This window comes from Lupinus angustifolius, chromosome LG15, assembly GCF_001865875.1.
Source record: "Lupinus angustifolius cultivar Tanjil chromosome LG15, LupAngTanjil_v1.0, whole genome shotgun sequence".
Classification (NCBI taxonomy): Eukaryota; Viridiplantae; Streptophyta; class Magnoliopsida; order Fabales; family Fabaceae; genus Lupinus; species Lupinus angustifolius.
The window spans coordinates 1,664,046-1,917,855 of NC_032023.1; the positions used below are offsets into that span (position 1 = coordinate 1,664,046).

General features: G+C 31.9%; 34 protein-coding genes across 64 annotated transcripts; 15 read left to right on the forward strand and 19 right to left on the reverse strand.

Annotated features, from left to right (window-relative positions):
• LOC109327630 (uncharacterized mitochondrial protein AtMg00810-like) lies at window positions 2,596-3,474 on the reverse strand. The gene is made up of 2 exons (XM_019560804.1): window positions 3,344-3,474; window positions 2,596-3,232 (listed from the first exon to the last, which is right to left on the reverse strand). Exons 1-2 carry the CDS (start codon window positions 3,472-3,474, stop codon window positions 2,596-2,598), a joined length of 768 nt encoding a protein of 255 aa, XP_019416349.1.
• LOC109327348 (DNA repair protein recA homolog 3, mitochondrial-like) lies at window positions 7,696-14,221 on the reverse strand. 3 transcript variants are annotated; one of them, XM_019560455.1, is made up of 10 exons: window positions 14,113-14,221; window positions 13,922-13,976; window positions 13,221-13,438; window positions 12,654-12,708; window positions 11,990-12,207; window positions 11,202-11,289; window positions 10,485-10,657; window positions 10,022-10,168; window positions 9,047-9,181; window positions 7,696-8,452 (listed from the first exon to the last, which is right to left on the reverse strand). In XM_019560455.1, the coding sequence occupies exons 1-10, from the start codon at window positions 14,176-14,178 to the stop codon at window positions 8,066-8,068; spliced, it is 1,542 nt and encodes a 513-aa protein (XP_019416000.1). In that variant the 5' UTR covers window positions 14,179-14,221; the 3' UTR covers window positions 7,696-8,065. The 3 variants fall into 3 exon arrangements, with proteins under 3 accessions (XP_019416000.1, XP_019416002.1, XP_019416001.1); XM_019560457.1 differs by lacking the exons at window positions 12,654-12,708; window positions 13,221-13,438; XM_019560456.1 differs by lacking the exons at window positions 11,990-12,207; window positions 12,654-12,708.
• Window positions 14,934-16,739, forward strand: LOC109328746 (30S ribosomal protein S16-2, chloroplastic/mitochondrial). The gene is made up of 3 exons (XM_019562351.1): window positions 14,934-15,178; window positions 15,726-15,771; window positions 16,073-16,739. The coding sequence occupies exons 1-3, from the start codon at window positions 15,046-15,048 to the stop codon at window positions 16,302-16,304; spliced, it is 411 nt and encodes a 136-aa protein (XP_019417896.1). The 5' UTR covers window positions 14,934-15,045; the 3' UTR covers window positions 16,305-16,739.
• Window positions 22,040-24,907, forward strand: LOC109327631 (heat stress transcription factor A-1-like). Its single transcript, XM_019560805.1, has 2 exons — window positions 22,040-22,258; window positions 24,194-24,907. Exons 1-2 carry the CDS (start codon window positions 22,040-22,042, stop codon window positions 24,905-24,907), a joined length of 933 nt encoding a protein of 310 aa, XP_019416350.1.
• On the reverse strand, window positions 25,807-28,245 carry LOC109327826. 4 transcript variants are annotated; one of them, XM_019560994.1, is made up of 5 exons: window positions 28,073-28,245; window positions 27,315-27,343; window positions 27,094-27,266; window positions 26,934-26,992; window positions 25,807-26,231 (listed from the first exon to the last, which is right to left on the reverse strand). In XM_019560994.1, the coding sequence occupies exons 1-5, from the start codon at window positions 28,092-28,094 to the stop codon at window positions 26,002-26,004; spliced, it is 513 nt and encodes a 170-aa protein (XP_019416539.1). In that variant the 5' UTR covers window positions 28,095-28,245; the 3' UTR covers window positions 25,807-26,001. The 4 variants fall into 4 exon arrangements, with proteins under 4 accessions (XP_019416539.1, XP_019416542.1, XP_019416541.1 ...); XM_019560997.1 differs by having other exon boundaries at window positions 27,315-27,337; window positions 28,064-28,245; XM_019560996.1 differs by having other exon boundaries at window positions 27,094-27,343.
• LOC109328041 (IQ domain-containing protein IQM1-like) lies at window positions 34,617-38,911 on the forward strand. 3 transcript variants are annotated; one of them, XM_019561287.1, is made up of 9 exons: window positions 34,617-34,840; window positions 35,188-35,681; window positions 36,061-36,175; window positions 36,403-36,468; window positions 36,598-36,686; window positions 37,150-37,237; window positions 37,343-37,573; window positions 37,804-37,905; window positions 38,251-38,911. In XM_019561287.1, the coding sequence occupies exons 2-9, from the start codon at window positions 35,245-35,247 to the stop codon at window positions 38,674-38,676; spliced, it is 1,554 nt and encodes a 517-aa protein (XP_019416832.1). In that variant the 5' UTR covers window positions 34,617-34,840; window positions 35,188-35,244; the 3' UTR covers window positions 38,677-38,911. The 3 variants fall into 3 exon arrangements, with proteins under 3 accessions (XP_019416832.1, XP_019416831.1, XP_019416833.1); XM_019561286.1 differs by having other exon boundaries at window positions 35,231-35,681; XM_019561288.1 differs by lacking the exon at window positions 34,617-34,840 and adding an exon at window positions 35,124-35,181 and having other exon boundaries at window positions 35,225-35,681.
• LOC109328045 (EPIDERMAL PATTERNING FACTOR-like protein 3) lies at window positions 44,793-46,368 on the forward strand. Its single transcript, XM_019561294.1, has 3 exons — window positions 44,793-45,156; window positions 45,347-45,426; window positions 46,141-46,368. The coding sequence occupies exons 1-3, from the start codon at window positions 45,051-45,053 to the stop codon at window positions 46,366-46,368; spliced, it is 414 nt and encodes a 137-aa protein (XP_019416839.1). The 5' UTR covers window positions 44,793-45,050.
• Window positions 44,830-66,576, forward strand: LOC109328043 (glycylpeptide N-tetradecanoyltransferase 1-like). Of its 2 annotated transcripts, XM_019561292.1 has the most exons (4): window positions 44,830-44,835; window positions 63,179-63,182; window positions 64,846-64,856; window positions 65,120-66,576. In XM_019561292.1, exon 4 carries the CDS (start codon window positions 65,140-65,142, stop codon window positions 66,478-66,480), a length of 1,341 nt encoding a protein of 446 aa, XP_019416837.1. In that variant the 5' UTR covers window positions 44,830-44,835; window positions 63,179-63,182; window positions 64,846-64,856; window positions 65,120-65,139; the 3' UTR covers window positions 66,481-66,576. The 2 variants fall into 2 exon arrangements, with proteins under 2 accessions (XP_019416837.1, XP_019416836.1); XM_019561291.1 differs by lacking the exons at window positions 44,830-44,835; window positions 63,179-63,182 and having other exon boundaries at window positions 64,795-64,873; window positions 65,119-66,576.
• LOC109328042 (diacylglycerol O-acyltransferase 1-like) lies at window positions 47,646-56,608 on the reverse strand. 2 transcript variants are annotated; one of them, XR_002105393.1, is made up of 17 exons: window positions 56,210-56,608; window positions 55,291-55,371; window positions 55,058-55,131; window positions 54,866-54,941; window positions 54,615-54,682; window positions 53,758-53,881; window positions 53,261-53,359; window positions 52,070-52,171; window positions 51,807-51,943; window positions 51,043-51,124; window positions 50,902-50,922; window positions 50,528-50,590; window positions 49,850-49,897; window positions 48,495-48,557; window positions 48,181-48,234; window positions 47,830-48,063; window positions 47,646-47,796 (listed from the first exon to the last, which is right to left on the reverse strand). XR_002105393.1 is itself a non-coding variant. In XM_019561290.1 (16 exons), the coding sequence occupies exons 1-16, from the start codon at window positions 56,540-56,542 to the stop codon at window positions 47,959-47,961; spliced, it is 1,530 nt and encodes a 509-aa protein (XP_019416835.1). In that variant the 5' UTR covers window positions 56,543-56,608; the 3' UTR covers window positions 47,646-47,958. The 2 variants fall into 2 exon arrangements, 1 of the variants encoding a protein (XP_019416835.1); XM_019561290.1 differs by having other exon boundaries at window positions 47,646-48,063.
• On the reverse strand, window positions 59,439-62,624 carry LOC109328044 (eukaryotic initiation factor 4A-15-like). The gene is made up of 5 exons (XM_019561293.1): window positions 62,483-62,624; window positions 61,589-61,658; window positions 61,307-61,413; window positions 60,635-61,065; window positions 59,439-60,287 (listed from the first exon to the last, which is right to left on the reverse strand). The coding sequence occupies exons 2-5, from the start codon at window positions 61,654-61,656 to the stop codon at window positions 59,652-59,654; spliced, it is 1,242 nt and encodes a 413-aa protein (XP_019416838.1). The 5' UTR covers window positions 61,657-61,658; window positions 62,483-62,624; the 3' UTR covers window positions 59,439-59,651.
• On the reverse strand, window positions 68,354-70,402 carry LOC109327846 (peroxidase N-like). The gene is made up of 4 exons (XM_019561021.1): window positions 70,187-70,402; window positions 69,532-69,720; window positions 69,028-69,193; window positions 68,354-68,847 (listed from the first exon to the last, which is right to left on the reverse strand). Exons 1-4 carry the CDS (start codon window positions 70,400-70,402, stop codon window positions 68,420-68,422), a joined length of 999 nt encoding a protein of 332 aa, XP_019416566.1. The 3' UTR covers window positions 68,354-68,419.
• LOC109328578 (lycopene epsilon cyclase, chloroplastic) lies at window positions 78,425-83,979 on the forward strand. Its single transcript, XM_019562101.1, has 11 exons — window positions 78,425-78,893; window positions 80,286-80,457; window positions 80,605-80,740; window positions 80,862-80,972; window positions 81,051-81,153; window positions 81,764-81,907; window positions 81,991-82,098; window positions 82,501-82,597; window positions 82,678-82,806; window positions 83,048-83,180; window positions 83,624-83,979. The coding sequence occupies exons 1-11, from the start codon at window positions 78,552-78,554 to the stop codon at window positions 83,787-83,789; spliced, it is 1,641 nt and encodes a 546-aa protein (XP_019417646.1). The 5' UTR covers window positions 78,425-78,551; the 3' UTR covers window positions 83,790-83,979.
• LOC109327547 (putative nuclease HARBI1) lies at window positions 86,896-88,678 on the reverse strand. The gene has a single exon (XM_019560730.1). The coding sequence runs from the start codon at window positions 88,659-88,661 to the stop codon at window positions 87,129-87,131; it is 1,533 nt and encodes a 510-aa protein (XP_019416275.1). The 5' UTR covers window positions 88,662-88,678; the 3' UTR covers window positions 86,896-87,128.
• On the forward strand, window positions 95,771-108,121 carry LOC109328232. 2 transcript variants are annotated; one of them, XM_019561598.1, is made up of 15 exons: window positions 95,771-95,934; window positions 97,816-98,351; window positions 98,422-98,698; window positions 99,131-99,429; window positions 100,770-100,952; window positions 101,192-101,935; window positions 102,027-102,121; window positions 102,217-102,276; window positions 102,353-102,441; window positions 104,524-105,087; window positions 105,246-105,320; window positions 105,560-105,630; window positions 105,730-105,787; window positions 106,375-106,636; window positions 107,035-108,121. In XM_019561598.1, the coding sequence occupies exons 2-15, from the start codon at window positions 97,939-97,941 to the stop codon at window positions 107,748-107,750; spliced, it is 3,906 nt and encodes a 1,301-aa protein (XP_019417143.1). In that variant the 5' UTR covers window positions 95,771-95,934; window positions 97,816-97,938; the 3' UTR covers window positions 107,751-108,121. The 2 variants fall into 2 exon arrangements, with proteins under 2 accessions (XP_019417143.1, XP_019417144.1); XM_019561599.1 differs by having other exon boundaries at window positions 104,524-105,084.
• On the forward strand, window positions 111,653-113,869 carry LOC109327299 (probable protein phosphatase 2C 6). 2 transcript variants are annotated; one of them, XM_019560375.1, is made up of 5 exons: window positions 111,653-111,802; window positions 112,038-112,436; window positions 112,515-112,856; window positions 112,952-113,057; window positions 113,508-113,868. In XM_019560375.1, the coding sequence occupies exons 2-5, from the start codon at window positions 112,065-112,067 to the stop codon at window positions 113,846-113,848; spliced, it is 1,161 nt and encodes a 386-aa protein (XP_019415920.1). In that variant the 5' UTR covers window positions 111,653-111,802; window positions 112,038-112,064; the 3' UTR covers window positions 113,849-113,868. The 2 variants fall into 2 exon arrangements, with proteins under 2 accessions (XP_019415920.1, XP_019415919.1); XM_019560374.1 differs by lacking the exon at window positions 111,653-111,802 and having other exon boundaries at window positions 111,826-112,436; window positions 113,508-113,869.
• LOC109327300 (mitogen-activated protein kinase kinase 2-like) lies at window positions 113,942-118,360 on the reverse strand. Of its 2 annotated transcripts, XM_019560376.1 has the most exons (10): window positions 118,262-118,360; window positions 117,883-117,993; window positions 117,725-117,809; window positions 116,794-116,928; window positions 115,543-115,767; window positions 115,172-115,354; window positions 114,841-115,070; window positions 114,317-114,362; window positions 114,145-114,228; window positions 113,942-114,087 (listed from the first exon to the last, which is right to left on the reverse strand). In XM_019560376.1, the coding sequence occupies exons 2-10, from the start codon at window positions 117,957-117,959 to the stop codon at window positions 114,064-114,066; spliced, it is 1,089 nt and encodes a 362-aa protein (XP_019415921.1). In that variant the 5' UTR covers window positions 117,960-117,993; window positions 118,262-118,360; the 3' UTR covers window positions 113,942-114,063. The 2 variants fall into 2 exon arrangements, with proteins under 2 accessions (XP_019415921.1, XP_019415922.1); XM_019560377.1 differs by lacking the exon at window positions 118,262-118,360 and having other exon boundaries at window positions 117,725-117,800; window positions 117,883-118,118.
• Window positions 120,555-124,068, reverse strand: LOC109327467 (uncharacterized membrane protein C776.05-like). 3 transcript variants are annotated; one of them, XM_019560624.1, is made up of 9 exons: window positions 123,894-124,068; window positions 123,703-123,771; window positions 123,400-123,457; window positions 123,113-123,213; window positions 122,464-122,559; window positions 122,283-122,376; window positions 121,203-121,446; window positions 120,718-121,027; window positions 120,555-120,672 (listed from the first exon to the last, which is right to left on the reverse strand). In XM_019560624.1, exons 1-8 carry the CDS (start codon window positions 123,975-123,977, stop codon window positions 120,721-120,723), a joined length of 1,053 nt encoding a protein of 350 aa, XP_019416169.1. In that variant the 5' UTR covers window positions 123,978-124,068; the 3' UTR covers window positions 120,555-120,672; window positions 120,718-120,720. The 3 variants fall into 3 exon arrangements, with proteins under 3 accessions (XP_019416169.1, XP_019416168.1, XP_019416170.1); XM_019560623.1 differs by having other exon boundaries at window positions 120,565-120,681; window positions 120,720-121,027; XM_019560625.1 differs by having other exon boundaries at window positions 120,615-120,649.
• On the forward strand, window positions 137,193-141,768 carry LOC109328317 (protein PLASTID MOVEMENT IMPAIRED 1-RELATED 1-like). 2 transcript variants are annotated; one of them, XM_019561729.1, is made up of 4 exons: window positions 137,193-137,303; window positions 137,597-140,001; window positions 140,314-141,271; window positions 141,308-141,768. In XM_019561729.1, the coding sequence occupies exons 2-4, from the start codon at window positions 137,597-137,599 to the stop codon at window positions 141,482-141,484; spliced, it is 3,540 nt and encodes a 1,179-aa protein (XP_019417274.1). In that variant the 5' UTR covers window positions 137,193-137,303; the 3' UTR covers window positions 141,485-141,768. The 2 variants fall into 2 exon arrangements, with proteins under 2 accessions (XP_019417274.1, XP_019417273.1); XM_019561728.1 differs by having other exon boundaries at window positions 140,314-141,768.
• LOC109328590 (PHD finger protein ALFIN-LIKE 4-like) lies at window positions 146,492-151,896 on the reverse strand. The gene is made up of 5 exons (XM_019562121.1): window positions 151,664-151,896; window positions 151,538-151,570; window positions 148,541-148,769; window positions 147,254-147,389; window positions 146,492-146,965 (listed from the first exon to the last, which is right to left on the reverse strand). Exons 1-5 carry the CDS (start codon window positions 151,755-151,757, stop codon window positions 146,702-146,704), a joined length of 756 nt encoding a protein of 251 aa, XP_019417666.1. The 5' UTR covers window positions 151,758-151,896; the 3' UTR covers window positions 146,492-146,701.
• LOC109327844 (nuclear transcription factor Y subunit A-3-like) lies at window positions 154,073-157,283 on the reverse strand. 3 transcript variants are annotated; one of them, XM_019561017.1, is made up of 5 exons: window positions 157,190-157,283; window positions 155,679-155,796; window positions 155,531-155,602; window positions 155,177-155,356; window positions 154,520-154,891 (listed from the first exon to the last, which is right to left on the reverse strand). In XM_019561017.1, exons 2-5 carry the CDS (start codon window positions 155,751-155,753, stop codon window positions 154,520-154,522), a joined length of 699 nt encoding a protein of 232 aa, XP_019416562.1. In that variant the 5' UTR covers window positions 155,754-155,796; window positions 157,190-157,283. The 3 variants fall into 3 exon arrangements, with proteins under 3 accessions (XP_019416563.1, XP_019416562.1, XP_019416561.1); XM_019561016.1 differs by lacking the exon at window positions 157,190-157,283 and adding an exon at window positions 156,789-156,876; XM_019561018.1 differs by lacking the exon at window positions 157,190-157,283 and having other exon boundaries at window positions 154,073-154,891; window positions 155,679-155,753.
• On the forward strand, window positions 160,018-163,111 carry LOC109328666 (vacuolar protein sorting-associated protein 2 homolog 1). The gene is made up of 5 exons (XM_019562235.1): window positions 160,018-160,162; window positions 160,923-161,053; window positions 162,141-162,245; window positions 162,439-162,699; window positions 162,801-163,111. The coding sequence occupies exons 1-5, from the start codon at window positions 160,126-160,128 to the stop codon at window positions 162,936-162,938; spliced, it is 672 nt and encodes a 223-aa protein (XP_019417780.1). The 5' UTR covers window positions 160,018-160,125; the 3' UTR covers window positions 162,939-163,111.
• Window positions 163,987-165,155, reverse strand: LOC109327513 (RING-H2 finger protein ATL1-like). Its single transcript, XM_019560687.1, has one exon. The coding sequence runs from the start codon at window positions 164,868-164,870 to the stop codon at window positions 164,274-164,276; it is 597 nt and encodes a 198-aa protein (XP_019416232.1). The 5' UTR covers window positions 164,871-165,155; the 3' UTR covers window positions 163,987-164,273.
• LOC109328238 lies at window positions 166,457-167,135 on the forward strand. The gene has a single exon (XM_019561606.1). The coding sequence runs from the start codon at window positions 166,588-166,590 to the stop codon at window positions 166,954-166,956; it is 369 nt and encodes a 122-aa protein (XP_019417151.1). The 5' UTR covers window positions 166,457-166,587; the 3' UTR covers window positions 166,957-167,135.
• Window positions 167,337-170,492, reverse strand: LOC109328237 (replication protein A 70 kDa DNA-binding subunit A). Its single transcript, XM_019561605.1, has 2 exons — window positions 170,165-170,492; window positions 167,337-169,179 (listed from the first exon to the last, which is right to left on the reverse strand). The coding sequence occupies exons 1-2, from the start codon at window positions 170,437-170,439 to the stop codon at window positions 167,562-167,564; spliced, it is 1,893 nt and encodes a 630-aa protein (XP_019417150.1). The 5' UTR covers window positions 170,440-170,492; the 3' UTR covers window positions 167,337-167,561.
• Window positions 171,811-174,657, reverse strand: LOC109328624 (40S ribosomal protein S3-3-like). Its single transcript, XM_019562178.1, has 6 exons — window positions 174,536-174,657; window positions 174,276-174,423; window positions 173,784-173,955; window positions 172,479-172,533; window positions 172,265-172,396; window positions 171,811-172,158 (listed from the first exon to the last, which is right to left on the reverse strand). Exons 1-6 carry the CDS (start codon window positions 174,569-174,571, stop codon window positions 171,979-171,981), a joined length of 723 nt encoding a protein of 240 aa, XP_019417723.1. The 5' UTR covers window positions 174,572-174,657; the 3' UTR covers window positions 171,811-171,978.
• On the reverse strand, window positions 182,517-184,430 carry LOC109327416 (protein ELF4-LIKE 3-like). Of its 5 annotated transcripts, none has more exons than XM_019560552.1 (3): window positions 184,231-184,429; window positions 183,082-183,085; window positions 182,517-183,044 (listed from the first exon to the last, which is right to left on the reverse strand). In XM_019560552.1, the coding sequence occupies exon 3, from the start codon at window positions 183,042-183,044 to the stop codon at window positions 182,691-182,693; it is 354 nt and encodes a 117-aa protein (XP_019416097.1). In that variant the 5' UTR covers window positions 183,082-183,085; window positions 184,231-184,429; the 3' UTR covers window positions 182,517-182,690. The 5 variants fall into 5 exon arrangements, with proteins under 5 accessions (XP_019416097.1, XP_019416101.1, XP_019416102.1 ...); XM_019560556.1 differs by lacking the exon at window positions 184,231-184,429 and adding an exon at window positions 183,173-183,214; XM_019560557.1 differs by lacking the exon at window positions 183,082-183,085 and having other exon boundaries at window positions 184,238-184,430.
• Window positions 188,492-206,118, reverse strand: LOC109328239. 6 transcript variants are annotated; one of them, XM_019561608.1, is made up of 19 exons: window positions 204,677-205,308; window positions 204,156-204,344; window positions 203,886-203,969; window positions 203,155-203,214; window positions 202,445-202,489; window positions 201,744-201,943; window positions 200,331-200,795; window positions 199,790-199,916; window positions 199,510-199,707; window positions 199,271-199,360; window positions 198,715-198,777; window positions 198,203-198,277; window positions 198,041-198,091; window positions 197,644-197,721; window positions 196,372-196,506; window positions 196,019-196,126; window positions 195,304-195,369; window positions 194,753-194,822; window positions 188,492-188,504 (listed from the first exon to the last, which is right to left on the reverse strand). In XM_019561608.1, the coding sequence occupies exons 1-18, from the start codon at window positions 204,995-204,997 to the stop codon at window positions 194,754-194,756; spliced, it is 2,424 nt and encodes an 807-aa protein (XP_019417153.1). In that variant the 5' UTR covers window positions 204,998-205,308; the 3' UTR covers window positions 188,492-188,504; window position 194,753. The 6 variants fall into 6 exon arrangements, with proteins under 6 accessions (XP_019417153.1, XP_019417157.1, XP_019417156.1 ...); XM_019561609.1 differs by lacking the exon at window positions 188,492-188,504 and adding an exon at window positions 205,949-206,118 and having other exon boundaries at window positions 194,508-194,822; window positions 204,677-204,989; XM_019561612.1 differs by lacking the exon at window positions 188,492-188,504 and having other exon boundaries at window positions 194,505-194,822; window positions 199,817-199,889; window positions 204,677-205,311.
• LOC109328240 (growth-regulating factor 1-like) lies at window positions 188,625-191,777 on the reverse strand. Of its 3 annotated transcripts, none has more exons than XM_019561615.1 (4): window positions 191,431-191,777; window positions 190,536-190,962; window positions 189,619-190,064; window positions 188,625-189,171 (listed from the first exon to the last, which is right to left on the reverse strand). In XM_019561615.1, the coding sequence occupies exons 1-4, from the start codon at window positions 191,621-191,623 to the stop codon at window positions 189,164-189,166; spliced, it is 1,074 nt and encodes a 357-aa protein (XP_019417160.1). In that variant the 5' UTR covers window positions 191,624-191,777; the 3' UTR covers window positions 188,625-189,163. The 3 variants fall into 3 exon arrangements, with proteins under 3 accessions (XP_019417160.1, XP_019417159.1, XP_019417158.1); XM_019561614.1 differs by having other exon boundaries at window positions 189,619-190,070; window positions 190,536-190,959; window positions 191,431-191,772; XM_019561613.1 differs by having other exon boundaries at window positions 189,619-190,070; window positions 191,431-191,772.
• On the forward strand, window positions 211,618-212,588 carry LOC109328242 (auxin-binding protein ABP19a-like). Its single transcript, XM_019561617.1, has one exon. The coding sequence runs from the start codon at window positions 211,654-211,656 to the stop codon at window positions 212,287-212,289; it is 636 nt and encodes a 211-aa protein (XP_019417162.1). The 5' UTR covers window positions 211,618-211,653; the 3' UTR covers window positions 212,290-212,588.
• Window positions 215,537-218,745, forward strand: LOC109328241 (MOB kinase activator-like 1A). The gene is made up of 7 exons (XM_019561616.1): window positions 215,537-215,745; window positions 216,926-216,974; window positions 217,079-217,187; window positions 217,365-217,458; window positions 217,573-217,706; window positions 217,821-217,984; window positions 218,422-218,745. Exons 1-7 carry the CDS (start codon window positions 215,720-215,722, stop codon window positions 218,491-218,493), a joined length of 648 nt encoding a protein of 215 aa, XP_019417161.1. The 5' UTR covers window positions 215,537-215,719; the 3' UTR covers window positions 218,494-218,745.
• Window positions 220,720-223,595, reverse strand: LOC109328177. Of its 3 annotated transcripts, none has more exons than XM_019561504.1 (9): window positions 223,518-223,595; window positions 223,076-223,431; window positions 222,443-222,495; window positions 221,928-221,964; window positions 221,771-221,836; window positions 221,489-221,593; window positions 221,235-221,388; window positions 221,059-221,135; window positions 220,720-220,950 (listed from the first exon to the last, which is right to left on the reverse strand). In XM_019561504.1, the coding sequence occupies exons 1-9, from the start codon at window positions 223,543-223,545 to the stop codon at window positions 220,885-220,887; spliced, it is 942 nt and encodes a 313-aa protein (XP_019417049.1). In that variant the 5' UTR covers window positions 223,546-223,595; the 3' UTR covers window positions 220,720-220,884. The 3 variants fall into 3 exon arrangements, with proteins under 3 accessions (XP_019417049.1, XP_019417048.1, XP_019417050.1); XM_019561503.1 differs by having other exon boundaries at window positions 221,059-221,138; XM_019561505.1 differs by lacking the exon at window positions 223,518-223,595 and having other exon boundaries at window positions 221,059-221,138; window positions 223,076-223,490.
• Window positions 224,977-232,037, forward strand: LOC109328175 (tubulin--tyrosine ligase-like protein 12). The gene is made up of 15 exons (XM_019561501.1): window positions 224,977-225,305; window positions 226,103-226,357; window positions 226,945-227,069; window positions 227,165-227,381; window positions 227,692-227,817; window positions 227,943-228,199; window positions 228,523-228,630; window positions 229,061-229,202; window positions 229,309-229,474; window positions 229,827-229,984; window positions 230,241-230,564; window positions 230,690-230,764; window positions 230,891-230,960; window positions 231,066-231,223; window positions 231,660-232,037. The coding sequence occupies exons 1-15, from the start codon at window positions 225,021-225,023 to the stop codon at window positions 231,807-231,809; spliced, it is 2,616 nt and encodes an 871-aa protein (XP_019417046.1). The 5' UTR covers window positions 224,977-225,020; the 3' UTR covers window positions 231,810-232,037.
• Window positions 232,690-240,088, reverse strand: LOC109328176. The gene is made up of 14 exons (XM_019561502.1): window positions 239,945-240,088; window positions 239,700-239,787; window positions 238,796-238,919; window positions 237,753-237,802; window positions 237,443-237,509; window positions 236,922-236,994; window positions 236,288-236,343; window positions 235,813-235,909; window positions 235,514-235,595; window positions 235,328-235,390; window positions 234,295-234,354; window positions 233,399-233,491; window positions 233,261-233,323; window positions 232,690-233,027 (listed from the first exon to the last, which is right to left on the reverse strand). Exons 1-14 carry the CDS (start codon window positions 239,998-240,000, stop codon window positions 232,914-232,916), a joined length of 1,086 nt encoding a protein of 361 aa, XP_019417047.1. The 5' UTR covers window positions 240,001-240,088; the 3' UTR covers window positions 232,690-232,913.
• Window positions 249,024-251,455, forward strand: LOC109327420 (probable serine/threonine-protein kinase PBL8). Its single transcript, XM_019560561.1, has 5 exons — window positions 249,024-249,471; window positions 249,812-249,947; window positions 250,042-250,178; window positions 250,440-250,563; window positions 250,820-251,455. Exons 1-5 carry the CDS (start codon window positions 249,097-249,099, stop codon window positions 251,377-251,379), a joined length of 1,332 nt encoding a protein of 443 aa, XP_019416106.1. The 5' UTR covers window positions 249,024-249,096; the 3' UTR covers window positions 251,380-251,455.

Consider the following 253,810-nt stretch of genomic DNA (forward strand, 5'->3'; position numbering starts at 1 on the left):
CAATTACCTTAAACGAATATATATTCAACTGCAAATTACAATATATAATACAACTTAATATGTAGAATACATACACATTACAAACAATAGGAAAGCGGGTTGACAGGCACGGGCACGGTAGTGCCTGTCAACACGCTAGTAAAGATAAAATTAGAAGTTATAAAATATGAAATAAATGTTTATTAATATAGGTATATATAAAGATGAAATTAGAAGTTATAAAAATGAAATTAAAAGTTATAAAATATGAAATAAATGTTTAGTAGTATAAGTATATATAAAGATGAAAGTATAACTTATACAATAAAATTAGAAGTTATAAAATATGAAATAGGAAAACCCAAAATAACTTCATGAAAATTAGGTTATGTTTTTCCTTTATTAGTAATATAGATATGCAACTTATAGTTAATATATTTGAGGTGGTTATATAGGATTATATGGTTTTTTTAAATTAAAATTTTGAAGGGCAAATTAGGAATATAGAAATTATGCCATGGTGGTGGTTACACCATGTTTTGGCTTTATATATAGTATAGATATAGATATAGATGTACATATTAAATGGTTGATTTTAATAGATCTATGTCAATTAACTTTCCAATACATTTTTATCAGTTTATTTTATATTATTTGGTTGTCATTTTCTAAATATAGTTTCACGGAAATATTACATATCAATGTTTATTAGAAAAATTTAGATAGAAGATAATGTTTACATAATTAAGATTTAAATAAATTTTGATCTTCATACTTATTTTGAACTCGAACAATGTTTTTAGCTTTGTTGGGACCGAAGCTATGCATTGTGTTTAATAAGCTAAAGTTTTTAAATTATTTACATTTATCAATTAGTTAATTAATAGATTTATTAGTCATTAGTTTTTTCATTTCAGACTTTTCAACTTTCATACAATTTATAATGTTGAATTAATTTGTGTAGTCGATATTGACTATAGTTTTATACAAGGACCATGGAAAAGAGTGATAGATATTCAAAATATGGTCAAAATGATTAGTCACTACATATAACTTTCTTATTATAATTTGAATTCCATTACAGTCAATGAATTTTCTTTGTGGAAAATTAGCAATGATTTTAGAGACGACGGTTTTGACTGTCCTTTTCACCCAACATATTCAAAGTCATTCAATAATTTGGTTTCTTTGTTTTTAATAACATTTGTACCTAATTTTATTATTATATAGGAACGTAATAAAACGTAGCCACAACAATTTCTTACTTTATATAGACATATGTACAAATTCTAACCACATATACAATATCTAACTACTATTCTGACTCACAATCTTATGTTATAAATCTTTTATATTTATTATAACTAGCATGTTAAGAGTATGTTTTTCTTATTGCCTTCTAACTTTTTCTTTCCTTTAACAATTCAAAGATTTTCATTCAGATAATTCTTACATTTTTTTTATTCAAATTATAAATAGTATGCCGTTACTATTCTTATAACAACTCAATGTATGACATTTTTTTACTCATCTTCTGTATATGACATTTTAATTCAAACATTTTCTTTCAAATTATAAAATTTAACCCTTCAGAGGCAACCAAATGTATAATACTATTCATATAATAAAAAGGGGAGAGGTAAAATATGTAAAAGGGAAAGAAAAGAGACATACCTAAAGGTTGGAAGAAGAGACGGGAGAATAAAAATGGAGTCGAATCCACGCTACCAAATAAATGAAGAGAAAAACTGTTTGATGCACATTATCTTCAAAATGGAAAAAAAAGCAATTAATATGGGAAGTGGGAATGGGAGAGAGGTTTAAGAATTGCTCTGTATCTTTTCTTAAATTGATGGCATCCATGAAAGAGATATACGCATCAAACACAATGAATGAAGATGAAGGCAATGATCTTCATCATCAAGACATAAGATCAAAGAGAACAATGAAAAAGAAGGCAAGATGAATGTGAAAAAATACATCTTGAACTCTATATTATTGAATGAATTAACCAGATGAATTACAGATGAATTTATAGCAAAAGTAAAGCCAATCACTACTCTAACTAATTGGCACCAAAACTGAACAGAAAAAACAGACTTTCCCAAAGAGGAAAAACAGAAAAACCAGAAAAAGAATTCTAAAAATAGAAAGAAGTGGCAAATCACAGTTTTGACTTGAATTGACTTTGATCAAGGGAATTATGTGGCTGTTTTATCATCCCCCCACAAGCTGGAATGTGAATGTTGGACATTCCAAGCTTGGATGTTAGAGAATGAAAGGGGACATTAGGAAGAGCCTTGGTTAAACAATCTGCAAGTTGATTAGTAGTGGAAATAGGTAGAAGATGGACCACGTCTTCTTGGATTCTTTCTCTAATGGAGTGACAATCAATCTCTATGTGTTTAGTTCTTTCATGAAACACGGGATTGGCAGCAATATGAAGAGCAGATTGATTATCACAATAGATCATGATAGGGGTGACATTAGTGACTTGCAAATCAGGGAGAAGGAAACTCAACCACCTTGCCTCACAACCTGCCATGGCCAAGGCACGATATTCTGCATCTGCAGAGGACCTAGAAACGGTTCTCTATCTCTTGCTTTTCCAGGAGATTAAAGACTTTCCAATGAAGAAGCAAAACTCAATGATGGATCTTCTTGTGTCAATGCAGGAACCCCAGTTAGAGTCACTAAAACCAGAAAAGTATCATTCTGAGATGGGAATAGGAGACCTTTACCAGGGGCATTCTTGAGGTATCTGACTACTCTTAAGGCTGCTTCGTAGTGAGTATTAGTAGGTTTGGCAAGGAATTGACTTAAGTGACCCACAGAGTAGGCTATATCGGGCCTAGTATGGGTCAAATATATCAGCCTCCCAACCAATCTTCTATATTTCGAGGCATCACTAAGTTGGGTACCAGATTGACTATAGAGCTTTACTACAGAGTCCATGGGTGTTGTAGAAGGTTTAGCACCAAGCAGTCCTGTATCATGAAGGAGGTCCAGGGCATACTTTCTTTGACATAGGTTCATTCCAGCTTTTGATCTTGCAACTTCCATACCAAGGAAGTATTTGAGCTCTCCAAGATCTTTTATGTTGAACTCCTTGTTAATGAGGGACTTGAGTTGATCAATTTCTTTCATATCATTGCCTGCAATAAGCAAGTCATCAACATATACTAGAATAGTGGTAAAGCTATTGAAATTAGACTTGGTAAATAAATAGTAATCAGCCTTGGATTGAGTATACCTGTATTGAGTTAAGACAGCAGTGAGTTTGGCATTCCATTGCCTGCTTGCTTGCTTTAAGCCATACAAAGATTTCTGTAATTTTCAAACCAAAGAATTGCTTTGTATGGACAAGCCAGGACGCAATTTCATGTACACTTCCTCCAACATATCTCCATGTAAAAATGTTGTGTTGACATCCGTCTGGTGGATATGCCAATTATGAATGGAAGCAAGAGCTAACAAGACTCTAACAGTAGTCATTTTAATGACTGGACTAAAGGTCTCAAAATAGTCAAGCCCTGCAGTTTGAGTATATCCATTTGCAACTAACCTCGCCTTATATCTATCTATAGTTCCATCAGCTTTATGCTTGATTTTAAATATCCATTTACAACCTATAGCTCTCTTATCATCAGGTAATTCAGTAAGTATCTAGGTCTTGTTTGCATTCAAGGCCTTTAGTTCATTGTTTATGGCCTCCTTCCAATGATCATGTTGCATAGCATCTGCATAAGAAGATGGCTCAATAAGGGAGTTTAGGTTGAGAATGAAATGCTTATATTTGGCTGATAGTTTGTCATAGGACATATAGGTACTTAAAGGATATTTGGTTTTAGATGTAGGAGCCAGAGAGAGGAGGTAGTGATAGTCTTGGAGGTGTGCAGGGGGACCTCTCATTCTTGTAGATCTTCTGGGATTTGAGATGTTTTCTTCAGGGTGAGGAACTTCATTATTAACATCCTGATCAATCATAATTTCCTGAACAGGATTCTCTTCAACAGATTGTAAAGAATAAGAAAAATCTAGAAAATTGTCATTAGATGTGAAAGAAGAGGTAGGCAAAGAATACTCATCTTTCTTCATGTCAGCAATATCACCATCATTGTTGTGAAAAGGAAAAGATTGCTCATGAAAAATCACATTTCTAGATATAAAAGTCTCTCTAGAATTTAAATCATAAACAACATATCCCTTTGTCCCATTTTTAAAACCAAGGAACACACATTTCCTAGATCTAGGATTCAATTTCTTCCTATGATTAACTAATGTAGATGCAAAGCATAAGCAGCCAAAAACTCTAAGGGTCATGAGATTAGGATCATGTTTAAACAAGATTTGATAAGGTGACTTATTTAACAAGTAAGGACTAGGCTGCCTATTTATGAGAAAAACAACATGACTTACTGCATAATTCCAAAAGCATTTAGGGAGAGAGGATTGAAACAATATTGATCTTGCTATTCCTAGTATGTGTTAATGCTTTCTCTCAACTATACCATTTTGTTGAGGAGTTTCAACACATGTGGTTTGATGCAAGATACCCTTCAAAGAATAGAAATCATTAAGCTTAAATTCAAGGCCATTATCAGTTCTTATACATTTAATGACAGCATCAAATTGAGTTTTAACAAAATTGACAAAGCATTTCAGCAGAAATGAGGATTCAGATTTAAGTTTCATTAGGTAAATCCATGTATGTCTAGACTTATCATCCACTATAGTCAAGAAATATCTATGCCCCAATATGGATGGAACAGAGAGGGGGGCCCATATATCAACATGAATGAGATCAAAAATATTAGAAGATTCAAAGGCACTAATTGAAAAGGCAATCTTTTCTGTTTTCCAAAATAACATGCATCACAAGGGTCAATATTGATTCTAGATTGAATAAAAGGGAATTGTTTGTTCATGACTATCAATTTTGCATGAGATAAGTGACCTAGTCTTCTATGCCAAACATTGTTATTACAAGAATCAAGGCTATTGACATAAGCAGCAGAATTAATAGGTAAGCTAGTGTTAGTTAGAGCATATAATCCCTTCCTGTTTTCAGCTACACCAATCATCTTCAATGTATTCTGATCCTGAATCAAACATCTCAATTTTGAGAAAACTAACTTGCAATCAAGAGCAGATGTTAGTTTAGATATGGATATGATATTGAAACTAAATTTGGGAATGTAGAGAACATTGGATAGGTAAAGATGATTGGAGAATAAAACACTTCCTGAAATAGAAGTGATAACTTCACTCCCATCAGGTAGTTTAACAGTTATAGGTTGGATGTGATTGAAGGATTGGAATTGAGACAAAGTGTAGCACACATGATCTGTGGCACCAGTTTCTAGGATCCAATCCCTCGATCTTAAGAACTGAAAACAGAAGGACTTACCTGAAGGATTAGAACTCATCTGATTGGTTATGTGAGAGGGTTGATTATTGTGTTGCTTCATCATGGATATGATAGCCTATTGTTGATCCAATGTGAAAGGCATAGAAGTTTTGATCCCTTCTTCTTTCTGGTCCTTATCAGTGACTTTCTGATCAGCATCAATGCTTTGTTCAAGACTAGTGACATTGTTTATATTGCCATTGCTATTGAGCTTAAAGCTTGGGGGAAAACCATGTTTTCGATAACACACATCAATGGTGTGACCACTTCTATTGCAAAAGGTGCAAATTTTGTTATTGTTGCCTCTTCCAGCGTATCCTCTTCCTCTACCAGTAAAACCAGAAGGACCATTTGTGTATCCTTTTCCTCTCACTCTGCCTCTTCCATATGATTCATCTGAGTTGTTGGCAAGAATTCTTGGATCTTCAAAAGGTAGATTCATTTGTCTTTCTTGTTGCATCAAGAGAGAAAAGACTTTATTTATGTTGGGTAATGGTTGCATAAGCATGATCTGAGATCTCACGGCTGAATATTGTTCATTTAAACCTTTCAAGAATCTAATGACATAGTCATTCTCCCTATAGGATTTGATAATGGGAATCAGGTGGCAGTGGCAGTTGATCTCACATAGGCAAGATGGTATGGGTCTAAAATTGTCAAGTTCTTGCCATAGATTCTTTAATTGGGTATAGTATGCATCGATAGAAAGATTTCCCTGTCGCATGCCATACAATTCTTCTTGCAACTCACAAATTTGAAATTCATCACCTTGATAATATCTTTCTTTGAGGTCATTCCAGACCTCATAAGCTGTTTCCAACCAGAGAACAGAAGGGGCTATAGAGGGATCTAAGGTTTGGTTTATCCAGGACAGGACAAGGGTGTTACATCTATCCCAAATTGGGAATAAAGGTTGGTCAGGTGAAGGCTTGGGTAAGGTACCATCAATAAATTGCAGTTTGTTTTTGGTTTTCAAAGCCATTGACATGGCTTTCGACCAGTTGTGGTAATTCTTTCCAGTTAAAGGAACTGAAACCAACATTATCCCTATGTTTTCATTGGGATGCATATAAAAGGGGCTAGAAGGGTCATTCATAGGATTCATGGTCATGGCAAGAAGACTTGAAGAAAGTTGATAGGAAGAAGAAGGAAAAACAGAAGCAACGAAAGATTGAAGAAAAAGGCATACAATGAAGAAGAGGGATTTGCGCAGCAGAGCTTTACTTTCTAAAGCTCTGATACCATCTTAAATTGATGGCATCCATGAAAGAGATATAAGCATCAAACACAGTGAATGAAGATGAAGGCAATGATCTTCATCATCAAGACATAAGATCAAAGAGAACAATGAAAAAGAAGGCAAGATGAATGTGAAAAAATACATCTTGAACTCTATATTATTGAATGAATTAACCAGATGAATTACAGATGAATTTATAGCAAAAGTAAAGCCAATCACTACTCTAACTAATTGGCACCAAAACTGAACAGAAAAAACAGACTTTCCCAAAGAGGAAAAACAGAAAAACCAGAAAAAGAATTCTAAAAATAGAAAGAAGTGGCAAATCACAGTTTTGACTTGAATTGACTTTGATCAAGGGAATTATGTGGCTGTTTTATCATCTTTAAATAAAGATATTAATCTACATTGACTTAGTCATAATTTATATAAACATAAAATTAGAATTTATAAAGGGAAAAATAGGAAAACATAAATTACTCAATGTGTAGTTATTTTATGTTTTCCCTTTATCTATTAGTATAGATGTTCAATTTAAGTTGAAATAAATAGTTATTGTGTTAATGGTCGTTACTTAGGACTATGAGATTTTATTTTTTTAAATTTAAAAATATTAAGGGCAAAATGGTGAATTGAAAATTAATCTATAGTGACAATTACATCAAATTTTATCTTTATATATAATATAGAAGAATAGATAATATGGAATTATTCAAGAGGAACCATTGATCCAGTTCTACTTAGGTGTCACTAGACTAATAAAATGGTCAAAATGATATAATAATATTGTAAAAACCTCACATTGTCAATACATACATTTTAACTCTATATATTAAAATTTTAATGTATTTAGAATACATGTCTATTGTTTATTGTCAAGTGAAGGACAAATATAGATATATAAATTATAAAAATAATTTCAATTATTTCCATATTGAAATATTTTCATTATAAATAATATATATATACACAAAATAGATGTAGATAAAAATATCAGAAGAGGTTGAAATGGGTGAATTATACTAATATTTTGGTTAGCAATTAATCAAACACCAGGAACACCACAAATATGAGGTGAGATACACATGCACCAATACCATTATACAAAAATGTAGATTAAAATCCTTTGAATTAATAGGGTATCTTAACCCTTCACCACCCTTGATTCCTAAACCACTTAGTCATTCCCCTAGCCTCAACCTACATGTGCCATATGACTCATGGCCTACATAAAATGACCCAAAAAAATTCGATTTACAAAGATATTGAGCCAGGTAGCCACAAGGTCGAATGTTTCATTCCAAAGCAGAAGTATTCCATGAATGCTCCTTTCGTGGCCAATTCATCGATCTACGTAATTAAAATATCAAAATTTGAAGAAACCTCGTAAAACCGGGGGAAATAGAGTGTGTCATACTTTGTGGTCATTTGCTAAATCATGCTTCAACCGCAGCGGCTGCTTCTTCGTCTGTAGAGTCAAATGATACCATTTCTTCGGTCACATCTGCGGTCGACAGCACCTGTGCCTCTGGCACCAATTCTGTCTCAGAACTAAGAAGCTTCTCCCTGAGTTTTACTGTTAATACTTGTGCACCGTCGCCTTGAGCGAGGAACTTCTTAAGAGCATCCTTACCATGAAAATTCTGGCCATTATAATGATAAAACGAACCGTGTTTTGAGATGAGCTTGTGTTTTAAGCTCAACTCTATAATCTCCGCGTCTCTAGAGATACCCTTGCCAAACTCAAGCTCAAACTGTGCAATTTTAAATGGAGGGGCAAGCTTGTTCTTCACAACCTTGACTTGAACCTGGCTTCCTAAAGTCTGCAAACGAAAATGACATAAAGAAAATACTATTCATACCAGAAATCGGATTAATGCATTAAAAACAATCTGAAGAAGATCGTGCACTTGCAGAGATCACATATAATATACGAAACACACGAGAAAAGAACCATATTCCAAGATAGCTTGTTGAATAGGGGTAGCTTCTAAGGGTGAGTATAAGAAAAGAACCATATTCCAAGGTAATGACATAGTATTTTAGGAATAGCCCTTCCCTAAGAATTCACAAGATTTGTATAAATAAATCCAATGGCTCTCTCTTGTACCAGAAAAAAAAAAGATGAATCTTTCTCTTCCGATGAGAATAAAAAAAGGTGGCACAATGCACGAGGCTCTTACTTAGTATGGTCTGGGCAGGTAGATATCCGCAATCTTACCCCCACAAGCAGAGAGACAATTAAAATGATTCTATTGCTAAATCCCATGTCTAGTTACAATGAGATGATATCACTAAGTTCAAAAGATTGACATCCACATTAGTCCAAAATATTACTTATTATGCTTATTTGAAACCATAGGCAATACTATAGCAGGAAGCAAGAGAAGAACAAAAAAATAATGGATGATTTGTACCTCTTCACCTTTCTTGATAAGCCCTATTCTTTTAATATTTAGCCGCACGGACGCATAAAATTTCAATGCATTACCACCACAGGTAACTTCAGTAGGCCCACCAAATCCCCCGAAAGTCGAAAGCTTTGACCTCACCTGAAGAAAATACAAAGAGTACCCATAATTAAAAGATACACTTCATTCTAGCAATTTGAACAAAATTACTTGTGCCAGAAAGAGAATATCTTTATATTCTTACATGATATATAAGCAAGAATAAAAGAAAATAGCATTCATGTCAATAATATTTCTTAAGATCGAGCAACTATCTCAACCACGTGAAATCATTTTGGTCTGGCAGAACAACGCCAAGATGCCACAAGTTTAGGAATTGGTTATAACCGGAACACCGATACATCAGTGCCAATAGATCAGTATCACATTCAATCAATTCAGATAATCAAGAAAGCAACAGAATATCCAACACACTTTCCATCTTCTTAGTTTAGAACTTACCAACAACGAAACTTGCATTTGTTAATTTCCACAAAATCATTCAGTGGCATTAGCAAATGAAAAAGGGTGGTGCAAAAGAAAATACGGACTCATGTAGTTGAGTCAAAATAACTGGATCTTTTAGGTTGTCATATGCACCATTTATGTCATTATCCGAATAGAGAGGAAACCAAAGTTTATTATCAACACAATAAACTAAGAAAAGTTATAAAACATACAAATTACACACAAACTCATCAATCATCACTATGAACCTAAAAGTCGACTAACCAAGCTCAGCCACCATTAACAACTGTGGCTTAGTAGAAAGTCAAGAAAAAAGTCATAGACTAAGAGAAATTAGTAAACATTGGACTAACCAAACATAAGTTTTCTATACATGCTAAATTGCTCGAGTTAAAATAAACTATAATATATTAATATTCACAATTTCACTATAGGAAAATTGATGACATTGAAATTATTAGCCATAGCAATCACCTGGTTTATAAAAATCAATACACACTGTGAAAGTGACAAGGAGTGACACAACTTCCTAAGCGCCTGGCTCATCAACCTAGCTTGCATTGCCATGTGAGCATCACCCATCTCACCATCAAGCTCACCTTTAGGAACAAGAGCAGCCACCTATACGTGAAAACATGACAAAATGATAGTCGTTCAATCAAAACTTATATGAAAATCAATCCAGTGAAAGAAGATAGCAATAAAATAACTGAAGATTCCAAGCCTTATAAAGTAAAAAAAAATAAAAAGGCACAGTTTTTTTAAGAATTTCTAAAATTCGGTCCTATGTTTCCTAAAATGTGTCAAGTGCAGAAACATATTCACATCATATATTTCAGGGGGCCAATTATTTGCAGCAAATATCTCTACGTGATGGCTGATAGGCCTCATCAAAAGTATTAGTTAGATAAGAATTATTTTTGTCGTATATACTTACGCTGTCAACAACAATTACATCAAGTGAACCACTACGGATTAAGGTATCCACAAGACTAAGTGCTTGTTCACCACAATCTGGTTGTGAGAGTAACAAGTTTTCAGTATTTACTCCAATAGACTCTGCAAGTGCCTTATCAAGTGCATGCTCGGCATCAACAAAGGCACAATAGCCTGCATGATACAAACAAATTATTGTCTGCATAAACCATCCTTGTTATAATTATTAAACAAATGGAAACGGTAGAACATCGGCCAAAAAATTAACATGCCCTCAGAGATAATTACTGTGAAATTTAAATAATACATACAAATTCTTTGTTCTCGATTAATAGAATAAAAAAAGTGGAGGGTGACAAAAACCTCATTCATACAACTAGAATTATTGAAGAACATACAAATTTTTGGCATAGTATTGAAGCGGGGATTGATATAATGAGAACCTTGTATAGAGTTAAAATACCAAATATTGACTTCCAAATAATATTTGTCAAGAGAAAAACCAAAATCGAAATAAAGAAGTACATAAAGAGAAAGGGGAAAATATTAGAGATTTATAGCAATTGTGACTGCCATAACAACAGCTGTCACATTACTACCATTGTCATATACACAAAAAGGAAAAGCGATCGTGCTACTATGTCTAAATCCAACAAAGAAACAAAATAGACATTACAACTATCACTACAAAAGTAGCATGCAAAGATATAACGATAACCTCCTGATTTTTGCGCCTCTGCAATCACATGTAAAGCAAGAGTTGTTTTCCCAGAAGCCTCTGGTCCAAATATTTCCACAACACGTCCCTACAGAAATCGTAGTTACAAATAATCAGCATATACCTATTGTGTATCGTTTAATTAAACAAAAGATATCCCCTTGTTTTTCCCATTATATAGTATATATATCCCAAATTATGATTGTGGACAAGGGCGGAGCTAGAATTTTAATCCTAGGATAGCCGGGACTAAAGAATAGATATGCATCTTCAAATATTCAAGTCAAATAAAATCGAAAACCATAAAATAATACTAGTAAAAAAATGAAATAAGTTCAATTCATAATCAACATGCTATAATTTAAAATTATTCATTTCCAATACAATTGAATACAAGACAACTATAAACTCATATCTTGACTTTTAAAGCTGTGCTTGAATCACTGTTTAAGATGATAATTGATAAACATTTCATCAATCTCCTTCTCAACCATGCCCCAATGATATCATATAGAGACTAGTATAACTTTTTTATTATTAATGGATCATTTCCATTTTACAATGGCCGTATAATACTGAAAAATACAATGAACAGATCAAATGAAATTGTAAGTTTATATACTTGTCAAAAGGAACTATGCAAAAGAAATGTGGAGGGAAAACTAACAAATTGAGCCTCATGAAAAGCTTTGTCTTCAACAAGTCAGTATATTAAAAAACATGTTCAACATTTGTTCAGGTACAACTGAAAATTAATCTTCTCCATGCAAGGAACTAAGAGTGAGTACCTTCGGAAGGCCACCGACTCCTAGTGCTATATCAAGAGCAAAAGAGCCAGTTGACACCACAGGTATATTTTTTGGTGAAACAGTACGTCCAAGCCACATGATAGATCCCTTTCCGAATGTAGAAGTGATCTGATCCATGGCTTGTTGTAGGGCCAAATCCTTCTTAGACATGTTCTCTTCACAAGAATCACTTCCATCTGATTTAGACCGCCTTCTACCTTCAGGTGTATAAAAACAAAATTATCATCAAATTAAAATAAGCACAAACTCTACGGGGGGAAACTCGGATGGGAGAAGGAGATAAATCTTGCAGGAAGAAAAAACAGCACCTCCTAATGCTGTATTTGTGCTTACTATAACTCAGATGCAGAAAACTCATGCAACATATAAAGTTCATTTTTCATGTTAGGTTCAAACTGAATAGGCACTAAGGCTTTCAGGTTTCATCAGAATCCCTATTTTACAATTAAGGTATTTATGTCAGACCAAAACGGAATAAATCCTTAGCCAATTTTCAAACGGCTCAATCTGCCATTCACTAAATGCACATTAGGATTCACTGCAATAAAAAGTCAATGCTTACAAATTATTATATTTTTCGACCGTGATCAGGTTCGTAAAGAGGGTAGTTAGAAAGCAAGGGTTAAAAAAAAGTTTGAAAAACCTTTAGTTGAAAAGCTCAACTTTTGAGAAATGCCCGATGTTCCTTGTTTGAAGCCCTGCAAATGAGAGCAAGCAAAAGTTATCTATTATCATATATTTGATAAACATTTCTTCAATCTTCTTTTCAAGGTAAGCAATCATGTAATCTAAGGACTATTAGTACTTTTTAAGATACTAAAGGGTTCACTTTTATTTTACAAGAGTGATATAGAATTATATTTCGTTCTCCTAAATGCAATTGAAGTCTTATTAACCAGGACAACTTTTGACCGAGTAAACTGTCACTGCCAAGCAGAAACAATTGGTTATAAAGGTTAACAAGTGATATGGCTATATTATACGGAAACAGATACTAATTTTTTCAATAGACCAGATAAAATTGTAAGTGTATATTCACAAACTTGCCAAAAGCAAATATGTCAAAGAACCGTGGCGTGGAGCGAACACTAACAAATTGGCCACAAGAAAAAATGTTCTACTCAACAACGTATTTAGTATATAAAAAAGAATTAACATTCATTCAGGTACAACAACAGAAAAGGATCTCCATGCCAGAACCTAAGAATACCTTTGGGAGGCCACCGATTCCTAGTGGTGCATTAACAGCAAAAGAACCAGTTGACATCACATGTACATTCTTCTGTGTGACAGAACGTCCAAGCCACGTGATAGATCCCTTTCCAAATGCAGAATTGATATGATCCATGGCTCGTTGTAGGGCAAAAACTTTCTTAGACATGTTCTCTTCCTTCAAATCACTTTCGCTGGGTTTAGACCGCTTTCTGCCTTCAGGCATACAAAAATAAAAATACCACCAACTTAAAATCAGCACAATACTCTTAGAAAGAACCCAAATGGGCCGAGTCTAATGTTAACTCATCGATCATCATTACATCCCGGTAAAAACTTTAGCTGCAAAATCATTTACCCATTGACAATATTTGCAAATGACAACCAATATTAAGGCCTAAGGGATATAATTGACTAGGAAAGTTATCACAATAAGATTAGGGATTGATAACAATTATTAAGTTAACAATGCATTTGTTTTAAAGTAACATAAAAATCCAAAAGACTCAACAAATACTATAACCCAAAAATTATCACCTAAATTAACAAGAATCAAAACATATTACTGGTATAAGCTATAAAGAGCTTTTTACCAACACCATATAAGCTTTCTCCACAATGAAAATGTTTTAGATTTTCCCATGACAGTTTCATAAAGATGGTAATGAAAAGAATAAACAAAAAAGTTTTTTGAAAAACCTCTAGTTGAAAAGTTGAAATTTTGAAAGGTTCCCAATATTTGTCGGTTGAAACCCTGCAAGTGAGAAAAGCAGCATGGTAAAAATGTGCAGAAAGTAGAAGAATGTAACAAAATTTGAGGGTAAATAAGAGAAGAAGGTTAATAAATATAAAGATATAAAAGAAGAAGAAAAAAGCATTTGAGGCATCACCGTAGGAAGTTGAGGTTGCGAGACAGAACGTTTCAAAAGAAAAGCGTTGCGAAGCAGACTCGCCATTGAAGCAGCCACTACTACTTCTTCCCACCTTTTTATTTTACACTCAAAAGTCCAAAATCTAATTTTATTTTATTTTTTTAGTTTACCAATTTGTTTCAAATAAAATGGTATAGTATTGGGGGAGCACACAAATTATGTCAGTGGATGTACGACCACTAGTAAACATTGTGATCGATTGAAAAAAATTATTTAAGTTAAAAAATTAATAATTAATATTTTTTCTAACTAATCACAGCTGATGGCTCATACAGTGACTTAACTTGTCGGACAAGAATTGTGTAACCATTATTATGAGGGTGTCATAGAAATCGAAATGTTAACTTTATATATACATTTTACAAATCTCACTAGAACCAAGATGAATTAAAAATGTGTGATTGTGTGAACGATCATTTATTATGATGGACAATTATGCATCTCAAAAAGAATTAGTCAATTTCTCATAAAATAAGAATTTCAAAACAAATATATTTAAAAAGATTTTAGATGACTTGCTCTTTTAAAAATTGGAATATGATAAAGTAAATCTAATTTTTAACTTTATATGATACATTTAGTAAGACCTAAAATTGAGAAGATTTAGAATAAATAATTTAATTTTCAAATATTAATACAAATGATTATATTTGAATAATTATTAATTTTTTAGGGTTTTGAGTAGTTCGTTTGCATTCCCTCCATTTTCAATTTCCAATGATTCAGGAAAATATTACTATTGGGCCGGGTCAGCCCATGAAAATTTCACAGCATTTTTGTTGACAAAAAAATAAGTTGAAAGAACCCTAGTGGGAGCGATAGTGTTGATCATTGTTGTGGTGAAGAAGAATTAGAAGAAGAAAAGGTTTGAGAGTTTTTGAGATTGAGAAAATGGTTGTAAGGCTTCGATTATCTCGATTTGGTTGTAAAAACAAACCATTTTATAGAGTCATGGCTGCTGATAGCAGATCCCCAAGAGATGGAAAACACCTTGAACTTCTTGGTTACTATAATCCCTTACCAGGTTCCCTTAATTCTTTCATTTTCCTTTCATTTTCCTTTCATTTGTAGGATTTTGTAGGATTTTTTAGAATGGTGTCGTTTTTTTGAGATTCTGCTATTGCATGTTGTGTGTTTGTGAAAATGTCTGATAGAAATATGGTTTTATGTGTGTTTTGTAGTTTGAGTAAAGGTTACAAGAAAAACCAAGCCTTTATCCCACTAGGTGGGGTTGGTTACATGGATTGAACGATGCCATAATGATATATCATAAATCGTGTTCATTGACAAAGCATTAAGCTCCTTCCTCTACGGAATGGACTAGCTTCCATTGAGCAAAGGTTACTTGAGATAAATTTTGTGATGATATCTGTTCTGAAAGTTTTATGGGTAGGACGATATGGTCATGAAATCGTTGTGTTTATGTAGAGAGGAGAAATCATGCAAACAAAATAATTTTGCAAATGGTGGAATTGAATTTAAGAAATTTAGTTTCCTTACGTTTTTTAAGTCTCTGAAATTGTAGAATAATTTATCCAAACACAACCTTAAACATATATTGCACTTTGCAGGTCAAGATGGTGAGAAAAGAATGGGTCTCAACTTTGATAGAATCAAGTATGTCCCTTTCTTTACTTTTTAAAAATCTCTTTAAGTTGGCAATTTGGGGTAAGTTAGTGATAATCAGAGCACTAAATGTTCATTTGGTTTTTTAAGCTCAGAGTGGCTTAGTAATTATTATCCTATCATACATAAGGCCTTTGTAGGGGTATTATGTTTAATGAGATATAATGTACTAACATCTCATGTTTCGATAATTGTAAGATTAGAAAAGTTGGAATTTAATTACATTTTTTTCCATTCCAAACAAACTCTTATTATATTTATGGTAGTATTAATTTTAATTTTCCTTCTTTAGATATTGGCTTTCTGTTGGAGCTCAACCTTCAGACCCTGTGGAGCGTCTTCTATTCCGAGCAGGGTTACTGCCCCCACCACCAATGGTAGCAATGGGACATAAAGGTGGACCACGTGATACGCGCCCTGTTGATGCGCTAACTGGACGCATCCTGAATCAAGAGAAGCCAGCTAGTACAAGCCAAAAGGAAGATGATGGTGAACATGACACTACTACAACCGGAAACCCCTAAATGATGTTTAGGATGTCCTTTTCCTAGTTTCATTGACCATTTTATTGTAGGTATATCTCTAAGATCTACATTTTCAACCAGCTTATGATTTAACTGAAGAGAATAATTGTCATATGCTTGGAGGTGGGTTTTTGTGTGGAATTGTGGGTGTAACATCCTGATCATATATTTACCCTGTTAAACATTACATGTAATTTGATCCATTTGAGCCTGTGGTGTGTCTCGGCACAATAGTAAAATTGCTACCTTGTGACCTAGACATCACAGACTCACTGGTAGAAACAATCTCTCCATTTGTGAGGCTAAGGTTGTGTAGATTTACCCTCCCCAAACCCCTCCAAGTGGGAGTCTTTTGCAATGGACTGCTCTTTTATGTGTTTGGAAGTTGCATAGAATATAGGTACTTGGAAAATGGTTCATTTGATTTCTGATTTATTCCTTTACCCACCCCCAACATAGATGTCTTTCATAAAGCATATTATTTAATTCATCTGCTTTTATAACTTAGGTTGATATTTCTTATTTTGCTTACTCATGTACCATAACTAAACTATGGGTCAGAATACTATGCTTGTCACTTAATTGTTTAATAATGAATTAAGTCACTGAGTTCTAGACTTCTATGGTGAATTTTATGGTGGTCTATGTGTAAGTGTTGATATTTATGGTCCTTCAGTGTATGACTATATTTGTTTGTGGGGTTGTATATCATGTTAATTGAATGTTGGAAATAAAGCATGAAAATGTTGGAAATAAAGATAAGTGTATCAACTTGTTATTCTCCATATTAAGTTTCTTCTGGTGATGTCCCTTGTATGATTTGTGTTTCCAATACTATGTTTCTAGATTTGCAACCTTTTCTTCTGTTTATTTGTTTATCTTTGAGTAGTTATTCCAAAACTAATTTAGGCTTTGTTATCAGCACCTTTAACACTATTACTCTTCATACATGTCCAATTAGGTACCCTGTTAAATCAAAGTCTCATTACTTATGAGATTTACTGATTTATTATTTGTCATCTGCTAAGTACAACTTTATGCATGTGATTCAATGTTATTATTAGATCTGCTAATCTTTTATATTATCATGAAGAATCTATAATCAATCATATCATATGGATTGATGAAGAACATACAAGAACCTAAGCTTATGTTGTCTTTAACCCAAAGAACAAATTAAAAATATAATTATGTATTTATAATAATATAGTATGTACATCTGCATGGAGGCCTTTTGTGTTTACTAAACCAAATACATGAATGTCATATATCATGTGAAATATAGATGTTGCCAAATAGCCTAGTCAAAAAAGGAAGTTGTGTCATGAACATTAAAATAAGTATTTTCAATAATTTTGTTGTAACTTATCATTGTTTTAGAATTTAAAATAATGATGAGAGCTTTAAAATTTTATCAAATCATATCAATTATAGTAAACTCAAATAAAAATAAAAATTATCATTGTTTTTATGCTAGACACAAGTCTCAACTAATGTAAAAATAAATAGATAACATAAATAATAATTATATCTTATAAAAATATATAGTAATTATAAATGATTTATTATAATTTATTAAGCAATTAATAGATGACTAAACAAAAATAATCAAAAAATAACATTACAAGTCATTTTTAGCCATTGATTAGATTTTAACTATGAGAAAAAGATGTATAATTGTAAAAAAAATTATACATTGTCACTGCATCATTTATTATTCATATTTTATTGTTATTAATTCTTCACAAAAGTAATACAATTGAACTATAGCACACGTTAATTTGAGTGCAAGAACTCTCCTCATTCTTCTTTTTCTTGTATAAAGGAGGGTGCACATCTGCTCTCCTACAATGAGTATCACTTCATGTGTCATAACCTTGTGATTGGTAAGAAAAATAAGCTTTTAAATGCGACTCCATTTTTTACACATTTCTACTAAGCAATGACAAGGGTTAGTTTTAATAGAAGTTATGATGAAATCTTTTACCATAACACATCTTAATCTTGTGACTCCAAAATATGTTTTCACCTTCCTATTAATTGGTACTACCAAATTGTACTAGACAATATGAATAAGAAACCCAACAACTAAAATGATCTATGATAAAGAAGATATTATAATACATGTGAATTATATTTGGATGTAACTAAACTTTTGTATGTGTGGGATGGTTAACTTTGACATTTTCATGTAGATTTTAACATCTTCACAATTCCTTTAGCCCAAAAACCCACTTGATATGTTCAAATTGATTTGAAAAAATATATTTAATATAAAAGTTAAATAATTAAGTATTCTTCTGACTAACTACAACAAATGACACATGAAATAACATATTTTGTCAGATAATAAATGTTTTTTGTGTAAAGAGAATTAGTGGAAAAAGTAGGTTGAGTAATGTGTGCTATGGATAGTGGGTAAAAAATGAAGCATAAAAAAATCTCTCTTCTCTTCATATTCCATAGGACTTGAACTAGTGTGGTATATAGAAATGATCCTAAAATTAATTTTGGTACAAATTGCTTTATTGAAATTAGAAAGTTATTAATGATACTAAAATAAATAAATAAAAAGGTGAAGTTGTATGTTTTGCAATTTACTTTAATATATATTTGTATTGTCTATATAAAGTTTTTATATAATTATTATATCATTCAATATTTATTTGTATTTTTTATGTTTAAGAGTATCAATTGATGATTACATATAAAATATATATGATTCAGTACATTGTGAGTAAATTTTTTTTTTCTCTTATCAATTTATGAAATTGAAAAATTGGAGTTTATGTTGGACATTAATATTTAGTATAAGATAATAAAGTAAAAGGTCCATCTTAGAGTTCACATTGCACCTAAATAATGTTGGCCTGCCCCTATTGAAGGTCACAATGCCAATTTTTCCGGTAAAATGTCACACTTGCAACAACAAAAAAACCCAATTAATCCTTTTACCCAATCAACTATTATAATTTAGCTTGTAATAAGGAAATAGATTTCATTTAATTTGGTTATAAATGTTTTTACTAAATGATTTAAAAGTAATAATTGGTTGATGAATACCAATGATTCCATGTAGGTAAAACAATATATAGAATTGGGGTTGGTGTATATTTTTTGTGAAATAGAGCTACTTCAGTTTTGGTAACAAGTTTAATTTTTTTAATCAACTTATCCAAACTTTAATCATAATAACTCTTAATGGTAAATACTCAATACATTCCATTTCAGTTCTTCAAATTTTGTAATTCTTTTTTGCTTTCTTTCTTTCTCATTTTACTTTTTTCCACTCACAATATCTCAATTTATATAAATAAAAAACCTAACATGCTTCCGACCTAGCTATTGTACATTTTCACTCTCGTTCTCTCATACCTAATAGCCTATTGTATTGTTTGTCATCCTTGATCGTTTCATTATCCCTCCCATTCGTGATTGTAACTCTCTTCGAAAAGTCCACCATCTTCGCATATGAACTTATAACTCTCTCATTCATGTAACAATTTTTGCCTTTTCGCTCCCGACCTCTCATTCAAATTTATACTAGGTAAATTAAAGTTGATGTTCTTGTGTTTTTTATGATTGATGCTCTTGTATTTGTGTTTAATGATCTTTATAAACTATTTTATGTTCTGATTGATTTATTTATTTTTATTAGATTTTTTTAATTTGTAAGTCAATGACCTAAATCAAACCAAAGTGGATCTATTTGGATTGGTTTGTTCAATTAATACCCTTAGAACAACAATATCTAAACCAAATAAGTCGGTTGAGTGCTTATCTTTGACACAAACTAAATCAAATCGATAAGTTGTGTCCTTAAGATTGAGTGTAAAGAGTGAATTTAATATCTTCATTTAGATTATTCAATATATTGAGATCTTGATCTTCCTTTAATTAATAAATAATGTATGTGCATATTTTCTCCCTCATGTTACATTCAAATAAGGATGGAAATGAGTTGAATTCAATATAGAATAAAGTATATTTTTAAACTCAGTTTGATTAAAGTTTTTGAACTATTTGAGCACCTAATGATCTAAAATTTATGCAACTCATTTATTCAAATAATGATAATTCACGCTTATTAAATTTAAAAGCTTGTCTCTCTTTATAAATATATATATATAGAGTAAAATGTTGATATTCATTCTCTAAAGGTACAATGAACATAAAGTAGTAGAAAGTACTTATATGAGACAAAAAGTGTATGCATATATACATATAAATTGACTCAAGTTTCACTTATTTAACAAATTCAAATTTCAATTCATGATTATCTAATTTGGTTTATGAACCAAATTTATTGAGATATTTAATTAGCCTAATCATAAATTATTTTTAAGTTCTGCAACTCATTTTTAGTCTTACACTCAAACTCTTTCAGTCTTATATTTGTATCATTGTGTTTATGCTTTACCACTAGGGTTTTTTAAATGAATGGTAAAATAATATTTTTGCATTACATTAATCCTTCATTCTCTTCCTGTTTAAATTTCGGGTTACATTAATTTGCATTCATTTCTCTTCCCTCCCTCCCCTTTCTTTACTCTTTGATCTCGCTCCTTCCATTTTCCTCATAGCTCCCAAACAAAGTCTTAGGACATGTTTGAGAGTCTTGTTTTAGAGGGAAAGGAAATGGGAGGAATGACTTTGGAAGGTATCCCCATTCTTTGGGAGTTGAGGAAAAGAGAGGTAAAAAAATAAAGATTTTATGGAGCCATCTAAAACTCTCTACATCTAATTTTCATGGTTTCCTAAATTTGGGTTTTTTTTTCAAACAAACGTGTCAAATTAGCTAATCTCTTTAGCAAAATTTTATAATCACATTCTTGTCTATTTCTAATTGTTTATTTAGATTTTTAATGGAAAAATAAAAAAGTTTTCTTCTATTATCATTACTTTAATCTTTTTCCATCTAAACTTCACACTCCCAAATAAAGGAGAAATCTAACTTCATTTGACTTCCTTTCTTCTTCCCTTCCTTCTCCTTGACCACTGTCCTTCTTTTTTCTCATAACTCTCAAACATAGCGTTAGAGAATCATAAATTATTTTTTAAATGTCTCAACTCACAATGGAGTCTTTATGAACTCACCTATTAGATTTTAGCATATCTCAGTCTTCTTAATTACTCAGTTTTCTTTGTCAATCTCATATTCTAAATAGTAATAATAATTTCCCAACAATTACAATATTATTTTTAGTCTCTATTTTGGTGTCTTGTTGTTATTGCTTAATCATGTTACTATTATTAGTTAAGAACTAAGCAAACATGTTACCAACACTTCCATTCAAATCCAACTAGTTAATTTTGAATAAACTCATAATTAATTGTTTGAAATCGGACTTGATTAAAAGTTAAGTACATTTTAAATCTCAATGCCAAATAAAATAAAATAAAATAAAAAATCAACCAACCCAGACCTTACTCACACTTATAAGTGATATATAGTACAAGACTATGAATGTTACAAAACGCATGAAACCATGCAAACAACATGTTTAATCATTGTCTTATCTGGATAAAGATCTGCTGTTCTAAATCTCATCCCAAACTACATTATATACTATTTATTTTCACTTCTTCCAAGAATTAATGATAATTAAATATGAATAATGATAATACAAACACATTATTAATGTATATATTTTTTCTCTTATTATTATTATTACTAACACTGTGAAGCATAATATAGCAGAAACTTTAAATAAAAAATGAAGAAGTATGGAATAATGGAAATGGAAGGTTTTGGTGAAAACAGTAATAAGTCACAGTTTGCGGTGAAAACGTTTGAGATAGTGGAGAACCCAGAAACCAATGCAATTGTATCATGGAATGAAACGCGGGATAGCTTTGTCGTTTGGAATGTTCAATCATTCACTCAAAACATTCTTCCCAACTATTTCAAGCATAGCAACTTTTCAAGCTTCATTCGCCAGCTTCATTTCTATGTAAGTCCAATTTCACAGTAATTTCCTCTTTTCTATCTATCTCACATTACTTTTTTATCATAGATATTACATCGATTATTCATATTTGATTATGATTGTGTATAAATTTTTATATCGATAATATATATATATTACATTTTTTTATGGTTTACATATAGATACACATAGGAAGGTTAAATGTTTTATATACCATGTAATATAGATGATTTACAAATTAATATACTCATAAATCTTTCAAGTTCATTGTGAGGATTTTAAGTATATTAACTTTATTTTGCATAAACATCTTTATTAACCGAATGGAAAGAAAAAAATTGAACCCATAAAATCATTAGTTGGGTGGAAAGATAATGAGAAGGATAATTTTTAAAAAAATTGCACTTGTTGACAAATTTGAAGTTACTTACTATATACTAATTACCTTGCTAAATTCATGTAAAACAAATATTTAAAATGATCCTATAGAAAACGAGCAGGAAGTAATAATTAAGTGTTGCATGTTGATACTTTTTGTAATTTACTGGTAACAATTAAATCTAGTTAACATTAGTGAGTACAAGAAATTCACTTAATATTGGTGCATATATATATATATATATATATATATATATATATTATTTAGAATATTAGTCTTCCATATTATCTCCATTGTGAGAGCAAGATGGTTTTGGAAACAAAACAAAAACATCCCACATTTTTTAATGGATTACACTAATTTGTTTACATGTAGTTAATTAGAAAAAACAGGTTAGATTGTTCTTTTAGAATAAATTAGTGTAATCTAAAAGAACAATCTCAATTTATTTTAATTTCTTTACATGGTGTAAGGTGCAACTAGATTTCTAGAAAGACCACCAAAAAATCGAGAGTTCGATTCATGAGAAAGAAACTGGTTGGGAGTAATAGTTATATACCCAAAATGAATTAGTCTGTATCCATACGATGAGAGATACAATTGGTAGTACACAAAAAAACCATTCCCAACCCATATTTTTTTGGAAATAAATTGAGATTCTTTTTGCAAGAATTTAAATGTGAGATGTTATTATGGAGAATATTTATTTTTAAACTCTTTACAACAAGTATACGAGTTTATCTCTGCTTAGATATTAATTTCTAAATATAGTTATGTTTAAGACTAGTCATTAGATTTAGCTAATCCTAATTCTTATTCAGTCTTTTATAAGGACTGTTTCATAAAGTAAAAAAAACTTTGACAGGTACATAATTTTTATAAAGAAAAGAAAATATTTGGACACACTAATAATCTTATTGTATAAAGCTGGTTCTTTTCTGGAGGAACTTGATTCAAGTTTTTTAAATTAAGTGATTAATTTTGACGAATGGGATCAACTGTCTCATTTTCTATGTTTCATTGTGTCCCGAGGTAATTGAATGTTGACGACACCTACATGAAAAGAAAATAAAAAAATATACAATAACATTTGTATAGTATTTGATAACATGTGATTAGTTTGATACATAGATACAGTAAATTTTGGGGACAGAGAACCCTGATTCAATTTGGACACTAATAATTTTATGTACTAATGTGATTGTCTTCATTTTTGGGGTGTTACATTTTATCGTGTTTGACCGTACTGCGACTATTGACGAATCTCTAAATCATTAAGGAATTTCATTGTTATTAGTGGTACAACACATCTTGAACCAAAAGTTTGTTTATCTTTTCTAGTTATAAATCATTTAAATTTTCCCCTTATATCAGGTTACTTTAAACTTGAATATACCACCACGTTGGTTCCATAAAACTTAGTAAGAGTTCACATGAAGCATTTATCTCTTAAGCTTCAACACCAAAAAATGGTTGAATTTTGGAGTTTCCGTTTGAAATATTGAGCTGAGTATTGAGTTTGTTATCTGTTCAGAGACATAACTTCACTTCATTGTGATAATGTTTTTGTTTTGGCACAGGGTTTTAGGAAAGTTGATTCAGGGCGTTGTGAATTTGCAAATGAAGGATTTAAGGGAGGGATGAAGCATTTGCTGAAGAACATAACATGTAAACGCCCCAAGTTTAAGAAACTGCATCAAGGGTCTTCCAATCTAATGGATCCTAATCTGAAGGATGAAGTTGAGCAGCTGAAGAAAGATAATGCCTTTTTGAAAGTGGAAATTGTGAAGCTGAGACAGAAGAATCAGAATTTAGATAATCAAGTCAGTAGTTTTAAGGAGCGAATTCGTCGCGCCGAGTTGAATCGTAATCAGATGACACATTTCATTGCTAGAATGGATAAAATGAAGAAATTGGTTGCTATGTTGCACCAGAATGGACAGGAAAAAGAGCAGCATGACAAGGTTGGAACACAGTACCAGAATGTTGAACATAAACATGGTATTGAACAATTGTTTTCATTGCAATCTGAGTTCATTGAAGTAATGTCTGGGATTTTGAAAACTAACAAGGTTGTAAACCAAGCTGCTTCTCCCATTGGTTCTACTTGTAGTGAAAGTTTGCATGATGAGTCCTTTGATTTTGAGGGTATGTTGAAAAAACTACTAGGAGAGAGTTGTGCTGATGAAAAAGTAGATGCAAATCACTCATGTATAGATATTGAATTAGAGTTATTCTTGGGTAAGTCTACAGATTGGACCGGATTCGGCGGCGAAATTGGTAAGGGAAACTAGCAAGCTGCTCCTGATTGATACCTTGTGACATTGTAAAATTGCTCTTATCTTTGTTTTTTGGTTTTAAAAACCCTGTCCCAGATAGTTTTATGTGACATTTTATGCAGTGTCTTTTTGGTGGGTTTTAAGAATATGTTTTTGTTGATGCTCTGATGCAGTACAATGATGAAGAACAGAGTTTTATAAGGCTCTGAAGTTTATCAACAATAATAATTATACTTAGACTTCATGTGTAGCTTATATGATTGATTCACTTATTCCAATGATGATGATGACGACGACGATGATGATATGGTAGACCTATCAAACTCGTCTTAATCCTCGTCATTGTACCCTCTTCGCTTGACTAGTCGTTCTTCGGGGCTGTCATTACGCATACATGGTAGCTGAGATAGATCATCATCATCCATATTCTTATTTGCCTGAACCATTTTCACATTTGGCTGATACCAAACGACGAGAAGGGTACTCCATCACTTCTCTTTTCGTTTCTTTTCTATATACTATTACTTTTATTATTTTCATTCACAACACCAAACAAACCTTATTCGATGACATAGAAGAGTTTAAAATATGTGCACTGACAGTGTAAAGTTTTTTACACTATCAGCATATCATCCACCATTGATCCATTAATTTGTATTACTTTTGTTTGAGAGTCAATGATGGATGATTTACTGACAACGTAAAAACACTTACTTTCAGTGTATACATATTAAATCCGACTTAGAAATCTAGTCCACATTATGCATAAAAATGTTCAATCTTATTTCAAAACTAAAGGCCTTGGCAATACCAATAGGCTTATAAATATAAATGGCGAAAGGATTACAACCCTTACAAATAGATCAATATTATATGATGTAACCAAAAAATAATGTGTGAAAAGCTAAAGAACAAAGGAAAATTAATATGCTTCAACAATTAGGAACAACATAACATAATTTATTGTAATCTCTTTCTCAAATAAATCTAAAACACAAGGGTGATGGCACATATTTTCATATGTATATAGATACATTACAAATATATATAAGCATGTACATTTTATCTCATGCACATAACTCTAATCCAACAATCAAATAGTAAAATTGTTAGCTTTCTTTCTTAGGATGAATTGCATGCAAAACAGCTTCAAATTCTTCTTTTACTCTCTCAAGGACATTGGGACCCTTAACTTCATTGGGAGGAGTACTCTCATCAATGTTATCACTTGTTCCATGAGTTTCTTTATTATGATGGTGTTGTGGCTTATCATGGTGTATGATGGCTTTAATCTCTTTCTTAGCTTTCAAAAAAATATTTTCTTCAATTTCATTCTTATCTGCCAATACAAAATGCCTCTTATCAAGTCAATAATTTCTAGGCCATGAACTCAAATATCAAACTAACAACTCAAGATTGAGAGATCTTCAATTATTATCTCTAAAGGCATGACTTATTTTTGCTTTCACATAACATCTAATGGAATTATTCCTATAATAATTCATGGGAAAGATATGTTTAAGGCATTAAAAAATAGATAATAAAGTATCCCTTGTATTAGAAGATAAGTTATCTCTTCCTGCCACTAAAATTATGACATGTGTATTATTATTTTTTGTTTTTAGAAATATTTTTGTAGAAAACAATTAAATATGACAAATGTCGTAATTTTAGTAAGTGAGTGAGATAACTCATCTCTTCTAGTAATATGAGTAAGAATCTTCTCCAGTACTAGAGATGCAAATACTACGAAATCGATCAAAAGAAAAAACTGAATATTATACACTTTTATCTTTTTATTTATAATAAAATCATATTTTTGTCATTAAAATTAAAAGAAAAAGCGAAAACTTCTTTATCCCAATAAAAAAGATGAGCCTATTATGCTTCTATAACCACAAGTATGTAGTCATTCAAAAAATTAAGAAACCCATAACCAAAGATTCTCAAAACATTGTTAAAACAAAGTAAGAATTATTTCTAACCTTACACATTCCAAATGACTAAGAAGAAGAAGAAGCATTCCAAATAATTAATATACCTGATAGAGAGCTTGGGATTTGTTCTTTATGTTTTGACTCAGCCATTTGATTTCCATAGCTATACCACAAAACAGTTAAAACAACTAAAAATGAAATCAGAGAAATGAATAATTCAACCACTCATTTTGAGTAAAAAGAAAAGGGTATGAACATGTGAACCTTGTTTCATGAGTTGAAGCCTCTTTCTTGTGATGAAACACTTGAGCAATGGCTTGAAACTCTTCTTTTGCTCTCTCAAACAAATTTGGAGCCTTAACTTCATCCAATGATGTATTGTCATCAATGCCATTATGAAGTCCATGAGTTTCTCTATTAAGATGTGCTGGAGATTTCTCATAATGCACTATACACTCAGAATCTTCAATAGCTCCTTCAGGCACATTCAATGATCTTTCATCTTTATCTGATAGCAGAAAATATAAAATTCAGATACTGTTCATAGTTTATGTATAACTTCCATGCATAGTAATAATAATACAACACCTAACGATGCCTCTCTAACATCAAAACATGAGACATGTGTTCCATCTCTAACATCAAAACATAAAATCTTAATGTTTCTGATAATTGCGGGAATTTACGGTTGATATCAATTGTGTTTGTGACATAGTTTTGATGACTCTCAAAACCTTGAGAGATCAATATATCACGGACCCAAATTTAAAACTTTTAATCTCGACGTAACAGTCTCGTGACTTAGAAGTATGAGGCTTAAATCATGGAAACAATCTCTTCACACACAAGATCTATGCTTTCTAGAATGATCTTCCTATACCCTACCAGGTGGAGATCTCATGAACTATTTATCTTTTCGACATCTTTTCATAAATTAAATTTGAAACTTAGATAGTAAGCCCGATATTACAAATCTCAAATCCCAAATCCCTACACCAAATACCCTTAGCAGTTAAACGGGCAATAAGATAAATCTATAAAAAAAACTAAGGAATAATAAATTTCATATTACAAGTTAAATACAAATTGGTATAGAACACATGCAAGCAATTGTAAATTAAAATTTCAACAATCCCAATCTCTGAACAATAATAAGGCTCCCAATTTCATAGAATGATCAGAAATATTATTTTATGAGATTAATTTCTCTAAGATCATATATTATAAATTATACCTGGCAAAAAAGAGTTTGTAGATTCAGCCATGATGTATATGAGTTGAGGATTGTAGAGAAAATATAGTGAATAGATTTGTTTGTTGAGAGAGAAATTTAAGAATTTGTGAACACTGTTGTTGTCAGAGTTAGTTGAGAAACCTTAAACGCATGAAAAGTGAAGCGTGCGTTTAGTATTCAGTTCAGAAAACGGCGTAACTTGTAATAATTGGAATAGAGGATTGATACTTAGATTATTTTGATTGGACTTGATGTGAAAGTGGATCCACATTTAGGCCCATTATGGCACCAACTTCAAACCCAATAAAGGTTCCTACCATTCATTATAGCCTATGTTGTGTAATATAGTTTATCAACGAATAATATCTTCAAATTTATTTTGGTCCGTTGAGTTTAAGAAAATATTCTTGATGCCAATCCATCTCAATGTTCCATATTTTTTAAATATATATTTCTTACAATTAAGTATGATTAAAAGATTTATTGACTTAAATCCCTAACAATTTGAAATATTTGCAATAAAATACATCAATTTTCTTACGACCCATTGTGAGTATTCGGGGAAGAAATCGAATCAACACAATATGTTAAAACAATATATTAATTTGAACATTATGGATAACTAAATCATAGGATTAATGTAATATGAAATTAGAACTAAAGTTACAAAATATGAGAACTCAAATGACAACATACCAATACTCAAAAGTTCACACAAAAATAAATACAATAATTAGTTATTAGCTGAAAAATGAAACTTAAATGGAAGCTCACACAAAGTGCACAAAAACTAAAAATTAAATGGTTTTCTATCAATCTAAGATAGAAAAAAAAGTAAGGAATGAGGATCATATGATAAATTGTGTGGATATGTTGTGTGAGCTTGTAGGTATTTGAGTTATGTGGGCTGAACATAATGGGTATTGATAGGTACTTATTCAACATTTCTTGATATATAACTATAAGGGACAGGTCGGGTGACCCAGACATAGACCCGAACCCTTCCTTTTTTTGACGACTGCTTTGTCCCTTTTAACCGGGTATGTCATTTTTAATTTATTTGGACAAGTCAGACTCGTCCCTAAGTCATCGAGTTAAGACGAGTCTATAGATCAGACTGGATTTTGCCCACCCCTACTAAATTGTATTGTATGGATGACTATTGGCTGTTAGAACTGGTGGTTGTTGGAAATAAATATATTCCTTTTTACTATTGGTGATATTGTTTTTATATAGATAAATAAATAGTTTTTTTAAGGGAACATTGTTGTAATAGTAAAGATTTGAGTATGGGTATGATAAGAAATAAAAGGTTGAAACTTAAGATGTCTATATATAAAAGAGTTGTCAAAAAAATTATCTGTGGAAATTGTCAGTTTGCTGTATAACACTAAAATAAAAAAATATCATATATAGCTTAGCTTGAGTATAGTTTGAGTATTTAAAGGATCATTTATTATATTGTGTATAAAGATTTCCATCATTTGATAGTTAAGGACTTAGCCATCTAAAGTGTAGAAATTATTGAAAGGTATTTTATATTTCCTAATAACATTTTTACATATATCGTCAAGAATTTCATCTAATCATCTCTTCTTGAAAATTATAACGTCAAAAAAACTTTCCGTAATGATTAGGATATTGGTTTAATAATATTTAGTCAGTAAATAACTCATTTTATGATTGAGATGAGAATATAACAATAACGTTATCAATGATTATCATTGCTTCATTCTCTAGCCAAATCCATAACACATTAATATAATGTTATATCTTAACCATTCTTTAAACCCTTTCATTTAAACATATTCATTTTTTAAAATTAAATCTAGAGTTTAAAATCTACGAACTGACAATGTAAAGTTTTTTACACTATCAGCATATCATCTATCATTAATTTGTATTATTTTTGTTTGAAAGTCAATGGTGGTTAACAAATCAATGATAGATGATTGTTAACAATGTAAAAACTTCTGACCTTGGACTACAATACAAGTTCATTCAAATACTTAATGCACTTTTCAGTCAAAAATTTTACCATTTTTGAATGCATATGTACATGAAATAATGTTGATGATGGCACGAGGGAAGAATAAGAAGTAAGAAACCAACCCAACAGTGAATAGAAAAAAGTGTCAATTCCAATAGGAAGAGACAATAAACATTATTGTTGAATTGAATTAGTCATCAATTTTGACCATATTATTCCGTACGGTACGCATTCATAAAGCAAAATTTCCTACACAATTAAACATGTTAAGCTAACATGTTAAGATAGCTTAGGATGCAATATTGTCTTGTAATTTTTTTGATATCATATTGTAGTGTATTCCATGTCTTACGAATTTTTTGTTATAAATAAAGTAGAATAAGATATAAGATATAAAATATAATGTAAGGAATTTTGATTTGACTAGACATAATAAAAATGCAGGCACCAAAATAGACTATTGCCTAGACGTTTTTTCCAGCTATAATATGGAAAATCATGATAGTGGAGGGACACAATCAAATTTCTACTTGTTATATATTTTTTGATGTTTCATTTTTCTATAAACTAGTGTCTTGACAGGCACTACAACCCGCTTTTCTATTGTTTGGTACTAAATTTCTGGTTTTTACATGTATAAATGTTTGAATTGAAAAAGTTTGATTATAATCTATATTTAAATACCTTTATCTTCTTATGAATGTAATAATTTATACACTTACTATATTAAAAAATAAAGACAATAATAAGAAATAAACTTAACCTAGAAAAGCAAAAAAAATCAGAATATAAAAACAAATACAACATAAACGAAACACTATAATAACAACATAAATGAAACACTATAAATAAATAACAACATTTCACTGTTGAAACCAAAATTTTGTGTTAGTCAAGAGATGAAAAGGCACATGATTATTATCTTGAGATGAAAATAAATAAATAACGACATTTCATTTATCAATGTCAAACAAATTTCAATTGAATTGAATAGATAAGATTAAAACCATGAAGAAGAATAACAGAACAAAAACCAAATATGAAAACACAACAATCCAATAGCAGAAACAACTGTTCTTATAACTCCATTACCACCTTTCATAATGTGTCAGAGGATAAAAAATGAACCTTGGTTATTGTTGTTCCCTACTCATTCTTTGTCTTCATCCTTTAAATTCCTTTCCTCCGTAAATGTGTTAGATCAACTATTCATGCCCAATAAAAGAGTAGAAAGAGAGGAAGAATATAGAATGAAGAGAATATAGTTTGAAATATGATATAGATTAGTTAAACATGAAGTGTAACTGCAAAGAGAAGTTAGAGAGAAAATTAGGATCAATATTAAATTAAAAGATAGTTATTTTTGGTTATAAATGTATAGTTAGTAGGAAGGGTAATATGGGAAACTGAAAATTACACCACATATGGGTAGTTAAATTAAGTTTTCCCTTTATATATTAGTATAGATATAGATAAAGACATGTAGTAATGGACTATATAATGGTACCAACCCATATACAAGAAAATAAAGTTACTCTATCAACCATAAGAAGCTCACACATTAGCATTCTTCTCATAAATTATCTTATCAATGAGTTAATTTTTTTGTTTTTAATGGTGATAATCATATGTGAAATTATAACCTTAGACAAATTATTATTAAATATTATTGTCAAAGAGTGATGTAAAAACACTCTTCAAGAAATAATAAAAAAGTATATTGTTATTAAAAATTCAAGCTTCACCAATTCTCTACACATGAAAGAAAATATTTTCTAATGCATAATTATTTATTTTGCTTTATTAAATAATGCCTTGAAAACTACCAAGTATAGAATTGAATGAGTTTAAATAATAATCGTGTGCATCCATGACTGTTATAGTGACTTAGAGAATCACTTCATTTAGAATTTTCTGGTGCAGCTCATTTTGTGTGTGTACACACTGGGTTGGACGATATAATTGCAGGTTTTATTTTTATTTTTATTTTTAGTATATAGTACAGTTTTAGAATAACATGGAAATTAATTTCTTAATTTAAACTGTACATTTGTAAATATATGGAAAACATATCTATGCTAAAGTGTAAATCTACAACAAATTTGGGGCATTGGGACTATTGTGAACGATAAAACATTCTAAACTATTAGATTTATTCTCTAAGTTAGTGTTGTTTTTAATTTGGTTATCTATTTTATTCCTATTGATCGATTTTTCTGTCATATATTTTTCAATTATCAACAAAAAATCACAAATTTGGTATCAGTGAGTTCATAAAATAAACTCTATTAGTTTTCTGAAATTGCACCATTAGAAATTATATTTAGATTATAAATCTTACTAAAAAATATTGTATACCACCATTTTGAAACAAAGAATAGCTTAAAAAGGATCAACTTGAAATGAAAAATAACTTGAATCGCCTATTTGAAATAGAACAAACTTAAAGGACTAACTTGAAATAAAAAAATTAACCTACAGACGAATAGAGTAGTTTTGAAAATATAAAAAAAATTGGGAAGAAAACTTTTATTCTATGTAAAGTCTTTTATTTATATGTGAAATATTCATTTTAGTTTTGTGCATAATATAAATAATATTCTATAATTTCATTCAAGTTAAAATATAAAATGTTATCTTTGGATCTATCCACAATTCGGGAGTTTCTGACCATGGGATAGATCCCATTGTTGCCGACATCAAGCCACAAGTGAAAATGTGAATCTTTAATTAAACCTTGAGGTAATAGTTTTAGGAGTCTTTTCAACTTATAAACTTTTATTTTCATTTATCATATTTAACATAAGTCTCATACTTAAATATAACCAACAAAATTTATGACAAAATTTTTATTGATTTTTCATTATTTTAACAATGTTTATTCATCACTTATGTGTTCAACACGGTTAAATATAAGGCGGAAGAGAATTAACCGCGCTTATTGAAGCAAACGCTATTAAGGATAACACATTTAACATTGTTTAATGAAGCAATCACTGTTAAAAGTCATACTTCATATATTTAACAACACTTCTTCAATAAACATTGTTAAATGTATTATCTTTAATAGCGCTTGTTGAAGGAAACGCTATTAAAGACTATACTTCATATATTTAACAGCACTTCGTCAATAAGCGTTGTTAAATGTATTATATTTAACGACGCTTATCGAAGAAAACATTGTTAAAGGTGTTCATATAGTTAACATCACTTCTTCAATAAACGCGGTTAAACGTTTGTTTTAGTGAGCGGTAATATTTTCAAATTTAAAAACAAAACCTCACACAATAATACATATCACTCACTTTATTATTTCTCTTCTCTTCTTCTCCATAAGTTACATTTTTTTCCTCTTTTGTTTTTAGTTTCTCTCTTCAAACAAGTTATCGATTTTTAGTTTTTCTTTTCAAGCTTAAGGTAAATCGTTATCTCCACAATGTGATTTTTATTTGTTGCAAAGTTATGCAACTATGGTGAAGTTATCGGTTTTTTGTTTTTCTCTTCAAACATAAGGTAAATCGTTATCTTATTTTAGCTCATTTATTTCTCTATTCTATTCACTAATAGTGTGCTTTATTTGTTGTGAAATTATTCAGCTATGATTTCTAGGTTTTTGGCTATGGTGAATATTAGAGAAGAATGAATGAACAATTTGCGTAAGATCTCATTACCCCTATGTTACTTTATAATATTGCAATATGTTAAGGTTGAATGTAGTTGAAGTCGTTGATGATTTAACAAATCTATTGTAAATGGAGTGGAGTTAGACATGTTTGTCTTATGTTTCATAGAATGTCTCGGAGATATATTGTCTTATTTAAAAAGTAGACATTCAACAACATTTGCTTCAGTGAGCTCTGCTAAATGTCTACTTTCTACCATGCTACAAAAAATACTATTGAATATAACATTATATACTACTGAACTCACATAAAAAAACATTGTTAAATAACAATTTAAAAGTGCTATTGTTTTGGTGTAGTGTTTCGATATTAGAACAAAAAATTAACATACAGGATTACGAAAAAAAAATGAAATACCACACACACATATAGCTAGTCTAAAAAATAGATAGAAGTTGTTATTTCAAATATTGCATGAATAAAAAAACACTGAAAATATTATCCTTTATTTCAAAGTGAGACTCACGATGTTCCTTCTTATTCTACCACGGTCTACTTGTTTATGGTCAACAAGGAGAAAACTTACAAATGCAAAAACAAAAGTAAATAGAAAACTGTTTATGTACACTGAAACTTCATCATCAATATAATGTCTAATCACGTTTCTTATATATTCTAAGAAAATATATATATTAAAAGGACAAATCTAAGTATATATATATATATATATATATATGATATTAATTATGATATCAAATTAGTTAAAACAAATTTATGGTTATGCTCCTTAGTTACAAACCCAATATTGAGGGTTGGACCATTCAAATAAACTCATGGATTAGACTTTGAATATAAAAACAAGTAAACTTGGAAACTTTTAGCCACACACACCTACCCTTTATTTTTCCTTAGGAACGTGTGTGTGTAGATTCCTTGTGGAATTCAAAGACTTTCTTTCATTTTCCAGTTTTTGACAAGTATTTTATGTCTGCTATGTGGAAATATTTGTTTCCTCATAACATATACATATATATTTATTATATATATAAGCAAGGGGAGACACTGAGATAGAACCATATTTCTTCATTTATTGTGTACTTGTTCTTGGAGACAAACTTCAAATCATACTAGAGACTTATCTTCATACACTCTATTCAATATAAGGTAAACCGTTCATAGTGGATATTCATATCTTATATGTGTATATATGTATTTATGCATGTATCTTAAAACTATACTAGTTTTGTTCATTGGGTTGCTTAGTTTAGGAAAGAAGAACTAGCTAGGGAATATGCAGAGTTATATGCATCCACTATTTCATATTGTTGGGGTCAATAGTTACCAGATTCTATCGTTAATCTTTCATACTACATATCAGAAGTAATAATGTAAAAAGTGATGAACCATGTAGTCAAATAAACTGTATACTTATGTCACATATTCGGTAACAATATTTCTTTGTCTCGTAAATTTGTACTTATACATTGTCTAATGTGTATATGAATTTTCAGGGCTAAAAAAATTCAGAGCATAATTTCTCCAAACAAATTGAAGGGTGTAACTCTATTATGGGATTATCACTTTCATTATTGCTATCAGCTTGGAAAGAAATTGTTACACATTCACTCTTTGGTCTATCTTTCAACATTACACTTGGTTCCAAAAACAGTGCTGTGTTTTTAAGAACACCAAGTTTCAAAAAGAGAGAATCAGATACAACTACTACATCAAGCAGGTTTAAGGGTCATAGACCACAAAAAGTGACCCTTCAAAGAAACCTTCCATATAATAAAGAGAACAATATGGATTATGAATCTGTAAGTGAAGAACTATTACTTCAGCATAAACCAGTGCCTATACTCTCTCTGCCAGAATCAGCAGTTTTCTCTTCTCCAAGACCAGTTAGTGAGCTTGATGCTGCAGCAACTAAGCTTCAAAAAGTGTACAAGAGTTACCGTACTAGAAGAAACTTAGCAGATTGTGCTGTGGTGGTGGAGGAGCTATGGTTAGTCTTAGTCACAATGAAAATCATTACTTTTACTAACAAGGTGTTGGTCTAGGAGTGTAAGGCTCTACTAGATCTCAGGATGATCAAAAGTTCAATGGTTCGATTCGTAGGAGTAACACTTATTTAGAAGGATAGTCACGCACTCGAAAAAGATTAGTTCTTTATCCGAAAGGATTAGTTGATGTATTCATATTAGGTGTGCTAGGCCAATCATGTTATTATTCATTACTTATAATAGTTATATATAGATTAATATTGTGATTGGTCTTGTCATTGTAGGTGTATTAGATTTGTGTAAGAAATTCCTTTGGATATTTGGTTAAACTATCATTGTGTATAATGTTGTTTATTAATTGGTGAGTTTTGAATGATGTAGGTGGAAGGCATTAGACTTTGCTGCACTTAGAAGGAGTTCTATTTCATTCTTTGATGTCCAGAAACAAGAAACTGCTGTGTCAAGGTGGGCAAGGGCAAGGACAAGAGCCGCTAAGGTATTTATTTTCTATAAAATCCGAGTTTCTCGAAAAGGACACATAGTAGGGTCTGGAGAGTGTAACAGATGATGCTTCCAAGATTTAAACTCATAAGTTAATCATAAGACAAACTACCTTACCATTATGTTAAGGCTCAGTCTCTCTAAATTAAACAAATTGCACCCATTTTATTCTATTATTAATGTTTTTTATTTGATGTTGTATTTTTGTACTTATTCATACAGGTTGGAAAAGGTTTGTCCAAAGATGATAAGGCTCAAAAACTAGCCTTGCAACATTGGCTTGAAGCTGTGAGTTATCCATTATTGTATTATAACCTTATTCCTTATTTAAATGTGAATTCATATGAACCTTTCATTTATAATCTAATCAAATCTAATATATTAACAATGTCCTTTTCCTTCTTGTTTTATTCACAGATTGACCCACGTCATCGCTATGGACACAACTTGCATTTCTATTATGATATTTGGTTTGAAAGCCAAAGCACCCAACCATTTTTCTATTGGTATACTCTTATTCTAAGACATTTCTAATCATATCATTTTCTTCATCAATAATTATTATGAACTAGAATATATATGATCAAAATTAAAAGAAGTAATTATGACCAATAAACGACTTTTAATTCTAATCATTCATGTATGGTTAGTTGTGTAAGACTCTGATTTATTATTTTTATAGTATTTATATAAGAATTATTCTCACTTGGATCACTTCTATATAAATTTATTTACACCAAAATTAAGTTACATTCAATCTCAGTCACCTATACTTATTTTGTTAAATCTAACAGAGTGAGTGAAAGAGGTGATGAGAGATAAAAAGAAGAATCTTAGATAACTTCTAAGTTTCACCCCTATGGTCCGTTGAATTTAAGAGAAATGAATGGTTGAGATTGAATGTAACTTATATCGCCTGATATATATAAAAAGCTAAGGATGGTTAATTATGTGCTTGATAATATGCAGGTTGGATGTTGGAGATGGTAAAGAAATAAATCTTGAGAAATGTCCAAGGAACACTCTACAACGCCAATTAATTAAATATCTTGGACCAGTAAGTTATTACTACTAGACCATACCACATTTATACTCAATAATATACACACATATATGTCATGTTTAATATAATATTGTTAATCTTTGTTGTAACCAATTTCAGAAAGAAAGGGAAGAATATGAAGTAATTGTTGAAAATGGGAAACTTGTTTTCATACAAGATGGGAGGCTTGTTGACACTGATGGAAAATCAAAATGGATATTTGTTCTTAGCACAACAAGGTCATTATATGTGGGGAGAAAGAAAAAAGGTGCATTTCAGCACTCTAGCTTTCTATCTGGAGCTGCAACAACAGCTGCTGGTAGATTAGTGGCTCAACAAGGTCTGCTTAAGGTAAGGAACTAATCATTTCGTGATGTGTGACTGCCCTTCTAATAAGTGTCACTCTCAGAAATCGAATCATTGATATTTTGGTCATTTTGGAGATCTAGTAAGGGTTTATACCACTAAACCAACACTTTGTTGATAGTTTTGATTTTAATGAAAGTGACTATAATATTTATAATAATCAATTTAGCAAATGCAATTTTGGCTTAAAAAGTGTTGATGTATGTTCATTGCAGGCTATTTGGCCATATAGTGGTCACTATCACCCAACAGAAGAGAACTTCAAAGAATTTATAAGCTTTCTTGAGGAGCATAATGTAGACCTCACTAATGTCAAGGTAAATGACTAAAACTTTAGCATTAGTTTAGTACACATTTTCCCACTATTCATCTAGTATTTGATTAAAAAAATTTAATAAAAAATTATTATTAATAAGCTCCAAAATAAATTAGTTCCTTATTCAAAAAGGGTTAGAGAATATCATTGATTATACAAAAAACTACCACGATAGTCTCATGTATGAGTAAAATGATTTATGAATGTTACACCTAAAATGAATCAAGGTTAATAATAAAACTAATATTCAATAAAAACTCCAAAAGTTTTATTTAATTAATGCAAGTGTACCAAACTTTCTTATGAGATAAATTAGGTGATGGTTGTGTTGCTTGTTTCTATGCAGAAATGTGCTGTAGATGATGATGACCCAACATTTAGTGAGACAAATTCATTTATTGCCACTAATGAATCAAAACAAATTATGGGTCCTTCTCAATCAAGCTCAGAAACTAATAATATACAAGTCAACAACAATGACAAAGAAATCAATAATGCACCAATTGATAAAGTGGTTGAAGCCCACTCTGTATTTGACTATTCAAAGAGGTTATCATGCAAATGGTCCACTGGGGCTGGACCAAGAATTGGGTGTGTTCGTGATTATCCTGAACATCTTCAATTAAGGGCATTGGAACAAGTTAACTTATCACCTGGACCAGCTTCTGCAAGAAACTCTAGTTATGGTCCAATACCTTCTCCTAGGCCTAGTCCAAATGTTAGGATTTCACCTAGGCTTGCTTATATGGGGTTACCTAGCCCAAGAGCCTAAAAGTCCTACATGTTAAGGGATGAAATGGGTACAAGGATTTAACTTTTAAGGTCATTCTAGTGATGGAGAATGGGTACTACTAGAAAATCTCTATGTTTCTCTTGTTTTATTATGGTTTTGAGAATTTGTTTATTCCTTTATTATTTTAGAGAAGGTGATTTAGTTATATCATCTTATATGTAAGTAGAGTAAAAAAAAATCTGATCAAATATGATAATAGCAATCATTTATTTTATTTTATTTCTTATATTATTGTGATTTGTTGAAATCAAGTAAAGGGTAATGAAGAAGCATGAGATGCTCCTCACTTATAGAATGCTTAAATGGGTTTCATGTCCTTAAAAATAGTGGTTTTTTCCTTTATTTTTTTTTACATTTTCATCATTATTATAAAATGAAATATAAAATTAATAAGTCCCTATCATCTTATTCTACCATCCTTCTTTCATTTTAATAATGATTGGTATATACTTATTGACATAGAAATAGTTCGAATCACCATTCACCAATAAGCAACATTATTGTGACTAGCACCATCCCACCATTGTTCAGCAATAAGTGCCACCATAACACAACCACAACAATAACCAAATCTCGTGTTTTAAATTGCACTTTATGATTGTAATTATGACTATAATATTACGATTTCTGAAATCTCTACAATTACATCATGCAATTTTCCACAATTATAATAAATACAACATAACTATAACTATTACAGTTTAAAACACTAAGTAATTCATTACTTCCCATGAGTGTCAATGATGGATCATTTGTATGAAGCTCCAATACCCATAATTATGTTTGTGGGTGTAAACTATAGGAACATTATTTTGTTTCCCCAATGTTGCCCTAAATGAAGGTGAGTGAAGTTGCACCATCCTTCGTCCTAAATCTCTCACATATGAAGCACAACTGACATTTTTTAGTAGGCTGATGATGTGTGTTATCATATCGGGAGCCTCTAATCACTGGGGAGTTAAATCGTTCTCAGGGCATAAGAAAAATGAACCATCATAAGTGTGAACCATAATCTTAAAATAATGGTTTTATGTACATTTTCATTTATAAGATCTTTCGCTCATCATCTAATATTTAATGTGTGAATTCGTACTTTAATATACCTAACAATGTGATGTTAGATAATTCTCCCTCCAACTTTAGAGAATGATAGTGAGGTGCATAGATCCTAAGTTTGTCATGAATATGAAGTAGCCATTGATGATGACCTTGAAAGGAAGATATGAAGCTGCGAATGAACTTAACTAGTGGTAAAAATGTTATTTTTTAGTGGGCAAAAATTTTATGTAAGGTGAAAAAGTTTTTCAGGGTCTTAGTTGAAGTAGAAAGGAGATGTAATAGGGATTATAATGTCATGAGTTGAGTTGGATACTTGGTCTCTTCATTAGTTGCTTTGAAATTATTACCTCACTATGACCCATATTCAAATGATAGCACCAACCGATATCAAATGTCTGCAAAAATTTAAGCCATTGTGGATATATTTATATTGTGTTAATAGATAAAATTAAATATTCTGGATGTTTTACAACGGGTTAATGAACATGCGGCCTGCCGACCAACATTGTTGTCCTGTCCACATAAAAATGATGGTTATATGAGCGCACACCCACATACATTACTCATTTTGTTATCTATAAACCAATTATTAATAAATTAATTATCACTTTGTAGCATTTGTCACTTTTTAGTTAGTATGATGATTTGTTGAAAAAATTAGTAGGATAATATATCATTTTTCTATCCTACCTAAACCAAATCAATTAAGTGGTAAGTGAGTTGGAATTAATGAAGTTGAGTATAATCCAATAAAAATGAATCCAAAACAACTATCATATGTTGTAATCACTTGGTTTGGTAGGCTATGAATATTTGTCTTAACTAATTTTGGGGTAATAATACCAATTTCATAGGGGCCATGCCATATACCTATTCAGCTTTTTCTGCAAGCTGCACTGATATGGTAATATCTGCCTGTAATGTTCAGCCTATACTATAGGTGAATAGGTGTACGGAAGAATAACACATACCAAAATCTTATTCATGGCATCATAAAAAGTAAATAAAATATCATGTTATACTTCATGTCCTTATCATAAGACATTCTTGTTGCCATTTATGATAAGAAAAACTATAGATATTTATCTAATACACATATTTTAATTAAATTTATATAATTAAAAATGAAGATGATTTATTTTTAGATAGTTTTTTGTTATGGTAGTTAGAATTAGTTTTACTTTAAATAATAGCTTAAGTTTTAAGCAACTATCAATTTTTCTATTGTATAAATATCTATGCACTTTGCTTTTGTGCATAATTCTATTCCAATAATGAAAGTTCAATTTTTTTCTTCTTTGTTGTTCTTTCAATTCCCTTCTTTTCTTTCTTGCATGATTGTTAACAAACTAAAAAAAAATTTAATTAAATTTGTGTTGTTAAAAATTTATTGGTTATTTTTATATAGATATGTCTTTTTACAAGTCTTTCTCTTTGTTACACTTATTGTTTGAGTTTTTGAGTGAAATTTGGATTAATAAAAATGTATTTAAAAAATTAACAACTTGGTTAAAAGTACGTTATAATAGCTAACTTAGGGTGCCAATTTACTCTCACTACTACAAACAGTATTGGGTTTATAATTATATATTACCATTTTATAGATTTAGACTTCAATTTCTTTTGTTACACATGTTGTAGATTTTCATGTAAAAAAATTGTGAGATATGAAAAATGCACTAGTATATAACACTAGCAGTGTTTTTTTCTTTCCATTATTCCCATCTGTAACCATCACAATCAAAATTTATTTGCACACTGAAGAAATCACCTTTTCATCAGTGATAGCCTCTTCAGTTTCAATGTGTTGGGTTATTGATAATTGTGTTGGCCTTTTGTCTTTCAAGTTTCAAGATGAGAATTAAATTTTTGTTATAGAAAGTATCATCTCATCATATTAAAAACTAATTCTTAGGAGTCACAAGGATCCAATTTGAATAATAACAAGTAATATAAATAAATTATTAATGATTTAAATTAATTTTGAATGAAATAAATTTAAAATTTATAAAATCACTTATTTTCTTTGAATCTTAATTCATCCTCATATATCTCTTTATTTCACCTTTCAAAACTTATTTTTGCATAATCAACAATGATGACATCATCATAAAACAATTATGACATTATCATTAAGTTTGATAAATAAAGTAAGAATTTAATCAATACACCGTCATTACATGATAACACTAAGCCAATAATTTTTTTTACATGATCTATCTATTAACAATAATTATCATATGAACGATAAATAATATATCAATAGTATAAAAAACTTCTATATTATCATTATAACATATAGTATTATTAGTTTGACTATGGATGGTTCCTAATAACATCTGTGCACGGTCCAATCCCAGAAATATAACATTGGGCTCACACATAGTTGTCGATCATGCATGGTGGCCGACCTAACTGAGGAAAGGACGACAATGGTAGGGCATGGTCTAGTTAGCATCTCTCTACTATAGAACCGTCAAGTCGCATGAACAACATAGATAATGTTACAAAAATAAAAATAAATACGTCGTCTGAGCATTGAGCTACCATCTGCCATGCGATGAAGACGCACCTATGATATGACTACAAGAGTTTGAGTAGGCAACAAAACAACATACCTGAATAAAATATTGTACCAGTTAAAGCACGAGCACAACATAGTTATCCATCACGGATAAAGCAGCCCACACCTACCTGAGACATAACTGACAATACAACTTGTCATAATTAAAACATATGATCATGGAATATATCGTACTCAACCTTTCCCCTAAGAATGAAGTACTCTATGAAATACTCTTATACTCTTGCATTCTTATATTTTCCCTACATATTTTCACTCATACTCACTTGAGCATCATAATGCATTTTCAAGGTATCCAACCAAACAATTCTAGACCAACTCTTGCTCGGATTCAGAAGAAAGATCAACATTCCAGCCCTACCTCCACCGTACATAATAGCAAGCCCTACCTGGAGAAGTAAAATGCTTGACTTCAACAAAACCATAAATGCACATATGAATAAAGATTTTATGGGCCCCTCTATTTTATACATGTTCTAGGCAATGAGTTTTGTCTTAACTTCTGAAAAAACATGAAGGGATGAAACTAAAATCACTATTTGAGACGTTTCACCTAATAAATGAATAAGGATTAAGTGCATATGGGTGGCTTATACTTTTCAAATTTGTAGGAACTTTTTCCAATTTTTTAAGTAAATTATTTGATATTGTTTTCATTAATAAATCTTAATTACTTTTTTTTCCAATAAATTTCCACTTGTTTGGCCATTACAAGGTTACAAACATCGGCAATAATCAGATGTCCCAAAATATATTCGAAACCAATATAAATGAAGGAAAATAGAAAATTAATAAATATTTTTAATTAACATGACATATTTTCATTGATTTAGGACATAGTCTGAGACAAACTTCCGAGAAGTTATACTATAAACATGGATCCTTAATGTACTAGTACATGGGATCTTACCTATAATAAAAGAGAGGGGAGTTGTCCCCCTTTTTTGGAAGAGGATCATAAAACTTGACATGTATAAATGCCAGGTTATGCAAATTGGAATAATGGCTCACAAGTTACAACACAATCTTTAATAATACCTTGTAAGGTCTAATCAAATTAAGGCTTTTTCTTATCATCCCTTCAATTTGGTCAAGTTTCTTATGGAATCTCAATTCTCATTAAATGCTATAATAAACTAAGAATGGTGACTGGGGTATCAATTTGAGTCAGTGAACAATGTGTTCTAATTGGGGTAAGTCATAAATACTATTACCTCACACTCACTCTAATCAAAATATTTATTTTATATATATATATATAAATAAGAGTAATATTACATCTTCCTATTAAATGACACGTATAACTTATAAATCAATCATTTCCAAATATATCATTTTATTATGGGTTACAAGATTAATAGAAAGATTTAGTAAGAAAATATATCATTTCGAGATATACAATGAATGAACCTGAAGCTATGTTTGACCATGATTAAATAAGTAAGATTCAAGTTCCATGGTGATGAAGCAGAATTTGACTGCATGTTACTGTTCCCTCATCAACCAACCTGTAATAAATTGACATCACCATAAAGTCTTCAATCCATTCTGCTTCTATTGCTCCTAATATATTTAGTCAAGTGATCATTAAATGAAAGAGAAATGAATAAAGTGGTGATTTTGGAATGTTCCTATAGTTTTTTGTTAATTTGAGAGTAATAATTATTTCTTTCTACTTTTCTTAATCTTTATAAAATTTGTAAAAGTGTTTGATTAGTTAACAACCTAGGAACCCTTTAGTAATAAACTAATTAAGTAATACACTTTATAAGATAATTTATTATTTATCAGCTCTTATTAAGAATAGGAGAGGTGTAAAATCTAAAGGGAATAATGTAACTAACTACTATAGAGTCTTTGGGAGGACTGAAAAATAATATATACAAACCCCAAAATTTTATTAAAAAATAAAAATAGAAAATTAGACCCCAAAAAGTGCTATTATTTTTAACCAAGAAACTGAAGTTGGTGGAGAAGTCTATTCAGAACTGTAAAATAGTAAAAAGTTATGAAACAAGAGGCTCTGCAGTCTAGGTATCCTAACACTTTCTGCACTATTTTAAAGTTCCACATACCATAAGCATATTGCTGCTGAATAATTAAACATAATTATGATGAATGTAATATATATTTATTATTGGGTAAAAATTTATATACATAGTTAATATATTTGTATTCTTATATTTAATGATAATCAAATATGAATGTTAGATGATACAGATAAAATGAAATAAATTATTATATGTTACTTTGATTATTATAAGATGATAATCCTATTGATATTAATATGTGTATAGACCAAATATAAATATATGTATATTAATCTACAAGACAAGTGACTAATCAGAACAAATATTGAGAAAGTGTACTACTTCACTGAGAAGTGAGAAGCAACATTGATGAACCAAGTTAAAGAAAGAGCAAGTGAACCCAACACAAAAATAGTCTTTGGAAGAAGAAATTTGCAACCTCATTGTTTTCTTCTTCTTCTTCTCCTTAAAAGCCTCTCTTTGATAAAGGAATTTCAAACATATCTTTAGCCATATCTTTTCTCTGCCTTTTATTTGTGACATGTTACACCAATCTCATTCATCAACAGTGATGTTTTATCTATTATCTCTTACTTTTCTCACACACCCTTTTGTTGTGTAATAAAGCTAATCATCATTACTATCTATATACCCTTTTAGGACTTCTACAATAATATATCATGAAGAGAAGAATGTCCTATATTCTAATGGCTACCCTAATATTTTCAAGTTTGTTTTGTGTATTGAGCAAACCCTTATCTCCATTTGGTGATGTAAATCAACAAGGTTAGTTAACTCATTAACTTACACATTAAAACAGTGTCATTTCTTTTCATTTTTTTTCACAAGAAAATACTTCTAAACTATCTTCATTCCACTATGAGTTCATGTAGCATAAACCCTATTTTTCATTATCTTTTTTCATCTAATGATTAATTAAGTATTGTCTTTTTCACCCTTTAATGGTTACCAACAGAACTCTTCAAACTTTCTGATACAGTTGATCAGACAAGAAGAATACAAGATGTTCCAACACCTGCTTCTGATTCTACACAGGTACCACTTTGTCTTGGAAGCTTTTGTTTTATGCATGTATGTGTTTTTTTGTACATATAAATTATATTTTATATACAACATATAGTGATAGATAATAAAAGTTGTCCCCTTGTATTTTGGTATGCATATTTAAATGGAATAATATGTCTGCTCGTACAAGAAATAACTTATCTCCTTCAGTCATTAAAAGTATCACATGTGTGCCTTTTTTTTTTAGTTTTAAAAATATTTTTATAGAAAATGATGAAATATGACACATTTCATGATTTTACTAGCAAGAGGGGATAATTTATCTCCTCCTTATATTAGGATATACTTTATTCTTATATTTAAAAGTTGAGGAAAAAATATATGCAAGTATAGTAATGTATGAATTTGATACATGGAAAATGCGTTATTCACTATTCATGTTTATTATTGTTAACTTTTTAAGAAAGTAATACAAATGAATGGTGAATAATATATTGATTGTATAAATTAGTACATAGATATTACATTCTTACAAGATAAAGGGAGTCTCAAGATTTATATCACTCTTCCATGTATCCCTTCATTCTCATTGGTCAAAAAATATAAATTAATATAATATTAAATTTATATTTTGTACATATCTTAATACAGAAGAAGAAATAATAGAATTTTTTTCATTTTCTAAGAAGAAATTGTTGAACTTTGATGGTAAAATAATAGAAGTTAATTTTTTTTTTTTGCAAGGGAGAAGAAAGAATAAACAAAGCAAAGGAAAATGGGTATAAAGAAACATTGAGAGGACTAAGCAGGCTTGGGTCAACACCACCAAGGTGTGAACATAAATGTGGAGGGTGCATACCCTGTGATCCTATTCAAATACCTACTAATAAAGACCTTATAGGTCTTCAATATGCTAATTATGAACCTGAAGGATGGAAATGCAAATGTGGAAATTCTTATTTCAACCCATAATGTGGAAATTCTAGTTTTTTTATATATATATATATATATATCCTTGAATGTGTGAGTGCAACTGAACAAAGATTAGTATTGCTTTGTGTTGAAATGAACACATTTTTTCCACATGATTTGGAGAGAATCATTCTCTTAGCTATGGCTACTTTTAATAAATATTATCATTATTGATTTAACGATGCTCGTTCAACTATGTATGATGTTCGTTCAACTGTGTCTGATGTTCGTTCAACTGGGTCTGTTGTTAAATATTAGGCGAAAGAGAATCAACAATGTTTAACATCGTTAAATGTGATAGGTGGATATACAACCAACAACATCCAATAAAAAAAAGAGTTGTTGATTTTATGGTATTATGCTAGAGTGGTTATGAATTTTGCAAAGTTTCACAATCCACATGTTATACACTTCTGGAAATTTTGAAGCAATATAGAAAAGAATATTTGGTTACAGTTGGACTCAATTAAAAAACTTTGTGCTAATTTTCATTTTGTATTTTGCTATGATTTATAAATATAGTATGATCTTCTTAACGAATTATTGATTATTGTAACAATATTGGGTGCCCATATATATGGCATTAATTTATTTTTACAATATCTAAACCATCACTTAGGGTATATTTGTGTTACATGGTTGATTACCCTAAAATAAACTCCAAGAATTTGAAGCTTCTGGATAGAGAAAGTTCCTACATAAAGCTAACATCATGATATTGTGAAAATTAATAATTGTGTAAAAACTTTTTACACTACTAACATATGGTCTATTACTCATATTAATCATTGTTAACCAACTCTCGTAATAATTAATGCAGTGTTATATTCTCTTACTAATCATCTTACCCACAAGAAAATAACATTTGACAATTATAAACCAATTATTAATAAATAAAATATCACCTTATAATATATCACTTTCTTGTATATAAGAGAATTAGTAGGATGATATATCATTTCCTTTAATCCATGTTATATTATGAGTTTTTGTTAATAGTAATTGTCGGACGGGGATCACCTGTCCCCATTCCCGTCCCACTCGGTGTCCCCGTCCAATTAAAAAACTTAACTTAAATAAAAATATATATTATAATAATATGAATTAATATTTTCACATTATTCTATGAAGTTTTATTGGCTAGGTACATGAGGACAGGAATATCTTGGGACAGATGATCATTGTCCGAAATTGTCCAGCCATAACTTATTGGGTGTTGGATAGAACGAAGACAGTCACATGCTAGCATGACCATAATAGCCATCATCATGAAGAAATATGCTGAACCAAACTCATCTATGCATTTAAACCTACCCTCCACTAATTTTCAGAAACCAATTAGTGTTGGTTGCATAGCATGTAACGTAGTTAGTGCATTGCTTTCAAAATTGCTTGCATGAGGAATTAAGTTAACAAGTAAATATAGATCAAAATGTGACAAATCACATGGAAGTGCTGAACCAAGATGAACCACATTCAATGCAGATGATAAGCCTCATAGGGAACATAGAGAGCAACATATCTACATCAATTTTAGTCTGAAAGTGTAAGGCTCATCCACATGAAGGGTTCATGAAGTATTTGTAGAGTTTAGTCAAGTTCTCCTTTCCTGTTCATCAAGTCGTGGTAGTATAGCAGGACACACATTGGTTGACCAAAAATGCAAAATATGAACCAAAAGATCATATTTCCAACCTGACATAATGAATATAACAATTATAACCCAACAAATCAAATTGAAGGTGATGAAGCAGTTATAAGATACGCGACGGAAAGAGCGAAACGATTAAAAATGACAGTTTAGAGACATACCATTGAGTTTCTGTATTTATTTTGTAGGTAATTAGTGATCACGACCAAAGGAACCTAGAAAAAGGGGAAGACAATCATTAACATGCCAAGCGAACCTAAAATACAGAAGATATCATAATCATCAACTATAACTGAACTAGCATAAATTTCTCCACAGAACATTTTCTTTCACTAAGAATAGGAACTAATCTGTCATTACAGCCTTTTTTCCATGATTGAGGGGTAGTAATTCTACACTAAAACTTATGCTTACAGTCCTATAATCGTGTAGTTAAATATGCAAACGGAAGTAGAATATGGCAATAAACCTTTACCTGAAACATAATTCCAATAAAAGCCCACAATTTGAACATGTGGCAAGGAATGGCAATGCACAGCTGCACTCAGATGAAAGAGAAATTATGAGTAAAATTACTGAATTCGGGTGTCTTTGGCATGAAAGTTGACAAGTTATTCACACTGGCATGGATATTTTTCTTAAGGAGGAAAATATTTAAAGACTCAATTGAAAATATAATTACAACCCAGGATGTTCAGAACTGAATCAAATCCAATCAAAACCAAAAACTGAGAGTGAATAGAAAAAAGTTTATTAGGTTGGATGTTTCGGCTTTCAAATTTGAAAACCAAATAATATTTTACCTAGTAATTTCCTATCTTACTTACACTCTGTTCTATCCAGTGCTAGGACGGATCAACACCAAGAAAATTTTGGCCCACATGACTGTCCATCACACCCGGAAGGCCGACCTAGCTAGGGGTAAAAACGACAGCAACACGACATGCCTAAGTAAACACCAAAGAAGGAAAACCTTCCTAAGACACCAAAGCATGCTACTCTACCTTTCTAAAATAGAGGGAACCATCCATAAGGGAGACTCACTTACTCATATATATACTTTCTCTCTCTAAAGTAGACACTTATACTGACTTGAGCGACGGAGTTTTCATGTATCCACCCAAGGCGGACCAAAGACGGCTCTTGCCCATATACATCAGAGAGATCCTGATTGCGACCACCCTCTTCCACACCAAAGAACACACTCGGTAGGAACTATCTTGCTATTCCACAAGCCAAACTTAATTCGATCTCTTAGATTTGGACAATAATTGTAGGGTTAACAATTAATTTGGACTTATATTCACAATTTAGATTTGCATTTTGATACATTAGCTTGAACATACATTCAATGTGTTTGGATTTTCATCTTTACATGAATTTGATAAACTTGTACTCACAAAAAATTCTAATCGAAAACCCAAAAATGATCAAATACATTTAATTACATCCATCATAATATGAGTATAGAGAGAGGAGTCTCGGCGCAACAGTAAAGTTGTTTGGCTTGTGACGTAGAGGTCATGGATCCAAATATTGGAAATAACCTCTTCGATTATGAGGGTAAGGTTGTGTACATCTATTCTCATACCTGACTAAGTGACAGCTTTGTGCACTGGGCCGCCTTTTTTTATAACATGAGTACAGAAAAGACTCAAGAACATGCTAATATTATAAAAAATTAGGGCCAGTGCCTCGGATTAGTCACTGGACCATGCGAAAAATTCCAAATCATAATAAAAATGGTAATGCAAGATTCGTTGCAACTTTGATCAGTCATTAGACCATATTAATGAAAGAGGGAGATATAAAGAGAGATAAACCACACACCTCATGGAACACAGCAGAAACCAGGAAGGCAATTAATGTAGCAGCAGGCTGTAAAATATGATGAAAACCACAATCACAAATACATCTAGAACTAAGAAAAACAAGATATACATCTTTAAGAAGAAAATCCAATCCAACTATCAGTGGATGAGAGTAACTATGTTATCACACACACAGTACAGGAACTCAACTTTATCTATAACCTTGTTGTTTTTTCTTTTCTTTTGTTAAATAAACAAATCCTCAATTTCTGGATGGAAAATTTAGCAGAAGTAAAAGTAAAGGAAGAAGGGAAAACATGAATGAGGGACTGTTTTTAAGAAATAACATGTTAAGAGGGGGCATAAATTCAGCTGAAAATAGTTTCCAAAAAACTGTGCATCCCATTGGTTAATTTCAGCTGAAAAATATTTTACTTATTTGATGTAAAATATATATTTTCTAAACATGTTGATTCTTACTCCAAACACATGAAAAAATAAAACTAATGCATGAAAAAATAATTATTTCATGTTGCTTATGTAACATTTATAAATTATTATTTTTTATATATCATGATGGAGTGACAATATCCTAAACAGAAGATATTCTAAGGAGAAGTCTTTCATTTGATCCCCAAAATATATGCTTAGAAAGTATAATACAGGGTCCATTCGAGATGAGATGATGATTGATTACCTTGGGTAGACCATTTCTTATGCATGGGAAATATATATGGCGAACCATCCATTTATGCACAGGCTGCAGTACGATAGAATCCACTCAGTTATAAATAATTGCTGATATGTTCCAACACATTGTTTCAGAACCATATATTCAAGGAAAAGAAGGAAAAAAAGTAAGCAAGAAAGTAACAGACAGAAGAATAACTGTAAGTCTTCTTTCTTTCTAGTTCCCACTTCGTTTGAAGTAAACAACCTCTAGATACCAATCATATCATCTCGGTGGTATAGTTATTTCATATATGTATGTATGTAAGCTTACAAGAAACTTAACCAAAAACTGGACCAACATATTATTTTTGCAAAGGTAAGACTGAAAAGGAAACATACCATATTCCACATCCTCCAATACTGGTCATAGCAGAAGCAGCAGATATGCATTAAACAAAAACAACTCACAAATTCTCTTCATGAAATGATTGTAACAGTATACTAAACAACTTCAGGAATAAGCCAGGACAATGAGCATACCTCTTCAACAGTTTTGGCATTCCACCAATCTTTGTAGAACTCGCGATCGCCAAATCGAAGAAGCTCTGCAAGTATATTTAACCTACAACGCAGCAGAGGCTCTAAGATTAAAAATGAAATTCAAAGCCAAGTTTTACTATTAATGCACATAGATCAGAATGTGAAGTGTAAGCACATGTGCAGGCACACAGGTCTAATTATCTAAACTGTTTTTTATAAAGAATTTCATCAAAGAGAATAAAAAGGGGCTATGGTAAAGAAAAAGATGTCCACACAGATCATATAAAAGATTTGCAAACTGATCGTAAATTAAAGTTCTCATATTCAACCATATAAAATAGCCTCTCTAATTCCTTTGCAGATCTGTAGAGATTCACTTAAAGTAATCATGGGCGGTGCAGTAAATAAAAGCCATAAACTAATTTTACATCTTCAGGAGCGTATAATTCAGACAAAAAAATCCACTTGCACATACCTATAAATAAGCTAGATCTACCCACCAATGTGGCAGTTACTGTTCGGGTGTGTATCATTTTGAGGATGGTTTCAGAAATCAATCAATAACAAACTAAAATATACATGCATCATTACTGCACCATAGCCAAGTTTTGGCTATTCCTAGTGCAGATGCATCAATATCTTCAAGGACACTTCAGACTAGAACTACAGTTCTCCAATTTATACAGCAATTTCTTGCTAATATTTATAAAAAAAACACACACACATGTGCACACATGTTGAACCAAAGCACAGAAAATACGCACCATAGGTGAAAAAAGCAGTAGAACATGCAGAGCCACACATATACATTTGGAACAGAAAGCTTAAGAACTCTCTCACTGGCATATAGAATGTTTCCCTTCAAAGGATGTTGAGAGTTTTGGACAATAGGATTCATATACTGCAAAATTACATGAATAAAACAGTGTCAGAAGCCAGACTATCATTAGAACTAGTGAATAGAAAATTAAAGGGGGAAAAGGTGGAATGGAAATGAAAATGAAATATTCTAGCATCTACTGCTTACTTGTTCTATTATAAATCCCATAACTCCTGTAAATATTATCAGCTTGATAAGTTGACGAAACACCCAACCCTTTCGAACGGAAGGAGTGCGAGGATAGCTTGGCTATAACAGTAATTCATTAAATAGGAAAAAAGTTCAGAATACACATGAGAAATTACTTCACAGATGCACTTGTCTTAGCTTAGCAAATGCGAAAAAAAGGGAACTCCATAAAAATACTCATCAAGAGAAAGTCAAAGGAAATTTCTGTACTTTAATCTTATCAGGATGAATAAAATACAATTTTCTTCCTGCCTTCTCACTATCGTTAAACGATGGATATCATAAAGACTAAAATTCTAAATGCAGAAGAACAAATACCAAACATAACAGAAGCTGCTCAAGCAAACCCAATATTCTCAAGAAATTTCAGAAATGTACACTGCGTTTATATTTTCATGCCACTATGCCAGTAATGATGAAATGTAATGCCAGGTCCCTTCAAAAAAACTTGGTGTTACATATATAAAATGAGAAACAACCACAGGATAGAGAAAGCAAACAAGACAGCAATTCCATATCCCTTTAAAATTAGTGAGATCGAGGAAGACTAACAAAATTTGATCTAGAAACAAGCTCATTACATTGGGGAAGTATGTTGGCAATTTAGTGTGAATGGAAGGTACAAGAGAAGCAGAAGAGTGAATGTTGAGTTTTGCTACATATTTCAATACAGAATGATTGACTACACAAAATGTTGGGCTGCCTAAGGACATGCAAAAGGGGAGGGGGCAAATAAAGTCTTCAAAAGATGGAGTTGAGTAACCAATATTTCGAGATGAAAAGAAATGAGGAGGAGTTCCAAAAGATAGAGAATCTATCGAAGACAACAATGAAATAGTCATTTGCACAAATCTCAATAATCAAGTGACCACAGAGCAATTTTCTTGTTGGATAAGAATTGAATTCCTAGCTGTGTAATTATGTGCATGTGACAGATTCTGACTTGACCTCTAACAAAACCTCAAACACATCACACGCAAAGATATATTTGTAATTAAGTCCATATAATAGTGCCTTTTATGTGCTTCAATGATGCAAAATATGCATGCAAGTGTCCATCAAAGATCGAAAGAGGCGACAATGACAGATCTGAATAATTTAACAAACAAAAAGTACATAAATAAATAATTGACTAAAAAATGCGGGTACCTGGTAGCATAATGTAGGAGCAGCCATGAAGTATGCCAAACTCTTGAAACTCACATTGTATGGATACTCCATATTAAAATTATTGGGAAATGTTTCTCCCTATAACACAGGGAACATGATTCAGTGAGGGTGCAAACAGTACTTTTATCTATCACTGATATGCACAAATTATAGGAGAATGACAGCATGCAGAAAGAAGGAAGAAATGGAGAGGGAATTGGGATACATGTTTTTCTAATAAAGATGAAACAAGACTATATTTTGCAATGTGATTCAGTTTTAGAACACGAGCAACAGCTACAGTATGGTCATTAGGATGACCCTATTCAAAACCTAACCATCGCATAAAATATATACCTTATCCTCTCTCAATATTTATTTTTCCAGAGAGAGTAGGAACAACAGGTGGGCATAAGGATTGGTGGTTGTTGTTGTAGAGTAGAAACAACAAGCTGCATGGTTTATCTATAAACTTACAAAAAGAAGTTAACCAGTACCTTTTCATTTGAAACGATGAGTGCTCTGATATCGGAATTTGTATGTGCATATGATACCAATTTTAACCACACAATGCAAGTTAATAGCATCAATATGGCACCTGATACAAAAGCAGAATCACACCTACACCGAAAAGCAACAGCTCCATGAGTTATCATTGCTATATTGATGTCTAAGAAATGACCAAGCGCCTATGCATTACTGTATGGTTATTTTATCCATCACGTAAATACACTACTGTCTCTCTCATAAGGAAAACCACTGTCTATAAAGCATGTCACAATTCTGGTCACCTTTTCAGTGCATGGAAACATAGGATTTACCATGACTTTGTAGTTGGTAAAAGGCTTGTAAGTTTTACATTGATGTCAGAACCAATAGTTATTGACTTACTGTTCTTACTTCTTTAGTTTCTCTAGTATCTTTAGTGGTTCCTATATACCCCTCATGTCCCTTGGATTATTTGCAAGTGGTATTCAAGCTCTTCCCTGTTTTACTACTTTAGCTGCAATTTATATAGGTAAATCCACCATTGACTAGTTTTCCAAATCATCCTTTTAGTTTAGCCCGCAAAAAATACAATGTATTTCATCTCAATATAATCTACTTAGTACTTAGGGAACATAAATAAACATATAAAATAGGCTAGGCAGCGATTAGGTTCTTTTCAATTTTCCCTTGACATGTCCTTTATGGATAATGACAAATTTCATAATTATAACACCTTTATCAACATAAACTCATATTATTGCCAGCAAATCATTCTGAAATGGATATATGTATAGCATGAATACAGACATTAAAAAGAAAAGGCCTAGATTTATGACCCAGAATCAGTTTTGAAGTCTACACTGACCTTAGGATTACTAAAACCGGATAAAAGAATGCAGTAGTTGTAATGATTATATGAAGTAGAACAACAACCTGCAATGTTCAAGTCAACATCCCTAAGTATGTAAATATGGAAAATTATGTGATTGAAAATATAACATCAAAATTAACCGTAGTTTTCGATTATTACAAATTATACAACAATTAAGGACTTTATGTGGTTGCAGAATTTTTCCCTATGAAATAAATAAGAGCTTACTTGACCAGATCACTTACTGGTTCAGAAATACACTTTTGATAAGCAAACTTTTCGACTAAGAAGGCTGCAAATGGAAATATTGCTAGACTAAGACTGCAAAATAAGCATGAATGTTGTTAGAGAATGTCAAATCACATTGTAAGAACTAATCCTAAAAAAAGATACACAATACACACTCAATTCTTTAGGGGATTAATCAAACTCATTACCAACACATGAAGAGGGGCCAATCTCTGAACGATTTTGAGCTAAACCAAAAGCCGTACTTAATCAACCAGCCATACTGAAAAACATATAATATAAAAATAAAAAAATTAGAAAGAAAAAACTGTCAAACTAGAGGACATAAATCAAAAGCTGTTCACACAGATGGATGAATATTTATACAGTGGAACATAAAATTCTGCTAGATAGACATTAAGAATAAATGGAAGAGGTATACCTTCATTAAATTCTCGATGATAAGTCTGCTGTTCACTGCAACAAGCACTACTATACAGAGATTAAACAATCCCGCATGACTCTGCAATTCATTGATTAATAGTTATCAGTAAAAGAAAGCAATTATAGGATGATGCCAAAAGAAAAACAAACTGCTAAGCATGCCCCTATAAGGCAACAATATTATTCTGAGCTGGTTAATTTATTAAACAAATAATATTAATGAAGGTAGCAAAACAAGTAGCATGCAACCAAGCACCAACAGACCAAGGATTTTTTTTTGCCCGAAACAAATCTACTTCAAAAAATTAAAACAGAAATCATCATGTGACATATTACTGTTGACAGTATATATACACATTAAATTGGCTTCTAGTTTGTGTTATTGTTTAAAAAGATAAATACTCATTTCAATTTCTCGCGTCTTTCGAATTTGCTGACCACTTTTAGGGACCATTTTGGGTTTTTCAATTTTTGAGGGAACAAATTGGTAAGGTCGAAAAAACTTATTAACCAACTATATCAACCACAAGATTTAGTGACTCATAAATAACATCCAAGGCATATCAACCAACTATATCTGATTACTACAACAAAATATTGAAAACTTGGGCATCAAAATTACAGAAGTTAGGTTGGTTCAACTCGTATTAATTAACTGAACAAATGTAAAAATTCTACGGAGTGGAGTACGAATAAATTTTCCACGAACCGTGTTAATAGAAAAGTGCAAGAATAGTACAACCACACGTCAGAACAATTTTGTTAACGTCATCAGTTTTTGCAGTGATTATATATACGCAATCGTGTACAATTATGAACATTATGGTGAATATACATTTACACGTTAAAATAATCAACAATTATACATTAAACATTACATGCAAAATTGGAATCAACAATTACCACAAGAAATCTACCTGTCTGAAAATGTTATCGGAGCTGAGAGGGCTCTCCTTGATTCTCCGGTGAACCGGAACATGAGGACGGTAAGTGAATTTCACGTCAGCGACTCGTTCTTGATTATCCTTATCAGCGGTATCATTGTGGATCGTAGCGTTATCAGCGATTGCATGTTGTTGCTTAGAACGATCCTTATCATGTTCCTCGTTGCTCTTGCCGTTCAAGGAATCGAAACCAGAGGTGGCGCTGTGCCTCCGGCGAAGAGAAGAAAGATCAAGATCTGATTCGCTTCCAAAGACGGTGGCGGTGACGGTGGTGCCCGCAGTTTCCGGCACATCGGAAATCGCCATCGGTGGCGAAATAAACCAAAATGTTCTTTCTATATCAAAAAGAAACTACGAATCTTTTATTTTATTGAATATTTTTTTACATATATATAGAAGAGAGGAATAAGAATAAATTTAAAAAAGATACTCGAAAACGACGTCGTATCTGATATGATAATTTCTTGAAGGGAGGAAAAGTTCTATTTTTCTATCTGTAATTTTTTGTTTCCTATTTATTTGTCAAATGTCTAAATTCAAGAGATACTAATTTTTTATTTATGTTTTTCTAATTTAATACTTTCTTAACTCACATGTAAGTAGTGGAAAATATATTATAAATATAATCAATGTATTAAATGTCAATTAAATTGAGAGAGATATTTAACTTTTTTAATAGATCTGTTTTTTTATAATGATATATAAATTAGTGTTGTGAGAACCAGACTGATGGTCTGATCCGTTCGACCTCACCGACTTTGAAAATTGTTCTGGTTTACGGTCTTAAGGATTAGATAACTCTGAACTAGAAAAATTACAATCTAACTGTGTTGAATTCGGTTAATCCAGAAAGTGAACTTAATAGTTCACTTGAAAATTAAAAAATTGAAACAAGATTGATGTTTTGTTTTTTCTTGTCCAAATAAAATGAAGATATATTTCTTCAATATAATTATATTATATAAAATTTTCCATTTACATATAATTATATATAAAATTATTTGGATCAATAAAACGATTTAACTAATTACACCTAATATAGGGTATCTAATGATGACTAACTTGAGTTTCACACACCCTTCACATAAATATAAAATATAAAAGAATTTTTTGTATGTAAGAAGTGATTTATTCTTTTTGGTTTTTCTATGGGTTGAAATTTAAGTAGAAAAGAAGCCATACAAAATCTCTATGTTTACTATCGAACAGGGATCTTCTGTCATGTTCCTGTCCTTATATCCCAATCCAATCAAATTGTATTAAATAATATAAAAAATATTTTTTGATTTTTAATTTTTATTTTTAAGTATGTATTAATTTTCTATTGACTTGAGATACAATGAGACATAAAAAATGAGACAAGCGATCTCCATTCGTTTACTGTAGTGCACAATTTGATTTGCAATTAAGAGATCGGATAAAAATCATCAATTGCAACTAATGAGAAATACTATGAAAAATCATTCAAAATAAGTTACCAGAATTAGACACTTAGTGAAATATCTATCCATTAGATCATTTGAAGAATCAATAGTGATTAAAAATAAATTATAGATAATGAATGAGAAACTCTTATACATTTATATTTTAAGAGTTTTTTTTCTTTGCATATATTAGGTAAAGTGAGTGATGTAGAAGATTTGAAATAGAAAAGAAACGGTGGAATGTGTTTTATGTGATGGTGGGAATAACAAAGCTATGGTCACTAATGTTTGTATGTATAATTGGGGAGGTGGAATGAATGGAGCAGAAGAATTATGTGGTTGAATTAAATGGGAACGTTCATTTCTCCGAAGCTTTTTCTTGACACGTATCGTAACTTTTTTCTTCGATGAAGCTAATAATAATAATAAATGTTACATTTAATAATCAGATACCCATACACAAAAAATTGATTCCTTAACATAATTTGCTACGTTCCAATTTCAACTCTGACTCGCACAATATGGTGGATGTGTTTTGTTCAATTGTCCCTTTCCTGATTTATTTCTTGCATTGTTTTGTACTACTTTGGCATGAAATATCAACTTAAACCGACATAGTGACGATTACATCATAGGCTTTCTGAAGAAATGACACTTATGATGTTGTTTTCGTATGTTTTATAAAGTCAGCAAAATTGGTTTTGGCTTTTATTTGGTGATACATCTCGCTACTCATGATTTATATTAATCAATTTTTGTAATTCATTTGCTAGAAATGTGGAATATTTGACGACTTACACGTTAACTTTCAACTTTAACAAGTGCCTTTAGTTTTCATGCAAACTACCCTATTAAAATTACTTTCCGGGTTTTGTGAATGTCTCTTAACTTATTTTTTTCTTAACTATTTTATGTCACATGTCTCCCCTTTTACTGTAGAGTGTTTAATTGTGTAGTATGTCTCTTTCCAGTCATATCACCTTAACAAAAATAATTACATGGAGGGACTAACATCAAAGCAAAAAGCAAAGTTAAAGGACCATGTTGAAAAAAAATAGTAAACAAAAACAAATCAGTGAAGGACCAAAATATAATTTTGCCTAATTTTTATTGATCAAGTTAAATAGTTCAACTCAATCCCCATAAAGACAAAGAGTTCAAAAGTTCGATTCTTGTAAGTAATTAACAATTATTTTTGTTAAGATAAACAGTTACGCACCACCAATAAGATTAGTTATTTACCCTTAATGATAAAATACATTTGGTATAAACAAAAAACAAACAAAAACTATAAGTGTGGCTATGGCAAAGAAAAGAAACATTTTCAAAATTATCATAGAAGGTACTTAAATGGATGTCTAGTACAAGCTCTTTAAGACGGCGAATAATGCTTTTTTCAACACTTATTTGAATGTAAGTATTAGCATAAGAGTGCGTGCGTAGATGATTTAGAAGGATCTCTTAAATCTTGCATTAAAAAAATGCCAACATATAAATAAACATCATCAACACTTCAAATATTTTGGTACAAATCAACACTCTTCACATCAAATTAGTTATTAAAGCAGCAGCAGCACAATGAGCCAAAATCGTGATTATAATAAAATCTTCCAATTTCAGCATACCCAAAATAAATAAATTATTAACTGGTGCTTAGGGGAGATCATAGATATTTTATTAACAACCAAGAATTGCATTCCACTCCAATAATTAAAACATGTTATGTTAGAATAATTAAAACATGTTAAAAACACTTGTTGGTAGATAAGTGCAACAAAGACAATAGACCAATTTGGGCAATAATGGAATCCACATTGCAAGTACTTGTCAATTTTGGGCTGGATTTAAATTAAATTACTAAACCTATAAAAAGTCCAAATAAGGTTTAAAAGCAGAAATACAACAAAAGGGGAAAGGAAAAGAAACATTACATTAAACTTACCTTGAACCAACTTTACTCTAATATGATGGGGATGGGCGCAAAAAATTCTTCAGAGGAGTTCAGCAACATTTGATGGCAGCTCCTCAATTACCACATTGTAAAACTTCTGGATGTCAAAAAGCATTCTATCATCATCCTGTGTGACAAAGTTGATGGCAACACCCTTCCTACCAAACCTTCCACTACGACCGATACGATGGAGATAGTTCTCAGGCTGTGTTGGGAGATCATAATTTATAACTAGAGACACTTGCTGGACATCAATACCACGAGCCAAAAGATCAGTAGTTATCAAAACACGGGAAGACCCAGAACGGAATTCACGCATGATAATGTCACGGGTATTCTGGTCCATGTCACCATGGGTTGCTGAGACTGTGTGGTCTCGGCTCCGCATCTTGTCAGTAAGCCAATCGACCTTCCTTCTTGTGTTAACAAAAATGACACTCTGAGTGATCGCCAATGTCTCATAAAGATCACAGAGTGTGTCCAGCTTCCAATCCTCTTTCTCAACATTGACATGAAACTGCTTAATACCTTCCAAGGTAAGCTCATCACGCTTGACAAGGATCCTCACAGGTTTATTCATAAACTTCCTTGTGATCTCAAGTGCCTCTGGAGGCATGGTAGCAGAGAAAACTCCCACTTGAATCTTGGGCGGAAGCAGCTGGAATATATCATAGATCTGACAACAAGAAAGTGAAGGTTAAAGCACCTACTCATAAATAAACTCTTCAATAGGCCAGTTAAAAATGAACTATCTTTCACATTTTAATATGATGAATACTAGGATAAGAAATTTCAAATAGATGATAAAAGAAACATCTCATGATTTAAACAAAGTTGAAAGTTTAGAAAAAAAAAACTATTAGAAATATAAAAAGGAAACAATCGTATGAGTTTATTATCAATATAAAGGGGAAAAAAGATATTAGTAGGCATTGCATATCAAACCTCAGATGAAAAAAAAATCAGGAATTAACTAGTTAAAAAGTTTCAAAAAATGGGGCAAAGGAATTATGAATTAAGAACCTGATCTTTAAAACCTCGGGAAAGCATTTCATCAGCCTCATCCAATACAAACATCTTGATGTAATCTGACCTAAGTGACTGCCGGCGCAGCATATCAAATACACGACCAGGAGTGCCAACAACAACATGAACACCACTTGATAGAATACGCTGGTCTTCACGGACACTGGTACCTCCCACACAAGCATGCACCTTAACACCTAGATAGTCTCCCAGTGCTCGCATAACCTTCTCAATCTGCTGAGCAAGCTCACGGGTTGGTGCCAAAACCAAGGCTTGGCATTCAGTCACACCGTAGTCAAGTTGCTGCAGAATCCCAGAGCAGAAAGTTGCAGTCTTTCCAGTTCCAGATTGAGCCTGCTGTATAACATCAAGTCCCTTGCAGAATGGAACTATTCCCCTTTGCTGAATAGCTGATGGCTTCTCAAAACCTAAACAAAATCATACTGCTTTCAGGATTCGTACAGTTACAGGGGAAATAAGTGGCAGGACAATGAACACCACAGTACAGCACAACAAAAGGATGTCCCAAGTGTTATGCTGAAGCGTAACTTGAAATTTTTTGAAGAAAAAAAGGAAATTCAAAGTCTCAAAAATACAGAACAAAATTTCAATTGTTATCATATTAAAGTATGAACATAATTCATTGGGTATAAAGAACATTGAATCTACCATATGCATAAATGCCTCTCAGGAGATTTTCTTGCAAGCCCATAGCATCAAAACTATCGTGAACCTCGTCATAAGATGTGAAGAAGTCCTGCCCTTCAGATGTAAGCCTGTACCCATCAAAAGTTATCAAAAGAAAAAAATAACAATTTTGAATCACATCGCAAGCATGTATCTAAACGTGGACAGAAACATACACAACAACCTCAGGAAAAAAGAAAATGCTAATAAAATCATATTGCACTTTTAGTTACGAACAAGAAAAAGTTAAGTGGAAGTTCTTACAACTCATTCATCTTGGAATCAAATTGCTTAGCATCAAACTGTGACCCCTCAGGTGCTGCTGCTGCCATGACTGTGAGATGAAAATAAATTGTATTACTATGAAATTTTGGAAGCATGTTTGGTTTGGTATCCAGTCAATCCAAAATCCTTAACAATTAAAAAGTGTCTCAAATAGGTGCTGAAAACATGGGCACTGCCTAAAGGAAGCGTAGTGTCATTAGGGCTCCAAAGTGCATTAAAACTTCCCATTCAGCCATCAAAATTTTAGTTTTTATTTTATAAAATCATGGTTGGTCCATGAAGAATGTGTAAATAGGTACTTAGAGTGCCAATAGCCACACCTACTAAGAAAAAATAGCACTTGCACTCGATATAATTCTAATTCCACAAAGGCACAACCTAAAAGCAACATAATATTGCTTTTCTGTGAGAGAAAAATGATTTAAATGAGTGTTCGAAAATACCAACTATAACTCAATGATGATATGAACTCTAAAAAAAACCCAATTAAATTGTATTATACTCCAAAAGTGATTGTATGTTACAATACCAAAAAAACCTTTCACAAATCTATTTACAACCACTGTTTTCTAACATCAATCTATTTTCGATCTAATATAACTCCAGCAATAATACATTCCCCTTTTTCGTAAAAACACACAATGCAAAAAACATATAATCAACAAAACCAGAACCATCTAAACTCCAGTTTTCAAAATCTGTTCTGAGCACACAAGTCAAAAAAAAGGATAAACCTAGAACAAGAGCCATATCTAAGAACAAAGAAACAATTAAAACAATTAAATTATAGAAGCATTAACAGATCGAATAAAAAAACAAAATGGAGTGAAGAGAGAATGCGTGGAATCGAATGATAGAAGGAAGAGCGAGAACCTTAGGATTATTGTGATGAAAAGTTGAATGATCGGAGAGAAAAGCGAAGGTTGAGAGAAGTTAGGGTTTTCCAAACTCCTCGGATCTACGCCGCTGAGTTTGAAAGTGTGAAACAACACTAACAATTAGAAGAACCCTTTTTTTGGGTTTGTGAGGAGTGTTCTTTTTTTACTTGTGATTCCACATTTACCCCTGCGTTCCTATTTTTGTACTTGTACATGGTCAACCAGCAAAGGTCAAATTGGAGATTTGCTCATGGGTCAAGGAGTTGGGCCTAGCCCACACATCAATTAATCAATTTCTATGTCTTCCTATTATTTTACGAGTTTAAAATCTATGCACTAATAGTATAAAAGATAATGTAAAGTTTTTTACACTGTCAACATATCATTCATCGTTAATTTGTATTATTTTTGTGTGAGAGTCAATGATGGTTAACAAATCAATGATGAATAATTTATTGAAAATGTAAAAACCTTACACTATCAATATATACATATTAAATCATTTTTTATAAGTGTTATTGTAAAAAAATATTGCTACTTTTAATAATAACTTTTAAAATATTAATTAGTTCTTTATGAATAATGTAGTTATTATGGAAAGAGTACATATGATAAAAATATAATAAAATATGAAGAGGAATTGAGAAAAATATAATAGAAAAAACTTCTGAGTTAATAGATCATTAAAGACCATCCTATCCTACTCATGATAAGGATTTGATATCTTAATTCATAAATCATGTCTCCCACCAACCCAATAAAAAATGTTATGTTAATTAAAAAAAATAAAAATTTATTATTTTTCCTTTTTTACATCATTAGTGCGGAACATGATTTGTGCTTTGGGTTAATATTCCTTGTTTCATGCCCATATCCTTGGTGCAACAACCAAACATATCCCACTCGGTTGAAATTCGTAACTTTCAATGAGTCATTGGTATTTTTTCGGTATTATCAATGGTATTTTTTGTGTTTTAGGTAAGGAATTAATCTTTTTCGTGGTGTGTGATGCTCCTCCCAACAAGTGTCGTTCTCAATAATCAAACCATTGATATTTTGGTCATCACGAAAATCTAGCAGCCAACGTTTTGTTGGTAAATTGTGATTAGGATTAGGATTGATTGTTATTAAGCTTGGTTTCTCTACATCTTAATTCAAAAATGAATATTTACTCCTCTAAAATGCTTGAAATATGAGAAGTCAAGGAGCCTCATATTTTGAAAAGGTTAAACATTGATCATCTTTAACATACATTTCCAAATGTGAACTAAGTATTACTCTAAGAAATTGTAACAAGGTTATTAATCACGTGGCTTTTTTAGCTTTTTATACAATAATTATTTGTGGCATGAGGTTTTTTGTTTTGGAGTGTGGTTTTTGAGGGAGAGAGAAATTGAAATTATGACTTTAGAAAGTCTTCCTCATGTTTAGAAGTTGGATGAAGGAGATGAAAATGTTTTGAAGGATTTCTCAAATCCTCTAAAACTTTTCATGTATCTATTTTTATAGTTTCCAAATTTGAAGTTTTTGAGACAAAAATATCAAAATACATAAATAATTATATATTATTGTACATTTCTCATTATTAACTACATTCTTAAAAAAGAATAACTATCAAACATAGTCTAAAACTCTCTCATTGTTAATTACATTCCCTTTGATATATTTCCTTCTCTTTTCCTCATAAATATCAACCATAGCCTAACACTATGTTTGGTTGCATATAAAAGAAGAGAAAAGAAAAGTGGTGGAAAATATCATTTTAATAATAATTTTATCAACATGACATTGTGACAACTTTTTAAGTTGTCATTTGATTTTTAAATAAAATTTGAACGATATAAATGGATAAATAAATGGAGAAAAGATATGGAAAGTAGGTGGGAATAATAAGCTTTCAAATTATAAATTCCAACTGTAGATGTATAAATTTCTTTTCCCTTTCTTTTATGTTTAATTATATCTCCTTATAGTAAGAGGTAAGTTATCTTATTCCATGAGTAAAATTATGACATATGTAATATTTTTCTATTTTTTAGAAATATTTTTATAAAAAATAATTAAATAAGACATGTATAACGATTTTTTTAATCAAATGAGATAACTTATCTCATAATATGAGGAAATGAAATACTTAATTCACTTAATTTAAACCCAAAAGAAAAAGAAAGTAATAATTAATAAAAGAGAATAAAATATTTCATAGTATACAGTGATAAGTTAGCCACTAAATTATGACATCTACTATATTTCATCATCTTTTATAAAAATATTTCTGAAACTAGTTTATATTAATAACTGATATAGCAGGAGGGAGAAAAGTAGAAACAATTTGAAATCAATCATTCCTTACTTCACATCTCGATCTGATTCATTCTCTCAAACTGTGAGTTTCTCATCACTTCACTCTTCCTCACTATTATTTTCATTTCATACAAGTCCATTCATATTTTGTTGTTAAATTTGAATTTGATATTTATTACATTGCTTTTTTTTGTTATTATTACATTGCTTTTGATGTCAAATATTCACCAGATCAAGCTTGTTTACCTTCTCTAATTAATTTGGGTATTGTTTTAATTTTTTCCCCAATAATTGAAAATTGACCTAGTTCTTAAATATTTGATCAAGGTTGAATTTTTAGCAATTGAAATGGATGATAACACTTCCCTTCCATCTGGGTCTTCTTCAAAACCAAACCCAGATCATGTTGAAGTGGATTCAGACTCATTGGTTTCAAAGGGTCATGATAATAATAGTGATACCTCATTGGACACTATTGTACAAAGGTTCCAAGATTCAATGTCTATTGATGATAATAATAAGAGACATAAGTTTTGGGAAACTCAGCCTGTTGGTCAATACAAGGATGTTGGAGACTTTACTTTAACCGATGGCCCGATCGAGCCTCCGACACCCTTGTCTGATGTAAAGCAGGAACCTTACAATCTTCCAACTGCTTATGAATGGACCACTTGTGACATGGACTCTCAAGAAACATGTGATGAGGTTTATCTTCTCTTGATGAACAATTATGTTGAGGATGATGAGAATATGTTCAGGTTCAACTATTCTAAGGAGTTTCTAAGGTGGGCGCTCCGTGTTCCTGGTTATTACAGGAGTTGGCATATTGGTGTCCGTGCTAAAAATTCGAAGAAGTTGGTTGCTTTCATCACTGGCGTGCCTGCGAGAATCAGGGTTAATGATAAGGTTGTGAATATGGCTGAGGTTAATTTCTTATGTGTACATAAGAAGCTTAGATTGAAGAGGCTCGCCCCTGTTTTGATTAAGGAAGTCACTAGGAGGGTTCATTTGGAGGATATTTGGCAGGCAGCTTATACAGCTGGAGTTGTTATTCCAACGCCGATAACAACTTGTCAGTATTGGCATAGATCGTTGAATCCAAAGAAGCTTATTGATGTTGGGTTTTCAAGGCTAGGTGCTAGGATGACAATGAGCCGCACTATAAAACTTTACAAGTTACCTGATTCAACAGTTACTCCTGGATTCAGAAAAATGGAGCTCCGGGATGTCCCTGCTGTTACTCGATTGCTTAGGAACTACTTGAGCCAGTTTGTTGTTGCTCCTGATTTTCATGAAGATGATGTTGAGCATTGGCTTGTTCCCCGTGACAATGTGGTGGATAGCTACTTGGTTGAGAGTCCTCAAAATCACGAGATCACAGACTTCTGCAGCTTCTACACTCTTCCTTCTTCTATACTCGGAAATCAAACTCACTCAACTTTGAAAGCTGCATATTCTTATTATAATGTCTCCACTAAAACTCCATTGCCTCAGTTGATGAATGATGCACTTATTATAGCAAAACAAAAAGAATTTGATGTTTTCAATGCCTTGGATATAATGCATAATGAGAGTTTCCTCAAAGACCTCAAGTTTGGGCCAGGAGATGGACAACTTCATTACTACTTGTACAATTATAGGGTTCGTAGTGGTATGAAACCATCTGAACTTGGGCTTGTGCTCTTATAGTTTAATAATTTTCAGCTATAGATTTGGTATCTAATTGGAAAAACTATTCATTTGTTTTGTTTATCAAGCGCAGAGTGTTGCAAATTTTCAACCTTATTTCTTTTTCCTTTGCAAATTTTGGCAGTTGGCAGATTAAGTTTGCAGGGTATGTGAGAGCTTATCCTTTGGGGTTTGTTTGCGAGTTGTATTTTGGAGGGGGAGAAATGGAAATAGAAGGCATCAGAGCCATCTCACAAGTGTATTTCATGGCTCCGAAACCTTCCCTTTATCTTCCTTCCCCTCCAGAACTTTGCTCACAAATAGACCCATGAGAGACTTTCAGCTATTACTCTTACATTGAAAATTCCTGAAGTTGTTATGATATGCTGCTTCATTTTCCCTTTGCTCTATTTTTCTCTTGATAATGTCTATTGCATTTACAAGTTATTCAGAAATCTTACAAAATTAGTTTCATTTTACGTTTGACAGTATATGTTTCGTTGCTCATCAGTGTGGCTGATTTTGCCCATTTAATCCTCATTTTGAATCTAATTTTAAAAGTGTGGATGTCTATCTAAATAGAATTTTAGTGGATAATTTAATTAATGGTTTTGACATGGTATATACACCCTCTAGTTTCGATTTTAGATGGTCTTCATTACTTAATATTAGCGTATGGTTAAGTTAGCTCTTTATGCAAGCCATAGCTGTTTATGAAGGTATAGTTGCTCCTAACTTGTTCACAAATCGGCCCGGGGCTGATTTGTTTTAAAATTTTCTGTTGGTTCTGTGATCAGTATTTGGTAAACCTCCCTGAAAAAAAAAAACCCTGCTCGTTATGTTAAGAAAAGACTGCAGAAACGATATCAGGAGCTCCGTGTAAGCGTTGTATAAAACTGTATTATTGAGTCAGTACTTGTACATCATAGGCCAGCACTTTCAGTCTTCGCCACCTCTGTTGTCCTGGTTCTTTTTTTAGCAACATTATATATACCCTAACCTTGCCTCGGAAGTTGGAACCAGAGCATTATGCCCTGTTAAGCAAATTTGTGCAAGCTCTAGAACAGTAGCAACTTGCAAGCCTCATAGAAGACATTATTTGAACTATTCTAAGGAGCACAGACTCTTGGGTAGAGCAATATCTGAATCATCCACGCATTTTTGCAGCAAAATGCTAGTTTTAGGATCATGACGCCTTTGTTGCTTGTGCCAACAAACTAGGAACAGGAACCTGTGGTAATGGAGTTAGCCACACGGGTGAAAGTGAAAAAGTATGGTTCCCAAAGAAATGGACCGAAATTATAGAGAAACCCAGAAAATTGAATTTAACTTCAAAAAATCAAGCAAATAGGGAGAGCTGTGATCATCGATAGAGACGGTCTTTTGCTGGCAGAGCTCTTTAGATTTTTTCAGCGGAACGGGAGTGCTACTTTTATACAACTGAGAAGATAAGGATAGGAACTGATGTTAATTTGTTGATCCAACATTCTAACTACACTACAAACATTTTTAACATTATCAAACTATGTCCTTCCATACATTGACCTTTATCCCACTCAAACCACCCATGACTAATAGGGCACAATGCTCTCTTTATATGTTTTCTAGTAAAAAAAGATAGTGACTTTGATTTTGTATTCATTCATAGCTCACCCTTCTCATAATTTCATGACTAGAGCCATACCACTTTCACATGTGATGTCAGTAAACTTAAGGGTACTGACTTTAACTTGTCCTACAAGTTTCATACTTTCATTCAAACTGTTTTTTGGTACAGGACAAGAATTTTCATGGAAACTTTATTTATGTAAAATAAGTAAAACAAGTAGTGATCAGCATAACATTTTGGCCATGAATTATGCAAGCACACATACTTAGTAAGCTTCTAGAGTAGAATTATAAGTTGAGATGCTTCATATGTTTTCCTGGTTCTTGTATCTATCTGTAATCTGCAGATCATTCAGAAATCAGAATTGACTGCTCTACAGTTCTTCCGAATCTCGCCATCAAAACCGGTTAATGGATTTATATTCCCCATCTTGATCATGGCATAAGCAAAATCCATTAGGAAATATCTTTCATTGTAGCTATAATATTCAACCAATGGTTTAGTGGTTGCAATAGCCTCATCACTAGAAAAGAGAATCTGATCAGAGCTAAGAAGACCCTTTCCATTGATCAAATTGTTGAAATAGTTGTTATCAAATTGTTCAGCTGAATTCTGGTCTAGGAATGTAGTTATGTTCCCATCTCCATCTTGTGGGCACAAATATTGCAATTCATTGAGCATGTTAGTTTCTAGAGTAATGTCTGGCTCTTCTGTTCCTGAGAAGTTGAATAATCTATTGCTGAAAAATGTGCACCTTGCTCTTCCAATTGTATGGGCACCTAAACACATATTTAACATAGAATCTAATCCATCCCTTTCAATAAGTGTCGTTCTCAGGAATTAAACTTTGACATTTTAGTTTTTCTGAGAATCTAACACAGTATTACACTACTAGACCAATGTCTAGTCGATATTTAACTAAAAACATTACATACATAATTTTGTTAATTTGATTATACCTGATAAAGTAACAACATCTTTGGCATCAAGGCCAACATTATTAAACTTGGAAATGATAGTATCAAGTGTGTCAAATGGAGAAGGAATTGTTTCATTTGCCAATGTCCCATTTGACACTAATCCATCTCTCCTTCCTAGCTCAACATACCAAAAAGGACCCCCACTCTACAAAACATGAATTCAATAGTGTTAATAGAGCCTATTTAAGGATCAAGGTTTATAAAAAATTGTTAAGAAACTTCATAAGTATCAAAAACATAATGTTGGTCTAGTGATCTAAAACCCCGCTAGATTCCAAAAGAGGTTAAAAAGTCGAGGGTTTGATTCCTGTGAATTGCACTAGTTGGAAGGGTCAACCACACGAACCCAAAATTGATTAGTTCCTTAACAAGAAGGTGAAGAGATATTATTGGTAATAAAAATATATTTTTATAAGGCTTATTGCTCTTATTTTTTCAATTTTGTGTAGGTTTGGTGAATTTAATATTAATGATTGAACATACTAAGAAAACAGAATCTCTTGCAGCTATAGCTAATATATCAGCACAAGACACAACTCCATCACATGCATTCTCCACTGAACTTTTGATTGTATCTATTACTTCAAATCCTCTAACAGAGTTCAAGTTAGGAGTAGCAAATTTCTCACTATCTCCACCATCTTCATCCAGCAAAAGTGAACCATCACAACCCTGTCATCAAAATATTATATGGTATAAAGTAAGAAAATGAAAGTTATTAGTCACAACTACATAGAATAATTGGTGTATATGTCTATGCAAATGTTTTCTTCAGGAATGGTCAAGTTCCAAAGATTTCATTTTATGTGCTTAGTTTTTATCCAAAAAAACATGCATTGATTTACCAAATTTGATTTCAACATCAAATAATATGATGTATTTTAAAGTTGAATGGACATTATTTTAAAGAGCTTAATATTGATTTAGTAACCAAGAAGGCATTGACATAGTGTTATAAGGTTTTACTAGATTTATAGAAAGATCGAAAGGTCAAATGTTCAATTCCTGAGAGCAATACTTGTTGGGATGGACAATCATGCACCTCACAATGAATTAGTTCATTACTAGACTAATCATTATAATATGCAAATCATCATATATAAAGAATAAAGGGTAATATCATGAAATTGAGTCTTACATTTACAAAGCAATCATGGAAATGAAGCCTAAGCAAAGAAGCAGCCATTCTAATATCATTTTTGAGAGCATTTTGAACTTCTTCCCTTACTATTCTGAAAATATGAGGACAAGTTTCCATATAAAAATGTGGTGTTAGTTGAGACCTTACTACCACACTCAACATCAACAAATTCATAAGTCCAAAGCATGCATTAGATTTGCATGATTTATTCATTCTTACTTTGTTTGTTATCAAATACACCTAAACAATGGTTTTATTTATAGCCAAGAAATGAGACATACCCATCATTCCATTTCAATATAAAAGAAGAAAAAAAACTATTTATTTCCACTTAGAAGTTCAATAGATTATTAATTATTATTTTTCATTTTTACTATACAAATAAATAACATCAACACCAATCAACCCTAATTTATATTATCATGTTGGTGGCTGCAATATTATTCTATTCAAATTAAGATTTTATTACAAAAATATAGTAGCACTAGTTGTATATAACTATATATCACTTAACTACTGAAATTCTGAGAAGTGTAAGCATCATATTCAACCTTGTGAATATTGGCAAAATCAAATTCACCATTTAAAAATAAAGATAAGCACTATCATTTTTGGCTTTGGTTCTGGAACATTCAGCATTGTGTAAGCATTAAGAATTTAAAATTATTATTTCCTAGTATTGCATTCTGACACCCAAAACAGAATAGTTGTTCCTTATTAGTGTTACTATACGTGTTCTATAAGTAGTGTTACTATATGTATCATTAATTATAATTAGTCAGAAAAATAATTAATTATTAATATTTTTATTTAAACAAATTTTTTTACCAATCATATGTTGGTGATACATGCATTGATACAACTTGTAAGACGGTAAATGTACTCTAGATTTTAGTGAGATAAATGTCAAATTATACAAGCACATCAACTTTATTTATATGAAAACCATTTACGAAAGTTGATAATGTTAAGAATGTTTCTAGTGTAGCTAGGTTGGTGGAAAATCAAATAAATATAATTCGGGTTAAATATGAGTTAGTCAGAATAATTTATTGTATAGATAAAAAACGTTATAGATGATAAGCTAGTAACAATTCAAATCATAATTAATAAGATAAATATAAAATATAAATAAATTTGAAAAAAAATAACGAAGAACACTGCTAATAAAAGCTTAGCTGAAAAATGTATGGATAGTAGTATGTTACAAATAATACTCCTCAAAATATATGGTTTGATTTAGTACAGAACAATGCAAATAATGTTATCTAAGAAGCTTTTGCTACTAGCTTTTTCAATTTTTCTTAAGAGGGTATAATGTTTTGATTTAAAGGCAAAACCAGGACACTAGAGGTAAAGAAGTGCTAATTCAACAACTTAGTTTTGTGTTATTCCCTATAGGTAAAGTCTCCAACATCCTTGTATTGATCATAGTTACATGATTTCATCGATTAGCTCATGCATCGGCTTACCGAATTTCATGTATTGGTTTCGTCAAAATTAATGTAAAAATTGATGACCATATCACATACTGAAATCGATATCGGGTAGCATGTAACTATGGCTTATGTTTCTTGTTATTATTATTATTATCAAGAGTCATTGAATCTTGGAACCTTTTAAACCACTGAGTTTGAGTCCCTTCAACATGAACTGGGTTGGTTTTGTAGGAGACCCGGATGGAGGGAAAGTGTTTTCATCAATTTCAATTGCAAATCATTGAATGAAATATGAATATTTTGGTTATTGTCATTTAAAAAAGTGAATAAGGCTTAAACCTATTTTTAGTCCTTATTATTTTTTATGATAATACTTAATTTTAATGATTTTAATCCTTCAATTTTATCTTTTGGTAATATTTTTTTAGTGCTATCAATGATATTTTCACCATTTAGGTAAGAAAATAATCACTTACGATTTTAATGCATAGTTAATTTTTAAAGAAGAATGCCCAAGTTTGAACTTTTAAATGGTTGTTTTCACTTACCATTTTTTTTATTTTTGAATATTAGGGTTTTATGACCCCTCAATTTGGAGATTATGTTTGTTCAAAATTTTTTTATTTATGTTTAAAAAATATTAGTTTAATTCATTTCTCGTTGAAACAAATTTAAAAATGAATTCTACACTCTTTGACCCTAAAATTTATCAACAACTTTTATACACTATTAAAATATAAAAAGAAATAATGTAATATCTATACACTATGTCACTATTAATATTAATGTAAAAATTTATACACAATCAATATATCATTATCATTCATTTGCATTACTCTTTTTGAAAATTTAATAATTTTAAAAGTGAATAATGAATAATAGATTGATAGTATATAAAAATCTTATACTATAAATATATACATTTTTTCTTAATAATTAATGAATTAAACGTATATTACATGTCAAAAAATACATGTATCATTGGAAATTGCATTTATTCCTTTTTATCTTTTGGGCACGAGTGCATTCTTTTACTTATTTATAGTTAATAGGATTTGGAATTATTATGCATGAATTATATTATTAAAACTTTAATTAAATTTAAAATTACAATAACTTATTTTCTTTTGTTAGTATAAGCAAAAATATCACCTTATAAAATAATAATCATTTTCAACTTGTGTCATAATAGGAATTTGGGCCTAGATATAAGAAACAATAGGAAAACCCAACTTAAGAGAAGAAAGCAAACTCTCTTAGATGAAGGATTATATCCTAGATTAAATTGCTTTTATTGTAATTCTTTTATATTTCTACTAGAGCCTTGCTCAATTCTATTTTGTTTTCTTATACCCTACCACATCAATATTTCTATCATTACTCTCAAGAGTAGAATATTAACATTTCACTTAATATGATGTTTACCACTAAAGTAATACATGTTTGATACTTTAAATTTAACTTAATAATCATATTTTACCTTATAGTAGTAGATGCATCTAACAAAGAAAAAAATGTAGAATATAAGAGATTTGCATACTAGTATTATATCATTCACTATTTATATTTAATAATTTTTTATACTATTCAAAAAAATAAGACAAATGAATAATATATGATGTACTAAGTTAATAGTATTGGCAATTAGAGTCGCCTTGCCCATATCCAACAATGCCCCCTAAAATTAGGGCGGACGCGGGCATGTTCGTTTTTAAATTTCATGCTCTGCCTGCCCTAAACATGGGCAGAGCGGATTTGCAGGTCGCCCTAAATTAAAAAAAAAAACTAAAAATGATCTAGTACATGAAATATTGCAAGATATTATATATTGTTTTTTATTTTTTATTTCACTGTTGAAACATTACAATATTTATGTTATCATACTTGAGATTACATGAATGCACAATGTGATATAGTAAGATTCAAAACACAAAACATAACACATTGTTTTGCATAAATCGGACATGCAATTAATTGCTAAGATATTATATTTTGGAAAATTGTGACATTGTATTCAATTGATGAGAACATGAATTAGTATTACCATACTTGACCCATCAAATTTGTTATTGTAGTATTCATTGATGTCCGTAGGCCGCCCTGCCCGCCCATTTGAAATGCATGTGGGCAAAAAAAACATATCAAACATGCATTTTAGAATGAATAAATACATTTTTCATACATGTTCGTCCAAAACATTTGGGCGAGCGGATGGGACCGGCATGACCCAAATTTTGAATGATAACTAAAATTAGTCTAAAAACTTAAACCATTAGAGAACCCCATGAGAGAACCCCGGAGAGAACACTAGAGAGAACACCAGATAGAATACTCGAAACCAACTAACCGGAGAGACCCTCACGACTCTCCCAAACATAGACCTCATAATTTTACCCGGAGTGAACCAAGCCTGGTGAGAATCCCGACCCCAACTAACCCCCAACCGGGAGAGTGACACCGATTCCAGTAGAGGAGACCGAGTTGCTTCAAAATAACTTTTCAAGCAGAAGAATCAATGATGGAGAAGAATGGAGAGCTTTTGAAAAATTCAGCACCTTCTACATTACAAATTTTCCAGATGATTACAACACAAGTGACATTTGGAGATTTTTTCAAAAGGTTGGAAGAGTTATGGATGTTTTTATCCCATTTAAACGAAATAGGAAAAGCCAAAGGTTTACCTTCATAAGATTTGAGAAAGTGAAGGATGAAAAAGAACTTGAATGAGAATTGGACAACACTTGGATTTCCAATATAAAAAAAATTCGCCAATATTCCGAGATTCAAGAGGCAGATTCTCAAAATTATCTAAGGATAATGCTCAGGAGGTGAAGGTTACTAACCAAAATTGGAAACTCAGAGATTTCAGAAGTTTTGCTCAAGTTCTCAGAGGGGATGAAAATTGAAGTATTCAAGAAACTAAAATACAACATATTGTTAGGAATTTGTGCTCATCTCTGTGGGGTGGTGATAATTTTTATTGGGCCTTTAAGCCGTTTGTCGGTAACTCTAGAGGTATTCTGAGTATAAGGAACAATGACACCTTCCTTACTGAGGACATCTCATGTGGGACAAACTTTGTTCTAGTTAAAGGTAAATGGGTTTTGCAGCATGAGTTTTCTCATATCATGAATGTTTATTGTCCTTGTGATTTGGATGGAAAGCATAACTTTTGGGATGAAGCTAAGAGTGTTTTTTTTGGGCCATCATGGTGATTTGTGTTGTTTAGTTGGTGACTTCAATTCAACTATTCAGCAGGATGAAAGAAAAGGCATTGCTAGTCGTGGTTATAGTAAGGATTGTGAGGAGTTTAAGCAATTTATCTTTGACATGGAGTTATTTGATCTTCCGCTATCTGGAAAGAAGTTTACTTGGTATCTCTCCAATAGGAAGGCTATGAGTAGGATTGACAAATTCCTAGTGAATGATGGATGGTTGACTAAATGGGGCACTCTCGTTCAATAGGCTCTTCCAAGTATATTTTCTGATCATTGTCTGATTCTCCTCAAGAATGATGTTTTCGATTGGGGTCCGACTCCATTCCGTACAAACAACTGTTGGCTTTCTGATCATAGATTTGGTCAATTAGTCATTGATGAGTGGAAGAAATTAGATTTCAGTGGGAGGGGTTCTTTTGTGTTAAAGGAGAAATTAAAGAAACTTAAAGTGGTCTTAAAGTGTTGGAATAAAGAGAAGTTCAGTATGTTGGATAGAAAAATTGAGGACACGGTGGTGGCTATCAATCTTATTGATGTCAAAGGTAGCACATTTAGTCTATCTGAGAATGGTGTCCAAGCTAGACAGTCGAATACTGCTGAACTATAGCGCCTTTCCAGATAAAAGAATAATCTTCTATGGCAGAAGTCTAGATAGAAATGGATTCGTGAATGTGACTTTAACTCTAAATTTTTTCATTTATCTATAAACAAATATCAGAGTTTCAAGAAAATTACCGGTTTGGATATTGATGGGGAATAGATTGATGACCCTATCATAGTTAAAAATCACATTTCAACATTATTTGGGGATAAGTTTGATGAGAACTATCAGAGCAGACCTTATCTTGATGGTATTGATTTTAACTGTTTGTCTGATGAGAATAATGCTTTCTCATCTGCAAAATTTGAGGTTGGAGAAATCAAGGAAGCCATATGGAGTTGTGATGGTGATAAAAGTCTTAGACATGACGGTTACAATTTTACTTTCTTCAAAAAGTTATGGGATTGCCTTAAGGATGACCTGATCAGTTTGGTGAATGACTTCTATAGGTTTGACTTCTATTCAAAAGATTATCTCGAAGTTGCTTACTGCTAGAATTAAAAAGGTAATCCACTTGGTTATTTCTGATTGTTAGTCTGCCTTCATCAAAGGTAGATTTATCATGGATGGAGTGGTTGTGGCTAATGAGGTAATTGACCAAGCTAAGAAGAAGAGGAGATGAGATTGCTTCGTTCTGAAAGTGGACTTCGAAAAGGCTTATGACTCAGTGAATTGGGAGTTCCTCATTTATATGATAGAGAGATTGAGTTTTTGTCTTAAATGGAGGTTGTGGGTAAAGAATTTACTAGAAGTAAATTCTGTGTCCATTTTGGTAAATGGGAGTCCTACCAAAGAGTTCTCTATGCCTAAAGGTTTGAGACAAGACAATCCTTTAGCTCTTTTTCTTTTCCTTATTGTTGCTGAAGGTCTTAGTGGCATCATCAGAATGACAATAACAAAGAACATTTATTTTGGGTATAAGGTTGGTAGGGATGCAGTGTCTATTTCTCTCCTTCAATATGCAGATGACATCCTTCTAATTGGAGAGAATTCTGAGCATAATATTATGGTGCTAAAAAGTATCCTTAAATGTTTTGAATTGACTTTTGGACTGAAAATTAACTTTCACAAAAGTTGTTTTATGGGTATAAACTCGAGTAGTGACTTTATTATGAAGGCGGTGGATAAATTGTATTGTGTTGTTGGCTCCATCCCTTTTAATTTCTTGGGAATTCCTGTTGGGGCAAATCCTAAAAGGCTCTCTACTTGGAAGTATAAGCTCATCTCCTTTGGTGGTAGGGTCACTCTTCTAAAATCAGTATTATGTTCCTTACCTATCTATTTCTTTTCTTTCTATAAAGCCTCAGTTAGTTTGATGATTTTATTGAAAAAAATTCAAAGACAGTTTCTTTTGGGGAAGGGGGAAGAGAGAAAATGGATTCATTGGGTGAGATGGGAGAAAGTGTGCAGGCCTAAAGATGAAGGAGGTCTTGGGATTAAAAATCTATTCCTTTTTAACTTAGCTCTGTTAGGTAAATGGAGCTTAAGAGTGTTGTTTGAGGGAGACTCTTTTTGGGTGAAAGTCTTAAAGTCGAGGTATGTGGATGAGTTTTTAAGGTGTACAGAGATGGTGACTTAGAGTGCTTTAGGAGGGATTCTGCTTGGTGGAGAGAATTATGGAATCTTAGTTAGAACAGAGAAGGAATAAGTTGTGGTTAGATAAATGATGGTATCCATAAGTCTTTAGGTTGTGACTCTTCTGTGAAATTCTGGACTAATTTATGGGTAGAGAGTGATACTCTCAAAAGTTCTTTTCCCAAAGTATTTCAGGTGGCTTTGGATAAAGATGCAACCATTATTTCCTTGGGTGCATGGAATAACAGGTTTGGTCGTGGATTTTGAGATGGAGAAGGAACTTATTCTCTTGGGAGATGGAGAATTTTGAAGAACTCCTTAGACAACTCTATGGAATTGTGCCTAAACAACACTCTGATGACTCTTGGAATTGGATTCATGATACGAATGGAAAATAACCGGTTAGGAATGTTTATCAAACTCTACAAAAAGTGGATGGAAGTCATGGTCTTGCCTTCTTCAAAAGACTTTGGGCTTGTAATGCTCCGACAAAGATGAAATGCTTAGTATGGAAAATTGCCTTGGATGAGTTACCAACTAGAGTGAACCTTTCTCATAGAAGTGGACTAATTGCTCATGACACCCTTCTTTGCTCTCTTTGTGGTAACGAAGAGGAATCTACTAATCATTTGTTCTTCTCTTGTTATGTATATGATATTGTTTGGCAACAACTTTATTCTTGCTTTGGGCTATCCTCCATTATCATTATGACATCATGTCTACTTTTGCAATCCATGAAAGTGCTCTATGGTTGGAGAATAAGAAACAAAAATGGTGGATGACACTGATTTGTCACAATTTGGACTATTTGACACATTGGAAACAAAACTATTTTTGATATAAGATATTCCAAGTAGATAGGGTGATGAAGCTTATTTCTATGCACTCTTGGAGCATTCTCAATGTTCGCTTTCCTCTTTTTTCTTATTCACTTGTTAATTGGGTGAGACACCCATCAAATTATCTCTCACTTTATTAACTTAAAAATTATATAAATAAGAGTATTACTTATTCTCCTAATTTCTTTATCTCTTGATTAATAATATTTTCATTCCCGATAAAAAAAACTAACTACATATAAATCAGTAAGCAAACAAGGCATAGATATTAAATTCTATACGAATAAACAACGTGTTAAGTTTCCCACCGATGGAACTCTACCGACCCTTCTACAAAAAAAAAAACAGTGAGTAATATCAGCCGTTGGATCTAGGGATGGCCAACCAACGTACGGCTGAGATGTCATTACTGGTTCATCAGATAAGAGTCGCTTTTCCATAAACGCATCCAATAACATAACTCCACGTGGCAAGTTTCGGATTACAGTTAAAACGAAACACTCTTCTCTTCCTCTCCCTCCTTTTCCTTCATATCTTCTGCAACAAATAGTAAAACACACTATACTCCTAAACGCATCGTCGTTTATTATACTATGCTTAGAATAACCAAACACTATTATTAAAACAGTGTCGTTAACCCAAAAACGACACCACAAAAAAGAAAGAAAGAAAAGATACATAGAAGCATCAATGGAGTGTGTTGGAGTGAGAAACTTTACGTCAATGGCGGTTTGTTTAACATCTTCTTCTAGGTTATGGTTTCGAAGGAAGAATGTTACACGAACATCGTTTTGTGGAAATGCAATTGCGTTGCGTAATCTTCATCTTCGTCGTTATCGGTGTAACCGTCATCGTTTAGAGTCGTTTTCGTTTCTTGACGTTAAAGCTGGTGCAGGGAGTGAGAGTTGCGTGGTGACGAAGGAAGATTTTGCGGATGAGGAGGATTTTGTTAAAGCTGGTGGTTCGGAACTTGTGTTTGTTCAAATGCAGCAGAAGAAGTCTATGGAAATGCAATCCAAGCTTGCTGAGAAGGTTTTGTGGAATGTTTTTGTTAGAACCTTGTTTCGTTGATTTTGATTGTTGTGAATTTTTGTTAATGATGAGTTTCTTTTTTTGGTTGAAATTTCAATGGATAAGGTATTTTTGTTAGTGATGGAAGTTTACGAGTTTCTTTTTTGGGTTGAAATTTCAAAGAATATGGTTTTAGGTTTTATTCAGGATTTTTCTGCTTCTAGGTTACTATAGTTGCACCCCATGTTAGGTTATATAGAACCTATCATTAGCCTTCACATAACAGCTCAAGCTTTTGGGACAGTTGGTTCTTGATATTCTATTGTTTGAATTGTTATGTTGATTCTTGAGGATGGGAATGGATCTTTGATGGCTTTGTTTTTTGTCACATGTTCAAGTGAAAGTAAAAGGTAGACACAAAAGGGTGCACCTTTGCTGTCCCAAAAGTTGTACTATTTATTTTTTAATTTAATTATATTTTTTCAACCAATCACAGACAGATGGTATATGCAGTAATACAACTTGTGGGACATGCGCTCCCGACGCAAAAAGGTTACTTACTCACTGAAAAATGTGTGAAAGTTCTGTCATGACCTTTGTGTCTATTTCTTGTGCATGACCACTTGACAAAAAAAAGACATGATCGTATGTATTACCTAAATATGTTTGGTAGGCATCTCTCACGGATCACGTATCCTCAAGTTTGATGAGGAGTGCAGGTATGCAGAAAGTTAGGTGGGATAAGTTATAATTAGTGTAAAGGTGATGTTATATTGTTATGTGTGGAAAAATGTTTGTGTAGGATTGTTCTTTTAAGAAATTGCTCACTGTTGTCGATTTTAGAAGGGGTTAATTTCTGTAAGGAGTATAGATATATAACAGTAACCAACTTTGATTAACTTTTTTTGGTATTACCAAAGATATCCCTCACTATGGGTAAGGAACTAATCTCTTCCGAGGTGCGCGACTGCCCCTCCCAACAAGTGCCGCTCACAAGAATTGAACCGTTGACTGGTCATCCTGGGATTGAGGCTCCTTCCATGAATAGAAATGTGAAGTGAGGCCTCTTGTGGCATCCCATCTCCTTCAATATTTTCAAGCACAACCTTCCTTTTTAAGTATATGAGGCTCTCACCTAGTGGGGTCTGGGGAAAATAAATGTATGCACAAGCGAAGATGCTATTTTTTATATTTAAACCCATGACTTCTAGACTCCAGGTCATCAGGCAAGCAATGTTTTTGTCATTGAGTCGATGCTCACCATCTTAATATTATAATATTTGTAGTTTTGAATATATTGTTAATTTTCATGCACCAGTTTTGAGGGTTCCGAAGATACTTAACAAAATTGTATGTTTTTGTTTTTAAAGTTATGTTTACTTTCTGAGAACCTGTGCTTAACGACTGTTGCAGTTACCACCAATCTCTACAGGAGATGATATATTGGATCTAGTAGTGATTGGTTGTGGTCCAGCTGGTCTTGCTCTGGCTGCAGAGTCTGGCAAGTTAGGGTTAAAAGTTGGGCTTATTGGTCCGGATCTCCCTTTTACAAATAATTATGGTGTTTGGGAGGACGAATTTAAAGGTACCATTCTTGTTGCACCACTCTACTAGAATTATCTTTGTCTAATGTGTGCTATTTGTTCAGAACTTCAGATCTTTTGAGTATTGGATAAAAATGTTATAAATCAACTGCAACAATGCCACACATCTTACTTTTTTTCTGTTTCAGATCTTGGACTTGAAGGTTGTATTGAGCATGTTTGGAAGGATACCATTGTATATCTTGACAATAAAGACCCTGTTTTAGTTGGGCGCTCTTATGGACGTGTCAGTCGCCACCTTCTTCATGAGGAATTGTTAAGAAGGTAAAATTGTTTGTGATATATTTACTACCGCTATCATTTCTACTAATTGTAATTTAACTTCCTAGTTAATAATCATTTTATTTAATTTTAAAGATTTATAATTCTTATTAAATTTGCCTAGGTGTGTGGAGTCAGGTGTTTCATATCTTAGCTCCAGAGTAGAAAAGATTGTTGAGGTTAGCAATGGTCAAAGTCATGTTGTCTGTGAATATGATACTGTAGTGCCTTGCAGGTATACTATAATTTACAAACTTTTAAATTTATATGCAGTCATCTATTATATATTGAAACTTCTGCCATGTTATTATAGGCTTGTTACTGTTGCATCAGGAGCAGCTTCAGGGAAACTGTTGCAGTATGAGGTTGGGGGTCCCAAGGTGTCTGTCCAAACTGCTTATGGTGTGGAAGTTGAGGTAGGAGGTTGGCTCTATCATTTTGAGTTTTCTACCATGAGTTTAATGTTAGATTGATGTTAATGTCATTAGAAATATCCGATATCTCAACATTACTTCTCGTGTGTCTTTTCTCACATTTCCGAACGCTCTAGATTTCTCCCGTCCTGCATCTTTATGAATGTGTGACCTAGGCAAATCCCTTGGTTTGTGTTGTTTTACCATTTAATAGAGGCTGAAGCTGTCCAGCGACAAGCTACTTTTTTATTATCCTTATTCTTTGGTGGTGTCATTTTTAATAATAATACAATTGCAATTCTGTTTAAATCAGATCAATGTTGGTGTTTATTTTTACCATTCCTGTTTAATAGCAATACAATTTGTATATGAGTCTTTTCAAACCAAATAAATATCTATTGGTACTAATCTGAAAGCAGCAATATTAAAAATAACACAATGATAGTTTTGGTGAACAAGTCAGAATTTTTCCAAGTCCACTTAGTATCTAAATATTGGTATGTTTTCTGCCTTCTTTTTAACCGTATAACTTGTTTGCTCTTTCAATTAATAAAATGTGAAGTATATATAATGTGATAGCTGGTAATACTGACATTTTTTGTTACAATTTTAGGTGGAAAACAATCCTTATGATCCAAACCTGATGGTTTTCATGGATTACAGAGATTACATGAAGCAAAATGTTCAACGTCCAGAAGAAAATTACCCAACATTTCTTTATGTGATGCCCATGTCTCCTACAAAAGTGTTCTTTGAGGTTTGGTCACTGTTTTTTCAGTGCACTGTTTTATATCTTGATTTACAGTTCTGTTTGGATTTATGTAAAATTGTCAAATGCAGGAAACCTGTTTAGCTTCAAAAGATGCCATGCCTTTTGATTTATTAAAGAAAAAGCTCTTTTCAAGATTAAATACAATGGGTATCAGAATTACAAAAACTTATGAAGAGGTAATTGCACTCAAAATTCTGGGATTGGGTTTTGATTTTTTATTATTGATACATATTTTTTGTTAACGAATGTATAGCGTCAGTCAAATAAAGGCTCATTGATAGTATTTGTGACACCTATTTTCCATGATGTTTATGCTCTGTTATTGTCAAATGCCTTGTTTGTTTTCCACTTAAAAGCCTGTACTGTAAAGGAGAACAGTTTTAGAGTTCAAATCATGTCCTTGACTTTATAACAGTGTCTGTCATCCTCAAGTTACAGCTGTCCTTTAAGCTACAATACAATTTCTGAGATGATAATATGATATGTACAAGTTCTTTTAGTCAATCTAGACACATCTTGCATCTGAATCTGAATTTTGATTTCCTAAAATGATTTACTTCATCTATAAATTTCTGTAGGAATGGTCTTATATCCCAGTTGGTGGATCCTTACCGAACACAGAGCAAAAGAACCTTGCCTTTGGTGCAGCTGCTAGCATGGTGCATCCAGCCACAGGCATGACATGGTCATATCTTTTTTCTATGGATATATTTAATTTAAGCTATTTCTCTTACATATCGGTTTTTATCCAATAGGCTACTCAGTTGTGAGATCTTTGTCAGAAGCTCCACATTATGCTTCAATAATTGCTACTATTTTGAATGAGGATCATGCAAGGGACATTATTACTCATCAAAGAAGTAAAGAGAATCTATCTATGCAAGGTATTCAATTATATGTGTAAGCTAAAATCCTTATGCATAAAAGTTGCCCAGTTTCTCTAAAACTGTGTAAAAAGTGCCGTTTTTTTTATCCTCAAACTCTTCTATGTAGCCAAAATTGTAAATATTTGAGATATAGATTTTTTGCATATTCCAAATTTGAGAGCAGACTATATCAGACCTACCGTGGATGTGAAATTTTCCACTAGTATATGCATTTTTTATATTTTCCTTTCCCTTTCAGCTTGGCAGACACTTTGGCCACAAGAAAGGAAGCGACAGAGAGCATTCTTTCTTTTTGGATTAGCACTTATTCTGCAGCTGGACATTGAGGGCACTCGAACATTCTTTCGTACTTTCTTCCGCTTACCTGAATGGTATGGTCTTATTTTCTCTCCCTTATGGTCTATTCGAACATTCTTTTGACCATTCTTTCTCTCCCTGCCTCATTCTCTCGGGCATAGTTTAAAAACTTATTGGGCTACTCCACTTATTGCTAATTGGTTTTGAGACGGAACCTTAACAATACATGTTAATTGAACCACCAGATGAGAATAGGAGAACTGAGACATAAGAGTTTGACATAGTTCTCCAAATCACATGCCGTCATAGAGTTAGTTACACCCTTTGCCTAAGCATATGTGTACATGTTGACCTTGCAGCGAAACGATTAATATTTAATTTCCTAGTTCCTGTTAGAGAAACCAGTTTGCTATTTCATGATGCTAACCTGAATCCATTGCTTAATTTTTTTTCACCCCATTTTTCTGATAGAAATTGCTAAAGTATGGAATGAAGGTTAAATACTTTTTCCTTGCAGGATGTGGCAAGGATTTCTTGGCTCCTCACTCTCCTCTACAGACCTTATCTTATTTGCATTCTACATGTTCATAATAGCACCACAAAACTTAAGAATGAGTCTGGTCAAACATCTGTTTTCAGATCCTACTGGGGTAACTATGATAAAAACCTACTTAACCATATAGGACACTTCTATAACTTTTCTTCCCTTTAGGTACCCTACATTGAGAGTTGGGGACAGGTTAAATTACACTAGGAGGCGTAATAGAAGTTAGTAGGTTCTTCTATGTATATAGTTTACTACTAAAACCAAATATGCTCTTACTATGTTTATGTCCTTCCTGCTATTAAACTGCACCTGTTGTTGTTTTTGAATTATCCTTGTAGCCATCTTGGTGATATACTGACCAATAATGAACTATCCTGTTTACTATTTTTGATCGTGTGTGAGTCTCGATGCAACAGTAAGGTTGTCAAGTTACAGGTTTAAATTCTAAGAGCAGTTTCAATTTAAAATTCCATCAATCACTCGTCTCTCAAAAAATAATTTAGTTTAAGCCGACTCCATTGTTGGGACTAAGGTTTCATTGTTGTTCTTGCAAGTTGCAATCAAAGATATTCCATAAAAAAACATCTATATCCCCATATTATATGTCATTGAATTCTAAAGGTCAGGTTATATGTTTGTAATACGAATTTTGTAAAATATCTCCTTGCAAAATATGGGGAGGACATCTTCTATCATAAAAGAATGTATCACTGCTTGTTATCGGTCAGAATAATACTTTATTATTATTTTTAATTGAAATACATATTTTCAATCAATCACAATTGGTAATATATAGAGTGACACACTAAATAGGACATCTTATGTACTCCCAAAATATGTTAGAATAGATGTTTGAAATGAAAGTTTGGAAATGGGGAGGGCTACAATATGAGGCATTGTTACTAAGCTTGGGGAAGACTTCTCTAATGTATATTTGGTTTAAAATGCATAAATCAAGACTCTTGAATATGATGAAAAGATGAAATCATTATATACTCAATTAATATTTATATTAGAATCCGTGAAGATTTACGCACTTTAGATGAGTCTCTTCCCCTAAATTTTATTGATGATAGTTAACCTTAAATGGTCCATTCAGGTCCAATATAATAAGGCTTGATTGTAAAATATTTTTGCCCCTGTTAAAGGGAACACCCAAAAAATATGGTTCAGTTGCTTTACCTTTGACACACACTGCTTAAACAAACTTACAAACTATTAAGTAAAAATACAGGTGAGTAAATTGTATAATTATGGGGTGTATAAACGATGAGTTATGATAATCATTTTAAGGTGTTATGTTAGTAAGGATATGGTAAGGGATTGGATTGTTATTTAAAATAGAATTTGTTAAGGAAATGGTATAGAAAAAAATAGTTCAAATCTTGGAAATAATATTTTTGTTTGTGAAGATAAAACTAAATATATCTATGGACCAAGATCTCATTAAGCGAGAATCTTGTGCATTAAGTTGTCTTTTTATTTTTTCATAAATTATGAAATTTTTTAATTTGTTTTTGTTTCCTAGAGTGTCATGCTTAATCGGGGAGAACTAATATTACAGTTGTCAGTATAAGTGACACCTTTTCCAATAATAATTTTTATTTAAAAAATATTTTTATTAATGTTAATAGTAGAATTAATGATGGCAGTTCTACTATAACATTGATTATAACATTAAAATATAAGGATGTCTTGTTATTATCATTTTTATATGCATGAAACCCACATTTTTTATTCAATAAAATTAATATAATATATTAATATTGTTATAAATAAAAGTTATAGAATAACTGAAATTTCAAAAATAAAGTATGCAAAATCTATCATAATGTTATGATAAATTTTATTTTTGAAGATAATATTAATAGTGAGTATATATTATTATTATTATCACCAACCCACATTTTTTATCTCAATTTAATATTATAGATAAATATTGGGATAAATAAAAGTTATATAGATATAACTATAGAAAATGATAAATAGAGTATATACTTTGTTTTTGTTAATAAGAATAATATGTAAGATGGATGTATAAAATATTAGTAAGAATAAAATAGATAGATATACTATATTATCATAATATAATATATTATATATAGAGATTTTTATGTGATTTACTGTGCAATGGGAGATGTTTATTTGCAATAAAAGAACACAGAACAATATTCATACTCTAAGCCATGAATATGTGTCATTTACTTAAGAATTTCTTCCAATAATAGTCTTTTGATAAAGAACAATATTCATATCCTTTCATGTTTAGTCAGCTTCTAATTCTCAAACATGAATTGAAGGAGTTGAAGGAAAAGTTGGTAGATAACCATTTCAAATTTTATTACAAGTCATAAATCTTATCACTAACACTTCTAGTGTGGAAATGAGAAAGTTGAGGCAGGGAATGGAGCAGAGTCTATGCATAACTGCCAGATTTGTCTACGAGCAACAATCTTACTTTTAAACAAAGATTTGTCGTGTCAAATCATGTCTTAAATTATGTATCGTTCAATGATAATAAAACAAAAACAATAATTATAATAAACATTTAATTTTTTTAATTAATATGTCATACTTTAATTGATACAAGATAAAATTGACGACAACAAATCTCTATTCATTCCTTTCTAAGAGCAAAGGACATGTAGAATGGTTCAAAAGCAGGTAATGACATTTTCAAGAGGCTAATGAATTTTTATTCTAGCCTATTCTTATAAGGCCTAAAAATAGCAACAAGCCAACAACAAGTACTGAAAAAGGGAAACAATGGTTATTTTGCTAAAAAAATAATCATAAATTTCATTATATATTTTATTGAAGTGTATTTGCAGCTTTTGTAATAGACCGGAATTGTCCCAACAAGACTGAGATTGACAAAAGTCAATAAAAGCAATAGTCAAATCTTTTTGGGTTAGAGAGCCATAGTTTTAAAGGTCAAAAATTGTGGGACACATCAGAACAACATAGTTTCATGCATCAGACATGAAGAAAAAAAAAAGAAACACAGTGGCATCAAATGTTGCAACATAAGAAAGAATAGCATCATTTAGAGTGTCACATTGAGTAGAATAACAAACTAAATATGATACTTAAGTCATGAAGCTCTCCATCTAATATACTAGTTTTTTGGATTAGACTCTCCTTATATGCTTAAAACCTAACAAACATCTAGTAAAATTTAATAACATCTAACAAAAAAAATCAAATATCCATTAACTTTTTTCATTAATAAAGTATCTCTACTATATGTACATGGTGATATTTATATAATACAAACCTAAATATTTGTTTGCGAGATGAGTTTTGATGGGAACGGAAGAAATATTGAAAACTTTGGAACAATCTCATTAGTATATTTTATGACTCTTAAGTCTACTCATCTCCAAAACTCAACTAGCAAACGTAGTCTATAACAAAGACATAACTAAAAGAATGACAAAAGCAAGAGTATACAAAACAACTTCAGGTGCTTACACTACACAAAGCTAGTTCTTGCATGACCATGGTGTAACAAATAGTGAGCTATGTTATCTCTAGCCTGCATTGATTTAGCAGAACGTATTCCATTCTCAGCAACCATTTCATCATCAAAAATTTCATACTTCCACTTTGGATCCATTTCCTCATTCCTCATCTCACAAATATTATGCAAAACACAACAAGCACCAAGAACATTAGGCAAATCTTGTAACTTAACCTCAGTCCTTTTTTGCAAACAAGACCACCTCCCTTTCAATCTACCGAACACGTCTTTTGCAACCTTGTGGAGCTCACCTATTTTCTCGTTAAAAGCGTGTTGTGTCCATAGGTTCTGGTGCGTGTAAGGCACCAGAACCCAATCCATTAGAGGGTACCCGGAATTTCCAACAATCCAAACATCTTTTAAGGTACCCCTTTGTGCTCTTTGATACAATGCTGAACTCTCCAAAACCTTATCATCAGGCATTGAACCTGGCAAACCAATGAATATATCAGTGAAAACACCTTTAGGATCAACAACACCTTGAACTATCATTGAGTAACTAGTCTTTTGATTCCTCTCAGTGTGTCTCTTGTTGAAATAAGCCGCTACACTTATCTTAGGCGCAATGATAGGAACATGTGTAGTGTACATTACACCACCAACATTTGGAATACCTGAAATGCCTTCAAAAGTGTCCTTGATCATCTTCATTTTTGTTTCACTAGGCCAATTTATAAACTTTGGCATTAGAACATTTTTTATAGCGGAACAAACTTCAAGCACAAGTTTGTGGCATGTTGATATGCCTAACCCGAACCGCTTCGAAACAAGCCTGAGCGGATCGCCAGTCGCGAGCCGCCAAATGCAAACAGCGACTCGCTGGCGAACCGGGATTGCATCCCTTAGCATTGTGTTCTTCTTGGTCACTGCCGAGTCGAGTTCTTCACATATCATTTCAAACGTAGCCTTGCTCATCCGGAACCATTGCTTGAACTCTTCCTCCGGAAAATCAGGGTGATTGCACCGGTCCCACCAATCCTTAGACCGGTCCTTCACCCATAACCTCCTCGGTTGTTGCTGAACCAGCGTATCAGTTTTTAAATCTGGTTCAGCTGAACTCAATTCAGCTGAACCATGACTTAAACTAATACAGTCTGATTCAGCAGCAACACCAACAACATGTGTTGATCGGCGAATCCGTTTAGCTCTAACATGTTCAAGCTCATCTAACTGGGTATGATGGGTTTGGAACTGATCCATATAATGGTTCATTTCTCGAGCTTGGTGGTCATAGCTAGAGTCTAACATGGCTCTACGTTGTTGAGACTCAACCAACCTATTTTGTTGATCTTGTTTCTCTTCTTCATCTAAAAGAAGAATGGAAGATAGTATTTCCTTCACATCACTATCATTGTTTCCTCTTCCTTGATGATCACGTTTGTTATTATTGTTGTTGAGATTGGAATCCATGTTTTGGAATGAGTTGTGGAATTGAGAATAGTGTTGTTGGGTGAGAAATGAGAATGGGTTTGAACCAAAATCCATTTGGATGAAGTAAGAAGAAAGAGAGAATGAAGAGAATGTATATAGTTGGAAGAAAACGTGTGGGGAAGTGTGAACACGTTACAGTTGTGTACTTTTTGGATTTGACAGCATAAACAAATGATGACATTGTTGTTTCTTGTTTGTATAATAAAAATAATAAAAAAGTGTGTTTTTGGGGAACCGTAGGTTTTGACGCGGTTGGGTTGTGTTGGGAGACAATGTCACCTCTCTCCAATTTTGAATCGTGTATTATTTTATGTCCCAAGTTGATTAGAAATTTATTTTTTATTAATTTTTGTTTTATTCATGAGATAATATATAATTGGTCCGAAACCCAAAACACATAATAAGACATTGTTGGAGATGAGTAATCATGTACATGTTGACTATTGTAGGAGGTTTTGTAATAGAGAAAAACTTGTATTGAGGAGATATATAACATGTCATATTCAAAAACAAATGTATTTTTGATTTTTTATGATAGGATTAATGAATAAATTTTAATTAAAATTAAATAATTAATATATTGTCAAATTTTTTATTGATTATCTATATATATTTAAGTAAGTTTTTGTGATAATTGTGATTAGAATAATAGACAGTGACAGTGTGAGTTTTGTTTGACACACGTTGGAAAAAGAAAAAGGGAAAGTGTGTACACAAGAAGTTTCGCTTTTGAGGAAAGAAAGAGAATGAGACTTCGGAAGGAGATGAGAAATGAGTAAGACTAGTCAAGAGAATCTATAAGAGTTAGTCACATTATATTCGGAAAAAATACATGCGGCCAATACAATCAATTTATTTTATTCGAAGCTGTGTTGTTAGAACCGGACCGGACGGTCCGATCTGTCTGACCATTGACCGGACTTGAAAATAACTCTGGTATGTCGTCTTAACCGAATGAGAGTTGGACCGCTTTGAACCGGAAAAAATCATGTCTGACCGTGTTAAACCCGGTTAAACCGGATTAACCCAGGAAGTAAACCGGACGGCTCACTTAAAAATAAAAAAAATGGGACAATGTTCTAATATTTTGTTTTACTACGGTCCAAAAAAAGATAAAAAAGATAAAAAAGTTTTACATTTATATATAACTATATATTTATAAATAAAAATTATTAATTATGTACGAAATCATCCGGTAAGACCGGACGGTTTAACCGTTTAAACTGAGTAAACCTAATACAGGACCTCTGCTGGTTTGACGACCGGTTCGGGTTTCACAACACTGATTCGAAGACACATAATTCGTTATAATAATTTAAAGTCCAAAAAATCAATATTTTAAATATTGATTAAGTAATGTCTTATGTGCGATAAAAACATTTAAAAAGTTTAAGAGCTAATCAAAGCTAAATATATCCAAAAGTGAAATTTTTTATATAAACTCTAATATTAATATATTGTGAGTTTAAAATATTTTACACAATCACATTTATTATTGATGTATTTACTTCTATTTAATAAGCAATAATGAGTAATACATGTATGATAAATATATAAACTATTTTTATGTTTTATCTATCATTTCATATCTTCAAATTCTCCGATCCACCATCAAAGCGTTGGTCTAGTGATGTAAGGTTCACTGGATCCTCAAGATTGATGGTTCAATTCCTGAGAACAACATTTGTTAAAAGGACAGGCACGAACACCGAAATGAATTAATTCCTTACCAAAAAAGTGAAAGGATACTTTTGGTAGTAACAATTTTTCTTCAAAGAATTTCATTTATTCTCAATCAACTGCAAATTAAAGTTATTATTATATTTCAAGAGGGTTTAATTTTAATGAATAATCTATTTCAATTTGTTTAAATATTATCAATTAATTATACATTATATATGTATTTTTTTAGTCAAGCGCTCCCGAAATCGATTAATTCATTATTCATAAGGTGAACATATATCATTAGTTATACAAAAAAAATAAAAATTATTTGGATTTAATATTATTGTTCAAGAATTCAATAACTTTCATAACCTACAAACTATTTTGGTATTTATTGAATTTAAAAGTAACTTATTATTTTTACTTTTATTACTAATTTTTAACAAGCAAGTTTGATATTTTCATCACCAAAGTGAGATTCAAGCATAAGAGGTAATCACTTGTTGACACTGTTGAAAATAGACATATATTTCCAAAATTGATTTATGACCTACATATAATTGACATTGTTGCATATTTGCATATAAAAATAAAACACAAAAGGGTCATGTACTTATCCATTTACATTTGGTTTCTTGATACTTCTTTTAGTTGATATTTTTATAGTATGAATTAATGGACTTCATATACCATTGTAGGCTTTGCAAGGAACAAGGAAAAAGATAGGTGTGACAATTTTGATCCAAAGATATCCTTTTCAACTTGTAAGATTGGTAGAAGGAACCTTGTTGACCATTATGTGCTCAAGATTTGAACCTTGAAAGTCTTGGTTTCCCATCATACTAAATTCACCAATGACTTCATTAACAAATACAATAGGAATTATAATAACAAGACTATACTATGGAAAATTGAGATAGCTCTCAAGCAAAAGGTACAAAACAAACAAGGTTAGAGGGCCTTATCTGGTGAGTGGTGATTCGGCATGATCTGTGATTAATTGAAAAAAAATTATTTTAATTAAAAGTTTAATTATTAAATATTTTCTGACCAATCATATCTAATGATATATAGAGTGACACATATTATAGGCAGGAGATACACTATACAATATAATCAATTCAATGGGCAACAAACCATGCAATGGTAGCAATTGAAGCTGAAGAGTGCAAGCTATCATAAGTCTAGGATTGAATATTGTAAATTTTGTGAAGCAAATCTATTTCGAACTTCTTAATTACTTAACCAAGTTCTAAAATAATCTCTAAAATATCTTCAATAAAATCTAAAAGAATCAAGGTGTAGTCCCTACGTAGTTTTTCACAAAATAAGTATGCAAATGTGTTTTACTTTCATATGAGAAAGAATCTTTCACTCATTATAGAGCAAGTATATGAAGTACAGTGTAATATATTATGGTACTCCAAAAATAAGATATGTACATATGCAAGAGAGATCATATTATAGGGAATGTGTATAGTCATTATGAACCAGATCCTCCGTCCCCAAATATTTTCGTTTCTATGTCCTAATGCATAATTCTACCGAATAATAAAAATTTATTTTTTATTTTTATGATCCAAATGCATAATTGATTTAAGTCAAACTACTTTCTACCATTGAAGAGAGTAGTTATGTGAAAAACATGGAAAAACCAAATGACAATGACATTTATATTTTTTAATTTATATTGAAATTATATTTTTACACCTAAAAATGTATTAAAATAGAATTGCTCTCTTGAATAATGGAGAGAAGTGAAATTTATATCTCATTCAAAATAATGATATAAAAACTAAAGAAATCATGAATACCTGATGTTGGTTTAGGCAAAAGATAAACATTTTGCAAAGTAGATACTTTAATGAATGTCAATTAACCTTGTTATCATTTATTTATTTATGAGTCTACTTTATATACACCGTTATTATAAAGATTTATATATAGTCAATATGTCATTTACAATTTATTTATATTATTTTTTTAAATAGTCAATGATATAAAACATGAATAATAAATGATACAATGACAATATATAAAATTCATAGTCAATATATACATTTTACAAATAGATTTATATATAATTATTATATAATTCATCATTTGTATTACTTATTTAACTATTATGAAAAAACATAAATGATCCGGTCCATAAATTTTCTCTCTCTCTTTACTCATAGTCAGACCAAAAACAAATAAACTTCAAAAGTGATTTTGTATAATAAAGTAAAGAACAAATCTACTCCACATTCAAACTATAGAATAAAAGGTTTTAAAAACTGGAAAATGATAAAAAAACATAATCAACTCCACATTATATATTTGATCCTTTACCATGTTAAAATGTAAGACTGTGTGTTACGGAAAAAACTATCCTCGTATCCTTTTTTTGGGTACAAATCCTCATATCCCATTTAACCAAATAACATACTAAATAGTAAGTAGAGACAAATAAAAAAAACTAAGAAATATAAAATTACAATGTAGGCAAGGAAATAATATTAAAATAAAAACAAAACAATTGAAATCAAATTAAATTGAAGATAGCACGAATCAGATAAAAACGTCAATCACCATGTTTATTCATTCATATATATATATAGATAGGTCTTGTTGATGCCTAAAAATATATAAATTATGATTTTGAATTATGAGGTTAAATAAAATGTTTTGCTTATGAATAAAATTAATTATATAGTAGCCAGAATAATGTATGTATATAAATTAGGGGTTTGTGTAATCGATTAATTTCATTAAATCTCAAAAGATTTCAGTGTAATTAACTCTAATATAAATAAATAAGCTAGATTTTTGAGACTATTGTCAACCTTTAATATTTTTCTTGCTAGTCCCACAAATAAAATAATTAAAAAAGGAACATTTTAAGAAAGTAAAACTTGGCTTTAATTTCCATCATTAAGGATTACCTAATGTTTGACTTCAATAAAAGTTATGAAGCTGTTAAATTTGTTTACAGAGGATATATAAGTATAAAAAAGTTGATAATACTTATTTATTATTAGAAGGTAAATTTCTAAACAATATAATTTTTTTGGTTAAAAAATTTAGTAGATCAATAAATGTTAATTATTGCACTTATTTAGTAGATAATAATTGGCTAATTTTATTTTACATTTTTGCGTGTGTAAATGCATGTATATTATTAAACAATTATAATTTATAAACAAATAAAAAAGGATACCAAATGATCCTCTGGCTTTGAGCGGCTTCATATATTTTGATATGGTCAATAAAATAACAATTATAATTATAATATACACAATTAACATTTATTAACTAGTATTATTTTTTTGGGCACATTATTAACTAGTATTATAAATATAGATGACAACAATGATGAGTGGTGTGGAGATATGAAGCACAAATTCGCCAAATATCCTCGCGTGTCGTATCCGGGATACGCTTAAATTCGCGAAGGATACGTGTCTATAGAGTATCCAAAAATAAACAAAAATAAAAAAATAAAAATAAATATCAAGACACGTATCAGATTCGTTTTCAATAAAATATAGGATATATAGATTCGTTTTCAATAAAATATATGATATATAAATTTATTTTTATGATAAGATATATTTGTTTTCAACAAACACTCACTTATTTAAAGGTCACATCATATCAACTTACCATCACACCACATTGACCCTCGAATAGGTGGTACTTGCCGATCCATAACGTCGCCAGCCGGTGCTTAGTGTTACTGCCTCTACCGTCATAGGTATGTTGTGAAGAGCACACAGAAAAAGGCTTACCTTTCTTACTTCTTAGTTTCTTTTCGCTTAGTATGTTTATAAAGAGAAGAGAATGTGTGAGTATTAATAGAAAAAATAAATAAATGACTTACCTTTATTTCTTAACAGAGAAGAGAAGAAAAAGGTGGGAGATAATATTTTAATTTACAATTATAATTTTATCATATTTTATGTATTTTTATTAATTTATACGCGTATCCTTGAACGTATCGTATCCTACATTTTAGAAAAAATACGTGTCGATATATCTGATACACGTATCCGTATTTGTGCTTCATAGGTGTGGAGTAATATAATAGTGTTTTCCCGTTATGACAATGCATTTTAATTAAATTCCTTTTAACATGTGTGATTTATTATCATATAAGTATAATTAAATGTATTTACTAAATATATTTATTATATACCTTTATACGTGTGATTCATTCCTTTTTAATTTAATATATTTATTATTGATGTAAAGTTTTTACATTATTTTAATGTTTTATTTACTATTTATATGTTTTACTTTTATTTAATTTAAGAATAATGAAAATTAACAAATGACAGATAATATGGTGATGATATAATTCCTTTTACAATAAATACTTAATTAAATTGTGAGTTTTAATAATAAATAAATATGTAGATAGAAAAATATATTTGTGTGTGGACAGATTATTATTACATCAACAATGTATTATATGTATATTACTTTTATTTAATTTAAGAATAATAATAATTAACAAATGATGAATAATACCCTAATTATATAACAAATTTAAAATAAATACTTAATTAAGTTGTGAATTTTATTAATAAATAAATATGTAGGCATGAAAAATATATTTGTGTGTTCATAGATTATTATTATTATTATTATTATTATTTATTAAGATAATCTCTTACATTTATTGCATGAACATAGACAATGGTATGGTAAAGTTAATGTTTTCAAATCTAAGTTGGATATCAAATAAGAAATAGTGTATTAGCTTTAATCGGTTTAAGTAGTTAAACCGTCTCGTTGGTCTGAATGATTTATATATTAATAAATATATAATTATATGAAAATGCAATTTTTATATAATTAATAATTCTGTTTAATCATAATAAAATAACTTTTCTTTAACTTTTTTGTGCTGGAATAAAACAAAACATTAGAGTAGTGTTCCACATTTTTATTTTATTTAAAGTGAATTGTTCATTTTAATTTTTAAGTTATTACAGTTTAACATGGTCATAATAAAATTTCAACAGTTCAAATTGGTTTAACCCTAATTCAATTAAAACTATAAATTAAAGCCATTTTTAAGTTTGTTCAACAATCAAACTCACCGTCTCATTTGATCTTTGCAACGTTGGGTAAAGTAGTCGGTATAAAGAATATATGGTAGAATAGAAAATAAGTAGTATATTGATAATGTAATTATTTATTTTATAAATGGAAAATATAATTTTATTAAAACTTAGGAAGTATTAATACACAGATGAGTCTAGGTGCATACATAGATTAGTGCAATGAATATGAATATGTCATAAATTATTATCAATCATGAATTAATATGATCATGATTATATGGTAAAGTAATAAACATAGACCTTTTTTTCTAAATAGTAAATACACAATACATAAATAGTTCCTTATTTATGAGATAATCTACTCCTTATATATATGAAACACCTATATGACAAAAAAGCCCATACTAAAAACTCAGACCCTAATTCCTCAAAAAATACAAACATGGGCATAATCGTAATATGAGCCCAATTCATTGCCGATCAAAAAACACCGTTGCTCATGGCTTCGTACTATTTACGAACTTCGATTTCGAGCTTCAGACAAAAAAATCTTTCGATTCTTCTCTCAAAATTTTCAATTCTCTTAGCTAATCATTGCAACTGTGCAGGTTTGTAATAATTTTTTTAATACTCATTATTTTTTTTTAGTTTTTCTTCATTTTGGTTCAGCTTCTAGGGTTTATGAATTTGGAATTCATAATGCTTTTTCCGTGTTATGAAAATAGTTCGTGTTTTCAATTTTTTTTGCATTTTTCAACCCTAAGGGTTTCTTCATGTTCTTGTTTATATGTTTGTTTTGAAAATTTGTTTGTTGATAATTGAACTCTATAACAAACTAAGATTGAGAGAGTAGAGGAGAAAGAGTATCTTTTTGCATGCTTGGAGTAGCTAGAACATGTGCAACATAAATTATGTTCTTGATTTATTTAGAATTCTTTTTGTTTGTTTGTTTTTAATTTTTTTGGATTTTTGTTAGAACGTTTTAAATGTTGAAATTTCAAAATAAAAAAAGCATTCTGAGAGTTCATCTGGTATATGATTTTATTATTGTTATCATCATCATCATTATTATTATTAATATTATTTTTACTACACATTTATTATGGAATCTGGATATGTTGGCAGATCATGTATTGAACTGAGGAAGTGAACTTAGTAGGAGCAAGAGTAGAGCAGTATAAGTGTAGGAAGGAATTTTTTTAAACAACGGCGTGCATCTGTTGTCGGACTCGTTTTAAATTCAAAGTGACACTTAAAAATTGTTGATTATTTTTAATTGAATAAAAAAACAGTAGTTTTTGTAAAGGTTGACTACCTGTCTGTGTTCGGAACATTAGAATGAAGTTTGTTATTGGGGTGAAGATAGGTTTTGAATTCGAGACTGGAAGATGTTGTAGTAATTGGATTCCATATAGTATGCTGTTGAGAAAATATTCATCACATTTTTCATAATAATTTAGACTTCACCATGATGAAATATTGATAAACTGAGTTGTGTGAGACAGGTTTGGTTGTGTATGAATTTGATCTATGGTTACAATCAATGTGATTTGCTTGAGAGTTGAGATTAGCTTGCTTGCAAGTAGGGCACAATCTTGACTTATGTAGAATTAGCAAAATTCTCCCACAGGGTTAAATCCCACATATTTTCACATGAGTGTGGCTAGGAGGTCATAACATCAAGTTTTGTTTCATTCAATAATCTGCCATTTCAAAAGATAGCTACATTTTTGGCAAGATGGTCTCCTGGTGGTAGATAAATGTTTAACCCTAAAGATATATTATATCTAATCAAATTTTCACCAAAAATTAAATTTTAACTATAATCTTTCTTCATTATGATGTAACTGAGCTAGTTTAAATCATTTAGAAACGTGGTTATGTGCCATGAAGTCTTTTTATCGTCAGTCACTCTAGGAAAGTTGATTGATTAGCGATAGAAGAATAATGACCAGGCATTATATCGAGCACCTCAGGGAGAATGGTGCATTATATATCATGTATTTTTTATCTAATTGTATCATGAGATGATGAAGTAGAATGGTGTTAAGGAAATACTTTTATACTTTATATTATAATGAACTTTTGAAAATTTGCGTGTCTATTTTAAGTAGCTTTTATAAGATTGTGGGTGCATATAGTGTTCTTTATATCTCTCTGCGTTTAGAGATTTTGTGCACTTTTGTTCGTAATGCGTGGAAATAATTAGTATATATGTCAAATATATTATGTTTTTCTACTTTGGCTTAGAGGGTTTGGGACTTGGAGAGTGTATTAGAATTGTGCTGTTCAGATAAACTCCATATGTTGCATTACAGATGCGTTGGCTTTTCATAAATTCGAAAAACCTGTGTGTTTCGTTGTATGAATTTGAGGTGATCTTGAGCATGAGTCCTAATTTTCAGTCTGAACTCATATATTTGGTATGCACTTAAATTGCTCCATGGCAATAGACTTTGATTTTTCTGTTATTATTTTGATCCTTTCAGGTGCATTGGCCAGAACATCTTTGCAATTTAGATTTGCCCTTTCTGTGCTGTAGTGCCACATCTTTGTCATGCAATATTACCTGTTATGCATTTTGACTCAAAGAATGTGTCGGAATTAGTGCAATGGCAGCATCTAGTAAGTTTGATTTATCTTCTAGAAGCCCTGATAAACCATTGTACACTGGGCAGCGTGGATCCCACATAGCTGCTTCATTAGATAGGTCAGGTAGCTTTCACGAAAGTGTTGAAAATCCAATTCCGCCTTCTCTTCCAAACACGTCGAGAAGCAGTTCTTCAGCAACACAAGGTGATGTGATGACTTTCTTCAATTACGTGCATTTCGACCATAAGTTGGTAGCTCCAGAGCATAAGTCTAACCGTCAAACGGACTATAAACGGCATATCAGTGCTGCTCTTGGAATTCCTCCTGATGAACCTTCATCTACTTCTACAAAAACCAAGCAGTTGCCATCCCTGGTACCAGAAGATATAAGACGAATAAAGGATGGTTTACACACAAACTTTAGGAGGGGAAGGTAGTTCTTTGTACATTTTCTTACTTGCGTTGAAGTTAGAGCTGTTTAATGACATTGCATAACTGAACAGGGAGCGTGCTAAAATGTTCGGTGAAGCCTTATCTGGATTCAACAAAGTTTTCCCAAGTATAACTTCAAAGAAGAGATCCCGAGCAGAAGGCTTTTCTAATGACCGTTCTACTTTCACGTTAAGTGATCGTTCAGTCTCGGGGCAAAGCATAGGTAAGGTTGGAGTTCAAGGTCATGCTGTGACAGGTGGTTTTGAACACGAGCAGCAAAAGTCAGATGAAAGAATAAAAAACGTTGTTCCTAACAAGCGCACTCGAACTTCGTTGGTTGATGTAAGGGTATGTGTCCTTTTATACTTGTTATATAGAGTTATAGACTGTGTTCCACCCTTAAGATTGCAAGTGTGCCTTTCATGAACTATAGGTTCTTTTATGCCTCTTTTGTTGTGTCTATGAAGCTTCCAAAACAAAGACTTTTTCATCACAGTTTTCTGGTCTAGATAAGTTATGAGTATGTCTTGTGGTTGAACGAAGTTGCAAGTGTGCCTTTAATGAACTTATAGGTTCTTTTATGCTTGTTTCGTCGCGTCTATGAAGCTTCCAAAACAAAGATTTTTTTCTCAGTTTTTCTGGTCTGGTAAGTTATGAGTACATGTCTTGTGGCTGAACAAAGTTGCTTGTGCTTTTTTCATGAAGAGTCGGCTTTCAGATTAACTTGGGTTTGCTTTAAAATGCGTTGAGCAAAATTGACCTGGTTTTCATAAATTCTAGATGGATGTGAGGAATAATTCTCTCGTCAGGCCTTCTGGGACTGTAGATAGAGATAAGGAAATGCTACGGATTGCTAATAGTGGTGCTGTTCAGGGTGAGGAACGAATTTTACCTATTGGAGGTGATGGCTGGGAAAAGTCAAAAATGAAGAAAAAGCGTTCTGGCATCAAACCAGATGGGTCTCCAAGTACAGCAATGATGAAACCTGTTAACTCTTTCCATGAAACTAAACAGGGAATGCAACAAAGACTTGGTACCGATGCTCGGTCGAAGTTTAGTAATGATTCTCATTCTTTCAGGTATGGATGTATTTATATGCTTTTATACTGCCATGAACATATAACTGGATTTTATATCAGCCCTCCTGCTTCCAGATGATAAAGTATTACTTATTAAATTGATAAATAAATGAACTGGTGCCCTTTATGTCTAAAAAGAAAACAATAGAAACTTTGGAGATTTAGAGAAATGATGATAGACATATATGGGGAATATCTACCTTTAACTTTTTTCCTTTTTTATGATAAAACCTGTACCATTTGATTTTTATGTAGCAGCAAACTTTATGAGTATCTCTTGTACAAACAGACACAATTATTTACTCTGGATCTCTGGTCTCGAGGGGAAACTCCCATGCTTGTGCTTGGGATTGAAATATTAATTGTTAAATTACATTGCAAGGCAGGCGTATTGCCATACTGTGAATATACTAATCCAATGTAACTAAAGATTAAACCTTTGATCTTCATGTGTTATTGATCTAGTGTCTCTAGGTAGATTGAATATCCAAGGCATAATCAGTGAACCATTTTGCATGAAGGTTTTGTAAAAACATTGTTGTTTAGAGTCAATATAACAATGCACACTATGTCTTTACTGTGAATTTAAATTTAAATTACATGTTTCTCCAATATCAGTATGTTATTTATTAGCAATTTATTACTGATGCTACATTCATCTATTGCAGATAATAAGATGCCTGATAACTGAAGTACTTGGTATAATAAGAATCACCCATTAATGTGTTAGGATAGATACCCCTTGCTCTACCAATGGTAACTTGTTGCGTTCTCTCCCTTCATGGTTATAAACTTATAATACAATAATGAAAAATAAAATAAGATAAACGAGAGCTGTTTGGGTTTCTCTACATATATTGTCAATGGTGGCTTGAAATCTACCTTTAGTTGAAGTAAAAAAGAGAATTTTGTTTTGAGGGATTTTGCCAAGTTCACTCTGATTTTAAGGATCATGGATTCTGTAAGAACTAAGAAGATAAGAAGAGAAGGAGAAGAGAGGAAAACAGAATGAGAGAGAGAGAATAGAGTTGAATGTAAATTCTGAACTTTTATTAATGAAATGCTAATTACAAACAGTGGAGAGGGTTACTTATATAGAGGCAGTACAACTAACACTAAGTACAAGCTAGTGTATCCTCTAACAACCTTCTCAACTAATTAACAATATTAGCTAACTAAGTAACAACCAATACAATAATTTAATAGATTCGAACTATTTGGTGGAAGATGTCATGTATTTAACAAGATTTTATTTTTATATTTCTGGTTCCTGCTCATTCACTTTCTACAGTATAGGGCTATAGGCTACTAATATATTACTTTCATGTCCCTCTGTTTAGGCCAGTGATTTCTAATGGATCTGTTGGAGTTGGAAAACCAGATAGCCTCTCTCCACAAACTGGGTCGGGCATACGTGTCACTACCCCTAGAAGTGACCAAGATAATAATTCTGCCACCAATGATAAGCGGGACCGTCCAGTTAACTCGGACAAGGAAAAGGTGACCTTCAGAGCTGTTAGCAAGTAAGCACACTGTGGACCCTATTTTTTATTATGGTTGAATGATTATTGAAAGGAAAAACTTATTTTTTCATTGGCTTTTTTGTTTTGTTTTTTTACATGTTTTCTTCTTGTTTTCTCGTTTTGGTTGGGTTTCCATGTGTCGTTGAGCCTCTTGAATTGTGATTAGTGTTCAAAACTCATCATTATCTGTGTTATATATTCTATAATTGATTTGGTCTCCACTTTTTTTCCATACCCAGGGCAACTTTTTGTGACGATTCTAATTCAGCTAGCCCTAATTTAAGTGCAAAAACGAATACTTCTGTTCGTGCGCCACGATCAGGTTCAGGAGTTGCCCCCAAGTTGTCACCAGTTGTCCATAGAGCAGCTGTTTCTAATGACTGGGAGCTGTCTCATTGTACCACCAAGCCACCTGCTGGTGTTGGCACTAACAATCGTAAACGTGTGGCATCAGCACGATCATCTTCCCCACCCGTTGCCCCCTGGCAGAGGCCGCAAAAGAGCTCCCGCACTGCCAGAAGAACAAATTTTGTACCCATTGTTTCAAGTAATGATGACTCCCCTGCTTCGGATTCTGTATCCGATGTGGCTGCTAATGATCTTGGGTTGGGATTTTCCAAACGTATGGCTAGCACTTCTCCTCAGAAAATTAAATTAAAAGGCGATTCTTTTTCTTCAGCTGCCTTATCTGAAAGTGAAGAGTTTGGGGTGGCTGAGATAAAACCGAAAGAGAGGGGCAGGAAACAAGAAGAGATAGATCATAAAGCTGGACAAAATGTTCAAAAGGTGTCTAATGTGGTCCTACCAACAAGAAAAAATAAGCTTGTCTCTGGAGAAGAACATGGAGATGGTGTTCGAAGGCAAGGGAGGACAGCACGCAGTTTTCCTTCCACAAGGTCGCAGATACCAATTGAGAAGCTTGGAAACATAGGAACTGCAAAACAACTTAGAAGTTCAAGACTAGGGTTTGAGAAGAGTGAAAGGTGGCTCCTATTTAAATGTATTGTTTAAGTTGTTTGACAAGTTACATGTGCCTATGGATTAAAATCTTATGTTTCTATGAAATCCCTGCAGCAAGGCAGGTCGTCCGCCAAGTAGGAAACTTTCTGATCGTAAAGCATATGCACGTCAAAAACATACAGCTATTAGTGCAGCAGCAGATTTTCTTGGTACTATTTTAAGCTTCTTGAGAAGGCTCATGAACTAAACTTTTTTTGTCTGTAATGAAGTATATCATTATTCATTTTTGGTTTCATTGGTTTAGTTGGGTCAGAAGATGGACACGAAGAGCTACTGGCTGCTGTAAAGGGTGTTATCAACTCTGGTATATATCTTATTAAGCACTGTATATAAGAGTAGCCCAAATATTTTTGTCTGATTGAATTTTCGTATTACTGCAGCTCATGCCTTATCCAGCCAATTCTGGAGACAGATGGAGCCTTTCTTCAGTTTGATAAATGAGGAGGATATTACTTACTGGAAGCAAAAGGTACTGACTTTATCAGTAATTATGAGTGATGGTATTTTTTACATTAATCTTGTCAGACCTATTCGAGTCATGGTACTTTCTCATTTGCAAGAAAAGGGTACAGTTCAGCAAGGCTACAAATGTTTGTGATGTTGTCCATAATATTACAGTTTCATGTAATGTGCCAGTTATGACTCTCAAATATATCATGCATAAGTAATTTTTGAAGAGGAAGATGATAACAGTATGTCATTTTGCCTTTTGGTAGGTCAATTAAATCTTAGATCTTTTTTTTAATTTGTTGGATTCAATGATATGTCTGTATCACTACTATTATTGAGAGTAGCTGGTTTTCATTTAGAAGGGTTACTAAATTTTAACTTTTACTTTAGAGTTTAGACAATTTTTGGTGATAGAATTGTTATCTTGTATCAGAAATGCTTTCCAACTCATAATTCCCATATCCACAATTATATTGTGTCCAAGATTCTGTTTTTTCGTGGAATTTCAATTTTCAACTTTTTGTAATTTAAATGATGGGGAGGATTCTGAACTGTAGTTCATTTTAGGAATCCCAGACTCTGTTCTTTTGTCTTCTTAGCTGGATAAAAGGACTTGGTCCCTTGATCCTCTGGGGGATTTTTCATGTAAATATTTTTGTTAAGGTTCTATCTCAACCAATTGGCAACGAGAGGAGTAGCCCAACATGTATTTAAACCATGTATAGGAGAATGAGACAGACGATGTGGGACTTACTTCCCAAAATGTCTCATCTACAGAAGTCTGCCAGACCAGGCGAAATGTTACCTTTAACCCATGACTAAATGACATATTTAGCCCATGAAAATCGGAGAGAAGTTGGGTTGTTGCTCTTATACCAAGGTTTCATCTCAAAAACCAATTGACAATGAGAGGAGTAGCCTAATAGGTATTTAAAGCATGCCTAGGAGAATGAGACAGGCGATGTTGGACTTACTTCCCAACACGTTTTTACTTTTTGCCACTTGAATAGGGATGCTTTTCTCCTTGGCAAACCCTTGGGGAAATCCAAAGCTCCCTCAATGATAAAGTCTTTCAGTTACTCAATGGAATTTGTACTAATGATGTGTTGCTGGTTCATAGGCCATTTAAGGTTCTCTGCCCTGATATGTGTATAACGTGTGGCACTTACTTAGATTATGTGCCTCATCTTGTCTTATGTTGTTCCGCTCCTGGTTTTTCACGGCACTCCTAATTCAGCATTTTCAGTAATGTTGGGTGTGTCCTAGGTTCTTGGACCAGTGTTTGATGGTTTGCTTTTGTGGCTTTGCTTAAACTAAGGAGGCTAAATATTCGTGGCATATGCTACAATAAATTTATTTGGTTAGAGAGGAATTCATTTTTATGGAGGTTTATTCAGCACATCACTTGATTCGGGATAAGGGTTATAGGTGTCTATTTGGTACAGAGTTCATGACCTTTTGTATTCAGCACATCTCTTTTCTCATGTTTTTTTCTTTCTTTTTTACTAGGTTCTTATCATCCTCAATCCTCACTCTTTGTAATTATTTAATTTAATCCGAAAACTTAATTCTTTCATATATAAAGGAGGTTCAACCATTGATGGTTATAGTTAGATATGACATGACCTGAAGGTATACTGAGACCAGTTCTGTATGTGTCCAAGGTCATTTTTATAACTGGGTTGTTCATTTTAGGCACAAAGCAGTGCTACTTCTTGTTTAGGTATCCTAGGCTAACTCTGGAGAAGCCTACTGCTTTACTGTAAGTCTGTAACTGAATTTTATCTGAGAAGGTGGTGGTGTTTTAATTTTGCCATCTATAATAGGAAATGTGGTATACAAGTTTTTGACTGTTAGTAATTTGAAGCAACAAATTTCCTTGACATTATAGCACTGATGTGACCCTTGGTTGAGTTATTTTGGAGTCATAATTTTATTTATTTATTAATATATTATTTGTTATATCTAGTGAGACAGCCTAAGGTTAGCAATCCATGTGTGAGTGTATGTACTGATCCAATTTTTTGAGTTCTCAGACAAACCTGTCATGGGGACAACATATTCAAACTTCTTTAATAACTTAAATTCAATCATCTTTCAGAGAATTCTAGAATCAAGCAGATTAATGTCAACTCCTGAAGCTGTTGCTAATGGGTTTGGGTTGATTGACTGTGAAAGAGATGTTGGACCTGGTGGTCAAAGAAGTGCTGGAATTGTTACAGAACAGTTACAAGTAGCTAAAGGTGATCATAGTGCAATCCCCCTCTGTCAAAGGCTGATATCTGCTTTAATTTCAGATGAGTGTAGCAGTGAAAGTGAAGATCTCAAGTTTGACACATATGACACAGAATTTGAGACAAATGGGGAGTTAGAACTGAGCGGTTTGGATCACTATTCACAAGCTAATTATCAGTTTATTTGTCATTCTGCTTACAATGGTTATAGGATGACTAGGAAGCTAGAACATATTGAGACTGAAAGTGATATAGTTGATATTCCACGAACTGGCTTCAATTCAAGCTTCGGTAGCTCTGTAAATGGTTTACTTCATCACAAAGCATCAATGCCTATCTTCACCTGTTCAGATTCGCAGTATGATGCTTTGGATCTGAGTGATAGGCTTCTCTTGGAGCTTCAAAGCATTGGAATTTACCCTGAACTGGTAGCAAATTCTTCTGAACTGTTTTGTTTTAGTTTGTTCTGTAGTCCTGTCAGTAGTCTACTTATCAGCAGACCTAATGAATGTATTTAATACAATTTTTTTCCTTGTTAAATCTGCATCTTGCTTGTTTCATACTCATTATTTTTACTTTGTTTTTCAAGCCTGAACTGCCGCAAGCAGATGATGAAGGACTTCGTGAGGATATCAGTAGGTTAGAGGAGCATTACCTACGACAGGTACCAATACTGAAGCCAAGTCATACTGTTCTACTCACCATCTAGATGTTTTTTCCCAATATTTTTGTTAATTTTTCATGTAATTGATACTATTTATATGTTGATTTCCAAATTTATGTAAATATATATATATTGGGCATAGAACCATACACGATTTATTGATATCATTCAAAACCTAGTGAAGTTAACTTTGATTTTACATAATTTGCCTTAAGATTTTATTTTCATGTATATCATAGGTTTCCAAGAAGAAGGGCTTGCTAGACGGATTGTTGAGATCTGCCTCAGTAAAAAAAGAGCTGCAAGAAAGGCAATTACACTTCAATATGTGCCCTGATTAAATTATTTTCTTAACTCAACCTTTTGTGGGTCATTGTTCTGAATGAAAGTATGAAATTTTGTTTAGCAGGGATTTTGAACACCATGCACTAGACAAACTTGTTGTGATGGCTTATCACAGATACATGGTAACTCTTATAATTGGATGTTACTTTTTGTACCTAATCTTGTTTAGAATTCTAGGATAAAATTGTAGATGATGAATTATTCAACCTCTATACCAGAAGTTGTATTACAATAATTATTCAAAAGGCTGGGAATCTTTATATTGGACTACTGGTTAGTATGGATGCAGAGTGAGCACATGGTCTATATGATTGCCAGGGTGAGAAGTAGGAAAAAAAAGGCACATCAATGTATACAGGACTGTGCTGCGTAGTATATAACCTTAAATTTAGCTGATCATAATGCCCTATAAAACTTATGACGAGTTTAGATTGTTTACAGTTTGAAAACATAACAGTAACTATAGGAAATAGTAAGTCTCAAGCAAGTCTTACGGCTGCCTTTTAATTCAGACTTGTAAATATTTGGTCTATTACTCTATTCTTATTTTAGTGTTTTAAACAAAATCCAGCTTTGCTTTGTTATCGTGTTTTAAATAACTTATGTTTCTCTCGGAAGAGTTGAGCGCTCAATGGCCTGATAGATGCTAGAATATTAGAAAATGCTCTTGGTCATATGGCAGCATGAACTGACATTAATTGACTGGCAGGCTTGTTGGGGTCCTATCCCCTCTGGTGGAAAAAATCCAAGCAGCAAAATGGCCAAGCAAGCTGCATTGGGATTTGTTAAACGAACATTGGAACGGTGCCATCAATTTGAAGATGCTGGCAAGAGCTGCTTCAACGAGCCTTTATTCAAGGATATGTTCCTTGCTGCTTCTTCCCAGCTGAGTATTCTTCGGCAGTTAGATGGCATGGAGGTTGAATCTGCAAAACCATATGCTGCTTCTCTTTCTCTGGAAGCAAGAATAGGTGTCTTCTTCATTACTTTCTTGAATGAGTTCTCTATTCTATTGTGTTTCTTCTATATAAGCTGTGACCATTTTAGCCATCTCAGATGGCTTTAACTGTATATACCATTTTCTTTGTGGATTAATTTGTCTGTTCTCTCCCCCTGTGTACACAATAAAATACTGTGAACTAAGACAAAAACTACTACAGCACTGCCAGCTGAGAGAGATAGCCCAACTAAGAGGTGTAATTTTGTCTTAGTTGTCAGTAATTAATCGAGGGAGAGAGAAAGATTAGAATCCCTTATTTTCCTGATACCTTCTGCTTCTGACCTGTTCAGTCAAGTCTTCTTGTTTTTCCTATTGCTCCTTTGAGTACCAGCCAAAACTTGATATACTATTATGGTTGTTTTTTTGCAGCTTTCATTGGTTCACAGCAGAGTCCTTTACAATTTAGTCAGAATATGGACAATCATGATCTCAATTCATCAGATATTTGTCCTGCTATAAACAATTCATCTGAACAAAATAATGGGAAGGAAGATCTATGGTCAAACAGGGTAAAGAAGAGGGAATTATCCCTTGATGATGTTGGTGGTACTATTGCCCCATTGGGCATTGGTGGCTCTCTATCAAGCAGTACAAAAGGAAAGAGGAGTGAGAGGGACAGAGATGGAAAAGGGCAGAGCAGAGAAGTGTTTTCCAGGAACGGTACTGCCAAAACCGGTAGGCCAGCATCATCTAATGCTAAGGGAGAAAGGAAATCCAAAGTAAAGCCTAAGCAGAAAGCACCTCAGAATTCTGTTTCTGTAAATGGACTCCTTGGCAAGCTATCAGAGCAATCAAAACCAGTATTATCCTCTGTTTCAGTGTCCAATGGAATGTCTACTAATAACAATGCCAAGGAAAAAGATAAGTTTGGCTTGGGTGAATTGGATGATGACCATGAGACTATTGATTTGTCAAACCTGCCGATACCTGGAATGGATGTACTCGGAGTACCTGATGATATTGATGGCCAAGGTCAGGATCTTGGTTCATGGTTGGCTTTTGATGATGATGGATTACATGATAATGACTGTATGGGCCTTCAAATTCCCATGGATGACCTTTCAGACTTGAATATGATGGTCTGAAACTGCTTTCTTTGTATACTACTTTTCATTATATATCAGTGACAAAGGAAACAAAGTACTTTAAAGTCTTAACTAGTTACATAGGATAGTCTTGTGGCCAATCCTTTCCTCAATTAGGTTATATAGATTCTTTGTAAGGCTCCTCTCTCCAAGTTGTTTATGAGTAACCTCAAGCTGTTTCGGATTTTGATCGTGCTGAAGTTCATGACTTCCATTGTAAAGATCTTTTTTGTTCAAGGTACAAGTTAGTGTTCCTAGTGATTATATATTAGCAAACATTGTATCCTGGTTGTAGCTCATACAAATCAGAGAACAAGTCCTCTTGTACATACATTTATATTTCTAATAAAATCAGCTTTCATTTGCTGAAATGATACCACTTGCTACCTTTTTTCAATCTCCCTCCACTCCCATCCTGGTTTGCTTTTGGATTTTTTATTTTGCAGATATATTTCTTGAATGTGATGCAGTTCAAGTTGTTTACTATGCTTCATCCAGGTATTCCTGTAGATTTTCTTGGAGCTTTCAAGGAAAAATTGATAACTAATATTTAGATGCAATCATTGTCTGTGTTTCATTGGACAATAAGTACTGCTACTCACTCTTTGTGAAGTTCCCCTATTGCTTGTGTTATACATGTGTGAAACATATCTGGCTGGTTATCTATACCTTGAGTATTATCCCAATGTATTTAATGTCTAATTTATTAGCCTGCAACTCTAACTCTCCTTATTTGTTTTAATTTATTAGCCGACCCTGCCTAGTGGGATAAATGTTTGGTTGTTATTGTATCTGGATTATGCATTTTTCCTTTCCTGCTCTTGTCATATCCATTTAGTTGATTCTGACTTCAGGGTTTCCTTAGTTTGGTGAATTTACAGTATATGAAGATTGCACTAGGCACAATGTTGGAAACCTATAAATAAAAAAATGCATTTGCAAAGGGATTATGATTAACCTTTTATGAGAAATTAATATACAAATGGATTTTTTAGTTAAAACCCCTTTGACATCAACACTCAAATAACTTGGATATTAACCATCTATGACTAAGAAGTTAGTTCATTACCGGAGAGACAAGTGTCACACGATAATAAATAAATGATAAAATGTAATAACATTTTTATCGTTTTATTTACTATGTGATACAATAAACAAACATTATATTAAACTATTTTGCAATCAACACTATATGTAATAATAATTTTGAAATCCCACTTCCAAACCAAAATCATTCTGCATAAATTCTTTATCCTTCGTTGCGTCACGAGTCCAAGATTCAAAATTAATACATTTTGAAAAATTCAAATTCAAAACAAATTTGGCAATTCAAAAATTAATCAGCCAATTTTTAATTAAAAAAATTCGTAAACTTAATAACAATGATTGATGACAAGTATTCGTTGCAATATATATCTGCAAAATGAAATAATTCGATTATCATTGAAACCTATTATAAAATGGGTAAATGATATATCTCCTCTTTGTATTTCTTTGACATGTATATATTTTTAGGTACTAGTATAACTTTGCCTCTGTATATTCTATATCCTTTTTTATTTTATTTTCTATTTTTAGCTATATTTTAAATTTTCTATTCATTCATGAACGTTTTTATTGTATTTCATTTGAGAGAGCCCCTTATTGTATTTCATTTGAACTAATATTTTGGAGTGAGTGATTATCTTTCAATAGAAATGAATTTTTATTTAGTACTAAACCCTTCAATACTGAAATGTGAATAAATATATAAAAAATTAATTAATTTAATTAAAAAATAAAAATTTGGATCGTAATATTTTTTAATATAACTTGTCATAATCTGAGACCACAACCTCTCTCAATAGAGACTCTAGTATAAGCTCTTCAATACTAGATTCTTCTGTACTTGAATATGAATGTATGAATAAATATATAAATTTATTTAATTAAAAAAATAAAAATTTGGACCCTTAATATTTTTTAATATAATATGTCAAAATCTGAGTTCAGCACTAGAAAAAATTTCAACCTTTTTTAACAAGTGTCACTTAAAAAATTTATTTTTTAGCAAACAATTCTAGGAACTTTGTCTCCTAAGGATGTAAAGCCTGTCACTTTTTTCAAAGATATTGATATATCATATTTATCTTATATATTTAAATTGAAATATGTTACTTACATATGTATATTTATTTTGGAAACTCCGTGAGATATTTATTAGTTATATATCAATATCTACTTTATTAGTTACATATGTATATGCTCATTATTTGGATTAGAATGACTTCCACGTCTAAATCTTGTATGATATTAAAGAAAGAGTTTCTTGCCAAAGATATTTGTTAGGAAATTATGTAACTAAACATGACCCACCCATTAATAAATGAAACAGCTACATTTTAAAATCTATTATTTATTAGTGAAAAAAAAGATTATACTAAGAATTACTTCTAAGTTATACCTACATATAATTTCATTATTTTAGTTGGCTAACAATTCAATCTTATTAAAAATATATTAATTACCTTTTGCTAATTTTAATATAGAAATATTATCATTTAACAAAGCTATAGACTTTTACAATCTAATTGTGAAAATAGAAAAAGGAAAAAAAATCAAACATAATGTATGGTAGTGGTGATATTAAATAGTTCTTTGAGAAGATATTTGTTAAGAAATGATGTAACCAAACCTGACCCACCAATTATTAAATGAGATTAAAGCCCTTATGTGTCAAATTCTTGCATAATTAATTTTTGATCCATCCCAACTTTTTGTTGGTGAAGAATAAATGTTGTGTTGGAATTTGGTTGTATCCACAAGGAAATTGACAATTGATTTTTGCATAGGTACATGCATCTTAGGTACAATTACTCAAAATCTTAATAATTTCAAAATATTTATACTAAAGATTTTGTTATCTTCTTAAATTAATAATAAATATTAGATTGATTGTACCTAATAGGTTCCAATACAAGATTTACATAATCACTAGGAATTATTATGTAAATAACCCCTAATGGAATATATGCAACAATAATGTATGAATTTTATACACATTATCTATCATTTATGATTAATTATTATTGTTGGTTCTTCAAAAGTAATACAATTGAATAATATATGATATACTAACTGTGTATAAATTGACAATATATAGATATTACATTATAGTGGAACTAGCATATACTTGTACATGTTGTTGTTCTCCCTTAATTTATTCATTTCCATATCTCATATATCCAATTTATGAAGGTAAAGCAACTCATAATTACTAACTTTGCTATGCTTTCTTTGTTTTACAAGAATTAATCTAAGCATAGTTAAGTTCATGATAGATATAGCAATAGCACAAAGTAGAAACCAATATTATTTGCCTCTACTTTGGTATCAATTCTAGTTCACACACATGAAAGGGACATAAGAGAAGAAGACAAGTAAAACCAAGGGAAACTCAAATGGTAGATATGTGTTGCCTCTCATAAAGGGAACCTTTATTCTCATTTTTGTATCATTTTGTTACTAAAATAAATTTTGTTCATTTTCAATGACCCGATTACCAACATGTTGGTCTAGTGGTATAAGGCCCCTCTAGATTCCTAGGATGACTAAAAGGTCAAATATTTGATTCCTATGAGCGAACACATGTTGGAAGAGATAGCCACACACCTCGAAAAAATGATTAGTTCCTCACTGAAAAGTAAGGGGATACCTTGATAGTCCCAATTGTTTCATTGTCTGTTAGAGAGAGACAAGGCACTGACTTTTGCAATTATTTGATTCTGTTTTTTGGATCATATATTGGCTTATGTTTCAAGGAATCTAAAGGGTTGGTGGAGAGGTACAAATAGAAGAGTTTGGGACACTACTACTACTACCTCTACCTATGCCATATTCACTGAATAGGATCTAAAGGGTTGTTATTGTAGCAAAATAAACTTTTGATTAATTTTGATGTCTAAAGAGCATAGCATTAGATAGATTTTGTTACACTCTATTGACTGTTTCTGAGGATATTGTTTCTATGTTTCCTTTTATTTCTTACCTTATGAGTCTTGTTAGAAAAGAGGGTTAAGGAAAATGTGTTCTAAAGTCTAGAAATTATAGAGGATTCTAGAGGATAAGGCTATGAAGGGAATATTTCCTACTGTTGCAGTTCCATTTTCAGTTGGAAATTTAATCCAAAAGGATATAACTGGTCTAGAGATTGTGACAAATACAATAGAAGCTTTTATATTAAATCCTGAAACTGAAAACCACACAGATATTATTAGTCCACAATGCCAAAATACAGTATCTGAAGAGGTCAATGTAGCTGACCTTGTCTCAGAAATGGTTATAAAGGAATCTGCTACTTTGAGGACTAATTGTGATGAAATAGTTTCGCCGATTGGCGTCGAGGGTGACGATAATATCCATGGAAGTGGATCAGATGGATGTGATCCAAAACTAACTGTTGAGCCTCCAGAGAAGCTACCTTGCAGAACAAGCTACCAGAATGCGCCGGAATTGAGTGGTGATTACCCTCTTTATGGTTTCTTATCAGTTTGTGGAAGAAGACAGGAAATGGAAGATGCTATTGCTGTTAAGCCTCAACTTTTTCAAGTACCTTCACATATGCTAATGGATGATTATGTCAATGGAAATACAAAATATTCTCCGGCCCATTTTTTCGGCGTCTATGATGGACATGGAGGCTTTGAGGTAAGCCTTGAAAGATGAAATCTTTCTTGTCAATTATGCAATTTGATCCATTTTACTAAGAGGGTGTTGTTTTCATAGGTTGCTAATTACTGTCAGGAACATCTTCATTCAGTGTTGATTAAGGAAATAGAAGTTGTAGAAGCAATGTTGGCTGAAAAGAATGAGAGAAACAATTGGCAGGACCATTGGAAAAAAGCATTCTCCAATTGTTTTCATAAAGTAGATGATGAGGCTAATAGTGGAAGCAACAATGGTAATGAATCTGAATGTAGTATTGAATCTCTTGCTACTGAGACTGTTGGCTCTACTGCAGTGGTTGCTGTTTTAACTCAAAGCTACATAATCGTTGCGAACTGCGGCGATTCGAGAGCCGTTATGTGTCGCGGAAAAGAAGCACTGCCATTGTCTGCTGACCACAAAGTAAGGCATTTCTTTCTAGTTTCACAATGTTTTTGATGGACTTTGTTGGAAGCTGAAGTTTTTCAAATAGAGGAAACTTCTTTTCCTTTTTGCAGCCAGATAGAGAGGATGAGTGGACAAGGATAGAAGCTTCAGGAGGAAAGGTCATACAGTGGAATGGATACAGAATTCTTGGTGTTTTGGCAGTGTCAAGGTCAATAGGTATGTTTTTATGGCAATGTTTTTGAGTCTCAATAATACTCTTCTTATGAAAATATATGTTAGATAGTTACATGGTTCACTCGTTTACCCTACATACCACATATCTTATTCATAGTATCACGTACCATGTATCGAGTTCACCATAAGCTAATATTATTATAACATTCCAGATGCATGTCATGCTAGTCTTATGGGCAAATGTGGTATCCATTTGATATTTCAGAGATATAGTTGGTGGAATTGTTTTAGGAGGGACTAAGTTGGAAGCTATACAATCTTTCAAGGACCCTAATAGTTTTCCTCTTCTTTTAATATTTGAGTTTATAATTTTTTCACTTGCATTTATACCGAGACACTAAAGTGTTTATGTTCTTTCTTTATGCATTCTAGTAGTTTTTAGTAGTTCCCTTCATTGTAATTGTGTCCCATCTTTTGTTTCTTGTCTGTCAGGTGATAGATACTTGAAACCATGGATAATTCCAGAACCAGACATCATGTTTGTCCATCGTAAAAAAAACGACGAGTGCCTTATTCTAGCAAGTGATGGTTTATGGGATATGATGACAAATGAAGAAGCCTGTGACATTGCGCGAAAGCGAATCTTAATTTGGCACAAGAAGAATGGTAACAATGTTTCAATGGGACAAGGCCATGGAGTTGATCTTGCATCTCAGTATGCTGCAGAGTATCTATCTAGAGTTGCACTCCAAAGGGGAAGCAAAGATAATATCTCTGTCATTGTCATAGACTTGAAGGCTCAAAGAAAATTTAAGACAAAAGCTGAAAGTTGAAATTTAAGACAAAAGCTGAAAGCTTAATGTGAGAGATGCTAATATCAGAAAGTTGAATTTTTTTTTCAAAGATGTTAACTATATCAGCAATAATAATCACAAACTTCTTAAACATGAGTATATCTATTTTTACACTTTACACACTTACAAAACCACTTCCTCAATATAGAAGCAAAATTCTTGCAATTCGCGACAGATAAACGCATTTCGCTTATTTAGCGATCTACATTCAAGAATATCTAGAGAATTTGTACATAAAATTAGGATTGGAACACATCAAGTTTTAAGTTTTATATGGTTGCTAGTGGAGACCCTGCATTGGAGAAGTAAGCTGAAAGATCCACATGCAAATCCTCATATTTGTTGATAAAAGGATGTCTCTGAAATTTAAATCAGAGATATACAGTGAGAACAAGTATTTAGTCTTATTCTACATAGCATACTCATATAGATAAGATATATACATACCACAAGGTCCTGAGCTGATAGTCTATCCCTTGGATTTTTCTGTAAACTAAACACAAAGAAGAATAAACAAGAAGGATCAGAAGCCTCGAAAATGCAGTGACATGAAATTCATGACAAAATAGTCAATTGGATAGCGAGTAAAGGTGCCGGATATTTAGATTTGTTTGAACACATATGGAGGTTCATTACATGAAGCTATATATCTTAGAAGTTAAATATGAATATATAAGGCTTCACACAACTAAGTAGGACATTTTGACCACAGAATCATTCCAGTTCAAAATAATAGGCTCCTCATGTATGTAACATAATTTTACTATGAACTCTAAGTTATCTCTTTGTAGGCCATGATTATTGAAACTGCACATGATTTAGTTACTGAAGCGCAGTTTATATTTACCCGATCAACGTTATTTGAACAATTAAGTCAGACAACTTCCCTCCGCGCCTTATACTATACGTGTAAAGTTAAGTGCGAGAGAGGTTGTTCGGATCTATTGTTCAAATCAAATTTTCATATTTACCATGATGAGATAAATGAGCAAAATTCTGGAGAAAATTGATCACATGGAGCACTAGGTGGAGGTTTCTCAACTATAGCTTCCATTAGCTGAAAAATGTTATCCCATCCTTCCTTTTCATCTGGTGGTGAATACGGAAACCGCCCTGTAGCGCATTTGAGCAATATCAGTCCTAAACTCCATATATCACTTTTATAGTTGTAGCCAAGCTGGCTTCCATTGATTCTCTCTGGCTGCAAAATGAACATAATTAATAATCTACGTTCCTCCCGGAAAAAAATGTTATATGCAGGGCCATAGGAATATGGTAGATTTACTTGCATATTTTACTCACAGACATATAGGTATATGTGCCAATGAAAGTATTTGCTTGACCAGATGTAGTGTCCATGATTGCACTCACACCAAAATCAGTAATTTTTACTTCTCCTCTATGATTTATAAGTAAATTAGAAGGTTTCAGGTCCCTGTGGATAATATGCTTTTCATGGTGAAGATATATTAAACCCTTCACCACCTGCATTTTAAGAATGAAAAGAAAATAAAGTGGCATAGCATAGTTAAAAGCAGACGATAATATAAGAACAACAACCAAGAATTTTTCATGTAACTGAGATCGGCTACAAGAACGAGACGATTTCATAATGTTCTATCGTAAATCCTATCGGTAGGCATGGTGCTTAAATCAAAATTCGTAGTTTTCACCTGCTTACAGATGGCAGCTAGATATGGCTCTGGAATTATATGAACTTGGTTAAGAAAATCTTCCAAGGATCCTCCATCCATGTACTCTAAGATGATTGAAATGACACCATTAACATAGAAAGACTGGTAACAGACAACAACATAAGGACACTGTGCTGATTTGTTAATTTTTAGTTCTTGTCCTATTTGCCTGCATGTCGGTTCCTCAATATTCACTTGGATTTCCTGGTTTTTGGAGAATACATTGTGAGTGTAAGAGAACAAAATGGAATTTATATGAGGACAATGTCATATAACAGGAAACTATCTCTTAAGTACAAGTACCTAGATTAAGATAGTTATACAGATGCAGATGACTTTCTTTCACACTAATAAAATCAGATTTTTAAACTAAACAAGAACATAGAGAAGTAGTTGAATTACAAAACGCTATAATCAGAAGGAAAAATAGGCATCTCATTGCACGAGGTTCCCATGTAGTGAGGTTTGGGGAGGGTAAATGTATGTAGCATTACTTCTGCAACCAGAGAGGTTGTTTCTAATATTTGACGCTTACTCATGATATCGTGATCACTAAGCATTAACCTTACGGTTGCGTCGAGGCTCGAGAGGAACAAAGAAAAAATTATGACTCTGAACAGTTTTGTTTTTTTGTTCTTAGTCTACACATCATAAAACTTCAGCCATTGAATGGGTGAACAACAAGGTGATGTTCTGACATAATGGAAAAAAAGCAACTGCTACAAAACTTACTGATTAACTAACTTTCTAGTTGAGTTAAATTAGCTTGTTAAGCATTAATTGAGAACAATAATTTCTGAAACTTTATGTTCCCTTCACCAACACTATGATTGCATTGGAGAAAACAAGTTTTTAAGTTTCACAATAACCAAACAAGGTTGGTTGTTCAAGAGGAGTTAATGGATAATGAGAATGATGTTACCTTTGAATTTATGAAATGTCAACAATGCATGCAAAAAAATAAATTAACTAGAAAAAAGTAACAAACAGGAGATACAGACTCAAAGCAAGGTATATCTATACCAACAAGGCATTGGTCTAGTGGTGTAAGGCCCCGCTAGATCTCCATAAAGACCAAAAAGTCAAGGGTTCGATTATTGGGAACGACACTTGTTGGGAGGGGCAACTACGTACCCCGAAAGGGATTAGTTTCTTACCTAAAAGGTGAGGGGATACCCTTGGTAGTACCACAAAATATATGTATGTATGTATGCATCAAGATAGGTATACCTTTAATGCAAAAAACTGATTAGTCCATTTGTGTTGCACCAATTGCACTATTCCTCCATTTCCCTTTCCAATTACTTTGATTGTGTCAATGTCTGCCAAACTTAACTGGTTATCCAGTGCCCTGATTGGAGGTGGCTGAAAATAGCACCAATATTAAACTCATTCTTTTTTAGTAATACTCAATGTTGAACTCAAATAACAAATTAGCATAATTAACCCAGCATATAACTCTGTTTTCAAAAGTATTGGTACTACACATTCAACTCATTAACAACAAGTGATCTAAAATATTAGTAAAATCTAAGGAAAGTAGGCTCATTTGGCAAACCCCCACTATTCCCAATCCAATATCTTATTATAAGAGCAGCACACCAAGTAATCCATATGACAGATCAAGTCTTTTTCTACATAACAAGGATTCGACGCGAGATACAGATACAACACAACACAAATATATCGATACAGGAAAATTTCATAATATATCGATGCAACACAACTCAAATATATCGGATACTAGCACGATAACCATTTCGGAGTATCACTCCCTCATAGCCTTTTCTTTTTTGGTACTACAAAAAAGGATATTGCTTCACCATGTAAGAAACTAATCCCTTTCGAAGTGCGTAATTGTCCTTCCCTACAAGTGTCGCTCCCAGAAATCGAATTCTTGACCCATTGGTCTTTCTAGGAATCTAGCGGGACCTTAAACCACACTAGACAACGCCTTGTTGGTCCCCATGGTCTTTTCTATCTAAACAAATAATGCTCCATTTTGGTATGGAAATCTCAAAATAAGGAGATTGCAGAAAATTCAGGAATCCATCTTGGTCACTTAATTAAGGCAATCCAATTCATTAGAATAAGAAAAAAAGGGAAAGAACACAAACTATTGCAAAAGATATAAAGTTAATAAAAGGAATATGTGGCTTACAACTTCTACTTCACTCTGAGACACAACTCTAACCCCATCTTTATTGACAAGCAAGTTCCCATCTTTAAATGTTCCACTTTCATTCCTACCACACAATTCTAGTTAGCCAAAGCCAAACACACAAAAACATGCACATTCACACACAAATCTAGACTCACATGAACTTGGCAAAAGAAGCTTCATCAGATGCAGGAAGAGTGAGTTTCAGACTGCGTTCTAAGCATCTTTTCTTCATGATTATTTGATGATCCTAATGGGGTTCTTAAGCTCTGGTTTCATACAACAAGAAAAACTTTATAGTAAAACATATCACATATATATTATATAGTACATGCTAGCATTTAACTTCAAATATGAAAGTTTTTATGTAGTGGTAAATCATGGTACTACTAAGAGTATCCGTGATTGTTCATTCCAGGAATCGAATCCTTGATCTTTTGATCATCTTAGAGATCTAGCAGGGCTTTACATTACTAAATCGACACCCGTTGGTATGGTATAAGATTTAACTTTGAAGTGGTAGGTAAGAAGGGTCACCTTTGTGGAGAAAGAAACATTGAAGATGGAAACTTTGCTTGACTTTTCAAACTCTTGTATAATTTTCTTCTTGTGTTCTCACGTGCAACTACATACATACTAAGATAATGATATAATACAAAGTTATTTATTTAGTTTATGTACTAGAATGTCAACTTGAACACAAACATTAATACTAAAGTAATAATTTGTAATATTTCATCTTTATCTTAGTATAACAAGTTAAGAAGCATGCTGTTGGGAAAAATATATGTTAGAAAAAGGTTACACGCATTCATGACTCTGAATTATTACTCCAAAGACTTTGTTTGTGTAGCCATTAAATAATCTTTTTTCATTATTCTTCCATTCCTGATTCTATTTGAGACAATCAGTTATTAATCAATCATATGTTATGAGATAATTGTGTTCTAGAGAACCCATATGACATTAAGTTTAAGAGGGATCCACGACTAGAGTGTATTAGTTACCACTACCATGGATCGACACATATAAGGTTACACACCGATCCATTGAATGGTCGTGATAGCTAACACGGTCGTGGATCCACGTTTATGGACAGAATTTGGAATCTGGTTTATGGGCTTTAAGTATTATGTATCCTAATCGTGTTTGAGTGTAAGAGCTAATATTTGAAGCATTGTGCTAGACCTTGTAATTCTAATGTCAATCTTGTTGGATTTGATTGTTTGCTACAAATGGGAGCATATTTTATCTCATTATTATTTGTGATTGATCAGAATAAGTAGTTATTAAACTTTGGGAAAGTTCACAAAACCCCCTTAAACTTTACGTGTTTTACAAATAGACATCGTAAACTATTTTTTCTTCACAATTGCTCATTAAACTTTAACTATTGATGAAATTGATCTTACTTACATACAATTTAAATTACTAACGAAGAAATTGAAACTGACTTACTATTTATTCCTAACGAGTGTATACTTTACTTTTGCTTATAATATTGGAACGCTAGCAAAAGCTAACAATATTCCTCCAAAATTTAGAATTGGGCAAATATATAAACTTCATCAAATCCTCTCCTACTAGCAGCATCAACATCAATAACTTTCTTGGCAGGATCGATTTCTGATGGATGAGCATGAGGATGTTCCATCTGAACGTTAGCTCCAAGTAACTTTTCATGAACTTACATTGATGCTAATCATAATGTTAACCTTCATATTTATCTAATTTTATTAATTTAAATTTCATTATTAGTAATTTAAAACTGTATGTATATAGAGACTAATTTCACTAATAATTAACATTTAAGGAATAATTAAGATGAAAAAATGATTTACGATGTCTACCTGCAAAACACATAAAATTTAAAGGGGTTTTGTAAACTTTTCCCTTAAAGTTTTAACCTAAATACATATTTTTTCAATCAATCATAACAAATAACATTTTTTTGGTACAGAAGAGAAGATGTGTTCCTATTAATATCCCTCTAAGATGCAACTCCATACACCTTCTAACCCATCCTCAGCATTTAACTAAAGAGAATACCAAACAAGAAATTTAACTACACATATCCTACTAATTCAGTTTTTCTTTCACATTAATCATAGATTTAAGACATTATGAAATTGTTAGGATAAATTTTTACTGATCATGGACTCCAAAATGGCTCAGGCCCAATGATAATGTAAATTTTGATCAAATTCAACCTTAGGCTAAATTGAGAACGATATGAATCTGAACTTGACAAGATCGAGCTCAAACTTGACATATACAAATAAACATCACAAACACATTAATTGTCCCACTTTTTACACCACTCTGTACCCCTCATAAACGAACAAAGATTTGTTGTCCCAAACTCTGTCCCAGACCAATCATATTATGCCACGTTAGTTAAAAAAATTGAATATTTATAATTTTATCAATTTTACTTCATTGTGATTAGTTAGGGACGTGATTGAGGACAATTGATCCCATCCCTCATAAACCATAACAATATGGTCCTTTTATAGGATCTTTTTAGTACAATAATTTATTTCTTATAAATTGTTGACAAATTTATTAATATTAACTATCTTTAATTTTCGAGAATTATATGTGAATTATATATTGTGGGCAATGAAAAAGCTAAATTGTAATTCTTCTTGTTTTTTAATTTGTAATGTATCAAATAAAAGTCTAATCTAATTTGCACACATTATCTGATAATATTTTTTTCTTTAAATAAACAAAAAATGATTTTTCTCCAAAAAAATTATTTAAATCTTATTGATTATTTATAATTTTTATTGTGTTAATGAAGAACATACTTTTTATTAATAGAAGTAAAATACCAAAAAAAAATGGAAAATGCATTGGTATAACCAAACTTCATTCTCCATTTTCAGAACCATTTATAAAACTACAAGTCTACAACCTCAACTTCTAATACATATTAGTGAAAATGAGTGAACACAAATATTGAACTTGTTCCTATAACTATTGATTACCATCTATGATTGTTCACTATGAACCTGAACAGGTTCCACCTCTGATTTCCTCTTCTCCTTCAGAATTACCTGCCTCGGCATTACTTCTAACAAAAAGCTTCCTCCATTCCACACTGATGCCGAAACCTTCAGCATTTGGAAGATTACAGACAACTCGTACGAGAAGAATATTGGAACTGTAAGAGCCATAGTTGCCACAGTAAATATTGCTTGAAGAACAATGTACATTAACATTCGATTTTGATCGCCGAGCAAGCCGCTTAAGCGCCACCACATGTTATTTGCTTTCTGCGCCTTTTTGGAGAGTTCCCTATGAAACAATGAAGTCCATTATATCGGCAATGTTAAAGAAAGATGTAACAAACAAACACGGGCGTGTGCATGCTATTCTACGAGTACGCATTTCGGTGAACTTGAAGAACAAAAAAAGGGAGAAGAAATTGAATGCAAAAGGGTTGTAGGAAGTATGAATAGTCATTGATTACCTGTAGGAAGTCATGACTTCGGGATCTCTTAAAAGTCTTTGTCGGCGTAAGACGTTGACTATTAGGAAGTAAAGAAACTGCCACAGAGTGTAAGCTACTAAGGGAACCAGAAACAACCATGTCCAGATATAGGATTTATCTTCAACATAAGGCCACATAGCTCTTTCAGAAGTTCTTGTTCCCTCTGGTCGCATGGCTTCTAAGGTTGTAGGATTCCACCATCGAATGGTAAAGAAAACCAATCCTGAAAAGAAGTATGACATTCAAGGTATGATAAAAACAAAGATGGATGCAGTAGTTGACGTGTTTATCACGAACCCGTTTCAATGATAGCATCATCTCTCTAATGAAAGTGAACTGCGATTATGGTGGTCATCAACAGGAAAAAAAACGTGGAAATGACCAGTGAGGATGGTATTAAAAACAGATTGCACAAACAATCTAGTTTTACATTTTCTGACTAGGAAGTGTCACATGTACTGTCACTGAACATATTTATGAAATATATCACATATGAGCTTCTACTGCCTAACTAACGATTTCAAGGTCGATAATGAAGCTCTTGAGAAGGGAATATACTTGCATGGGAGTATATATAAAACGAGAAGAGGAGAACGGGGAAGCTGATTATGAAGATTGTAATACAATTTCAGTTCACTAATTAATACATTTATTTCTGCACTCAAATGTTGGGTACCTAAGATAATGTCACTTCAAATTTCCGTCTTATAGCATGAAGATGTATCAAGATGCCGAAAAACTAATTGATTGAAACAAGACCAATACCCTCCACAATCTTTTGAACCTTGAATAGAAAAATCATGAAGATAGTAGAACAAAACTTGAACATGAAGAAAGAAGAACATCTTTTCCCAGAAATATTCCATCATATACTACAATTATGCATTCTATGCAGAATTGCAGACAGTGTTGTACATGATGCGCCAAATATATATTTTCAGCAGATACACCCAACATTCAGCCGGTGAATGGATAATATGATGGTCATTACAGAAGCCTATGGTTTTCCGAGTCTTGTTGAAAAAAATATGGGATATGAAAACTGAAGGTATAACATACCAGGTAAAAGATGGATAAGAACACTGACAATTTTGTCGACAGAACTGAAAACCAAACTGCAGCGCCAAACAATTAAAGCCCATGCCAATGGTCCCTGCAACAGAGCTTGTATAAGTCACAAAGTTGACAAATGAACTGTTCCCCCGACAAGATGTCAAATTGCAAGGGTGTACATGCTTACCTCTGAAAATGAAAAGCAGACAAGAAAAAGCTTTTCATTCCTTGGATAAAAGAGAAGGTAAACCAAGAAGATTGTATTGGCATAATAGCAAAAATCCTGAAACACAGTGAAAAGTTATGTAACCACATCAAAATCTGTATTCTTAGTTATGAAATGATAATGAGAACACCATGATATTTAATTTAGCAAGGAAATTAAAACACAGTCCAAAACATCATTCACCTCAAGAATGCATTCTATAACATCACAACTAACATCACCTTCGGTTTTCGCAGTTGTGTTTGTTTGATCGATTGGATTAGTTAGAGGATAGTTGTGTTTGTTTGATGAATAATAAGTTACTGGTTATCACACATTTCTATCATTTAGTAATCTTCAGATTTGCAGGGGTAAGACTGCATATATCTACCCTTCCCAGACCTCACTAAGTAGGAGTCTCATGCATTGGGCCACCCTTTTTAGTAATCTTCGGATTTCTCGTTCTCTCAATGTTTCTCAACACACACTATTCTCTATGATCTCCTCTCACAAAATGCATGTGATGCTACAAGGTGACAAAGAAAGTGATAAATATATGCTTCCAGAAGCAAATAATAGTAGTTTCATAGATGTACAGATAAACTTCTATATCAGAGATGTCTTTGCTTACCAAGAGATAATAATGCCATTTCTTGAACCTATAGTATATCCAACGAAGAGGAACAAATATGACATAGAAGAAACAATATACTAAAGGCATGTCTTGTGGTCCTGTTAAAAAGAGGAAGTTAAAAAATGAAAAACAATAAACAACAACAACAACCAAACTTTTATCTCACTAGTTCGGTTCGGCTAATAATTTATTTAAAAGAAATAAACAACACCTCACTATGCTATATCATTCAGATTAATTATTCACCAAAAAATAAATAATATCATTCATATTAATCAACTTACTTGCCCCCAACAAGAAGCAAAATGCACCAAAGCCAAGAACCCCTATAAGATGTGTCACCTGAAGATTTTTTATATAAAGAGAAAAGAAAAATCAAAACCCAAACTTGTTCAATATTCACATACCCAAATGGCCACACATTATAAGAAAAAGTTCCAAACTTGCATCTACAAAACTAATAATGTGATGTTATATTAATATTTAATGAAATTTCTTACATCATTATTCATTAGCATAATCAAACTTGTTACATCATTTAGAATACTAAATCAAATATATAAATCAGAAAACATAAAAAAAACAACCTTGTTGATAAACTGTTCATGTTCTTCAGCTTGTTTGGCGATCTTAATGGCTTGTTTTGACAACACCTCCTTCATTTAAAAACAAAACCAAATCAAACCCACATCATAAAATCAAAAAAAGAGACAAACTTGTATGAAAAAACAAATTAAGAAATGAAAAATGAAGCATGGGTTGAAGAATGTAAAGTTACCTTGGACCTGTCTCTGAACCTACGCCTTGGTTTTTCAGAGAATTCACCGTCTGTGTAATCTGCATGGTCTTCTTTATCAGACATGATTTGAAAAAGTGAGTGGTATGAGAGAAGAGAAAGATGAATGAGTTATTGTTTGGAGATTACGATGAACATGGAAGAAGCTTCTATGTTCTTCATCAATGCCATTTCAAATATAGTATGTGTATTTCTATTTTCTATTTTTTATTATTAGATTATTGGATACAACTATGAAATTTATTTTTTGTAAAGAAATTTCAAAAAAAAAAAGGGATGAAGTTAAAAATATTATAAATAATTTACTATATTGTAAAACTGATTTAAATACCTAATAGTAAAAAAGTATTTGTTTTAAAAAAATAGAAATAGTTCTATAACTAAATTCAATTGTAATCCTTCCCTTTTTCCCTGATTTTATTTCTTATTTTAATTGTAATCCTTCCCAAGATGTACCTGTGCTATTGCATTATTAATTATCTATGTTATTATTAATCATATGATTCTTATCGATAAACAAAATGTTAGTTTAGTAGTATAAAATCTACTAGATTTTAGGATAAACAAAAAATTAAAACTTGATTTCTATAAGAATACTTGTTGACAGACGCAATTATGACCCCAGAAAATGATTAGTCCTTATCCAAAAGTATAAAAAGATATTATTAACAGTATAAAAACCATGATTGTTATCAACTAAAAATAAAATTTGAAGTATTTAAGAATTATACCTCAAAACAGGGATTAAAACCAAAATTTATATATTTAATTTTCAATCCTTATTTTTTTAATTTTTAAATACATACAAGATATCTCTCCCTATTAAAACAATATAATCATTTAACAATTTATTTTATTTACAGTTTAGCATCTAATTTATAATAATATTCTTTAACTATTCCAATTGTTAGTATTATAGTTAACTCCAAAATTAAATATAAAAATTGATATAAGAGATGAAAACAATATTGTATATTATTATGTGAAACGAGTATATTATTTATCATTTATTTATATACTCATAATTAATAATTAAAAATAATAATAATAATAAATTAAAAATTGGTTTCTTAACCAAAAGTAGTTTAATGAAAAGGGATTAGAAATGACAGGTCTATCTGAAATAGATGAAATCAAAAAGTCACATAGCATCGTACGGCGTATCCCTGAAAATGACATGATTTCTTCATACACAATGGAATGTCAAATCAATATATAATTATATACTCGCCACTCAATATCAATTTTATTCATAAATGAGCAAATTAAACTCATATCTTTTCAATAAATATATTTATTGTTTTTCTAGATAGAATCTTTGATATGTTAGAACTGAGTCTATTTATATCACTAGAATTGGTAACAAGGGAGTAGTAATTATGGGTTAAAATAGATTAAGTCCTTTATCAACGATCTACATCTCACTTATAATATACTAGGCAAGAATGAGTTTTTTCATAAATAGGTTTAGCTAATACTTTTAAAAAAATGTACTTAGTTTCACATGTCATACTTCAACATGCAAAAAAAAATCTATTAAATTTAATATATATACACTGACAGTATAAATGTTTTTACATTGTCAGCAAACCTGTATCACTCAATTCATATGTTATCATTGACTTCAAACAAAAATATTACAAATTAATGGTGAATGATGTGCTGACAGTGTAAAAAACTTTACACAGTCAGTGCACAGATTTTAAACTCTTAAATCTAACATATTGACTTATTTAATTATATTGTTTAATAACATTCATATTATATTATTTTAATATAAGTAATACTATTATATATGTAACTTTAATATAAAATGTGTATAATAATATAATATAATGTTTAGGATTAGATGGACCTAGATAAAATATATGTATTAGCCTATTCAAATATAAATATTTTAACTTATTTCAAGACCTTATAACATGATAATCTTTAAATAAGCTAATTGATCAAACTTTTAAATATGTCGGACATATGCTTTGAATTTTTTTAATATGTAAATAAAGGAGATTCATTTTCATATATGCTATAAATGTTCGATATATTTAAAGCAAAGTTGAACTTGACCTTTTCTAGCAATATGTCTCTCCCAAAAACTCTGTTTTCCAACTTTTTATATATATAAAAAGAAGTGATATATGACATTCTTAAAAAGTAGTGAAATTAAGATTAATAATGAATTTTCGTTCAACCAATGCAGCTGGTGTTTGAAAAGTCTTACTAATAATATTTAAAAAGAAAAGTTTCATGACTAATACCTAATTATTAAAAAACATATGCTTAATAAAAGAATGGGAAGATGTGGAATGATGATAAGAATGCAAGTGTCAACAAAGAACAACATTATTAGCTGCGTGCCACATGTCTCATTATTTATAAAACACCAAGCTGCAATATTCTCTTTTTCTAACATATCTACACCTGTTTTTTGGTTATACACACCTCTAACCAAAATATATCGACATTTTGACCTATCAAAATAAATGAAAGAGTAGAAATATATACCGATAAAATATGAGTTTTATGTTGTCATTGCATCATTAATCATTCATATTTAATTATTATTAACTTTTAGATATATTAATTAGAATTTGAGGAAGAAATGTCCCTTCAATGCTTCACGTATTCAAGGAGACTTTGTTGGATTTTTATTTGCTCAAAATGAGTGTGTCATTCATAACACCGTGATTTTCTGTACGCGTTTTATTAATTATTTAATTGATAATCGATTAATTTTAGAAATTAATTGGTATTGATTTAGGTTAAACATCAGTTGAGTTTTAGTCTTGTATTATGATTTCCTAATTTATGGTAAATTTTCATAAATTTCTGAGACGGAAAGTCTTTGGGACTCTTTTGGGCCCAAATTCACCTAAATTCGCCGAAATGTGATTTTTGAGTTTCATAACTCGGAATCGAATTACGATTGCACCATTAGCTTCAAAATATTATTGAGTCAAAATAGACACCAAGTTTGTTCATAACTCATCTATAGATATTTTTCACTCCGAAATCCAAGTTTCGACGTTCTAAATGTAACCCTAAATCGGGAGATTTTTAATCTCCAGTCAAGTTTTAACCAACAATACTCGGACATGGTTTTAATCACAATATTTCATCGCATTAGTTACATCGTCCATTCATGAGTCAAGCTTGCTTGTTGAATAAGAAAAAGTATAATCACTTACATAATCCTCTAAATCACTCATCAACTTCTTACACCAACATGATTTTGGGGAACCACTTTGATCTCCCCCCAAATCTGACTTCCCCCTCTATAAAAGCAACCCCTTGGCCTTGAGGGACAACACTTTTTTTCCTCACTTTCTCACTTTGTATTCTAAGCACTTCTAAGAGATTTCAAGGTATTTATCTTCTTGTTTTCTCAATCTCTCACACATACACCCTTAGATAGTTATCATATTTTAGTATATTGTTCTTGATTATGTAATCAACACTATCAACTCTTGTGGTTGCTTCAATTGAGATGACCATAGAGTTTTATTGAATCAACTTAAGTTAGCTTACTTTAAAGTGGTAAGTTTAACTTAAGATGTCTTGATTTAAAATGTTAATTTTTGATATGTTGTTCTTGATTATGTGATCAACACTATCAACCCTTATGGTTGCTTTAGGATGAAATGTGTTGAGATGACCATAGAGTTTTGTTGAATCTACTTTAGTTAGTTTACTTCAAAGTGGTAAGTTTAACAGAAAATATTTTAATTTTAAAATATTGTTTTTATGAATGAGATCAACGTTATCAACCCTTGTGGTTGCTTTAGAATGAAATGTGTTGAGATGATCATAGAGTTTTATTGAATCAACTTAAGTTAGCTTACTTTAAAGTGGTAAGTTTAACTTAAGATATCTTGATTTAAAATGTTAACTTTTGATATGTTGTTCTTGATTATGTGATCAACACTATTAAACTTTGTGGTTGCTTTAGAATAAAATGTGTTGAGATGACCATAGAGTTTTGTTTATTATACTTTAGTTAGCTTACTTTAAGGTGGTAAGTTTAACATAAAATATCTTGATTTCAAAATATTGTTTTTATGAATGAGATCAACACTATCAACTCTTGTGGTTGCGTTAGAATGAAATGTGTTGAAATAACCATGAAGTTTTATTGTTCAAAAGTATTGAATCCATTTGAGTTAGCTTACTTTAAAGTGGTAAGTTTAACTTAAGAGATATTGATTTAAAGTGTTGACTTTGTTTAACTAACTTACTTTTAAGTGGTGAATATAACTTAAAAAGTCTTCATGAAAGTATTAATTTGTGTTGAAGTTAAAATTACAAGTTTTGTTAAAGTCTTATTTTAAAAATGATTATTTTCTTAAACAAGACTTTCGATGATAAATGATGGTTCAAAAATATGTAATTTTGAACCGGATGGATGAAAGTGATTGAATCCATGATAGATTAAAAGATGTCTTTACCTAAGGTTATCATGCAAGAATTTTAACTCGCCAACCTACTGATTTGTTCTTGTGTTTATTTCTGAAGCTTCCGAAGTTGGGCAACATACTCGTTTCGCACTTATCACCGAGGGAACCACTCACACGACACTCTAAGGTGATGGATAATACTTTGTGATACAGTGGTATCATGATATGACATCCAGACCTCCTAAACTACCTCAAAAGTTTGGAGTTGTCTTGAGTATTAAGAAATCTCGTACTTAATCAATTGTTTATCTGTTAGGATTAAATACGGATGATCTCTTAACTCATATCATTTAAGTTATGTCTATGTGTGGAGTAATGTTGTGGTGATCCATGTATGAACATTACTCGAATAACTGTAACTGGGAAAGATCAACTATCCCTTGAGATATTCAATTTTCCATATTCTAAAACCCCCATTGTCTAATGGTCATAATCGATTACCATGGTTCATAATCGATTATCGATATCAAAAATCAGAATCTTGTAGCTATTGTAACTAGGAATAATCGATTAATATGTAACATAATCGTTTATCAATATTCTAAAATCTCCATGTCCGATGGACATAATCGATTACCTGGTATGGTAATCGATTATCGATATCAGAAGTCATAATTATTTTAGCTACTGTAACTAGGAATAATTGATTAACCTTTGGTATTATCGATTATCAGTGTTATAAAATCGTCTAAATGATGGAAAGTATGAGAATGCGAGTAATACAAGATAAAATACTTTAAAAAGGATTGATGTCCCAAAGGTGAAATAAATACCTATCACTAGAGCATAAGTAAACATTATCTATCAGTAGTATGGGCTGTTGGTGGTAACATGATTACATAGGATCCTCTTGGCAAGATTATCGACTCTTATGTCATTAAAGGGGAGGCCCAAAATGTCATGTTTACCACGAAGCGAGATCATCTGACCGTAAGTGGCTTGGCCATTGACACGTCCAGGGTGATTCAACGATGGTTCGTAGTGGTGAGGATATTATTCCTCTTTTATGTTATGACATAAGATCGGGCCCCACAAGAAGCATTTCTTTGGGAGATGTCTTAGGTTGGGTCGGTCATATAAAAATAAATAATGATTAAAAGATTTAATCATCTAACCTCGGTTAGTGTGCACACTCATTATGAATGATGAAGTAGTGGAGAGGCAAGTTACGAGAGATGAATGAGCCCCAAGATGTTGAAATGGACGGCGATGGTGGTGATACGTCAGCAAAAACCTTGAGAGAGAGTCTAGGTGAGACGAGTCCCCTGTATCCCCTGTATTCCTGAATAGCTTATTGGGAGGATATTGGTGTAAGGATGAATGAACTAAATATAACATTCATATATTTAACTCGTGGATATTGATCCCCATATCCTGAGTTACAAACATCATTCATCAGCTGCATTTATGTATGTGATAACATAGTATGTATATTATGTGTGTTATGTATGGATGTGATATTCTGTATAACTTCACGTTGTCGATGAAAAATATTCATTAGATGTCTTACTCATTTTCTTTCTGCTTGTATTTTAGTGTACATCCTTGTCTAGATGGACAAATCGGTGCGGATTCAGAGTTATCGATTCTCGATGTCCCGCTAGGGGGCATGGAGAATTGGTGGGGACCGCTATACCTACATAGACCCTTGTGGTCTGGAGCCGGAGATGGTGTGTAACGGCACCACTATGCGTTTTCCATCTCACCATGCAGTCATGGAGACTTCTTTCACTCTACCAGGCTGGAGGCCGGTACCTATTGTGTCATCTACCCAGTCTTCGACTCCTTGTTGACCAACTGACGTAGGGCCGTCAATGAGGCGAAGAAGTTGGAATGATGTGACCCGTTTTATACTGCCAAGGAGAGCCGCTCGGCGTACAATGCTAGAATCGCATGCATATGCTAGGATAAAGATTAGGTCGCGGGGTTCTGCCTATGATACTATGGAGGAGATGGAATCTAAAGATGAGGATTGTGTGGAGTTGGTCCACATAGAGGACTCTATCGAGGTGATAGATCTCTCTTTGGACTCCGAGCTGGAGGAGGTCCCGAGTGAGGGTTCTAGTGCCTCCGTTAGTGTTGGAGCTAGCCGTTAGGAGATATTTCCTTTTCCTTTTTGATTTTTGGGGTTAGGGTATCTGTGTAGAGTACTTTTGTAGTGCTGAAGAATTCAGCCTATTTTGTAGCTTCAGTTGGGTGATGATTAGATTTCGCCTTGTATTATGTACTATCATTTTACTTGACCAAGCAAGACCTCGTTATACGTGTTGTAGGGTCAAGTCTAATTATTAATGAAGAAGTATTCAGGAAAATATTGTATCATTTTCAATTACCGTTATGTAACCGTCATTGATTTTCCGCAGTTTATGTTACTAAGAACGTGATGTCTCGAAAAAAAAATGAATATAAATAAAACAATTTTTAATAATATATTAAAAAATCTCATTTTAATCACAATATTTATAAAGTAATCTCCGGGACGTTACATTATTGTTAGTCTAATCTATGTTATACATGCATTTTTACTAGACCAGATGTTTCTTTTCTTTGCAAGATTTCAATGTACAAAATTAATGAGATATTTGATTATTTGAAAGCAATTAGAAGAGTTCTAAAATACCTTAAGAAAATCATCTAGGACTTGTCTATAAAGAATTTCCAAAGATACCATAAGGTAACACAAATGCTAGTTGGCTAACTAGTGCATGCATGTGACAATAATTCAAAAATATTCCAAATACATTCTTTTATGTATGATGCAATATGTCACTTTTTTATAACATGGGAATATAGATCATTTCTAATACTGATCGAGTATATCTATTGATATGTAACATAATATTCTTTTAACTGTGTACATTTTAATTATTTTTTAATAAATTAAATATAGAAATCTTCAAACTTATTGTTTATCTCATATTATGAGAAAATTTCAATAGTGATGAACTTTTGGTTTTGGAATGATTGCAAATTTGGTAATCTAGGGTCTAGGGTGTGAACATGGAGGATCCATGCATGAATTTGTCTTTCTCAATTATATAGAGGCAATTTCATTTTTGTCTCAAATAGACAATGACAACTTTAGTATATTTTTTAATTTGGAAACTATGATTTAGATTGGTTGAAGTAACCATCTTCCATGATTGAAAAAGACCTGAAAAACTATTAATATGTTCAATTTATGTTGCAACTAGTCTAAAAAAACACCTTTTCAATTGCTTTATGAGCTTCCTGAATTTTATGAAACTTATATGGAAAAAATAACATCCATGACATTCGGGTCCTACACAATTTATTTATTTATTTATTTATGCCTTCCAACCATCAATTTAAACATGTCAATGTTATAGATTGTATTATGAAAGAAGGCAAATATAATATTTTTTTATTTTTTCTCCTTAGAAATTTAATCCACTCTTTAAAACTTTGCTCCTTATAATTTCTACTTACCAAATGTTTTTTTAAATGTGTTTCCAAGTTTACCCAAAGGGTCAATACAATACGCAAATATGGAATATTGTAGTTGGTATATTTATAAACTTTTATTTTAAAGCTAGAATAATACATGTGCATATGCAAGAGCTTGGTTTGGTTTCTATGTTGGGGATTAAATTCATTTTATTATTTTTAATTATTTAAGTTTGATATAAATGTTTAAATATAAGAAACATGTAACTTTTTATAGAAAGAGTGAGTAAGATGTAAAGTAATTTTTTTTAATTACTCATAACATAATATTGAACAAAGTTTTATTTATGGGATGTGCATGTCTTTGTTTTTTATGTAAATACAATTCATGTGTTGGTTTAAGATGAACGTGGAGATTGATGTGATAAGAGATATTTAATTAGAGAAAAATGTATATAATGATGATGTAAGAGTTTTATACAATGTTATATTATTATTTACAATTCATTTTCAATTATCACTAACTTTAAAAAAAAGTAATATGAATAAATAGTGAATGATGTATTGATTGTGTATAAATTTTCATATTATTAGTGCATAAATATGTATAGATATTACACTAATATTTATTATCATTAGTGGATAAATTATAAATTTTTAACATTTATATATTGTTATTATATGATTTTTATACGCAAAATACATTATTCATTATTCATTATTGATTGATTTGAATTACATTTATTTAAGAGTCAATATTAATTAATATATGAATGATGAATGACACAGTAATAATAATATAGAAAAATCTTATATTATTATTATATAAATACAAATCAAATTATAAATATGAAAAATAAAAAGGTCTTATAAGATTTAATAATATAATTTGGTACTGCGTGCCTATGTCCTAAGGAAAAAATAAGAAGGCACAAAGGTGTATTATGATATTAAAGATTTTGTTAACTCAACCCTTTGGGGCAAGGATAATTAATCATAAATATATAATTTGTTTGGGAAATTATGTATTTAAATAACTAATGAAATTATATCTTTAGTTTCCCAGGATAACTGGATAAGTTACCCTTGTTTGTTTCTTTATCTCCAACCCTGTTAAGGCTGAGAAAACTATAATATTGAACTACTTTTTTTATAAGATCAATTTGGATAATTTTACATAGATTAAGGAATATAGAAACACAATTAAATCTATAACCATATGTAGTTTATCAAAGTTTTAATTCATTAATTAGACTAAATCATTATTTTTCCACTCCAATTATTTGAGTAAATAAAGATATTTTCATAAGAAATATAACTTTTTAAGATGATCATATAAATATGAACAAATTAAAAATGAGTATAACATTATTAGTGTAAAAATTAATACATATTTTGTAATATTACATATTATTTATTTAAATTATTTTTTAAAAAGTTAGTAATGATTTAATATGAATGATAAATGATGTGATGATAATGTATAAAGTTTTTACCACATCCGTGAATACATTTTTTCTCAATAAAGATTCCAAAATGATCTTATAAAAAAAATTGGTACTACCAATAATATTTCATCACTTTCTTGGGTAATTAACTAATCTCTTTTGGGTACGTAATTACTCCTCCCAACAAGTGTCACTCTCATGAATCGAACCCTCAATCATTGGATCTCATAGGACTTTACATCACTAAGTCAACTTGTTGGTAAAATAATCTTATAAAAGTGAGTGTGACTTATAATGTGTAAAGTTAAAAGTCTTTTATCTTCTTCCAATGTATCATAAAAGCTACCATATTCTATATATTTTCTTATAATCAAGGATATTCATTCACATTATGACTTAGGAACTAATATTTTTTGGGATATGTAATTGTTCATAGTAACAAACGTCACTCTCTTGATAATATTATAAAAGCTAGTTTATGGTCATTATCTTCTTTTGTTATTTTATATAACTTTGTTTTTTTTAAAGTTCATATCAAATTCAGATAGTTAAAAATATTAAAATGAATTTAATCTTTAATGAATAAAAGACACACCTACTATTTTGGTATACTTTAAATTAGATTCTTTAAATGCTGATAGTTCTTCCTCACTCTTATTATTATTGTATTGTCTTTTTTCTATAGTGAAACTATTTTATTTATAGAATAGATATATAAACTTGTGACTTGTTGAATTAAGATATATACTTATATTTATATATATATATATGGTTATGCTCTTATATATATATTAATCTATTAATTGAGTTCTCCTCATTTTTAACAAGGAATAATATGCCAAATGCATTTTTGTGCATCCGAGAAGTGGGCTTATGTCAAATAAATTTCAAGTTGTACAAAAAAGAAGAATTTAAAGTGGCACTATTTTTAATATTTTAACATAAAATAAAAATATAAAAATATCAAATACTACTTAAAGCCACATAATTGATTTTGTAACAAAATTGTGACCATTTGAGAAAAATATTTTTTAAGAATTCATTGAAAACCTTAACAATACACAATAATTAAAGGGAAGTTAAAAGAAAACTTGATGAGCATAAAGAGGGAATGACTTAATGTGTGATGCAAAGTAAAGTATATTTGCACGTTTAGGATAGGAAGGGGCATGGCATAATAATAATAAGAGGATTAAGAGTAAATATGTATATATAGTTATTGTATTATCCATCATTCTTTTAGATTACTTTTTGAAAAGTCGATGATGACTAAAAATAAATGTTGGATGATGATATTGTAAAAAACTCTTACACCGTCAGTATATATAACATTTTCTTTAATAATAAATGATGAGGAAAATATACGCGGTAAAATTTATACATTATCATTATATTATTAACTATTAATTTTTAATTATCTTTATCTCTATAGAAAAATAATTTAAATAAATGATAGAATATATATTAACTGTGTATAAATCAATATATTATTCTCGATTGCATTATAATGATTGTATTATATTTTGTATGGGTTAAATTAAAAAATTAGTGAACTAGACACCGTACTATTATAATATCATAAATACATCAAACATCTAATTAAATTGCTTAAAATGGATAATTTTGAAAAATAATAATCAGACCTAGTCAAAATGTCTCATGTTTGGTCAAAATTGATTTGCAACTCAAAAACTTTCATGATTACTTCCACAGTTTTCAAAATTGGACATAAAAATAGAACTTTAAACCTTCTAGAGTTCTAGTCCATGTGATCCATTTTATAAGGAATTTAATTAATTCACACATATTAAGAAAATGAATTAATATTCAATTAATTATATTTTTTTAATAAAAATGTATAATTAATTAATTTATTATTCATACACGAGAAATTGTTTTAGTTAAATGTGATACCAAAAATATGTAAAAATAATTAAATTGTCTTATATTTGAAACAAAAACAAAATATTCTTCTTATAATTGAGAATATATAAAATAAAAGAATAAAATATCTCATGATATAAAGAGATAAGTTATCTTCTTCAATCGCTGAAATCATAACATGTGTTATGTTTAATCATTTTCTACAAAAATATTTATAAAATTAAACAACATAGTACATATATCATACATTTACTAACATAGATAGGATAAATTATATTATAAGAAATACTTTATTCTAATAAAATATTTTTTTTCCTATATCATTCAAGTAATTGAATTATACGTTGTAAATAACAATATGTATATAGTCTTAATAACAATATTGATGAATTTAATAATGAGAGAAACAGTAATAATGATTTTAATAGGTATACAATGATAATATTAGTGTTTTTATATTATCACCATTAATAATACATGATTTTAATAGGTATACTATTAATAAAATAATAAATAATCAATGATACAGTAATGTATAAAATATGAAATACTTATACTAAAAAAAATATTAAACTCATTAATAAAAATCCTATTATATCTTATGAGTAGGAGCATCCGAATGTTTTCACAATGTGTGCCGCTCAATGTGCCAATTATTATGATTAATTGAAAAATATATTTAAATTAAAATTTTAATAATTAATTATTTTTTTGACCAATAACAAATGAAAAGTGACTTTTAAAAATAGCTGACAAACCAAGGAAAATTGCTAGCATTTTCCATAATTTAATTGCAGCCCCTTCTTTTATCTACTATTTGCATCTTATTCTTCATTCTTTTTAATTTTTACCTTTTTCTGCGTACTTATCATTTTAATTTTTTATATCATTTGTTACTCTAAAATATTAAGGATCAATAAGTACCTTTTTCCAAATTAAATAAACAATGATAATATTAAATAGTAATTATTAGAGATATTTTAGTTAAAATATGTTATTTTATATTTGTAGGCAATAGATTAATTGATTATCTTAATTTCTATACATCACCCACAAATAAAATAATATAGAAAGGATATTTTTAATTATGATGAAGGTCAAATCTTTTCATTTTTAAAAGGCACCGTCACGGGATTTTATGCATTTTAGAAACTAATTTATTTTTAATAATTGTTTAAAGTTGAAATTGCAAAATTTACTCCTCTTCATAGAATTTTTATTCCACTAAAAAGGAACTATTGGCCCTAACTTTCTAAGTGGTTATATTATGTATTATAATTTAATAACGAGACCATATTGGACGGTCCGACCGATTTGATTGCTGACTGAACTTGAAAACGATTATGGTTTATAATCTTAACTAAATGAGAGTCTGCTTTGAACTGGAAAAATTCCGATCTAACTGTGTTAAACCCGATTAAACCAAATTAACCCACAAAGTTAACCAAACTATTCACTTAAAAATTAAAAATAGAATATTACTCTCATATTTTGTTTTACTCTAGTCCAAAAAATGAAAAATAAATGTTACTTAAATGTAATTATACATAATTATTAATTATATAAATTTTTTACATTTATATATAATTATATATTTATATATAAAAACTATTAATTATGTATGAAATTATCTAATCAGGTCGAACGATTTAACTATTTTAACCGGCTAAACTTAATATGTGACATCTTCCGTAACGTCCGACTCATGTTCATAACATTGATTATAATATATAAAAATCATAAAAAATCTTACTATATTTTTTATCACAAATATATTATACTCGAATCTATCTGAATTAAATAATACAATATGTTAGATCTAACTCTTTATTAGTGAGTCTTAAATAACCTAGAGATTTTGTTGATAAAGATGACATAAATTAATATTCTTCACATAACCTTCATTGCAAAAATAAAATAAAATGAAAGACTTAGATTTAGAGAATTTTGATATATATGTGAATGGGTGGTGAGAAATAGAAAAAGAAAGAGTTAGAGGGTAGAAAAGAATAATAAGAATAGAGAGGGGTATGATATGAAATATAAAATGAGCGTTAATATTATATTCAACACTCTTTCTTACAAGCTTTCGTTTTGAACGAGGTAGCGGCATTTCAAAGTTGAAACAGAGAGAGAAACAAAGAGAGAGAGAGAAGATAAAGATATCAACCCTCTCTTCACATAAAACGCAACTCTCTGTAAGATTTTCATTTTTTTTTTCTCTCTTTGTCTCTCTCAAACTTTTATTTTCAGTGAAAAAAAGTTGAATTCTTTTCTGGGTTTGAAAGTTTCAGTTTTGATTTTCAGAAGCTGGGTCCTTAATCTATTAACCCTTTATAGATTATATTTGACTGGGTGTGTTTGTTTTTGGATTTTATGTTTTTTGGTATATGAAAAATTGATTTTTTATTTTATTATTATTGTTACAATGAAATTCTGGGTTTGGTTCTGTTTCATTTGAATTGATGTAATTTTTGTTCCTGGGTTATAGATGATGTTTGCAAAATCTGAAGCTGTTGAGAAGAGTGGTGCTGGTAATCAGAAAAAGTTGGTGAAAGATGTTGAAACTATAAACAAAGCTATGTACTTGGACAGAAATTCTTCAAAAATTTCAACATCTAGTGCAATTTCTCGATCTAAATCCACTTGGAAACCCCAATCACCTGAACCCAAATCAAGGCTCAAAGGTAGTAGTAGTAGTAGTAGTAGCGGCAGAAGTAATGATAATGATAATTTGCAGAAGGATAAGAAGTCGATATGGAATTGGAGGCCATTGAAGGCCCTTTCGCATATCCGAAATAAGAGGTTCAATTGTAGTTTTAACCTCCAAGTCCATTTGATTGAAGGGTTACCTTCCAATTTTGATGATGCTAGCCTTAGTGTGTCTTGGAAGAGGCGAGACGGTGTTTTGGTGACCCGTCCGGCCAAGGTAGTTCAAGGTGTGGCTGAATTTGAAGAGAAGCTTTCTTACACTTGTTCAGTGTATGGCAGTAGGAGTGGACCTCACCATTCCGCGAAGTACGAAGCGAAGCATTTTTTGCTCTATGCTTCTCTAATCACTGCACCGGAGCTTGATTTGGGGAAGCACCGGGTTGACCTCACGAGGTTGCTTCCTCTTACGCTGGAGGAGCTTGAAGAGGAGAAGAGCTCAGGGAAATGGACTACGAGTTTTAGATTGTCAGGAATGGCTAAGGGCGGTGTAATGAATGTTAGTTTTGGGTATATGGTGGTTGGTGATAATGCTAGTGCTACCAGAGACAGCCATAAAGCTCCTAATGTTTTGACTTCTCGGCAGAATAGTACGGCTTTAATGAAACCAGATGTTAAACCAAAACAGTTTGATGGAAGCAGCAACTTGAGGCGTGCTCAAAGTTTGTCAACCAAACAGTTTGATGAGGTAAAGGATCTTCGTGAGATACTGCCAGTTTCAAAGTCAGCACTTGCCAGCTCAATAGACGTCTTATACAAGAAATTTGATGAAGAAAAGGCATGTAGTCCTTCACACAGTAAACCTGAACTTGACGTGTTTACAGAAAATCTTGACCCGATCAAACCAGATGCTTGTGCTTCACCTGATCTTCAGGAAGAAAAGCCTGAAGAGCATGTAGGCGATGATGGAAATACATGTCCAGCGCATGACAAACATGAAGTGGATGTGTTTCAAGAAAAACTGAAAATGGTTGAACCAGATGGCTATCCTTTACCCGATTCTGGAAAAGAAAACCCTGAAGACTGTCAAGGTGATGAATTTTTTGTTGTTGATAAGGGCATAGAATTGTCGCTAGATGAGCCTGTTAAACCAGAGGAATCCATCATAAAGGCTCCTGAAGATGCTGCTACAGTATACAGTACCGATAGCCTCGATGCTGCAGGGATACAAGTATCTTCTAAAGATAGTGTGAAACATGATTCCCTGGATGAGGTAAATGGTAGTAGTTCTAAGGATCAGGCCGCGGCACCTGGATTTTCTTGTCAAGAGGATGACTTATACACGGAAGAGCTGCTCCTGCAAGAGTTTGAATCAGCTTTAAATAGTGTCTCAGATTTGAAGACAGTGGCATGGGAATCTCCTAAAATCATGGAAGCCAAATCTGAATATGATAGGAGAAAGTCACATAGCTTTGATGATGTTACAGAGTTAGTTACCAGTGAATTTTTAAGCATGCTAGGCGTAGGTCACGGTCCAACAGGCTTGAGTTCTGAAAGCGAGCCCGAGTCTCCAAGAGAGATCCTTTTAAGACAATTTGAGAAGGAGGCTCAAGATGGGGGCTTTTCATTATTTGGTTTTGACATGGAGTATGATAATGAAGAATATGGTGGAGTTGATGCTTCTATTGGATCAGAGGAGTGGAACTCCTCTGAGGGTATTAAGTCATCATCCTTGTTGCAATCTATGCCCGAGGAGCATGTCGTTGAGTCTCATGATGTCGGAAGCAAACAGAGGGCTCAGATGCTAGAAGGCTTGGAAACAGAAGCCTTAATGCGTGAATGGGGTTTGAATGAGAAGGCTTTTCATCATTCTCCACCAAAAGACTGCTCTGGTTTTGGAAGTCCAATTCCATTACCCCCCGAAGAGCCGCCTACGTTGCCTCCTCTGGCTGACGGGCTGGGCCCTTTTCTTCAGACAAAAGATGGGGGTTTTCTACGGTCCATGGATCCTTCAATTTTCAGTAACTCTAAAAGTGGCGGGAGCTTAGTCATGCAGGTTTCCAACCCTGTTGTGGTACCTGCAGAAATGGGTTCTGGAATTATGGACATTTTGCAGTGTTTGGCTTCAGTGGGAATTGAGAAGCTCTCAATGCAGGCAAAGGAGTTAATGCCTCTGGAAGATATCACAGGGAAGACAATGCAACAAATAGCATGGGAAGCTATGCCTGCCTTAGAGGGAACAGAAAGGTTCGCATATCTTGTTTGCATCACTGTTTTTGGAGTTAGATTTTTCAATGGCCATTCCTTAAATGTTTACTGATTGAAAATTTCTTATCTGATAAAACTTTTTTAGTTAAGGATAGTAGAAGCCTAGAAGGAATTTTTTTTTCATATATTTTTTATTTTGAGAACCAAATTTTAGAGATTGACAATCAGAATTTTTTTTAAGTGAACAGAGACGTTATTCTATCCTGCTTGTAGGACTTTTCTTGGAGTTAAGAATTTTTGATAGTCGTTCCTTAAATGTTTACTGATTGAACTTTGCTTTCATTTATGTAGGCCGAGTCATTTGCAGCATGATTCAATTACAGGGCTAGATACTACTTCTGTGCAAAGGGAGCTGAAAGGAACAGCACCTGGACTAAAGCCTAATAAGATTAGTTCAAGTTCAGTGAGAAACCAGACAGGCTCAGACTCAGAGTTTGTTTCATTGGAAGATCTTGCTCCATTGGCTATGAATAAAATTGAAGCACTTTCGGTGGAGGGTTTGAGAATACAATCTGGGATGTCAGAGGAGGATGCACCGTCAAACATTGTTGCTCAGTCGATTGGGGATAATATTTCAGCTCTCAAGGGTAAGGGGGTTGATGTTAGTGGATCCCTTGGCCTGGAAGGAGCTGCTGGATTGCAGTTGTTGGATGTCAAAGACGGCAGTAATGACGGAGTTGATGGGATGATAGGCCTGTCATTGACTCTTGATGAATGGATGAGGCTGGATGCAGGTGAGATTGATGACATGGATAATATCAGTGAGCATACTTCCAAAGTTCTTGCAGCCCATCATGCTAACTCGTTTGACTCTATACGCGGGAGTTCAAAGGGGAAACGGGGGAAGGGTAGAAAGTGTGGTTTGCTGGGAAACAATTTCACAGTAGCATTGATGGTGCAACTTCGTGATCCACTGAGAAATTATGAGCCTGTTGGAACACCAATGCTTGCTCTTATACAAGTTGAGAGAGTGTTTGTCCCACCAAAGCCAAAAATTTTCTTTAATGTGACCGAGTTAAGGAACAATGAAGATAAGGATGATGAGAGCGAAGTAGTAGCAGCAGCGAAGGTGGAGGAGATAAAGGAGGACAATAAAGAGGATAAAAGCTCTGAACAGGAGGGAATTCCTCAATTCAAAATTACCGAAGTTCATGTTGCAGGTTTGAAGACTGAGCCTCAAAAGAAGAAGCTTTGGGGCAGTTCAAGCCAGCAGCAGTCTGGGTCCCGCTGGTTGCTTGCTAATGGAATGGGGAAGAACAACAAACGTCTGGTAATGAAGTCAAAGGCTGCGGTTAAATCTAGTGCTCCGGTTACCACTAAGGTGCAGCCTGGTGACACCTTGTGGAGCATCTCGTCTCGAATTTATGGTACGGGAGCAAAATGGAAGCAACTGTCCGCAATGAATCCACATATAAGAAACCCCAATGTCATCATACCAGATGAAACTATAAGACTTAGTTGACTGAAGAGTGGTGTCATCAATTCAGATTTTTCTTGAAGAGGGCTTATCCCTATTCTCACAGGCTGTTATTTCTGGAAATATTTTAGTTGAGCCATGTGATTATAAACTGCTCTTGATTCTGGAACCTGTGCTGGGAGATTGTTTGGTTTTGCTATACCATCAATGAAACTGGACTAGCCCTTGAATAATCACAATGTATTTGATATATGTAGAAAATAACATGCAGGACCTTGTCAAAAAAAAACAGGTTGGATTTTGCTGTAGACATGTTTTTCTTTTGTAAAGTTGTTTGTAGTTTTTGCATGCATCTATTGTATCATGTCCTTTGCTTTATGACAGAACATTATGACGTTGTTATATCTATGTAGCTGACCTCACCTAGTCGACAAATGTTTGGTTGTTGTTGTATTGTATTATGTTATGTAATAGCGTTTGTATATTACATCGGGTAAACCGTATCGCAGTCCTGACCACCACACTTGCAGTGCTCTGTGCTCCTCTCCACTGTTCAAGTAACATCTCTAGGTCACAGCACCATCAAATATTGGCACTATGTTATGTGTACAGAGAATCATGACAGAGTCATTTACCACTGATTTAGCATGTTATGTTCAGCTGGTTTGGCTGCAGTATGACATTTCAACATTGATATCCAGAAACCAATAAAAATGGTCTAAAATATGGTCTCTGGCATGAGTCAATAAAATATGGTCTAAAATAAAAATGCCATTTTGACAACAAAAATGATACTCCAAATGTTATTTTAGTTGTGTTTTTTGAAATGTGTATAGATAATAAATGAAAAATAAGTAAAAAAAATGGAACTTTGATTTGTTGTAAGAAAAGTATAATTCAAATTGCTCATATAACACTACTGAATTTAAAATTATTTTATTCAAATATCAAACAATTTAATATTATTGATCACTCAGAATGAATGAGTGATATATATATATATATTTCCAACCTGTGATCTTCTTGGCATGTGTTAAAGAGTAAGCATGTTATCTAGATCCAAAACCACAAGAGTATCTAGAAAACAGTAAGTTGAGCCAGAGACACATTGCAAACCTGTATAATAATGAGCCCTCCAGCTCCATTTTCCTTTGTTTATTCTTTGGAAGCTTTCATGTACATGTATCTAGATCACGAGTGAAGACCAACAAGGTGTTGGTATAAGGTCTCGCTGAATCATAGAAGTAACACATTTTATAACTGAAATCCAATACTACAGTAAATTCAAATTCTCATCACAATATGAAATCCAATCTTTACATAAAAACATATAACTGAATTAAGAAATAGAAAGTACAATCATGTAATATGTTGCACTACTTTTTAGACAAACTATTCAATAAAGAAGAACAACTTACAAAGACAGTGTCTATGTTTTTAAGCTTCAGATTCTCAATAACTTTACAACATACAAATTACTTATTGAATTAAAACATAGCAAAATAATGCAGCATGGATGGAAATTTTGCACTGTTTTTGAGGATGTTCCATTGGTAACTTGTAGCTATATAATTATATGTTGTACTTTGCTAGCAACTTTTATGTGAGAGCTTTCACTTTTCTTTCCTTTTTTTTCTTCTGATTATGTAGTTATAATGCTACTGTGATGATCAAACTTGTTCCTATCATATTTGATGCATGTTGCCTTTTCAAAAATGAAAAGAATTGATTGTTTAAAACAGCTTTTTGAAAGAGCTTTTGTGGATGATTCTCATAATTTAAGTTGAACCTGACAAGCACTTATAGATAGCTTGTACACCAAGGTAAATATTAAGTATGAAATATAATTTTAGCTACACTTAGTTTTAAACTTAAAAAGCTATACAGTTGCAATTAGGTTGATTTTTATGTTTGAACTCAAGTTAGCAACTCCTCAAATATATTGCAATAGTGCTGCTGCATGTCATATATGAATTATTGAATAGTGAAATTTACTGTAGAGTACAAATGTTATCTAATCATTTTATGCAAGTATGTTATCTTCTACTAGGGGTGACTATGGGTTAGATAAGGTTGGTCGGGTTAATTTTTTGAATCGAACCCAACCCTAGATCCGAAGGCTAACTCGACCTCAAATATTTACTAGGTCAGCTTTTGAACCCGAACTCGACCCAAGACTCGATTGAATATAATGGATATTCCTTTTAGATAAAGTCTGTTAAATATTACTTAATATTATGGATATATGTAATTTGACATGAAAATATGAAATGGTATATAATGGTATATTTTGATAATCATTTATGCATATGGATATATAATGAAAAAAGTAGAGAATCTAATATATTTTGGGCCAAAATAGTAAACCAGTTCACAAGCTTGGATTCTGCATATAAGCAGAATCAGAATTCAAATGCTATTCACAATATATAGATGAATTGAAGCAGAACAAAGAGAAATAGAAACACATAATAGCATCTCAATTGGTTCTTGTAATTTTCTTTCTAAAATTTTATTAGTTCATTCAATAACAAAGAACAAAAGTTGCTAAAATAAATGAATCTTCACAGTACACACTAGAGATGAACTGAAGCATAACAAAGAGATTAATCACATTATACCTCAATATAATTTGCCTCCTCAAATTTTCTCTCTAATAGTACAATTATTTGTTGGTTGAACAAAAAAGAAAGATAGCAAGAAGTTTATGTAGTAGCAAGAGAACATTGTTTTAAATTGCACTCAGCAACCGTAAACACGATAAACTCAACGTAACAACAACCACAATTCAAAAGACTGGAAAAGAGGGTTCCTAGTTTGATAATTTCAGGCACGAGGGGCAGGAGCAGGGGCAGGAGCAGGAGCAGGGGTGGAGTCGAGGGCGGCTGCCCAGCCAATGGTTCCTGGATGAGAGAAGGCCATAATGAAGATGTCGTGACTGCTAATATTGATGGTGACGACGACGACAGTGCGAGGGTCGTTATCATTGTTGAAAAAGAGTGTAAGGGTAAAGGGTAGTCTAATGGGTTGGTCGACGACTTCATCGTTACCATTACCAGCATGGTGAGCAGAAGGTCGAGATGGATCAATGAGGAAGATGGTTGTTTCGGGTTTAATAAGCAAGTCGAAGGTGCGGTTATTGGTGGTGATCTTGATATATTCTGGTAGGGTTGGTAGGTTTGGTAGAGTGAGGCCATGAAGTAGAGGATGGTGAGAGTTTTGTACTTCATTCACATGAGAAAGATCATGCATTTGAAGCTGTGGTGGTTCATTATTTACATCAAGAGGAGTGGATATGGTGATAGAGTTGTTAGTGACAGTGAAGTAGAGTGCAATGCTGTTAGTGATGCTGATGTTGATGGGGAAGCTCCAGTTGTTTACTGTTATATATCGGTTGGATTGATAGGGTAGATCTTTGTTATAGATACGAAGAAGACGTTGTGATAGTGGTAGTGGTAGGGCTGGCAAGGATGGTCGAACATTATGGTCCGTGGGAAAAAGATGAAGAAGACGTAGTGGTGGTGGTAGTACTGACAATGATGGTCGATTATTATGGTCATTGGGAAAAGGACGAAGAAGACGTACTTGTCGTGGTGGTAGTGGCGGCAATGGTGGTTGATTATTATGGTCCATGAGAAAAAGAAGAAAAGAAAAGGAGAGTAGGTAAGGTTTGGTTTGGTGTTCTTGGGTTTCTTGTGTTTGAATGAGGCAAAGATGGAAAAGGAGGATGAATAATTTTCAATGCATGGTATAAGTTTCATGCAGTTGTATCAGTTTCTTTGTAACAAACTCTTCTTACTGTGTATCAGTTTGATACTGTTAAATCATGTATGCTTAGATGGTTCATACTAATGTTTTGCAACCTTCTATTTTGTATCTATGAAACCCCTTTTTCTTATGCGTCAAGAAAAAATGAAATAAATAACTCTTTCATTTTATTTTCAAGAATTTCTCCATAAAAACCAAACATTATTAACTTATAATAATATCATTTTTCTCCTGTGTATTACAGAAAACCAAATTGAAGAAGCATTTGAATAACAGTCAACAAACAACCTAACTGAAAGTTATATTGGTGAAGAGCTTGAGTGGGTGTAAAGTATTGGAAGAGTGGAGAATTGTTTATGATTCACATAATCAAATTAAACTAATGCATGCTAGTAGCATAAAGTCAGGATAGTAAAATAACAAATCAAATGTTTGTAGCATAAAGGCGTTGATCTAGTGGTGTCAAGTCCCAGTGAATCCTCAAGGTCGAGAATTCCATTCTTGGGAGCACACTGGTTAAGAGAGGCAATCACAAACCCCGAAAGATATTAGTTTCTTATCTAAAAAGATTGGGGGAGTTTCTTAATAGCACAAATATAAAGTCTTCTGATTTCATGACCATGGTTACTCAATCAAAGCAGTGTTTTCACCCAATAACCTTCACCACAACAAGGAGAAGTGAATGAAAACTACAAGTTCCAAAAGCATATTAAATCTCTCAATGTACATGCTTTTGGAGGGCATAGCATGACACATCATACTATATCATCTTTATATAGGCAAATATTAATATATTAGTATTTTCAATGAGTAAGATTTAAACCATCAACGTCCTTATAATTCCACTCCTTAAAACCCTCCACCCTAACCACCTTATGACTCCCTATCAGGCTATGTCATCTATCTAGTGTAAGACCAACTTTTCTCCCCCTTAATCCAATCAAATAGCAAAAGCTTAACCATATATCATTGAATATAGAAAGAACCCATAAGCATCTAACTTTAAACTACATATATATAATGCTTAAATGCTGAATGAAAAATTTCATCATAAATTGCATCTTAAGCCAACTTGGGTAGTTGTTTAAAAGCTGGAATAGTTGCTGTGCAGTCAGCTAGCCTATTGGGGCAGATCATATATATGGATAATACCATAGCAATCCAATGTTGTGTGCTGGTGAACATGAATGAAAACTGAGAAAATGTAAAGAACAAATGAAACCTTCTGCAAGAGCAAATATGTTATCATGTAGTAAACATTCTAAGAACATAACAATAACCTGATACAGGAAAAAAGGTTGGTGACTAGATCATAGCCCACAAAATATCAAATACTAAATAGTTTATATAATAAGTTCAAAGGCCAAAGCACCGAATACATAAGCAGCACCAACATGGCACAACAAAGAAAGCCTAAATAGTATATATCATAGTTAGCAGTCTAGCATGATATTCAAATTACAGGGGTGAGAATGAACCCATGTCACTATGATATCAAGGACGCGCTCTCTTATTGCTGGTGCATAAGGGGCACTTATACTGCTTGATGTGGTCAGCCCGGGCAGGAGTGATCTTCACACATTTACCATGGAACCACTTCTCACATATGTCACAACAAATCCAGAATTCAACAGATTCAGATGTATAATTCTCCCCACATGCACCACAATGCTCATCATCGTCATCGTCCAATTCCAATTCCTCCTCCTCGTCCTCATCATTTGCTTGCTTTGAATACTTCCTTGACTCGGATCCTCTCTATTTTGTTCCAATAACAGAAACAAAGAAGTCGAAATTGCATATTAGTAAGGAAATAAATAAGTAAATAACAGTATGGGCATACAAACTCTATGCTGTATTAAAAGAAAGACATGTACTGCTTCTATTCATGCCACATATATGGATCCACAATAGTTACAAGAAAGTGTTGATGCCTTACTCAGAGCCAAAATGTGTAGTACAAATATGACACTAAAAAACAATTATAGAAAAGACAAGATAAAATAAAATATTCAAGGAAGAGTGGAGGTAACCAGATATTCTTACCCCTTTAGAGCCGGACTTTGATTTGTTGCTGGTGTGGTTTGAAACTGATGACTTTTCCTTTGACTGTTTCTTTGCAGCTCCAGTCACAACCTCAAATATTGTTGGCAGATCATTAATCATAGTGAACAGGCGTTTCCTGCACAAAGAATCACACTTTATAACAGACAGCATATAAATCACAAGTATAAATCTCTCGATGTACATGCCTGATGGAACAGAAGTTACTCCTCTAAAGTGAGCATATAAGGGTGTATCCACGAATACACCCTTACTTGTCCACTTCATACATTTACTCACTTTAGATGAGCTATTTCCTGATGCCACAGTCCATCTTTTGCTTTGAATCTACTTTTATTTTACACCTTGATAATTATTTGACATGTATCAACACATAAGTTTTGTATTCCATTCAACCTGTCACTAACGCTATCTAGAAATCAAGAAACAAACCAAAAAAATGGCTTGGAAACTTTTACTTGTTAACCATATCAAAGAATATGAAAACCCAACATTCATGGAAATTTTATTGCTAACAGCTCATCATGTGAACCCATGCCAGAGGGTCAAACCCCCAGCTTTTTCTATTAAGAGAGAAGCTTGGAATCTTAAATGCAAATTCTTTATACAAGGTGATTCCTTCCAGATGATGAGTATATATGACTAAGTAACTAGAAAGTGAATAGTACACAGAACTATAAATGAAATAGTTAAAAAAGTAAAAGCCACTCTGATCCAGTACAATAAAAGTAAGAAAATAAAGAGAAAGGCTGTGCTTGCTTATCTTTTCTCACTCGTGTTTTTCCTTCTGAACAAAAATAAATAAATGCTCCATCTAAAAGTGCTATATGGACCATGTTAATCTCATTCTCATGATTTATTGTACTGATTGAAAATATTTCCCCCATAAAATATGCTTATCTAGGTATCATAACTTACATGTAGCAAATTATCAAAAGACATTACATAATGCAGACATACAAATAGCTATAGAAGAATCTAAGTCTTCCCAAAACCTGCTTTTCTTATGAAAATTTAAGCAAGGAATTCCTACATATTTTATTACATTATGATCACTGTCGTAATGTTTTCCAATTAACTAAAGCTCTATGGAAAACACTATACATGCAAACTAAATCAAATCAATCAAATCAACATTGCCACATAGAAACATGAGCTTCAAAGCAAAATAAATGGTATGCATCCAAAACATGTTCACATTCAAGTGATTCAACTCAGAAAATGATTGCTTGGAGAAGAAGATAACAGAGGATTGGAGCAAGGAATTACCTGTCACTACTGTCAAAACCAAATCTTGCCCCAAAGTAGAAGGCCACTGAAAGGAGCCATGCATCGCTGTGAACAGCAACCAATGAAAGCCAGTCCTTTTCTTGCATCCCATCCCTGGCAAAGTTTATGCCCAATGCAGGCTCGGGAAGTTCAGGAGGAACTTCTTCAGCAGGTAAATTAACTTCCCATTTTTCACTGGGGAACCCATACAGACAAAGATTCTCCTTTTCTGGTGTACAAAAGGTAAATAAATAAATAAAGCATCAACATCATTAACAACTTAGTTCATTTCCATTGATGTTCTTTGCTCTGCTTATCATTTACAACATGATAAAAGAAGATGGCATAGGAAATAGAAAAACAAAAACAGACAAACATGTTTGATCAAATAAAACACAGGATTGCTATTTCAAATTTGGAGTCATGTGCACATAATATTCACCCAATACAACCAGATAATGAAGCTTCTAAATAAGGACTAAAAAAATATACTTAGCTGCTTCAGCTGTTAAAAGCAACAATATAACAGACGCAAGAGTAGTGGTCTTGCTGAAGGAAAATAGAAAACTACAGAATCCAGATCTACCTTCATTATCCCAAAGTTATACAAATAAACCAAAGGCTTCATTAACCAATATAAAATTGATTCAGAATCTGGCAAATATCTAAATTAGATGAGAAAAACAAAGTATCGAATACCAACTGCATCTATACCATAGGATTTCATAGAACAGGGGACTTGTACAGAAGCCCCTGTATAATTGTATACTAATTACTAATTGAAAGAATGTGGATGTGAGAAGATAAATTAACAAGGGTGCAAAACTTATAGATCCTACCTCGGATTAAACAAGAGATAACAAACACATAAAACAGGAGATCGGGAATGTAAAACTCTAACTTTAAAATAAATTTAAAGATAGACACAGAAATAAACAAATAGGCAAAACACCTGAAAAATTACAACATTTAAATATATAATAGATGTGAGCTCTATATTAACAAGTAATTTCACTATATATTTAAAGGGAACTTCACCACAGGTGGATAAAGTAAATATTTAACTTCAGATTTCAGAAGAAAAGTAATACAAAGCAGAGAAAGTAAATATGCACAGCATTTGAGATCAAACTTTTATTTTTTATCAACATAATACTTCATTAAAATAAAATCATAATGGAAATTTCAGTTTTTCTTAAAAATAAATAAATAAAAAAAGTTAAAAAGTATGCTTTCAACATCAATGACCTTGAGAACAGAAGCAAGAATAAATACAAATCCAAAGAAAGGGGTGAACTTTATATGATTTACAAGTATTTGTGCCATTATTTATTACAAATATTCATACAGTATCACTTATATTATATAATATCACACCTCACAAAAAAACTAGTATTATCAATAATGAACCAGAATCCTATTCCTCACTTTACAACTTCCAAATATCACTGTTCTTGCAGCACTCTTAAACAGAGAGAAGAACTTGCAGCACCCAGTAGCACAGGAAATCATAGCTCTGAGTCCTCCCAGAACCGAAATGGAAGCTTCAGAGTCCAGACATCCATTTGAAGCTACTAAGTCCTGACTTACAGTTGCAGCACATCAGTCAAGTGAAATGCTTTCTTCCGGATTAGTTTCAGTAGCACTCCAGAATAGTTGAAGGATTAATTTGGAGAGTTTGGGTTGGGTTGTAGCTGGATTTGGTGCATTATCAGTACCAAATACATATCTGATATTAGTACACTTTAATCTGTCACCGGTACATAACGTAAAAGTTCCGAAACCATTTTTATTTTGTACTTCCAGTATGTCTCTGATAAGGCCATATATGCATCTTCTAATATTCCAATATCACCACTCAACACAGCTCGATAGACTTTTTGGATTCTCTGCTAGTGCCAAATGAAAGCAACGAAATTTCTGAGTCTCTAACTTCATCCACTCTCAGTCTCTCTCTCTCTCTCTCTCGCGACATTTTTATCCTTTGAAAACATTTTTCCCTCTCAGCTCATTCAGCAGCTCATGTAGCTCATAGAGAGAGCAACTACACTGCAGCAAGCCTGCAACTCAATCAAATCTATGACGGCCCTATGATATTTTTCTATATTCCTACATACTTCCTAATTTGTTACTTTCCTACAAACTTGATTAGTTCATAAAATCAGTTTTAATACCAAAGAAAAACAGTGGAACTTACTCCAACATCATTGAAATTTTAAAAAAGACCACTTTTTGTCACACATAAGCAGAACAAACAATGCAGTAACTAAGTAACAGAAAATCGTGGAAACATAAAGGCACATACTTATGTACACAAACATTCACACACACACACACATCTATATATACAGACACAAATATGAGGAAGGAATGATTCATATACACCAATTCACTTATACAAAATCTCAACAATTGATCTTACTTTCATCAAACAGTTAGTGTGTGTTTGATTCTGCGCTCCGAGCTTCTAAAATCATATTTGAAGACTCAAACATGGTTTAGAAATTAGAATTCGTCTCAACATGTCTATCAATTTTATCTTAAAACCAAATTTACATCAAAACCCTAGACTTGACAAAATGTAGCTTTTGTGTTGGGCTACACATTAATACTGAACTTCCCTAAAAACTTGATTTTTGAATATCAAAATACCCAAACATAAATCACTTCACTTTAAACATAATTTTAACCGAAAACAATTTTACAAATTCAATTCATTCAAAACCACGAGGGTGTGCCTCGGGTAAGGTTGCGTACATCCACCCGACCCAGACCAACTACCCATTAGGTAGAAGCACCATTTTTAATCAAAAGTCACTCAAAACCACATTTTGAGAACACTTATAAAATTAAAACCACTATCACTAATTCATGAAAATAATATAAACACTAAAAATTGATGGTAAGCGAAAAATCACTAACACCAGTATAAACCAACCCAAAATTCCCAGAATCAATAAAAACAAAAAAAACGAAAAAGGGAACATAAACCCTAACCAGGATCACACTGCTGATAAAATTCAACCACATCTGCAACAAAAAAAAAGTAAATAAATTCTTAGAACGCAAAAGAAAGAGGTAATTTTGGAGAAAAATCCAAACTTTAAGAAAAAGAAGAGAAACCAGTAGTAAGGGCTTTAACAATGGCGGCTCTGCGGCCCTTAAAGTCCCGGAAAACCGCTTCCACCGATCGAGGGTTGTACGCGCCACCGTCCATCACTCACTTTTCTCTTATTTTTCCGTTTAACAGTGGCGGTAATTATAAAGTGGGGTGAGGGGTATTTTAGGGATAGATGAAGAATTTGGAGAAGGAGAAAAAAAAGAGAGGGAAGAGAGTGATGAAAAACATAGTGATAAAGTGAGTGATGTGGATATTTATTTCTTTCACCATTATGTGACACCTCACTCTTCTTTCTTTTTACTTCTTACAAGTGTCACTTTTTTTTTTCTTCTCTTCTTCATACTTTTCTTCACATAGTTTACTTCATTTGTATATATTTTATCTAAATATTAGGGACTTTTAATCTTAAGATCATGAGCTATAATTGAAACTATTTTTAGTACAATTTGATGCTCAAGGGATTGATAAAAGTGATTTGGAGAGAATCTTAAACTTTTGGCTTATTATGTGACTTCATTGACTCATGTTTCCTCAATCTCTCACTCATTCAAGTTTAAATGTATTTATAATATTTAGTTGTTTTTTTTGTAACTCGAACTTATGACCTACCAGACTTATAATTACATACTTTATTGAGTTATTATCACTAAAATACATTAAATTGGACTACTGATTTATTTTGTGGAATAAGTTGTTGGCATGCTCTGTTTGCTTTGAACATTTTTTAAAATAGAAAAGGAAAGTGAAAACATGTTTGTATTGTTGTTTTCATTTTATATTTCCGGAAACATGAAATTCATTCCTAAAAATTTTGAAAATGAACAAATGTCATTTCCACGTTTTAAATAATGAGGAAATGACATTTTGTTGAAAATTTTAAAACTTTTGTTGATCTAATGGTTTAATATTTTTTGAAGTTTTAACTTTTCTATTTTATTTCAAATCTTTAGATATTTTTAAAACCCAATATATATTTTTATTTTACTTTCCGGTTATACCTTTATTTATTATTCCAATTTTCATCATATATTTCTTCATTTATTTTTTAATCATGTTTTTAATGTGCATCAAATGTGACTGTTTAGTCCAATTGTACCGAATTTTTATATTATTTAATAATTTCTTAAATGATACATAACCTTAAATATCAAAAAATGTAAAATGGGAATACTATATTTTTTAATTACTCTATCCACTAATCAAAAAACCTCAAAATCAATCGATGAGTGTGTCCATCATTCAGACCATCACACATCTTCATAAAAGAATTTAGTGATTAAAATTTAGAATTGAATTAATTGCAAGGATGTCATGGATTGTCGTAAGTAAGCTTTATAAGTCTTGGGTCATAAGGTAACAATTTTATCATTGAGGTAAGGTCCACCCTACCTATTATTGAATTCAAGGTATTTATATATGTTTCGTCCTTATTCCTGCATTGGTCATAAGATGGCCAACTCATACAGCCACGACCATATATCAGATGGATAAGATCTGGCTCATGCAGTCATCGGTCACACCCAAATGGCCGATCTAATGGAGGAAAGAACGACACTGACAAGACATGACCATGTCCTAGTCAGCACTTGTAGAGCCACAAACCTCTCTTACAGGATTGTCCTCATGCCTAAACATTACATACATTACAATAGAGCTGAACACAGTGTGTGAACATTGGACTCCCCTTTGTCATGCAGTGAGACAAACCTAGTATACGGCTATGACAGTCTGGACATACGATAAAATGATCCACCATGAATAAATCATTGTGCCAACCAGAGTATGGGTACACCATGATCGTCTGACATAAATAAAGCAGTCTATACTTGTCTGAGACAGACCTAACAAAACGACTTGTCATGATTAAAATATCTTACCAGAGAATATATCATGATCAACCCCTCGATCAACCCCTCTATAAATAGAGGAGACCCCTCATAAGGAAATTTATAGTGATCGCGATTCTATCGCGATCACCTCCACTAAAAGAGTCACCTTCCATATATTGTACCTTGGAGTTTAAGTGTCAAGGTGATGGCTTACTTTGATGATCTTGATCTGAGAGCTACAAATGCATAATTTAGACTAATTCCAAGGGTCCAAATGTAAACCAATCTATCTCCCTCTAACTAATAATAGCATCATTTTGGTCCTTCATCTTTTTAAATGTTTGTCAATGCTACCCTTATGTTATAACAATGTTAAAATTCACCAAAATATATTGGAATCTTCTTGGAGATTCCAATAGTGCAGGAAATCCATGAAAGATTCTTAAGTACCTATCTACATTATGATCATAATTGACTAGAGAAAAGTATAAAACAATTGAGTTGAAACATCAATTGTAGTCCTTTATGCAGATATGCAATAGTCTTAAGAAGAAACAAGACTTGGTGTCATTTTTGGTACATAGACATGATGCCATTTGAACAGTCTTACATGTAATCATGTTTCAAACATGACCATAACCTATTACATGTCTCCAACTTGATTTATTCACTGATAGCAGACACATATTTTAAAGCAAAGACATTCCACAGAAATCATATATCACAAACTTAAAACTTCATGCAGAAACTGTTCTTCACCTAGTTCAAGTGTTCAACAAACTACTGCTATAAGCAAAAAACAACTTCAAAGTACACGGCGAAGACTAGAAAACGTCTCAGTGCTAATGTAGAGTCTCTCAAATGAACACATCATAGCAACTTTGAAATACATGACAAAGCACTAGGAAAGGTCTTAGTGCTAATGCAGTCTATCAAAAGATAACCTTTTTTTTTCTGCCAGAACACATGAAAGCATATAAAGTAAATGGATTAAGCCAAGGATGATTTGCCAAACTGATGATCCACAACTCACCGGACAACTGAAGCACGATGCTGTGTTCCGCCAAAGGTGAGTCCAATGTTACTGTGATGCTCCCCTATGTTTGTAGAGTTCCCTAGGAATATGCGCTCCGGCTGCCTAAAACTGACACTGTTATTTGAAAAGCATGTCCGGTCGGAATAGGTAGTGATGGATGATGCATTTTCTCCAGTTCTTGTGGGATGACTTTGCCCTTCTGTTGCATTTTTCTTTTGATATATGTTGACAGGGTCTGAGCCAGAATGTCCACCATTGACATGTTCTGCATTAGACTGTTGAAGCTGTTTGGTACTGAGAAAACGTCCCCCGGATCCCCTAACCCTATTCAAAGCATGGCGGTGCCGAGACTCGTGAAGATACGGCTGCAATCAATTAGAGGAGGGAGAAACTAAGTTTCAGAAATTTACAATCTCTGTTGGTTCAAACCAGATTCTGAAAATCAGGCAACACCTATATGATTCAATATTCAATATAATGGAATAATAACTGTAACTAAATAATGTAATACATAAATCTACTGCGGTAAATTGCAAATAACACGTTTTTGTATTCAAAGTGATTCCACCATTCTAACAAGTTTTTGTGGTAAATTGCAAATAATATTAGAAAGTGGAGAGCTCAAAGCATCCCCATCTTATAGAGAATACCTTGCGACTTTTGATGAGTTTGTTTTGAGCCTCAAGTTTTGCTCGTGATTGTCGCCTTCTCAATATACCATGGTATTGTTTCGCATTGACATAAATAGGTCCGTCTTCTGCAAGATCAAGTGGTAATGCAACTCTGGTGGAAGCTAATCCCAGCATCTGGGGTAACATTTGGGATTGATTCTAAAATATTATTAAAAGAGACATCGCTTTAAAACATTATACTAGGAAATCAAAATGTAACAAAATGTCCTTAAAATTGCAACAAAATTTCATGTCACTGAAAATAAGCATAATGTGCTGTTTGGAACTAAATATTAAGTGTGTACATAAAAACCTGTACTAAGCATAACTTACAATAGCCTGTGGTTCATAAGCAACTAAGGAACCACCCGAAAATGGATCGCCATAAGGATAAGGAGCATGATCCTGAAATTGGAGTAGAAAGAATAGTAAGTCGCTTAAAAGTGCAAGAATCAATTGCACAAACAGCAGCTTCACATACCATTGAGTGGTCGGAATCAACTTGTCCAGAACTAAACACAGTATTAGGATGATTCAACAAGAGAAACGGCTTCATGAAACTTTCAACATAGCCCTTACTTAAAACTTTAGAATTCGACCTGATAAATTGGTTCATGTTAGACTGGCCCAGAGGTGAAGTGAGGCTAGGAATACATATAAGAAAGTTATGTAATACACAATGTATAAGAGAAACAACACTAAAGTACAAGTACATATTTACCTTCCTTAGAAACAGCAACACAACATGCATTCCTAAAGGGTGTGTGAGATAGGAAATTAATGTTCCAATAATGCAACAACGACAACCAAGCCTTAATGTCACTAGGTGGGGTCGGCTTAATGTTCCGAAAATGCATGTTCTTAAAATCGGATACAGAACAAAACAAATATAGTCATCAAAGTTAAGAACATAAACTCAAATTAACAAGTCACCCAAGAGCGTAGACACAGCAAATTAATTACATGTTTACCACATTTTCATCGTTTACTAATACCAAGGAATGCAAACGAAGCCACTCAGTGAACCCATCCCCTATTTTTTTGGTACTACCAAGGGTATCTCCCCACCTTTGGGTAAGGAACTAATCTCTTTCAGGGTGCGTGATTGCCCCTCCCAACAAGTGGCACTCCCAGGAATTGAACTTTTGACCTTTTGATCATTCTGGGATCTAGTGGGGCCCTATATCACTAGACCATCGTCTTGTTGGTAAAACTCATCCCCTATGAGTTGAATGATTGAATACAATGTTGTCCTTAGATTGACTTCATTCAAACTATTTTGTTTAGTTATGACATGTGACATTGATATTTTGCTACATAGTGATGTTTCAATATGACTATCTTATATCATCAAAACAATCTCTGAGAAATACAAACCCCAAGTTCCATTTTTACCAGGAACATCCAATGTAAATAAAGAACTAGATCAAACCTGAGTTTATTTAAAAAATTACAAAGAAAAAGCAAAACTTTTTCATGATGGGGAATGGCCTGATATGAAGAGAATAAGCAAAACATGAATAGCATAAGACACAGTAACATACTTATGAGTTTCCAAATCTGAAGTCAGCAATAGTGAGTTTAACAATACCTGAAGTAAGCTCAAACTCTACATGCAATTGAGAAATAGCAATCTTAAATCTCATAAGTTGGATCCCACATACATAAATAAACCACAAAACATAAAAAGAAAAGAAAAAGAGTGAAGGACATAGATAAAAGGGAAAGAGAAAAAATAAGAAAAAGAAATAGTATTAGGTGGGTAATGGATAAAGAAAAAAGAGAAAACCAACCGGCGTTAGTTCAAGTAGTACTTGATTCCCCCTTAAGCAAGATCTTGGTTTGAGTCATGTGGATGAAAAAAATATTCGTTGGGAGAGTTAGTCTACATACATAAATGTCTGCCTCAGATAAGATTGCCTCAAGTACGAGGATACTTATGAGAAACAAAAAAGAAAGAGTAATAAGTACAAAAGAAAGAGTAATAAGTACCATTGGGATTGGGATGTTGGCAATGGAAGAAGCAAGAACAAGTAGTGGGTTGAACTTGGACATGTCTCCTATCTTCAAACCTCCTTAAATTTAACTCAACCAATCCTATCTCTTTGAATTTAAATCTGACACTAATATATATACAGAGAATCGTATAAATTTTATACATTATCAATATATTATTTATATTTTTATTATTAAAATAAATAAATAAGAAATATTTATTTATCTCTCCATTAATAAAGATAATCATTTTTTATCTTTCTTGAAGAAACAAAATGTGGGGTCCTTACAGAGTTCCTCAACCCTTGTGCCTTGGGCCTTCGTTTTCAACTTTTCATCATTTTCATCACTCTTCACAACTTCCCACGCTCATATTATTCAAGCGTTTTCATTTTACATATTAGTATCATTTTTGTTTGATGTCATACATTATTTTATAATTTCTTAATTATATTTTTATTTGATTTTGTATATTATTTATAATTTCTTATATATTTGTATAAATTATAGTAATATATAATTTTTTTACAATAACAAACATTATTTTATATACTTACACAATTTCTCTCTACTTGGTGCCATTGGGGTCCACGTTTGTTGATAAAGATTAAAATAAGAACACTCATATACAATAAGAATTCTTAAAAAATAATAATAGCACAACATCAAATAGGGAAAAATATTGTAATTTTAATAACAATATGATAAGATGCTATTTGTAATGCTTATTTTATAGAGAAAAAAGTTTTCACTTATATACCTACTTTTGTACTTTGTTAATGAACACATATTCAGTGAAAATATAATATTTGTTGACAAAAACATTTTCACCATTTATTCTATGATTATCACTCTATATTTAATATAACAATGGTGACAAACAAGGTAAAATGCACTAAACTTTTTACCTTGTAAAGCAACATATGGTATATAAAAGGTTAAAGGTGATATAGTGAGGAAAGGATGGACGAAGTTTGTATATTATTTATGAAGGATGGATTAAAGTTTGTGAAAAATATGTATGCATTGACAGTATAAAATATTTTTACATTATTATTGTAACATTCACAACTCATTTTTAATCTTTGTTGATTTTTAAATAAAATTAATATAAATAAATGATAGATAATACACTTACTATGTATAAATATTTATGCTATCAGTATGTAGATATTGCATTCAGTTTGTATACTATTTAAAAATACTTAGAAGGTTTTGCTAAATAGTATCTTTAGAGCATCTCTAGCTGCAGCTCTTAACAAAATAAGGACCGCTCATAAATTTTGGTGCCATTGGTATACCTTTGTCTATAAATAGAGAATTGTTCTCTAATTAGAGCATGGTTTTTATTTCTACAAAGTCATTAAAATAATCAAAAAATGAAAATGAGAAAGGGGAAAACATATTAACCAACAACGAAAAAGGGAAGAACGTGCAACGAATGTGACTATTTTCATATTCAGATAAAGTGACATTTAACAAGACTCACTTGAGGGGGCGTTGTTAAATATGTACTTTCAATCATTTAACAATGTTATCTTCGGTGAGCATTGTAGAATATAGATAAATAGTAGGGTCCAATTAAGGATAAAATGTGAGTTGCACTATTGGAGTGAAAAGCCGAAAAGTATCTTAGTTTGCTAGGAAATGTAAATAATTATAAAATAAGTTGTGAGATCAATTTAAAGACAAAAAATAGGTTGCACAACTGAGGATGTTCTTAGGGGATTGTTGTACGAGATGCAAGTAAAAGTTTTCTATACTATCACTGTATCCACCATTCATTTTAATTATGATTGATTTTTAAATAAAAGTAATACAAATGGATGGTGGATGATAAATTTTCATTGATAAAACTTTACACAAGTCCATACATATTACACTCTTATTGTATTATCAAAGGAGTTAAAGGTAAAATAAATGTATGCAGAGTCACCACATCATCACCATATATTTTAAATTACATTTTTGAAGAATCAATAATAATTAAATATCAATAGTACATAATGCAATGATAATATATAAAGTTCATTCATAAATTTATTTATTTTCCCTTTTTAAACTGTAAAATGGGTTGAGAGTGGCACTTGAACTCCAATGGTGGTTAAAATAAATTTTTCTTATGCAATCACACATCTCATCCAATTAAGATATTGAAAATAAGACAATTTAGATAAAATGACCTAGTTGGACACCTATCAACATTCTACCTAAGATAAAATATATACATCGACTTTTTTATATTTTTACTGTATCATATTTAAGTATTGATTTTCAAATATAAATATAATTATCAGATATAAGTGTGATGTACTTACGTTATGTTATTGCATATATATATTTAGACCATATAATACACTCTAAATTAACCATCAACTTATTAATTTTTAACTTATATTTGATGCATATTTATTAGACCAACAAAATGTGTAAGGTCCAGTTAGATTCCTAAGATGATTAAAAGATCAAATGTTCAATTCTTGTGAGCGACGCATCTTTGAAGGGATAACCACACACCCTAAAATGGATTAGTTCCTTACCCAAAAAGGTTATAGAGAATACCCTTAGTAATACCAAACTATCAACAAAACATGTTAATTTAGTAGTGTAAGACTCTACTAGTTTCTAAAAATATTAACAACTCAATTTTTATGAGCGACACTTATTGGGATAAACAAATATAATCCCGAAAAAGATTAATCATGGAAAATGTGAAGGGATATCCTTCCTACTATAAAAAAAATACATATTTATTATTTGATATAATTGGTTGTAATGTGACTTTAGAGAGGGTAGGTCCCACTCTCACGCGTAAACAATCCTCATCATAACTCAACGCTAAATTGTTCTTCATCCATAGCTTTTTTCTCTTATCATATATTTTCATTTTCGATTCCTAATTTCTTCTAACTTTCTTCATTAATTCGATCACCATGAGTTTCATCTTCGGAAAGAGAAAAACACCCGCAGGTAATTCATTTACTTTTCTGAATTTCATTAATTATGTAAAAAATTACGTTTTTGAATTAGGGTTCCTCAATTTGGATGATCGAGATGCCATCTGATTCAATTTTGCATTATTTTGTCAATTTCACCTTATTCACTTGTACTATGTATGCCACAAACTAAATTCATTTGATAATTATTTTCTTGTTGTGATTTTTGTTTTTTCTTGTGGTTGCTGTATTGCAGATTTACCCGAATTATATTACTTTATTTTTAGCTTTTTTTCTCTCCTTTATTTAAATTGAAGAAATTACAAAAACTATATATGATTACTTGTCAATTTCAAATTTTAATTCATACTTTGTAACTATGTTGATCATGATTTTAAGGGAAAATTATATTGAAATTCAGTTATGTTTGACTTAATCATACCCCATGTTTCTCTTGTTTTTGAAATTCCTCTGACAATAACTGTAACTTTTATGATAAAAGAATGTGAGTATAATTTTGTCAAACCTCAACGAAGGAGGGTAATTACCCGAAATTTTAAGGAACTACTGAATGACATGCTTACTTGTTTTGCTTGAATCGAACGGACATCTATAAGATATTTATGATCTCTAGTTTACCAAATGCATTAACATGTCCTCCATATTCCAGAGTGAACATATCTTGATTGATTTGGTGGCACTCACTAGTGACTAGTATACTTTTTTGTTAGCTGAAGCACAACATATTTGATTTTATAATTCATAGTACATGACTGTAAAGCTGTTAATTTCAGAGCTTCTGCGGGAAAATAAGAGGATGTTGGACAAGTCAATTCGAGAAATAGAACGAGAGAGGCAAGGTTTACAAACACAAGAGAAGAAATTGATTTTGGAGATAAAGAAAAGTGCTAAACAAGGCCAGATGGTATGATGATCATGTCTCGAATCTAATATTTGACACTTTTATTTTAGTTTATAGTTGTAGGATGTTGACTATGTTAGCTTAGCTGCTATTCATTGCAGATTTATAACACCCCACATCTGCACCTCTGGTAGTGGAGTGGGTTGGCATTTGCAGCTCATCTGTGTTTTTCTTTTTAAATAGCGAGGCCTGAATGTGTTGGCTTCCTAGATGACGTGAATACTTTCCTACTACTACTATTTTCATGTCCTTGCCGTTACTTTGCTGTTGAGACTTGTGATCATGGAAATTGTTCCACATTATGTTATAATTTTATAACCAAAAGTTCTGAAAGTATATGTTCATTTTAACTTTTGGGATGGGACTTTAGTTGATGCCACTCTTGCCTCAAATAACTGTTTCCCTAGAGCTATTGCTGTCTCAAAACTATCGACCACTTGTTTCCTAATGGATCTATTAATTACTGTTGTAGAAGAAATGAGATTCTAACTTCTCACATGTCCTTGGCAAGAAAGAAAGATGCATGAATTATGTTTCTGAAGATATCATGTGTAAAATTTTGCATTTTATGCAGCATTTGAATCCTTTGATTAAATTTAGAGTGTCTTTAATGTGTTTGGCACTTCAATTCCATTTTTATTTCTGATAGTAATTGCTTATCAAGTCGTTTGCAACATGACCTAATTTAGGGAAAATATGAGATTTTGTTATTATATATATGATAGGTGGGTCAAGTTTTGATGTCTCCTCAATAACGGCAAGATCAAATAAAATTTGGTTGCTTAGTTTTTAACTTTTTTAACAACTCATGCATAGATAAACAGGTCTGTCATTTTCTTAAATTGGAACTTTACCTGTAACTTGTTTGGTAGCATTGAGAAGTGGTATAAACTAAAAATGTGAAATTTTAGCTAATGTGTTTTCTTGCAAGATAGTGGAACTGGCTTGCACACAGTGAATGTAGTTTGGTTTGGATATGTTTTGACAAATCAGTTTTGGTTTTTACACCAAACCTGTTTTTTCACCCATTGCTTGATATATGTTTATGTTTAACTAATTTAAATTTTGTATTTCATGTGTTTCTTCCTAGGGAGCTGTTAGAGTTATGGCAAAAGATCTTGTTAGAACAAGGCATCAGATTGAAAAGTTTTATAAACTAAAATCACAGCTCCAAGGTGTATCACTCAGAATTCAGGTTTGTTGTTGTGGTAATTTATTTACTGTCTTGTACTTTGTACCAACAGATATGATCATTATATGATAATAGTTATGTGAATTCTGTCCTAAGGCTGATGGCATTTTATGTTTATTGGAATGATTAACTGGCTAACACTGTCATATTCGAGTGCTAAAAGCTAGCTTCTTTTGTAACACAAATAATTGTTCAGACTTTGAAATCGACACAAGCAATGGGTGAGGCTATGAAAGGTGTGACAAAAGCCATGGGGCAAATGAATAGGCAGATGAATTTGCCATCGTTGCAGAAAATCATGCAAGAATTTGAGAGACAAAATGAGAAGATGGAATTGACATCTGAGGTCATGGCAGATGCAATAGATGATGCTTTGGAAGGGGACGAAGAAGAAGAGGAAACAGACGAACTAGTGAACCAGGTTCTTGATGAGATTGGAGTTGACATAAACCAAGAGGTATGTTAGTTGTGTCCCATAAAATTAAACATCTCTTTTCAGCTGAAACTAAATGACTGAATCACTATAAAATGCTTAATGAGTTTTGTTTTGATACACAGCTTGTAAATGCACCATCATCAGCTGTTGCTGCCCCAGCTGCAAAGTCGAAGGTACCTCAAGTTGAAACTACAGAGAATGATGATGGCGGGATCGATAGCGATTTACAGGCACGGTTAGACAATTTAAGAAAAATGTAATCTTCACTCTATCATATGTGGGCTTGAGCTTTACTGGGAATGGGATAACTGAAACACATGTAACATATAGTACCATAAGTCCATAAGTTATGCCAGGATTGATGCACTATGATTGTAAAAAATTGGAGTATTTTTATATAAGTAAATTCCAGTTTCTGCTGTGATATGTTAAATGGTGCACCCTTTGAATACTTTACATGCAGTATAGGACCTGCCTTCACCAAAAAAAGAAGATTCTCTGTATCTTCTCTCCAATCCCCGCATCTGATTGGTCATCAATCTTTAATTTTTTTTAACATTTTAACATATAGATAAATTACTTGAGGACTAAGATTTTATTCATTTTTTGAAGAGGATTTAAAGTCGTACACAAGAAAGTGATTTTGAACATGGAAATGGGTTGAGATAGAGAAGTGATTTTTCTCATTCACTTTTCTTTTCTTGTTTCAGTTCTATCTGGTGTTTGACTTTTTCTGCCATAATAGCATCAAACTCTTGTGGCAAGAACATCCCTTGACACATAGTTTGAAGCATTTTGACAGAAAAAAAGTTTCTTTAAGAGAAAGACTTATGTGAAGACGTATCTATATAGAGACAACCAACAAAACTTTAACATCATATTAAAAAATTAATTGTAATTAAAATTTAGTTATAGATGATAGCATAAAGAAGCATAAATACATTTATCTCTAAATATGACGCGATGGATACATTTCTATGCAATTTTTTCTTGTCACCTTAATCTCAATCAATGGACCCATAATGAATTAATGATAACAACAATCAACACAACCAAAGAAGAAAGTTCAAAGATGTAGTAGACACATGTGCACCAAAATGAATGGTGTATAGGAAGACTCCCACATAAGCAAAATTCAAGTCGATCTAAGTCATTCTGCCTTACAAAAATTACGGAGTGTTATTTATCATAGGCACCCATTTAACATTAAACATGTGCAAAGGTATTAAACATAACCATCTTCTCCTAACTGTTATGGAAGAAGAAAAATATCCTTCACCAATAATATCACCAATGATTAACAAAATCTATTGAATATACTATCTTTAAAAGAATGCATGTCTTTATACATGTTTAGTATAATTTAAATGAACTTACTATATGATAAACCGTAACTGACATATTCATAATTCTATCATTTACCCTATGTATCGTGTATGAAATGTGTACCCAAGTGAATCATGTATTTGAAACCCAGTACTAGGTAAGGTAAGTATGAAGAAAACATTCCACATCCAACTTGATCCTTAATGGTGTTGAAGTTGTTATGTTCACTTGTCAGTCCCATATGCAACATGTCCCACACATGTCTTTACTCAAACATAGGTGGCATCAAACCTATGATGAGAATTCTGTGCTGGAAAAGGATGATGAAAGAAAGGACTAACAGGTGTTCTACAAATTGGGCAATCAAAGTGAGAGTAAAGCCACATATCTATGCAAATAGCATGAAAAGAGTGCTTGCAAAGTGGTAAGTTCTTCACTTCATCCCCTTCTTCATAAAATGATAGACATACTGGACACTCATAATCATCAACCCCACCTTGTTGTTGTTGTTGTTGTTGTTGTTGTTTCTCTTTTCCTCCTTCATTTGTCAAAACCACTTCTTTCTTGTACTTGAAGCTAGAGATTGAAAAAAGGTTCCTTTTTTGTGAATTGTTGTTGTTAAAGTTCCTACTTTCATTGACCACTAAATCAACCAAACTTCGGCTATGCCCTGAAGGTTGTGATGGCTGAGTTTGGACCCTGTTGTTGCAACATTTGGTGATGATGAAATTGTATATGGCTAGCACCATGGCTGCAGTTCCAACCACCACTAGGCCATAGTACAAGAAGGGTATGGTATAGATGGTTGATGAGGGAGAGGGTTTAGGAGAAGATGAAACTATAATTGGACTTACAACATCACCCATTTCTTTCTTTTTTTGAGGGGTTTTGGTGAATTTGGGATATGGAATTTTATAGAACAAGTTGAAGAATATTGTCTAGACAAGACAACTAGACAGATGCATTAATTAGAGCAATTCTTATCCATAAGTTGGATGGTAGAATTAAATTATTAGAATTTTTTTATTATATTGAATTAATGTTAAGTAGTTATCTAAGATCCGTGGTGGTTATGTTAAGGTATTATTATTGGAGATATTTTTTTTCTTAGGGTTAAATAATGTCTCTGACACCATAAATTAAGATTTACTCACTCACTGTCAAAAGTCCAGAACATCATAAATTCAGTTCTATCCACCAAACCATTCAGCAACTTTTACAGGAGTACATAAATGAGTGATGCAGTTCAATTTATTGTTGACATTACCTACTCAAATCATTTTTTTATACTATCAAATGTATTTATCACTTATGAATAAGAAATTAATCACTTTTTGGTTATGTCACTTTCCTTTCCAACAAGTGTAACTTTTAGAAATTAAATTATTGACCTTTTGGTTATCCTGAAAATCTAACGAGACCTTACACCACTAAATTAACACATGGTTAATTCTACCCCAACATGTTGTTAAAATATAAGAGATACACAATATTTCTCACCCTTCATTTACACAAAACAAAGTATATTTTAGTAAAAGTTTATCAAACAAAGTGAAGTATATTTTAGTAAATTCATTACACAAAACAAAGTATATTTTAGTAAATTTACATTATTCTCTACGTTAGCCCTTTGCATTTGTAATCAATAATCCTTACTCATCAAAAAACTAATATAAAACATGAGATTGTCCAATAACCCAATCACTTATTCTGTGATGTTCTGTATGTACAATTATTTGATATACATAAAATTGCACACCACAAGAAACTCCAAAGACTGAGTCAATTTTATTTGATTTCCATGTACATTAACATTAAATGGATCTATATGTTACACCATGACAAAAACATAGTTGAAAAAAATCTTTGAAGATCTTAAAATTAAATATCATTTGCTGCCACAAGAAGCTCATCTCAGCTATACAAGAGGAGGAGCTTCAACAATGCCATTGCAACCAGTTTGGAAATGATCTTTATTCCTCATTTTAGAGTAGTACTAAGCATGTACCTTTCACTTTTTTGGGGATGATGAGTTTGGCTGTTAATAAGGTAATGCTTATAGACAAATTATGTTAGCACTATTGTGAGCATCAACACTCCGATAAAATTGTTTGTCTTGTAACATAACTGTCATTAGTTCAAATCCTGAAAACAGTTTATTCATTTATAATGGTATGATTGTGTACATCTGTTCTCCCCAGACCAGACAATATAGCTGCTAAACTCATTCTTTATGATTTGGATCAAAGATATTTAATAGCATATTAGATTATAGCCCTTTTTAGCCCACCAATTACTGGGGTACTGGACAAAGAAAGGTACAGAAGAAACCCAATTGAGGACCTCAGATTAAAATTCCAACAGAGGCTGATGCTTGTGCCAACTAGATAACCTTATCCATCAATTTCCCATAGAGAAGCAGCCACGTCATAAACAGGCAAATATGCTTAAAATTTCCACCTCTCATTCTCATTCCACTCTTTCAAAACTCATAGCAAAACAAACCCTTTACCTCACTCTTTATAGAAACTTCAGCCAAGTAATTAAACAACTAGTAAGGGAAGAAGGACCTAGAGAAAAGGAATGGCTTCTACTTCAGCAGTTTCCATGACCATGCCACTAACTTATGCCAACCAGAAACGGGTGGTGGTTCCAACCTCTGAGGCATTGTTCAAGCCACTGGCTCTAAGGCCTTCAAAGACTTTGGTAGCATCAAGACAGAATGGAAGGTTTCAAGTCAGGGCCTCCTCCATGAAGGAGAAAGTTGTGACGGGGATCACTGCAGCTGCGTTGACAGCTTCGATGATTGTTCCTGATGTGGCCGAAGCTGCTGCTGTACCACCTTCTCTGAAGAACTTCTTGCTCAGCATCGCCGCTGGTGGAGTTGTGCTTGGAGTCATCATTGGTGCTGTGGTTGGTGTATCCAATTTCGATCCGGTCAAGCGAGGCTGATGAAGTTGTGAGGCACTATGGGAAGTTCTAGCCTCTCATCATTAAATGTATCTGAATTATATATGTATCTCTATAATTCTCCAGTAATGCATTGAACCCTCTCTTCTGTGTACTAATAATTGACTCTTGAGCAGAAGCTTTTCAATTCGGAAAATGTATTTTTCATTTTAGAAAAACATTGATTACATGCTTCTGCTGCATGGATATAAAATTAACAAGCGAGCCACTATAGATTACATTTTGAAATAATCCAACACTAAGGAACTTTCTGCAATATGAAGTATAAACATAGCTAGCTGAAAATTAGATGGAACAAAGGATAAAAAAAGTTAAACTTGATAAATAGACAACAGTGTAATTATATAAAGATGAGCTTCCACTGACAGCAACGACATTCTCTGTATAAAGGCACATGTTAAAATATTGTATTCACATGTGATATGAAGATAAATCAACATAATAAAGAACTTGAATGTATTGTATCTAAATGACCATACAAATTAGATAGCAACTCAATACCACTAATTATCGATTCTGTGTTAGCTTGTACGCAAATACTAATATGTATGAAATCACATGAAATAAATGCTGAAACAAAACTACAATTACTGCTTACAAATCTTGGAAATCAAATCAAGCAAGTATCTACTCTCTGAAGAATAATTCACCTTATCAGCCTTGACTACTGTAATCTTCACCCTCTGCTCATCGCCATACAATTCCTCTTTGATTTTCAGCCTAAACACAAACTGCTTGAAGAGACTACTCTTGATTATTTCTCCAAATCTCTCATCATCCTGCTGTTCATACTTCAACAAGTACAGCTCCTTTGCTGGGTACCCCACAATCTCTTCCCCTGACTCCTGAAAAGCAGTTACCCACGTTATTCCTGTATGATCCAGAATTTGAGCTTGAAGAAGGTATCGGTAATCACACTCCTCAAACTCTTGGTTGCATCTATCACATTGCCATCTTGTGTTTCCTGAGCTAGTCACTTTCTTGTTGCACTGTCGATCTCCGATCATCAAAGGGCAAGCTGTGTAACAAAATGTGTCTGTCTTGATAAATGATAAGGTTCCCCTCACTGTTATAAAGTCTGGCTTACTTGACCGCCCCAAACCTTCATCCTTGATCTGAGATACAGTTTTACGTATCTCATTTTTTGGACCTCCAAGGATAATGTCCTTGGAAATGGATAGAGAAGCAGAATCTTTTCCCACTTGATCAAACCACTCCCTTAAGCTGTGAGATTCGGGGAAATCTGGATTTATGAAAAGCTGTGTAGCAGAAATAGTCCCTATCGACTTTCCACTGAAGTCACTAACTTTCCCAGCTTTGACCGCCAGAATTGGGAAAGACCCAGAATCTACCATCTCCTGCAGCTTTTGTCCATCCCTGTTGCAGAATTCACCCCAAAGGGTTACCTCAACACTCTTGCCGGATGAATCCTTTAAATTCAAAGTTCTTTTTTGAGTTTCCATTCCGTTCTTCCTCAAGATGGGAAACGAAGGATTAACAGATGTAACAACCCCAATAATGTCAAGAATGGAGTCATTATCAACATTTTCTATGTCACTGATAGGCCTGAAGGAGAACTGCTGTCTAGGTATAGAACCATCTTCATCTGTGCAAAGCTCAACAGTTGAAGTTGTATCCAAAAATATTTCCCATTCATTCTTCAAATGGTTGAAATTCTTCTTTGCGGGTTTCAAGCTACCTTTGGATATCAAATAAACTTTGCCAACCTCAACTGCATCATAGAAGCGATCAACAACAGCATTAAAGCAGGTTACTCGTATTTCACCTCCATCAAAGTCAAGGAGATCAAACGAGAAGACTTTTCCATCTCCACGAGCATTATTATAGCGGCGCAGTTCCCCTTTCGCAGTTACACGTGCCCTGATGGCCCACCGACCTTGATAAGGATTTAAAGCAGCTATAGGAACTATGCGTGCTGGTGCCTCATTTTTCACAATTGCCCCATGGCTTTTGTAGACCGGGGGTGGTTGGTATGCAGGTTGAACTGTAGGCCGGAAATTCTGCACATCATTACTAGTTTTTTTAACAGGTAGATTATTATTATTATTACTCCTGGAAGAGTCCTCCACAGTCTTATCAGGTAATGCTCTCTGAGTTGGTAAATCAGATTCCACAAACGACTTAGGATTCCCAATGATCTCACAATCAGGTATTATTGTTTCCATGTTGAGCACAACAATAATCCTGCACAAAGACAAATAGGTAAAAATAGTTCTAAATGATCAAACTAGAGTTGAAGATGTTAGATTCTATCTGGAACATGTTTTTGACCCTCTAACATCCGTCTATATGCAAACACCTAACAACTAATGTACCAATCTACGATAAGGTAGTTTTCTCAATTCTTACACTCACAAACAAAGACACAAGAAGCGAAACAATACAGCAAAGAAAGTGAAGTGAAATCAGTGGTTATAATTATCCTCTACTCACATTTTAAATTCTTGAATTTAATTATGCATACAAGTTAGTTCCCAAATCTATACAATCCGTAATAATTCAGTTCTTTCTGCACCTTAGTTTAGTACCTAAAAACTAAAGTACTAACTTGATAAGAGTTTTGCAAAACCAGGGACTACTTGTACAATAGCGATTTGATACATGTTCATCATATTAGTTCCCAACTTTAAAATATTATTATTTTAAATTCCTAGAGTTGTAAACACCAGTCACATTTGTCCCAAAAATTACCATTCCTCAATTGAATAGGTCCCTATAATAATATATAAATTCCTGTAAGGTATGATTAAATATGAGCAATGCTTATAACTTTACATGAATGGTTTTCATAGTATCAATAACGAAAATCATAATCACAATTTCCTAAAATAAAAAACTCATATAACCGGTGCTTTTAATCTCAGTCTTGAAATGATGTTTTACTCCATAAGAAGACTTAAATTCATGGACTAAAGTAGACACTACATTTTACGACTAAACAATCAAAGTTAGGTCAATTTATTCCATGACACTCTAAAATACTACTTTTCATCCCTAATGTTCAAAATCTCAATCAAATTAAAACAACAATCAAGTTACTACAATTAATTTGAATAACTAATTCCTAATTCCTAATATTTAATAACATAGAAACTAAAATTCACAGTTTCAACGGATAATTAAGAACAATACAAATGCAGAAATTAGATTAAGAGAGAGAGAGAGAGACTTGCGATTATGGAGAGGAGTGCATATATATTCGAGAAGCTGAAGAACGGAACCCTTCTTAACTTGAGCGGTTAGGATTCGATCGTTGAGTTGAGTAGCGAGCATAGCGTGGTGAGTGGAAACGGCGTCGGATATTAAAAGACGGTATCTCTGTTGCTGCGAGTTATTGTTCCGATTTGAGATTAGTGTTATATCCATAACCTGAACGAGTGGCTTGGAGTTAACGTCGCCGGCAATTATCGCCGGAATCGCGTTCGGAGTTAGATTCACCGCCATGATAATAAGAATCGCTCTGATTATCGATATCACATAACAAGTGATGTTGGAGGGTTTTTTATGGAACCACGTGGCCCTCTTTTTGTTTCAAAAAATAATCATCACCATCACTCTTTCAAACAAAATATCACCATCAATATAATATTGTATCGTTCATTTAAATTACTTTATTAAATAAAAATGAACTTTGGATAATATAATAATACTGTGTATACATATTTATTTCTTTCAAAATATAATTTGTTGTCTATTAGTCTTTTAATGATTTGTTTAATGGCCAAAAATAGTATATATTTTCTTATCTCTTCTAAAGAAAATGTACCGATAATATGTGAGTTTTATATATATTTTTGTACAATTTATCATTCATATTTAATTATTATTGAATTTTTTAAATAAAGTAAATAATATAAATGAATGTAGATGGTGTAGTGACTATATATAAATGTTTACACTGACAATGTATAAATATTACACTCATATTTTTACTCATCCAATTATCTAGACAAAAATAATTTAGGTATTATTGTGTGATATTTTTCATGGAGCCAGTTGTTCTATACTTATTATTTTGTTCATGGAGATCAACTTAGGGTGAGAGAATTCTAAATGGGTATTTATTCTAAAAAACATGTAAAAGCAATATTTAACACATTTGTAAGGCCTCATTGGATTTACTTATCTCTTACAAGGCAGAATACCAACAATCAATATTCAATATTAAGAATTAAAACTATCTTAGAGCAATGGTGTAAAATCTCATTAAATCCCTATGATCGAGAGTTCGATTTCTCAAAAAATTGTTAGAAGAGACAGTTACGAACTCCAAAAAAATACCCAAAAATGTAAATGAATACCCTTAGTAATAAAAAGAAATTTCTTAGAGTAATAATGGACACATGCTCGAAAAAGGAATACTTCTTTGGGCTTTCTATAGGGAATACCTTTGAAAAACACAAAAACATGCAAAAGGAGCATTGGACAGAATGATGTTCACAAAGACAAGACTTCCTTTTGAAATGAGGAAATAACAGTTACACGAAGACAAGATCCTTTTGTCTGAAGAAGCATCATTGCATCAAAAAATTTATCCGTATCAGAACATCCATAATAGTATAACCATTTTTCGTACTTAAATAAGTCTCACTAATTATTTTATATTTGTTTACACATTCCAATAACTTAACAACTCAAGCCGAAATCAACTCTAATAGCATAACTATATTTCCATTCTTAAATGGACTCCACAAACCTACCTCACATTTATTCCCCTGATTTCTTACTATTAATCCTTAACTAATGGGAAACCAACTCAAGATTTTAAATAACAACTTCACGTTAAACATACACTTTCAAACAATTAAGTCAAAGTAAAAGGAAATAGATTATGCTTAAAATTTAACTCAAGTATACTATCTTAAAACAGATAGGAAACTAGAATATTTTAAATCACTGTCTTTCAGATTTAAAACAAAACATACAAAAAAACTAGCAATCAGGTTCTATGAACCCTGACTACTCCAGGGTCAAAATGTTTCATCAAGCCACGACCACGGGGACTTCAATTTCATTTGCAATAACAGCAGGAGCGGGCCGAATGTATTCTTCCTCCTCCTTTGGAGTGTGGATCAAGACAATGTCAGGGAGAGGAGTTTTGGGACCCTGCTTTCCTTTAGGATCGTAGTCAAGCATGATCTTAACCTTGATACCGAGAACACCCTAAAAGCCCACGAAGGAAATTTTGATTAGCATAATCACACAGCAATAAATCGAGGGCTCATTACCAATTAATAATAAGGTATATCTGAAGAACCGAAGCAAAAACCTGTCTGAGAAGGACGTGTCTCACTGCAGAGTCGATGTAATCCTTAACTGGTTGCCCAGAAGAAATCATGTATCCATCCTTGAACTTCATGGATTTGGCTCTCTGGGCCCTCAATTTTCCACTGACGATGACCTGCTCAACTTAAACAATTACAAACACAACACATTTGATAAAGCAATATAAAAGCAGAAGTTCAAAGCTGCCTAAAACAAACCTCACAACCCTTAGCACCACTTTCCATGACAAATCTCAAAACACCATAGCAGGCCCTGAAGAAATTTGCATAAAAAGTTTAAATTTTTACTAGACAGACGGGAGCTTTGCATTCATTGATATAAATAAGTCGAGGGAAAGTTTTCAAGAGATCCATTGCTTTAAACACCATGGTCATTTCATTTATCAGAGCACTTGTCAACCCATAAATCCATCTATCAAATTAAACCACCATAGCAAATCAAGAAATTATGAAATTGGAACACTCATTATAGAACAAGTCTGATACAAAGTAAATGAGAGGACTTGTGGCAGAAAGGCTCAAATGAAAAACAAAAACACAAGGCCAATGGAGAAACATAAAAGCAAGCTACAACAAAGTGGCAACTGCCAAGTAAAGGAAGCAAACCTTACTAAAAGATTTACAACACAAACAAGTGCAACAATGCATGGTCAACTTCAAACAATAATAAATGAACTTCTAAAAAACTCAAAACTTGATTCATATTGTTAACAAAAAATTCACTGCATCAAACAATATCAGACATTCAGACCAAACACATGTATCCCCCATAATGTTACTGCACGAGTATAAAAGAATTTCATGAGTTTTTCTACAATAGAGGACAAAATGATTTAGTCATCTTCAGACACAAACTTGGTACAGAAGGACCAATCTGCTTTGTAGATGACCACATGCCAACAAATTCACATATATAAATATCAGCATACATCAACAGAAAATGATAGGGCAAACCCATCTAACTTCCACAAAACAGTAAATACATAAATTATTGAAAACTCTGACACCTCAAGTTTCCAGAAAAGTTCAAAAGATATGACAGATTTACAAGACAAACTAATGCAACAATGCATGGTCAACTTCAAAGTTCAAACAAAAATAAATGAACTTTAAACTCAGAGCATGAATCAAATTGTTGAAACTAGTAGGAAACAAAAAATTCACTGCATCAAACAACATCAGACCAAAAACATGTATCCCCATAATGTTACTGCATGAGTATAAAAAGAATTCCACGAGTTTTTTCTACAATAGAGGCCTAAGTGATTTAGTCACCTTCCGACACAAACTTGGTACAGAAGGACCAATCTGCTGTGTGGATGACCATATATCAACAAATCACACAGCCACAAAATCTAAGCATACACCAACAGAACATTATGGGCAGCCCATCATCTAAAATCCACAAAACAGTAAATACATGCCACGTTCAACTTCCAATTATACAAAAAGATTCGTTTTACAAATGAAAAATGACCAACTTAAAACATGTAACTTTTATACCTACGGACAGCAAGACCTCCAAGGAGCTTGTAGCGAAGAGATTCAGCCTGGGCAATAGCACAGAGACCCCTGTTGTTAACCTTCTCAGCATAAAGCTCCACGGTGTTCTCTGCGAACTTGAACCTCTTCTGAACCACTGAGGTCAGCTCCCTAATCCTCCTTCCCTTCTCACCTATGTTTCATAAACCAAATTAATTAATATTTTCAAAAATAATATTCAAAATTCAATATCAGAAAAAAATATCAACACAACAAAATAAGACCCTTTTATCACTCAATAGTATCAAACTACATAAACAAAACAACATATCACATTGTAAATCATATCTATAAACATTAACTAATTAATTAAAAAATCATTCAATAAAAAAACCTTTTCATCATGTAGATCATATACATGAATCAAAACATCTTAAATCATATATACTATTATAAATTATTAATTCATCTATAGAGAAATCACTTAAATAAAAAAAGGAATGAAAATTTTACCAAGAACAGCTTGGGTACGAGTGGCTCTGATAATGATCTCAGTGCGCATAGGTGTAACCCTAACCTCAACACCAGAGTAACCATCTTCAGCAAGCTCTCTGGTAAGAACCTCGTTCAATTCAGCGAAGAAAACACCATCAGCTACGAACTGCAAACAATTCAAACTCGAATACTCAGAAACATAACCAAAACCAAAATTAACGAACAAATGAAAATGAAAGTTGAGTTCTTTTTGGATGAGTGTTGAATAAAGCAATGACCTTTCTCTTCTTGCTCAGTTGGGTTGTTGTTGCCATTTTGTCACGAATTGGAATAACAAAGATCTAAGCGCACACTTGCGATTGCTGTGACTGCAAACCCTAATTTCTGCAACAATGGGGTTCAATTTATATGTAAAGGGGGTTATTGATCCAACGGTGATGGTGATTTTAGGGTAGAATTCAACGGATCAGATTAGGTGTAGTTTTATATTGAAAAGTGGATTGTATAATTAAACTCGCAATTCAATAGGGATGATAAAATATGAATTTTATTTTATTTGGAAAAATATATTTTATTTTATTTGTAAAAATAGATATTATTTTTTCAAAGTTGTAAGAGTATTTTTACCTACAATTCTAACAAGTATTGAGGAGTATTTTGCACTATTATGAGAAACCAGATCCGACTGGAACGTCTGATCCGATCGCTGACCGAACTTGAAAACATCTTCTTAATCAAATGAGTGATTGATCCGCTTTGAACCGCAAAAAATCCAGTCCAATCATGCTAAACTCAGTTAAACTGCATTAACCCGATAAGTGAATCAGACAGTTCACTTAAAAATATAAAAAAGTGAAACATTATTCTAATGTTTTGTTTTATTTTGGTCTAAAAGAAGATGCAGAAAAGTTAGTTATATATAATTATTAATTATAAAAAATTATATTTAAATATAAATATATATTTATAAATAAAAAAATAACCGTTTAAACTGGTTAAACCTAATATAATACATCTTACAATTTAAAATGATTTGGCTTCAATTACAATTTTTTATATTTAAAACTAGAAAGATAATTTGTACCCAATTTATTTATAACATGAGCAAGACTATGTCATTTAGGTTTTGTTTGATAGTGAGGTTTTGAGGGGAAGAAAATGAATGATTTTAGAAAGTGTTCCCCTTGTTTGAGAGTTGGATGAAGGAGAGGACAATTTTTTAGAGGACTTTTGAAACCCTTTAAAATTCTCGAAAACCCTCTATGTGTCTATTTTTAAAGTTTCCTCAATTTGGGTTTTTTTGAGATAAAATGTCAAAGTAGCTAAATATGTTTAGTAATATTATATAATTATATATTATTGTCCATTTCTCATTGTTAATTACATTTTAAAAGCAAAATAAAAAAATATTTTTACATTATCATTAGTTTACCATCATTCATCTAAATTTCATACTCCAAACAATGAGGAGAATCCCTTTCATTTTCCTTTCCCTTCTTCTCCTTCCTAACTCTTTGATCCCTCTCATTCCCTTTGTCTCCTAACTCCCAAACAAAACCTTAGGAAGGGCAAACTTCTCATACATCTATGTTCACTTTGTTAGGTTTGTAGACTATAGTATGTAGATATGGGTAGTGTATATTTGATAAAATTCATGATAAATTTTTATTATACAACATCTTAACGTTTTGTTTAGGAATGAGCCTCCCTATTTCAGAGTTGGATGAATGAAGAGATAATGTTTTGGAGGTTTTCTCAAACACTTTAAATTCTTCTTGTGCCTATTTTTATAGCTCACTTAATTTGAGATTTTTCTAAAGTCAAAATGTAAAAATACTTAAATGTTTTTAGTAAATTATATAATTATATATTATTGTTAATTTCTCATTGTTAATTACATTTTAAATGAAAAATAAAAAATATTCTAACATTATCATTAGTTTATCCTTCCTACTTAAATTTAATTTCATATTCCTAAACAAAAAAAGAGATGATTGTATTTCTTTTCCTCCCCTTTGTAGCTCTTTGATTGCTCTTATTCACTTTCTCTCATAACTTCCAAACATAGCCTAAAGTAATATAAAAATTATAAGAAATATATGTTTTGTAATAAAATCTTCATTTTATGTAAAATTTATTTAATAAATTAATAATATATCTATATATTTTTATAATTATAATTCATTTGGTAAAGTTTATTATGAAACAATGTAGGAATGATAAGTAAATTGCAAAAGGAAAAAAATAGTAGACTTAGATGGGTAACCAAAACCAACTGGACTACTTTTACATTATCTTTGGTTTAGAGAAGAAAAGTCAAGGAAAGAAAAGTTGAGGAATGAAAACTTGAGAGAAAAAATGGGTAGAAAATATGATGATTTTTTAGTTGTTTGATATGATAGAAAATGGAAAGAAAGTGAAAAGAAAGTAATATAATTATTATTAATAATGATATTTTCTTTGTACTATCAAATAGATGATATCTCAAATCATATATTAAACCAATGAAAACATGCAATGTGAATTAAAAAAATAAATATTTCTTATTTTTTTCTGTTTTTATTTCATCGTCATTGATTTGAAACATAGTTTAATATATACTTTGTGACAATCAATTCTGGTACAATTTTTTCTACATGTTTTCCTCTCAATAATGGAGAAAAAACATAATACATGGGTCCCGCCAATTTTTTTTCCTTCATTCTTTTCAATGCAACCAAACAATGGAAAAAACTATTTTCCTTTCTCTTTCATTCCTCCCACTTTTTTTCCTCACCTTTTCACTCCAACCAAACATGGCCTTAATATGAAAAGTAGCCCGCATGATTGAGGGCAACATAACATTAAGCTTTCATTTTTTTTCGCACTAGAGAAGCCCGTGGGCTAATATTAGATCTCGTGTTTGCCCAAATATGTGGGCTAAGCCCATGCTACAACTCTTTTTAATATAAAAAAGTACATAACGTGGTGTATATGTATGTTTTTGTTGTAATACCAAAGATATTTCCTTATGTTTTGAGTAATAAATAATTGTCTCTTTCAACAAGTGTCATTCTTAAGAATCGAACTCTTAATATTTTAGTCATCTTAAAGATCTAGCTGAGTTTTACACCATTATATCAACACATTGTTAATAGCATAATATGCATGAGAAAAATGTGCATGAAGACACATACACCACATTATATTTAGAGACAAGTGTATTTATAATTTTTTAATACTATTATTTATGACTAAATTTTAATTAAAATTAAATTCTTAATGTGTTGGCAATATTTTATTCGTTGTCTCTATATACATATGTCTTTACACGAGCCTTTTTTTTATATGTATATGTTTGTTTTATAAGATTTGTATGTTGATTTTATAGGTGAATTTGCCACTACTGTTAATGTACATTTAATGCAAACCTTAAATATATCTTGTACTTTGTTACATTAACATTTATCATTAATGTGTATTTCATAACACATAGGGTAAAACAAGTTTCGGAATATGTAAGTTTATATCCATAATACCTAATTACTCAAAACACATTTGAAGTTACTCAAAATATGTATTAAACAAGAGCTTCTCTAGTGTGTATTTCATAACACATTTTAAGTTACTAAAAAATATGTAAGTTTATATCAATAATACCTAATATCAATGTTCCTATAAATATAGATAAGTATAGAGTTATCGTCTCTTGCAATATGATTTATAAATGCACATATAAAATTAGTGGGAATCTACTTACTGCAAAAATAAGTTTTTTAAACTTAATTTTCATCTCAACTATCCATTTTATGAACATCTAATGATTTAGATCTACTCACTAATTCAAACTTACTCTTGAAATAAGTGGATCCCTCCTTAATTTATATGCAATAGATTGAAGAATGTTTTTTTTCACACTTAAATTGACAAAAATCAAAGGATTTTAATTAAGGGAAGATCAATTATTCAAAACATCCTCATAACTCAAGAATTGTCAACATTGTACTAAAGAAAACAACTTCTCTCCCCATATGCATAATGAAATAGATCTAGATAAGGGATATAATTTTTGGATTTTATATATATAATCATATTCATTCTAAATTTTGTGCCCTCACTTCCCTTTTGCCTTATTTTCTCATGTAAAGAAACTAAATTTATCAATATTGGTACACATAAGATTTGAACTAAGTTTCCATCCATGGATTAAGATAAATAGGGTGAGAGGATACTTAGTGGAATAAAAAACAAAATTTTGTATCAAACTTGTATAATAATATAATCATATTGGTTCTCAATAAAACTTAAATCAAATCAAACCATTAACCTAAATTAAATCAAATTTTTATTAGCTACTTCCATTGAGCAATCACCCTTCCAAATTATTATCCATGGCAATGAAATTGTTTGTTGGAATGAAAATAGAAGTTTGGACCATCATTCATCATTTCTTGTTATAAAGAGGGATCTCACCAACCCATTCAACTATTAATTTATTAGCCACTCCCAAATACAAAAGTGATAAATCAACTTCTTATAACAAAAAGAGTAAAATCTTGTTTTTCCTTAAGTATGAAAAAAAATAAACTTTAGAAGAATTTTACCTACCCAAGTAAGTTTTTTTAGCTTAACTTAGTGACATTTTTTTTGTTGTAAATGGGAATTGTTAAAGAGAGTCAAACCCACAAGCAATTACTTATTAGAGCAAAGTATATAAGGTAAAGCAAATCCAATGAATTGGATTTTAGTATTTAATTAAGCATTCACATGCAATTAGATAAAGAAAATGATGGTTATGTACTTTCCTGATTTTATTTTTCTTTTGCAAAAAAAGACACATGAGATTTGTTAAAAGTTGGTTGGTGAAACTTCACTGAAATTTGATATTTATACCAAACCACTTAAATGCAATTAGGAATGGTTTAAAGGTCACTATCTACCAATTAGAAGTGGGTTCAACATTATAAAGTTGGTTAATATTCTTAAAGTGTGCAATTATATTTTAATAGTTCCTTTTTAAGACTCAACTCAACTTAGTTTATTTATATTGAATAAAGGGCAAGTGTGATTTTTCTATTTGGATAACAAACCAGTAGTTAATAATCATATTCCAAAGTAGTGTTTGGTGAATGAAGAAAACTAAATAAAGTATTTTTTTGTTGTTAAAAGCATACCTTATATCTCATTCTATGTTTAAAATGCATCAAACATAATAGAGAACTCAAAATAATTAGTAATAGGCCAATCACAGCCATATTTGTCTCTTATTTAACACAAAGGACTGAACACAAATCTGATTCTAAGATTCAACTATTTATTATATGAGAAAAAAATGTATACATCAACAGTGTAACTGTCACTATATCATCTATCAAGTAATACAAATGAAGAATAAATAATGATATACTGATTGTATATAAATCTTTACACTGTAAATAAATATTAAACTCATATTATATTTGGTATTAATCACATGTATCTTTTAATGACTTAATCTCTTTTGAGTATATGATTATCAATCCCAACAAGTATTGTTCCTAGGTATCAAATCTTGACTTTTAACATCATACAATGTTTGCAAATTTAGTGAGGTCTCACACATCTTCACCAATTCTTCCTTGGTAACCACTCTTCATATTTAATGACTTCTGTTAAAGAGAAAGACTTGCATGAAAATATATGTATGTGGAGACAATTAGTAAAATATTGTCAATACATTAAAAAATAAATTAAAATTAAAATTTAATCATAAATAAAAGCACAAACAAAATATAAATACACTTGTCTCTAAGACTACGTAATTAATTGCAAAAGTGTGAGTTAATTATGTATCTATATCCTTTAGTAAAGGTGATGCATGATAAGTGGATTCCTTATTAAAACTTATCTTAAAACTTTAGGCCATAATTAAACATTTGGTGCATGGGACATGAGATTATTATAGTCTGATTATTACTGTAATCAAGACCAACCAATAATGTAGATATCTATAAGTTGCATTATTAAAATCATAAATAGGTTTGAAGGGCCAAACTAGAGTTAGCTTCTTTTCCAACCTATTTGCTGGAAATGTAAGGAACAAAGGGAAAGAAAGGGAAAAGTAGATTCCCACTGCACATGTTATGTACTAGACTATGTTTATTTTGTCTTCCCTTCTGTAGGGACCAACCCTTTTTTTTATATCTCATTTTCTACCCTTTCATCATTACCTCAAACATAGCATGCTTATATATTTTACACTCTTCCCAAACTCTCTCTATCACATATACATATAGGTTAATTAATATATTATTATATATGCTTTATCTTATTAGTAGCTCATAAAGTTTAATTTAACCAAATTGTGCTATCTAATATGTTGTTATATAGTCAATTCTAGAGGTAAAATTACCATTTTGTTTTGTTTTGTACACTAGTGAATAATAGTGTATAAAGTCATAAATTGATCCATTGATTAAAGAATTCCATGTCTTTTATGAACCTTTGCAAGAAAGTGACTTTTCAAGTCATTGGTCACTATTTTGCATTTACTTGAGTGTAAATGCAGTATCCAATATATGAAAGTTTTGCACACATTTCATAAATATGGTTTCATGGGTCTCTTAAATTGGTATATGATCTAATAATATCATGGTTTGACAAAAAAAGAAAAAAGAAATTCAAAAAGTTATCACAAATATGGCTTAAGAATTGTAAGTGGCCTAGTGGGTGAGGTGTCTTTTTGCAACTACAGATTCATAGGTCCAAATCCTCTTAATTATTATAATATTATGATGTAGTTCAGTTAATGTAATCGACTTTATCATATTTAGCGAGAACAAGGCTTGATTGTTGTTGTTGTGGTCGTATATTTATGGCAATAAGATAAAAATATGTAAGTGTAAGGGCAAGAAACATCCATGGAGAAATGATAGTGTAACAATTATTGGTAGATCTGATGGAATTGATTGTGAATAGAGAGAGTATGGACAAAGGGATAAATTTTGTAGAAGATGAAAAAGGTACTCTCTTTGAATGTGCAAAATCCAAACTAGAAAATAGGCCATTTTGAGCAATCAATCATGTGGGCCATTCTCATAAGATCATGAAATTAGGCTGCCATAAAAAGTGGGTCCACCACAAACAAAGACATATGCTGAATGAGGGAAAGAGAGAGAGAGATCCAAAGTAGAGAATCATCAAGTAGAAGGTTGTCATATATAGGACATTTATTGCAAAAAGAGAATAGAAAGTAGGGAAGAAAAAATGTAAAGTAAAAGATAAAGAACCTGAGTGGGAAGGGATAAGCATGGAGAAGTTCAGTTCCATCCTAAAGACAACCTTTGGGTCCCTTGTCATGTTGTTGGGTGTCACTGTTTGGTGCCTACACATAACAATATATTTTCTGTACTATTCAGAATGGATATTGTGTGCTTATGTAAATATCAATATTGAACCAAAATAGCTTGAAAAATTGGAGGATAAACTTGGCACATTTGCAAAAGTTGTGAAACTAAAAGTGCAGTTAATTTTACATATTATATTGTTAACCTTATTCATCAAAATGGTCTAAACTTTGTTAAAGTAATTTCAGAGAAGTGTTGAAGTATAGAGATTGTTAGACAAGTGCCCCTAGGGACCATAGTAGTGCTTTGTTTTGAGCTGATATAGAATACTTTTTACTTTCCTATCCAATACAACAACAAAAGTTTATGCATCAATGTATATATATAAATAAAGTTGGTCAAAAAGCTCATGATCTCTTATCTGAGATTCTGTTCTTGTGGTGGTGTGTGATGAGTACCAAAAAGATTTATCTAAAACTGTTTTCTTCCAACTGTTTCAGGGCATCTTCATGTATGCACTATTCTCAATTCTCACACTCACAAAGGACACATCAATATAAAAATGTAAACCCTGGCTACATTGGAATGGACCTAAAACAGTATCTGCTATTCCCTCTCAATTTCAGTTATGAGCTAAAGTAAGAACTACTACATTTTGTGTTGAACTTTTTAAAGGAAATAAAGGTATTGTGTTATGAGTTCTTATCAAAAGTAGCCATGTAATAATCCTTATGAATAAGAATGATGCAAGGAAGAAAGATTTATAATACCCTTTTAGCTTTTTTAACTAGAGAGTTTTATAGAAGCTGAAAGCACTACTAACTCATGCAATTTAAGCAGAAAAGGTAGAAAAAGCTCATCTCTTTAACAGCAGCATGATTAAATTAGAAACACAAACATGCTTAATTTCTGTTAGATCTAAAGTTACAAGGTTGAAAGTAATGAGTGGAATTCAGGAAAATCATTTCTCATTATTTGAAATATAATAAGGAGTAAGTGATTAGCTAGATACAAGAGATAGATCTTCAGCTACAGAATCTTCTAAATCATGTTCTATCCCTTCAACACAATGGTAATCTGTTTCTCCACTAAAAGCAAAAGAATTGAAGAAAACAAACTCTCCTTCTCTCTATATAGGCCTGTGCCTCTTTTGGCCACTACTACCTTTTCCATCTGATTTCACAGCACCACTAGAATCACCTTCAGAAGAAACTTCCATTGATTTGGTAAAAGAACTTGAAAGATCTGCATATAAATCAACCACTCTTCTTATATTATTGTTGAGCTCTCTAATAAGACCAACATTTCTGTTAAGGTTGTCAGGGACCTTAGACTCATGATTCTGGTTTATCTCATTGATAAGTAGCCTATTCTGATCTAAGATGTTTTGGACTTGAACAAAGCTCTTTTGAAATGTTTGCAAAATCTTGCCATCAATTTGAGTACCATTGGAAACAAGACCAGAAAATGTATCACCCTCCATTCCTTTTTTTGTTTAGATAACTCAACAAGTTAGAACCAACACTGCATCATGATGAGGAAAATAAATAGATGAGAAGATATAACAAAAGGGTTATGAGAAAGTGTTTAAAAGTAATAAACTATGGTTACTTTATTCTTAATATATTTACTTATATTCATCCATAATCATATCCTCCTATCTGTACCTGCCTGCACTAACCAAAACAAAGAGACAAAACATGAATAGTTTTGGAATTGTTTAATGCATTTTAGCATATGAGACAAGCTCTGTAGTAGAAATTATGACCTCCATCTATGACTTCCTTTTCCAAAGGAAGGAATCAGATTATAAGCAATTATTCTTATTGTGATTAACTTTTCAAGAAATTTAACTCAATTACACTCAAAACTACTTTTTTCCTTCAAATTATACTTACTTGTCAAATAACAATAGTGTAAAGTGTATAAGTAAAGTATATAAATAACATGATATAAAATTTTACTGGTAAGTATTATTGATCTTATTGAGACATGAGAGTAATACTATTTGTTTTTTTTAATGATGAGTTGGGAAAAAGCAGATCCCATTTCCATAAAAGGGAACCTTTATTATTGTACTCTAGAAATACCTACCTACAGCACAGAGTTCCAAAGAATCTCAAAAACATAAACAAAACCAATGATGCAGAGAAGATGAGGCTATGAAGGACTACACATACATCATTGTTTTTTTCTAAACAAAATTACATTAAAAAAACAACAACAACAAAAGTATGTGATTGTCAAAATGTTTGTATTAGAAGATAACATGTCTAAATTCTGAGAGCATACATTGAATAAAACCAAAAAATAATTTAATAATCTTGAATTGGTACTACTTAATAAAACTTTGCTTATAAAAAAATTGAAAATTTAAATATTGGTATTAAACTTGCAGCAGCATAGTAGTGAACAGAAAGTGGCTAAGTAAAAAACAACAGAATTTAGATCTTCTGAGTATTTTCATTCAACAAAAAAAGAGAAGAAAAATGAAGGAAACAAGAAAAAAACCTGGAACTGATAAAATCAATCTCTAAGATAGAAGAAAAAGTTATAATTTTTGTATACAAAATAAAAAAAATAAGAAAAGGGTATTGAACAGTATATTAATATTAAAATAATTACTAAATTTGATGATGATTATATGTATATAATAGTAAAAATGGTACCTTGAAGAAAAACACTATAGATTGGTGGAAGAAGAGTGATAAAGATGAACTATTGAATGGAATCTCGAGAGAGAAGAAGGTGTTGTGAGAATTTGTTCTGCTTCTTCTTTCACAGAGAACAGAAGAAAGAGAGAGAGAAAGAGAAGAAGAAGAAAGAGAGGAGAGAGAATATGCAGATTTGACAGTCACGCTAGGACCCTCTGTGTCTTAATATTTAGCACTATTCTATAATTTATGTCTATACTTTTTTATCTTATGTTTTTATGAGAACATATTTTTTTTAGTTTCCCAACTAGATTTTTCCATACATAAGACTTGAACTAGATTTTTGCTTAAAGGAAATCAAGTATGTATTATTTGAATTAACGTCCGTTCATTTTCATGTGAACATATAATATTAAATACTCCATATCTACCGGTTATTTTTTTTTTCATTTTTAATATTCATTTGGATACACTTACGTCATTTTGACAAGTTTGAGATCTATTATTTCAGCATCATAATAAGACATTCAATATCCTATATAATGCTAAAACACTTTTTATTTTATTTTTATATAATACAAAAATGGAGAGGAGCAATAATCAAGTTTTAATCTTATTATTTCTAAATTAGTTTTAATTGTTTTGTTTATGATTTTTTAATCTCTTTTTTTAATAGGGATTGGATTAACATATATGATTTAGTCTCTTTATAGTAATTTTCAAAGTGATAACATACTACACATTTTTTATGGGATATTAATTATTTAATCAACTCAAATGTATGAAATTATATTGATACATGATTAAAACTTGTTTAAATGATCAAATATCATATTTGAAGTGTTTTGCAAAGTTAATTCACAGGAATGATCGAAAAAGTTCAGTTCAAACAAAATTTGGTCAAATTCAGCTCAAGGATCACGCTGAATGGATCAAACAACATATGTGTTCCACGCTCAATAGAGGAACAACCACGTTCAACACAATCTTTGTGTTGAGTGCATGAATTAAAATAATAAAAACATTTAGCCTCTGAAACTCATGCTCATTACACATAAAGCACTTCGCACAATAGGTGGTGCATCTAACGCATGTTGGTGCAAAGAAAGGTCACACTTGACTAGTTGAAGAGTTGCGTTTAGTGCACAAGTGGCACACTTAGAGCAAAATGCAATATACAGACACTATTTAATGACTTCTAGCTCGAGCCATAAAGGACACACTTAATACATTTGAATTGTAATACTTATTTTCCAAAGTTTTAGAGTTTCACTTTGTATTATATAAACTAAGTATAAGCATTGTAGAAGTTAATCTATGCTTATTTGTGAGTGGTTCTACCACCCATGAGTTTTGTATTATCCATATCTTTCTTAAATTGTATGGACATGAGTAGCTAAGTACTCCATTGTTGGGATTGAATGTAACACAAGCTTTATGTATACACATTCACTCATTTATTAATTTATGAAGTGTTGATTATCTTTGAGTTCTTGTATTTGCTTATCTTTGAGTTCTTGTATTTGCTTTAAGTTTGATCATCTTATTCCATCATTATTGAATAAAATGTTGAGTCTCTTACTTGCATAACTCAACATTTGATACATTTTCTAGACATACACTTGTATTACTTGTTATCTCATGCATTTTACTTTATTAGTATCTAGATATAAAACTAATCTTGTAATTTTATAACTCTCCAACTACAAGACATGGACTACTAGAAATAGAGGTGTGCTTGACGATTCATATAACTTAATTATGTTAATCTAGACTACTAGGCATAAATGAAATAATAAAGTGTTAGTATAGATCAAGATATTGACGGCTAATACAGTTGTTGTGTTGCATTTAACTCAACTTTGCATGCATGAACTATTAGACATAGAGCTTTATTGTATAAATTGTTAAATTGACTATGACATTAGCTTTTAGTAATTTTGAAATCATTACATGAAATAATCATTACTGAATAAATTTACATTCGTAAGTGGAAGGTCAATCACAACTATTTTTCTTATTATAATACAATCTTGATTATTTGAGTTACTAATCAAACAATCCACTAAATATTCACTTAAAGCAATAATTGTTAATTGAAAATCTATAATGTAGCAAGTTATTGTGAATACCATTATCTCCATCTTATATTTGTTTTGACATTGTTTATAGTTTTATACTCCAACTTGCATGTTAGTACTATCTCTTTAATACTTATTCAAACCATCAATATTCTACAGTCTTTTCTAAAATATGAGTTACTTCGACTTTTTCTTTAATACATTCGTTTCTAATTTCATGATGTTTAGTGTGTTCGCTCATTCAACGCAATATTCCTACAATTGCTATATAAAGTTTATTATCTTATTGATACTTTACTTATTCTCTTTGCTTATAAAAAATTAAAGAATTAAATATTGGTATCATCTTTCTGATCTTCCACTACGATAATGATATTCGCAAACGAATATATTGTGTCGCCGGTTCTTGGATATGCTCAATAAACATGTCCAAAACCAATATAAATAAAAAAGTGATCAATGTTGACCATTTGTGTAATCTCGTGATTAGAAAAATCTTCTAATACCTCATCTTATGTTCTCATCTTATTATTCAGCTCATCATACATATTCCTTATCACTACTCATAAATAGGATATTGATTACACATGTCTTCTATTTTTAAAAATAATAATGACTTTATCTGTTTTGTATTTTATGTTTTACTCATCATATTTCATATGACAAAAAAAATCCTTTTAAAATCAAGGAGTTTTTTTTTCTTCTTCTCATTTCTTTATCCTTACCGAAAATGCTATAAACTTAAGTGAGTTTTTAAAAGCATTGGAGGAAATAACGAGTCCAAATATAACTAAATATATAAAATAAAGGATATCAATGTTCTTTTTAAAACTAGATAGAATGTGTTAGTTATAATAACTTGCATAGTTTCCCTTAAAAGTAATAATAAACTTAAGGGGTGATAGAAATTTCTCTTCCTAGTCCTCTACCCTTATAGGAAATGATATGTTATGAGATCTTTATCCATGAGTTTGAAAGAAGCATACAAGTAAGTTTGACATTACATTTTGATCCAAAACTTTAAAATATCAGGTTTATGAGTCCATTTATTTATATGTTATTTAACTCATCCACTTTTGCGCAACGTAAGACTTCTTCATTTATACTTGGAATATAATGACGTGGAAGGCTCAAGGGCTGAGAATGGCATTGCCTTGAAAAAATCATGAAGATTTTGTTGCTGGGGATAAGAGAATGATTAGGAATGGCCTTCATAATGATGATTTAATGAATGGTTTAATTTTGATGTAGAGGAGAATGATTAGAAAAATAATCAGGAGAATCATTATGTTAGAGAGACTTGGTTTATGCGTGATAGAGATATTAATAACCGGAAAATATAAAGGTAGATCTCAATGTCTCGGTTCTATGTCTCTAGACCAATTAAAATATATTATTTAATTAAATAGAAAAATCATAAAAATAAAATTATATTATTTGATGTCAATTTATTAGCAGAGATAAGAAGAAGATGCAACAACAGAAAAAAAAAACCAAACATCTTATGTTGTAATTTATATTATTTTGCATGTTAATGTAGGTGGTCGAAAGAGAAAACAAAATAGAATGCATTGTGTGGATCACACATTCTAAATTCAAATACCCTAAATCTAATCCCTTATAAGAGTTTAATTTCCAACATCTTAGTTTTTCATGCACCCTTTGTCTATGAAGTGAAGTGAAGTGACTCAATCTGGAACAGACTCAAGTTTATTGTATTTGTATTGTTTTGTGTTGCAAATGTGGAATTCTAATGCAATAAACCAAGGTTACCAACAACATTGCATTGTTCGATCCATTTACCCGACCTATTTACCCGGAGGCATTGTTTCTTAAATGCTGATCAATACTAGAAGCTAGGATTTCATTTCCATTTTTTCTGTGCATTTCTTATATGTGCTTGTCCTTCAACATAGACAGATTTTGGAGTCTTGAAATTTGGATCATGCTTATACTCTTGACATTTGCAGATACAAAGTTTTTGCTTCTTCTAACTTTCTTAAATATGAACATGATCATGTATATATAGTAATATAGCATCGTTTGATTCAAATAGTCAACTTCACCTAGTGAGATTAAGACTTTGTTATTGTTACATTTAAATTATATAAGAATGATAAATAATATATTGACTCTCTATAAATCTTTATAATATAATACATAGAACACTTCTGCATATTATACACAAATTTTACTTAAAATATGAAGCTTATTATTAGACATCAAAATTTGTCATTTTTTACAAAATAAATAAAAGCATTTCCACTTCTCACATTCTTAATTTCTTTTATTTTTTATTTACACATATTTCATACATAAAAATATATCAGAAAATAGAAATGGACCACAAAAGTTGTTCATTAATCATTACACATAAAAACATAATTCTAAAATAAGAGAAACTCTGGTACCCACAAACATTCTAATCAATATTCAGTGTCTATACACGTGTGTTCCAGTTGTTCAGAATGTTTTTGATGAAAAAATAACTGAAACTAATAAAGCATTTTCATTCAGCAATATTGATTAGACATTGGATCTCTCCACATAGATATAAATTCATTTCAACCGATATTATCTTAGATTATGTCTCATATTATCCTGGGTCGATAAAAAACTTGTTATGTCAATTATAATTTTTAAACATTCATTATTATTAATGTTTTAGTCTCATTTATACAAACTCAGGACAACATATAAGACAGAATATGAGTGTTATTCAAAGGCTTTTATCACACATGAAAACAAACAAAACTTACGAACAGTTAAAGCAAGACCTCACAGAATCTGAACAGGTGAAACCCACCATGTAAGTGCATTATTGCCCTTTGTTTCACTCTTATGGGACCCATCATTCAAAGCTTAGCTCAACCATCTGCAAAAAAAAAAAAAAACAATATGCAACAAGTTAAGAAATAGAATAATCAAAGCTATAATACAACATATTTATACAACTTTTTTTATAAATAAATGAGAATCTCACAAAAAAATTCTCTTTTTCTTAATGGAACAAAAAAGTGTACAAATTTATTGTAAAATATTATTTTTATGCAAATTTAATGTACAATGCATGTTATATAGAAAACATTAGCCCAATTATATTAAGTAAAATCACCAAAAAGATGTTGATCTAGTCGTATAAGCTCCCACTATCTCATAAAAATCGGAAGGTTCAGAGTTCAATTCCTGAGAGCAACATTTGATGGGAGAGTAGCAACACATGCCGAAAAGGATTAATTCCTTAGCGGGGTGAAGGATACCTTCGTAGTACCGAAAACAATTAAGTGAAATGAAAAGTAAAGCTGTGTGGAAGTTCAATTACCATGATGAGTTCTGGAACTGAAGTTTGGGAAATCATGAGCAGAAGTAGGAATTGAAATTGATAATTGTGTTGTGGATGATTTATGATCCAAATCAAGCCATGATCCTCTACTACTTTTATGAGGCCATTCATCAAAGAAACGATGAACAGTTTTCTGAGGTTCATGTTTGATATCACTAGCACTACTACCTCGTATATTGTAGCAACCATGATCTTGATTTTCAACCTGTTTTGAATCATCACTGAGGCTTTGAAGTTGCAAGTAAGGGTAGTCATTGGATAAACCATTGCAGCTTCTCTGTTTTGAAGAAGATGAAGAACTCATTGTCAATGGTGTTAGTTGCCAAGAATCATCCATTGATGAAGTAGAGAAGCTTCTCATTGTACCAGTTTGTTCTGTAAAGAATGCATGCTCATCCACCTCTTCTTTCAATCCATAAACATATCTAGTCCTTTTTTTAAGAAAGGAAAGAAGAACAAAGTGAATTATTGTCACAAAAGACTACAAGCAAAATATGTTTTGTGAACATGTAACTTCAAGATAACTTCGATTTATAACACAAAATCAATGTTTTAAATTGTGGTCGCATTTGCATCGAGTCGAATAAAATCGGTCGTACATGATCGCAATTGTAAAACTACCAAAACTACTACATTGCACAAACTACTTATTCTTTAAAGGGGCCATGCTAAATAGGACATTAGTTAAGAATTCAAAAAATAACAACTTTATATAGAGAAACTAAACACACCCCTTTCCATTGAATGCATCTCCAAAGTTATAAACTTATAATACAAAACATTATACTTTACCATAATAAAAGATATACTCAACACTAAAAAGTATCCAAGTTTATTCTACAAATAAAATTATACTCAATTAAGCACTATGAACAAGTTAAGTTTCAAGAAAAAACCTGCTATCAGTATTAGTCTGAGAACAAGAGCCAGTGCCAAGAAAACTTGGAGCATTTGAACTATTATCTTCAAATGAGAAACCAATACTAGAAGACCTTGATGGTTGGTGATTATAGAGAGAATAAGGATGATGGTGTGTATTAGAGGAAACAGAAGATGTTTGATGCAAGAGAGAATGAGTAGTTGATGAGGTTAATGCAGAGTTATTATCATTTGTAGTGTTTGATGTAATATTTGTTGGTGTTTTTAAAAGTTCCACAGGCTTTCTTGAACGGTTTTTGCCTCTATGCATGTGTCTTTCACAGTACTTAGAATCTGGATATGCTTCTTTTGAGCACCTCCATTTCTTACCATCTGTTCTTCTGCATCTACCTGGTTCTGGGTCTATTTTTCTTCCAACACCCATTTGCAGATAGTTCCACCCTGCTGCACACAATCACAACCATGTTCTTCCTTGTCAAAAATGAGTATATAAGTGTGTGTGTGTGTATATATATATATATATATATATATAAGAAGTTTTATTTAAAGACAAGTTTATATGTAATGTTATCTTAACTAACTAGTGTCATGAAAACATCTTTGGAATCTAAACATAAATTGTGTATTGAAAATTACATCTAAAATTTCAACATCTTGACTTTTAAATCTCTAACTCCAAATAGATGTATATGATTGTTTGATTTATATAAAAAACACAAACAAAAAAGTAAAGGGTCCCTACTATAATTTTCAAAAAAACATTTTTCTATTTGCAAATTATATTTTCTACATTTACATAGAATAATACTTTATACCTTACTACCTAAGTTAACATACATATATATTCATGAATCTGCAATGTTTATGGTTGTATAAAAAAGCACATATAAAGAAAGAGAGAAGAGGGGTTACAGTGATGAGGATGCATAAGGCTTGAAGAGATAGGAGAATCCAAAAAGGTCCTTTTGATAGTGAAAATAAGATGAGGTGGAATGGATACACCTGAAGCCATATACTTATATATAAGAGCTTGATGCTCAAGTTCTTGCCACTGTGATTGAGTAAATGGATACCTTATGTTGCTAGTGTTGCTTCCATTCATCATCACAAGCTAGGAATGAAGTTGAAAAATAAGAGTGGTGTGAAAATGGAGTAGGTATATTTATTTGGTTAGAGAATCTTATGTAGGTGGCTATAATAATAAACAAATGGTTCTGAACATAGAGCTCTGCATGTTGGTGATGCACTTTCTCACTCTCTCTCTCTCTCTCTCTCTCTCTCTCTCTCTCTCTCTCTCTCTCTGCAGTGTCTGCACTCTGAACCTCTCTGTTGCTACTGCACCACCTAAGCTGTCTCTCTCACAACTCTTGTCTCTCACCATAAATATAATTATATCTTTACCTTATTTAACTTATCTATGTATATTGCTAGAATATTAGAGTATAATATTTATGCATTAATAATAAATATTAAATATCATAACAAAAAATAATGATAATTAAAAGTGGATAAATAATGATATAATGATAATATAAAGATTTCTTATATTATTAGTGTATATATCTTTTCTCATAATAATAATATAAAAGTGACCAATATTAAAGAACTGATCTAATAAATCATGTAAATATCTCTATAACACCTCAAGTGAAATTGTAAGGTAAAGGATGAAATGTATGTATGGATAAAAGTTTTTTTACCTTACTCCAAGCTCTATATTTTAGCCATCAATTCTAGGGAAATGTAATTGTTTAAATATATTTATTAATTCAAATCATTGAATTTCTCTAAAATTGATGATCGAGATGTGGAATAAGTTTAAAAAACTTACAGAAATGGATCACTTCCCTTATTCTTATATTAACTATTTATCGTTCATATATATTAATTTTATATAAAAGCCAATCCATCATTAACATGTACAAAACTAAGGAATATAAGTATATAGTTATAACTCAAATAAAATGTGATAAGATACATATCTATTAGTATATATGTGATAAGATACATATCTATTAGTATATATGATTTTAGGTGGTAATACTAATGGAGAGGTGAGTATAGTTTTTTTCTTTATTTTAAGAATAAATTTGTCTTGTCATGATAAATATAAGGATATAAGTATAACCGCATATATTATTTTCTTTGTTTTTTGTCTCACTTACCTTTCTAGTACTGGAAAATAGTCTCATTCGATTTAAGATGATCAAAGTTCCAAGATTCATGAGGGATTTTTGATCTGATGATGAATGAGAAATAAGATTATAGAGAATGACTAACATTAAATAGCATATATGAATAATTGTTGTGCCTAAAGAATTGGTTATTAACCTTTTCATATGTTAACATTCACGTTGGAACAAAGAACAACCCACCAACCAAAACTTACAAATTCACCATTTCTTATTACAATTTTACCTTTTTCAATTATTAAAGATATATGATAGGTTATTTTGGAAGATGATATTTTACCTTATTAATTCTTTACTTTCTAACCAACTATCATCTTCCAAAATAACCTATCGTATATCTTTAATATCAATTTCAGAAAATGATTGAAGCTCCCTTTGTGTACCTGTTATCCATTAATTTCAGAAAATATTGGTGCATGCATTACACTTTCTCCTGATCCATATTAAAATAAAAGTTCCCACATGCTTAACCATCTTTTTTACTTCTTCTTAATAAAACAATAAGAAAGTATGGGAAGCACATGTTAGTTCATCTATCTAGTGGTATAAGCACACAAAAATGTGAATAAAAGATGGCTAAGAAAAGCAATAATAAAGAAACAAAAGGGTATATAAGTAAAATCATAAGGATATAGTTGGGGTGATATGATATATTTATGTTGTTTGGTTGCATTAAATTCTGTGTACCTATTCTTGCACTGCAAGTTTTGCAGGAGGGTGCTCGTGTGGGTTCTTTAGTGACGGGCCCTGTATTACTATTTTATGTATCTTCTAAGAAAAATAAAATATGAATTTGATATATATCTTTTATTTATGTTGTTTGGTTGCATTTTATGTATCTTTTATTGATTATAAACATCATAACCCATAATTATTGGAAAATTTTGACTGATTTTAGTCTTTATTTTTTTTTAAATATTTAATCTCTCTTCTTAGTATTTTTTCATTGAAGTTAATGATTATTATGGAAATCAAATAGATGGATTAAATATTTAAAAACGCATTGATTAAAATCAAGCAACCATGTAGATAGAGAAAAATACATATATAAAATAAAAAGTATGCCTGAGATGAAGTATTACTCTATTTTCGTTTAGTTGCTAGCATTTGTGTAAACAAATACTAGCCTTTGTCGATTTCAAATTTTCAAAACTTTCAAAATTGAATGCATGCATATAATTGATTGTATGAAATTATTTTTACATTATTTATGGTGTATAGAAAAGTATAGAGCAAAATGAGTTTTATCTACAAATAATATGTTGGAAGAGAATCATGTTAAAGTCTTTAACCATGATTTAAGAGAATGTAAAGAAAAAGAAAATCTATTGTATCAAACATTTGTATTTGTTCCATTATTTGTAAAGCACATTGCTTTAAGCATGTCATGTCCAAAATTACTTACCAAAGGTCCACAATATCGACCAAGTTACTTAAAACATTAGCATATTTAAGAATTATATTGTCTCAAATATTAATGGACACCAATTATGTTTCTATTTATGTAATAGCCACAGTGAGAGAGAAAATGTATATACTGATAGTGTAAGAGGTAAAATAACATGCACAAAAACAATGACTTTTCTTATTATTCTATGAAAATTGATTTATGGATGTTGGTCACATTATTGGCCAATCAAATCCCTTCCGGAATCAATAAAAAAACATGATGAGTATGGAAAGAAATAAAACATAATATTTTGGTTATCAAATGTTGTCACACATTTTAACTTTTGGTGTAAGAAAAACTTGTCCTTTATGAAACTCTATCATTAAGATTAAATAATATCATTTTAACTGAATATTTACATGTCAAGGGGACAAAATTTTTGCACCTACATAATTTAAGGAACTTATACAATACTGATCATGTGATCACGAATTCAAATCCTGGAAACAGTTTCTTCACTTGCAAGACGCTGCATATATCTATCCTCTCCAGACCCTACTAAGTAGGAACCTTGTGCACTGGACCACCTTTTTATACCAATACCAATACCGAACTTGTGTTCAAGCTTTGCTAGATTGCAATATTCCCAAACTTTATTCCTTTTGGAAAAAAGAGAGGACAAGATCTGTATGCACAGAGAAAAGCTGTGTATCCACCAAATGCTGAAACAAAGGAGAAGCAATCTGCATTAGTAATCTGAATAAGAGAACAGTAATATGAAGATACAAAGTTTATCATTCAACAATACAAATAAGACATAGCAAGCTTAAACTGTTTCAGCACACTGACACAAGAACATACATCAAATAATTAATATATTCAGAGCAGATTTTTTTGTAAACAACTTCATTTAGAGCTTATTCAATAATTTTTTAAAATAAGCTACAAAGTGCTTATTTTCATAAGCTTTTGCAGCAAGAAACTGCTTAACAGTGCCCTATTCACTATTGTGATTCCAAGAAAATGGAATTTTTTTTTTTGCATTATATTTACATAGTAACAAAAATTTCAGAATTAGGCTCAACTAGTAGGATATCAGAAATAGCTTGCAGTTCATATGATTTAAAACCCAAAAGCAAATCAAAGAGAACTTAGTTTTACATAATTTGCATAAATTATAATGCAAGTGTTCAAAAACCAAACCTTCATGAAAGGTCGATCGCGATAAGGAAATGAGTCGATTAAACTCTCCTTCAAAAGCAAGGAGACCTGAAAGGCGCACAAGCCGTCAAGTTAGACCATCAAAACCATAACAAGAATATACTGTTTCAAATGTGCAAGTCGATGTTCACACATGATGGCACGCTCATATGCATGCTTTTCGGTTATAATTTTTAAATTCACATAATCTTCAAGTTACTTTTTATATATTTTTATAGTTGAACCTAAGATTATGTCATCTACCTTCCATTACTCACCACTTGAGCAAAAGGCAAAGCCGGATTTAATTTGCTTAATAAAGAGACATCTGAGAGGTGGAAAAGGTTTAGCATAAGAGATATTCAACTACTTGGGTTTGATCATAGCTCTGAACTTGAAAATATTGTCAATAAAATTTTCTAAGCAAAATAAGATGTTGCAATTGGATTACTAGAACCTATTTCCCTCCGAAGAACTAATGCGGTTTCTTTGACTAAGGGAAGAATTATAAATCAACCACCAACAACTAACCACTCCATAACAGTGATTACTATCCAAAAAATATGGTTCCCTTTAATTTCTGAATATGAATTCCAAGCTGGTCCTAGATTAAATCCTTATTTCCAGAGAAGTAAAAACTTAGAAACCAATGAAAAGAATGCATTAGCTATCACATTAAATGTCTAAATCAATTTGCTGTTGAGACAAAAATACAGACCTTGTCGTCATTGGATTGTACATTGGTTATTGTATGAGAACGGATGTTACAGCAAAGGGAATCCATGTAAGATCTTAACACCGACAAGAACCCTTTGGCAGCTTTGACCTGTGGAAAAACAAAAACGAAACACGAGAATGTTACAAAATATAGCGACATGTAAATATTGTTACGCGTCTACGCCAAATTACTTGAAATTTTTCAATGGAAAATATGTTAAGGAAACATTAGGAAATTGAATAAAAAAAGGCTCTTATATACCTCAACAAACATTACATGCAAGCATGACTAACATCTCAAATATTCAAGATACTACAAATTGACCAAAACCGGAGAGAAATAAGGAGGCACACCTGCACTTCTGTGCATTGATACACTGGTCTTCTCCTACCCAAGTAACTTTCTCCCACGAGAGTAGTATGATAAGGACGCAAAGAAGAGATTAGCTCTTTGTGTCTCGGTAGAGGTGGTATCGTTGGTGACTTCACCTATTGCACAAAACAGAACTTTCATAAGAAACCGCGTGTTTAAAAAAAATACAATTTGTTGCTAGTCCAAGAATCATATAAAAACTTAATAAAGCCGACTGGAAGAAAGCCGTTTCTGCGGTCTGCAAACCTACAATAAATCATTAGAAGTTAACTTATCTAGTTAGTTAACCTTCATCCTATAAGAAAGTAGAGATACTAAACAGAGAGAAGAAAGTGCTCTTTGTTACTGAATAATCTGTTTGATTACAAAGGAGACTCTAGTGTATATATACTTGGTCATGAAAACTATCACGAAATTAATCTAACTAATTTAAGTTGGCTAAGCATGTGAAGGGAAAGATTATAAACTATGTATTCCATAGTTAGGCTATACACATTAATCACTAGTTACTCTAACAAATCTTATCATAACCTTAACCCTAGCGTCATAAATCTAATTGATTTTTTTGTTGTTGGGTTAGATATTGGTATAGGACGTAATTACCTACTTTGGGAAAAGGACTTTTTTTGTTGTTTCCTCTCGTTTGACAAACTACTCAAAACTTATATTGTAAAATCAAATTACTAAAATTGAATATTGCCTCAACCTACCATACCACGAGTGAAGGAAAATATGCTATTACCATACATTAACATTGAGTAAACTAGCACTTTCTTACCAAATTAGGGAAAAAATTCTTTAACAGAGACGACAATATGATAACAAATTTATTTAAAGGAACATAGGTGTTGGAATTATAGCGTTTAGGTACAAGAGGAGAAAAAGGGATTGCTCAAAATAGTACAAAAGGCATGACATTAACCCGATTTATACCTAATATTAGACTCCTAATTAGATACAGAAACATATCATAAAAGATAAGAAGATATGTAATCTCAATCCTAAGAATTTATAAGCTATGCTAAACTAATCTAAGATATACTCGTGATAATATATGAGATATTCTCTCAAAATTGAAATATCCACTAGATATTCTCAGAGAGGATATGCAAAGTTAATGCATTAAACATAAGCAATAAGCTAGTAATAACCGTACACCAGAACAGATTAACAATGTGCAAAATAAAGTTTTCCTTCATTTAATATTTGCTTTTCGTTGTCATTGGAAAACTGCAGAAAAACAAATCACACACCTGGTTTCTATTTGCATCGACCAGAACAGCATTAGTTAACTTTGATTGAACCTCATTTGTCTTGTTCCTGATACCAACCTAGAGAATAATTTTGTAACCACTTCGGATGTTAGAGATGGTATCATCAATAGAAAAGGGAAAGATAAGAAAGTTGAAAACTAATTTAAAACCCCGTATTCCCTTAACAATTCTATTTATGTTCCAATTCTTGTAAGATGGCATTTTACAAGCTCCAAAAGCAATATATTATTCAATATGCTTATCTGTGTAATAATTGAACAAGTGCAAGGGCCACTTGCATGGATTTAATAGAACAAGTATATGTCAAGAAAAACAACGCAGCCCGACTTCGAGCAGATACTATCCTAAATAGTAAAAGAAAGAACAGAATACTCACTATGTATGGGACAGGTGCATCCAAAAACTCAAGCATATCATTTGGTAAAACCTGGAATACCATATTCTTATCAAATACTCTAGGGTGTAAAAAGAGAAATTAATAATGTATAATACATAAATCAATATTCATTTCAACTCTGAAAAGAGAAAGAAATCAAACCGGCATTAGCAGGCTTTGCCATCTGTAGGGCCTGATCAGTGGAATAATGGATAAAACTGAAGCAGATAGAATTCCCTGGCCATGAAAGAAGTAATATGTTTCCGTCAAGAACTATGATGAAATATCAATAATGCAAGAGGGATGCTAATTTCGAGTAATTAATGTCTCTATATCAGCAATCAAATATCGGATCTCAAGAACAGTATAGTCATTTCACATTTCATTGTGCAGGGATAATTCATAAAACTAGAGGATCAGACTCTTGCAAGATCTGTAAATAGTTAAAATACATGAACCACCATTCCTAAATCCTAATAGGCCAAGAGCAAGAAACCAAAATAAAATATACCTACCACTATTCCTAATAGACAATCAACTTTAGTCTGGAGGACAAAATCATGCATAACCAGTGACTCAGACAAAATAGCACATGCATCAATATAACAACTGAATTGGGAAGATTAAATTCTTCACAATATCATTACTAACTTGGTTTGAAGAACAAGACATACCAAATTAGAACAGACAACAACTATCTGCTTCTCCAGCAGAGCCGCTGCGAAGAATGTTAACACCTGCACAACAAATGCACAATCATTGAACCTAACAAGTAGTTTTAAAACTCCTAGACAAGCATTATGAGAATGTAAAATTCCTGGCTCACTACATAAAAGTGATTAGTATCAGATCTTCGCTTTAAATATAGAAGAAATCGTACATAAAAGTGATAAATCTATACAAATAACAAGTGTCGCTTTATAAAAAAGGATGTGCTCAAGTACAAGATTTCAGTATTTGTAGACTAGCACGTAAATAAATTGTAAGAGGGGCAGCACTGGAGCGAGAGTTGGGAGAAGATCCCTCTCCCCCAAAAAAACCGCAATTAAACAATCCAATTAAAAACATAATGAGTCACCCAACATAGGCTCGATCTTAAAACAATGCAGTCGAAAATTCCATTAAAAATGTCAGATGTCTCACATGTAAAGCATGCAGGACATTAATAATATATTATATACATCAAAACAACAATAGTTTCACTAAATTATAGGCCAAAACACAACCTACATGTTCAAGTCTCAAGGTACCACATATGCATGCCACAGCCCATATAGATAATGCAGTTGCCTCCTCCTCGGTTAGAAGAGAGTTATATGCCTGAGAAGAACAAAATCAATGAAGTGCTGTGGACAACCCAGAAAATCATAACCATATGACTATGAAAAATGATTCTTCCTGAAAGCTCAACCTAAATCTGAAGTAGAATCAAAGAAATTTAATCCAATCAAAATTGTTACAAAACGTACCTGAGCTAATTCCAGACCTTTACTGCAAGATTTAGAATCAACCGTTGTACCAGCGAGATGTAGAACTGCCTCATCTGGTCTACGATACTCCAAGGGGTGCAGATGCTCCAAAGGATGAAAACTAAGTGCCGAGCCCCTTGCAGGGCAATCTAAACGATAATACTCACTTATAATTTGTAATGGCCCACAGTTATTTGCCTGAGAATAGGTAAAATTACATGAGCCATAAGATACCATCACAAAATACCAAACAACAGCTCTAGAACTTAAAATTACAAACCTTGGCCCGTTCAAGAATATCATGTACCTCATGTAAATCCTCCTGTCCAGAGATAGAGGCATCTTCTGTCTCAGTGTCATCAGCATCACTCCTAAAACTTCTGTCATCACAAGGTGAACCTTGAAAACTACATCAAGCAGATAATATTTAACGAAGTATCAATTAGTAAAAGGAACAACAAATCAATCTGTAATGTTTTATATTCTCAAGCGAACCTAAAAAACTATATAAATCAGGTCATATGTTAAGACACATCACTTAGATTAGAAGAAAAACAACTTATGCCTCCCACCTTGCACATATAACAGTAAGGAAATAAACAAGTGAAAGAAAAATATTTTTAAAAATACAGAAAGTAAACCAAATGAAACCATTTACACATACAATAGATTCATTTACAGATACTGATTTTTGTTATTAGTACTTCCATATCTGACCACAAGAAATAAAATCTATGTCACCATTAAAGGCCATTACTATCAATGCTTGAAGTCATATGAATACTGATTAAATCTTGCAGGACAATCACAATGTCATGTACCTGAAGGAAGATTCAGAGCTTTCATCCTGACAATGACGCAGGAGTGGCAAAATAGCATTTGGTAAACGCCTATCTTCTGATTGTTTGTTTGTTACAAAAGAATCAACAGACAAATCATTATCCTTGGAATTTGTAGGGCCATATTCTTCTTTGGCAGTTTTTCTTTCAGTTACAGGATCATTTGGCACAACATTGACCTCTTTGACTCTCTCCTCAAATGTATGCAGCTTGCCATTAACCATTTGTTGCTCTGTCTGATTATCATCATCGTGAATGATTTCAGGTGAGGAATTTCTTAAGCTTGATTGAGAAATTCTTTGGTTTCCATCAAGTCTATCTTCTATTGGTTTATCATTCACCAACAAGCACTCTGAACTTTTTTCTTCATCACCACCTTCAATAAATTCCAAATTCAAATCTCCAACATTTTTTGTCAACCGCTCGAGCTTTTCTTGAGTGAAGATGCTACAGAGATATTACCACAATAAGAGCAAAAACCTTAAAATCATACTTTTCACTGACATGCTATAGAAGGCAAGTTCTTATTATCACGCATAAGAATAACACAGGCATATAATATGCATAATTGATATAATTTCAGCCCATATAAATAACAACATGCCATCATGTAATATACCATAAAGAAGGTTGATAACATGTATAAACCAACAATTGGACTACACCAAATCCCATATTTACGATAGAATCATTAAGTGTGAGGTCTTTTTAATGGTTTCTCCTAATTTACCTTATGTCTTCCTCTAACCTTCTTATGACACTAAAAACTATTGAATGATTAAAATATTAGTATTTCACTATTTTCCACCATATAACAATTACTTCATCTGAGAAAGCTGAGCCAAAAAGGTGTGAAATTAATCACCAGCATTTGTAAACTGAAATGGAGACAGATGAAAGGGCGGAGAAGTTTTACTCCCCTTTGCACAATACTAAAACTAAATTTAACTTCACTACTCTCTGCAGAAGCCCAAACTACATCTTTACTCCAAGGAAGCTGTCTTCATCATACCTCTGTCCACAGCCAATATATTATTTGCATCATCTAATACGCTGGGGTGTTTATCTGCTCATTCACAAGTGTCTTTTAAACATTGCTTATTACATGCTTTTTCCGACCATTCTCATATTAGTTTCTGTAAGTGACCAAACCGACTTAAACATACAAATACTAGTATGATGATGTTTTAGAAAGTACTACTGATTAATCCCATAAACTCTCTACATATCAGAAATAGTTAACAGACATCTTTCTGCTTTGGTGCATAAATGTGACAGAACAGACCAAATGTTAACACTAACAGGACCATCTTTGGAAAATGACAATGAAATTGAACATATGTTCATCTCACCCCTCATTAGGGTATGGGCCTCAAAATCATTTTAAATACCTACCTGTTCAATACACCAAAGTGCAACTCAAAAAATGGAAGCCTGGAGAGAATGCAGTAACATCTCTTTGTGATTAATATATGGCGTCTCAAAGAAGAGTACGACGACTGCTCATCAGAAATCAGGGAGAGGAGTCCAGAGGGCTTTTGCACTAATTCATCGACTATGACACAACACCCATAAAGCGTTGAATTATCAGCACCCTGTGAAGAGGATTAAAAAAAAGTAACATTGTTAGTAGTATAATGATAACTAAAATAAGGGATACTTACATCTAAGGGTCAAGCTACTAATTATCACACTTAAGGACCATTAACCAAATGAGCAGTGAATAGGTCCTCAAGGCATTGTTTCATTGGTAGGAAAATATGGAAAGAATAGAAGGTAAATGGTCAATAAACACAAACACAACCAGCTCTAGTCGAAATACATCAGCCATTTCCTTAATCCCTTTCTTTTCTCTCTATTGAATTAGAAGGTCTGAGGAAATTGAGTGAAGATTGCACACAAGTAAATCTGGTATTTATATACAATAGTAACAGTACAGGCGGCAGTAAGTACACAAGATAATTGTAGATACTAATCCCGAATAACCTATGACTAAATAATCACTAAGGCCATATTAAAATGTGCCTACTAAACACTCTCCAAAGAGAAGAAATTAAGAAAGTGGAAACCAATTAAAATTATATTGCTTCAGTTACCTGCAACCTAAATACAAATGACAGATCACTTTGTTTGAGGAGTTCCTGCAGTAATCAATATACAAATATAACATTGGGTGTCAGTGTTTAAAAGCTTAGATATCTCTCCAACTTTATCAAATAAATTGCTTGTCAAAAGATAATGAAAATTTGATAACGAAGTCTGACGTCGTTAATAAAACTCAACGAAAAAAACATGATGACAACTCCATATTGTTTGTTATCAAAGACACAAGCAGTTGCTTAGCCTTGAAAGATAAGCTTTAATGAAAGCAAAGCATAAATAGCTCAAGAATCAGATTATGAAACATGAGTTTCTAGCAAAGGGCACCCACAAAAGCATGATGACTATCATAGGGAATCACAAAAATGAAAAAACAAGTAATAATATAGTGTCTTAAATTTCTAGATACTGCAATATGACATCTTCATGTAACCATTTCCAAGAAATAAGCACCAAGCAAGAATAAAATGCTTTTTAAGTGCCAAGTTCCTAACTCACTTATACTGGGTTTATATACAATAAAGTTGTAGATATAGAGTAAGCAGATTGACAAAGATGGATATATCAATTCAGAGGGTTTGTTAACAATCGGTCAAACACTAAGGGTCGATATGAAGAAATATTGTAGTGCAACAATAAGTATTAACCAAGGAAATAATTTGCATAATCAAATTGGATAGTTGGAAGCATAATATTGCATAAGTACCTGCCCGTAAAGAATTTCGTTCAACTCACTCATGGAAGGAGTTCTCTCAACAGCATGAACCTAAAATTACAACCAAGAAATATTAAAATCTAAGCAAAAGCTCTACATAAGTTACTCACATGAAATTAAATAAATCTAAGACAGGAAACACAAGTTGATTCATCAAACAATATCAACTCTAAGAGTTTAAATACAAGTAATATTGATCACTGTGATTCATCAGAATGCAAATAGTATACTTCTGAGACAGTGGATACAGAGTAAATAATCTAACTAAATGGACGTTATTTAATTTTCATACAAAAGCAAGTGATATTCTCCTAGTCTTTATGGCTTTCATGGGAGTCAAGCCTCACACCTATGATCTATCCCCCTGCCACTCTTTGCCTCTTGAGCTATACCAAAAAGGTACAAACTATGTTCATTGGTTTCAAAAAATTATGAAAATAAGTAAAACCAAAGAAAATACCACATAAGATAGACAGACAAATAAGGGAAGATAAAGTTTGAAAATTGATATATTAAAAGGACCCCGTGTCCTTAAGAACAAATTGAAAAAACCCTCTTAGAAAGCTGTCTTTTCCAGATTTTTTGGGGTCAAATTAACTTTCCGGTGCTAAATTTGTGAATGATCGTTCTCTATCTTAATAAAATTGATGATAATATTAATAAAAGTAATGATATAAAAAGGAAAGGGTAAAATATAAAAATTAAATAAGCATGTGTCTAACCTCCAAGCCCCCGGGGAAGCAGAAAGACAGAAGATCCTTGTCTTTAAGAGGCAGCTGTTTTTCTGAGGGATAAACAAATAAGACCTGGACAAAAATTTGAGTATACAGTTTTCATGATATTGATATATTTGAAGACTAAACTAATATTGAATATGGTTGTCATTGCAATAGTGCGGCAATCAAATTAAAATTGGTGATGGTAGCAGTAGCAGAAGCAGTAAGAATAACAATTACAATAAGAATTCAATCTCTGTAAGCAAAGACCAAAACCTGAGGTTCAATGTTGGGTTCTATACGAGATGGATTCTGATACCCAAGTGCACTTCTCAATTTACCAGATCCTTCAGACTTCTTAACAACATATTGCCTTTGCAGTGCCTGAACATCACAGCAAGGATGAAGACCAACGACCACCATGCTCTCAAACAGCCGTGTTGGTTCCTTCCAAGACTTATGGTCCTGTGAACTCAAATAACAAGGGTTTACCAGTGTATGAGAAAAACCAAGGGACATATTAATTTGAGTTTGCGTACTGAGTAAAAGAAAAGTCATATAGCCTAAAAACTAACACTTGCATGAACCACAGAGAACCATGGGCATTTAAAGGGTAAACAAATCAAAGTTCAACTAAGTAGATTGCTAGGGCCAAACTATTAAAGGGAGAGCGGGGAAGAGGGAGCAGTAAACGCCAAAAACCATACAGTAACAAGCAGCTTAAGAATCTCTATAGTATATACATGAAAATGTTGAAGGGACATGTAACTCCGGTGCATCCAATGAGAAGATTTTACCATGTTCTGCAACTGAAAATTAGCAGCCCATTGACGCTTCTGACTGGTCAGGATTTCTGGATTGTAATTTGTATATTTTACTTCAGGAGGACGTGAAAAGCCTTTGATCATTTTTGTAACTTGATTTTGCAGCCGTTGAAGTTGACTACCACCCCAGTCATCTTTTGATGAATATATCACAGATGGTCTTGGAGAATTCATGGCAGCAGCGACAGCTCTAGCCACATCCTCTGTTGTTTGTGTAAAAAACGATGCACCCAAACGAGGAATGCCTGACTCTTCCTCCTTTGCCATTCCACTCATTTGTTTCTTTCTAAACATGATAAACAATTAGTAAGTAAATTCTTTTACCATCTACAAAGCAACATCAATTCAAACACAAAGTATTTGCCGAGACTAAAGCTACAAACAATCTTAAATCTGTTCCGAAAGTCTGAATAACAAGCAAGACAATATAAATAAGGTAATCAAGAGTGAAGCATTCTAACAGCTATAAACATGTGGTCAAGTATACCAAAAACTGCAACTCCCAAGAACTGATAAAACTGACTATAAAAAAGGTGGCTTAGTACACGAGATTCTCAGTACACGAGACTTCCTTGTAGTAGATGTATGCAACCTCACCCTCACAGCCAACAGGTTGTTTCCCGGATTTGAAAACAATGACCTCCAGGTCACCTTCTAAAGTTATAAATATAGTTAGAACTTAGTATTTATTAAAAGACTATATATTGATTGAACTCATAAAAAAGTGCACATAGCAAACAGTTTTGATTAGTAGTAGCACCAACTGAATAATTAATAAATAAATAAAAAAAAACCTAACATTTACAGGATCCCCAATCTCATCCAATATCTATCATATAAAATTGTAAATATATAAAATTTTCCACATAAAACATATGATAAACAAAGAAACTCAAGAATAAAAAAAAAGTTATAATTTCTTTTCAAAGCAAAAGCAGTAACCACATTCTATTCAGTTTGTTAGACAAAGCTAAAAAGCAGAAAGATGATAAAAAAACCGATACATAATAAAAGTGAAACTTCAATTACACATCAGAAAACAGAAACATTGAATTGAATTGGTTTGTAACCTCATACCAACCAATAATACATCAAATCCCAACCAACAAATACCACCCAAGAAAAATAATAATAAAGTAAAATAGTAAAAAACGAAACTTTAATTAAAAACATGATGATAAAAAAATTGGGAGACCAAAAAATAAATTGAACATGCACAAATGTAAAAAAAAGAAGTATTCTCACCTAAAAAAAACAGGGTTAAGGAAATAAGAATAGAAAAGAGAGAAAAAGGGGGGCAAAGAAAGAGAGAGAAAAGGGTTTTGGGAAGAGGAAAAAGGAGAAGTAGTGTAGTATTGAAGGTTTAATTAAGAATTCATCAACTTCAACATTCTCTGCTACTTCTCTTTTTCAATAATAATATTATAATTTATCAATGAAAGTTAGTATTTTTGTTGAATTTGGAAAAGGTGAATGGGAAAAATGAGTGTAATAAACTAATAATAATAATAATAGTAGTAGTAATAAGTTAGGGTAAAATAATGAGAATTGAATGTGGAAAAGTAAAGTATGATGATTGTATAGAATGAAAGGGTGATTCCTACTGGTTTTTTATTTGACTTTGGATGATTAATATGGAAGAATGTAATATTAATATTTATATACAGTTAATATTACTTTTATTATAATGATTAAATATAAATAATAATATAATATTGTAGAAATTTCTTATGGTATATATAACTTTTTCTCTTACTTCAATGCATTCTCTCCCTTCTATTCACTTGTAAATTATTACAACATCTTACATGATTTATAATAAATTTCACTTATATTTACAAATTAACAATATAATATCATACATTAATAATATATATAGAGGGATCTATATATTTCACATCTTAACCCTCAATTATAAGAAATATAGTGATATAAATCTACTCACTAATTCAAACAATTGAATTTTTCTAGAATTATGGTTAAGATGTGGAGTAAGTTGTTTAAACTTACTCTTGAAATAAGTGGATTCTCTCATATATATAAAGGAATATGGCTCCATGTATCCATGGGTCTGAGTACTTCATTGCCCGGACTCAAACTCATTCAATAGTTGGTGTTAAAATCCCGAGTCTTATTTCTTACGGGTCTAAAAACACTAACTTAAATCCGATCCATTGTGAGTATTTTTTGCGGCTACCCTCGGGGTACCAATTGTCATCCCTAAACAACAATTTCATTATTTAAATGAGTGTTTTATAAGACACATAAAAAAACACAAGCTAAACCTTTATATATGACATTGTTTTTAAATTGTTTCATATCAATCTTTTTAGATATTACGTTCCATATTTTAGGTACTACTGCATGTGACTGATCAATCCATGCTTTACTGCTTGGTATAAACAATATTTTCCACTTTAATTTCTAAAGATGTATCGTCAAAATTTGGTATACGTATTGGAAAACGGTAACTTTTTAATATAATTGGAGTAATATATATCTTGCAAAAAATATAGGAAATCACGCTTAAAAAAGATACAGATGCACAAAGGGTAAGTTACACTACGTTGGTCAAATGATGTAAGGGTCTGCTAGATCTTCAGATAGACTAAAAGTGTCAAGAGTTCGATTCCTAAAAGCAATACTTGTTGGGAGAGACAATCACACCCCTTAAAAAAGATTAATTTCTTACTAAAAGGGAAGAAAATACAATTAATAATACAAAAAAGCATGTTACAATCATTTCAACCAAAAAACCAGTGAATTAGTCCTATGTAACAACTATCAATTAAAACATAAAATATCAGATTATATCAATGATACGGCATTGTATTGGTCAAAACCATTCTATATATGATTTTTAAATATTTTGTTAGAATGACAATAATGATTCAAAACTTAAACTTAATAGTTTTTTATAATATATCAGTCATTAAATCAGTTTAATAATTAAGTTACATGTTACAAGTAATAATACTTATATTAATAAATATACCATGTTCATTATAATGTATATAATATAAACGGTATGTGATTTAATTAATGAAACATTGTACCATCATATTGATACTATGACCATTATAAAAGTTGATATTAATTCATCTCGTTTGTCTACCTATATTAATGGGTTTAAACGTACTAAGACTACCAGAACTCATTTGTGTATTTTGTACATAATTTTTTTTACTCTACCATATATATTTTACCTAGATATTGGAAGCATAAATTTTAGTTTTGAACAAAGCTCCTAAACGTTGATGAGAAGCATAATTTTTTTGAGTGAATACCCACTTTAATCATTATAAATTTTTGTGTGCATAAATTTGATATCTGAAAAAAATAAAAATTCAAAATAGTATTCAATAATTATGAATATAAATCAAAATAATCTTTACTAAATATCATAAAATATGTTTAAAATATTAATTTAATAATATTTGATATTTTTTGATATTATTTTAAGTTTTTTAATTTTTAAGGAACTAAATTAGTATACATAAATTTTTTTTGGAGACGAAGTATTTAATCTAATTTTTTTTATCAAGAGCATGATTTGTGAGGCATATCACATTGAAAAGTGACATGATACTACAACTATTTTCTACTACATGCGGTTTAAATGGTCCACTCAATGGTGGAAATGAAATGAAATGCAAGTTACATTTAATAATCTAATATATATTAGAAAAAAGTAAATAAAATGATATGAGTATAATTTTATATTAATGGGGTAAAAATATTAATTATAATGGTAATGTATACAAATATGATGTTCCATATATTAGAATGATTTCAAAAATATTGTTCTACTATATCATAAATCAGATTTCATGTGTCAGCATGGTGATCCATGCACATGGATTTGTGGTCCTCAAAAAATGATGCATCTCTAAGCCATTGACACTAGAATGATGCATCTTATTAGTACTAGTTACTTCAATGAGCATCAAAATAAAGTGATGAAATAATTGCACAATCAAGTTGAAACTACCATATCATAGATTTAATTAATTATTCACACTTTAGAAGACTTCAATTGCTAATTAATTCTCGCCATTCCTTTTCTTCTTGAAGCATTAAGTTTTTGGACAATGCTTTTCTTCTCAATATTTGTATTTGACAACCATGTATTTTTTATTTTTTACACTAGAGTCAAGATTGCCTCTTGTAGCAAAACTTTTGGATAATATGTATCTATGTATTTATCTCTTTATTGGTTATGGGCTAATCCATTTATGCTGTCATTGGTCTAATTGATTGAGATCTTCTCTAGTATTTAACGGATTTTTATTTTTCTGTCTATTACTGGAGAGGAACCTAATTCGTTCTAATTATGGGCAGGGAAGATTTTAGTATACAAAATGTGTTTGCTAGTTGAAGAAAAAGAAGGGAAAGAAAGAGTGGAGGAGAATGGAATGTTTAAACATGAAGATGGGTGGGGTGAGTTCTAGAAAAAGGGAATTATGATGAAGATTAGAAGGAAGATAGAATCAATAGGGATATGAATATTTTGGGATTCTAAAAAATTCCTCTTCAATTGCATATAATGTATACATAATTTGACCCAACCATGTTACTATGTGTAAGGTCGAGATAGGGATGACAAAAATACCCGCACTGTAAGTACCCGTAAAAATAATTTATGGGTGGAAGTGAATACTATGATACCCGCTCCACAGATACCCGTCCTGCAGATATCCACATATTTATAAATTAATTTTTTAATTAAATAATTTATATATATTACATTATTATTATTATTTTATAATTATATATTATTTATTTTTGTATTATTTTATAATGAATTTTAGTGCTTCAAATATATATAAATTTAACATGTACATAAATTTTATTATTTCATGTAATAATTATTTTATATGTATTGATTATTATAAAATATATAAATATATATTGAAACTTAAAAACTATGTGAAGTATACGCAAATACCCACTACCCATGCCGGTACCTATAAATAATACAGATATGGGTACAGGATAGCACTATATGTTCTACCCCATTGCTATCCCTAGGTCTAGAATTCATGTTAAGAATGTTACATTCTATAAATAATGCGTTAAAATTACTGCTACATGATAAATTTTTAGACAGGCTCTATCATTTATTCATGTCATTTTTCAGGTCGTGTTCATTTTATAACATGCATTAAAGTATTTTTATGATAATGAATGTAATATCTATATATTTTTGGAGGTTTGAAGTATGTTATTATACTAAGTTTAATATTATCTAGCATTAAAATAGAGTATCAATTTATTCTCTTTTATTTATTCTATACCTTTATGATGAAGTATGATAATTATTTTGAACTATGGTTGTCAGACTAGACAAGACAATGGTGGTAGAGGTTGAAGCTTTCCAAGGAAGCTCCAATATGCAATTTGACTGAATACTGATGATGATGGTTATTGGTGAAGTTTTTTTAGAAGTTCCATATATTGAAAGACTTCCTAGCAATTGATTCTTTAGGCAGTGTTCCATTTGACAGTAGTATGTGAAGCTGCACTACAAGTTTAGAGAGTCAGACCTCTTCGTAGCATTAGAATAGATCAGAGTACATCAATGTTATATATTCAACTCATTTCCCTTATTATTATATGCATCAAATAGAAACACTAAATACAAACACATCATGTATATTTGTGTCCATGAGTGTGTTAGAGTTTGTCATTTTTATTCTCTAATAATATCTTGGTAGCAGCTTAGCTCTCACAGGGACGTAGACACAATTGGCCGAACCTCGTTATCAATTTTTTTATATTCTTTTCTTCTATTTATTTTATGTCATTTATTTGATTGTTTGTAGTAAAACTGTGTAACGATTCCCTTGCATCAATACTATCCACTATAAGTATTAAGATTTCATTTAAAAACTACAAGTAAAAATAAAACACTTCTCTCTTTGCAATACTTGAAAATCATTCTAACTCGTGATATATTTGGAATGAAAGAACACTCATTCTACTACTCACCCGTTTTTGGAAATGAATGGCTATAGTTGATGCAAATGAAAAAAGATTGCATGAAACAACAAGGACATGGGTCCAATATAGTATCATGTCAAAAGACAAAAGTTAAGAATAACCTTGTTACTGTTTTATTTTGATTGTTAAAGTGTCAAATTCTTATACTATTGTTAATGGTTTTACCTAGAATAGTTAAAGTAGGTTCCCTGCATGATAGGGAATTTGAGATGACCACAAATATGTATACAAATGTTTGATATCTAAAGTCAGCAGAGGGGTCCTTCTAAGTGTACAAATACGTCTTCTTATATGGATGAGGATCTGCTGTCCTCAACTATGTTCTTAACCACGTCTCTGACCAATCATAATGAAACAAAATTGATAAATTTATGAATATTTAATTTTTTTTAACTAACGTGGCATAATAGGATTGGCCTGGGACAAGATCTGGGACAGGGTTTGAGAAAACAAATCATTTTCCTTCTTATATATAGGGATATCATAAGCATGTGATGCTAGTGTGCATGCATTATATTTTTATGATTATGTATACACAAAAATGCTATAAAAGCAACCTTTTAATACCCCAAATATTTTTTTTGTTACCTCCTCATCCATTACTATATAAGCTCTGAATACATGCATGCACATAAAATTTTCATACAGAAATGACAGAGATCTTCAAATTTATCCACTACATTCCATTTTGAAAAGAAATTTTCAGCCAAATGGAAATGAAAATAGGCTTTTTGTTGTTATCGAAGAAAATTTTGATCCAAATTCACGTGAACCAATCCTTGCTCAAAATTTGTCGCTTCCATTTAGAAATATCTATCAAATTTTGAACCATATTGAAGCAACTCAGTGGTAATAGTAAAAAAAAAAAATTTGCTCTCTCTCCAATTTATATATAAAATGCACCAAAACCCATCACCAAATATACACACAAACCTCTCTACAACAAAATGAAGATAACTCTTATCAACTTCTTCATCATCTTATCTCTTATCTCCTTCACACATGCTTCAGTTGTAGATTTCTGTGTAGCAGATTACACAGCTCCTAATGGCCCAGCAGGATATTCATGCAAGAAACCTTCAAAAGTCACAGTTGATGATTTTGTTTACCATGGCCTTAGCATTTCTGGTAACACTTCAAACATCATAAATGCTGCAGTTTCACCAGCATTTGATGCACAATTCCCTGGTGTTAATGGCCTTGGAATTTCCATTGCTCGTTTGGATTTAGCAGTTGATGGAGTTATACCACTTCATACACATCCTGGTGCATCAGAAATACTTGTTGTAGTGCAAGGAACAATATGTGCTGGATTTGTTGCATCTGATAACACTGTTTACCTTAAAACTCTCAAAAAGGGAGACATTATGGTATTCCCTCAAGGGTTACTTCACTTTCAGGTTAATGGAGGTGGTTCTACTGCTTTGGCTTTTGTTAGCTTTAGTAGTGCAAACCCTGGTCTTCAAATTCTGGATTTTGCTTTGTTCAAAAGTGATTTTCCTACTCCATTGATAGTACAAACCACTTTCATTGATGCTGCTGTTGTGAAGAAGCTTAAGGGTGTTCTTGGAGGCTCAGGTTAATTAAACAAAAAGGGATTTATCTATTAAAGATATGAGATATTCAAGAGTGGTTCCTTTTTTTGTTAAGCTTATTATTTTTCACGTGTGGTTTTCATTTTAAATTTTGCATGCATGTAAACTTTGAAGCTCTTCTGATTCAGTTAATTGGCATTGTTAACCAGACCAGTGATATGGTTTTGTTGTACTGTTTCTTCTTGTCATGTTTCTGTAAACTTTTTGCTTTCAAAATTTATGCTACTATTATGAATGATATGTATCAAAAAAATGGAACATCATTTAGTATCCCTATAATGTGGTTATTTATTAAGAGTTTTGTTTGTTTTGTGAGTAGATAATAGGAGATTTTTGGCTCATTATACTAACTTATTTTTCATTTATCCTTTCATTCTTAATATTAAATGTGAGTATCTTAGGGTTAAATAGGTCCTATAGAAAGACAAGGATTCTCTATCATGAGAAAATCCTGTCCTCATGTACTAAGTCAATAAAATCTCATAAAATAATGTACAAATTTTAATTTATGTTATTATAAATTTTACTTTTAATCAAATAAAATTTTCTGATTGGATGGGGACACCTAATGGACAGGTGGTCCCCATCACCTATAGAAGACCTTGTTGGTATTAGAGTTGCAACAAACAAAGAAAGCTTCCTCAACCACCTCCTTAACAACCAAGAGTATAAATGAGATCAGAGTCTATTTGCAAGTTGGTTAGGGTTTATTTGCGAGTTAATTAGGGTCTATTTGCGAGTTGGATCTTAGAAGATAATAAAGAAAAAAAGAAAACTTTAGAGTTATCTCACAAATATATTTTATGACTTTAAAGTCTTATATCTCTCTTTATTCCCCTCCAAAAACAAGTCACTCTCATTCAATAATTGAGGAATCAATCCATTCCAAGCATCATGCACACCTACCCAATAGTAAATTTTCCACCATCTCCAAGGTAACCATACAAATAGGAAAGTGTTGTGCCAAATTCTCTTGAACACTGCCAGTGTTAAAATGTGACACAACTTTCTAGAGTATTCTATAAGATTGTGTCAAGACAGTTCTAGATAAATTATATTGATAGATATAACATGTATTGTCTAGAAGCTTCATGAGATTCTTGATGCAGTGAAAGTAATCCTATAAATACGATTTATGAAGTTAAATATAATATGTATGGAGTGAAAAACGCTCTACTATATATGATAATTTAGACTCTTCAACCCACTAAAGTACTCCTTCAAACTATTGATCAATCAAATTGTATAATGTCTTCATCTCCTATAATGTGCAATTATTATTTCTAACACCACCTAAAACCATCCCTCAGCATTGAAGCCAAAATCATAAGATGCAGATTGCAAAGTATCATGCAATCACTTGAAGGCCAACTTCATGCTAAATACTCCACACGCACAACCTGCAATTTTGGTGTGTGGTAGCTGATTCTATGTAGTTCGTCAATTTTTACATTATTATTATAACAATTCCTTTATATGATGAACCTGATATGTATACGTGGTACACGAAAATTGGAACACAAGACATATGCTAAATGAGAGAAACATGTAACTATGAACTCCATCGAGTTCATGGGACCAAGGCTAAGAATAAGGCACCTGCTCAACAACAACAACATCAAATCATTCAACAACTCTTGTTCACACACAAAAAAACCTCCTCTACTTCAGATTTCACTTCCAAATACCACCACTCTACTCACCACAACTTTGAATCATAGTTCTATAATGCAAGGACAGAGAATAAAATCTTGGATCAATACCCAACCAACTATTCTCCCCAAAAATAAGTCTTGTTCCCACAACCCATTTGCTTGGCCACACAAACATTAAACCAGTCCATGACACTGCCCATATAACACATATCTCACCACAATAAAGAACATTTTCATGCATTCAGCACTGAATTCCTAACCCAGGGACACTGGACCAAAAGAAACATGTATAGTTCTCGAAATTGGCAACCATATAACACCTTCATCCTTGAGCAACCTCTAAAAGGCCATTTAGCTAATAATGACATATCAAACCTCTTAGTGGGTGAAATGTTGAGGTTGTTGAGTCTTCTTAATACATTGTGCTGAACGATGTTTCATTCTCTATCTCAAGCCAATCATATATTAACGTATAGACACCTAACTAATTCTTTGTCTCACCTTATTAATTATTAATTCAAGTGTAGACACCTAGCTAATTCCATATCACTAATAATATATCATCATCTAACTAACTATTCGACTAATTAGTAATTTATTATCCACTATTATGATTTCACTATATTAAAAAATTCGAATTTGAAATTGAAAAAATCATGTATTTTGTTTACAACTTTTTAAATATTTATTTTAAAAAATCACTTAACATCATGTTTTACTGTCCCTATTTTCATTGGAAAAATAAAATTTGAAATTGTCATTTATTTTCCTTATATGTCTGAAGAGGTTTAGATCACTATTCATTTGTACGGTAACATATGTGATCTTAACAATACGAATATACGAGTAGCATGTACGTTTTTAACCATGCAAATCCACGGGTAACGTATGTGTTATTAACAATATAAATGTACAGATAATATGTGTGTTTTTAACCATACAAATGTATGAGTAATATTTGTATTTTTAATCATGCAACAAAAAGTTACCATCCCGTATGAATGCACATATAACTTACTATTTAATTAATAAAAATAAAAAGAACAACTTACTAGCAAGTATAATGTTCTTTGCTAGTTATATAAATAAAATCCAAGATAATATTACACTCGTAATAATTAATGAAAATGTAATGTTTACATATTATTAATGCAAAGATTTATACATAATTAATATATTATCTATCATTTATTTGTATTTTTTTAAAGTCAATAATAATAGTGGATAATAAAATAACAATATATAAAACTTATATATTATTGGTGTTTACCTCTTTTCACTAAATAAAAATAATAGTCAAAAATCACACCGAAAGTCAAGTATATCAAAATTAAATTGTTAAATATATCCCTATATGATAATTTTAAGATTTTGAACAATACTTCTTATAATTCATGCATCAAAATCTTAATTTGGGAGATTTAAAAAGGAAAAAGTAAATAGAGAATTAACAATAAATATTACCTAATAAAATAAAAACAAATTAAGAATGATAAGGTAAGGTATAAATATGGTTGGAGAAAGGAATATTGGAATGGAAGAAGAATAAAGAAGGTTGAGTGGAAGAGAGAGAAAGAGGAGAGAGAAATATGACAGACTGGCAAATAGGGAGGTTAAGGATTCTTTGTCTATGTCTTTGTCTCTCTCTGTCTCTCTATATTTATATATAAATAAATAAACTCTTTTTTGCTTATTCTTCAATTTTTGGCTTCTCTCTTTTTTTTTGATACAAGGTGGAAGAGACCCTTTGGGATTTCCACACCATGAGTCTCTTTGGTCTTGGAAACAGGTACCCTTTTTTCAAGTTTCATTTTTTTTCCATTTTGGATCATGCATATTAGTTTGTGTTTACCTTCATTCATTTTCTGTGTTTTTTATTTTACCCTTTTGATGAGGAACTCAGATTTTGGTTTTTGAGGCTGCCCTTGATTTTTTGAATTATGGCATGAAGGTTTAGTCTTAAAAAAAGTAATTTTGTAAAAGTGATTTTGGCAGAATTTTATTGTGAGAAGGTGAAAAACTCAGCTTGTCATAAAAGCTGAAATAGATAATGGTTGTAGTGAAAATTTAACCAAACAAACATACAAAAAAATTCCCTTTTGTTTTGATCTTAGAGTTTTGTTAACCCCTTTGAACCTAGTTAACTTTTTACCCTGTGAAATGAAATGGTTGATCATGGAAGTAAAACTGACATCATGGTTGTCTGTGTTGATAATATGATTGTGAATGTAAAATCTATTTGCTTCAATTTGATTATGACTTTGTGTGAAAGCAATGTGAATTTGTCTCTTTGTGAAGCTTCAGGACAGACAACTAAAATAGAAATATGAATGATGCTAACGTTTTTAAACTTGGTGTGATATTACTACCGTTGCGAGGATGTAATTTCGGGGCTTTGAAAGATACTGTTTTGTCGAACTGTAGGTAGTGTTATGATATTGATATGTTAGATATACTTGTGTGATTCTCAGCTGGTCATACACTGATACTTGACTTGGTTTTACAAGGATGCTTTTGTTGAGTTTTAGCTGCTTCTCTAATATATAGGCAGCTCGGAAATGTCGAATGATGAATATTATGCCGTGAAACTTTATATAATACTATTGACTTTTTTTGTAATGTACATTTTGGTTATGACAATTCAAAAAGTTTGTAAAATGGGGCAAAGATACTACACTTCTTAACATTCTTAAGCATGTAAAGCTCAAAAGTAACCATTTCAAAACTATGGTTGATAAAATTAGAATCAATACAGATATGAGATGTCACCATATCAATGATAATGATTATATTTCTCGAATCATTCATGTTTGCGACTTCTCCCTGCTAACTTTTTCATACAGAAATGAATTGTTTGATTTGATTATTTTTGCTGTTTTCTCCTTTTTAGGGAGCTCGTAGTATGATAAGCTTGTTTTCTCTCTTCTGTTTATGACTAATCAAGGATAACCAAATTTTGATCCATGTAGAAACCAAAAAACATTTCGTCCAAAAAAGAGTGCTCCTTCTGGAAGTAAGGTTGGTCTTTTTACTTCTCGTTACCGGATTCTCTTGTACTTTTCTTTATTTTGTACGTTCGATTAGTTGAACTTCAATTTATGCATTTCGTTTATGAAACGCAGGGTGCTCAACTTCAAAAGCATATTGATGCTACATTGGGTAGTGGTAATTTGAGGGAAGCTGTTAAACTGCCTCCTGGTGAAGATATCAATGAATGGCTAGCTGTAAACAGTAAGTTTCTTTAATCTACGGAATTTTATTCTTTCTTGAACTCTTCTCTGTAATTGTTCGGTGTTGCATGTAAATTTCCGTATTTACACAGCTCAGTATATAATTCCTGAATGTAAATGATTTTTCACTGAAAAATTGCTTACGAAAACTTTGCCCATTTCCGTTTTTGGGTTGCAGCCGTCGACTTTTTTAATCAAGTGAATATCCTCTTCGGTACACTTACAGAATTCTGCACAGCAAACAACTGTCCAACAATGACTGCAGGACCAAAGTAACAACTATTCATCTGTCCTAAGCTTTATTTTCCAAATTGGACAAGTTAAATCTTAGTAAACAAGATTGAACATATATATGAGACAATTATTTAATGCAATAAACTCGGCAGGTACGAGTATAGATGGGCTGATGGTGTCATTATCAAGAAACCGATAGAGGTATCTGCTCCGAAGTATGTTGAGTACTTGATGGATTGGATTGAAACTCAGCTAGATGATGAAACAATTTTTCCTCAAAAGTTAGGTATGTTTAACATATCAATAAAGCTAGTTGGGCACTTGGTTAAGTTTTCAGGACTGTTATTTTCTAATTATATGAATCATAACATTGTTTTAATTGATTGCTGCACTGCTGCAGGAGCTCCCTTTCCGGCTAATTTCCGAGATGTTGTCAAGACAATTTTCAAGAGATTATTCCGTGTATATGCTCACATCTATCACTCACATTTTCAGAAGATTGTGAGTTTGAAGGAAGAAGCTCATCTGAATACTTGCTTCAAGCATTTTGTTTTATTTACTTGGGTAAGTGGTTATAAAGACTCCGTTGGCGATTTGTTTCTTTCTCTTTTGGTTCTGTATTGGGTTGGCCGTGTTGTTTCGAGGAAGAGGGAGTGTCACATGCTTTAGCATTACTCCCTCCCTCTTATCCCAATTCAAATGTAGAACAACACTATCACCCCGCACTACGTTTTTACACCTGATTAATGCGTAAATCGTGATTAATCATGTGTGTTGAATGGTTAACGAGCTAACTATTAACCACCAATGTACTCATTAAAAAACCCGTTAGCTATCCAATACACACGACTAACTACGATTTATATACCATTAGCCAAGTGTAAAAAAATAGGAGTTGAATACACAAATATGGACACATGCTTTTAAGTTTAACTTCATCACTATCATCATTTTATTTCCTTTTGAATTTACTGCCTAAGATGCTATATTTGTGTATGCAGGAATTCGGTTTGATTGAGAAAGCAGAGCTAGCCCCTGTTCAAGACCTTGTTGAATCTATTATACAATTCTAGTGTTGTTCTTTCTTTCCCTTATTTTTTGGGAGGTTAGACATTGGAATGTTGGGGTGGGGGTATATTGTACACATTTGTGTGTTTATATTGTCCTTGTAGGATACTTACCAAATGAAAAATCCTTAGCCACTGTTTGTGTTTGCATGTTCATTCTTATGATGGTTGCTCAATAATATTGTGAATCAAGCAAAACATCATTGTATGGCAAGCAAAATTGTAGATGGAATTTATGCTTTTCTAGTAGATGATTCAATGTGGTGTTTTCAGTAATGGTGATGATAAACACAAGGGGAACCTTATAAATGATGGCTTCCTGGCAATAATTTTTTTGTTTTTTTGGGTAAAAGGAATAACATTTTTGTATTGGAGGTACCCGGATCTTTAATTCGATAACTTTACCAGGTAAAATATTATATGAGAAAAAAATGTATGCACTAAAGTATAAGAGTTTTTTACATTGTAAGAGTTATTACACTCATTAGATTTATTATTTTGATGTAAATGTATTTTGAAACAAAGAGAAGTGATAATATGATCTATTTGGTGTCCATCAAATGCTCTTGAAGTAGAAAAATAAGAAACATTCATTCAGGAATGTTTTGAATCAAGTTTGTACATTTTGACAATAAACAGAAGAATGAATAACAGATGAAAAATCACAAAGCTGACCATATAGATTGAACACCAATGCTACTTATTATAATTTTGGGTTGACAATGCTGTGTATACTCAACTTTGTGATAAGCTTATTGTAATTGAGGAAAAATATGGTGTTAAGTGATGAATAATGCCACCACTCACATCACTTCACAGGTTTTGTAACTAGTATCATCTTATATATTTGAGCTTTTTGGTAAAGTTCAATGATATGATTCACCAAGTCTATAAAGAAATTATATATTTAGTACAAAAAGGTTTTAAATGTAATGTATTTTTGCAGGTAAAATATGCTTTTCTAAATGGCCACTCAAACCTGCAGATCCAAATTATTGGTTTGAAGATGTATTCTGTATTGCAACATGTGTAAAAACTTGATCCTCATCAAGTTGCTTTGAATTATTCATCAGTCTATATAAATTTATCATAACTTAGAATCTGAAATGATACTTATAGATTACAGCAGTTTGACTATTAAATTGATGGCAGAACATCCTATGGATAAGTTTTGGAAATAATATAGTACAAGTGTTGGGAATATATTTCTGTCCTTGTGAATGCTTGTGTTGGAAATAATATAACACAAGTCTCATCTAAAACCACCCTACCTTGAATCATGCAAAGCAACAAGGTAACCAGATGATACCTCTTCGCTGCATCTAGTAGGGAGTTAATTGTTGATCATCAAGAAATATAGATAAGAGACATGTTTTTTTTTATAGGAATTGAATTCGTGACCTCTTTATCACCGAACATCACCTCCCAACCCCTGTTCGCCCTCACCGATCGTCGACTCCACCCAGGCATGACTGTCAAACCATCTCATCTACACCCTATTCGTCTTCCCCCTAGCAACCGTCAACCTCCATCCAACCAGACCTTGTTGTCACCATTCTGCCTTGATTGTGAGTCCTATTTACTCTGCATATGCAACTCCACCGACACGAAACCACACCTTCTATCGTGAATCCATGTCCATCACCACCACCAACCCTGAACTCATGTCCTCAACCATGGTGGACTTGCAACCACCATGAACGACCTCCAACTATGGCCAAAACAGCCCGACCCGTCTACCCCCCACCATTCAAATCACCACTCACAGCAACTCAACTGCACTAACCCATGACCCCAAGTACAATTTAAAACCTTGATTGTAAGCATTAACTGCTTGTATCAGGTCATAGCAGAGAAGCTACTTACAGTTTAATTCGTAGTGAAGTGATTTCTGGTGCATAAATTGGCCTTTATAGACTTATTATTCTGTTGTTCCCGTGAAAGAAAGCAAATCCAAGGAATACACTAGAATCAAGGAATATGACCATTTAACCACAAATGTAAATCCAACACAGCAATAATTAAACAACAGATACACTTGTTCAGTTACATCACTCTTTTAAAATGCAATACATCTGAGTTTGTTCTTTTCCTCAAATTTAACCACATGAAGAAAACAAGACGCCTAGAAAAACTGCAGTATGTAAAGACCGCTACATTAAAAAGGAAACAAATTACTTCAGTACAACATGGGCATGTACATGAAGGGGTTATAAGGCTTGGTTGTTGTCATACAACATGGGCATGTACATGCATTTACAATTTTACATCAACTAAAGGTTGTACCTCCACCAAAAATAAAGGGGTTATACCTTTAATGATTACAGGAACTGAGGGTATTTGTACCTTGAAGCTATCAAATTGAAAATTGAAGCATAAGTAATAATCCTTTGTATTTTACATCTGCAATCGTAACAAGTATGTTTCCTCCAGTAAGAACCGGGAGTTTGCTGTTTCAACCATCTGAAAATGGTGAGGAAGCATAGACAATTATTGCAACTCACAGGTATATATAAATTATAAGCATGTTGCGAAAAACAGGAAATAGAGGTGAAAAAGTAGTTGTATTACCTCGAATCCCATCTTCTGATACAATATCTGTGCAGGATTGTTATTCCTGTCAACATGCACATATAACTGTGTCACACCTGCTAAATGAACGAAGGTACGGTAAACCTTTTGGTTTTGTTTCATGTTTCTATAACAGACATAAAACTATACAGCTTCAACGTTCATAACAACGTTACCATTAGATTTTGCAGCTTGAACAGCAAAATACAACGTGTTGCTTGCAATACCCTGACGACGAGCAGATTTGGCAACACATAAGTTTGAAATATAGCCATATCTGCTTGGTGGTGTTCTCTTGATGCTGCAAAAGTGTGGGGCCTTCACTCGTTCCTACACAAACGCTTAAATTGTTAAAGCATAAAAGCCCCCAGGCTAGACAAAACAACACATGTATTTGCAGCAATTAGAAATGTATCAAGTGTAATAATACCCCGGGAAAGGTCTCCCCTTGAAGTAAATATCGGATATTCAAATCGAGGGTTCCTACAACACTTTTTAATATTGAGCGCTTTACATTCTTCTGTTCTTTCTTGACCTGAAAAACTTGATACCAAACACCATAAGGTGAAACATACTAGAGGACATCGATTAATTATCAAAGGTAAGGAACTTGGCAGATATAATCATTTTAATCATCAAATCAGAGTTTTGAAGTATATATTCCAACCTGGGATTCTCTATTAAATCAGAGTCTAGGATGACATTGATTTACCGTGATAATGCATGCACAAGTCTCCCCACTCTGTGACTTGCACCGCCTTTTTACTGCATTGAATTCCTAAGAAATATGAATTATTGTTAAGATTTTCATGAAATACTCCATTTGTGCACAGTACAAACTGAGAAAAGTAATTAGTATTCGTCCCTACCTGCTCAGCAAATTTCCTTTTGAAGTTATCGGCGTATCTGGATAAAACATAATGGAAGTCAGTGGCATCGAAATTTCATTTATCATGATTCATAGCAAATGAATTAGACACAACATTGACAGGCACGTTTTTTCTATAATACTATTAACTAAACCAACATACTTTCGTATTCATCTTGATTTGGTTTATCGTCTTACTAAAGTGCCACAAAATTTATTTCTGGTCTTTAACCAAGGTATTCTCATACACAGACATTGCTATAACACTAACCCTTCATACACTATTTATAACTAAGAGGCCCTCTCAACAATTGTATTTTCGAGGGTTTAAATTTATTCCTACCCTTAGTAGCGCGCGGCTTGCTTACCACAACACCAAGCATGTTCGCACAATATACCATATCCCTAACTTTTAGAAACAAAATTTTCACATTCATTCTTCAGAATTCTTATCACCTAGCAATATAAGTCAATGAAAGAAAATTCGACATCTTTGATATATTCTATGCATCATACCTTTCATACATTCGATTCTCCCAGTGACTTTCTGCCCTTAGCCATGCTGCTGTCTACAACAAAATTTACACAAAACAAATAAATAAGTAGACATATGGAAAACAAATAAATACAACAACAAGAATCAAGCTTTTATCCCACTAGGCGGAGTCAGCTACCTGGATTGAACGACGCAATAATGCTCTAACATAAATCATGTTCATTGACGAAGCATTAAGCTCTAAGTCTTTTTTTATCATTTAATCAATGGTTTTTCTTGGTCTCTCTAGGAATTTGACTAACTTCCATTTGATCTACTCTCCTTACGAGACTTTTATCATTCACTATCCAACAAACCTGCCTATGTGTGCTTAATTAATGCTATACATAGTCGGTCTTAAGCTCGGATAAAAAAGTGAAGGTTATGTTAGGGTGTCAACATCTGACCTAAACTTTTGTAAAACTTTGTCGAATCTTTATGATACAGATCAACTATATGGAAAATAAATAGATAGTACCATAAACTGAAGATTGTTTGACCTCAAAGTTTCCACTGAATAAATAAAATTATAACATAAATAATACATGAATATAAACCAATAAATAAATAAAATGATTACTGAAAACTCATCTATCTAATAATTTATGGCATACCCAATATTCTTCATCAAGAACAGCTTCTCTTGCAACAAAATTCCCAAACTCAAACTTATTCCCTCGACCCAATTCTTGATCCGATGGTTGCAAACGGTCAAATTGGAGATTATTGGACTTCAAAGTTTCAAACTTTGGAATCGATGGGTTTGAAAATTGCTTCACTGAAACTTCCTCTTCCTTCTTCATACTACTATTGCTATTATTCACTGTTTGTGAAAATCTGAAATCCATGGCCCACGTGGAACATGTTGTTGGGAATTTGTAAGAATTATGAGAGCAATTGAAGGATAAGGTATGAAAAGTAGGTGTGTGAATAACAAGTGTTGACATAGGAGACATGTTTTTTGTTTTGTTTATGTTTTAGTTAGAACTAGGTTGAAGAGGTTATTGAAGTTGAAGAAAAAAATAAGAAGAAAATGGAAAATGGGAATTCAATGATTTGAATTGAATTGAGTTGAGGAAAGCATAAGGGAATGAATGAAAGAATGAATTTGAGAGTGAAATGATTAAGTTTGATGGATTTGAATGAGGAGGTTCTTTTTTTGGTTTCAGACTGTCTCGTACTCGAGACAATATGTCTGAGCTGGGAACATTCAAAAGGTACGCCAGACTTCTAGCGGATATTTTTTCATATCCACAATATTCGAAAACTTTACTTAAGGGGAATGAAAAACATGTATCACTTGAATCAACGTCCGTTAGTTTAAATAACGAGGTTTGATGGTATAGGAGTATTTTTGGTGGAGCATTTTATTGCTATCATTGCTCAATGGATAAGCCTCACATTTATTTATCTTTACTATTCTTTTCTATTATTGGCACATCAGCACTTATGGGACTAGTTTCCCCCATGTATATATATTAAACTTTTATACATATATTATCTTTATTTGATCCAAATCAACATTGGTTATGTAAGACTCTATTAAATATTATAAAGATCAAAATTTTAATTCTTAAAAGTGACATTTGTTAGGAGATATTGTCCTGAACCTTGGAATAAATTTATTCTTTACCTAAAAAAGTGAAGAAATATTGTTAATAATGCTAAAAATTAAAAAGAGTGAGATATTAATGTGTTAGTGAATTTGTATACCCATAAATTAAAATATAGTTCACTCTAGTCATAATAGAAAATTTGTTTAACAATAAATGTTTAATCATTGTATCATACTGAATTAATATGATATTACAATTATAAATTAATAATATAACATCATAGTTATAATCAATATACTATTATAATTACCTTATGAATTATGGATTATAAAGACAAAATATATTAGACAATATGTATACATGTATATAATCCCCTATTATGCTAGTTTATTGTATTAAATATGTTATTAGATTCAATTCATTTTGCCTAGGAGCAATACATGTTCAGAAGAGACAACCACACATCTTAAAATAAATTAGTTCCTTCATAAAAAGTGAAGAGATTACCATTGGTAATATAAATTAGTATATCACCATTCTTTTTAACTTAACTGCACTCAGCACTTCTCTCACCTAAAATGTAACATTTATCTTTGGGAAAAAATGTATGCATTAATGTAAGAGTTTTGTATAAAGTTTTTTACACTGTTAGTACATTATCCACTATCGATTTGTATTATTTTTTTAAAAGTTAATAGTGATTAATAAATCAATGATGAATAATTTGTTAACAGTGTAAAAAACACTTACACGATAATGTATACATATTAAATCTTATGTATAAATCTTTATATTGACAATGCATAAATATTAAATTGTTAATGAACATATATAAAATAAGTAAAACTTGGGCCTCCCTCGAAGCCCATCTTCGTGAAATGGGCTTCCACACATAAAAGGCCCATTCCAAAGACCCGATCCATTCCCTTCATACCGAACTCTGAAACCTTCGTGTCACTGCAACTTCACTCTCACAACTTGCACTTCACATAGTCAGAGAAAAATGGTAGCCATTAACGGCACGAAGAGAATTCAAACCTACGAAGAGTTTGTCAAAGTTCACGCGCTGTTACTCACTGCCTCAGGCTTGCCGGAAAATCTCCACCGCTTACTCTTCCAGAAACTCGCCGGCGACACCTTCGACGGCGGCGAACACTTCCAAATTGATTCCTCTGAGGACGGTCGCAAGAGATGTCTCGTTCTGACGTCAGATTCCATGGCGAAGGAGTCTAACGTGTTCCTCGTCGATCATGCTTGGACTTTCAGACTCACTGATGCTTACAAACAGGTCCTTATATTCTTCTTATAATAACGTTCATTTTCTCCTTTAAGGTTTCGTAGTTTGAAGGTTTTAACAATTACATAGTAAATTAGTAACTCAGTGACCGAGTTGTAAGTTCATTTTTTGTTTTGTTTCTAATTTTTCGTTTTATAAATTTAATAATTGTTTAAGGACTAATTTGTATGCTTAATTTAATTCAAAGACTAGTTCAAGAAACGGTCTAATCTTACTGATTTTTCTAACTTCAATCGTGACGAATTCCAGTTCTATAAATTAAGTCTGATGTTTTATATTGGTATTATTGTTTTAAAATATATTATATTTAGTTTTGTACTTAATTATGTGAGTTAACTTTTCAAATGTAAACATTATTTACTGTAATATATATACATACACTGTCAGAGTAAAGGTTTATATATAAGTATACCATCCACTATTAATTTGAATTACTTTTTTTTTTTTTGAAGTGTCAATGATTATATTCAACATGAATGGTGGATGATGCAGTCACATTGTATAAAACTCTTACACTCTCCGTGCATACTTTTTTTTTTCCTCAACATTATTATGTTAACATATGTTTATGGCGAGTCGGGTTTGGGACCGGATAAATGTCCCTATAAAAAGAATTGGGTTGGTTCGGGATAACTTGGTCCAATCTTCCCATGCACACTCATATAATCTCGAGAGATATGTTGCTAATTTACTAATTTAATAGTGTAAATAATGAGTACCCTACAATTTAGTTGAAGTTAACCGTTTTCAATGTGTTAATATTGGTTTTGTTTGGTGGTTGTTTGTAGCTTCATGAGGTTCCGGGATTGGTGGAGAGGATGGGTGCTTTGATGTGTGTGGATATTGATCTGAATTCGGATGCTAATGGTGATAGGGTTTCATCACATGAGGAGAGTGATAAGCCTGACGTTGTGGAAATATTGGAGAGTGAAGTTCAAGAGGCAAGAGAGAAAGGAGATGGTGTGTTGAGATGGTTGGAGCTTGACGACCTCAACATTGATGATGATATGCTCCTGTCTCTTGAGTTACCTACTAGATTTCCGGTATATAACTCATTTGTTAATAGTTTCGAATTTCTAATTTTGTATATTGTTATAATATGAGTAGAAGAAGCTTTATGTTATTGCTTCATTGAACTCAGAAATTGTCATGCTCATTAAATGCCGGAGTCTTGTAATAAGACATCGAAGCTTGTTGTTGGATGACATGCACTATTATTATTAATTTATTATTTATGTATTGTATTGTTGAAGAATTATAGGTTTAGGGTCAGGAAGAAGGGAAAAGAGAGACTTCTGTAAACTGACAATATTATCGCTACGATTATGAATAAAGTGCTTATGAAACCTTAACCTAATACCCTTATTTATTTATACCAATAATTAGGCCAGCTGCTATTATTAATAATACCAATCCAAGCTCCCTAACAATAAGTAATAACCTATCTCACCAAAAAAATTAAAGAAGTAATAACCTAACATTCATTATAAAAGTCCCTCTGTTATTCATTTTAGTCTGTTATCTCAGCTCCTGTCATTTTATAGTCATTGTCAGTTTTTATTTAATTTCTCTTGTTTTCCCATTGTAGTTTGAGTACATAACGCTCTCCTATCCCCTTTCATTGTTTCAGGATCTATTGGCACTTAGCCTGTATGGAAACAAGCTCAACATACTGGAAATGATTGTTCAGGAAGTTATCAAATTTAAACACCTTAAAGGACTCTGGGTGAACAATAACCCGGCTCTTGCAAATTGGTAAGTTTTATCATATTTAAAGATTCTTAAACTGCATAGTTTGTTCATCTCGTCACTCCTTCGTATTGAATAAAACTAAATTACTTTACTTTTAGTGATGGTGAGCTTGCAGATGCAGTTCCTGAGGAGTTACCAGAACTGGAAATTTATAACTCATCTTTCACAAACAATTTTGGGGAGTGGGCCTTGGGCTTTTGTGCAGGGATATATGGAAAAGATAACCCTGGAAATGTTGATCAAGTTGACGGATCACTGCAGAGTGTATCCACTCTTGACCTTTCAAATAGAAACATTCACAATTTAATTAACAAGGTTAAACCATTTCTTACCCTTTTTTCTCACTGCTTTGTGCATCTATCTTCCTTCCTTATGTTCCAAATGTATAGATACGAGGCCTGAGTGTATATTTTTCTAGAATGTAAAATTGATTTCATAAGTTCATAAATCTGGGAAGTCTGCATGATGAGTGCATGTATCCTCGAGCCCTAACCCAAGAGTTGCTAAATGACAAACAAAGTATAATTAACTAACGATATTTACATGTTGAACCTCATGCCAATTCATTAATCTCATGTATGTTTGTGTTGATATTAATCTTTTAATGATCCCCTCTTTTCTTCAGGCGTTTTCACCTATTTGTTTGCCAAACCTTTCATACTTGAACATTCATGGAAATCCATTGGACCAAAACTCAGTTGGTGACTTGTTAGATTTACTGAGAAGATTCTCTTGCTTACATTCTTTGGAGGTACCTTTAATATATATTATCACATTTTTTTAGCTCCAAATTATCTTTGTTATTGAGTTAATTTTATTTATTTCCATACTGTGGTAACCAGCGTTTTGGCCCTTTTCAATTTGAGCAATTTTCAGGTAGATATTCCGGGACCACTTGGAGGAAGTGCCATTGAAATACTGGAATCTCTTCCTAACGTTACTGAGCTAAATGGCATCAGTGCATCAAAAATATTGGAAACCGGAAAGCATGTTATTGACTCAGTGCTTCTTCCTCGTCTTCCTGAATGGACTCCTGATGAGCCTCTTGCTGACCGTGTTATAAGTGCAATGTGGCAATATCTTATGACTTATAGACTTGCAGACGAGGAAAAGATAGATGAGACATCTATATGGTATGACCTCACCTGCAATGGACTTGTGTTACTTCCCTGGTTCTAATTATTGCACTAGCTTTCTTTTGATCAGTAGATGCATTGAAGTTACTTTTTTGTATTTTTGTATGTCACATTGAAATGCAAAAACTATATCAAGGTAGGTTGATTTATCCTTTATTCTATTAATACGACTTGAATTGGTCAATGTTTCACCAGTTGAGTTGTTGGATTTAGAACATCAAATGGAATAAAAATAATATAGAAGTGTCACATGAATCACAGATGGTCAGTTTTGTATTTCCCGATGACACACCCAAGTAACGAACAACATGTTTTTTAAGGTATGTGATGGATGAGCTAGGTTCAGCTTTGCAGCATAGTGATGAGCCAAATTTCAGAGTTGCACCTTTTCTCTTCATGCCAGAGGGTAATCTGGCATCAGCTGTGAGGTTATCTTCTATATTTCCTGTTTCAGACTTGTGCTTTGATGTAGAAGTTATATTTCCATGCTCTATGGATGCATCTGCTGCTTTATGACATGATTGTACTTTACCTAATTAGTAACATCTATTTTGTTATCCTCCCCTTATTTTTGTCTCTGCTTTTCCTTAATGAATTTCTTTTATATGAGAAAGAACAGCTTTTTTGCTCTCACAAATTTCTTGCTTTAAGTTTGGCTTCTTAAATTCTTGCTCATTAATGTTTCGTGATTTCATTACCAGCATATAGCCCATCTTTGAGATTTCTAAATAAGAAACTCTCTTTTATTTCCTTTTTTAAATGAAATACTTGTTTATGCATTTATTGTGGCATACCTTTGGATTTGTAATAAATCAGAACTGTTATCATACAAGTAATAATGTGTCCCATTTTCCCCAGCTATTCTATTCTATGGCCAACACAGAATGTTCAGAAAGGTGATGAATGCACTCGTGATTTTCTTCTTGGTATTGGGGAGGATAAACAACGTTCTGCCAGACTTACTGCTTGGTTCCACACTCCAGAGAACTATTTTACCCAAGTATTTCTTCTACTACTAAGAGAAATTATGATTATGGTTTTTGTTTAAAAATCTAGTATACAATAGTTTCTGGAAGTTGGATGCCTAATTAATTTATTACTTTCAGGAGTATGAAAAGCACAATCAGAAGTTGAAATCCAAAAGTTTAATACTGCCTGCTAAACAGGGTTCTGAGACTAGAAGTATTCGTCATCTTGATGGACGTCCTTTACGTGTTTACACAGATATACCTCATGTAGAGGAGTACTTGACACATCCTGAATTTGTAGTCAGTAAGTAGAATGCACAATGTTTGAACTTTATCTTAATTTATTTTTTTGCTGCGATTCTTAATTAGTAATTAGATTATGATGCAGCTTGAACATATTTGACATGCCAGTCTCAATGTAAATAGCCTGGATTGATGTTTTTTTCGTTTGATATAATCTTTTCACTTTTCCCACCTAGTGGGACTAAGACTTGGTTTTTGTATAATTTTTTCACTTTTAAAGGAGAATTGCCAGCTTTTGGTTGCCCAAAATTTCCATTGGACTTGATTTTATGGTTGTCTTGTTCAAACTCTAAAAAACTATACTTTGTGAAATTGACCTTTCCCCCTCTCTTTGAATGTTGATTTGCCTACAGCAAATGAACCGAAGGATGCAGATATAATATGGACATGTTTGCAGATAGATGAGGATATGAAGAAGGCCACTGGAATAACAGATCAGCAATACATTAACCAATTTCCTTATGAGGCATGTCTTGTCATGAAACATCATTTAGCGGAGACACTTCAGAAGGTGATAACAGTTAACTAACATTTTATATTTATGCTGTGGATATTATCTTCAATGAACTGACCTGTGTCCGTTATCCATTTCTAGTTAAATACTAATCATAATCCTGAAATAAATATGTATTATACTTAGCTCGCAACAATTTTATTTTCTTGTCCAAGTCAATCATACCAATAAATTGAAATGTCAATGTCTTTTCTCTCTGAGGTTTCTTAATAACTTGATCATTTTTTTGGGGGCGGCAATTGTTTTGCCACAGGCACATGGATCTCCTCAATGGTTGCAGCCGACATATAATCTTGAAACACAACTATCTCAATTTATAGGTGACTATTATGTACGCCAAAGAGAAGGACTAAACAATCTATGGATCTTAAAACCATGGAACATGGCCCGAACTATTGATACTACTGTAACTGATAATTTACCTGCAATTATCCGGCTCATGGAAACTGGTCCAAAGATTTGCCAGAAGTATATTGAACAACCTGCCTTGTTCCAGGGGAAAAAGTTTGATCTCCGTTACGTAGTACTGGTTCGGAGCATGCACCCTTTGGAGATATTCCTTTCAGATTGTTTCTGGGTATGCTGATCTTTTCGGTTCTATCTATAAGTTAGTGTGGCCTATGAAAAACTTTTTCAGTGCCTGTATTTTATTGTTATGCTCTTAAAAGATTGTAGTTAAGAGGTTTTGAATTTTATTTTCAGGTGAGGATAGCCAACAACCAGTATTCTTTGGACAGAAGTAGTTTTTTTGAGTACGAAACTCACTTCACCGTTATGGTATTGTCTTGAGCACCATATTGTTTCGCAACAAGATCTTAGGTTTAAAATTTGATTGAAATATTGAATATTTCAGTCCTTTCCTTTTCTCAATAAGTTTTAACATGGCCACTATATGGATCTCAGAATTATCGTGGAAGCATAAATCTCAAGAATATCAAGGATTTTGTTAGGGAATTTGAGGAAGAACATCAAGGTAATGGGGATTGTTCCACTTTTATCTCACAATTATCTTCTCTCACTTGATGTTTGCATTTTTTAATGAATTCTTGATACAAATTCATGTTCCTTTATCACACAGTTAAATGGTTGGATATACACTCAAGAGTAAGGAATTTGATCCGATCAGTGTTTGAGGCAGCTGCTGTTGCACATCCAGAGATGCACAATCCAACATCAAGGGCCATTTATGGTGTTGATGTCATGCTGGACAGCACTTTTCAACCTAAGATACTAGAGGTTTGTAACTGAAGCAGTGTTCTCTTCTGATGCTCCTTTTCTCAATACCGAAATGCTTTATTTTCGACATAAACTCATTTTCAAAACCTGGAGAAAGCAATTGTTGGAAGGTCTCTGAGTTGCAACGGTGTCCAATAGGTTAACCTGACACAACTATGTTTGTAGGGATGCCTTTGTCAGAAACTATGGGTCTGTCTGCGAGTTGGTTATTGAAGGACAATAGAGAGAAAGGAAAAACTTTAGAGCCATGAAATACACACATTTGTCAGATGACTCTCAAGCCTTCCATTTCCCTTCATCCATCTCTACAAACTAACTCGCAAACAAACCCTAAATAAATAATCGTTTGAGTTTAGAATACCAAGCGACAATATCTTATTTGTCATATACTTGTCAGCATGTTTTCCTATGTGACTTATATTCCCTTTTGATGCAGGTAACTTACTGCCCTGACTGTACAAGAGCTTGCAAGTATGACACAGAAATTGTGGTTGGAGGGGGAGGTTTTGCCAAGGGCAGTGACTTCTTCAACAATGTGTTTAGCTGTCTTTTTTTAAATGAGACTTCACAGGTTAGCCCATTGTAAAATATTCATGATAAAGAATTATGATTCTCATAATTTACCTTTTGTGTAAGTGAGTGAGTGACAATAAACTTCAAGTGCCCCTAAGTTGTTTGGTTAGAGGAATGTGCCCAAGACTTGTAAACTCCTAACATTTACAGTTAGGCCCATGTTTCTTGAGGTTCATAATTTTGCATAATCTTTTCCCTATTTTGGATTTTTAATTATATTCATTTCCTCTGGTTTTGTATTTTTAGTATCGTAGACAAATTTGATTGATGATTATCTAAGTTATTTTGTATGTTTCATTTTGATCCACTAACTTTTTGTATGTTTCATTTTGATCCCGCAAACGTTTTCCGTCTAAAGACTCCATTCTCAATCATAACTGTGAATTTTTATATTATTCAGTTTAAAATGAAAAAAATATATACCGAAATCATATGTTAATTTTTTTGAAACTGTGGCATAAAAAATGAAATTTAAACTATAAATTAACGGAAAATCAGTATATATAATCAACTTGAAATTTGTATATAATACAAACCTATTTGTAACGATATGAAGCTTAAATTGAAAATAAAAAAGCATTTGAGCTGGATAATGTGAAAATAAGGTAATGACCTTCCTATCAACTTTTTTAGTTTATTTTTTTGGGTACTATTAAGGGTATTTCCTTACACAAAACGAGTAAGGAATGAATCCCTTTCGAGGTGCGTGAGTACCTCTTCTAATAAGTATCATTCCCATGAATTGAACCATTGACCTTTTAGTCATCCTGGGGATCTAGTTATACTTTATACCACTAAACCAACACCATATTGCTACCTTTTTAGTTTATTTAAAAACATGTTTTTTATGTTATTTACCTAAATGGATGTCCTATGCAAGTATGCAACACAAATTTCATCAGAAAAATGCTAAAAAGAGCACAATTGCCAATGATAACAACGATCAAATTACATCACACATTTCTCAACTACAAAAACAAAACCCTATTTTGAACTAATATGTACATTGGATCTTCCCAAGGCAATGGTGCATTGGTGCTGTACACATTCTGCAACATTTTTTAACCATGAGATATGAACTATGAAGATCAACATTTGCACTACCCTGGCAAGTGAACTAAGCTCCTTGTTCAGTGGCTTCTGTTAATGAATGTGATTTATTTCTCAGCATTGAAATCTTCCTTTGTAATTCAAGATTTGACATCCTCTCCGCCTCCAGTGCTCGCTCAAGCTTCATTATGTCATCGACAAAGGGTAATCATTCAGCAGAACACATTTTAACAAGGAATACTAAATCCGAAAAAAGTATAGTATACCACTTTATTGTTATAAAATAAAGGGTAAGCGGCCCAATGTACGAGACTCTTGTATAGTTGGATTTGAGGAAAGTAGATGTGCGAAGCCTTACACCTACACGCCGAAAGGCTATTTACTTGATTGCTGTAAAATATATTACAATAATACCTTGGCAGCCCTGGTGCTCCATTCTCCTAAAATAGCTCTGAGTCTTTCATTCTCTTCTACATACTGTTATGATTACAGCAAGAATATAGTCAAGTTCCATACATATACTTGTTAGTATTAGTAAAACCTGTAAGATACCTGATTATTGGTTGTGCCAACAAGTTGGATCTCTGAGTCCCTCTCAGCAATCAGGGACCGCGCAAGCCTTAGCTCAGATTGCACTTGGTTCATCTGCAACATAATTTTCCATTGAAGATCGTTTTAGTTTGAAGAAGTGGGAGTTGATATCTGATGCTATAATGGCAAGGTTCACTTCATACTCAGACAAAATTTCTACGCTAACTGTCGACTGCCTAACACAACCTTAACCTTTTATCCAAGCTTAGGACGAGCTATATTCACTTCATATAGATGGGTCCCAAAGAAAGACACTTTTCAAGTCATTCATTGTGTAAAAAGTAATTAAGATATGGTACTCTTTTCAGATAAATAAATATGGCAATATCTGGCTTATGAGAATTTCTTTGTAGACCCAATTTGATTTCTCAGCTTAAGATCAATTTCTTTGTAGGTCAGCATAGGAAGTAAATGAGATCTGGAAGAAAAATTTCAGACCTAGAGTGACTTTATCAACTTCAGACAGCACTGCTTCGGAATTTAATCATAAGCTAAAGCACTATACTGCCTTCTAACTCATTTTATAGACATCTTCATGTGTAGTTACAACTACGCTAAATAGTTGTAGTTGTATGTTAATGATATCTCCTCAAACGAGAAGATAAATAGATGTAGACAGTACAATTGTAAACAGAACCTTGAAGGGTTAGCAAGGGGAATGTCAAAATAAAGATACAACACTGTCAGAAAAGTCGGCACTGCAAGGGAAGAAAATCAAATAACCAGAATTTTGCCAAAAGGATAAAATGCTACACAAGATATCAGGCATGACATAAATTTTCACTTGGAATTATATTTACACCATGTTACTGGAAATAGTTGTACACACATTTAAAACTAGAACAAACAGTAATTACCTCTGCAGAAAGTGTCCGCAATTCTTGATCGCGAACTGCTAATAGATGGGCAAGGTCAACCTGAAATACAAACAATTTAATCCTAAAAAATGAAACAAAGAAGATGGAGCCACCATTTTTTTATGAAACCATGTTCCGAAAGACCAAAACGGTTGATAATGAGTTAAGCCAGCTCAGGAGTTTCTCACAGATAAGGTTTTATTTTTCACCTAAGCAAACATTATTTTTTAAGGGGAGGGGGGAAGTGTGCATTTCAGGGGTTTGAACCCGAGCGCTCACACCTCATGTCCCACAACTCCAATAAGACCTTTCTTATTGAATCTTTACTATCTAATGTTCAGTATCATGAAGCATCACGGGTCCTACGACTATGTGGTAGATTTTCCATTAAACTTAAAAGGCACCTTTTGATCACAAATAAAACCTAAAGTATATCTCCATTTCACCCATTGAGCTTCCATCGTATTATTTGGTTCGGCTAAACTCTTCTGTAGTTAATTATGTAAGCGGTTATTTGGTTACAATTCAAGCCTGACTCATTGTCATTAAGCCTAAAAGACTAAACCTTAATAGAATTCAAACTTGGCTTTGAGCTTGAGCAGCTTGTGACCTTTAGAGTGAACTGAACTCAAGTCTAGAAAATAGGTTACCTGAATTTCATTTTATTTTTTTTCAACTCAATCCTGATACGAACATAGTCTAACTATCTAAGTGATCTGAGCTAAAGTTAAGTTTGACTCAGTTCAAATCGGCTCGCTGCGATCAAACTAATCTCTTTTCAAGATTACCCCTCAACTATAAATTTCCTCCAAAAGTTATTACTTGGAATAAGTAAGGTCGATGTGCAATACAAGCAACTTCCCTCAAAAAATAAAAAGTATTAAGGGAAATTGCAAAGAAAGCTACAAATATCTACTGAAAACAAGATGCCAATCAATCTTTTGTCCAATATCTCAACAAAGTATGTGGTGCCGTCTGACTCTACCAGAACAAGATTCAATAAGTTAGCACTTGAATGGCATAAATAAACTACCTGTGGTGTGCTTTGATCATCAGTTCTTTCATATTTGCTTAAGCACTCCTGCAGCCGAAGAATCTGCAAGCCCAAATGTTGATGGACAATTATTGTTGAAGTTAACATTAGTGGAATGTGTATGCCATCAGTGTCGGTTAAAGTGTATATAGCCAACAGTAAATGATTGCTTCAAATTGTCAATACCTCCTCACTCAAAAAATGAAGATTTTCACGCTGATATTGCAGCAGAGCCATTTGCTGATCAGAGAGCCTACCATCATAGTACCTATGGCACAAGATATACGAATTATAGCATTTATATTCTACACAATCCAATTGGCATAATATGATATCATCAATGGAACGCATAAAGAGTAGAGCATCATGCTTCAGCAATACTATAGTTTGCTGAACAATGTTTCTCTTGTTTTGTGGCTTGAAAATTAAACACGGATGAAGTTATGAAGTAAATTACAACATAAGCTAAATAAAAAAATGTTTGCCTTAGACCCTCCAAAGAACTCGATGGTTGTAGTGGTGAATATAAGGACTTCAGAACATCGGGATGAGAGTTTAATGAATTGTACTGGTGTATGTAACCTGCTTGCAGCAAAAATGCAGAGAAAGGAATAGGCAAAACTACTACTGTTACTGTAATTGCAAAATGTATTAATATATAATTAAACTAATAAGGTAGATTTGTAAAACGAACTACAAGCTTTCGATTTCTCGTCTATGGAGGTTCCCCCCAGGGCTCAAGACATCCCATAGTTTGTTTTTATTATTATTTTGTTAAAATTATTCCTATATTTTATTGACCAACAAAATACAAGTATTATCTAACAAATACATATTTACAACCTTTTCATCGAAGGCTCATGAGATCCCTTCGATTTTTCTTGAAATTGTTTGTTTTTTCAGATAAATTTGTTTGGCTCTCCCCAAAAAAAAATATAGAAAAAGAAAGAGATATTGTACCAATGTAAAGACTCATAAAACATCCGGCACATACTGCTTCAACTACCATAATAATCCTGCAGATTTTTGAAGCAAGCAAAATATTACATTAACGACTTTGGGGAGTAAGAAAGTGAACAATTAATTTCCAGTCAAACGCTAAAGAAAAGTGCAGAGGGAATTGTACATGCCAACTATGGGAGATTATATTCATATGTTAAGTACAACTATAACATTTTTACGGAATCAACTGCCAAATTTCTTTACATTATCGCCATGCTAGAAGTGCAACTGTGAACACCCTCGACAACAAGGGTGGCAAGATTTTAAATATTGCAATATGTTGAACATTACTATCTACTAGTAAAACAACTTTTACAGCGACAATATTTTAACATTAAGTATACTCATTTAGCCAAACATACAAAATTAAAGTAAATAAGAAACAAACAAACACAAAAAGAAATGTTTCAAATAAAATATGGTAAAGGGTTGCAGCATTTAATCGTCAATCAAATATTTCTAGCAACCTTTATTGATACTAAGATTCATATTAGGGATGCAGTCTTCATATTTAGAAGCAACACAATCTTATTGATATTTAGCTCAATTTAATCTATCCGACTAGACAAGTATAAACAAATAATGAACATACCTCAATATAGCAGAGATTGACATAAAACCAGTGTAAGGTTTCCATAGTATAACAAGTAGCATTGCAGCAGTTCCTGACATTAAATAAAATTATCAATATATCCACATTTTTAAGTAACAACTAAAATAAAATAAACTATCCATATTGTTATAAATGATAAAAATGAACTGCAGCGTTAAACTATACATGTCGTTATAACTTATAAATAATAAATTTGAATACTCAATAGTACGAGACACACTAGCTTTATTGTTTTAAACTTGAAAGTTAAAATTAATATTAAAAAAACAAGTTTAAAAGAATGCAGATACAGCGTTGCTGCTTGTTGTTTCATGTGGCATGTTCGTAAACTTTACATTTCCTTTACCATTCATGTGGCTCCACCTAACAATTTAAGCTTTCGGGTTGAGTTGGTTCTTCATAGACACACACACAAACAGAGACATACATATAATTATATGTCAAATTGACTTCTTGTATTAAGCATGATCTCAAAGTTAATAAGTATCTGAAATACATACCATAAGCTGTAATGGCAAATGGTATGCGAACAATAAATTTCAACTTCTGGCTAAAACTATAGTAGCCCTGAAAATCACATTAGTGATAAAATCAGTTAATTGCGCATTTTTAAACACTGACAAATACAACTCAAACCTTCAGAAATATTTTCATAAAAATTTATATTGTTAATTGTATTGGTCTCACTTCATTGAAGAACATTCAGACTCTGACTCTAGAGAACCAGTACTTAAAAATTCCAAACAAATGCCCCGTGCGTGTATACATGTGAGATAGAGAGATTAAGAAACTGCTATGATGATGAAGTACCTGCAGGCGTATTTTCTGAACTTGATAAACCAGATATTGCTGAAAGATTCCTGAGACAGTAAAATGTAACATTTAAACCAAATAAAACCGAGCATCAAATATTAAATACAAGTAGCAGAAGTTTATACAATAACAACCAAACCTTTTTCCACTAGGCTAGAAGAACCTTATAATGCATGGTAAAGTATACTAATCTTTATTATTAAGCTAATACAATGTTGTCAATCTTATGCATCAGCATTTGTCAGCAACAATTTAAACCTCCAAAGTTTTCTCTTCACATTAGTTTGGATTCATAATATCATATATGTTTCAAGGTTTTAAGAAGATCAAATGGCAATGCCAAAAATTAACTTCAACAAGTAATGGCATGTTAATACATAATACTTTTCACTATCCTACTGGGATCTGATTTGGCACCAAATATTTCAGCATTTTGAGGAACTAGTCATCAAATTCGTTATTTGCCACTCTTAATCTTGGAAGGTTATTTGTCCTCATTCTTAACTTTTGGACAAAAATGGCTATGTTGTAAATTATCCTTGAGACATTGTTTGTCTCCTTATCAGTAACTTTTCTGTAAAAAAAGGAATTATTGTGGTTCATCTTATCGTTTGAAAAAAATGTCTGCAAGACACATTGAACAGAAAGCAGGGTCATTTTCAGATATCTATTTCAATTTATTGTTCCAAAATGGAACAGCTTCTTAAAACTTGTGAGAATATTTATTTTTCCAACAGTGAATGTTCTTTTAAGAATAAGATAACAGCAAGGCATGGGTAAGATTGTCCTGTACCCGAAGCCAAATTCCGAAGATCATGTTGAAGACAAAAACATGTACATAGAATTGGGACGACAGGAAAAGAAAGACTGTTTTTTTACAAGAAAAAAGAAATAAAAGACCCACCGAAGAGGGCATTCCACAATAAATATACACTTAATCTGCAAAGACATGCTACTGCACGGTTCACGAATAAGAAAATATACAAATCTAAAGATAAAAATCAAGAACACCTAATCCAGTATAAGTTCTGATGCAAAACCTGTTAATAGCAAAAGAAGCACATCACAACTACAAAGCACAGGGGATATCAGGTCTTGAGATATCCGGTCTTGAAGTGGACGAAAAATCCATTCAGCTCCAATGGCCAAAGTAGCATAACCAGCCTACTATGGAAGAAACAATGAACAGTTTACTCAACAATCTAAGCACAGACAACACAACCCAAAAAACTTTCAATTCAATTAGAACCATGGATGTTTGCCAAATCAGTCAATGATCCATAATTTTGAAATGGTAAAATAACTTATCTTTCCGATAGAAGGCAGTAGAAAACACTCCCAACAATGTAATCAAACATGAGATAACATTAACAGCTATCAATTCAATCAACACCATCCATGTTCAACAAACCAGCCAATGACCCATTACTTGAAATGGTAAAAAAAATTCACTTGCCAATTGAACATTTGCAGAAAACACACACAAGTCCCACCAATTAATAATGTACTCAACAATATAATCAAACACAACATAATATAACATGAGGAAAAATGTATGCACCGTAAGAGTTTTATACACTATCAGACCATCATCCAGCATTCATTTTTAATGATCATTGACTCTTCAAAAAAAAAGTAATACAAATGAATGGTAGATGATATATTGACTGAGTATAAATCTTTACACTAACCATGCATAGTAAAAACAACTTCATTTTCAATCAAAAGAATCACACATGTATGCCAAACTAGACAAAGACCCATTAATTGAAATGAGAAAAAGAATCAAACTAGCCAATATAACGCAATAGAAAACACTCCTAACAACAATTAACAATTTACTCAACAATCTAAAACAACTTTCTATTCAATCAAAAAAACATCCATGTTCGCCAAATCAGAAAGCAACCCATTAATTGAAATGATGAAAAGAATTAAACTTGCCAATAGAACGCAATAGAAAACACTTCCAACAACCCTTGCAGCTTTCCGGTGAGCAAATAGAGGAGCTTCATGAAGTATATCAAGAAACCTAAAAACCCAAAAATTTAAAGAGCTTAATTAAGCATGCATTGTCACTACACTAACAACAAAACTGAAAATTGAAGATTAGAAACTAAATAAAAAATCAGAAGCAAAGAGAACATAAATTGTAAAATGAAAATTTTGGAGTGTAGTTAATAACTCACAGAGCATTTTCCTCAGGCGAAGATGATGAAGGGGAAGTGAATCTCTCTGTTGACATATTTATTGGGTTATGATTGTTGTTGCTACTGTTAATCGATGTATTTGATTTCTAGGATTCAGAAAATGGTATAGTATGAAGGTTCTTCGGGAAAAGAGTGAATGTTTCTTTTTTTGTCATTAAAAACAATTAACTACTAATCTTTTTTAGGTTTATTAGAGATAGGGATATTATATATTTAATATATATTTATTATTTATTGATTAGATCTAAATATTTTAATATTTGTGCATGTAATTTACTCCTTAGTAACATGTTGGTTTAGTGATATTAAATTTTGCTAAATCTTAAAAAAGATCAAAATGTTAAGATTCGAGTCTTGTAAGTGATATTTGTTGATAATAGAGGTGAGCAGGACCCGACCGGCTCATCTGGTCTGGCCAGATCATGAGCGGGACCAAATAATGTTAGGTCTCACTGAGTTTTGAGTTTAAGGCTGAGTTCATGTTCAAAAATTAGACTCAGATAATATTTAAGGTTGGGTAAGAGACAAACATGGTTCGATATCGCCTGTCCCATAGACACTTGTTTGTCATGTTTATATGCGTTTCTATTAAATCGTGAATAGAATAATTATAAATCTTTTGTGGAAAATATCATTTATTCTCTATTTTTTTTTTCATGATATATATAATTAACAATATATATATATATATATATGTGTCACTTTATATGTCAAATTACATCCATATAATAAGTAAAATATTGAAAACATTTTATCTAAAATAGATATGAATTATATTTAATTGAGTCCAGAATCAGGTCCAGAGTTGAGTTCAAGTTCAAAGGTTGTCTCAAATCTCAATCGATATTTGAGGTCAGGCTAACTTCGCGTCTAAGGTCGGGTTCAGGTTAAAAAATATGATCCTACCAACATTTAGGGTCCGGTAAGGGACAAACCTTACCCAACTCATGTCCATCTCTAGTTGGGAGGGATAGTCACACACCCTAAAAGTAATTAGTTTCTTACCTATAGGATGAGAGGATATTTTTGGTAGCATAAAAAAATGTGCATAAAACTTAATATGGTATACACTATACACATGCAAACCCAGCCAATGTTACGTTTTCTAATATACATAGTTGGCCCTAAACTAAATAAAAATTGAAGTTGGTGTTACTTAAACAATAATCAACTTAAAACTTTATTAGATTTGGATGAATTTGATTAACAACTTAATAGAGTTAATAGTTGATTGTTACTTGAAAGCAAAGACTCAAGTGTGATTTAAAATGAGCTAGAGTAAGTGTATCACAAAATAAGCAAGGGTGAAAAAGCTAAATTACAGAAGTAGAATTCGCTTTAGAATATGAAATGTAGTTATAAGAACATAAATGAAAACAATAGATCTTTGATTAGAAGTGGATCAACTTTATGTTCATATGAAAAAGCTAAGTGATTGGGAGAAAAAACAAATGAAGTGAAAGGAAGTGTGATGTTAAATATATTCACTTATGCAATGTTCCCTTTGTAGACTAAAAAGAATTAGATTGTTGTCTTTTTAATATAGCAATGTGAGATATGTATGGTCTCAAGCCCATTAGATTGTGGGTCAATAATTTAAAGATGCTAAAATAAAATTTGAAGTAGTGTAAGTTATTTTTGTGATACCCGGGTTAGGATGGAAGATATCTTCTAAGAGTTTGAAATCTTGAATAAATAACTTTTAAATGATATCATAACAATCACTTTGAGGGTGTGTTTAATTAATAACCATCTTGGCAAAAGAAATAAGCTACATGTTGAGATTGGACAAAAAAAAAACTTAATTTAATAAGCTACAAACTTATAAAAACATATTTTATAAGGTAGTTTAAAACTTGTGAAAGATATTTTTTAAAATATCTGAATTCACGGATAGATATATACATATTGTAAATAAAATATGAAACAAAACATGGTTTGGTCCAGTAGTTATATCTATTGGTAACCTTTTTGAGGTTGTAGGTTTGAATCTAGTAGGAGTCGAGAGGGACACCACAATTGCCAATCAACTTAGCTATCGCTAGGCTATGATATCCTTTCGGTTGAACGTTGAATCGTTATTGTATATACATGTTCTGATCAATTAGTGTCAATTCTAAAGATGTTTCTCTCCACCAAGTGACATGAATATCTCTATTAAAACAATAGATCTTTCATCTCTAGGAATCATTCTTCATTTATCTAATGTATGAGAGAAGTGTAGAACATAAGTTTGTAAACTACTATTGAAAGATAAACTTGTTGTGTTTATGCAAAACACATCAAGATTTATAAAGTATCTTAAAGGGGATTCACTGTTCATCTCATTTACATTTAATATACTTAAATTGGTGGAAACGAATCAAACCTAAAAGTTAATGTGATAGCACATGCTTTAGAGATTTCTATATGCATATTCATCAACTATTTTTTTATTAGTGTAGCATCTTCCAATCAATCAGATTTTTCTCACAAAACTTACATGATATGAACTTATTTTATTCCACTTATCAACTGATTTATCATTTCATCTTATTAAACAATTCTAAATTAATCAAAAGAAAAAATATATATATATAAAAGTTTTATATAATCATTATTGACTCTTCAAAAAAGTAATACAAATGAATGATAGATAATATATTGTCTGTATATAAATCTTTACATGTACATTATATATATATATTACGTGTGACATATATATTGAAATTACACTCATTAATCAACTAGTTTATCAACTCTAAACTCCCAGCTTATGCCTTATTAGCCTTCAACTTACAAGATTTTGTCTACCTTGTCAACTTGTTGTTTTAAACAAACCCTGATTTTCTATCTCAAACATTGTACTACTTTTGTACCTTTGTTTTTCATTATTCAGAAAACTAAACATAAATTAAAAATATATTAACTTTATATTTTATGGCTAATAAGATAAATAATGGATACATGAAATAGTACAATGTCTGAGACAGAGAACTAAATGGTTTACTTATGAACCACTATTTTGGAGGCCTAAAAGAATCATACCATTTATGGCCTCCAAACTTTGTTATTTTCACCTGAAATTATAAAGTGACATCACTGCTGTAGAAAAATAAGTTCCCATTCTCTCCATTTCAATGTTAATATTGTCTACCAATTTATAGTAGAATCTGGATTATCTAGTCTGTTACACAAGGGAGATTATTGCCATTTTAATAGGAGAATAGAAGAGTGTATGAAATGTTTATTTTTGATTGATTGAAAAATAATACAAGAGAATGTTGTTTATGTACAATATCTTGTAAAACAAACAATACAATTAACCTAACCAACTATCAACAAACTAATAAATACATGTTGTAAGATAATTTCAACATGCGTTAAATGTGTAAAATAATTTCAACATGTGTTAAATATGTAAAACATGTCAATTACAATTCAGTCAATGCTTCACTTAATTTTCTAACCAGTTAATCGATTAACACTTACCCAGTTAATCGATTAATTATAGTGTTAATCAATTAACTGTTATTGTTGCTGTCTTGTTTCTAGTTGCTTTGTTTTCCAATAAAGATGATGCTGATGCTTCATTTTATGGCCTTGCAGGGTAGGAGACAATGCATGTCTATTAGGTTTTGGCAGTACTTCAAAAGGAACAAGTTTCATGCTTCATCATTTTCAGCATGTCACCAATGTGGATGAGATAGCAAAGGTTAATGATTGTTGAATGTTACTAAATGTGAAGATAAAGATCCTCTCTTCACTTCTGAATTAATCCAATGGTTAAAAACATGATGTTCCATATCCCACTAATGTTGTTACAATATGAGGTGTCATGTTGAACAAGATTTCTTGCTTCAAGTTCAACTTGTCATTTTCTAATGGTGTCATTTTGGGTCACATGGTCTTATATGGTAGAAGAGTAGTTTTATATAAGATATTAGTAAATGTGACACATGACCCAAATGGGTTTCAACCATGTGATGTAAGGAGGAATTCGAGGTTGTATCCTAATGGAAAAGAATCATCTGAGTACAGAGTGAGAAGTTATTGATTTTGCATGTATATTTTTCGTTGTTAAACCGTAACCCTTAGTAAAACTATAACTCATTAAAAATGTAACCAATAAATGTGTTACCAAGCTCATAAAAAAGTTTCATTTTGGTCATATTATTCCATTTGGCAAGTTTAACTAACAAATGATTTCATTAACTTGGTTTGTATGCATTAGAGCCTACAAATAACCGAACAAAATATATTTTGTTGGAAAAAATATATATTAAGTTTAATATTTATATACTCAACAAAATAATTTAATACAGATGTACATAATTTATTTTCTTCTCCCTCACCAACATTTCCGTGATGAACGCTTGTGAATTTAAGTCTTCAGTCAATGAATCATAGATGCCCATTTGTTTTAATAGCCATTTGAAGTTTAATACAATAAATTAATATATCCAATAGTTTATATGGTAATATTATTCGAGCTAGAATATTATTAGTGTCTTGGGTTCATTAAATTAAAATATTGATTTTGTATGGTTGGTTATATTTCAAATACCCATATATTTTGATGTTCAACGAAATAAGAAAGTTCATCATTATAATAATTTTATTGACCGCCCCAAATGTTTGGGTTGATATTATAATGAATGAGCATAATAGGAGATGATAATGCGTGTGCATCATTACTATTTTATTTACATATCTAAAGATATATAAATAATTCGCTGACTGTTTTATTGGTATCATTATGTTTGAATTATTGAATGTTTTATATTGATGAGGATAACCCTCCTATCATGTACGGAATTTGCATATTTCTTTCTTTTTCCAGCTCACAATAATTTGTTGTCTCAAATTATAATTAAAATTGTATTCGATGAAAAACGTCATATCAATAAAAAATTAATTATTTTATTATTATTTATTTAGAATTATTAATTTGGGACATAGTTTAAAATAATAATACTTTTCCTAACGTAATCACGCGTTTTTCTTCATTTTGAGTGCACAAATCTTGGTTCATGAAGGAAACAAATCATGTGCTCCACTTTTGCCCATGTCAAATTCACAATACAATTTAAAAAATAACCCATATATAACCTTTGGAAATATATCAATGTGAAGATATTAAAAATCCAAACCTCTAATAAAAGTTTTATAAATGAGAAGCTTTTATGAACAAGAATTGAAGGAAAGAGGGTTTGATAGAGAGAGAAAACACACGTTTTAGTGTAGTTGTCCTAACCTTACTTCCTTGTAGACAGAAAAATTTGTCCTCATCTAGCACATAGTTTCATTATATTTAGAATTAATGAAATATTCTCGAAATTGACCTATATAACATATTATAAATCAATCATTAATAAAAAGTATCATATATTTCTTATGATATTGAATAATATATAGGATGATATGTTATTAAAAATATATATACTAATAATGTAATAGTTTTATATATTGTCAATGTATTATCTATAATTCATATATAATCATCATTCATTATTTATAAAAAGTAATAAAAATAAATGATGAATGATGTACTAATTTTCTCTTTACACATTGGCATAAATATTACATTCATGTTATTATTATTGTATTACTTAGTATACTTGGTGGTATTTACCATCATCATTTCATTCTTGGAGCGCACACAAGTTTTGCATTGTGTCTAATTTAATTGGAAGATACCAACTACACAAAGTTGAAAATTTGAAATAGATAAAAAGATTTCCTTATTTGGGTAATCACAATGTAACTAGGATCATTAGATGTTCAATCAAAATAAGAAAAATACAAAAAAAAGTCATAGGCTGCACCCCATTACCCAAACCACTTCCTACTATGTGCCCCCTGAAATATTAGCCCCTAACTTTAATCTAATTAATTAATTAATCTACCCTTCTTGTATCAACGGGCGTTGGTTCAAGTGGTACATGCTTGATTCTTCTTAAGCAATGTCTCGGGTTCGAGTCTTGTGGATGGAAAAAATGTCCGTTGGAAGAGTTAGCCCCATGTACCTGTGGATGTTTCCAGCTCGGACATGATGGCCTCAAGTACGAGGATACACGTGAGAAACCAAAAAAAATCTACCCTTCATGCAACATGGTTAACAACTTAGTTTTTTGGTAGATAGGGTCGATAACAACTGAATTCCGATAATTGTGTCACTGCATTATTATATTTACCATCACCCACAAAGATACAAATGAATATTGTTTTCTATTCTTAAAATTTTGCTTTTATTTTTCTTAATAGATTTCACATGCTTATCCTCTCCTTTTTGTTCTTTTCATTTCATGTTTTATCTTTTGAACATCAATCTTTAATGAAAATGTAATTCTGTGTTTACTATATAGCTAAATTATTAAAGAGTTTACACATTGTCCATTTATTAAAGAAATTGCAAGGATATGGAATCATAAATTTGATAGTGTGACATACTTTCATTGATCTCCTAACTTAAATAATACAGTGAATGAAACGTTCTAACAAAAAACTATTGAGTAGAAAGTTATACTTGGAAATTTAAATTTTTTAATAAAAAAAATCAAAATCAAACTTATAAAGCTTAAATTTTTTAAATAAATAAACTAAATTTAAGATGCTTCTCTATTACACCACAAACCCTTAAATCTATGGTAGTGTAAAGTTTAATATTTTTTTGTGTGTGTGTGATGAAATGGCTCTCTATGACACCACAAACCAAAAGTCAAAAGAACTATAGCACAAGCCCTATACCAAAAGTTTTGAAATTTCATGAACTCATAATCTAAGAAGTATGATTAGTATGTCTCACCTTGTGGCTTAGACATGACCCTCTTAACATTTTATTGCTAATTTCCCTTATTGATTAACAATGTCAAATGATGACCCATTAAGTTAGGACTTTTCATTAATCTTAAATTAATATAGTTGATGTGTTAGTGGTTGATGATATGTTAATCCTTCCAATATATTTGTTTAAATTATGTGTTTTCATTTTATACTCAACAAGTTGAATTAATTAATATGAGAGGTACATCTTCTAGAAACCAAGCCAACTAAGGTTGTAAGCATATAAACCGTGTATTGTATTTTCAATACTAATGAACAAACACGTATGAATTTTCTATACTTGTTAATAAACAAAGGTGCAACTACAAAATCTTACATCAATTAAATAAATAAGTACAACTAAGAACACATCATTTGACATAACTGCCATCTAAGTAAATTACTAGTGAGTTATATATTTCTTTTGAGTTAAAAGAATATAATATTTAGCTAATAAATAACTCACTTCTTAATCTTTAAATAAATAAGTACTACAAATGCTCCATATAAAGTTTCAAATTGCAAGGGCATAGTTGTAACAAGAACCTCTTCAAATATGAGCATGGAATTTGCCTCTACTCTAGGAATATGTATGAATCAATATTCATATTAATAAAATGATATGATTCATGTTGAATCGGTTCAACCAAAAACTTATTAGTTAAATTAGTGACGTCAATATTTTGAACAAATCAAGTTCAACAACATTATTATGCATCATAATATAGATGTAGCCAATTTTTTCCATGTTTCCATCATATTTTGGGTTTTTAGGACTATTTAACTCTTATTCTTGAAAAAAATATTTTTATAATGTTTCTTCAAAAAATGGACTAGGGAAATGCTAACCTATGTGAAAGACTAAGAAAAATCACCTACACAAGTTTCATATGAAAACCCATATTAATATAAATAATGAAAACCTTAAAATCAAACTCTTATCATAACCAATCCAAAAGGAAAATAATTGATGGGTGTCCAAAACTTTTGTTAGAATAATAAAATCTTGTTTTTAGAGTTATTTTCTTGAGTCGATCTTTAAAATTGAAAGTACAATTTGTTACTTGTAAAAACTTATTAACAAATTAGGTCTTGTATATAGAGAAAACTTAAACATATGACTTGAAAAAAAAAACCCTAAAACTCTTGAAGAAGTTCTCCACGTTTTGATTTCATAAAAAAAAATCCACAAAAAATAGGCAAAGTAATTGTTAGAGTTCTACCAGCTTCTACTACAATTCTAGTTTGATAGAGAAATATTGATAGCAAATAACAACAACAACAACCTCTTGTGTTACAAGGAAGTCAACGAATGCAAAAAAAGGGATTCAATAAACTCAGCAGCGTGTAATTCTAGGAACCTTCTGGTCCCTTTCAATTCTTCAAAGACTTCACACGCCTTAGAAATTAGAAAATTATACCAAATATTCTTCCCTTTTTTACATTTATAACCATCAATGTATGCAAGTCAAATAGGGGTACCTATGTCATTTGCCTTTTTAACCAACATTCCAAACCTTGCCTACTATGGCCTCCTCATTTATCAAATAATATAATCAAAATAAAATACATATAGTAAGAATTTTTTAAAATATTACTAAATTATCCATTATTCATATTTATGTATTTACTACATATAAATCATTACACTTACCAAACTGTGCATGATTGTTAGGACTCCAAACATCAAACAAGTTATTCATATCTTTTAGTCTTATCTTGTTTGCCAAATATCTTAACCCCTTTATGGGAATACATCTGTTGTCTATCGACCATAATTTATGAGACAACAGATTTACACCCCTATTTAATAAGATTTTCTCCAATGTTGGAAAGACAAATACTCGAAATAATAAAAAAAAGTAACATGATGTGATATTTTTATCCTTTTATATATGCAGTGAAATAACATTTTTATCACTGAAAACGAAAGGTAAAAAAAAAAAAAAAACTCCCCTCCACTACCGGATAGGATCGTGGTTGTTATTCCTTATATGTAAATAGTAGAAGAATTCCAGGTGTGTTATAGGTCCCTAGCCAACTAATCAAAAACCAAAGTAGAAGAAGTTTTCAACATAAACCTCTTTTCCTTAGAGCAGTTGAAGAATTTGAATATTAGCCTTCTACCCTTCCCTTTAAAAGTCTTGTATCCATTTCCATTTCCACCATCTCAACTTCTTTTCCTACCTAATATACTCTCACATATTCTCACTATATCTCTCTCTATATATATATATATACACACATTTTAGGATCAATCCTACTATGAAATTCTAGATTACTATCACATAAAAAGACTCAACTTTCATTTCTTTTTATCAACAATCATGAAAACTATATGGAAGTACATATTTCCTGGTTGTTATAAGGGTGAGTATCCCTCTACTAGGCCCAAGAAAGTGGTGGCTACAAAACCAAACTCTTCTTATAGGCTATCTTTAACAGATTTGAGTTTTCCAAGCTTAACATTTTCAGAAGATCTATCCATTTCTCTAGCAGGGTCTAACCTGCATGTTTTTTCACTAGCTGAACTCAAAACTATCACACAACACTTTTCTTCAAGTAATTTTCTTGGAGAAGGAGGGTTTGGACCAGTACATAAAGGGTTCATTGATGATAAGCTTAGGCCTGGTCTTAAGGCTCAACCTGTGGCTGTTAAACTCTTGGACTTGGATGGCTCACAGGGTCATAAAGAGTGGTTGGTAAGTAATTTTTTCCATAAATTCTTGTCAAATATGCATGTGTAGTAAATAGGTATGGATATGCATGTAATTTACATCAAACACTTAACACAAGTACACACAACATTTATGTCTCTTGTTCCATTATGTTCTGTCCTATTGTTACCTAAGTGTCTGTCTTTTTTATTAAGTAGATGAGTGAAATAGACACAAATTATAAAAAACCATTTTTTTTTGTAAATGTTGAGTTGGTGCATTGATACAATGTTTTCATCCACTTGAGAAAACAATAACATTAGAGGATTCATTGCCTATAGTTTTGAGTTCTGATCTCATTTGGTTTACTATATTGTGATAACAGACTGAAGTAGTTTTTCTTGGGCAACTAAGGCATCCACACCTTGTAAAGCTTATAGGATATTGCTGTGAAGAAGAACATAGGCTTTTGGTATATGAATATTTACCAAGAGGGAGCTTGGAAAATCACTTATTCAGAAGTAAAATTTCTGTTATTATATACACATGACTGTCTTTTTTTCTCAACATGCTTAGTTCTAAAAAATTAACCCTTTTTTTATTTTGGAATTCTAGGATTCTCAGCATCATTACCTTGGTCAACAAGAATGAAAATTGCTGTTGGAGCTGCAAAGGGTCTAGCCTTTCTTCATGAAGCAGAAAAACCAGTCATCTATAGAGATTTCAAAGCTTCTAACATTTTGTTAGACTCAGTATGTGCCACTTTTTCCTCTACTGTTTCATTTGTTAAAGGTCTACTCTAATAAATATTCAATTAATGTTTCTCTACCTGCCACACTAGACTTCAATAAATTTTATGCATGACATGTTGTCAAAGTTTCTATAGTCAAATACACATATATATATATATACACACACACATTTGACCAAATATTAATGTGTTAGGTGAGTTTTTGAGAGCTTTAGAGTCTCTATGATCAATTATTAAACTCATTCCTTATTTATTCCTTCAGGATTACAATGCCAAACTCTCTGACTTTGGATTGGCTAAAGATGGTCCAGAAGGAGATGACACTCATGTTTCAACCAGAGTTATGGGTACACAAGGATATGCAGCACCAGAATATGTCATGACAGGTAAAATTTTCATTCTAATGAATTCGCTTTTTGTATTTATGTGTCGTATTAATTGTTGATGTGACCGATTACGATCCTAAGAAATCATTGCTTATAGAACATTTTAGTTACAAAGTCGATCAGAATAATTTTCGTGACAAAAACCAAAATCGATTAAATATCTATCGACAAAAAAGACGTTAGCCTAAAAATAACGTCGAAAAATTGACTTGAACTTGAATTTGTGTAACTAACTGAATTTTAATGATGTTTATAGGTCACTTGACAGCAATGAGTGATGTGTATAGCTTTGGAGTAGTGTTGTTAGAGATCCTAACAGGTAGAAAATCAGTGGACAAAAATCGGCCTCAAAGGGAGCAGAACTTAGTTGAATGGGCAAGGCCAATGTTAAATGATTATAGGAAACTTAGTAGGATAATGGACCCTAGACTTGAAGGGCAATTCTCTGAGTTAGGGACTAAAAAAGCAGCAGCATTGGCTTATGAATGCCTTAGCCATAGACCAAGGAGTAGACCATCAATGAGCACAGTGGTTAAGACTCTAGAACCCCTTCAAGATTTTGATGATGTTCCAATTGGACCCTTTGTTTACACAGTTCCACCTGATAATAATGAAGCACTAAGGCACAAGGATGCAAAGGAACATCATGAAGTGCCTAATGAAAGAAGGACCGAAAATCATCATCATCACCATCATCATCATCGCCGAATTCACCATCATAACAATGGTGGCCATAGGCCTCATCCACTTAAATCGCCCAAGCCTCAATTGCAGTTGCAGAGTGACAATCATATAAAGCAAGGAAGAATAATTTAGCATGACATATGGACATATAAAGCATAGTGTAAAGTGTACAAGATATTTGCTGAAAAATATACGTGGTTTTCTTTTACATATTGTATCAGTTAGGAGGACACAACTTCTGACCCATAATATTATGTTAGAAAATTACTTAATAATTAAATTTTTAACTTAAATATTTTTTTCAACCAATTATAACTCATAATACATGGAGTGCCATAAAATATAAGACGAAAGATATGCTCCCGTAGATTGGTAGGTTAAGGGGAATGAGTCATTAAGCCAATAAAAACTAGACCAACCAAAGCAAAGAAAATTGGTGAAAGGCTGCAAGTGTAATGATACTTGCATGAAAAACATACTTTTGTTTTTTTGTTGATGTTTTTCTTATACTATTTTTTGGTTAAATTATGTGTACTATAGTGTATACCAAAAATGAATTTTGCTTCTTGATACATCAAATGACTGGTTCAACAAATGGAAAATTACCAACTACGTTTTGTTGAAGAAAATTGAATTAGACCTTTCAACAGCTAAGCGAGTGAATTGACCAAACAAAGTAATAGTGACGATAAACATGTCCTTGCATAAGCCAATTATAAATAGTATTTATCAGAGCACTGACACCAAGGAAAAGCCACCCTACAATAGTTAATTTGTGCCTGGGGTGACATAATTACATAGAATAATAGAATTCCGATATATTATTTATATTTAATTATTATTGACTTTTATTATTTTATAATATAAATGGATGAAACTCTTGATTATATATATTGTAAAATTTAGAACCAATTTCTCTAATATGTGTTAAGCAAAATTGGCACTTGCGGAAGTAGCAAGTGTATAAAGAAAATAGAGAATATTAGAATGATAACATCAATAATTTTTAACGCAGAAAAACCTCATCAATATGAGAAGGAAATAACCACGAGACCTAGTCTAGAAAATATCTTCACTATAGAAAGTAGGATTACAATATTTGACTCTCTTTTACAAAGATGATAACACTCAATCTCACTCAAAAAAGGATGAAAATACAAAATCTCTCTAGTATCTCACTAGGAATACAAATCTCGCACCATGTGGATATAAATTCTCTCACTTTCTCTCTATGTTGTTTTTTCTTATTTGCTTGTTGTATCTCTTCCTCACAAGTCCCTTATATATAGTAAGGGGAGGAAGGCTCCATCATAAAGACATAGTGGATGATTAATTGTTGTCGTACTTTTCAAGACACTTTGAAAAGGGTTACTCCAACTTCCAAAGTTAGACTTCATAATTCTCAAGAGTCAAAGAATAATTCCAAGACTTTGGAATAGCCATTATTAAATGTACTCAATGGTTCATCTACCAAGATTCATTAGTCTTGCTTCTATATCAATTCGGAAGAATTCCCAACAAATCCCCCCCTCTTCCTGAATTAATTGATGGGTATCACCAGTCCTGCACATCTACAACAATTAGTTAGCTTCTTGAGTAAAACTGTTTATCATCATGTTGGACCAGTTGCCATATGTATGATTTTTCTCTAGCTGCAACTCACCATCCTCCAAAGCGTTTTGTATCCAATGATAACGATAATCAATGTGCTTTGTCTGAGAATGAAATGTGGGATTCTTAGCTAGGTGAATTGCACTTTGGTTATCACAGTGCAAAACATATCTATCTTGAGCATGACCTAATTCATGCAAGATGTTTTTTTATATATTTTATCTCCTTGCCATTTTAACTTGAATTGCCAAGATATAGCTCCCCCTGCAAAAGTAGTTAGATAAGCTAATGTAGATTTTCTGGAATCTACATCTCCAGCTGTGTCAGCATCTGTAACGCCCCGAAAAATACTTCTAAAAAACATTGCGGAAAAATGGGTAAATTTTTTTTTTTTGAATAAAGAGATGTATAAAATTGTTTCCTTTTTAAAATCTTCCTTTTCTGGGACATCACTTTAAGTAACTCAAATGCGGAAAATCAACTTATTGTTATCGAATGATAACTTAACCTGATTCACAATTTTCTGAATAACACAATGCATATAAACGGTTAAGTCATCTTTAGTTCATACAAACTAAATCAACAAAGGCGGAAACTACATCGCCATTAACATATACAAAATCCTAAAAGAAAGGGCGAAAATATTAATCATCGCCCACAGACACTAAACAAAGACATGAACAAGCTGAAGCCGTCCTTGATTCAAAAGTCACAAAATGATGAGCAACTCCTAGTGGCTAACTCCAAAGCTAGGGCACTGCCTCTCCTCAATTCTGCATGCCCCCTCCTGGAACGTCACGGACGAGTAGCTTCAAATCCGAGCACAGCTGTCTACCTGACGAGTACACGTCCGAAAAGCAAGCAATAGAACAATAAGAGAAATAGAGAGAGTAAGACATCTAATGAACATAAATTCATTGACGGCGTGGACTTACTCAGAATATTACACTCA

What these genes read in the sequence shown, in the direction of transcription:
- LOC109327630 (XM_019560804.1), bottom strand. Translation starts at nt 3,474, where the DNA reads ATGACTACTGTTAGAGTCTTGTTAGCTCTTGCTTCCATTCATAATTGG. An exon ending in ATGAAATTGCGTCCTGGCTT is followed by an intron (nt 3,233 to 3,343) that starts GTCCATACAAAG and finishes AACTCAATACAG; the next exon opens with GTATACTCAATCCAAGGCTG.
- LOC109327348 (XM_019560455.1), bottom strand. Translation starts at nt 14,178, where the DNA reads ATGGCGAGTCTGCTTCGCAACGCTTTTCTTTTGAAACGTTCTGTCTCG. An exon ending in GAATCGGTGGCCTCCCAAAG is followed by an intron (nt 12,709 to 13,220) that starts GTATTCTTAGGT and finishes TCTCATTTGCAG; the next exon opens with GGCTTCAAACAAGGAACATC. An exon ending in AGAGGCGCAAAAATCAGGAG is followed by an intron (nt 10,658 to 11,201) that starts GTTATCGTTATA and finishes TGTATCATGCAG; the next exon opens with GCTATTGTGCCTTTGTTGAT.
- LOC109328746 (XM_019562351.1), top strand. Translation starts at nt 15,046, where the DNA reads ATGGTTGTAAGGCTTCGATTATCTCGATTTGGTTGTAAAAACAAACCA. An exon ending in TTACTATAATCCCTTACCAG is followed by an intron (nt 15,179 to 15,725) that starts GTTCCCTTAATT and finishes TGCACTTTGCAG; the next exon opens with GTCAAGATGGTGAGAAAAGA. An exon ending in CTCAACTTTGATAGAATCAA is followed by an intron (nt 15,772 to 16,072) that starts GTATGTCCCTTT and finishes TTCCTTCTTTAG; the next exon opens with ATATTGGCTTTCTGTTGGAG.
- LOC109327631 (XM_019560805.1), top strand. Translation starts at nt 22,040, where the DNA reads ATGGAAATGGAAGGTTTTGGTGAAAACAGTAATAAGTCACAGTTTGCG. An exon ending in TTCGCCAGCTTCATTTCTAT is followed by an intron (nt 22,259 to 24,193) that starts GTAAGTCCAATT and finishes GTTTTGGCACAG; the next exon opens with GGTTTTAGGAAAGTTGATTC.
- LOC109327826 (XM_019560995.1), bottom strand. Translation starts at nt 28,094, where the DNA reads ATGGCTGAATCTACAAACTCTTTTTTGCCAG. An exon ending in TACAAACTCTTTTTTGCCAG is followed by an intron (nt 27,338 to 28,063) that starts GTATAATTTATA and finishes TTCTGCTATCAG; the next exon opens with ATAAAGATGAAAGATCATTG. An exon ending in GCTTCAACTCATGAAACAAG is followed by an intron (nt 26,993 to 27,093) that starts GTTCACATGTTC and finishes TTTGTGGTATAG; the next exon opens with CTATGGAAATCAAATGGCTG.
- LOC109328041 (XM_019561287.1), top strand. Translation starts at nt 35,245, where the DNA reads ATGGGATTATCACTTTCATTATTGCTATCAGCTTGGAAAGAAATTGTT. An exon ending in CAAGGACAAGAGCCGCTAAG is followed by an intron (nt 36,176 to 36,402) that starts GTATTTATTTTC and finishes TTATTCATACAG; the next exon opens with GTTGGAAAAGGTTTGTCCAA. An exon ending in ACCCAACCATTTTTCTATTG is followed by an intron (nt 36,687 to 37,149) that starts GTATACTCTTAT and finishes GATAATATGCAG; the next exon opens with GTTGGATGTTGGAGATGGTA.
- LOC109328045 (XM_019561294.1), top strand. Translation starts at nt 45,051, where the DNA reads ATGAAGAGAAGAATGTCCTATATTCTAATGGCTACCCTAATATTTTCA. An exon ending in TGGTGATGTAAATCAACAAG is followed by an intron (nt 45,157 to 45,346) that starts GTTAGTTAACTC and finishes GGTTACCAACAG; the next exon opens with AACTCTTCAAACTTTCTGAT. An exon ending in CTGCTTCTGATTCTACACAG is followed by an intron (nt 45,427 to 46,140) that starts GTACCACTTTGT and finishes TTTTTTTGCAAG; the next exon opens with GGAGAAGAAAGAATAAACAA.
- LOC109328042 (XM_019561290.1), bottom strand. Translation starts at nt 56,542, where the DNA reads ATGGCGATTTCCGATGTGCCGGAAACTGCGGGCACCACCGTCACCGCC. An exon ending in ATTGGAGGATGTGGAATATG is followed by an intron (nt 50,591 to 50,901) that starts GTATGTTTCCTT and finishes ATCGTACTGCAG; the next exon opens with CCTGTGCATAAATGGATGGT. An exon ending in ATAAATACAGAAACTCAATG is followed by an intron (nt 48,064 to 48,180) that starts GTATGTCTCTAA and finishes TCATTATGTCAG; the next exon opens with GTTGGAAATATGATCTTTTG.
- LOC109328044 (XM_019561293.1), bottom strand. Translation starts at nt 61,656, where the DNA reads ATGGCAGCAGCAGCACCTGAGGGGTCACAGTTTGATGCTAAGCAATTT. An exon ending in GATTCCAAGATGAATGAGTT is followed by an intron (nt 61,414 to 61,588) that starts GTAAGAACTTCC and finishes TGATGGGTACAG; the next exon opens with GCTTACATCTGAAGGGCAGG. An exon ending in GAGAGGCATTTATGCATATG is followed by an intron (nt 61,066 to 61,306) that starts GTAGATTCAATG and finishes GATTTTGTTTAG; the next exon opens with GTTTTGAGAAGCCATCAGCT.
- LOC109328043 (XM_019561292.1), top strand. Translation starts at nt 65,140, where the DNA reads ATGGATGATAACACTTCCCTTCCATCTGGGTCTTCTTCAAAACCAAAC.
- LOC109327846 (XM_019561021.1), bottom strand. Translation starts at nt 70,402, where the DNA reads ATGAATAAATCATGCAAATCTAATGCATGCTTTGGACTTATGAATTTG. An exon ending in CAAGAGATTCTGTTTTCTTA is followed by an intron (nt 69,194 to 69,531) that starts GTATGTTCAATC and finishes CATGTTTTGTAG; the next exon opens with AGTGGGGGTCCTTTTTGGTA. An exon ending in AGATGTTGTTACTTTATCAG is followed by an intron (nt 68,848 to 69,027) that starts GTATAATCAAAT and finishes ATATGTGTTTAG; the next exon opens with GTGCCCATACAATTGGAAGA.
- LOC109328578 (XM_019562101.1), top strand. Translation starts at nt 78,552, where the DNA reads ATGGAGTGTGTTGGAGTGAGAAACTTTACGTCAATGGCGGTTTGTTTA. An exon ending in TTGGGAGGACGAATTTAAAG is followed by an intron (nt 80,458 to 80,604) that starts GTACCATTCTTG and finishes TTTCTGTTTCAG; the next exon opens with ATCTTGGACTTGAAGGTTGT. An exon ending in AGAGAATCTATCTATGCAAG is followed by an intron (nt 82,807 to 83,047) that starts GTATTCAATTAT and finishes TTTCCCTTTCAG; the next exon opens with CTTGGCAGACACTTTGGCCA.
- LOC109327547 (XM_019560730.1), bottom strand. Translation starts at nt 88,661, where the DNA reads ATGGATTTTGGTTCAAACCCATTCTCATTTCTCACCCAACAACACTAT.
- LOC109328232 (XM_019561598.1), top strand. Translation starts at nt 97,939, where the DNA reads ATGGCAGCATCTAGTAAGTTTGATTTATCTTCTAGAAGCCCTGATAAA. An exon ending in GGGTTTGAGAAGAGTGAAAG is followed by an intron (nt 101,936 to 102,026) that starts GTGGCTCCTATT and finishes AAATCCCTGCAG; the next exon opens with CAAGGCAGGTCGTCCGCCAA. An exon ending in AAAAAAGAGCTGCAAGAAAG is followed by an intron (nt 105,631 to 105,729) that starts GCAATTACACTT and finishes TTTGTTTAGCAG; the next exon opens with GGATTTTGAACACCATGCAC.
- LOC109327299 (XM_019560374.1), top strand. Translation starts at nt 111,861, where the DNA reads ATGAAGGGAATATTTCCTACTGTTGCAGTTCCATTTTCAGTTGGAAAT. An exon ending in ATGGACATGGAGGCTTTGAG is followed by an intron (nt 112,437 to 112,514) that starts GTAAGCCTTGAA and finishes TTGTTTTCATAG; the next exon opens with GTTGCTAATTACTGTCAGGA. An exon ending in CATTGTCTGCTGACCACAAA is followed by an intron (nt 112,857 to 112,951) that starts GTAAGGCATTTC and finishes TCCTTTTTGCAG; the next exon opens with CCAGATAGAGAGGATGAGTG.
- LOC109327300 (XM_019560376.1), bottom strand. Translation starts at nt 117,959, where the DNA reads ATGAAGAAAAGATGCTTAGAACGCAGTCTGAAACTCACTCTTCCTGCA. An exon ending in TAGCTGCCATCTGTAAGCAG is followed by an intron (nt 115,355 to 115,542) that starts GTGAAAACTACG and finishes CTTAAAATGCAG; the next exon opens with GTGGTGAAGGGTTTAATATA. An exon ending in TGCTCATTTATCTCATCATG is followed by an intron (nt 114,363 to 114,840) that starts GTAAATATGAAA and finishes CTTTGTGTTTAG; the next exon opens with TTTACAGAAAAATCCAAGGG.
- LOC109327467 (XM_019560624.1), bottom strand. Translation starts at nt 123,977, where the DNA reads ATGTCTGATAAAGAAGACCATGCAGATTACACAGACGGTGAATTCTCT. An exon ending in TTGCTTCTTGTTGGGGGCAA is followed by an intron (nt 123,214 to 123,399) that starts GTAAGTTGATTA and finishes TCTTTTTAACAG; the next exon opens with GACCACAAGACATGCCTTTA. An exon ending in TCTGCTTTTCATTTTCAGAG is followed by an intron (nt 122,377 to 122,463) that starts GTAAGCATGTAC and finishes GCTCTGTTGCAG; the next exon opens with GGACCATTGGCATGGGCTTT.
- LOC109328317 (XM_019561728.1), top strand. Translation starts at nt 137,597, where the DNA reads ATGATGTTTGCAAAATCTGAAGCTGTTGAGAAGAGTGGTGCTGGTAAT. An exon ending in GCCTTAGAGGGAACAGAAAG is followed by an intron (nt 140,002 to 140,313) that starts GTTCGCATATCT and finishes TCATTTATGTAG; the next exon opens with GCCGAGTCATTTGCAGCATG.
- LOC109328590 (XM_019562121.1), bottom strand. Translation starts at nt 151,757, where the DNA reads ATGGACGGTGGCGCGTACAACCCTCGATCGGTGGAAGCGGTTTTCCGG. An exon ending in GGTTTTGACAGTAGTGACAG is followed by an intron (nt 147,390 to 148,540) that starts GTAATTCCTTGC and finishes TTCTTTGTGCAG; the next exon opens with GAAACGCCTGTTCACTATGA. An exon ending in CAAAGTCCGGCTCTAAAGGG is followed by an intron (nt 146,966 to 147,253) that starts GTAAGAATATCT and finishes GGAACAAAATAG; the next exon opens with AGAGGATCCGAGTCAAGGAA.
- LOC109327844 (XM_019561018.1), bottom strand. Translation starts at nt 155,753, where the DNA reads ATGAAGCCGTTTCTCTTGTTGAATCATCCTAATACTGTGTTTAGTTCT. An exon ending in TTGATTCCGACCACTCAATG is followed by an intron (nt 155,603 to 155,678) that starts GTATGTGAAGCT and finishes CTCCAATTTCAG; the next exon opens with GATCATGCTCCTTATCCTTA. An exon ending in AACTCATCAAAAGTCGCAAG is followed by an intron (nt 154,892 to 155,176) that starts GTATTCTCTATA and finishes AATTGATTGCAG; the next exon opens with CCGTATCTTCACGAGTCTCG.
- LOC109328666 (XM_019562235.1), top strand. Translation starts at nt 160,126, where the DNA reads ATGAGTTTCATCTTCGGAAAGAGAAAAACACCCGCAG. An exon ending in AAAGAGAAAAACACCCGCAG is followed by an intron (nt 160,163 to 160,922) that starts GTAATTCATTTA and finishes TGTTAATTTCAG; the next exon opens with AGCTTCTGCGGGAAAATAAG. An exon ending in GTGCTAAACAAGGCCAGATG is followed by an intron (nt 161,054 to 162,140) that starts GTATGATGATCA and finishes GTTTCTTCCTAG; the next exon opens with GGAGCTGTTAGAGTTATGGC.
- LOC109327513 (XM_019560687.1), bottom strand. Translation starts at nt 164,870, where the DNA reads ATGGGTGATGTTGTAAGTCCAATTATAGTTTCATCTTCTCCTAAACCC.
- LOC109328238 (XM_019561606.1), top strand. Translation starts at nt 166,588, where the DNA reads ATGGCTTCTACTTCAGCAGTTTCCATGACCATGCCACTAACTTATGCC.
- LOC109328237 (XM_019561605.1), bottom strand. Translation starts at nt 170,439, where the DNA reads ATGGCGGTGAATCTAACTCCGAACGCGATTCCGGCGATAATTGCCGGC. An exon ending in ACTCCTCTCCATAATCGCAA is followed by an intron (nt 169,180 to 170,164) that starts GTCTCTCTCTCT and finishes GTCTTTGTGCAG; the next exon opens with GATTATTGTTGTGCTCAACA.
- LOC109328624 (XM_019562178.1), bottom strand. Translation starts at nt 174,571, where the DNA reads ATGGCAACAACAACCCAACTGAGCAAGAAGAGAAAG. An exon ending in GTGGTGCTAAGGGTTGTGAG is followed by an intron (nt 172,397 to 172,478) that starts GTTTGTTTTAGG and finishes TAAGTTGAGCAG; the next exon opens with GTCATCGTCAGTGGAAAATT. An exon ending in GACACGTCCTTCTCAGACAG is followed by an intron (nt 172,159 to 172,264) that starts GTTTTTGCTTCG and finishes GTGGGCTTTTAG; the next exon opens with GGTGTTCTCGGTATCAAGGT.
- LOC109327416 (XM_019560557.1), bottom strand. Translation starts at nt 183,044, where the DNA reads ATGGAGGGTGATACATTTTCTGGTCTTGTTTCCAATGGTACTCAAATT.
- LOC109328240 (XM_019561613.1), bottom strand. Translation starts at nt 191,623, where the DNA reads ATGATGAATGGAAGCAACACTAGCAACATAAGGTATCCATTTACTCAA. An exon ending in CCTTATGCATCCTCATCACT is followed by an intron (nt 190,963 to 191,430) that starts GTAACCCCTCTT and finishes GATTGTGTGCAG; the next exon opens with CAGGGTGGAACTATCTGCAA. An exon ending in CAGACTAATACTGATAGCAG is followed by an intron (nt 190,071 to 190,535) that starts GTTTTTTCTTGA and finishes TCTTAAAAAAAG; the next exon opens with GACTAGATATGTTTATGGAT.
- LOC109328239 (XM_019561608.1), bottom strand. Translation starts at nt 204,997, where the DNA reads ATGTTTAGAAAGAAACAAATGAGTGGAATGGCAAAGGAGGAAGAGTCA. An exon ending in AAGGTCTGGAATTAGCTCAG is followed by an intron (nt 199,361 to 199,509) that starts GTACGTTTTGTA and finishes TGTTCTTCTCAG; the next exon opens with GCATATAACTCTCTTCTAAC. An exon ending in TTGTTGTCTGTTCTAATTTG is followed by an intron (nt 198,278 to 198,714) that starts GTATGTCTTGTT and finishes TTTCATGGCCAG; the next exon opens with GGAATTCTATCTGCTTCAGT.
- LOC109328242 (XM_019561617.1), top strand. Translation starts at nt 211,654, where the DNA reads ATGAAGATAACTCTTATCAACTTCTTCATCATCTTATCTCTTATCTCC.
- LOC109328241 (XM_019561616.1), top strand. Translation starts at nt 215,720, where the DNA reads ATGAGTCTCTTTGGTCTTGGAAACAG. An exon ending in CTCTTTGGTCTTGGAAACAG is followed by an intron (nt 215,746 to 216,925) that starts GTACCCTTTTTT and finishes TGATCCATGTAG; the next exon opens with AAACCAAAAAACATTTCGTC. An exon ending in GTGCTCCTTCTGGAAGTAAG is followed by an intron (nt 216,975 to 217,078) that starts GTTGGTCTTTTT and finishes TATGAAACGCAG; the next exon opens with GGTGCTCAACTTCAAAAGCA.
- LOC109328177 (XM_019561503.1), bottom strand. Translation starts at nt 223,545, where the DNA reads ATGCTTTCCTCAACTCAATTCAATTCAA. An exon ending in AAGGGGAGACCTTTCCCGGG is followed by an intron (nt 221,389 to 221,488) that starts GTATTATTACAC and finishes GCGTTTGTGTAG; the next exon opens with GAACGAGTGAAGGCCCCACA. An exon ending in TCAAGCTGCAAAATCTAATG is followed by an intron (nt 221,139 to 221,234) that starts GTAACGTTGTTA and finishes TCGTTCATTTAG; the next exon opens with CAGGTGTGACACAGTTATAT.
- LOC109328175 (XM_019561501.1), top strand. Translation starts at nt 225,021, where the DNA reads ATGGTAGCCATTAACGGCACGAAGAGAATTCAAACCTACGAAGAGTTT. An exon ending in AGTTACCTACTAGATTTCCG is followed by an intron (nt 226,358 to 226,944) that starts GTATATAACTCA and finishes TCATTGTTTCAG; the next exon opens with GATCTATTGGCACTTAGCCT. An exon ending in ACATCCTGAATTTGTAGTCA is followed by an intron (nt 229,475 to 229,826) that starts GTAAGTAGAATG and finishes ATTTGCCTACAG; the next exon opens with CAAATGAACCGAAGGATGCA.
- LOC109328176 (XM_019561502.1), bottom strand. Translation starts at nt 240,000, where the DNA reads ATGTCAACAGAGAGATTCACTTCCCCTTCATCATCTTCGCCTGAGGAA. An exon ending in AGTTCTTTGGAGGGTCTAAG is followed by an intron (nt 235,596 to 235,812) that starts GCAAACATTTTT and finishes CTTGTGCCATAG; the next exon opens with GTACTATGATGGTAGGCTCT. An exon ending in TTGGCACAACCAATAATCAG is followed by an intron (nt 233,324 to 233,398) that starts GTATCTTACAGG and finishes TAATCATAACAG; the next exon opens with TATGTAGAAGAGAATGAAAG.
- LOC109327420 (XM_019560561.1), top strand. Translation starts at nt 249,097, where the DNA reads ATGAAAACTATATGGAAGTACATATTTCCTGGTTGTTATAAGGGTGAG. An exon ending in GGAAAATCACTTATTCAGAA is followed by an intron (nt 249,948 to 250,041) that starts GTAAAATTTCTG and finishes TTGGAATTCTAG; the next exon opens with GATTCTCAGCATCATTACCT. An exon ending in CTAACATTTTGTTAGACTCA is followed by an intron (nt 250,179 to 250,439) that starts GTATGTGCCACT and finishes TTATTCCTTCAG; the next exon opens with GATTACAATGCCAAACTCTC.